At 48.4% G+C, this 288,358-nt stretch overlaps 1 protein-coding gene across 2 annotated transcripts; it reads left to right on the top strand.

The window, feature by feature from the left end:
• Nucleotides 1-139,102: 139,102 nt before the first annotated feature.
• Nucleotides 139,103-275,888, top strand: SMAD6 (SMAD family member 6). Of its 2 annotated transcripts, XM_069625137.1 has the most exons (4): nt 139,103-140,596; nt 189,682-189,738; nt 230,993-231,070; nt 275,017-275,888. In XM_069625137.1, exons 1-4 carry the CDS (start codon nt 139,960-139,962, stop codon nt 275,559-275,561), a joined length of 1,317 nt encoding a protein of 438 aa, XP_069481238.1. In that variant the 5' UTR covers nt 139,103-139,959; the 3' UTR covers nt 275,562-275,888. The 2 variants fall into 2 exon arrangements, with proteins under 2 accessions (XP_069481238.1, XP_069481237.1); XM_069625136.1 differs by lacking the exon at nt 189,682-189,738 and having other exon boundaries at nt 139,120-140,596.
• Nucleotides 275,889-288,358: the final 12,470 nt, after the last annotated feature.

Below are 288,358 nucleotides of genomic sequence, written 5' to 3'. Positions count from 1 at the left end.
CACACTTTTCACCTTTGACAGTGATCAGATTGGCCCCTGGGGGTAGTGCAACTCAATTGACTAAATATAACTGGTCATGCACTGTCAGGATTAGACAAGAATGCAGCATAACTCGGGAGGATAGCACAGGGGCGACGCGCTCGCTTTGGAAACGAGACCACGCGGAGCAGAACAGGTTTGTTTCCTGGGTCCATGCATTATAAATAACACATTATAATGGTGGTCGAAAATAACACATTAGATCACGGTACTTCCATGGCTAATTGTATCCCTAAGAGAGTGTTTTATTTATTTCATTATTTTTTTAATAACGCGCCTAATACCGTACCTGAGTTCGGTTTCTAAGCGCGGATCCAGGATTCGAACCTCTGTTGCTCGGCGTGGTCTTGCGTTTCCCTTGTGCTATCCTCTGTTCACAAATACCCTTCCGTGATCAAATATGGCTCGCCTTAGCCATGGTAAGTATACAAGTGGGCCAGCATTGACACCAGAACGAACAACAGCTCACATGTGGTCATGGCAGCAGCCAGTCCTCCTACCACTCATGCGAATCCTTTCACTGCGCAAGTGCGCAGACCAGTGTAGGTCTGGGTGCTGTACTGGCTCTCCTTCAAACAGTTCATACCTCCCCAAAAGGTAGACAAAGACAGAAACTTCTAACAACACCGCCAAGCACACCGGATGCCCAGTGTACTCACAGATTGCACGTGAACATAGAGTCCTAACAATCTGACATTTAGAATTATCATTAAAATAGCATGTACCTTGTAAATGGCACAAAGTGTTAAGATATCAAATATATATTCTACAAGATGCAGTGGCAAATGTGTTAGGACATTTCTTCTTAAGGCAAATGGATGGAACAATTCTGGGCTTCCTTAGAGATACCATATCCTGGCCCTGTCACTTCCCCTTTCTTTGGTGCTACTCATTTTGTCAGGAATCTTAGTGACTCATCCACTCTTCCGTCACGTTTTCTTAGGATTAAGCCTAATAATGCCTCAAAAGTATTCACATAATCACAAGAATTGCCTTTTTCTATTTGGAGACAGCGTTATGCTCCAAGGTGCCGCGATCACCTGCAGAGATTCACAACATTCAAGAAACGTGCACTGTTTGCAGCACGATGGCGGTTGCCATGGAGACTACGGCATAAACATTGAGGCGTACGTCATCATGCGCACGTTCAATCGTGACTTCATGGCTATTTAAACTCCTCCTTGACATGTAACCAGTGCTTTTGATTTTGGCTGAAGTGTGCCACGTTCTGTGTGTTTAACTTCATTTGTCTACTGGTTTCCTGATCTCTGGTTTGTCCTTGGACTTCATTTCTGGCTTTACCCTTGCCTGCTCTGCGTTACTCCAAATCCTTGTTGCCTTGTTATTTCAGATACTTTAAGCCTCCCTTGATCTGCTGTCTTCCTGCTCCTCCAGTTGAGGACTCGGACTGCTCAACTGACTTCTTTTGCCTTTCGATTTTGGATTGTTACTGCTTCCAACGTTGCCGATGGGGATTGCTCAATGCCTTCCGATTCTGGATTTGACCTGCTCATCGTTGCCAACCCGGATTGTCCATCGAACTGCAAGTGAATTGGATCCTTACCTGTGATGGCTACCCAGTAAGTCCAGAAGCTCTTCACTCCCAATCATCCTGGTATGGATTAAAGACTTCCTGGAACCTGGAGGGTGTTTTGGGAGCGTCAGCGTTCCGTCGGGTTCTTCAAGGAACTTCCTGGCCTCTAGGAGTTCCGTTTTTCTGCAGGAATAGTCCTATCACATTGTGTTCCTTCCGGACCTTACCAAAGTAGCAATCCCACATTGTTACTGCACATCAGGCGCTGCCTTCCATCAAAAACATGGTAAGAGCCCAATTCAATCCCTTTCCTGGTCTTTCGCCTCTGATCTGTTATACCAATTCTTACCAGGCATGTTTCTTCCTTGTTACTCTACGGATACCTCATACCTCATTGTGCTCCTGTTGATTCTATCCCATTTGGCCAGCCAGGGTGCTGTTAGACATTACTAGTGAAAGCCCATTTAAGGTTGGTTTCAGTTTGGAAACACTGTTACTTGTTGATAAAGAAAAAGGCTGTTGTTAATGTGCCTTTTCCTTTCCGGCTCTAGGAGGTCTGCTGTTCATGTTTGGGTCCATTCTTCCAAATAATAGATCCCTTGGTATTGTTTTTTTTTATCCATACACAGGGTTATATTTTTGGGTAGAATTCTTCGTCTACACGCCGTGGGCAAGTCACAAGGCAACCCTGACACATTTATGACAAAGGACACTATGAACAGAGTCTTTGAAAGATTATCCTGGAATTGCAAGGCCACCAAACCAACAGCCAGGAACCTCTGCGCCACTCGCACATCACCATGAAATCTTTGTTCCAGAAAAATGAGAAAAGTGTCCCAACTGGGCAGCGTAAGCCTCAATGAAATCATGACAATTGAGAATGAAAAAACACAGGCAATAATAGCATTATTTTTTAGAACCATCGCTACAGGTAACAAACGATTGTAATTACCTGTTTATTGCTAAAATCCACCAGATTCGTGGAAAGCCCAGCCCCTTCAAAGAAACTCCAAGTTGCACTGTTGCCTACACAGTTATTTGGAGTTACTGAAGAAGACATTCTTTTTTTGATCACTAAACTTAAAATTGTACAAGAAAATGCCTGGGTTCTCACCAAACATATCACTGATCTTGCCTTGTTTCCTTCTGGGTGTCTGGCTCATCTGACCACGGGTATAAGGGAATTAACGTCTTATTCCTGATCACTTGTGGATTTCTTAAATCATTGAAAATGTTGTGACACAACAGCTCACTAAGATTGTTGAAGACAATCACATTCTTTGCCCTTTTAGTCACGCTTTCGTGCCAAGCATGGCACAGAGACTGCTTTGGTCTCCGTCTGGGATGACGTTCTTCTTCATTCTGACTCTGGACATTTAGCCCTTCTGGTTATGTTCGACCTGCTCTTGGTGGACCACTCCATTCTCCTTTCTCGCAGTTCAGCGACTGTTGGACACGTACAGTATTCCTCATGAACTGCTCTGGGGTTTTCTCAATGGGTAGATCTCAGGTGGTAGAGGTCAGCCAATTGTTATCGTCCCCCTCACCTACTCCTTGCAGGGTTCCTCAGGGCTCTCCCCTTTGAGAGTCAGTCAGTCAAATAACTTTATTCAAATTTAAGTAAAATCCATTAAAGTATAAACTATTAAAATAAAATATACAACAATGTAAACAAGATCAATCAAATATTTCAGATAAAAACACAATGATTAACCAAGATCATAAGGCAAGTATCAAGTTCATTACAGATTTCCTTAGTGTGAGGAATCTGATGAGGTCATCACTCCTTTCCATAGAGGTAGCCTCTTCCCAGGTGGCCAGGGGACGGCAGCTGCTACCTGATCCAGACCCTGGGGCGGCTATGAGAGGGAGGACCACATGGGGGGAGGTGACCCTGAGGGGAATGACACAACATTGTTAGGTAAAATCACCCTCCCCCATTTCCTACTATGGATGTTCCCTCTCTTTCTCATGCCCGAATGGCATATTGTAACCCTTTCCCTCAAAAACGTTTCAGGTCTACTGCAAATATTCCCCAGAATCCCACAGGGATTAGTTTGATGATAACTAAGATGAGGAAGAAGCAGTGAGATCCAATATCAGCTTCCTCAGCGTCAGCCTAGAAATACCAGGGCAACAACTAGGTGAGAAAGATGAATGGCGTAATGAAGAAGACTAAGACAGTGGTCTAGTCTTTGGAAATTGCTTAAACCTCCCGGGAAGTTTAAATCCACTACAGCTGACAGACATGGAAAGAAGGGAGAAGTGCAGAAGCCGGGTGATGCTACAAGCTGGTCAGACTGCGGTGAAGACACTACGAGGCAGCATGCCCAGGAAAGCAGTGCAGAGACGAGTCCCAATGACGTAAAGAGAAACTGAATTGCAGAGGGCATGCCGTCTGCGAGTAAGAGCCAGTGGAAACCGTGCACAGTGGAACAGGACACAGCAAGGTTGCAGCGGCTCACGGGACGAACCCTGAGCCAGCAAACTAAACAGAGAAGAAGTGAAAAGGCATGAGGGACATTTGAAGCACACAATAAGTCTAGGGAAGCTGAACAGGTAACCAGGTTGCCTAAATATGTATGCCGCTCCATGGAAATAAAAGGGAAACCGCAAAGTGAAGCCTGTAAAGGGTTTAATGTATTTTTGAACTGTGGCACAAACGGGTCGCTGGACCCATGGTCAAAAAGAGAAAACCAAATTAATTCAACAGCGAATATTGAAACAAACTCTGCTAAACAAGAGCTGATAAGCCAACATTGGGCAAATATCACTTGGTGGGCAAAAGGAAAGATAAATGCATGCAAGTCCAGGACAGCATACCAGGCAAAAGCAGGTATTTAAGAAAGACTGCAAACCAATAGTTTGAAAGACTGTACAGAAGTCCTGGCAGGAGTGTGCACCAGGAAAAGTCAGGTTTTTAAGAACGACTGCAATCCAAGTGTTTTTGAAAGACTGTAGAGAAGTACTGGCAGGAGAGTATACCAGGCAAAGTTAAATATTGAAGGAAAATGAAAGTGAATCTCAAGGAACACCAATGCCCTTGAGATTGGAAGGAAACTTGCAGTGATCATGGGGTTCTTGCAAGTAAGACAGTGTCATCGGCATACATTAATACCGTAATCAACATGGCACCCATTTTGTAATATCTACATTTAATTCAACCAGACTGTTATAAAGGTTGTGAACATAAGAGAAAACAACAAAGGGGCAAGATCACATCCCTGATGCATTCCAGCTTCAACAGAAAACCACATTGTACAATGGCTCTTACATCCAGATCTTACACAGGCCTTATTATTTGTGTGCAATACGCCAAGAACATTAATAAGCTCCTTGGGACAACCCATCGAGGCCAATATAGACCACAGTTATGACCTATTGACCCTATCATACAGTGATCTCACATTCATAAGAACTAAATAAAGTTTTTCTTTTTTTAGATAGATTTCATTTGAAATTATATGATAGAGATTTTGCACCTTATCCTGGGTCACCAACCCTTCTCTGACGCCTAATTGGGTTTAGCTTTCATGTTATTACCTTCCACCCACTCCTGGAGTCTAAACAGAATCACCCTACCAAAGATTTTAAAAGAGAGTCCAACAATGAAATGGCACAATAAGAGGCTGTTGAATTTTGTATACTTAGCTTGTTCTTAGCTTGATTAATTATAGCAGCCCTCAGCTCTATTACAGAGAATCTAACAGAACATGACACATTGGGAGGCATTATGTCAGTAGCACGGGTGGGAATTTCGGGCTCAAGAATAGGCTTGTCAACATCACTTTGTTTTTACAATTCAGAAGAATGATCAATCCAATCTGAATCCTGAACATATGTTTCGTAAAATGGGCTTGAATTAAATATTTCAGATCATCACCAATTCAAACATTCCTTGAATTAGTAGTTACAGGAGCTTCCCAAGCCATTTTTTAATACTGATAACCAATAATGGAGGGTCTATTCAACGTCGGACCATTCAGAGCTCTTAAAAGATTCTTCTTAGTGATTCTACAGGGCTGGCCAAGGCATTCTTTGTTCCTGCTTTTTTGAAAGTTGGAAGATTTTACTGATTTAAAGAATACAGCTGAGACCAGATTCAGAAGATCTAGAAAACCAGAAGCAACATCATGAACCAAGTGGTTGGATCGAGAAATCTACTAAATGCTAATTGGTTATTGGTTATAAGATCATGGTTAACACCACTGCACTTATCCACATCCCACCGAATGTTTGTGCGTACCCTAGTCACCACATTATCCTCTAAGTGAGGAAAAACAACATCCTCAGACTTGCTTATAGACCATCTAATGGTTAATAGCAATGCATGATGATCACTAAACATATCCTTCGGAACCATAAAATTACAAATTGAAGGCCATCTATTAATAGATGTACACAAATAATCAATTGTCGAAACTCCCTGATGGTCTTTCGAAAGTATAAGCACCTGGGGAATTTAAAGTAAATGTACCCTTCACATAGAGCAAACCATCTCCCCTTTCACTGCTTTTTATTTTATATCTACATTCAACCCCTGGTGACCATCATCCAGAATGTTAATATGCAATTCCATTACTTTGCAGATGACATTCAATTGTTTCTAAAATGTCTGGCCCCAGAGAAACTGTCAGTCAATCACAATGCTTTCCTTGATATAATCAGAATGTGGTAACATTCAGCTAAATTCCGTCAAAACTGAATGAATGTCCTTAGGTCCTGGCACCTATTACAGGACCCCACAAGAAAACCCTGCACTTCACACTTATTTGGTCCCTCTTTGCTCCTCTCTCATAAGGCTAAAAATGTTGCAGATACCTGGGACCCTGAGAAATTAGGGACAAGATAAAAGGCTTTTTCCTCCCTTTTCGGATGTTGAAACAGGTCCTTCCCCATCTTCTCATGTTAGACCGTGCATCAGTGGTAGGTGCTTTAATCAACTCAGGCCTTGATTATGCAAATGCCTATTTGCCAGTCTCCCAAAATACTTAAAGCACCATCTTCAGATAGTTCAGAACAGAGCAGTTGGGCTCTTCTTCAAACTCCCAAGTGATTCCCCAAATAGGACTGCAAGATACAGTTTATATTAGCTTCCAATTCGACAACGATTTACATTCACAATTCTGTGTCTGGTGTTCAAATATCTCCAAGGTTTGGCGCCATCTTACTTGACTACGAAAATCCATTCTTACCTTCCTGTCTGAACTCTTCTTCGCTCACCATCGCGCTTATTGGAGATTCCCCGTTCATGGTTTGCCACTAGAGGCGATAGGCATTTATCAGTGCCTGGCCCCTACCCTCCACCTCCGTTCTCTGAACTCCTTGTTTTTTCGGAAACAACTGAACACATTCTTGTTTTCCTTCCCTCTCGGTACCTTTCTCTCCCTTTCTGCTCGAAACTGGTACCACCTGCACCTAGATGCAGTTAAGTTTGCCTGGTATACTCATTATGTACCCAATAAATTAAACTAAAATGTATTAACTTATTGTGCTTCGGACAGATAATACTGACCTCTGAGTCATGTACTCTGTGGCGAATCAGACAAGGACATGGACACTCTGAGGACATGCTTCACGTGGCCTTATTAAAGGAAAAATGATAAGGCCCAACTTTCCCTATCACTATGAGTGGTCCCTTCCTATCTTACTATCTCAGGTGCTCGTCAGTCATTCGTGAGTGTCCAAAGGAATAAGTCTGCTGTCCAAAACTAACCGAGCTGACCCTACCACTATGAAAACTAACTTCGGTCTGGACAATGGCTCCCATCTCCGGAGGGTACTTCTGGTACCAGTCGTCAGATTCCTTTTTAATATGTAATCTTCAAATAGTGTAAAGGTGCAGAAGACTGACACTGAGGGGTCATGGTGATATTTAGAAACTTTTATTCAAGTATAAAAAGGAAAAGAAAACACTATCTCGCCCTAACTCTAATAGGGGTTTCCCTGCCTCAACTGAAATAACTAGTGTCAGAATGTCCAAAGCAAAAGTCCCAATGTCCAACGTCAGAATCCTATCTCTGTCCCTCACATCTAAGTCTAAACTAAAGTAAAGGTTTGGTCTTTCCAGCCCAAAGGGAGTGAAACCCTTCCCAAGGACAAAAGACAGTTCTAAAGTCTTCAGACCTTGAAGAATTTGGGAATATCTCCCAGCCTTCTTCAGCCTTCTTGTAAAGTTCAACAACTGTTGGGGGTAGTTCTGTTCCCTGGTTCGCCCTTCTCATGCTTCTTTTCTGTCCCTGGTTCCCTGACCCTGATTAGCAGTCCTGGTTCCTTTTCACCTTGCACAGTTGCACACACAAAAGGATTTCGGATGTGTTTCCAAACTAAAGTGGGTCCTCGACCCTGATTGGCAAACCTAGCTTCCTCCCACCATGTACTGCAATGAAGAAGAACAGCTTGGATGCACACCCAAGCTGTGGTGGGTCCCTGACCCTTGTTGGCAGACCTGGTTTCCCCCCACCAGGTACTGTGATGAAGAAGAACAGCCTGGATGAACTCCCAAGCTATGGTGGTTCCCTGACCCTGGTTGGCAGACCTGGTTACCTGATACTGTGATGAAGAAGAACAGCCTGGATGCTCCTGCTAGCTGTAGGGTAACATACAGACTTGGTTTACTTGCCTGCCAAGTACTGTGTGTACTGTCTATCAGTTTCACAGCTCTCTTTCTATGGGTGCGGGTCCCAGAGTATCACTTCTGACTTAAGTGTCCCACTTTGTAGGCCCGGTTCACTCTCCTGCCAAGCCTTGGTATGAGCCCATGTCTAATCAACTGTTTCTTCCATGGTTGCAGGGTCCCAGACCCTATTTTCCTGGCCTCTCTGCTCATGCCACCACCTCTTTAGCCCTTCACTGCCTCTCCGGTCACATGCATACCTTACTTAACCGTCTGTTCGGGTGTTGGCTCTTCCGGGGCAGCGGGACTCAGTCACGGGGCTCTGGTGGTGCTCCGGAGCCTCTCTTGCTCTGCGGCAGCTCTGCAGTTTGCTTCTCCTTCCGGGCAATGCGTTTCCTTCCCTGTGCTCTCTCCAGTTCTCTGCTCTTACTTTGTGGTGGCTCCACAGTCTTACTGGTGTTCACGGCAGTGCAGTTTCTTCCCTGCACATTCCGCAGGTCTCAGCGATGCCTGGAGTTTCAGCCCGCATTCTGGCTATGTGGTCCTCACGTCCTGGACCAGCCCCGGACTCTCTCTCTCTCCGTTCTCAGCTTCCCGGTCAGCTTCTGCCTTCACTTCTGGTCAGTGCTTGCTCTTATGGTTCCTGCAAGGAGCGCTTGACACTTATTCAAGTCCTACTTTACTTTTAACACAGCTTCTTCCAATTGTCTGTTGAGAACCACTAGAATGCACAAAGTAGCCCTGATAGGTATTCTCCTAATGCTCTGCACCTTCTCTTCGTCCCAGTACTTAGTGAGGTATGATGTTGTAACTCACTAGAGATCTTCCTCGCCTTAGTACTCTCTACTTTTGCTGGGCAACAAAGGTACATGGTATATGAGGATAAGGGTGGAGAGGGAGCAGATGAAGGAGAGGTGGGGTTACTGTAGGGAGGGGGGTTGGGGTGAGGTTATTGACGGGGATTCTGCGCTCTTCTGATATGGTTGTCACTGGTCCCAAAGGGGGTTTCCCCTCCCATGAGATCAACCCGCTGAATGCCACAGCCAGGGGGTCTATCGGGTAGCAGCCTCACCACCCTGGCTTCATGGGAAGGGTCTCCCTCTAAGGAAGCAGTGACGACATCCTGGGATTCATCACAATAGCCTTTCGTTATTTCTTGTATCAGTCTCTGTAACTCGTTAAGTGGGCTACTAGCTTTTCTCTACTTGTATACAGCTTTAGTGAACCTTTTAAAAGATCTGTATTCCTGGTGTAAGGGTGCATAGGTACAAGTCGGATGCAGCGGTGGCATGTTTATTTTATTTATTTATTTATATGCTCTTTTGATCACAAAAGAAAGTACAATAGATAAGAAATCGTATTCGACGGGAAGCAGTGAGCTTCTTACAATTGGGTGAGTTTGAGGGACATTCTGACCAGATTGTTGAGGGGAGTAAATGAAACAGTCACCTGGAACAAGGTATAGATTAAGGACAACCAACATTGGATGTTTTTCAGTGCAGGTAAGCTGTATGGCCAGCTGTGCTTGGGACGTAACCATGATGGGTGAAGTGCTAGAATGGAGGCAGAGGGCATAAGAGGCAGAGGCAGAGGCAGGTTAGAGGCGAGGGACAAATGTTAGCTAGCAGGAAGATGAGAGGTAGTTTAAGAGGGTAACTCAGAGTCAAGGAGGTAGGCTTTTAGTTGGGTTTTGAACAAATCTGTGTAGATAGTTTCTTGGATGTTCGGCGGAAGAGAATTCCATGCAAGTGGAGCAAGAAGAGAGAAAGAGCGGAAGCAAGAGGAAACACAGGGAGAGCGAGGTGCCACAAGGGTAGTCGAGGAGGCAGAGCGGATATTAAAAGAAGGCTTACAGAGTTGGAAAGAGGAGGATAGATGCAGTGGTGCCTTACTGTGGATAGATTTGTGAACCAGGAGAAGACTTTTAAATCTGGCTCTGTTTTGCATCATCAGCCATCGAACCTGGTGATGGTACGAGGAAGTATGTGTGAAGTGAGAGAGTTCAAAGAGAGTGCTGCTAGCAAATGTAATGCTCTTGTCGGGAGGACAGAAAGCATAGTTGGGGAGACCAAAGAGGATACTGGCACAGTAGTCCAGTTTAGAGAAGACAAGAGTGGTTAAGAGATGCTTGACAGTGTTGAAAGGAAGGAGGTTCCCCAATTGTCCTAATATTTAGGCGGTTGAGGGGAGCTGCTGTTCCAGTTTTGGAGATTAAAGTAGAGAAGGTGTGAGAAGGGTCATGGATGACGCACAGGTTTCTAGCTGAAGAAGAGCAGGGGAGAGTGTCAGGCGTGAACTGGACCAGCAGAGGAAGCGATGAGAGAAAGCTTTTGGCAGGGAAGAAGAGTACCTCTGTTTTGGTAGAGTATAACATAAGAGAGTGCAAAGCCATCCAGTATTTAATGGCATAGAGACAGTTGGACATTTGATAGAGAAATCAAAGGAAAATTCAGGAAAAGAGATGAAGATTTGGGCGTTGTCCACAAAGAGTTGGTATGAGAACCCAAAGGAGGAGATTTGTTCCCCAGTAGCAGAGGTATAGAGTGTAAAGAGGAGCGGACCCAAGACAGAGCCTTGTGGAACACCAACAGTTAGAGGAGTGAGTTGAGAGGTGTTGTTACTCCAGGAGACAGAGAATTGGCAATGTGCAAGGTAGGATTCAATCCAGGCAAGGGCTTGATCGCAAATCCCAAGAAGAAAGAGAGTATTAAGGAGATCAGAGTGATCAACAGCAGACCGGTCAAGGAGAATAAGGATAGAGAATAGGCTGAAGTGCTTAGCAGTGGTGATGAAGTTGGACACATTCATGAGAGCGGTTTCCGTGGAATGACATGAGTGGAAACCTGCTTGTAGGGGGTCTCGAAGGTTGTGGATGTCTAAGAAATTGGTAGGATGGTTGAACCCAACCCTTTTGAGTACTTTACAGTAGTGCGGGAGGAGAGACACAGGGAGAAAGAAAGCCGGTAGGTTCGGGTCAGCCCCTTGCATTGTTAGGAGAGGGATGACTGTGACTGTTTCAAAAACAGAGGGAAATCAAGCAGAGTCGAAGGACAGGTTGAAGAGTTCAGCAAGGTGAGAGGCCACTATAGGGGCAATAGACTTGACTAGCTAAGGAGCAAGAGAGACTGATGGGGCACAACATGGGTTAGCCTTCATCAACAGAGAAAGCACTTTGTCAGTATTAGTCTGGCTAAAGTCGGAGATGGAGGCAGAGGATGATAGTAGAGTAGGCAGAGTGTAAAATGTAGGAGGCAGGACTGTGAGGAAGGTCAGGAGAGAGTCTCTAATTTTGGTAATTTTTGCACCAAAGTATTCAGCTAGGTCATTAGCTGTGAGAGTGGAGTTGATAGTCATAGACTTAGGAGAAGTGACGAGTGAGTTTAGGGTGCCCTGTAGCCAGCGAGGATGGTTGAAGTGAGAGTCAATGTGGGTAAGGTAGAATTCCCTTTTCACTCTATCAATAGAGGACTTGAGAAAGTTCAGGGAAGAGAGGTAGAGTTGCAGGTCCCCATGTGAGTGAATATGCGTCCATTTGTAAAGCAGTTGATGCATGTCTTTGCGGAGAGAGCGTATGAATGGGGTGACCCATGTTGAGTATATCCAACGTCCTTTGTCTAGACATATTTCCGTCCCTTACACTTTCAACTAACTAACGGAAACTGGATGTCCTATTCACCAAGAAGGAGGCCCCTCTCACTCAAGATATAGACTCCAAGGCACAGTTCTTGTTCAAAGAATATATGGTTACAGAATGTATTACTTGTATGTTCAAACCAACAATAAACCACTGATCCTCAAACTCCTGGGGTCTCTTCCTTGAATCGTGCTCCCATTTGGGAACATAATCTAGTTCCTCAAATCTTCTGCAGGAATCCTTTTCCTCTGTCCTTTTAAACAAAACACGGTTCTCCTCCCTTCTGGAGGGAACCTCTCTCCCTGCTTGGGTTTCTAAACCTTAAAACAAAACACAGTTCTCCCTTCTCCTGGAGGGAACCTTTTATGTAAGCAATACACTGCTCCCCAATTGTCTGGTGGGAGGGGAAACGTTTTAAAACAAATAAACACATAGTTCTCCAATTCCCAGGAGGGAACCTCTTTTCCTGTCTTTTAAACAATATTAACCTTTCCAGTCTTTTATCATGTCTGGTTCACTAGCCTGCCAGACCTGACATGACCGTAGACTTCCTCAATGGTATGTCAAGTCTGGTTCACTGACCTGCCGGACTTGACTTCAGAACTTTTAGATCCAAAAAGAAGTTTACTTTGTTCCTGGTTTCCTGTTTTATTTCTCCTTTTCTAGTCAGGGTCTCTCCGACTGCTTCTGGGCTCCAGCCACCTGGTTGTATTCATCTCTGCACTTTTGAGGGCTTTCAACCCTTAGATATGCTACTGATGGGCCTTTCCAGATTCCATTTGGGTACCAGACCCTGCTGCACACTGGCAGGGCTTCCCCGCTTCCATGTGGGCCCCAGACCCTGTTGTTCTGCTTCTGTGAGATTTCCTTCCCTCCTTTACTTAGTTTCCACCTGGACACACCTGGTATACTCTCCTGCCAGGCCCTATCCCACCTAGGTCTCTTCCTAGTGTTGATATCAGCTTGAGTACTCTCTCTGTCATCCCTCTGTGGTCTTTCGGATGGATGGGTTTATCTGCTTTACAAAGTTCTTGTCACTCTGTGAAATGCTGCTTGCATCCCCTTGTGCTCCCCGGGATGTATTTATGTAGTTTACAAAGTTTGTATTAAATATAATGCATCTTTTATCCCCTTGTGCTCTCGGGGGATGTGTGTGTGGGAGTTCAGCTTCTCCAGCTCCCTCATTGCCCTAGTGCACGAGCTGACAATTTCCATACCGTTGGGCGGTCTCTGGTTTATTCGGGTGACGGAGCAGAGCTTCTCTGCTTTTACCGCGCTCAGCGTTCTCCTTCGCCTCACGGTTCCGCAGCTCCAGATTCTCCCTAGCATCTCTGGCTACCTGTGTCTTCCTTCTTGCTCTGTTTCTGCCAGTTTAGCTGCTTTCCTTCTTGTCGCCAGCAAGGTCCACCTCGCCTGGACCTCTCTGGTTGCCACAACTCTCTGTGTCCCGGCTATCAGCCTTCAGTCCCCTGCTAAGGGACAAGCATCTCATTTCGTGTTCCTCCAGAGTTGATTCGATGGACCATTGAGTCCTTCTTCCCTTTTTACCATTTGGGCTGCCTTTTGAGAGCTGTAGAGAGCTGTACCGCGTGTGTTGGTTCCGTGGTGGGCCGGCGCCTTCTTATTCAATCTTTTTTGTCTCAGTATTCTTCTGTATCAAGCTTGGGTACGTCTCCCTCTTTCTCTTCCCAGTCTTATTAAGGATACCCTCTGCTTTCCTATAACAAATAGTGGTAAGGGGAACCTGAGGGACCTGAATGGGGGGATGAGGCGAGTGGGAACACCAAAGGGGTAAATTGATACCGCATTCTCGCAGGGCTATCATCACTGGTCCCATGAGGGATTTCTCTCCTCATGAGATCCACCCGCTGAGTACCACCCCCAGGGGGAATATCGGGTAGAGGTCTCACCTCATTGGCCCCATCGGAAGGTGCTTCCCCCATGGAAGCAGGGACTGTACCGTGGATTTGTCACACTGGTTTCAGATTCAAAATATTCTTGAAAAATATGATTTCTCTGGTAGACCTTCTCTCATGGACAATTATGGTTCAACTTGTTCTGGTCTATTTGATTTGGTTTAATGTTCCCTGGGACAGTTCCTCTGAGCTCTGGCTCATAATATTCTTTCTCTTATGCTATTCTCTTCTTGTATATAATACTGGGGTACTTTCTCCCCTTTTACCAGGGTATTGTTATGCACTGTTCTTTTCTTTCACTCTCACAATTTTTAATACTTCTTTCTCTTATGTCACCACACTTTAAGTTCATCAGTTTTACATTCAACTTTTCCTCGTTAATTGTACTGGAACACATTTCTTGCACGGTATGATGATTCCCTCTGGGCCTCCGGTTATTTCTTATCTCCCTGTTACCTCCGACTGTTAAGGAGACCAACTTAGGGATTCTGGTTTCTCTTGGAGCTTCCCTCCTGCTCTGTATTTCATGTCAACTTGATTTCACTGGCTTTTCCATTCTCTGATTTCCTCTTCTCCTCGCTGCGTCCCAGGATTCTGCTGAGTGACAGGACACCTTTCTGCTTTGCACTTGCAGCGGTATCTGCGATAGTCCCTGGCTCCTTCGTGGTCATGCCACCACCTCCTTTGTGGCTCCTGCCATTCGACTTCTCACGTTGAGGATTTGCGTAACTCGGGCGTCTCCTCGTCAAGTAGAGTGCAAGCTTGAAGCTGGCTTCACGCCTCCTCCAGGTGTTATGCAGTTTGGTGCCGTCCTTTGCCTGCGTAGGTTCCTCTCTCTGTTGTTTGTCGAGTTTGCTCTATTCAACTTACTTGTCCTGGCAGATTAGAATCTTCAATTTAAAGGGACATGTTCTTTTTCTGGGTGTTAATGACCTCTATTAGGTTTTTCTTCAGCCCACTCTTGTTGTTTCAAAGTCACTGGTATTTTAGAGCTTCCAATGTAGGCCACGCTGTGCACAGCTTTAGGGAGTTCCTCACAGGAACAGGAGTCCTTGTCCTCTAAGGGGGAGTCTATCCTGGTCAGATCCCACTTGCCTCAACCCCTAGGGAGGGTGTTGTCGAGCGTGCTCACTTCCCTAGCCTCACAGAAGGGGGGGCTCCCCCTTGGATATAAGGGTCAAATTCCCTCGATTCGTCACAACTCCCATGTACCAAGAATGGGGACTCGTCATTCTACACCAAGATGTCTATTAGGTGTTGTGACAGGATCAGGGATGTGACTCTGTCAAAAGAAGAACGGGTAAGAGGGTGCTTGACTCTCAAAACCAGATGGTTTGCACAACTCGACCAATGCTGGATTGACCTTACTTCCTTCACCCTTAAATGTAGGATTTAATTCCTCACCTGAGGAGCTTGAAGAGTCCTTCTGAGATCGCTCTCTTTCTTTCTTCTTTTTTATTTCCTTGCTTGTTTTCTTATTTGAGAAGAGAAAGGGTCTGTCTCCCTTTGAGGCCACGGCGCCCGTTTGGGGAACAACCACAGTGGCGTGGATCCCAGGGAGACAGCCCAGATGTCGAAAACAGCCCTGTTGTTCCATAGCAGGATGCAGATTAAATCCCAGCGCTCGAGAATAACCGGCACCAAGGACAAAAGAAAATGAGGAAGGCAACGGGAAAAACGGGAACAAGGGAGACAAACTAAAGAACAGTCCGTGTGGCGAGTCACACGGAACGTAGAAGGCAGGACCAAGGAGGGAGCACAGGGAAAGCGAGGAGGAGGGAAGGCGTACCTGAAAGGTTTACCCACAGCATCTAGCCCAGCAAGCTACTGTGAGGGTTGCAGGGCTTTAAGTGGGGTAAGAAATCGAGGGGGGGCCCTCATTTGGGGGCGTGGCTTGTGGGAGGGGCTTGGCCTAAAAAGTACGCAAATCGTAGGGTATACACACACATATATATAAATGTTATATATTTGTGTGCGTACCTTACTATGGTGTGTGTACTGTGCAAGCCATCTTTTCTAAACATAGATATGTAACATATTTCTATGGTTTGCCTAGTTTTCAGGCCATCTTTTTTTTTAAAGATTTCGGGTTTATAAAAGATGGCTTTGAAAGTACACAATTCAAGCCATCTTTTATAAAGCTTTGACTACGGACAAAATTGTCCGTCGACAAAGCTTTATAAAAGATGGCTTGAAATGTGTACTTTCAAAGCCATCTTTTATAAACGTCGAGGAATCCCCAGGTTCGCCGAGGGTTCGCCAAGGGTTAAAGACGCCTCGGCGACCTGGGGAGGAAACAAAGGGACAGTAACTGCCTCTGGTGACCTCTCGCGCGAGGGGTCACCAGAGGCAGTTACTATCACTGACAGAAGTGGCAGCCAGGCACAGCGTCGCTGTGGCTGGCTGCCACTTCTGTCGGCTCGCCTGACTTCATGGCAGGCGCATCTCCCGTCGTGCATTCCGCCAATGTTGCGGTTGGACGGGGGGCCCCGGCTCAGTCCCACTTTTTGGAGACTGCCGGGGCCCGGCCCCGGCCCACTTTAAGCACTGGAGGGTTGCTACACTCCGAGCGGTGTTCCTGCAGTGTAGAAATAGCACGGCAGCCATCTTGGAGAACACTGCACCGCAGGTTCACATTCAGTGGGAATGTGAAGGAACAAACCAGGAAGGTAGTCGCTAATGCCTCCATAGGCTCCATCAGCGTGGTGTGACATTGACGTGCATGGATATTGCTACCACTGTCCATGCCGTAATACCCATCAGCCCTGTTCTGGTCAGGTCTCTTTTTCTTCTTTTTTTTTTAGAACTGCAACTCCCAGAATGCTCCTCGGCACAACCAAAAAAACCTGTACCGAAACCAGGGAAATGGAATCAAGACTAGAAATGGAATGGACTGGGATTTTTCCTGCCCATAGGGATGAGACAGCCAAGACCCCCAAGCCAGGACGGACTGAAGGGCAATGGTGGAATAACAGAAAACCTGCTGAAAGTCAAAGGAGTCTGCAGGAGAGACACAGAAATCCTCCGAAAATCCGAATGGAAACAAAACTCACCAGAGTACATGGCTGACACCACACACACGGAGATTGAAAATGTGGCAGGCCTAGAAGCCTTCCTTAAGACTTCCAGAGGCAGTCCCAACACCCAGGGGAGTAGCTTAGCCAGAGATTGGCCAAGGGGAGCAAGTGACATACAGAGCCTATGGGTGCCGGAGGAACTCCACAACGGGGTAGATTCGTCTATAAAAAGCCAGCAAGTGCAGAAGAGGGTGTAAGCTGTATGTGTGAAGTCAGGAGCAAAGGAAGGACGGGATGGCAGGTGGACAGAGATTCGGAGAAGACTGTTGGCATGCTGAGCGAGAGTCAAGGTAAGGTGTTGAGTCAGAGAGGGTGTACCAAGTGGGTTGTGTGTTTGTGTGTGTCTGTGAGTGAGTGAGTGAGTGAGTGAGTGAGTGAGTGAGTGAGTGAGTGAGTGAGTGACCGAGAGGCTGAGCTGAAAGTTGTGAGTACAAAGGAGAACCTGAGAGTGAAGAAAGGAGGGGGGGAGGGGGGTGTGTGTGTGTGTGTGTGTGTGTGTGTGTGTGTGAGAGTGAGAGAGAGAGAGAGAGAGCGAGAGAGAGAGGGGGGAAGTGAGGCAGGAGGGTAAGATGAGTAGAGTGGGGTGTAGTCTTGGGAGCGAGGAGTGTTGAAGAGAGGGGAAACAAGGAGGGAGTTGAAGGGTGGAAACAGGAGAGGCGAGATAAAAAAAAGTGCGAGAGAGAGACAGAGAGAGAGATCGATAGAGAGAGCGAGAGAGACAGAGCGAGAGAGAGAGCGAGAGAGAGACAGAGATAGAGAGGGGGGAAAGATGGAGAGAGAGAGAGAGAGAGAGAGAGAGAGAGAGATAAGAGCAGTAGCAGAAGTGTTGGGAGGGAGAGAATTAAGACCAGGAAGAAGAGTACTATAGGCAGGGTGGATGCCAGATGCCGGTGGGTTGCAGCAAAGTGGGAGATACCAGTTTGGGGAAGGATTGTAGAGAGACAAAGGCAGAGTAACAAGGAAGGGGTTGTGAGAGAAGCAAGGAGATCCTGAGGAGACTGCCCTTCTGAAGGAAAGAGACTAGACAATCAAAATAAAACAGCAGGGCTGGTCGGAAGCCCCGGAGGGAGAGAGATAGAGAAGGGCATGGCCTTTAGGCCCCCTTTAGGATATCTCCAGATAACGGGGGTCTCCTGGCAGTATTTACAGGGAGTTTTGGGCTGGTATATGGAAGGATCTGCGAAAGAGTTGCGACCCTGCTTAGAGAGTGAGGTAAGCGGCAGAGGCCACCCTTGTTCTTTTCCTAATAAAAAGCTGAAAAGTGTTCCTTATTGTGCAATTTGTGGCGCTAGTGTCACAGCGTGTTCAAGGATGATTACGCTGTCCATGCCCAGGGTGCTCACAACACAAGAACAGGGTGACAATGTCCGTACAGAGAGGTGTTTAACCACCAATATAGAAGAAGTCAAGGTCTCCATGTTCAGGAGGGAGACATGGCCAATTCAGAGTAAGTTCACATCATCAATAAAGGGTGATGACATGTATGGAGAAGATCATAAGGTTGTCCATGCATGTGATGGGGGGATTCTCCATGTACAGAAGAGGTATTTTATTCATGTACAAAAGGAGTGATGTTGCCGATGTAGAGGAGAGTTAGGGCGCGTAAAGGCAGGGGTGGGTACCAATCTCTATGCAGATGGAGAGACTAGTAATACCTCTGCGTGGGGTCAGTGATAGAATCCATGTAGATAAGGTTGAGGTCATCAAGGTAGAAGAGGTTGATTTTGCCCATTCGGAGGGGTGTGAGATCATACAGAGGAGAGTGATGTTATCTATCTAAAGGAAGGCTGCACAGTCCATGTAAAGGACAACATTCAAGGACAACGCTTAATGTTTTTCATCTGAGTTGCATCGTATTAACCCAAATGCCGTATTTGTTCTACTGCGACCATGGGGCGGGAGGGTACGTTTCTGCCCGAGTCCGAGTTTGCACTGAGCATGTTTGCACGCTTACCCACTCTCACACATCCAAAGCTGCACGCAACTTTGCACACGAGAAATTGCTTATCTGGACGCATAGTGAAGGAATTGCACACGTGTTCACCCCTAAACTCACTGACAGATACAATCTGACACACAGGCCCGGATATGATAGTTGTCAATGCACACGCACTATATAGTGGCACGCCCAGACACACAACTAGGTGATTACTATTATCATCACCCTTCTGTTTGGTGCTTGAGGAATTTATGTGCTTTAACCTTATGTTGTGGTCACGGGGTACGGCCTCTATGGGGACCTGGGTACAGGCTGTGTTGTTATTACTACCGTTGTCCATTATCCCATTGGTCTAGGAGGCATTGTTTGGACAGGTGTGATGGGGTGGACCGTTGAAGTTGTAGAGGTGTTGTGAGCCTGGATGATCTCTTTGGGCTGTGTTTGGAGATGGACTAAGTGACACTTATGAATGTATTAAACCAATACCTTCGGGCTGCCCACAGCAGGCAATCCATGCCGCAATCCATGCTGGCTTATTGTATTTTCTTTTTTCGGGAGTCTTGTTCCCCCTTGATTGTGCATTTATGCAGTTACCCTTCAGGATGATCTTAAGCTCAGGATTATGCGATGTGATAGTGTCTCTTTCTGTATAATGCCGTCCTTGTGAGCAGGGGCTCCTGAAGAGGCAGGGCTTTCAGCGTTTTGAGTGGCACAGACACGCAATGCTTTTGGTAACCACTTCGTCTATATGGACATTTCCTTTTCTGCGCTCATTCAGGGGTTGGCCTGCTACTAAAAAATCCTTTGTTTGAGGATTGGAATTGAGTGAGAGAGTTGTTTATTTATTAGTGTAAGCATTAAATGAGGCAAGCGCAAAGCAGGAAAGCTGTATTGAACCCTTTAAGACGTTTGCAATGGCTTCATAATCTTCTCTTTGCGTGGGCTGGTTTACCTTATGTTCTCTCAATCGCAGACCAAGCCTCATTGCTGCAGATCTCATGGTGAAATTGTCTATTACAAGAAGACATGACATTTGCTACGGGGCAATGATGTTTGGGGTGTCATCAACTTATTGAGTAACCTTACGTGTAGACCAGGTGCATTCATTTCTTCGCTACTGGCTCTGCTCTCTTCACCTCCGAACATTGGGTTGTTTGCTCATTAACATGGCTTGGAGCAAGACCTTTGCAGTTTTAGAACCGTAGGTTGTTCTAGTTGAACCATGGACGTGCTTTATTGATAACCACTGGGGAACTTTGCTTGTTACAATGGATATGTCTTGTAGATGGGTCAATGCTTCAACTCTGATATTGTTTCACAGTATGTAGATGTTAATACTTCAACGGGGGTGGGTAGGCCAAACCTTTTTCTCAACATATGCGACCAGCAAAAGAGGCGTTTCAATACTAATTAGAAAAAACTTGCCTTTAACAGTTCTCTCCAGATAGCAGACAAAGAAGGAAGAATTTATTGTATCGTAGTCAAAATACAAGATACAACAACGTTGTTATGCAATGTGTATGCACCCAACTTAGATGACCCCCTTTTCTTCCACGAGCTTGCACAATTGCTTCAAAGCTATAGTGTTGGTGCAATTGTGTTGGCTGGTGATTTCAACCAAGTGTTGAATCCAGCGTTAGACCACTCAAATGGAGATTGTTCATGTGTCCTGAAGAAGAGCAGGAGGTCTTTAGAAAGTCTGATAAATGAGTTCTATCTGGCAGACATATGGCACTTGGTGCACCCGTCTGAAAGAGACTGTAGCTTTCACTCAGCGTGTCATGACACTTATTCCCGTATTGACTTCTTTCTGACTTCAGACCAAGTAACATCAGGTTGCTTTGATTCAAGTATCAGGCTTGTTGCAATATCAAACCAAACACCTTTGTCCCTGCGTCTTTCTTTGCAATATACTCTGGTCAAATCTTCAAGATGGAGAATGAATTCAAACATTCTGCTAAACGAACAGATTAGAGTTGAAATTGTGGAACAGATTGAAGATTTCATTCAAATTTATAGGACAGATGATATCGCAGTCTCTACAGTCTGGGAAGCAATGAAATGTTTTATTTGTGGTGTGCTGATGTCTAAAACCGGCAAACATAAGAGAATGAAGGCCAAAGAAATACAGAAATTGTCTGCAGAAGCCAAGCGTCTGGACAATAAATTTGCTGCAAGCCGAGACGAAGGGACTAAGTCTCAACTGAGGAAGGCAAAATATGAACTAAATAAATTAATATCAGACCAGATAGACTACGCTTTGTTCAGGCAGAGGATAAACTATTTCAAGAATGGGGAGAAAGCAGGCAAACTTCTTCAACACAGGTAGCTTAGAGTGATCGTTTTATCACTGCAATTAGAACTCCAAATGATGCCTTGAAAACATAACAAAAAGAAATAAATGCACTGCTCCACGACTTTTATGAAAAACTCTATGGATCAGAACTGACCTGTGAGCTGGAGGCGATAGAAAACATCCTCAATTCATTAGAAATTTCTCAACTGATAAGTGATCAAACGGCCAGTCTTGAAGGGGGAATGGTAATTGATGATATTCGTCTGGTCACCTCCAAACTTAATGTGGGCAAGTCACCAGGCACGGATTGATTGCCGGTAGAGTTTTATAACATTCTACCTGACACTGCTCTGCAACTTCTTTGTGATGTTTATACAACGCTTTTGAGACTGGATCCATCCAGACACGATGCATCACGCTCTGATAACGGTCTTAAAGAAAAAAGATAGATCCCTTACAAGATGAGAAAACTATAGACCAATCAGTTTAATTAATACAGACTGCAAGTTCTGGTAAAGTCTTTAGCTATGAGATTGGAACCAGTGATACCTTTGGAAATTCATGGGAACCAAGTCGGTTTCGTCACTGGAAGAGTTGTGGCTGATAATATGAGACGCCTGCTATTAACAACTGAACATGGACATAGACAACTGAATGCCGCTGCAGTGGTCTTGCTGGACGCCGAGAAGGCGTTTTATCGCGTGGAGTGGGCCTTCCTGTTTTCATGCTTAGACAAAATGAGATTTGGCCAAGATTTCAAGCGCTGGGTGCAGCTGTTACACAAATCCATCGGCAAGCGTACTTACAAATGGCCTTATTTCGGATGCCTTCATAGGGGTACCAGACAAGGTTGCCCGCTCTCGTCATTATTATTCATCTTGTCAATGGAGCCATTGGAAGTGCTACTGCGAGCTGATGATAGTCTTCGAACGATAATTGGGAAAGATCATGAAAATCTAATCTGGCTCCACACATATGATCTGCTAGTGGCCTTACAAGATCCAGCAATTTGTATACCTCACCTAATACGAGATATTCAACAATTTTTCTCAGTGTCTGGTTATAAAGTGAATTGGAATAAGTCTGAAATCCTCCGAGTGAAAAATATTTGCTTGCGACATACCTGTGATCAATTCCATTTCACCTGGTATCCAGAAAGGATGAAGTATTTTGGTATCTGGATAGGTCCAGAAGTGGGAAAGCTTACTAAAATGAATCTTGCAATGATCTTGCCAAAATTTAAGTCAGACCTAGCTAGTTGGGGACTCTTAAAACTATCCACATGGGGGAAGATCAATTGTATAAAAATGAACTTATCACCACAGGGAAATTATATCTTATCAATGCTTCCCATCAAAGTACCAAGACATCTTTTCAAGAAAATGGACAGGATCATGCAGAGGTTCATCTGGGACGGCAAGCCACCAAGACTCGCATTGTGGAAAATGCAGCTCCCCTTAAAACAAGGGGGAATGAATTTACCAAACTTCACTGACTATATGTCAGGCTTCGCTCCTGGAAGCTGTGGCAGAGATGGAGGTATTGATTCCAGATCGTTGGTTTCCTTGTTATCGGTCTAGTCCTCATCCATCATGGCCGCCCAACGCATATCTACGCTCTGTTTACCCCGGAACAGTGCATTGTATCGTCATTTCCGTGGTGCTTTGCTGTGTGCTTCACAGTTTTCCCTGTTTACTCTCTCCTTGCTCGTTTCCAGCCCTCCGTTTGCATCCTTTACTTCTGCTCTGTTATATTTGTGAGTATATGTGTGTACTACGATTCATCCCTTTACTGTTAGTCGCATCCCTTGTAACGCAGCCTTTTCTGTCTCTCCCCCGAACGTAATCTCGCTTACTGTTCGGTTTGTATACTATCTGACCCTTTTTTTTCGGCTCGCAGACATCTGTTCTTGGTTACCTGCCTGCTTTTCTTCCACTCTCTAGCACTCCCCCTGGTTTTCCCGTTCTTTCCGACCAAGACTTCCTTCATTCGCACCGAAACCTCTTCTCGCTTGCGGTGCGACTCTTTCTCTGTTTTCTATCGTCTTCCGATCGTTATTGCTAGACTCTTTTCCGAAAGCCATTTTTGCTGACTTTCTTTCTCCATCTACACGGCCCTGCCGTGTCTCCAAGACCACCTTGGGGCCAGACCTTCTCAGATCGGATCTGTTACAGTCTGAGGGGCTGAATCTTTCTACCATCTTCATCATCCAGCTCTTTGGAAGAACAGAGTCCTTTACCCTATTGTGTGGATACGTGAACTGCTTCAGACCACCCAAGAACCAAAACTTCCTTCAACATTCCTGGACACTGCATACCGACCATCACTGCTTGCACCAGGGTTTTTTGGTGCCGTTTCGGCTTTTTCCCTGTTTAGGGGTTTGGCTCCTTGGGGTTCCCCAGGACTTGGTACACTACCAGTCACAGTGGCCTCTGGGGGAGCCAGGCCTTACTTACATGTTAAAAAGCACAAGAAACCAAAGGAAAGGAAAGACCCTGACACAAGAAAGACCAGGAACAAGAAACCCACTGAACTAAAAGACAGCTCCTTTGAAGGACAAGGTGAGCAAGAGATTTGGGAGGGTACGCTATTGCAAGACTACCCTGACACTATTATCTGGCATTCATAGCTAGACATTTATACAAGATCATCGAAACAGATGGGGACCAAGCAGCAGGTATGGCAAAAGAGAGCAGTGATTTATCACAGTTAGGTCCAAAGGCCCTACTGATAACCAGGAAAAGATCCTCTAAAGGGCAAAATCCACTGACTGCTTTCTTGCAGGACTGCTGGCGAGATATATCTAAACGCATAGGTACTAAGCCTTACTTATTCCCAGATGCTTCGATCTGGCTCAACCCAGCTTTAAAGTCCCAGGGAAAAGTCCTATTTTGGCCAGTGTGGTGTCGAGCGAGAATAAAATACATTGAAGATCTGATTGAAGGTGACAAATGGATCTCGTTGCACAATTGCGCCACTCATTGAACATGACTGATTGCACCTAGGCGGAATACAGAACATTGAAGAACATTATTTCTGCAAGCATAGACTGTCAAACTAGAAAGTATATCGTGCCTCCTATTGCTATGAATGTATGTATATTGGCCTACGCCAAGCTGCTAACAAGCTGCTTATACAATACATTTGAATAAACTCGCATTGCAAGGTCCTGACCTTAGAAACCATGTAAACTGTCATTTTGGGTCAAGCCCCCATTTTAGGTTTTCTTGCTCTATAAAGTCACCATGTGAGCTAAAATGGTACCCTATGTTATTCAGAACAGAACTCGATTGTCATGACCTCTGTACAGCTAATGTATAACTTGCCTGCAGGCCACTTGTTAGGGTCATGAGCTGAGACCTTGTCCTTCTGCTGACCTGTGTGCAATGGATTACCTGTATCACCGAAACTGATCTATAATTGAATGAGAACACCTGCTTAACTATATTGTATAAATTAAGTCCCGCATTGTAATGTTAGACCTAGAGCATACATTATTTCCATTTCTTCTTGTTAATGTATAAACCTAAGATGAACTAGATTTGACCTGGCAAGGGACCTAGAGCAGTAACTTATTTATGGTATGGTTAACCCAAAGGAGGGCTGAACAGCAGGCTTGAAATGTATAAAAGCCTGACTGTTTCAATGAATATTTGCACTCACTGAGCACACCGAACCACGCCGGAGTTCGCTGTGTTGTACTGAGGGTCGATAGCTATCTGAATTTTGTTCTGTTCTTTTGTAACTGGATTCAGTATAAAATAAAGTACTTTGCATGTTCCTTTGTAACCTGTGTTTGGTGTGTTTCCTTTTTGGTTACCCTGCCTCATATTATTTCCTTGTTTTCACAGTTGGCGCCCGGAATAGGGACCCTCAAGATTGATGCCGGATTATTGAAGGTTGACGCACGCTATCGGACCGGGATCGGACGGTGTGACATAACGGGCCCGACTGAACGAGACGCGACACCTCAACAGCGCTGCACGATCCGTTCCCTGGATGATAGCCGTGTGGTCTGAGACGGCATCTTGACGAGGGTCAGTTTTTTGAGGCGGGCAGATTTGCCGAAATCACCATACACAAGGTAAAATTTGTTAGGTAAGTCCTTTGTAAACCGATCGGTCCACCTTAGGTTTGGTCAGGTGAGTCGTTACCCGACTCTTAATTCAACCCTGACAATTTGAATTTGGTGCATTGTATCTGCAGACACAATTATTGACCAGGTAACACCGAGTATTTGAGAAATGCCTGGGAAATTGTCTAGCTGCTTTAGGGCATTATTCCGCAGCGATAGACAATCTTTGGAATTTAGCCATCCGGCACCACGGGAGGGGTCACCGGCATGTACTATGTACTGTAAGCATGGCATTGGAAGTGTAGTATTTAATAAAATTTGGCACAGACAAACCAGACATGCCTCCGAACTTCAGTGGCCAGTCAATGGTAGTTTTGAGATCCCTCGTATTGAATATTTAGAGTCAGTCTTGTTAAAAAAGAAGGCCAGACCTGCAGCATTTGATGTTTTGCAAAATTGGAAAAGAGAAGCGTTGCAGCAGCTTAAAAGTAGGGAAAAACATGTGCGCCGTCATAAAACAAATGCTGAAAAGGCATTGTTATATGATCAGGACAAGCAGTCTGAGTCGGTTAGGAATATGGACAGGGCTTTCTCACTCGGTATTCAGAAAATCTATCCTTCTAAAGATCTTCATGTTTCTGATGAGTTTATCGACAAATTGTTAAATGAACGAAGGCCTGGTGCCGCTGCACCACCTCCGTATGTTCCTCTTCCTCCTGCTGTACCTCTTCCTGCTGTTATTCCTGCTCTTCCTGCTCAACCTGTTGTTCCTATTCCTCCGGTTGTTGTTCCTCCACCTGCTCCTCTGCCTCTTCCCATTGCACCAGTAATAGTACCTCCATTGAATTTGCCTGCACCCTCACTCCCAAGTAGTTCTGTACCACTTGTAGTTGATCAGGGTGCGGGGTCGAGGATTGTTACTCGTAATACTGTTCCTACAGAAAAGAAACAGGATTTGTTTGCATGGGCTAAGCATTGTATGGAGAGAGATGATCGAGCTAATGTTCTTGCCACACTTTCTAATATGGATAATTTTCCTGAGAAAAACATTTTCATTGAAGGTTTAGGGATTCATTTATGTGTAATGTGGGGTAAATTAAATAATGCAGACCTCCCACAAGGGTTGAGGGACCTGAATACTTTAGCGTTTTCAAGAGACACTGTGGAGAAGGTACATGAGCATGTTGAAAGGATATTTGAGTATAGAAAGGAGTTGGAAAGGTTACGGAATGAGGATGACGAAGAAGAAAGTATGTATGTACAGAAACGATTTCTTCCGTGTCGTAAATCGACATCTGAGGAGGTGCGAATTTGTGCAAAAGATGCGATTAGATGGATTTCAGACATATCGATAACTCCAGTTGAGGTATATGACACATACAGTCAATATACGCTAGAAATGCAGAGGAAAGTGATATAGGTAATGGTAGAGTACCTGCAGGATGAATGTTTAAAGAGAAAGGTTAGTTGTCCCACAGAGTTATTGAGCATTTATAAGAGAGCTTTTTCACTTGACACTTCTTCAACTGCTTTAGCGCTCGACTTAGCTCTGTTGCTTAGTAAGCGTTCGGAGTTGCCTACATCTCAGTTGCCTATGAGAGAGGTTCCTCCGACATTTGTCCCAAAGGTTGAGATTCCTGCTAATGCTGCAGCAGGTACACCTGCTGTGGACATTCCTGCACATTAAGTATCGCAGTTTGTTCACCTCCCGTTTTCACGACAGGAAGTGAATACTATTAGACAAACTATTCCTGACATTAGGAAAAATCCGAAAGGGTTCTATAAAGAGATAGAGTCCGTTTTGCAGTCCTCAGTGTTTACCCTAGGCGACATTGATTTGCTATTCCCTGTACTCCTGCCTGTAGATTTGTGCAAACAAGTTAGAACTATAGACGATGTACCAGGGTTGGGAGATACATGGGCTAACATAGTTAGGCTTGATGGGGAAAGGCCAGCTGGTGAGAGACCACCTCAGGTGATACTAACTTTGCCTGACAGAAACTAACTTTGCCTGACAGAATCATTGCAAAACTGAAAACTATAATCCCCGAAAAGAGAATTATTTGGGACAAGCTTACGGCCTGTGTCCAAGGAAAATCTGAGGGTGCTACCGAGTTCTTTAATCGGTTCGAACAGGTATTCTCGGATTTCAGTGGACAAGACTTAGGCACAGAGTCTGGGAAAAGATTATTTGTGGCAAATTTGTACGTGGATTGCTGCCTGACATCCAGTCACAAATTATGGAGCACTTGGCAGGCGAAATCCCAGTACTGCACATGGCTCAGTACTACAAGAACCGTGTCAATAATGAAAAAGATAGAGTCGAGAAGAGAAAAGGTGATTTGAAGACTAAAGTATTGTTACAGCAACTTGTTAGAGGCCCCAGAGGGGGTAGTTCGCAGATTAGAGGTCAGTATGTTCCACAAGGGAATGTGCCCTTGGGTCCTGTGAATATTAACCAGTGTGCCTATTGTCGCCAGGAGGGTCATTGGCATGCACAATGCCCCGTCCTTCGACAGAGGTCGAATAACACATTTGTAAATATGGGTAGACGATCAAGAGGTCGCCCGGGTGTAGGGGGCCCTGGTAGAGGCCAGTTTTCGCAGGATCCCCAACAACCTTTTTCACAGGATAATCAGACTTCGAGTGTGGATACTAGAAACATATTTGATCATCCTTCTGCTGCATATCTATCTGAAGAGCTTCCTTTTGATGATATTTTGTTTCGTTAGGATTTCCCGAAGCAGGGTTTGGAACCTACACCTATTCCCGTTAATCAGAAAGGTCCCTACGTTGAAATGGTAGTGGGAAATAGGAAACATCAATTTTTGATAGACACTCATTCTCGGGTTCCAAACATTCCACTGTCAGGGCAAACCAATGTTTCTGTAGGGTTTTCTGGCACACCAGTTGTTTGTCCGGTTTCTTCACCGGTACCTATTTCTTTGGGTCCCTTTACGGACCACTGTCCATTTCTCTTGACTTCGAATTGTGGAGAGAATTTGCTGGGGTTGAATCTGTTGAAGGAATTAAATGCGGTAATTCATTGTTCTTCTGATGGAGTGAGTTTGACGATTTCACCACAGCAATGTTCTGTTTCGCAATTCTTGACTAGACCTTTGCTGCCAGAATTCAGTAATGTACCAGAGTGTTTGTGGGCAGTTGATGACAATGATGTCGGTGTTTTGCAGATTGAGCCTGTTAAAATAGTTTTGAAACATGGAATTAAGCTGCCCCGTATTCCACAGTATAAGATCTCAGTTGAAGGCGAGCGAGCTTTGAAGAGCATTGTTTCCGATTTTGTGCATCGTGGGGTGATTGAGGAGATTGCAGGAAGTTTGTGCAATAGTCCGATTTTACCCGTGTACAAAAAGGTGATAATGCAATTCCATTTTGTTTTATAATTGATTTACGTGCCATTAATAAAGTCGTCGCTCCGCAATTTCCAATTGTGCCTGATGTGACGACAATATTAACCATGATTCCAGCTACGGCTACTCACTTCAGTGTTGTGGGCCTAAAGAATGCTTTCTTCAGTATTCCTATACATGAGGATAGTAGATACTTGTTCGCGTTCACCTTAGGGGGATGCTCATTCACATTTACTCGTGCACCTCAAGGTTATACTGAGAGTCCTAGTATTTATAGTAGGGCTTTGAAAGAGCAGCTTGACACCCTTGGATTGCCCCCTACTTGTACTTTGCTTCAATATGTTGATGATTTGCTTTTAGCCCCTGACTCTGAGAGCTCTTGTAAAGAGGGCACTGTGTTGTTGCTCATCCATCTAGCTAAGCATGGTCACAAAGCTTCGCTTAAAAAATGTCAATATTGTTGCCAGGAGGTCGCCTATTTAGACTATCTCCTGTCAAAGGAGGGAAGAAGATTGACACCTGAAAGAATAAAACACATTTCTGGCATGTCTGTCCCAAATACACAAAAGGAAGTTAGAGCCTTGATAGGTATGGCTTCTTACTGTAGGTTATGGATCCCAAACTTCTCACTAGTGATAAAACCGATGTTGGCCTTGACGAAGAAGGGTATTTCTTCGCCATAGCCATGGAATACGGAGCATCAACATTCATTCGAGTTGCTCAAGACTGCATCATGTTCGGCGCCAGTTTTGGGCACACCGAACTATGAGAAGGCCTTTGTGTTGTTTGTGCATGAATGTGATGGATGTGCTTTGGCTGTATTAACGCAGGAACATGGAGGGAAGAATAGGCCATGCGGTTACTACTCTTCCGCCTTTGATCCTGTTGCATGCGCTTTGCCAAGATGTTTGCGCGCTGTCGCTGCTGCTGCTGCGTCTGTAAAACAGAGTGAGGGAATGGTCCTAGGCCATGATTTAACCCTGATGGTGCCTCACTCTATAGATATTCTATTGAACAAAACCCAAACGCAACACCTCACTTCCGCACGACTGACAAGATATGAATTAATCTTGTTTGCTCCCCACATTCAAATTAGGAGGTGCTGCATTCTTAATCCGGCTGAACTCCTACCTTTCCCGCAAAATACTGTTTGCGCTGACGAAGAGTCACATGACTGCCTGTATACTACTGAACAAGATACAAAAGGCAGAGTTGATTTGAGGGACACTCCTTTGGATAACCCACAAGGGGAGCTGTTTTGTGATGGCTCCTGCTTCAAACTACTGGATGGTACATCCACAGCTGCTTATGCAGTCACTACATTGAGTACGGTTGTGGAGACCAAGAGAATTACGCATAACTCTGCGCAGGCCGCAGAGATTATAGCATTGACTCGAGCTTGTGAGCTTTCCGAAGGGCTAACAGTAAACATATATACTGATAGCCAGTATGACTTTGGGGTGGCTCACAACTTTGGGAGACTTTGGTCAGAGAGAGGGTTTTTAACTTCGCATGGCACCAAGATCCAACATGGCTCCCTGATAGTACAATTGCTTTCAGCGCTTGCGCTCCCTAGTCAGTTAGCAATCATTAAGTGCGCAGCACATCGCAAGATTATAGATGATGTAGGGAAAGGGAATGCTTTCGCTGATCAAATAGCTAGACAAATTGCCTCTGATCTCTTCACGGAGGTGTATGTTTCAAGGGAGACTGTAGATGCCTATGTAATGGATGAGGGTGTTGGGTCTGTACGGGATATCCAAGCCGATGCCACATTAGAAGATTCCAAGAGGTGGGCTGAGGGCTTGGGGAAACTCGATGATGATGGGTGTTGGGTGGACATGGTTGAAGGGAAATGGTTGCTTCCTAATGCCTATATAGTAATGAAGGTTACCATGGCACACGGTCCCACACATGTGTGCGCTCAACAGATCACGAGAATGTTAGAGAAAGTCTGGGTAAATGATAAGATTTCAAAAATTGCCCAGCATTATGTCCAAAATTGCATGATTTGCCTACAACACAATGTGGGAAAGGGGACAGCAACTCCAAGAGGTAGCTTTGGGCCTCCTTCTGTCCCGTTTGAAGTGATTCACTTTGACTTTATTGAAATGGAGTGATGTAACAATCTAAAATATGTCCTTGTGGTCATTTGCGCCTTTAGTAAGTGGGTCGAGGCTTTCCCTGTTAAAGACGCTACAGCCATGACCACTGCAAAGACCATGTTAAAGGAATTCTTCCCACGGTTCGGTTTGCCGAGAGTTATCTGGTCGGATAATGGTCCGCATTTTATCACTGCTGTAATTCTACAGATATGTACGGCATTGCAAATTGACAAACGATTCCATTCGGCCAGACATGCTCAGAGCGCCGGATTAGTGGAAAGACACAATGGTATCATAAAAAACAAGCTCGCTAAGACGTGTGCCGGCACCAAACTAAAATGGCTGGACGCCTTACCGATCGTGTTACTTTCAATGCGGACAACCCCTCAAACTAAGACTGGGCTCTCTCCCTTTGAGGTGGTAATGGGGAGACCTGCTAATATTTGGGGTTTGCCTAAAAGCTGCGCATTGCGCGATGTAGAAAATGTACTTCTCTCCGACTATTGTAACCAATTGACTAAAAACCTGTATTTCATTTATCACCAGGTGTTTTCAGCTTTACCTGTACGGTTCACGGGCCCAGGACACGATATACAGCCTGGAAGTTGGGTCCTGGTGAAGGCCTACGAAAGGTCTTCCTGTCTCGCTCCTCGTTGGAAGGGACCCTACCAGGTGCTGTTGGTCACTCGGACAGCAGTGCGGGTGGCTGGAAAGAAACACTGGATCCACGCGACGCATGTCAAGAAACTTCCTCACCCGACGCCACACATTACAGAAGAAGCAGAACCCCTCGCTGATGCTACAGTCCCTGATCTTGGAGTAGCAAACAGCGCTGTGAGTGCGTCGGAGAATTTCTCTGAGCCCGTGGAGCTTGGCGAACAGTCCATTTCATCTCTGCACTCTTTTGAAAAATCACTTCCGGAAAATACTGTTTCAAGCTCTGCGACTTCTGTCGCCTCCGATACGTCGCTTCCCTCAGGAAGTGACGACAGCTTATTTTCGGACCAAACAATCTTGGGTACCACCAGGTACAACCTTCGACGAAGAAAATAGAACTACGGCACGGGTTTTTCCGTGCATTTGAGAAAGAGAAGTGATCGAAAGTTTTCCTTTGTATAAGAAAGTTTCTGTTGAACAAAAGGAAAAAAAAGGGATTCTGCTGGCTAGGGTTGGGAAGGACTAAGAAATCGCGCGACTGTAGCGTCGCCAGCAACGAACATTGGGGTCGTTGTTTGAGGAACTACAATGCCTGCCACCTCCAGTGCTGCTCCCCGCACTGGACTTGTGAATAAGGGGGTGACCAACTTGGACAATGAACAATAAGCCTGGGCCCCGAAAACGTACTGCTGTGTTTTGATAACGATAATTGTTATTTTTGCAATTACTGCTGTAGGACTTTGGTACTTTGAAGAAATCTATCCTCTAAAACCTTTACTATCGACCGAGATTGTACCGACTGCTTTGACTCCCTCTGTACACCTTCACACTCTGTCCCTTAGAGACTCCCAACATAGACAAAAGTATCATAATAACACTCTAATGATAGTAATGAATGCAACGCATGCCATTTTTAATAAGAGTAATTGTTGGATTTGCACTCATTTACCGCAACATGGGGATAAGGGGCTAGGTTGGTATATTCACCCTCTACCTTTGACAACTGCTTGTTATGCTTCACTTAGAGCACTGTTCTTTGGCCGATGGAACGAAAGCATCTCGGGGAACTTTGATGGCACTAATTTGAATAGTTTTGAGAAACGTGTTCTGACTCCCCTGGGATGCTCGCTTTTCGCAAATAGGAGTAAGCTCAATATTGCTTCTATTAGGCCTTCTGATAGACTGTCTCGTCCTTTCCAATCTTTGATTTCCTTTAAAATGGCTCCGATAGGCAATAAGGATGCCGTGCCTCCTTCTTATACTGTTAACCATAGCCCCGATTCAGTTTCTTTCTGCATACAGAGGAATGGCACCCGGTCAATGGGAGATTTTAAAGGTTGTGCCAACGTTGCAAATTTGACTGGGGAAAGCAGACCTTTGTATGTAGGCGAACCTATCTATTTTGTTTGCGGTAATGTAGCATTTCCATGGTTGCCCAGGGATTGGCAGGGAACTTGTTATCTAGGAATCCTGTTGCCTGGGGTGTTTATAGCAAGTACTGTAGAGGTTTCGAAGGCTCGTCCACGGGGGGACGAGAATGGCGACACTCCAGCACAGGTTTTAGGAGATGTAGCGAAATCATTCCTTCCATTCTTTGGGCAGATAGCGAATTCCGAGGATATCAGGAAACTAGCGAGAGTACTGGAGAGAACCATCAACCGGACCACAGATATACTCTATAATATGACTTTAGAGCAGAAAGCGATCAGATTGGTAGCGCTTCAGAACCGGATGGCATTAGATGTCATTCTGGCAGAACGAGGTGGAGTATGCAAATTAGTGGGGTCCGCCTGCTGTGTTTTCGTACCGGATTCCTCCCCAACTATTTTTAAGGCAATACAGAATCTGCACATTCTTAGTTCAGAAGTGCATGTTCCCGAGGGAAATTGGGATCTTAGCGCTTGGTACTGGGACTTCTTGCGGTCTTGGGGTTGGAAAGTGCTTTCAGTCTTGCTGATTATTTTGGGACTTCTGCTATTTCTTTGTTGTTGTATCCAATGTCTACCAAGTATATGTTCAATGCTAGGGGGATGTTGCGCTCAGGCGATAGGTACAATAGGACGTAAAGTGTATGCCCCGGATAAAACCTCTAAGGAGTATGTACTGAAAGAGATCTTAGTAAAAGATCTAATGGCGATAGATATTTCTGACAGCTATTCAGGGTGTATGGACGATGACACATGGAGTTATTTGCAGGGAGATCAGAAGTAGTTTAGCACTTGGCATAGGCCAAAAGGAGGGTTTGTCAAACTAGAAATTATATCGTGCCTCCTATTGCTATGAATATATGTATACTGGCCTACGCCAAGCTGCTAACAAGCTGCTTATAAACTACATGTGAATAAACTCGCATTGCAAGGTCCTGACCTTAGAAACCATGTAAACTGTCATTTTGGGTCAAGCCGCCATTTTAGGTTTTCTTGCTCTATAAAGTCACCATGTGAGCTAAAATGGTAGCCTATGTTATTCAGAACAGAACTCGATTGTCATGACCTCTGTACAGCTAATGTATAACTTGCCTGCAGGCCACTTGTTAGGGTCATGAGCTGAGACCTTGTCCTTCTGCTGACCTGTGTGCAATGGATTACCTGTATCACCGAAACTGATCTATAATTGAATGAGAACACCTGCTTAACTATATTGTATAAATTAAGTCCCGCATTGTAATGTTAGGCCTAGAGCATACATTATTACCATTTTTCTTGTTAATGTATAAACCTAAGATGAACTAGATTTGACCTGGCAAGGGACCCTAGAGCAGTAACTTATTTATGGAATGGTTAACCCAAAGGAGGGCTGAACAGCAGGCTTGAAATGTATAAAAGCCTGACTGTTTCAATGAATATTTGCACTCACTGAGCACACCGAACCACGCCGGAGTTCGCTGTGTTGTACTGAGGGTCGATAGCTATCTGTATTTTGTTCTGTTCTTTTGTAACTGGATTCAGTATAAAATAAAGTACTTTGTATGTTCCTTTGTAACCTGTGTTTGGTGTGTTTCCTTTTTGGTTACCCTGCCTCATATTATTTCCTTGTTTTCACAAGACGTATCACAATTGGCAAAACAGGGTATAGCTTGGTCAGCTTTACACACCTGCAAGCGTGCATCTCATCCTGCGTCTACTATGCATGGAATCTTAAAGCACGTCGCAAAGGAGCCCCGAGGTTACTGTCCATCTGGGCTGAAGAACTAGGAGATGTTATTGATCAGAGTTGCTGGCAGTGATGCTGTGGTAATACACACCCAATAAGTATAGACTGGGGCCTAAGAGCTTTGCAAACCAGGCTCCTTTTTAGATCTTACTGGACGCCAGTACGATTATTTAAAAGACACCTTCTGGAAAACGAACTATGTTGGAAGTGCAAAACGCACGGGGCACCCTCTGTCATTTGATCTGGTTCTGTCCAAAGACTAAGGCATTCTGGAAGGGGGTCTGTGAAAGGCTGGGTTTGATCCTATGTTGTACAATCCCAATGACTGGCACTCTACTGGCACTGGGGGATGTGTCTCTAGAAGAGGATGTTCCATTCAGCAAGAAGATCGGGCTTCTCCGAGCTTGCACGATTGCGAGAAAGATGATATTAAGGTCCTGGAAATCGTCTACCTCCTTTTGTATCGCCGATTGGGTGGAGGAGCTGCTCACTGTCTCCATCTATGGAGGAGAGCTATCTACAAGCAAGCGGGAGACATTGATAAGTTTTGGAACATATGGGGGAGCTTCCTTGACGCCTATGGCTAATGTATATATAAAGATTTATACAGTTCTATTTTCTCATGACTCAACTGCAAAGGTTTTGTGCTCTACTGCAAGGTATTTAATTGTTTTTTCTGTATATACCATTGATAGAGATATAGGGATGACCATGTTGGGGATGTTTTTGTTGTTTCATGAATTGTGCTATTGATATTGCCTATGTTTCCCATCTATAACTTTCTAATGACTCTCCTTCTTTTTTCTCTTTTTCCCTTGCTGCATTGATTAGAATTTATTAGCTCATTTATTATTGTCCTTGTCAAGTTGTATCGATTAATCCATTTATGTCCCACTGTTGGATATTTGGCTGGTTATTGTAACGTGTTAATTGACTATGTTGTAAAATAATATATTGCTACCTCTGTAAAGGACAACATTCCAGTTGAGAAGGATGACGCCTGTCATGATGTAGCGGATTAACAATGTGTTTGCAACGGGGCAGAGGTTGTCCATGTACCGAAAAGATGGCATTGCCCATGTATATGTTGTTATCCATTTAGATGAAGATGACATCATCCACGCAAAAATTGCATGCCTGCGAACATGACTACAAGTGCGACATTTTCTATTTGGGAAAAGTGTGATGTTGTCCATACAGAGGAGAGAGAGTTCAACTTTATACAGGAGGATGAAGGCTATGTGGTGGTCATGAATGATTCCCACGCACAGGAAATTGACGTACACAGAGAAGACTATGATATTGTCTATGTAGAAGAAGATCAAGTCGCTGGGAGGGTGAGCATGTCCTAGTAGAGGAAGGTGATGTTGTAGAGGGTTACACCATTGGTGTAGAGCTGGGTGGCATTGTCTATACAGAAGGACGATACAATTGCTCACATACAGGCGGATGAGGGTGTCAATGGAGACAAGTCAACATCTTCAAATCATTCATGAAATATGAAAACAGGACAGTCGGGGCACATATGTCCATTATGCTTATAATAGACCAACAGGGGCTGGCGGGAGCACTAGTAAAAGAAAATGGGATAAAGGGTGAGTAAGTCAAGAAAGCTGTAGAGGTTGAAGACTGTGAAATACAGGAGCCAGTACTGGGGATGACAAGCTGAACGAGGAAGTGAAGCAGCAGTCTGAGAGTCTGATGCAAACTGCAGGCGAGGGAGATCATTCAATGCTGGTGTACTGTGAGAGATGCTACAGGGCACAGACTTTTGGAATGCTCTGTAGAGGCCGGAAATGATGCTGCAGGGCTGAAGCTATGGCTAGTAGAAATCCAAGGAAATGCTGCAGTGAAGTCTAAAACGCATGAGGAGAGTCAAACCCATAAGGTCTGTCAAACAAGCAACCAAGCTGCCCAGGGAACTGCCAAGCCCCCCTGAAGCAGAGGTCATGAAAAAAGTGTTGCAAAATTGCCAAAACACAGACATGAGCACACTGCAAAGAGGAAGGGGAGCTCAGGCAGTTGTATGACCACTAGGTGGTTGTTTCAAAGAGATGAAAGACCATTGAACCAAACAGGAAAATGCTACATTCTGTGAATTAGGGCAGAGTCCCATAAGTATTCTAAGTCTGTGAAAAAAATGTAACCTAGTAAGACAATCCTGCATTATGGGAAGTGTGGGACATTCACAAAATTGTTCTTCTGCAAGAAAAGAAGGAGAAAGAGTCATAACTTAAGAGATGCAAAACTGATTGAAAAGACTATTGGAGACTAACTAACACCTTTAATTAAAAACCCAGGTCCTGACAACTACTGGAAGTAAACTTTTACAAATAAATCCTTGTTTAATTAAAACCTGTTCCTGATTTACGAGTTTAATTAACATCACTCTGCCACATTATTTAGAAGAGGGTGATGTCATCCAAGTAAGGAACCATGGTGTTCATGTGATGTGATGTGATAGGTTATTTATAACTCGCTTAATACCCAGAGGTTTCTAAGCGCGGATCCGGGAATCGAACCTGTGGTGCTTCCTGTCGTCTTGCTTCCAAGGCGAGCATGTTGCCCTGATGACATGCCGAGGGTGGTAATAAATAAGGGGTTGACGTACTGCGTGTCGTCAGTCCTAGTTTACCCTCCTGCAAACACCTTTCAGTAGTTCTCATTTTGATTCAAGAAATCCCAAGGTACGGAGTCATTATTGGCCCAGGCATTATAACTCATCCCACCTCCTCTGGCTAACCTTCTAGGCGGAATCACACATTATCTCATGAACACCTCCTCTATTACTCGTTTTTTTCATCCTTAAAATGTCCTTTAGGTGTGTCCCTCTGGACTAATCCTACCCAAGGCACGCTGAAACAGAACTGCCAGCAGCTAAATGCAGAGAGCCTGGATAAGAGGGGGCCGTTCCCTCGGCTCATTTACCTCAAAGTTGAGCTTCTTCCAACATTTGCCCAAACCCTTAGCCAACGCCATGATTTTACCCCCTTATCCTCAATATCTATCCATCCCTCCTCCTAGCTTTCCATCTCAGCGTCCCCAGGATCTTCCCTCTTCTGCCAAGCGCCCCTTCTCTTTTATATTACCCTCACCAATTCTCCATCACCGTTTTTGCCTACCTCTTTCCAGCTATCACCCTCTCAATTTGGATCCTCTAGCTCTCCCTTTTGCTACTCCATTTATTCATATACTCTTTTCCATACACTCATTGTCCCCCTCTTCATTACATCCAATCCATATCCAGCTTCCACCCTCCCATTAATCCCTCTGATTGTGAGAATCGCGACTCCCCCAAACTATAATCATATCGAACCCTCACATGCAACCCCCCCAAAACACTAGCATGCATTCTCAGACAGCTTAGCTTCAGTCCCTCAGCTGCTCTGCCCGGCAAGGAACCCCTGAATGACCACTTCAGGATTTCCATCCTCCAGCTCCCCTACAACCATGGTCCCCAGAACTTGGAAATACATATTTCAGCCTTTTATGTAGTCCCTATGTTCTACTTTTAGCAAAAAACGAATGTCTGCTGCCAGCACATCAGCACTACTCAGACCAAGATGGGTTTGTTCCCTTCAGTCCCCTCTGTACTCAGTCGTCGATGTCCCACAGTTTGGAATAAAGTCAGTGTGATGGATCGCCACCTGGCGAGGATGTGAAAGCCCTTCTATATGTTTATTAAATATTTTAATTATGCCGGCAATTCTGTTTCTGAAAGGGGAGTCAGACCCCCTCTTTCATAATGCTCCATGCCAAAAGCATAGAGCATGTATGTCCCCCTGCTGCACCAGTCTCCGGACAACTGCAGCACCTACTCTTCAGTCACACAGGGCATGTTCAAAGGTCACATGTGCAGTCCTAACAGCTGCTATGAGCAAACGTTACGGCAGGCAGAGCCTGCAATTTAACTTCTGCACCTCTGATCCAAAATATATTATGTGTTGCCTAATCCATCTGGTGGCAGGGTAAACTCTAAGAGTAAGCTCTTCCTGGTATGGTGTAGTGACTGATAAGAGCACACAATTATTAAAGACACACTCATTTGATATCATACAGTTGTCAAATCAGTGTACCCAGACCAGCTATGTGAGGGCAATGTGTATTCAGGGAACACTGGCTGTCTGCAATATTCCCAGTGAAACAATAGGCAGGATGCTGTCTCAGGCATAGGATCGCTCACCAGGAGATCTCCTGGGAAACCTGCTTGTTAAGAGACACTCACATAACGAAGGCCAGCCTCACACCTGGGTGCTGCACACTAAAGGGCCTTTGAGGTTTGTGAGAAACATGCTAGTTTTCTCACTTCTACTCCCCTTGCACCCTCTATGCAGGTGGCTAGGGAAATGGCCATCGCTATTGGATTCTGACTCTTGGGGTGGACAAGTGAGGGAGGGTCACCTGGGTGGAGGAGCCTTGGGGATTGGGAGTGAGGTACCTTTGGCCGAGACATGGTATCCCCCATTTCCGCAGGATAGTCAACCGGATCTTCCCTCAACATTTATAGGCCACTGTAAATGTACTCCACTTCCTCCCCATTTAAACAGTATGACAATACTGAGACAAAGAAAAAACAACTAAGAGCAATGAAGATTATCTCCATTACCCATTCAAGTACTGGGACAAAGAAGGAGGGGCCTGAAGGTCAGGCATGTCCCACTAATTCATTCAATTATGGTCAGGCAAGGCAAACTCTTGACAACCACCTGTATCCTGTTAGCCCAACAGAGGTGTATAAAAGCCGTGGCAGCAGGCAGAACCGGGAGCACGGGTCAGAGCACACGTCGGAGCGAGAACCGGAATCAGAGCGGGAGATCCAGAGTGGAAGCCGAAGGAGAGGAGAAGCCAAGACACCAGCATGCCAGAGGAAACCCTTGGGATCCCGCTGGACTGGGAATGCGGGATGGAAATCCCACCTATGGCAAGGCGAGCAGCAGACGCAGCATGTAGGCGAAGGCAAAGCTCCATTTATTAGCCGACGAGTGCAACGAGAAGCACCCGGCTAGTTGGCAATCCCTCGGGAGGAAGAAGCAAAGCGAAGGAGTTGCCGAAGGAGCTGCCGAGACTGGGTAAGTGTCAGGGACACTTATAATAGCCGGGCACTCAAAGGAGGCAGTGAAAATAACAATGTTGATCCCCGTTATTATCCCCAGATGTCCCCTGCAGGTTACCGCCAATCTTGTAATGAGGCCCATTGTCTCGTTGGTTGATGAGACCTAGAGGGCCCTATGAAGGTGCCCTGCCTGCAAATGCTGGAAAATGGTTCAATCTGTCATGCTTTGCACACTATGCGCCACTTTCAGGGCACTGACATGGATGTGGCATTGTGGGAGTAAACAAGAAATGGTTAATTTGTTAAAATCTTCAGGTACCCCCAGTTATTCTATGAGTTGGGTTTAGCTGCTCCCTGACTGCCATGTTTAGCAGGGCCTTATTGCCATAAGTGCATGTTTCCTATGCTGTAGTGCATATGTATTAACTGCAGATACGCTTTGCTTTCTCACTGCATAAGATTGCCCGCTTCCATAGACCTCTGGTGTATTTCCCGTTTGGCATACTGAAGTGTGTTTTAGGTGAAAGGATCGATACAAAGGATCGAAATGCAATAGTTGCGAGTCAAAAGTGTAAGCGATATTCAATCAACACTACAGCTAAGTCAATGCCTAGTCTGGGATGCTGAGGAAAACCCTTATTGATGTATTTTTATACCCAGTTCAGTATTCTGGATGACAACCCTTGTATAACACCCCCCTCTTAGAATCCCCCTGACCCCACTGAGCCAAGAAGTAGGTTTGTTTTGCAAATTAAAAGGTTTATTTGAAAATGTAAACAATATATATATATCACACTTTTATAATAAATTAATATCTGATAGTACACTTAGACATATGATGTTTATCAACAATGGGTAATCTGGCACTAGCACACTTCTTTACAATCAATGAGGAGTTAGTATAGGATGGATAAAGTAGGAAAAATACTTTTATGGTTTCAAGGGAAAAGCAATGAGGAATAAAATGCAGTACAGAAATACTTGATATGATTTTAGCAAAAGATAAGATTATCACTTTTTCTCTGGCAATTCACCCCCCTCCCCTATGCAATGTAAGAAATGGAAGGAGATGGAAAGAGGAGCACACAGTTCTCAAGAATGCAATCAAATACAATACAAAATTCAGTTCCCCCCCAGCAAGCTTAGAGGAAACAGGTAGGAGTTTGAAACACAGGCCCAAAATGCTTTTAAATGTGATGGCAATGGATGGGAAAATGTGCTAACTGATTTTAATTCCCTCTAGAGATTCAGGGTGAGTGGGAGATGCGTGTTGGTATTAGTTCAGGCTCACTTTAGCAATGCTCTATGAGTTATTACCAAGTTGCAACGGATTTTAACAAAAGAAAGAATGGAGCTGCTATCTTGACAAGTGGAGAAATTGAGCCAAAATCGCAAACCGCGGTAAATTTCGCGAGTGCGTAAATCGTGATTGTGGAAAAAGTATAAGGAGTAGGAAGTCGGTTCTAGGCTTGTTGGAAAGCTTCCTAGCCCAAACGGTTCCAGAGATACGGACGATTAAATAAAGGTAGTTTTTCGGATTTTAAGTAAACTCAAAATGACAGGTGATAGCTTGCCGCTGCAGTATTGACCGGTGACAGTTGTGCAGCTTTACAAATGACAAATCACACGATTTCTAGGAGGCACTTCTACTTTGGTTAAAATAGTTTGGATTAGATTATTTTAACTAAGAGATTGGTTCTGCACAGTTCTGCTAGGTACTCACAATATAAATTTGAACTAGGCCTCGTCACGGTTTCGGTCAGGTTTTGGACTGGACTCCGGTTCTGGTCTCGGCACTTCACAGTGATCTGGATCTCTGGTTCTGCTCACAGCGGTCTGGTTTGTGGTTCTCTCGGGTTCCGGATACAGCACTGCTTTCTGGATACTGCTACAGGTTCTTGCAAAAAGTATTGGCAAAATTCAAACAGCTCGCCCAGCTGTTGAATAGTTTGATTGGTTTTGAGGAAGAGGATTCAGCTGGTGGATTCAGGCCTCTCTGCTACAAATTCTGGAGTTAATTTCTGTTACAGGTTCTGGAGATTGATGGATTTGAAGTCTGGATCTCTGGATGTGAAGTCGTCGGTCAGCATGCTCCGCAGCAAATGGAATTGAATGTCTCTACCTGTCCCAGCAGTCTCTTTTTATGTGTTTTGGAAAGTGGGTGTGTGTGTTGGTCATAACTAAACCTGCCCCTCTCACTTATCATTGGCCAATTCCTCCTCTCTCCCTTGATTGGGGGAAGAAAATGGGAGTCAGAGTGATGCTGTAGGTTTTATGGTCAGAGGAACCTCCCCTTGTCAGATTGCACACAAATCTATTTCTGACCCCAATACATATTTATCTATGTACCATTTTTCTAATATTATAGGTCCAGTTAACATATTTTCTGTAGCACCAAACCATCCAATCCCTGTCTTTGTACGATGTTGTGTCCACTGATGACAGAATTCTCCCCTTTTCATCCAGATAACGGCCTCTAAACCTTTCCAGATTTTACACAAATGTGCACCAGGAATATGGGTTACAGATGATAAAGTGTCAGATTTTTAACATGCATACATTTGGAGTGAGACCCTATTTTCCGCTAGCAACCCCCCAGAATACACCACAGGGTCCTAACGCCTCTTAAAATGTTCACAGAAAAATCACAAAAATAATTATATTACTTATATAATTCTGACAAGTCCGCACTATGAGTTATCTATCTTTTTAAAATTATGTTCTGGTCAAAAAGGGGTGTGGCTTCCCACATCACAGGGTGGAATAACTGGTTTATCCACTTCCCCCAAGCCAGCTTGTTCACAGAGGCACAGCTGCCCCCCAGTTTCTCCCAAGAGGAAGCTATTTTACGACGCCCCCAATATAACATTTGCCTGAGTCAAGGAAGTTGCATTGTTCTGTCTTTTCCAGTTCCCAGGTGCTCCACCCCTAATCTAATCAGAGAGGTGTCAACTACTTTTAGTGGGGAAGCAGGATGCAGCCAGGCCTGGGAAGAGTGGCTCAGCAGGTTTCTCCTGTCGGGGGTAGTTGTCAGGCAGAATTCAGTTTCACTTTAGTTCCCAGTTTGAATCAAACTGACAATTTTTACCTTTACATTAAATAATGACTTCCTTCAAGTCATTTCAGAATATAGTTTTACATTGTATCCACCTCTTAGCAAGTCTTTCCTTGGTCTGGTTTTGTTTCATTTGTTCAGTTTTACACAAAAGTCTGGTGGTTTTAAAACGCCGGCTTTCTGATAGTGGTGAGTACCGGTAATGCAACCATTTTTGGGATTAAGAAAATGAATTCCCCACAGTTCTGAGTTGCTTTTTGGCAATCAGCATTGCCATTCCCAATGGTTTCAGGCTACTGTGTGTGTAGCCCAATGGTGGTTTTAGGCAGTGCCCTCCTGTGCTCACAACATAGGCAAAAATGGGTGGCAGCCTATTCTTCATGTTTTCCCTGTGCATTCTCTGGGGAGTTCTGGCCATCATTATGTTTTCCATGCCAGTACTGCACAGTTTTATGGTAGGGCTTGGATGCATGGGTAAAAACATCCCACAAGCCCCCCCTCTTGCGATGGCCATTCTGTCCTTTGACTGATGGAACTCGCAAGATCTGGGATGTTCGCCTCCTCTTCTTCCAATTCCATGGATGGCACAGTTCAGCATCTTTTCCTCCCTCCAGTCGATCAATCAGTTCTCCTTGCTGGTCCTGATGGGAGGATTGGGCGGTACCCCGGGCCCCGAGGGTCTCTGCTCCCGGTCCCCGGTCGTCCTCCTTGGTCAGTCTCCATGGTTTCATCTCTCCTAGGATGATAAAGCAAAGCGGCAATACCTATTCGTAGACATTTCTTCACCACTATTAATGGTGTGGCGAACATATACATTTTATGAATCAGAAGATATGAACATATACATTTTCTTTTTTAAATTAGGAGACAAGAACATATATATATATACAAGGATCACAGAATTTTATATGCTATATGTGGAATATTTTAGGGTTGGAACTGAATTACTCTGGAGCGGCCCCCTCTGGGTTTCCAGTGGATTCCTCCAGTTGTTGCAGAGTGTGCCTGGGATGGCAACACTTTAGCTGATTTATATGTACCCACTTGTCTTCCCCTTCCGCCAGACTGCCTTTGGGGATGCAGATCTTATAGGCAACAGGGGAGATCTTGTCTATAATTTCAAACGGTCCCTTCCATGTAGGCAAGAATTTTCGCTGTTTGGCCTGGTTCCTTTGGAAATTGTATAGATAGACCCGATCACCCACCTTATATTCCTTTCGGGTAGTTTTTAAATCATAGTGGGTCTTCATGCTCTCGGCTGATCTTTCTAGATTCCGCTGAGCATAGGCAAAAGCATGCTGAAGGTGTTTCCTTAAATTCTCCACATACTCATGAGTTGTGGAGGCATTTATCAGTGTCTGCTCTTGAGTCCTGTATAGCAAATGCTGGGGAAGCACCATCTTGCGTCCCGTCATCAACTCAAATGGTGACATTTTAGTTGCAGATGAAGGGGTAGATCTGATGGCCATTAGGACCAGAGGTAATCGGATATCCCAACTTGGCCCAGAATCTGCCACAACCTTTTTTAAGATGCTCACAATGGTTCGGTTATATCTCTCTACTGCTCCAGAAGAAGCTGGCCTGTAAGCAATGTGTAGCTTCCTTTTAACCCCCAGTATCTCCCACATCTTTGTCATTACTTCACTGGTGAAGTGGCTACCTCTGTCTGACTCAATCCTTTGAGGTAGACCAAAACGGGAAAAGATGTGGTTAATCATCAGGGCAGCTGCTGTTTCTGCCTTGCAATTTGGGGCCGGGAGACATTCCACCCACTTGGTAAACAAGCATGTAACGGTCAACATGTACTTGTTTCCTCTAGATGAGCGAATTACAGTGCCTACAAAGTCGATTTGCAAATCTGACCATGGCAGTGTCATCCCCCTCTTTTGGAGAGGCGCACGGTGTGTGAGGGATGATGGCTGAAATTGTGCACCCACAAGACACCCCTTCAAGTATTGGTCGTGGTCCTGCCCCTTGTGTGGCCAGTATGCAACCTCTCTTAAGATTTCCAGTGTTGTGTGAAACCCCCTATGACCGGCGGTGGCCGCATCATGGGCGTGACTTAACATCAGGCTTCGGAATGAGGTAGGAACCACCCACTGATCATGGCCATTTTGGGATTTCCTTACCAACAAACCGTCTTGGATTCGACACATTTTTGGACATTTCATCAACACTCTTAGGTCCTCTTTCCCAATGTAATCGGTATCCCTCAGGGGAAAGTTCTCAGGGTCCTCAAGGTGTTGGTAAAACTTACCAATAATTGGATCCCCCTTCTGAGCTGTAATTAAATCAGCATCAGGGGTCTCCTTACTCCATTGTGCAGTTGAAAGATCATTGTGAGCATTTGTCTGGGACCTAGTGATAGCAGTGACCTGGATTTCCCCCAACAGGGACTCTATTTCTATTAGATCCCCTTGGATGGCCCCGGTTTTGGCCAGCTGATCAGCTAAGTCATTTCCAGTTTTGTCTGGTCCCTCTACTTTGGAATGACCCTTGATCTTTTTCCAGTAGATGGTCATCCCATTCGATGTGACCAGATCATCAATGTTTTGAATTAACTTCCCATGTTTCAAGGGTTTGTTATTAGCACATAACATGCCTCTGGTTTTCCAGTTAACCAGGTGCTCCACGAACCCGTTCCATACATAGTCCGAATCTGTGATTATGACCAGTTCGTGGAGTTGATGTTGGACAGCAGTGAGGATGGCCTGATGCACAGCCATAAATTCTGCCACCTGAATACTTCGGGGACCAATTTTGTATCCAGCGGAGGGTTCTGGAAACTCCTTCATCCATGCATTCCCTACGCCGGCCACCAGTTCTTTCTCCCCGTTGTTGTCAAAATGGTAAGAGCATCCATCCACATAGACAGTGGGCATTCCCTCACACTTGTCTTCTTCAAAGACTTTGTGTGGGGAATTAAGTTATGCCTCCATGTTGTCCTTGATTTTTAGACTTTCGTCCTCGAGACAGTTTTCTCTGGCACAATCATGCAAGTCAGCCAGACCTTGTGCGAGGGGACTCTTCTTGTTTTGGCCATATCTGACCTCCACAGGAAAGCCTTGCATTGACAGAATCCAGGAAGTAATTCGGAATTACTCACATTTCCGGCCCTGATTCTGTCACTTTGGAGGTATTGCAGAGGCTGGTGTGGAGTCTCCACTATGATGTGTTCCCCCTGGATAAACGGGCGGTAATTCTTCAATGCCCACACCGTTGCCAGGAGTGCCTTCTCACAATTGTTGAATTTTCCCTCCACAGAGGATAAAGTTTTGCTCGCATAGGAGATTACTTTATTGACCTTGTCATGCTTTTGGTATAATACTGCCGTCAAGCACGTATTAGAGAACCCTGTCTCCAGGAAGAACTCCTTGTTTCTGACAGGGTAAGCTAGGCAAGGTGCTTGTGAGAGGCTTCTTTTGAGTTGTCTTACTGCCTCGGATTGTTCTGGACCCCATTCCCACTTGACCCCCCCTTCAAGAGATGAATCAGGGGTCTAGTGATCTCTGCATAGCCTTCAATGAACTTTCTGCTGTAATTAGTCAGTCCAAGGAGGCTCCTTAGTTCCTGCAGAGTTGTGGGGTCTTTCAGTTTCTGGAGTGCTTCCACTTTCTTTTCTTGGTGTCACGTCTCCCGTTGCTCGCCCCATTAAGAACCGCACAACCACACGCCCCACACCACACCTAACAACAAGAGCAGTCCTTGCACATAGAGAGAACCAGCAGTTTGCCTGGCGTAGGAGGACACCAGCCTGTAGCCCCGGCATCTACCGTCCTTTGTTTCGCTGGCAGTTACCATGGAGGTGCGCTCACGGCTGGTCACGCCCACGGAGACTCCCACGGCAATGAACATTCAGTGTCCAGTGACCAGGTGATCACGTCACGTCTCACACGTCCATGAGACACATCACGTGGTTACTTAATCAGTTTAAAAGCATCTTGGCAACGTGGGTACAGCGCTTCACAGCTGATCTCTTGAGGATTGTGTAGCGCTTTGGTTTACTTGTTTCTGATCACGGATTTTGCGACCTCGGACTGTTCTTTGGATTTGTCTTGCCTGCCCCTCGGATTTCTGTTTCTTGGATTCCGCCTTGTTTCCCCGGCACCTTGACTTTGGAACTCTCTTGGACTGCCTTTGGATTATCCTCTCTGAATCTAGAATCTTGGAACTTGGTTTTGACCTTCTTGCCTTGCTGGTCCATCTACATCAGACCCAGGTGTGTCCCACCTTCGAGCCGTGCAGAACGCCTATTTCACCACCACCAACAATCTGTGGCTCTTAGCACATTTAGGACCCTACTTGCAACACTCCTGGGTAAGCCTTGTTAATACTGATTGTTACCCGTTACCCGTATCAATGCTCCTGTTTAACCATTAACCATTGCCTTGCAGCGGTCAGGGGTCCTTCCGCAGTTCCTGCTACCTGATTGACGGCTCAACACACCTGTGGCCTCAAGGATTGCACAGACAGTGTATCCTTTCTGTCTGTGAGGTACTTGGGGATGGAGGTTCAATAATCTGCATGACCATCAAGATCAGAACACTTGCGGACAGAGACCCTGAGGAGTAATCTCATGCCCCAAGAAATTAACACTGGTTCTACACCACTGTGCTTTCTGAAAGGAATGTTTTGCTCTGGCGGCCCTCAACTGTGTCAGAACATAACGGATCTCCGCTATGTGTTCCTCCACAGATGAACTTTTGATGAGGACATCATCTACATAAGCCAGGTTACCCCTCGCACCCAGGTCGGGCATGGCCTTATGTAGGAAAATATTGAATTCATTGCCGGAGTTGAGGTATCCGAAGGGAGTCCGGGTCCATGTGTACTGCTGGCCCCCAAAGGTAAAAGCCAGTTTGTATTGGTCCTCCCTACTGACAGGCACGGTCCAGTATCCATTGGTCAGGTCTATTGCTGTGAATACCTGTGACCCCTGAATCTGGGCCAGCCCTTGGTCAATGTAGGGCAGAGGCCATCGGGAAGTATGGACCCGTTTGTTGAGCTCCCTATGGTCGGCGCAGAGTCTCCACTGGCCGTTTGGCTTCAATATTCCCAGCACCGGATTATTGAAAGTGCTGTGGACTGGACGGATTATTCCCCGGGACTCAAGGTTCTTAATTATTTCAGTAAGGGACTCCATGGATGCGAGAGGCAAGCGATATTGCTTCACAAACACTGGAGTCATTCCAGGGTCCGTGGGAATTGTTGTGGTGTGGATGTCGGTGCGACCACAGTCATATGAGTCTACCGCAAAGAGATCTTGGAAATCCAAGAAAACTTGTTTCAACTTTTGCTTCTGTTCCAGAGTCACACAGGCATCAGCTAGGTTGACTCTCTCTTCCACCATCTGCCTGAAGCCTGGAAAGACTTCTGGTTTGACTATCTCTGCGGCCTCCTCCAGCTGGGTGGAGAAGTCCCTGGTCAGAGTGCTGATTTGGACTGGAGGCTTCAGGTGGGAAAGGCAGCCCTCATGGACCTGGAAAATCACCTCATCCCTCCTGAAGTCACAAGTCACATCTTCCTTACCATAAGGGCAAGAAGTGTACACCAGGAAGTTTCCCCCATGCCGGGTGAAAATCCTGTCTGGTGTTGTATTGTTCTCACTGTCACTGTCAAAACAGTCCTTGGGGATTGGTCCTAACAGTTCATTTCCTAAATCAATGGAGAAATGTCGGTCATCAATCGCCATTCCAATAATGGTGCCTGCGGCTAGAGTAATACTCTTTAAGTCGCTGTTATCCACCTCTATTGGAATGGTGTCATGTTCTATGTTGACTAATGGTGTTGGGTTTACCCCTAACCCTTGCTGTTGGAGAGAAGCATTTAGATGGATATAAGCATCAGGGATTTTCAATTTTTGTCCTCTTTTAACTTTCACTCCCAGGGAGAATTGTCGGGTCCTTTCTGGGATGGTGACTTCCTCTTTAATCTGAATTTCAACTGCATAAGGTAGCAATTGAGCTGACCTAAATGCTTTTTCTGAATCATCAAAGCCCATGGGATTATCCGCTAATCGGGACCAAGCTTTGAAGTTTATTAGGTCCAAACTAATGGCAAAGCGATTGAGAATGTCACTGCCTAAGTAAAAGGCGGCAGTGACGTCTCGCACGACCCAACAATTATGGACTATGCTCTTGTTGCCAATGGAGATTTTGAGCATACACCTGCTTGGCAGGAGATGTTTGGAATTGGGTGCTTCCAGGTCCATTTCCCATTTGTCTATCAGTTTGAATGTGGGAATGGCTGGATCTTTTGGGAGTTGGCGAAACATGGCTTCGCTGATGAAGCTCTTACCGTTGTTCACACACACTCGAGCGAGAACAGAGTCCTTCCCATCATTCAACTGAACAGGGATGAACAACTGCTCTCCAATTTGCTGAATATCAGCCAGGCTCTGAGCTGATTTCACATCTTTCTGGACTATAGGAGTGGGAGTTTCTGATTGTGGATTAGTAAAGAATTTCAGGGTGTTTCCTTCCAGTGTGGAATACCACCTTAAACTGGAAGGAAGGTTGATTTTCAGAAATAGAGAGGACCCCCCATCACCAGTCTGTTGTCCTACTGCTATTACTGTCACGTCTGGAGTTTGGTTGTTCTGGAAGTGAAATTCTACTTGGTCAGATTTGTGTTCAACCATGTGGCAGGTGCCGTTTAAACTAACATGGTTGACACTCTGTTTTAATTTTATTGGTCGGCTAGTCTGGGTCCAGAGGACCTTGATTACGCAACCTATTAGGGGTGACAACCTTCTCAGGAGGTCATTCCCTAGCAAACAAGGGGTGCTCTCTGGAGTCACGACTATGACCGGGTGTTTCACCTTGTGTCGCCCAATTTCAATGTCCAAGTCTGCAGTCCCCTCAACGGGAATTTCCTTCCCGTCAAAGTTCTGCAGTTGTCCAGGAAGAGAGGTGAGAGGAATTCGGTAACTCTCCCCCCTTCCTGCATTTAGTTCCTCAAAGGCCCTTTTGGACAGAAGGGTAGCTTGGGATCCAGTGTCCACCAGTGCCAAAATTGTACCCTGCCCCTGTACTTGTACCGGGGCATAGTATCTTCCCTCCTTCTCCTCAAGGGAGCACAGATAATGCACATTTCTGGACAACTGGTGGGCTAACTTTCTGGTTTTGGACATTGCTAGCGAAGAGATTTGGGCAGAATTCTGTGGAGAGCCTTGGGAATCTGAAAGAAAAAGTTGGCAACCGGAGATCAGAGCCATTGTGGGTTCCCCTGGTTCTGGTTCTGGGATGCCCCGCCCTTTTTGGAGGCAGTCATCGGGATGGGTTTGACCCTTGGGATTTTGGTGTTGTCGGTTCTGGGATGAGATGATGGGCGGCGGTAGCTCAGTCTCCACATCTCCCCAGTCTGGATTGGAATCCCTTGGGACCCATTTTTCCTTGGGGGGAGTTCCCCCATCTCTGAAGGAGAAGATCCTTTTCCCAGGATCTTCTGAGGATCCCTCTCCCTCATATTGGAAGACCTGTACCTCCTCCACAAAGTGGGTCTGTTTGGGGCCTTTGTTTCTCCTACCCCCCCTCTGCTCCTTGGGAGGCAGGCTTTCAGGGGCAGGAGATTTTGTTTCCGGTTCCTGGTTTTCCAGTGGCTGTTTACAAGTTGGGAAGGAAGCTTCCTCCAAGGCTTTACACCCCCCTTCCCCTTGTGCCTCCTCCCTGGGAACCGGTGGGTTATCGGGGTGCTGCCCCGTCATTGTTCTGGAGCACCAGGTCCAGAGTTTGGGGCATTCTGCGGTGGCATGCTCATCTGAGGGTTCTGTTGAGCCCTCAGTATGTGACCCAGATCTCGTGCCATATTTTGGACCTGGCGCTCAAGTTGTGAAACCCGCTCAGGCTGATACGGGGCTCTATTTTCTCCCCTGGGCTGATCCCGGGAAGGGTAGCTATCCCTTCTCTGGTAGTACCCCTGGTTGGGAAGATTTTGGTACCCCTCCATCCTTGGCCTCCCCTCTCCCGGATTAGGTTGTCTGGGCTCAGGGAATTGGGGAAAGAAGGATGGATGATTTTGGGGCTGGAAATTGGGTGGATACCTGGGGAAAAAGTTCCGCCCAGGATTTGGTGAATTTCTGCCCTCCTGGGGGAAGTTAGGAGGGAAGTTCCCCGGGTCAGGTGCTTGGCTGGATCCCCCCCTTGGGCTGGAGGAGTCCACACATAACCCAGGATTGGTCGGTTTCCCTTGTAGCGGGGACTTACATAGTCAGGGTAGCGGGGGACCCCATTTGTGGGACTACCTCCTCGACTCCCTGTCTGTGACTGGCCCGGAGGGCCTTCTGGGCTGTGAATTATTTGGTGCAGGCAGGTTTTTAGGCCCCCCATCTCCAAATCTAAAACGGGGGCAACCTTTACCTCTGCCACCTTGGCAGCATCAGGGGTGCTGTTGGTTTTGGGGTTTTTCGGCGCGTTATTTTTATTTTCGATAGGCTTCTGCACCTCATAGATCCGGGTAGCCTGTTCAATGACCCAGTCTAAAGATCTTTTCTCATGAAAATCTCTCACGAGCTGGGTCATTATGTATTTGGGTAAGGCATGGAAAAACGTATTGATAAATTCTCTGCTATCCGTGCGCACCCTTCTGGTGGTCTGCGCAAAAGCACGCTTTAATTCTTGCACAAACTCTTGTGGGGCCTGATCCTCCCCACATTGCAAATTGTAGGCTGCCTTGCGAGCCTCTTGAGGATTTCTGTGCACAGAAAAATGTTTCAAGATGGCCGCCCTGTATGTGGACCACCTTGAATGGTTTTGATCCTCCAGCCCCGCAAAGAAACTGGAGTATTCTGGTGAGAAGGTCCACTTTACATATTGAATACAGCTTTGGCTGTCCTTCAAATGGAAAGTCTCCATCATTTGCTCATAGAGCTCCAAGTGTTTCCAAACAGAATACTTGGCGTTCTTATGATAAGGCGTGATGACACTCCTTATTGCCTTTATTTGTTTCAATGGGTCTTAAGCAAGGCCCTTTTTGCCTTATTGGCCTTTTTGGTTCGGGTAACCCTGGTCCATTCATCCTCCAACTCAGAAGCGCTGCTCCCAGAGGTGCCCGTCTGATCTTCCAGGTTTTCCCGGATTCTGCGAGCCTGGGAATGGCTAGCAGAATGTGGGGACCTGGTCTCCTGTGTCCTGTAATGCTCAGAGGAGTCTTCAGACCCCTCCTTGCTGCCAGGATTTGATGGGTACCCCCCCACTGACCTAACTGGGCAAAGGTTTTCAGGATGCCCTTAATGGGCCTACTCTCCTGGGGTTCCCCACTAAATTGCACTGTGCTTGAGTGCCCATACCCGGATGCCCGCCCCTCCATTCCTGGGTGGTACTGGCCTATGAGCCCCATACTTTTAGCTGGATAGTAATCTGCCATCCCCGTGGCCCTGGGCTCATGTGCGCGAGGGGACATGGAGGTGGCAGTGTCATGCACAACAAATCAGTTGCACAACCAGCACAACCACGCACCATATTGCTTGACACCCCGAAACACACTGCTAGACTCCCCGGTTCACAGTCCGCCTCCCAAGTCATCACTTCACCTATGGTGCGAGGGAGTCATCATCACCGGTGGTTTCGGGCCGTGCGCAGAGGCCGGCCCGGTTTGTTGCCTCGTTTTCATTGGCAACTCCCGTGGAGGCTGCGTTCGGGCTAAGGCACCCGATCACGGTTACTTCCTGGGTTCGCGACGGTTTCCCGATCACGTGGTCAGGTTTCCGCTCACGTGACTGGGAGCCGACGCACGTAAAAGCCGGGGTATTCGAGTGGCTCACCGCTTCACAGCTGTTTCACAACTCTGTTTGGCGCTTTCAGGATTTTCGTTGTTTGCTTCATCGGATTTTGGACTCAGGCTTACGAACCACGGATTTGCTCTCTCTTGCTCCACGGATACTGTCACTCGGAACTTTGTACGGATTTTTGGTACTCTTTTGCTACGCTCAACGGATTGATTTTGGATTATCTCTTTCTGGCTTTTTATCTTCCGACCATAGACTACGTGACCAGTTCCAAGTTTCCTTCGGCTACGGAAGGCTACAGGCACCAGCCGGTACCTACCATCTAGAACACGGCTGTCCGGATCTTTGACGCTCCCTCGCATCTGACTCTAGGCACCCTAGCTCCATCGCGCTAGATTTAGCCTCTGGGATCCTCGGCGTCACCAGATCCAGTGAATCATCAAACCACCTGTGGCCTCAAAGCTCGCACAGGGAGTTCCTTTTACTTTTTCCTGTGGGTAATTTGTGGACAGAGGCCCCTTTATTCTTCACTACGCGGCAAGTCAGGACAGACTGTCAAGCCGTTGCGTTGTGATGAGTATGGAGCCTGCAGCTGAGGATCCCGTGGCTGCCTTGGTACAGGAACTCACATTGCTAAGGGCGGATATGGGTGCAGCCACTGCTGCAATACACCAGAGGCTAGATTTGATCCAAAGTACACAACACCCTCTACCTGCAGATGCTGAGTTCAGAGTCAGCCTATTGTTCCTCAGCCCCCTAGTGTCCCTACAACACCTCAGTTGCCAGTACTCATGCCTACATCATTTCCCTTGGCCGCCCCTGAAAGGTTCCACGGTGATCCTAGAACGTTTCGTACATTTATAAACCAATGCAAACTATACTTCCTTTGCAGACCTCAGGTTTTCCCCGATGCCACCACAAAAGCGGCATTCACTTTGTCTCATTTGGCCGGCACTGCGGCAGCATGGGCTAACCCTCTGTTGGAAAGTAATAATCCTGTTCTATACGACTTTGAACTTCTGATCACAGAAATGTCTCGTGTGTTTGATACACGCCACAAAGCACAGTCCCGAGACCTCGAGTTGTTAGATCTGACTCAAGGAAAGGGATCCCTCATAGAATACATTGCTTGTTTCAATCAACTAACTGCTGAAACGTCGTGGCCTGAACAAAAAAAGGCAGTTGTCTTCTATAGAGGGCTCAACAACACCATGAAAGACGCTATGGCTGTCATCCCTTCCTTGCCCACGACTCATACCGATTTAGTGGATCTCGCGTTACAAATCGACGCAAGGCGTTCCGAACGTCGTTTTGAAACAGGAGTTCTCAATACCAATTTGCCTTCCTCCTCCTCTGACACAGGCGTCGAGCCCATGCAGATAGGTGGTATTCGCAGCCCTATCACACAAGTAGAGAGAGACCGCAGAAGAACTGACCATGCTTGTTTCTATTGCGGCCTGAATGGCCATTTTGGAAAGTCATGTCCTAGACGCCCTAAGCTCAAGAATCCGGTTTTTCAGAATGCTCGACCCTAGATCCGGGGGCTGGCTCGAGCAATACTTCCCTTTCCCCGGACAGGTACCCCAACTTTGGTAGGATTAGACCAGTGTTAGTGCAAGCCACGATACAACCAACACCCGATATTGTTCATGCTGTCTCCATTTATTTAGACTCAGGCGCCACGGGCAACTATATTGATATTAAACTGGCTGGGTCCTTAAATTTACCTCTGATTACCAAGGAGCGTCCAGAGCCGGTACAGGCAGTGGATGGCACAGCACTGATTTCTGGCCCAATCAAGCAACAGACTGCCCCAATCGCTCTAACTATTCAGAACACGCATCAGGAAGTTATCTCATTCGACCTGATTACTATGCCACAGTTTGGGATCATATTGGGTCTCCCATGGTTGCATCTACACAACCCTTTGATTGATTGGAAGTCTGGGCGGGTTCATTTTGAATCTGAAACATGTCAGAACTTTTGTCTCATTTCACCTGACGACACTGTATCATCCCCACGAGCCCTAGGGGCCATAGCACAACTCACACTACACGAAGATGCTTCTATGGCCATAGAACCTCATGTGGTGGGGGCTGTTGCCACTGGTTTTCCTACAGAATACGAGGATTTCCATGAAGTCTTTGATAAGGGTTCCTCGGAGGTACTCCCGCCACATCGTTCCTACGACTGCCCCATCAACTTGCTTCCTGATTCTGTGATTCCCTCAGGTCGTATCTATTCCTTGTCTCCCTCGGAAGAACAAGCTTTAAAGGAATAAATACAGGTAGCCTTGAAAGTCGGCCATATACGTCCCTCCACCTCACCGGCGGCTAGCCCTATTTTTTTTGTCCCCAAGAAAGAGGGCGATCTACGTCCTTGTGTGGACTACCGCCGATTAAATTCTATTACCATCAAGAATCGATATCCGATTCCCTTAATTACCCCATTATTGGACAGGTTGAGCCATGCCTCCATCTTCACAAAACTTGACCTCCGCGGGGCCTATAATCTGGTCAGAATTCGCTCCGGAGACGAGTGGAAGACGGCCTTCTGCACTCGCTACGGATTGTTTGAATATGTGGTCATGCCCTTCGGGCTTTGTAACGCCCCTGCTACCTTCCAACGTTTCATGAATGAGATCTTTCACGATTTGTTGGATGTGTGTGTAGCAGTATACTTGGATGACATCTTGATATACTCACAGAACATAAAGGACCACATATCACATGTCCGCGAGGTACTGTCCCGTCTTCGCCAACACTCACTCTATGCCAAACCCGAGAAGTGAAAGTGTGGAATTTCTGGGTTTCCATATCACCCCTGGGGGTCTGGCAATGAACCAGTCCAAGGTCCGTGCTGTCTTGGATTGGCCTAAGCCCTGTAACATTAAGGCCCTGCAATCTTTCCTTGGGTTCTCAAATTTCTACAGGCGCTTCATCCAGGATTTCTCATCCCTTGTAGCCCCTCTCACTGCCCTGACCAGTCCCAAGTCCCCTTTTGTATGGTTACAGGAACACCAAGCCGCTTTTGACGCCCTGAAATTAGCATTTACCACAGCTCCCGTCCTGAAGCACCCGGATGCAGAACTCCCGTTCATTGTGGAGGCTGATGCTTCTTCCTTTGCCCTTGGTGCGGTTTTGTCCCAACGCTGTCCTTCCTCGGGTCAGTTACACCCGATTGCGTTTCATTCTCGAAAGTTCTCTGCTACAGAGTTGCACTACGCCGTCACGGAGAAGGTGCTGTTGGCCATCAAGGATGCCTTCCAGGTTTGGCGGCATCATCTGTTGGGGGCAAGGCACGCTGTCACTGTGTTCACCGACCACCGTAATCTTCAGGATTTGGCCTCACTAAAGTGTATCAACAGTCGGCAGGTGCGGTGGCACTTGTTCTTTGCGGCCTTTGACTTTCAGATCAAACATAGGTCCGGTTTGCCTTTGACTTTCAGATCAAACATAGGTCCGGTTTGTCCCATGGGAAGGCGGACGCGTTGTCCTGCTCTCCGGGTGGGGTATCCTTGCCTGTTTTCCCGGAAAATCTGTTAGACCAGCATGTCATTTGTATTTGCACCCCTCCTCTGCCTTTGTTGGATTCCATTCGCAAATGGGTTTCACTACATCCTGATCAGGTTACTGAGTGGGATCCGGTGTTTCATGACGGGCTACCGTATATCCAAAACAGATTGTGGTTACCAACGACCGACGCTCGTAATCTTGCTTTGGAGTGGTCCCACGATAGCGCCATCAATGGTCATCCCGGACAAAGACGCACGTTGGACCTCCTCAGACATTGGTGTTGGTGGCCCTCCATGAAACACGACGTAGAAGGATATGTTAACACCTGTGCAATATGCGCCCAGTGTAAACATCGCAGAGGGCGCCCGCTGGGGCTTTTGCTTCCTTTACCTATACCCCCCGACCCTGGCACACGGTATCCATGGATTTCGTAACAGATCTACCCCGAACCAAGGGATTCGATACCATTTGGGTAGTAGTCAACTCCTTTTCCAAAATGGCTCGATTCATTCCCTGTTCCGGTATCCCTTCAGCCCCGGCCTTGGCCGACCTTTTCTTCAAATCGGTCTTTTGTCTCTTTGGGTTACCCACAGTTATCATCTCAGATAGGGGTCCCCAGTTCACTTCTCGTTTCTGGCGAGCACTCACGGTCCTTCTAGGCATCGATTCCCGTTTCTCTTCCGCATATCATCCAGAAACGGACGGTCAGACTGAGAGGGTGAACCAAGCCATGGAGCAGTATTTGCCTTGTCTAGTGTTGCAACAACAGCAGTCCTGGCTGAGTTTGCTACGCCTCGCTGAGTTCTCCTACAATAATGCAACGCACTCCTCCACTGGCTCTTCTCCCTTTTATGTTTTGTATGGTCAACACCCTCGCACTTTGCCTATCCCAGACCTTGCACCTTCTGATAACCCTGCTGCTGCTGCCTGTGCCCGCGACTTATCGGTCGTTCATGCTCAAACCCTTACTCACCTTCGGGAGGCCCAGGAGTCTACGAAGGCTGCAGCAGATCGGAAGAGGACAGTGGCACCTTCCTATGTTATTGGGGACAGGGTTTGGCTCTCTTCTCGCCATCTCAAGCTTCCTGGTTGTCGCAAATTACTCCCTCGCTTTGTGGGTCCATATAGGATTTCTGCTGTAATAAACCCTGTGGCTTATCGCCTCTCGGTCCCTGCCTCCTGGCGCATACACCCTGTTTTTCACACCTCTTTGCTGAAACCTTGCCCGGCTCCTACCTGTCTCTGGTCTATGCCTGGTCCTGTTTCATTGGGGGACTCGATGGAATACGAGGTTTCGGGTATATTGGGTTCCCGTATGGTTCGGGGTGGTCTCCAGTGCCTTGTGGATTGGGCAGGATTTGGCCCCGAGGAGCGTTGTTGGGTCCGTGCGAGTGATGTCCATGCCCCTAGGCTTGTTTCACGTTTTCACCGGGATAATCCTTCTTGCCCACGTGGTCGTGGGCCATTGAGGGGGGGCTCTGTCATGCACAACAAATCAGTTGCACAACCAGCACAACCACGCACCATATTGCTTGACACCCCGACGCACACTGCTAGACTCCCCGGTTCACAGTCCACCTCCCAAGTCATCACTTCACCTATGGTGCGAGGGAGTCGTCATCACCGGCGGTTTCGGGCCGTGCGCAGAGGCCGGCCCGGTTTGTTGCCTCGTTTTCATTGGCAACTCCCGTGGAGGCTGCGTTCGGGCTTGAGCACCCGATCACGGTTACTTCCTGGGTTCGCGACGGTTTCCCGATCACGTGGTCAAGTTTCCGCTCACGTGACTGGGAGCCGACGCACGTAAAAGCCGGGAAGTTCGAGTGGCTCACCGCTTCACAGCTGTTTCACAACTCTGTTTGGCGCTTTCAGGATTTTCGTTGTTTGCTTCATCGGATTTTGGACTCAGGCTTACGAACCCACGGATTTGCTCTCTCTTGCTCCACGGATACTGTCACTCAGAACTCAGAACGGATTTTTGGTACTCTTTTGCTACGCTCAACGGATTGATTTTGGATTATCTCTTTCTGGCTTTTGATCTTCCGACCATAGACTACGTGACCAGTTCCAAGTTCCCTTCGGCTACGGAAGGGCTACAGGCACCAGCCGGTACCTACCATCTAGAACACGGCTGTCCAGATCTTTGACGCTCCCACGCATCTGACCCTAGGCACCCTAGCTCCATCCCGCTAGATTTAGCCTCTGGGATCCTCGGCGTCATCAGATCCAGTGAATCATCAAACCACCTGTGGCCTCAAAGCTCGCACAGGGAGTTCCTTTTACTTTTTCCTGTGGGTGATTTGTGGACAGAGGCCCCTTTATTCTTCACTACGTGGCAAGTCAGGACAGGCAGAGTGCAGGGACTGGGAGAGATGAAGGCCTCTGGTACTAGGGCTCCTGAGGTTATGCTCAGGAGTTTCTCTTTCCCAGCGAACCTCATCTCTATCCGCCCCTGCTTCCTGTTGCAATGCAAGAGCCTGCACTTTCAGTTCCTCAGTTAAGGCCTTACTAGACTCTATCAGTCTCTCCTGCATGGCTACCTGTTGCTGGAGCCTATCATTGTGCTGACAGAGAGCCTCATTTTCTCTCTGTGCCTCCTGATTGGTCCTGGAGTACTGGGCCAGTCTCTGCTGCAGGAGGGTTACCTCCTGAGCTGTGTCCCTATTGGCCTGCTCCTTTCTTGCCAGAGCATCCTCCACCCTCCTGGTGTGCTCTAACAAGTTCTGGTGTTCTTTTTGGAGGTCACCCAGTCCCTGGAGGGCCAGGTGATTTTCTTCCATTTTCCTTTTTAAGTGGCAGACTTCCTGGCCTAAGGTATCCCTTTCCTGACTAAGAGCCTGCATCTGTGCTGCCAGGTCGTCCCTTTGCCTTTGGAAGGCACCAGCTTTCTGGCGCTCCAGGTCAAACTCTGCCTGGGTATCCAGGTCTTTCAAAATCAGTTTATTGCTCTCTGCCTTCTCCCTATCTAGGTGGCTTTGCAGGGTGACTACCTGCTCGGCACATGCCCTATTGAAATCTAATTGTTGCTCCAGCTTTTTCTGGCTCTGCAGTAGGGAGTCCAAACCTTCTTGGTACTCCTTCTGCAAGGCCAGAAATCTGGTATCCTGGTCCGCCTTTTCCTGTTGCAGCACATCCATATCCTCCATTATTTTAGTGATGTACTGTCTGCTGTCCTTTTTTGACTCCTGGCTCCTGAGCAGCCTCTGCTCAGAAGAATCCAGATCAGATTGGGCCTTCTTTAACGCCATCTGTTGCCTATTTGCCAGATCTTGGCCTTCAGCACATTTGTTCTGCATGGCTCCCATATATAGATACAAATATGCCGCTATCCTGGCAATCTTATTATGTTCATCTTTGGCTTTAGGGGCCATATATAGTTCACTCAGGGCCACATATAGGGGACCCTGATCTCCCCAAATATCTGACCCTGTTTCAGTGACCTGTTGCGCGATTGCCTGCAACCAGACCGTTTGGTCCTGATGAGTCCACTCACCTCTCACAAATAGCTTATGTAAGAAGTGCTCTCTGGCTATTTTCATATCTACCAAGGTCGTCATTCTGGAATTTGAGTTCCTTCCTGACTTACAGAATTTTGTATTTTATTTTGCAAAACAGACCGTTTCCTTAGAGCGTTCCTTTGATGGATGCTTTCACAGTGTAAAACAGCGTGGTGATCTAACCGGATATGTGTATCTGGTCAGTTGGCACACTGTATTAATCTGCACAAGTGGTAAATCTAACCCAGAATATCCCGGACGAGCCCCCACTTTTGTAAGCGATATTCAATCAACACTACAGCTAAGTCAATGCCTAGTCTGGGATGCTGAGGAAAACCCTTATTGATGTATTTTTATGTCCAGTTCAGTATTCTGGATGACAACTCTTGTATAACCCCCCCTCTTAGAATCCCCCTGACCCCACTGAGCCAAGAAGTAGGTTTGTTTTGCAAATTAAAAGGTTTATTTGAAAATGTAAACAATATATATATATCACACTTTTATAATAAATTAATATCTGATAGAACACTTAGACATATGATGTTGATCAACAATGGGTAATCTGGCACTAGCACACTTCTTTACAATAAATGAGGAGTTAGTATAGGATGGATAAAGTAGCAAACATACTTTTATGGTTTCAAGGGAAAAGCAATGAGGAATAAAATGCAGTACAGAAATACTTGATATGATTTTAGCAAAAGATAAGATAATCACTTTTTCTCTGGCAATTCACCCCCCTCCCCTATGCAATGTAAGAAATGGAAGGAGATGGAAAGAGGAGCACACAGTTCTCAGGAATGCAATCAAATACAATACGAAATTCAGTTCCCCCCCAGCAAGCTTAGAGGAAACAGGTAGGAGTTTGAAACACAGGCCCAAAATGCTTTTAAATGTGATGGCAATGGATGGGAAAATGTGCTAACTGATTTTAATTCCCTCTAGAGATTCAGGGTGAGTGGGAGATGCGTGTTGGTATTAGTTCAGGCTCACTTTAGCAATGCTCTATGAGTTATTACCAAGTTGCAACGGATTTTAACAAAAGAAAGAATGGAGCTGCTATCTTGACAAGTGGAGAAATTGAGCCAAAATCGCAAATCGCGATAAATTTCACGAGTGCGTAAATCGTGATTGCGGACAAAATATAAGGAGTAGGAAGTCGGTTCTAGGCTTGTTGGAAAGCTTCCTAGCCCAAACGGTTCCAGAGATACGGACGATTAAATAAAGGTAGTTTTTCGGATTTTAAGTAAACTCAAAATGACAGGTGATAGCTTGCCGCTGCAGTATTGACCGGTGACAGTTGTGCAGCTTTACAAATGACAAATCACACGATTTCTAGGAGGCACTTCTACTTTGGCTAAAATAGTTTGGATTAGATTATTTTAACTAAGAGATTGGTTCTGCACAGTTCTGCTAGGTACTCACAATATAAATTTGAACTAGGCCTCGTCACGGTTTCGGTCAGGTTTTGGACTGGACTCCGGTTCTGGTCTCGGCACTTCACAGTGATCTGGATCTCTGGTTCTGCTCACAGCGGTCTGGTTTGTGGTTCTAGGCTTGTTGGAAAGCTTAGATTCTAAGCTTTCAGTGGAAAGTTAAATCTCGTTCCTAGCCCAAACGGTTCCAGGGATACGGACGATTAAATAAAGGTAGTTTTTCGGATTTAAAGTAAACTCAAAATGACAGGTGACAGCTTGCAGCTGCAGAATTGACAGGTGACAGTTGTGCAGCTTTAAAAATGACAGATGACACGATTTCTAGGAGGCAGTTCTACTTAGGTTAAAATAGTTTGTATTAGATTATTTTAACTAAGAGATTGGTTCTGCACAGTTCTGCTAGGTACTCACAATATAAATTTGAACTAGTCCTCGTCACGGATCTGGTCAGGTTTTGGACTGGACTCCGGTTCTGGTCTCGGCACTTCACAGCGATCTGGATCTCTGGTTCTGCTCACAGCGGTCTGGTTTGTGGTTCTCTCGGGTTCCGGATACAGCACTGCTTTCTGGATACTGCTACAGGTTCTTGCAAAAATTCTTGGCAAAATTCAAACAGCTCGACCCGGCTGTTGAATAGTTTGGTTGGTTTTGAGGCCTGCTGAAGAGGATTCAGCTGGTGGATTCAGGCCTCTCTGCTACAAATTCTGGAGTTAATTTCTGCTACAGGTTCTGGAGATTGATGGATTTGAAGTCTGGATCTCTGGATGTGAAGTTGTCGGTCAGCATGCTCCGCAGCAAATGGAATTGAATGTCTCTACCTGTCCCAGCAGTCTCTTTTTATGTGTTTTGGAAAGTGGGTGTGTGCATTGGTCATAACTAAACCTGCCCCTCTCACTTATCATTGGCCAATTCCTCCTCTCTCCCTTGATTGGGGGAAGGAAATGTGAGTCAGAGTGATGCTGTATGTTTTATGGTCAGAGGAACCTCCCCTTGTCAGATTGCACACAAATCTATTTCTGACCCAAATACATATTTATCTACGTACCATTTTTCTAATATTATAGGTCCAGTTAACATATTTTCCGTAGCACCAAACCATCCGATCCCTGTCTTTGTACGATGTCGTGTCCACTGATGACAGAATTCTCCCCTTTTCATCCAGATAACAACCTCTAAACCTTTCCAGATTTTACACAAATGTGCACCAGGAATATGGGTTACAGATGATAAAGTGTCAGATTTTTAACATGCATACATTTGGGGTGAGACCCTATTTTCCGCTAGCAACCCCCCAGAATACACCACAGGGTCCTAACGCCTCTTAAAATGTTCACAGAAAAATCACAAAAATAATGATATTACTTATATAATTCTGACAAGTCCGCACTATGAGTTATCTATCTTTTTAAAATTATGCTCTGGTGAAAAAGGGGTGTGGCTTCCCACATCACAGGGTGGAATAACTGGTTTATCCACTTCCCCCAAGCCAGCTTGTTCACAGAGGCACAGCTGCCCCCCAGTTTCTCCCAAGAGGAAGCTATTTTACGACGCCCCCAATATAACATTTGCCTGAGTCAAGGAAGTTGCATTGTTCTGTCTTTTCCAGTTCCCAGGTGCTCCACCCCTAATCTAATCAGAGAGGTGTCAACTACTTTTGGTGGGGAAGCAGGATGCAGCCAGGCCTGGGAAAGAGTGGCTCAGCAGGTTTCTCCTGTCGGGGGTAGTTGTCAGGCAGAATTCAGTTTCACTTTAGTTCCCAGTTTGAATCAAACTGACAATTTGTACCTATACATTAAATAATTACTTCCTTCAAGTCATTTCAGAATATAGTTTTACATTGTATCCACCTCTTAGCAAGTCTTTCCTTGGTCTGGTTTTGTTTCATTTGTTCAGTTTTACACAAAAGTCTGGTGGTTTTAAAACGCCGGCTTTCTGATAGTGGTGAGTACCGGTAATGCAACCATTTTTGGGATTAAGAAAATGAATTCCCCACAGTTCTGAGTTGCTTTTTGGCAATCAGCATTGCCATTCCCAATGGTTTCAGGCTACTGTGTGTGTAGCCCAATGGTGGTTTTAGGCAGTGCCCTCCTGTGCTCACAACAGAGGCAAAAATGGGTGGCAGCCTATTCTTCATGTTTTCCCTGTGCACTCTCTGGGGAGTTCTGGCCATCATGATGGTTTCCATGCCAGTACTGCAGAGTTTTATGGTAGGGCTTGGATGCATGGGTAAAAACATCCCACAAAAGGACCGGAAAAAGGTCGGATTTATTTATTTATTTTGGGGGGGGGGTCCTGCCAAAACCCCTGTTTTTGGTGTAAAAAACACTTTTTTTTCTTATACGAAAACCCCCCAAAAAATATACATTTAAAAAAAGGCATTCAACCTTTTTTTTCGGTCCTTTTGACTCGACCCTATTATATTTGATCCTTTTGTTTTAGATCCTTTGACTGGACACCGTGTTTTAGAGCACCGCCTTACCAGGCAAAGCGGCTTCATTAGCTAGAAATAGCAACATTAAGCAGACTATCTCCCTCTGACCCATGTAATAACCGTGGAAGTAGCGTGTGCAGCAGGAACAGTATAAATGTACCACAGAATGTCTTCCGCTAGTATCAAGATAGCACTCTCCCAGGCGTGAGATTCTGGTCCATGCCTTGGACTCAATGCTGAGTTCCCGTGCACACGCAGGAGTGCTCTTCTGTTAAAAAAAGGGCTGTGCACTGAGGGAGACGCGGGTTGCTGCGCCGAGTCTCTTTGTGTCATTGGGGTGCTGGTTGTCTTGTGACTTCCGTTAAAGACTTTCCCTAATCCACATGCAGAGTCTGTCGTTGATTTTTCCATGACGAGCTTGGTGCCTGCAACTCCGGATTCCCGCTGCCCTGCAGAGAAAAACCCAGGGGTCGCTGGACGTTCAATCCCTGTGATCCAGAGGGCCCAGGTAAGACTCTTCTAGTGGGGACCACTGGCAGATGCTACCCAGGATTCAGGGAAAGTAAGTAAAACAGATGCAGAAGAGGAGCCGACCAAAAACCATGGGTTGGTGAGCGCATTAAATTGCATTGCTGTTTGTCATGTCTTGTTCACTGTTACTGGTCACGGGTCGGGGTAGTGTATGTCTCCGGTAAATCTGGAATCTCGAAAATGTCTTATCCTAGGAGTGAGGAGGGAAGCGACCCTGCCTATGCCTGTACACATCTCATCAGAGCTAAAAGCTCTACCGGTTATAAGTGGAGCACTTTCTGTAACAGTAATCAAGGGTAGACATAGGCTGAGATGGTTCCATAGAGCTATAGAAGGTTTTATGTAGGATGTCACGAGGAGATAGAGGAATGCTCTTTCAGGGAGATAGTTAACGGTTCTCAGTTGAAATTGTTTGGCGATATTATCCAAATTTCGATACAGTCCTTTGCTTTTCCTAATGTTGTCAGTACTGACAGGATATTTAAATACGTACCACAGGTCCAGGCACTACCGAAGACTATGGGCAGGTGCAAAAGCCAACAAAAATGATCTGGTACTGATGTTAAAAATGTAATTGTGAAAGAAAAACAGCACTACAAGGATAAACTAAAAGCAATGCGTGCACATATCCATCCAATCGAGGGTGAGGCTATGTTGAAGACCATGATTGGCAAATCGGATGAACATTTTTGGAAACTGGCTAATGTAAAAAAAACAGCTCCCAGCATGAAAATCAAGAAAGCCCAATATTGGAGTCAACTAAATAAATTATTTTGTGAATCTCTCTGCAAGAGAACACAGGTACGGGGGTTCCAATTAAAGCCCTTGAGAAATGGCATTTGGAGTTTGGAATGGTGGGCATTGAAAGGATCATTAATAAGTGTAGTCTGTCCTCTTTAGTCTGTTTACATCAATCATTTCTATCCAAACTTTCCGAGAGACGTGGTTCTCTGTCACTATTATACCGATTTACAAAGAGGACAATAGGATGCACTCGGCAAATTATCGCCCGTTCGCATTGACGGATGTCGACTCAAAACATTTTTCATCTTTGGTGTTGGCTACGTTAAAATCTTGGCCTGAATCGCTTGGCATAGTAAAGGTGAATCCAATTGGTTTTGGGCAAGGTGTGGGGATCAGCACAGCAGGTTTTGTGCTGGACCATCTGCAGCAGCTGGTATGGCAAAAAAAGGTAGATAATATTTTTGATTAGTGTTGACTTGATGTTGGCATTTGACAAAGCGGATCATTTATTATTATGGCAAAAACAAGAGCACTGGGTATTGTATATCCTCATACACCTCCACTGTGAAAATACTTTGAATGTCAGACTCAGTCAAAAGGGAAATATTATCCATTAGTACCTGGCGTGGGTGTGTCCACGTGATACACGTAATGTGATTGGCTCGTTTCCGAGCCATACCACGGTGTAATCCTGTGGATGCACCTACGTGCCTGCGTTTGATCCCGATGGGGGGCATGGCAGCCCCTTAGCCAATGAAGAGGCTCGAAACAGGGCAATCCCCACTCCGAGCCTCCCCAAGGCTGGAGGCTGGCCTTCGTCCCCCGCTGGGGACTCAGGTAAGTTTTATTTTCCACTACCCCTCACCCCTCCAAACTATATATATAACTATAAAATATTTGCAAGATAATGCCTTAGTTATAAATATGACATAGTCCAAAGTGTTAACCGTAAGGGCCGGGTCCAAACTGAGAAACCTGAAGTGGATTCTAAATGGTCATAGCCATGAAGAGATTTCACAATTAAAATATTTGTGTTTTCAAATCTTTGCTTCTCCAGGGAAGAACTCACTGATCAACTGTGTAGTTCAACAGGCCAGATATTTCAGTTCACAGGTGAAATATTTATTTATTTATTGTTTGCTTGTTAGGCACTTATACAGTAAGTACATTCTGTTTCAAAGCGCCCAAAGGGCAACAGGGAGGGAACATGGGAATGAAACACATGAAAAGCACAAAAACATTAGATACAGTGGAGGGAAGAAAAACAGGACAGACCTACCATGCCTTGTGAGTATTCAGAATGTGCAAGTGCAGCAAGGAAGAGGGCAGTGGGGGGTAGGTGAAGGGGTGTCCATGCGTGTGGTTGAGACACAGATAAGGTGCAAGGTACAATTGGTATGGCAAGTTCTCCCTAAAGGTTGTCATTACGTTTTATGAAGCAAAGGTGGTGCGCAGTGTTTATCACGAGCTTGAGACACAGCACCAACTAAGGGACTTTGATTGTGACCATGTTGAGGGATTACTGTGAGGGGGGGGGGTGTTGGTTCTTCCCAGCTCGGTTCCAATGACAGTAACCAGACATCAACTGGGCATTGTTTCCATGAACCCGAGGGAACTCTGGAAAAGAGTTCAACTGTGTGGAAATGTATATAATCCCCCCTTGGTTTTCAATGTATGGAGCTTTAGATATAAATAGGGATCAGGTGATCAATTCCGTGGTTGCAATGGGCAAAATGCAGGTTGAAGAAAAGCTTCTGTGGACTCTTGAAGAAGGAAAGGAAAATCCACAAATGTACAAATAGCGATTATGGGGCTATGACTGGTCCTGCACATGTGACAAACTAAGTACCTATTTTTTTTATTTTTATTTGTCTTGGTTTATTCAAACCTTTACAAAATGTATACAACACATTAAAATCAAATAAAATACACATCAAAATTACATTACTCTTACTTTCTTAACATCATCTCAAATCCCTATTTGTCATTTAACAACATATATATACTAATATAAAAATGCCTAACAATACATTTCCTACATCATATATACATCCTATTTAAAATTGCACTTACTTCAAAATTCAAAACCTAACCAAGGTATGATGACATTACTTTTCATTTCCACCTATTCTAATTCACATACATTTTTTAAGAAAGGCGATTGTCCTTATTTTCATCACCTTCGATTCACCATGTAATATTTCATACCAGAGCAGTTCACTATTCACTCGGGTTGTATCTATGACAAATTGTTCAAAATATTTAATTCGCTTCTCCAAAGGTTTTGGACATTTTACTATTAGGTGATATAGCGTTTCTCTTTCTCCTTCTACCAAACAGTGTTTACAATATTTAAATTCCACTGCTTCCGGGAAGCGAACATTTCGAATCCCCTGAGTATTTAGGGCATTAGTTCGAAATCTCATTGTGTGTTTTGAATCATACAAGGTGGATATTTTAAAATGTATGGTTCAGCTTTCGGGTACCATTTCCATAATGAAACAGATTGCGTTATAATTTAGAATTTAGTAAAGTAGCATTGTTTCCAATCCAATCAAAGGCTTTTATCAAGGTTTTTACTTTAATAGGTTTCTCTATCAATATTTTTTATGATAGACCCAGACTGTACATTGACCTTTCAACCGAATCCTTTAGTTCTCTTGAATAACAACCAATTTCATCATCTACCATCTTACTATATAGCAAATTCGATTCACTTAACAAACATGTCCTTAATAAAGCCGCCTTTTTCCACTTCATATTGCTTTCTAGCGAATATAGACCAAGTTCATACCAAACTGATTCAATTGGGAGACAGTTGGGTAAAAAGAATAATACACTCCTCCAAATCAGGGGTCAAGTCCTAAAAATTAAAGTGGGGGGACTCATCAACAAACGCAATGGGATGTGACGTCTCCATAAATTAGAATATCAAGGTGAAATTTGCACATTTCAGTAAATTGGCTTTGCATAACCACCCAAATTACGCAGGAGGAATGGCATTTGCCTTTCATAAAATCAACACACACACAAAACCAAAAGAGGATATTTTCTTGTTTTTGAAAACGTTAAAAAGTGTGCATGTTTTAAACTCCAAGAACCAATACAAATGTTTTCCCTGGGAATTGCAGTACCCAAATGGGACATTTCACGTTTAGTTGTTTGTTATCTTTCATCATGTTTTATAGTGCAGTGGTGGGTCGGCTTTAATTCATAAATTCAAAAAGGACATTAAATGTTTCTCATTTTAGCTGGGGCGGGGGGACTGAGTCCACCCTCTGAATAAAGTGGGTGGACTCCGTCCCCCTGCGTGTACCCTCGACTTGAGCCCTGCTCTAAATCATCCCTTCTATTACCTTTAAGTATGGTGTCAATACATCAGACACACACTCTCGACCATAACTGAACCTGGGGATTATTTTGTTGCTGTAGAATTCCAACCATGGATGTAAGGAGTACTTTCCATATTTCCTTTCTACTATTCTCAGCTGCTTTACAGAATCCATGGCCTTTTGTTTTAGACAAGTTTTTATAAAATTATTGGATGGCATACTTGAAAAGACAAAATCAAGATATTTCAATGTATTCTGTGCTTTAATGCTTATCCCTTCACAATACCATGAATACTCCTGTGTAGCCTTGGTGCTTCTCCTTATGTTTTTTTTCCACGTTTATTTTAAGTTTCAAGTTTTTAATAAATAATTCAAAAGCACCTATTAATCACTGCAGTCCTATTTTAGTTGTGTCGAGCAGCAGAAAATCATCAGCATAGGTACATCATTGCATATGCATATTTCCCAATTTCGGAGAGACCAAACCTTTGCCATCCAGCGCTCTACCTGCTGAGGATACATATAAATTAAATAGGATAGCCACCATTACACACACTTAAGTCATTTGACATTTTCACTTCAGTATCCAATCTCACACATATCCCTGTGTCTGAATAGAGAGTGACCAATATTTCCAGCAAATCACCATCAATACCTAACTGCATTAATCTCCTCCATAGGATTTGCCTGTCAACCCTGTCAAATGCAGCAGAACGGTCCATCGAAGCCGCATATAGCTGGCCCTGACTCTTAGCCCTTGGATTTCCTTGCAGTTGCTTCATTACCATACCACCAGCATCTGTGCTAATGCCCTTTCTGAACCCTATCTGGCTTATTTCCAATATATTATTGTCATGTATCCAGTTTAGCAGTCTCTCGAAGACAACAGATGAAATTCATTTTCCCTCAACATTCATTAGTGAAATTGGCCAAAAATTCATAGGGCACATTCTGTTACCTTTCTTAAATATCAGTAATACAAAGGATAAAAGCCAGGATTTTGGTATCTTCTCTTTCACCAGGACATCACTAAATAAGACATGCAACATTTTGGCCCATAACTCCTTGTTATTTTTTAGTGTTAGATATGATAAATGATTTGGGCTAAGTACCTATAAGAGGTCTAGGCATTTGGGTTTATGTGATCGAAAAAGGGGGCAAACAGCGAAATTCCTCACAAGGTATCCATCTTGGCACTTTGCAAGGACAATGTTAGCTTTCGCCTCAATGTCTTGCCTACCAATGAAAATTGCTTCTCAAGGACGAATAAGGGGTGAAGTTGTGCAGAATGTAGGTACTGTCAGAAAGAAGAAGAGCCCTTGAAACATTTTCTGCTGGTATGTCCTGTCTTGCACAACCTCCAATTTCATTGATCCTATTGGTATCTTCTTGGAACTCTTTGTGGGAAATATTAATTTTAGATCATTGCTCGATAGTAGTTTTAATATCATTGTATAATTTTTTAAGAACAGATTGATTTATTGATCATGAATTAATTGACTTTAATGGATTGACTACTATTATGTGTATTTTATCTTTGAATAATTAAGATGAAATATGTTTGAGTGAAATGTGTTTATGAATTGATGATTGTGAAAAATCTGAGGGTGTTCTCCCTTTGGATCTTGGATACTCTGCGCAGGTGGCCAGGGAAAGGCCATCACTCTTGGATCATGACCCTGGGGGTGGAGAAGGTATGGAGGGTGCCCTCGGGCAAAACATGGTATTCCCACTCATTGACAATCAACCTAACCCTCCCCCAACCTTTATGAGCTATTATAAGCCAGCTCCACTTATTTCCCCACATGTGACACTTGACAGTACTGAGACGAGTAAGAGGAGACTGAGGGTAATGCACACTAGGCCATGTCACTACTTCAGTACTGGGACGGGACGAGAAAGATGCCTGCAAAGTGTAGCGAAGGTCAGGCATGTCCTCCTAATCATGATCAGGAAAATCCAATTGGGAATTCACACCTGCAACCAGTCCAAGGGTTGCAGGTGTATGAAGGGAGACAACATGTGCAGCAAAAAGGGAGACAGGGAGACCTGTGTGACGGAGACAGCAGCAGACCCGTGTTTGGAAGAGGCAGCTGTGGTGGGACCTGTGGAATTGCCAGGATGCTGGCTCGAAACCCAGAAAGCCTCTTAATCCCAAGGACTGTTGGGCCGTGGGGCGTGTGCAGGAGCTTCTGTGGCAAGAAATGTGCAGCTGGTGCTGCAGAGGCATCAGAGGGAGAAGCACGCTGTCCGCACCCAGTCAGAGGCAGCGGAGCAGTCAGCGGGGCACAGACAATTTCCTGAATGCGAGCAGGGCTCGTAGCAGTCGTTCCACCGAGCTGCAAGGCTGGAAGAGAGAGCGGGAGATGCCAGGGAACATCGCCGAAGACACGTGGGTGTCAAGAGGTGTACTTGGGAGCCGGGGGCCTTCCTAGCGGGTGGTGAAGAGGTAAACTTGTAACTAAAGATGCTAGATGCATATTGAATACCGAACCAAATGGGAACGTGATATTAAGCATATTGAGCATTTATTAAACAATGAATTGAATGGAACTTAAAGTAATGGTTCGGTCAAAAAATGTTATTGTCCCTACGGGTCGGCCATGTGTTTTTTAGCATTTTCTATGGACCTTACCCGAGTTTTCGTCCATTAAACACACGCGAAAACAGGCACCAGGGAGCTGCCATTTTGTGATAATCCTATCACTTGCCCCATCGCCGTGGCTGACCTCCTTCTGCGGCACTAAATCATATCCCCCGCCCCTGAGCCTGTCATCAGCAGACGCGTACCGCCCATTTCACAACGCCAAAGCACGTCTCGTGTCAACAATCGCTGCGCTTCAGCTAATGACGTGTCGCCATGGAAACGGCAGGAAGCCTCTTTACTCAATAAGTATAAAAAGACCATTTCACAACACACAACAGCAGATTTTCGATTCCATTCCTCTCTCTGTGTTACTTTGAGTATTCTGTGACTCGTTTCTGTGCTCTGGTCAGCTACCTTCGTTGCTTGTAGCCCGTGTGAACAGATACCAGTACCACCGCTATAAATTATTTTCGTTTGTTTACCACACAATGGCTACAATAATGCCCTACATGTACGAGCCCGAGTTTACCGAGGAGGAACTACTGGAAAGGGAAACATGGGAAAACGATGGGGCTTCAGACGGCAGTTAGCAGGACGAATCAATGGATGAAGACACTGGACCTAGTCGCATGGACGGTGTTTCCACCTGGTGCACATGCAATCGGTGCGAGCTAATGCCAACCGAGGACGAGAACTGCTGCTGCTGTGAAAACTCGGGATGCGTGGCCTACATTTCGGAAGTCAAGCCACGGCCGCAATGCATCACCGAGATGCCAGACTTCAGGGCAGCCTGCCTCACACGGTCCTTGTTGAGGATAATGATGGTGCTTATGCACGAACTTCTCGCAACTGTTCGTCCTCGTAATCAGAGTAACAAGTAAGTATACTCTGCTTGTCATGCCACTCCTATTTCATGGTCTTCTACTATATCCAAAATTACATATACATATCATTGTAACGCACGAAAGTCTTTCAATAGTGTGCAGTGTCTAGATAGCATTTGTCCAAGCAGAATGCCATTAGTTACAAGAATTGTCTTTGACAACAAACGTTTAATAAACTTATCTTGTTCATTTAAAAACAGTTTGTATCATTCTTTTTCACAGGTGGTACAGGCTGGTGGCCTATCGTTCCTTTACATGGTGGCTTCACGGGAGGCTTGGACACCGCGTTCGAAGAGTGATACCCGCCTGTGCCGTTCGTGCCTTAAGAGAAACGTTCCCGAGTGACAGCGGTCAGTACAGGGGATTTTCTCTCGCTGTGCTGCAACCTGACCTGTACAATGTGTAAACTCTTGTATTTTTGTGCCATCAAAATAAGATACAAAATAAAACACCACATATATTTCAACAACGGTTGTTTCGATTTTTTAAATGAATGAAGTGTGTCTCCATTCAAGGATGGATGTCAGACATCTGTGCTCCCAATGGGTGAAGGTCAGGTCACTGTGAAGCGGGGTGGTCACTATCTAAGCTAACATAATATATTCTCAATAATGCATGCACTAAATAACACTTGTTCAAAGTCTTTCAGTAGGTTATGTCTCTATAAAAGTCACACATATATCTATACTATCAATTAACATTGGATTATACAGGCCTTAGGTTAAGGGTCTTGACACCTATAATACACTGGTTGAAGTGTGGGTCTGTGCTCACAAGAATCTCCGGTATGTGTCATTTGTTATTGATAGGCAACGATATACTGTGGTAGGGGTCTAATGTTAATTGGGGATCTGCTAGGTGGGCATCATGGCGTGGTCAGTGGTCTGGCACAGGAAGAGAATACCTTGCAGGGACACAGGGTCAGAATGGCAGTAAGTTTCCACTGGCGAGGGTGCGTGGGCAAGGACACGTTTGTAGAGATGAACGAGCTATGTGCTTAATTCAGGCTGGTTCACATGCAGGACCGTGATCTCAGAGGAAGAGTGATGTGTTACATTTATTAGCTGTTGTAAATACCTCCGGAGTTTTCCAGTCAGAGTGGGAACGAGGCTGGGGGCCATGTGCTCTGCGTGCTGTACTATCGCAGTGAGGCCTGGTCACCAAGATGGAGTCGAAAGGGGGTACAAAAATGGATGCCCTGTGTCCTGCTCAGTGGTCCCATCTACGCGAATGTCAACCAAAGTTAACATCACATAAGGGCAAGGGGCGAACCCACTACTGGAGGCACTTGGTCCGAGTTTCTACTGAGAAGTAAAGAATGAGAGGGACCTGATGGCCCCTCGCTCCCACACACTTGCCTGCACGCCCACCGGCCCATCCCCTCCCTATCAAAGGCATTTCGCACCCGTGGATGAGCGCTGCCATGGTGTGCTGTCAGGGGCGATAACGGCCAAGGTGCCAAACACCATGTACACTTCAAAAGGTATCCCACGCCCAGGGGCAATCGCTCACATGGCCTCCTCAGACCCCGTGTCTCCAGGCAGGTCTCCTCTGAGGCAAGCCACCCCCTGCAATCCACATAAGTGTGTCTCCATTCAGCAGTCTTCCTGTGCCTTGTCTGCACGCCCACCGGCCCATCCATCCACACCCCCCTAACAAAGGCATTTCGCACCCGTGGATGAGCGCTGCCATGGTGTGCTGTCAAGGGCGATAACGGCCAAGGTGCCAAACACCATGTACACTTCAAAAGGTATCCCATGCCCAGGGGCAATCGCTCACATGGCCTCCTCAGACCCCGTGTCTCCAGGCAGGCCAAGCCTGACGCTGGCCGCCCCGCTGCAAACCACATAATACCACGACATACACACGTCATTCATTCACAAACACACCCCTGTTACTAATACTTTATAAACCACTTGATATGTCTCATGAGAACATCTTTGTGCTTTGCAAGTCAACTCCTGAACGTTCTACCTGAGAAGCACTGAGATCTATGCTAATCTGCTCGTCGTCGTGCCATCTGTGACCGCTTCGAGCAAACTCGTCAGTGTGCTACCCGTGGCCATCTACCTATTCTCCTGCAACATACTGCTCGGCCTGCTGAATCCAACTGTTTGTTGGTCAAGGTAAGGCCATGTAGCCTAGTCATATTTCGGTCATTTTTAAATTTCTATCTATTTGCAATTAGAGTACCAATAGTGCTATGTTCATTTGGCTCATTGCTATTGACTTGAGTTTCTATCGATAGATCTATTTATTTTCATCTGTGTCAATTGTCATCGAATTGCATCCTTCGGGGGTCCAGTCTATAATGTAAGCATGTTTCCTTCTCCTGCAAGACAGAACATCCAAGGGACGGGTCACATGTTCAGAGTTTAGTCACATCATTTACACATTTCTGCAACTTATGCAAATACTAAGCCGCACATGATGAACTGGTATAGTTCCGGCGAGTAAAACAAACTTTGCATTGAACATTGTATGGTTCATTTACTTTTGTATCACATTTTTATTCATCAAGATTGGTTAATAATGTCGATATTTACTTTTCAGAATTTTCAACAATGCGTGCCTGTTCGATTAGCGGTTGCCCTTCGAAGTCCCATGCTAAATCTGAAGGCACTACAATGCATGTATTCCCGAAAACTGTTGATCGAATAAGAGAATGGGTCAGACATTGCGGATATACACTGGATGAGCTGGAAAGTAGAGTCCAACAAGTCTTTGAGGACAAGAGGGGTGATCGATACCGCATCTGCAGCCGGCACTTTCCCTCGAACATGTACACCACATCTGGGGTAACAAAGAAGAATAAACGGCGAACGACACGAAAATTGCTCGCAAACTCTATTCCCACTCTATTCGTGCACATTCCGCCACTGGTGAGTCAAGTGTCCATTTTTAGATTTAGGCCTTGCGGCAGTGTGTAGGTAGCCGAATGGATTAATTGATATTTTAGGTGTTGTTTCCAATTTGTAATACTTTCGACATTAATATGAGTGTATAGCTTTTTGAATAATGACATTTATCAAAATATTATTTTTAGATTTCATAACCCACAAACGAAATCTATATATGGGCACAGGGAACTGTGCTATATTGCGCATTTTCAATAGCATTACTCAAGTATTCTGTCTTCTTACATGGCATTTTAAATATTGGCATTTCATTATCAAACAATAATTTACCTTTACAACTGCTTGACTATCCCTTGAATCTGAAGCAAGAACATTCTACTTCTGTGACGTACTCGCAGTTATGAACCACTTCTAGGGCGTATCAGGTAATCATACTTGGCTATTCCGCTACAGACTTGTTTTATGCATGTCAAGTAATAGTTTTTATGTATCGTGTGATTATTTTACCAATTGTTTGGTTAGTGCTTTCCAATTGATATACACCTTAGTTGTCGTCCCCTGGTGTTTGTTTTCAGTTATAATTAGTGTTATCCATACTAATGCAAGTACTGTCTTTCAGGGAGATGCTGAAGCGTCCACCACATTGACATAAGCCCTAGATGTTCTTTAGCAGCACGAGGTATGGATTCTGACAGCTCCATCGACCGTGATCATCAGGACTGGAACACTTGTCGTTTGTTCTACACCATGTTTCATTCATGGTTAGCCATTGATATGTACCTGTGCGGTTGACCCCAAGTGTGTGTTGTGTTTTCAATATTGTAATCCTTACTAATGCAAATACTATGTTTCAGGCAGTTGTTGAAGCGTCAACCCCGGCACTTGATGCGGAGCCTGACATTCAAGTAATTCCAGGGGAAGTGGAAGCGGGACCATGCGGATACGAATCGGCGCAACAGCTTTCGGAAGTGCGCACTACATTTACAACATCCCTAGATATTCTTCAGCAGCACAAGGTATGGATACTGACAGCTCTATCGAGCGTGATCATATAACGTGATTCCATTTGCTATACTTTCTTCCCTATTAACGCAAGTACTGTGTTTCAGGGAGACGATGGAGCTTCCACTACAATCACAACATCCCATTTAGATGATGCAGATGTAAAGAAATCGGAGAAATAAGTCGATTAAATCTGATCATATTTAAATATTCCTTGATTCTTTTAGACAAAGCATCATTTGTGGTTATCTCTTTATATGTACCTGTGCCGTCGACCCCAAGTGTGTGTATGTTTACAATATTGAAAACCATACTAACGCAAGTACTGTGTTTCAGGGAGTTGCTGATGCGTCCTCTCCAATACAATCATTCATGGCAGTCCATGCAGAGCCAGAGGTATGGATACTGACTGTTCCATGGAACTAGGTCATCAGAGCTCGAATACTTGTCGTTTGATTGTTCTACACAATGTTTAAATCGTGTTTAGCTATTGAGATGTACCTGTGTGTTCGTCCTCACGTGTGTTTTATGCTGACAATATTGTGATACATAGTAATGAAAGTACTGTGTTTCAGGGAGTCGATGGAGCCTCATTCCGTGCTGTCTATGCGGATTCAGAAAATATAGTCGTTGCAGCGCAACAGGAAGGGAAGAGATGCGGAAACGAATTGGAGCTACAGCATGCAGATGTAGAAGGTCGAGTCAAAAAAGTTGCAAAGAAAAGAAACAAAAATAAGGTTATTTACAAACTTTAGAAATGTATTTGTGCTGGGGACTATTTTATGTTTTTTTTCCAGTCAATTGTACTATACTTTATCTTGTGTTTAAACTGAACATCCCTTTTCCAATCTGTCCTCTAGTTACCCGTGGGTGTACGAACTATACATACACAGACAGTGAAGCGAATGAGAGATGTTGCTTGCCAGACCATTTACACTATGGAGGAACTATTAATTGAGACGCCGCGTGTTGAGACTAGAGATGCTCATGTCCAATCCCATGAAATGAATGTGTCCGGAGAATCTAGTACAGTTGTATTGGACCATTGCTACAGTGCGACTGCAACACCACAAGAAGATGATACTGAATGTATTGAAGATAGCTCTGAAGTGGTCGCAGATCAATTCACACAATCTACACCCGCCAAAAAATTGCCACCAAAAAAGCTGTCGACATTGTTGTGTTCTCCCAACAATGTTGAAGTAACTGATGTTGAAATTACAGAGAATGAACCAGCAGCAGCATTCACGGACGCATCACAACCTGATATCGGGGATATTTCTTTCAATTCTGCTGGTATGTCCGCAACGATGCAGTCCGAAACAAGTGTGATGCCGGATGACAGTCCAATGAAAGAGGGCAAATACATAGTATTCGACAGTTGTTTGATGGATATTATAAGTATGCTGAAATGTGGGCATTCCGTCAGAGGGAAAGTATGTGGGAAGCCATTGATTCATGTGACTCGTCAAAAACAAGGCAGTAACGTCACAATACATGCCGCCTGTAGATTAAATCATACGTTCTCATGGTCTGCACAACCGACGATGGGGAAACTGCCAGCAGGCAATCTACTGTGTGCAGCTGCATCACTTTTTAGTGGCTTCAGTTTTAGAAAGTTAGAGTCTTTCTTTCAGTTTGTGGGACTCCATTTCATTTCTAAAACGCAGTACTACAAATTCCAATTATCTATTTCCGGCCATTAGTGATGCTTGGAAAATTGAACAATTGTCTCTAGCAAGTACATTCGAAGGCAAACGATTCAGGCTAGCCGCGATGGACAGTGCGACAGCCCTGGATTTTCTGCCAAGTACTGCACCTACCACTTTCAGCACATGGATAGTAAGAAAATTGTGAGTTCGGTGGTCGTGCAGGTGTCCCAATGTAAATCCTCAGTGGCCATGGAGAAACTAGGATTTATAAAATCAGTGGAATATTTACAATCGAGGGGAATGCACATCGACCTCATAGCCACGGACAGACACGTTTCAATTGCCAAGACAATGAGAGAGCAGTTCCCACATATTAAACATCAATTTGATGTATGGCATCTTGCTAAATCAATCAATAAGAAAATCTCGGCTGCAGGGAAAAAAAAGGTTTGGAAAGTATTTCACAGTGGTCCCAGTCTATCAGCAACCATCTTTGGTGGAGCTCCAAAACTTGTGATGGGTCAGTGGAAATCCTACTTGAAAAATGGCGGTCACTGATGCACCACTGTACCAACGTTCACCGCTGGACAGAAAACCTACATTTCCACCAATGTGAACATGGCTCTTTGTCCCCAGAGGAGGCACGGAAGAAGAAGTGGTTGGTTCCATCTTCACCCACACACAAAGCCATTGAGAAGATTGTTTACGATAAAACTCTATCAAGAGATTTGAGGGGGCTGACAGAATTCTGTCACACAGGAGGTTTGGAAGTGTTCCACAATATGTGCCTAAAGTACAGGCCAAAGCGCTTGCATTTCAGCATGCAGGGCATGAAACATAGGACTCTACTTGCGGTCTTGGCCCATAACGAGAATGTGTGCCGTGAACAATCTAGAACTACAGGTAATGTAGGGATTCTTCTCTACACTACGGCCTTTGCAAAAAGAAGTAAGCAATGGGTGATCAAACCAGTCTATGAGGAAATGGAGTTCGACTTTGTTAAAGGCCTTATTGTTGCTGTACTCGAGAAGCACAGATATGGAATTTTGAGCGTTTCTGTGCAGAGCACTGATGCATTGCCACCAAACATTGCCACTGGCCATGTCCACCCAAAAAAGAACTTGGTGAGAAGTACTAATCCCGGTTTAAATCATTATAATCTGATTGTCTTTTTGTAATAAAATGTTATTGTACAGTGTACATACAAAGTATGCAAACCCTAACCCCTACCTTCACCATCCTGGGTGGCGAAAGATGGGTGTCATCTTTGACTTCTCTCTCTATTCACCTCATATCGCTGACCTTGTCAATATGTGTATGTATATATTTTTGTTGATGTAACTAAGTTTCGCAATCTCATGTAAATGCTGCGCACTGTTAGCCGAGGGGAGGCTTGCGTATTGCAAATAATAAAACAAACAAACAATAAATCTCACTTTCAACTCAACTCCTCGGGTACTTTATACTTTCCCTGACCTTTCCCCAAAAAGTCAATATCCCCATAGTTATGGTTCTCTAGGGCTGCAAAGCTCGCGGACAACAAGGACAAAATTGGGGGCCTCAGAACACGCCAAGCGAGCCGTTGCAGATGGGAGAGAGACGAGTTCGCATTTACACATTGAGGCCCAGTACATAGATGGATTCGAAAATTCAAGTTCTCACAGATGGCTTTACTACGGGATGTTGCAAAGTAAGAATGTATGCTCATTTCGAGTGAAGGTCAGCGGCTTTGATTTTCAGCTCACGGCCTGAAGAGGCCCACAACTCGCACTGGCAGTATAAGGTTCTATTGTTTTCTGACCTTGAGAGACAGGGACCATGCCGAAAGGACTTCATTTGAAGGAGGGGTGCAATAACGTAAGAGACGATAAGGCAGAAAATTCAAAACTAGACCGAGTTTCATGTTAGTTCAGTATACGAAAAATCGTTGTCACGAGCACAGTGGGATTTACGGACTGCATTACGCAGAGACACAATGGAAATTGCAAATATAATATAAGTAACTCTTTAGACGCTATTATACCAGAATGAAGAATTAATGAATGGATGAATGAATGAATGAAGAGCAAGTAAAACGTTTGTGGGATCGTCTTTGTACCGGGCACATGGGCATGCAGGTCCACATTCCACCCACATGTAGACAAACAGTTGTTTCTCATTGTGTGTTAACCTAGTTTTCGCATTGATTTTAGAGCCTAACATTCTCCATTGCACTATCCTTGCAAGCAAATAGTTTCAGATCGGCCGTAATAAATAAAATGAATAATATTAATAAAGATCGGCTGGCGAGACTAATTATAATTTTTATGTTTTCAAAACAGGTATATCCTACCCTACTGCTAATGCCACCAGTTTCAGACCCCGGCAGATGGTTTTTTCACCCGCCAGCTGCAGCTTCTCGTAAATCCAAAAGCCAAATCCAAAAAGCTCTAAAGAGATTTTTGTTATCCTCCAGGAGCTTAAAGGTTGTACTACCATCTCATTGCCCCCGGCAGACAGTGCTTGGTGTCAAAACATCCACAATAGCTTCACTAATAAAACTCTAACTCATCAAAATAACATTAATGCTCACGTCAAACTATTGACTAATACTACATCCATTCTAGATAACATGGATTCGCCCAATGGTTCTCCTGTCTTCACTTTTAAACCTGTTTCAACAGTAGAAGTTTTCGACACCGTCTCTAAACTCAAACCCACTTCCTTTAGGGGAGACGTCTTTCCAGCCTCCTTATTCAAAGATCATATCCATACTCTTGCCCCCTGGGTCACTACTTTTGCTAACAGATCTTTCAGTGAATCATATGTCCCCAAAAACATAAAGGAAGCATGGGTTACTCCTCTGCTTAAGAAGGAAAATCTGGATCCTGCAGAGGCAGGAAATTATCGCCCAATCACTAATGTTCCCTTTATGCTGAAAATCATAGACAAAATTGCCTACTGTCAATACCAAACTTTTGTCGAGGAACATGATATCCTAGCCTCACAACAATCTGGGTTTCGCCCCAATCATGGGACTGAGACCGCACTGTTAGATTTAAAATCTTACATTGTTGGTCTTGTTGACAAAGGGCATACTGCCCTGTTATTATTATTAGACTTATCCGCTGCGTTCGATTTAGTCGATCATCAACTACTGGCGGATAGACTAATCACAATCGGCAAATGTTCCCCTGAAGCCTCTGCCTGGTTCAAATCATTTTTGGGTCCACGGAACATGAGAGTTACTAAGGATAATGCTCACTCCATGGCTTCTTTACTATTATGTGGTGTTCCACAGGGCTCATGTCTTTCGCCTCTTCTCTTTAATATCTACTCTCGTCTTCTCTGCACTCTTTTGTCAGCCCTAGGCATTTATTTTGCCAATTACGCTGACGACACGCAGGTTGTTATTAAACTCACTGGTGAGTATCTAAAAGATGTAGAGTACATTAACTCCATCTTTGCTGAAATCCAGAAGTGGATGGCGCTAAACTCATTGGCCCTCAACAATGCAAAAACAGAGATGTTGATTTTAGGTACCCAGCAAAAACTGAAGAAACTTGACACAAAATATGACAACTTTTTTGATTGGTCAACATATAACTCCTGTTTCTAAATCCATAAAAACCTTGGGAGTCTATTTTGACCTGCAACTATCCTTCACCCGTCAGGCCAATTACCTCAAATCCTCGTGTCACTATTATATTCAGCTTTTATGGCAGATTCGTCCCTATCTGTCTAAAGAGAACCTTGCAGTGATTGCAGCTGCTATTGTAAACTGCAAGCTGGATTATTGTAACAGTTTAATGATCGGTACCTCCCAGGCCAACATTAAAACTTTGCAGATTATACAGTATAATGCAGCACGCGCTGTAATGGGCCTTAAGCGCAACATGCACGTCTCTGACGCCAGGCGCAGCCTTCATTGGCTGCCAGTGAAACAGCGCTTACACCACAAAGGCCTAACTACTGTGTTTAAATGCCTTCACGGTCAAGCTCCATCTTACCTCACTACTAGGATTAAACAGAAACCTGTCACCCGTTCCTTGCGCTCAAGTAGCAATACTGTGCTGGTTCAACCCCCATCTATCCTTAAAATATTTGGGGGTACTAGCTTTGATTCTTGGGCCCCTGCTCTCTGGAATGTACTCCCTAAATACCTTGCTAATAGTGAGTCTCTAACTATCTTCAAAAAGCAACTGAAGACCTTCCTGTTTGACAAAGGATAGGACTCATCTGTTTTCTTCAGCATAGCTCTCTTGGTATCGAAATCAGTTTTCCGCTATATTTCCTCATTCTGCTGGTCTTTGTGGGGTTGGGTTCCCCAAGTCTCCCTGTCTCTTTGTTTTCCCTGTCTGACATTGTTTTCTGTTGTCTGCCTCCTTTTTTGCCTCCAGATTAAGGAGCCTACGCCTATTGCTATGGATCCCGGGCAGATCCTATGGCTGCATTAATGCAGGCTTTTTCTGTCCTCCGTACCGATATGGCATCCGCCCATGCAACGCTTCATCAGCACATTGACATATTACAGAGATTCGTGCAACCCCTCCCCCATGATGAGGAGTTCGGGGATGCTGCGGCTGCCGCACCCCCTCCGGTTCCGCAACCACAACCCCCTGCTCCAGCACCCATGGTTCTCCTTGCGCCTTTTCCATTGGCCCCAGCAGAGAATTTTACAGGCGATCCAAAAACCTACCAACGTTCATAAACCAGTGCCGTCTGCATTTTCTTTGCCGGCCTTTGGCCTTCCCTGATGCCACCACGAAGGCGGCATTCATATTGTCCCATTTGGGTGGGACAGCAGCTGCATGGGCCAACCCACTATTGGATGCTGTCATGGGTATCAGGCAGGTAGTTGGGGCAAGCTGGGTGGAGGCTTGGCAGGCCTGGCATAGGCACACAAAGAACCCATAGCAAATGCCTCATTTAGTTCCTTCCTAGTGTTTGTAGAAACGTCCTGGTTACCACTTCCTGTTGCCAAACAGGGAGTGCATGATACTTCATGAGCTCTCTAGTGTTTGGGTGTGGCTGGCTATATAAGCCACACCCAAGATTCTTCCAGTGCTTCGTGTTGCTTACTGTGAGCTGTATCAGCAACACACTTGCCGTGCTCTGGATCAGCCAGCTTCTGCTTACCTGCTCCGGATCATCCTGCTTCTGCTTACCTGCTCCGGATCATCCTGCTTCTGCTTACCTGCTCCGGAGGAACCTCCGTTCTTAATCCACACTGCAGCACTCTCCAGTCAAGAGGGAACTTCTACACCAGCACCTGTAAGAACCTCTGTTAACATGCGCACATCAGTAACGCTGCGCATACTCACTGAATCGTCCCGCAATGCTGGAATCCAGGTTAGTTGCATGAGCGCACAAACCCCTGCAAAAGAAAGAAGAGACATTATTCATTGCGCTCGCCCCAATAACGCAGACACTTATTTCACTGCGTTCTCTCTCTCAACACGGTGCATACTTACCAAAGCCTCCGTGCATACTTACCAAACCACCAAGACTCCAGTAGCGCTGAACCCGGACTCGAGGCGCTAATACCACATAACATCTCATGCAAGGGAAAGGGAGAGATATTACCAGGCGCACTCGAATTGAAGGCGCTGCGCATACCTACCAGCAGCTAGCTTCTACACGCAGCGCTACTCACCCACAAAGATACCGGCAAACAAAGACAATATGGACAATTTTGGACACTCAACATTCTCCGCGCAGCGTTCACTTGTGGGAAGGACTTTCTAGCCAGTGAAGAAACTGGCATCTTGAACACTCGGCCTCGCTGTAAAGGTATAAAACAGCATGTGGCATCTGAACTCAGCCTACAGACATTGGCATTAATCACATGAGTGAATCGCGCCCCTGCGAATGCAGGATGGAGTGCACACCCTACTAAAGATCAAGGTAAGCCCTTAGGGAACATCACAGCACACAAAACAGAGAAGGGAAGGGCCCAGGGGAATCAGGTGAATTCAGGTCTAAGTGTACACCTTGTATTTGACAGGTATCTTTCCGGGTGAAACAGGGGAAGTGAGAACTCGGGGTCAAGGGAGGCTCATCCATCGCTCCTGCAAAGACACAGGTGAGTGTGACAGAACACAAAGCCATCCACAATACCTCTGCCCGAGCGATGGAAACCTCCGAGGTAGACCAGCTTTCCCTATTGTTAGGTGAACTACGGGCCCAGGTGCATGCAGCCCGCACTGCACAGCAATGCAATAGATGGGTACCCGCTACATCGCTGGCAAGAGGGGAAACAACCAGAAACAAGGCACAGAAATCAAGCCAGCGGATATAAACAAGTCCACTATAAAAAACACAATCCCACCAGTATTTGGGGTGGTCCCTCAATCAACCCCTCAGATCACTACACGTAATACATAAACAAGTTTTTTTGAAAAATGTATTTATTTTTCTTTATTTAATTAGAAACATTAAAATGGTTATTAAATAGATCAGAGCTCATATAAGAGTAAGTATAAATATAGGACATACAGTTATACAACATGAATAAAGTGCAAAATGTGAAGAAAAATGCTAATATCACAATAGAGCTGCTGGGAACTTGCTGCCCATTACAAGCTGGGTAATAATCACCATCGTCCAAAATAAGTCCAAGTCAATGTCGAAGGATAAAATCTACTCGAGAGAAGGGAATCCCTCGGGTGGAAAAAATCCTAGTCAACCGAATATAGTCAGGATGGTTTCTAAATGAATTTTAAGATGGATTAAATCCTGATAGTGGCAGCAAAGAAAGTCGTTAGTTCCGAATCTAGCAGTTTAAACATTGCAATAAACAAGAAACTGAAAGGTCTTCACAAAAATGATATTCATAAACCCATACTCTAAAAAGTCGAACATGGGATGCTATACGTTCCCAGCAGCTCTATTGTGATATTAGCATTTTTCTTCACATTTTGCACTTTATTCATGTTGTATAACTGTATGTCCTATATTTATACTTACTCTTATATGAGCTCTGATCTATTTAATAATCATTTTAATGTTTCTAATTAAATAAAGAAAAATAAATACATTTTTCAAAAAAACTTGTTTATGCATTACGTGTAGTGATCTTGCAGCCCGCTCTGAGACAAATGCCTTAAGGCGCGAACTGTTAGTCAACAGGGACAAATCAGACGATTTAGCAAGACAGCTTCTACAGACCCAATCTGGTCTAGCACCCCTACCAGGTGGAGTTCCTCAGGGGCAGCCTACCGTGGCACATGTAGCCACACCCGTTCAGGTATTGCTTCCAGGCAACATCCCTTTAGCACCCCTGGAACGCTTCTCTGGGGATCCCAAGAAATTTGGAGCATTCATGAATCAATGCTGGCTACATTTCACATGCAAACCAGACACTTTTCTGAAAGACCAAGCTAAAGTAGCTTTCGTCCTCTCCTATTTAGGAGGGCACGCGGCGGACTGGTCTTTACTGAGAAATTATCCAGGTTTTCAGCGTGAATTGGAAAAACTATTTGCCCATCGGACTCGTAGTCAGGCCTTGGATGATGAGCTGCTCTCTCTGCGACAGGGTGGTCAGGATCTTATTTCGTATGTCGCCACATTCAATCGTCTGATAGCCGAATCAGGTTGGCCAGAGGAGAAATGAATAACGTTATTTTATCGAGGACTGAGAGGAGAATTAAAAGGTGTCTTGGCACAAGTAGTTAATCCTCCCGAAGATTGCAGGGAATACATCGACCTAACTATGCAACTAGAACACCGGTTACAGGATCGCAAGGCCGACCGAACCAGATCAGAGCATAGACCAGTGTATGACCGACCAAAGGAAGCGTCCCATCGTCAGGCCTCAGAAACACACTCAGAGCCCATGCAATTGGGTGTTCTCAGGGGACCACTCACCAAGGCAGAGAGAGAACGGAGACATCAGGAAACACTTTGCTTATATTGCGGCCAATCTGGTCACTTCCTCTGGAACTGCACGGTTAAACCTCCACGGAAGACAATGGGGGTACTAGATAACACAGGGGAAGACACAGCTGTAGCGCAAAACTCCAACGCCCGGCAGATGTAGAGGTCGGTCTGTCGAGCCAGGAACGGAGCACTCAGATATCACATTTCAGTATTCCTGTGGTTTTGGTAGACCCTTCACAGCCCACCCGAATGCATGCCCTTGAGGCTTTCATAGACAGTGGGGCTTTTGGGAACTACCTGGACATAAACACTGCAAACTGCGTGAAAACCAACTGTACGCAAAGCTAGAAAAATGCTCCTTCCTGGTCACCGAGCTGGAGTTTCTGGGATATGTATTGACAGCGCAGGGGATCAAGATGGACAATGGAAAAGGATGGCAATCCTCACTTGGTCCTCACCCACGTCTGTAAAGGGAGTACAGAGTTTCCTAGGGTTTGCAAACTTTTATCAACGCTTCATACCAGGATTCTCACATATTGTACATCCAATAGCGTCCTTGCTGCGCAAACACCGAAAGTTCGAATGGACACCAGCGGCGGAAGAAGCTTTCCGAGCTCTCAAGGAAAAATTCACCTCAGCCCCAATACTGCAACACCCACAGCCCGATTTACCGTACATCGTGGAAACTGATGCTTCAAGCATTGCCATGGGGGCCGTATTGTCTCAACAAAATCCTGAAACCGGATGCCTTCATCCCATTGCCTTTTGGTCAAGGAAATTTTCCCCAGCAGAATTGAACTATGCGATTTCTGAGAAAGAACTCCTAGCAATCAAAAGCGCATTGTGTGAATGGCAACATTACTTACTAGGAGCAAAACACACCATCACAATAATGACAGATCATCAGAACTTGTAATACTTACGCTCAGCAAAAGCTCAGTCTTCCAGGCAGCTCCGTTGGGCCTTATCCTTAATGGAATACGACTTTGTGATCACCTACCGCCCCGGAGTTAAGAACAGGAAAGCGGATGCGTTATCTCGCTTTGGCACAGGAGAGGAAGTCTACATTGCCCCTAACCCGGTGGAGATCATACCCAGCCATAGAATTCTCTGCCTCTGCATCGGCCCATCTCCGTTAAACACACTGCAGGAAGCAATAAAAGAAAATATGTCTGAAGAAGACCTACTGTCTTGGGCCACGAAGGGAGATCAGTTCACCATTCAAGACAAACTACCATAATACCAAAAAACGCCTCTACATTCCAACTGAAGATCTGCAACAAGCAATCATATCAGGCTACCATGACTCGCTGTTAGAAGCCCATCCGGGTATAGCCAAAACCATGAAGAAAGTAAGCAAATCTTATTGGTGGCCAACTTGGCCTGAGGATATTGCCACCTACATAGGCACCTGTGAGGTGTGTGCACAATACAAAACATCCAGGCAAAAACTAGCCGGCCTTCTCCAGCCAATCCCCATCCCGCCAGCACCCTGGCACACAGTATCAATGAACTTCGTCACTGACTTACCCCCTAACTGAGGTTATAATAGTAGTAGTGGACCTCTTCTCCAAAATGGCCCATTTCATAGCTCTAAAAGGTATTCCCTCGGCTCAGACTCTGGCGCAGGTTTTTCTAGACCGAATCGTCAAGTTACATGGATTCCCTACCGTATTCGTTTCTGACAGAGGCAGCCAATTTGTATCTCGTTTTTGGAAAAAATGTTGTGCCCTGGCAAGAGTAGAAGTCCGTCTGTCTGCTAGTCACCATCCTCAAATGGTCTATTACACCAAACTATTACACCAAACAAGCCAAAGCTGGACAGAAATACTATGGATGGCAGAGTATGCCTACAACAACTCAACACATTCATCAAACCAAGCAACACCCTTCTTTACAATATATGGTCGAAACCCCAGAACGTTGGTCTACAATCCGCCAGAAAGCTGTCATGATGCCCGCTCCCGGGGAGCCGGTTCAAGCCCGGCGTCCCCGAAAGCGGACATCCAGTCCCCAAGGAAGGACCCAGCAACCCCATATAGGGGCCCTTTGGACAGTGTCCTAGCGCCTATGGCGCCAGGCTCATAAAAGACATCAGTCCTGGCGCCATAGGCGCCAGGCTCATTATGGGAATGCTTGGGTGCACTTACCTGATGCAGACCAGGCTGCAGGATCCCGGCCTCCCTGAGGCCTGAAAGGAACTACTTTACCTGTGGGACTAATTTACCATCCGGGCGTGGTCGGGGAGGGATACATACCTGATTGGAGGAAGGATACATACCTGGAACTTCTTACAAGGCTATTTAAACCCCACCCGAACAGCCACACGTGCTTCGCGTTGTTCTGCATCTAGCAGCTGGATGCTCACCGTGTCTGCTCCTGCATCCTGACTTCTGCCACGCCTGCCAGCATCCTGGATCACCTGCAAAGGAAGAGAAGAAGAGAACAGAAGAAGGAAAAGTCCTTACCTGCTAAACACCGCATCCCGGAGACATCTCGCCGACAATCCTGAAAAGGAAGACTTTAATTTAAAAGCTCATCGCGTCGATCGCTGCAGCGCCGCATTCCACTCACCTTTACAGGGCCCCTCCATGTTCAGCAGCGATCATCCGGATTCGCAGTCACGCCCCAGCGCCTAGGGAGAAAAACACCAGAACAAAAGGTGAGAGAGAGAAGGGAATAAGGAAAGCTAAATCTCCATGTTAAGACTTACCTGTTGATTCATTCCCTCTTCATTTCGGGTCCGCGCCGCAACCTGGCATTTCCGGACCCCGGCCCCTAAGGGGGAAAAAGAGACATCAGCGTTAATGAGCGAATGAAAAGACATTACCAAAAACGCTCATTAAAGACTTACCTGATTTCTACAAGGATTTCACCTCTCATCTCGGGTCGGTGCCTGTTCCCCGGCATTCCGTACCCCGGCCCCTATGGGGAAAAAGACACTAGCATTAGTACATTAATGCATGGACACAAGGGGAACCTCTTATCAAAAAAACTTACCTGGAAGCCAAGCAAGTTTGGTTCTCACCAATCCGAAAATCCAGTGAAGTAACTGGATACCAACGCGCCCCTGCATCAGAAGCAGGATGGAGAGCTTGTCCTTCCAGACCCTAAGGTGAGACGCTACGAGAAATCACAGAAGGGTTTCAAGGAGGGTGAGAGGGGAAAGTGGGAGGCCGATTGCATTACCCCGCAGACAGTTAATCCCCTATTTTCGCCTACAGAAGGATACTTCTGTGAGCCAGACAAGCCAGATTTGGGGGCCCGGTCCAGTCCGTCTTCCGAACCCTGCGCATCACCTTAGAAGAGGTCACAGCAGCGCGAACCAGGCCAGCGCCTCCGTGGGAGTAAGGTGAGCGTAACAGAACGCGAAGCCTTCCTACAAATTCCCACCCAGGCGCTATGGAAAGTTCTGAGACTGATCAGTTGGCCCAATTACTGGGGGAATTACGGGCCGAAGTACATGCCGCTCGTCAAGAGACTAATGCCCTCAGGAGGGAATTAATAATATCAAAGGAAAGAACTGATGACCTGGCCAGACAGCTTTTGCAAGGTCAAGCTGGGCAAACTCCTCTACCCGGTTCCGGAGGGAACCCCGCTCCTGTGGTTTCCAGTAACCCTGTGCAGATTAATCTGGAAGCATGCCGCTGGCCCCACCCGAACGCTTTGCTGGGGACCCCAAACGATTCGCCCTATTCATGAATCAGTGTCGTTTGCACTTCCTATGCAGACCTGGGGCCTTCCCTAATGATCAGACCAAGGTAGCCTTTGTATTGTCATATCTCAGCGGCTGCGCTGCCGATTGGTCAGTTCCACTGGTTACTCAAGATGACCCGATTCTCCGTGATTTTCAAAGGTTTCAAGCAAGCATGGAAAGGTTATTTGCTCGACACTCTCAGGGGCAGGCTCTGGATGACGAACTTCTATCCCTGCGACAGGGCAATCAGGACCTCCTATCATATATTGCAACCTTTAATAGACTAATTGTGGAAACGGGATGGCCAGAGGATAAAAGAGTCACGTTGTTTTATCGAGGCCTTCGCGGAGAACTTAAAGATGTCTTGGCCCAAGTTGTAAATCCGCCCCAAGAATGCACAGAGTACATAGACTTAGTGGTCCAATTGGATCACAGACTTCAAAACAGAAAAGCAGATCGGTCCAGGTTTGAGACCCGGGTGTTGGTCAAGACCCATGCTAATCCCAAGGGAGGTGATGTCTCTGAGCCTATGCAAATTGGAGGGGTTAAAGGACCCTTAACTCAAAAGGAACGTGAAAGGAGGCGGCAGTTAAAATTATGTCTTTATTGTGGGAATTCTGGACACTTTCTACGAGATTGCCCGGCAAAACCGCCCCGAAAGGCGGTAGGAGCCGCTGATAAAAACCATGAAGACTCTGTTTCGGGAAATGACTCCGCCTGACAAGTGTAGGGGTCCGCTTGCCGAGCTTGAAAACTAACTCTCAGACCTCGCATTTCATTGTGCCAATGGTTCTCGTAGATCCAGAACAGCCTAAGCGGTTGCATGCAATAAAGGCATACATCGATAGTGGGGCTATTGGAAACTATGTGGATCGTGAATTGGTCTCTAGGATTAACCTCCCTCTCCGTCCTAAAACCAGCAAAGATGTCATCACCACAGTCGATGGAACTGAAATTGCCTCTGGACCGGTAACACATTCCACTACTGAGGTGACTCTTATTGGTCCCGACGGCCATCGGGAGGGTGTTGTGTTTGATGTAATCAAGGCTCCACAGTTTCAGGTTATTCTTGGAATCCCTTGGTTAGAGACACATAATCCTCGAATTGATTGGCGAGCTAAGAGAATAACCTTCCCGGATTGTACACAAACCTGCTACCCAGAAAACCTGAAGATTAATCTAGCATCTGTAACCTCTGCCTCCATGCAACTACCTCCGGAATACCAAGACTTTCAGGACGTCTTCCAAAAGGAACAGGCCAACACGTTACCTCCTCACAGATCGTACGATTGCCAAATCAATCTGGTGCCCGGTGCACAACCCCCTTGTAGCAGGATTTATGCCCTTACCGAACCTGAGAATCTGCATTTGAGACAATATTTGGATCAATACCTAGCTAATGGTTTTATTTGCCCGTCAAAGTCCCCGGCATCCTCGGCTTTGTTCTTCGTGCCCAAAAAAGAAGGCGACCTTAGAACTTGTATCGATTACCGCGCATTGAACCAGATAACGGTTAAAAACCGTTATCCTCTGCCTCTGATCCCTGAACTCCTTGACCAGGTGAAGGACGCTTGCATATACACCAAGTTAAATCTCCGGGGGGCTTATCATCTGGAACGAGTTAAAGAAGGCGACAAATGGAAAACTGCCTTCCGTACTAAATACGGATTATTCGAGTACCAGGTGATGCCTTTCGGATTGTGTAACGCGCCGGCTGCCTTCCAATACTTCATGAATGATGTCCTTCGGGAACTCATCGATGTTTGTGTTGTCGTGTATATCGATGACATTCTGGTGTACTCCTCTTCGGAATCTGATCACAGAAAACACGTCAGGGCAGTACTTGAAAAACTGCGCCAACACAAACTATTTGCTAAATTGGAGAAATGTGTTTTCCATACCACAGAAGTCGAGTTTCTAGGTTTCATCCTGACACCCAAAGGAGTCCGAATGGACTCAAGAAAAGTGGATGCCATCCTCAAATGGCCATCACCTAGCTCTGTAAAAGGGGTTCAAAGCATGCTCGGCTTTGCCAATTTCTATCACAGGTTTATCCCGGAATTTTCATGCGTGGTACAACCCATTACTGCACTCTTGAGGAAAAATAAACGTTTTGAATGGTCTGAAGAAGCCGAGCAGGCCTTTCAGGATTTAAAAGCTAAGTTTACCTCCGCACCTATATTGAAACACCCGCGTCCAGATCTCCCTTATGTCGTCGAGACTGACGCATCCAGCCTAGCCATGGGAGCTGTCCTGTCCCAAAGAGATCCCGAAACCAACCAACTGCATCCCGTAGCATTTTGGTCTAGAAAATTCTCGGCACCCGAGGTTAATTATGCAATCACGGACAAAGAACTGTTAGCCATTAAGTCTGCTTTTAAAGCCTGGCGGCATTATCTGCTTGGCGCTCGACATACCATCACAGTGATCACTGATCACCGGAATTTACAGTATTTGAAAACCGCCAAGGCTCAGTCATCATGGCAGCTCCGATGGGCTTTGTTTTTCGCTGAATTTGATTTCGTGATTACCTATCGACCTGGCTGCAAGAATGGCAAAGCAGACGCCTTATCCCGAATTGGAATGGGAGAATCTGATACAAACTCAGAACCAGTACCAATAATTCCCGAACAGAGGATTCTAGGCATGACTTTGTTACAGACGCTTGAAGACATTCAAGCCAGAGTGAAACAACTCCTGGACCCTACAACCTTACAGGAATGGATACAAAAGGGATCAGACTTTACCATAGATAATGGTTTTCCTTATTTCCAAGGACGCTTATTCCTGCCACATAAGGAATTACACGAACTAGTTATTTCCGGTTATCATGATACATTAATAGAGGGACACCACGATATTGCCAAGACAGAGGAAAAGGTGAAATGACAATTTTGGTGGCCCTCTTGGCGAAAAGATGTTAAATCTTTTGTGATGTCCTGTGGTGTTTGCGCCCAAAATAAAAGTCAAAAGAAAAGACCAGCCGGTCTCCTTCAACCTCTAGACATACCACCAGCACCCTGGCACACCCTATCAATGGATTTTATTACGGACCTGCCTCCTTTTTCGGGGTACAATACTATTCTGGTAATTGTGGATTTGTTTTCCAAAATGGCCCACTTTATTCCTTTGAAAGGTTTACCTTCAGCTTCTGTCCTAGCCAAAGAATTCCTCGAAAATATTGTTCGGCTACATGGATTCCCATCTATACTAATCTCTGACCGGGGAAGCCAATTCATTTCCCACTTCTGGCGCAAATGTTGTCAAATGGCGCAGATCGACGTAAGATTATCGACCAGTCACCACCCTCAGACCGATGGTCAGACCGAGAGGACAAATCAGACCCTTGAACAGTACTTACGGTGTATGTTACAGCAATCTGAAAGCAACTGGAAAGACATTATTTGGATAGCCGAATACGCATATAATAATTCGGTACACTCTGGAACTGGCCACAGTCCTTTTTATACTTTGTTTGGGCATCACCCTCGAACCTCAAACCTTGACTCACCTCAGAACCTCGGAATGCCTGCAGTAGAACATCTGCATTCTACAATTACCCAAGCCTTCAAAGATGCAACTACGCATTTACAACAAGCCAAGAGAAAATACAAGGAGAATGCTGATCTACATCGGAGTGAAGCACCTCCGTATCAGATTGGGGATCAAGTGTGGTTAGCTACCAGACATTTACCACTCAAAGGGCCTCGAACTTTTAACCCAAAATATCTGGGACCTTATTCTATTACGGCAATAATTAACCCAGTGGCTGTTAAACTTGATTTACCAGCTAGTATGCGAATTCACCCTGTTTTTCATGTGTCACTTCTGAAACCAGTGGTACCCGGAACCCGACTACTCAAACCTCCATAACCTATTCTAATAGATGGGGAGCCCGAATTCGAAGTGAAGAACATTTTAGACTCAAAAATGTTTAGGTCAAAACTGTTCTACCTAATTGATTGGAAGGGGTACGGACCTCAGGAGAGGTCGTGGGAACCCAGCGACCATGTGCATGCACCTCGATTAGTCAGGAAATTCCACCGACTCTTCCCAGACAGACCAAAACCCCCGTAGGGAACAACCTTGGGGGGGAGTGCTGTCATGATGCCCGCTCCCGGGGAGCCGGTTCAAGCCCGGCGTCCCCGAAAGCGGACATCCAGTCCCCAAGGAAGGACCCAGCAACCCCATATAGGGGCCCTTTGGACAGTGTCCTGGCGCCTATGGCGCCAGGCTCATAAAAGACATCAGTCCTGGCGCCATAGGCGCCAGGCTCATTATGGGAATGCTTGCGTGCACTTACCTGATGCAGACCATGCTGCAGGATCCCGGGCTCCTTGAGGCCTGAAAGGAACTACTTTACCTGTGGGACTAATTTACCATCCGGGCGTGGTCGGGGAGGGATACATACCTGATTGGAGGAAGGATACATACCTGGAACTTCTTCCAAGGCTATTTAAACCCCACCCGAACAGCCACACGTGCTTCGCATTGTTCTGCATCTAGCAGCTGGACGCTCACCGTGTCTGCTCCTGCATCCTGACTTCTGCCACGTCTGCCAGCATCCTGGATCACCTGCAAAGGAAGAGAAGAAGAGAACAGAAGAAGGAAAAGTCCTTGCCTGCTAAATCCGCATCCCGGAGACATCTCGCCAACAATCCTGAAAAGGAAGACTTTAATTTAAAAGCTCATCGCGTCGATCGCTGCAGCGCCGCATTCCACTCACCTTTACAGGGCGCCTCCATGTTCAGCAGCGATCATCCGGATTCGCAGTCACGCCCCAGCGCCTAGGGAGAAAAACACCAGAACAAAAGGTGAGAGAGAGAAGGGAATAAGGAAAGCTAAATCTCCATGTTAAGACTTACCTGTTGATTCATTCCCTCTTCATTTCGGGTCCGCGCCGCATCCTGGCATTTCCGGACCCCGGCCCCTAAGGGGAAAAAGAGATATCAGCGTTAATGAGCGAATCAAAAGACATTACCAAAAAACACTCATTAAAGACTTACCTGATTTCTACAAGGATTTCACCTCTCATCTCGGGTCGGTGCCTGTTCCCCGGAATTCCGTACCCCGGCCCCTATGGGGAAAAAGTCACTAGCATTAGTACATTAATGCATGGACACAAGGGGAACCTCTTATCAAAAAAACTTACCTGGAAGCCAAGCAAGTTTGGTTCTCACCAATCCGAAAATCCAGTGAAGTAACTGGATACCAACGCGCCCCTGCATCAGAAGCAGGATGGAGAGCTCGTCCTTCCAGACCCTAAGGTGAGACGCTACGAGAAATCACAGAAGGGTTTCAAGGAGGGTGAGAGGGGAAAGTGGGAGGCCGATTGCATTACCCCGCAGACAGTTAATCCCCTATTTTCACCTACAGAAGGATACTTCTGCGAGCCAGACAAGCCAGATTTGGGGGCCCGGTCCAGTCCGTCTTCCGAACCCTGCGCATCACCTTAGAAGAGGTCACAGCAGCCCGAACCAGGCCAGCGCCTCCGTGGGAGTCAGCTGAGCGTAACAAAAACATTGAAATGCCTGCAGTAAAGAACCCGCATGCCGGCATCATGAAAGCAGCCAGAGAAGCCAGCAGGAACCTACAGCAAGCCAAAGAAACACAGAAAAGAAACGCTGATCGCCATCGACGAAAAGCCCCAGATTATCAAGTGGGAGACTCGGTCTGGCTAGCAACTAGACACATTGCTTTAAAGGGTCCCAATAAATGTCAGCCTAGATACATCGGCCCGTATACAATTGAAAAAGTAATTAATCCAGCAGCCATGAGACTGGGGTTACCTCAACATATGCGTATACATCCCGTATTTCACGTGTCACTATTAAAACCAGCACACCCAGGAACCCGAGCTTCCACACCTCCCGCACCTATACAAAAGGGTGAAGAAGCACCAGAATATGAGGTAAAGAACATATTAGATTCCAAACTAGTACGAAAGAACTTGTATTATTTGATTGACTGGAAGCGGTACGGACCCCAGGAAAGATCATGGGAACCCAGCACACACGTGCATGCCCCCCAATTGGTGCTAAAATTCCATCGGGACCATCCTGAGAAACCAAAGCCCTCATACCCACCATTGGGAGGGGTCTTGAGGGGGAAGACTGTCATGGATATCAGGCAGGTAGTTGGGGCAAGCTGGGTGGAAGCTTGGCAGGCCTGGCATAGGCACACAAAAAACCCATAGCAAATCCCTCCTTTAGTTCCTTCCTAGTGTTTATAGTAACTTCCGGGTTACCACTTCCTATTGCCAAACAGGAAGTGCATGACAATTCATGAGCTCTCTACTGTTTGGGTGTGGCTGGCTATATAAGCCACACCCAAGATTCTTCCAGTGCTTTGTGTTGCTTACTGTGAGCTGTATCAGCAACACACTTGCCGTGCTCTGGGTCAGCCAGCTTGTACTTACCTGCTCCGGATCATCCTGCTTCTGCTTACGTGCTCCGGATCATCCTGCTTCTGCTTACCTGCTCCGGATCTTCCTACTTCTGCTTACCTGCTCTGGATCATTCTGCTTCTGCTTACCTGCTCCGGAGGAACCTCCTTTCTTACTCCACGCCGCAGCACTCTCCAGTCAAGAGGGGACTTCTACACCGACACCTGTAAGAACAAAGAAGAACTGCGTTAACACGCGCACATCAGTAATGCTGCGCATACTCACCGAATCTTCCTGCAACGCTGGAATCCAGGTCAGTTGTACGAGCGCACAAACCCCTGCAAAAGAAAGAAGAGACATTATTCATTGCGCTCGCCCCAATAACGCGGACACTTATTTCACTGCGCTCTCTCTCTCAACACGGTGCATACTTACCAAAGCCTCCGTGCATACTTAGAAAACCACCAAGTCTCCAGTAGCACTGAACCCGGACTCGAGGCGCTAATACCACATAACTTCTCCTGAAGGGAAAGGGAGAGACATTACCAGGCACGCTCGAATTGAAAGCGCTGCGCATTCCTACCAGCAGCTCGCTTCTACACGCAGCACTACTCACCCACAAAGATAGCGGCAAACAAAGACAATACGGACAATTTTGGACACTCAACATTCTCCGCGCAACATTCACTTGTGGGAAGGACTTTCTAGCCAGTGAAGAAACTGGCGCCTTGAACACTCGGCCTCGCTGTGAAGGCATAAAACAGTGTGTGGCATCTGAACTCAGCCTACAGACATTGGCGTTAATCACATGAGTGAATCGCACCCCCATGCGAATGCAGGATGGAGTGCACACCCTACTAAAGATCAAGGTAAGCCCTTAGGGGACATCACAGCACACAGTAAAGAGAAGGGAAGGGCCGAGGGAAATCAGGTGAATTCAGGTCCCAGTGTACAACTTGTATTTGACACGTATCCCTCCGGGTGAAACAGGGGAAGTGAGAACTCAGGGTCAAGGGAGGCTCATCCATCGCTCCTGCAGAGACACAGGTGAGTGTGACAGATGCCAATGACACTGCCTTATACAATTTTGACACCCTGGTACAAGCAATGAATGCCGTCTTTGATGCTCGGTATAAGGCACAGGCATCTGACTTAGAGTTCCTTGCCATTTCTCAAGGGAAACGGGATCTCCTGTCTTACCTTTCTCGTTTCAATCAGCTGGCAGCCAAAGCAACATGGCCCAAACAAAAAAAGGCTGCAGTCTTTTATAAAGGGCTATCAGAACACCTCAAAGATGCCCTTTCAGTGGTGCCTTCCATCCCATCTGGGTTTCCTGAGTTACTGTATCTGGTTCTACAGGTGGACGCCTGGCTCCAACAACGACGGGGTGAACGTCGGGTCCCCGATATGCGCCCCTCCAAATCTGACCTTCCCTCACCAACCCCATCAGGGGATCCAGAGCCGATGCATATCAGAGCTATTAGGGGGCCTTTAACCAAAGCCGAGAGGGAAAGGCATATAGCAAACAACCTGTGCCTTTATTGTGGTCAGTCAGGTCACTTCATTCATATCTGTCCTAAGAGACCATTGAAGACAGCGGGAAACACCAGGGCTCGTCCTTGAACTGAACCGGAAGGATGAGTCTACCCATGATCAGTTCAGACGGTCCTTGTCTCTTGTCACATCTATATCTGTCCATGTCTTTTTCAACCTCAGCCAAAGTGTCTTTCTCCTGCCCAGTCATGATAGATTCCGGTGCTAGTGGCAATTACATGGATATACAGGTAGCCAAACTACATGGCTTACCCCTATTCACTAAGTCCAGACCTGAAGACGTTCAGGCCGTGGAAGGTACCATTTTGGTTTCTGGATGTGTCACTGAAAGCACAGGCCCCATTGTAATGTCCACTTCCAAGGGACACTCCGAACGGATCATTTGATCTAATTTCAACCCCTCAGTTTGGGGATATACTCGGAATGTCTTGGTTGAAAACCCATAATCCTTTTATTGATTGGGTTCAACAAACGGTCCAGTTTTCCTCTGAGTATTGTGCTAAACAATGCCTTCGGAATCATTTTGCAGCTGCATTGTCACCTTGCCTGGCTAAGCTGGCTAATACACCCTCAATAAACGCCCCGCTGCAGATCCCTGTTCCTGAGTTACCCTCAGAGTATGCAAGTTACACAGATGTATTCGACAACAGACTCTCTGAAAAACTCCCTCCTCATCGGAGTTATGATTATCCTATTGATCTGGTGCCTGGGGCTGTCATCCCTCATGGCGTATCTATTCCCTTATCCAAAAAGAAGAAGACCATCTAAGAGAGTACGTAGAGAAAGCATTGCGGTTGGGTCATATTCGGCCTTCCCGCTCCCCTGCAGCCTCTCTGATATTTTTCGTGCCAAAGAAAGAAGGGGACCTGCGTTCATGCATGGACTATAGAGCCCTTAACAAGGTACCCATAAAAAAACAATATCCACTACCACTTATATCGGAGCTTTTGGATAAATTCTCTTCCTCCACTGTGTTTACCAAGCTCGATTTGAGGGGGGCATACAATCTTGTACGAGTCCAAAGGGGTGACAAAAGGAAGACGGCCTTCAAGACCAAATTCGGCTCTGCAATGCCCCGGCCACGTTCCAACACTTCGTTAACAATATTTTCCATGATATGTTGGATTGTTACGTAATGGTATATCTGGATGATATCTTGATATTCTCTGACAACTTCCAGGATCACGTGCAACATGTGAGCTCAGTTTTGCAACATCTCTGTGAGCATTCCCTGTTCGCCAAACTGGAAAAATGTGTATTCCAGGCCTCCTCAGTTGAGTTCTTGTGATTCTGCATATCAGATAAAGGGGTGCACATGTGTTCCCCCAAAGTGCAAGCAGTGCTGGACTGGCCTGTCCCGACCTTGGGGAAAGCTTTACAGTCCTTCCTGGGATTTTCAAACTTTTATAAATGCTTCATTGCCTCTTTTTCTGAGATTGCTGCTCCTCTCACCCGCCTCACTAGTCCGTCTGTCCCATTCTGTTGGGATCAAATTACTCAGGCAGCTTTCCCGGCATTAAAGGAAGCGTTTACTTCTGCTCCAGTCCTGCAGCACCCTAACCCCACTCTTCCTTTCATTGTAGAAGCTGATGCCTCTGCTTTGGCAGTCAGGGCTATTCTGTCTCAAATGTGCTCCACTACATGCCAGTTACACCTGGTGGCTTATTATTCCAGGACCTTGACCCCGGCGGAATGTAACTATACGATTATGGAAAGGGAGTTGCTTGCCGTTCGAGCAGCATGCAAGGAGTGGAGGCATCACCTCCTTGGTGCTTGGCACCCTCTTGTTGTCTATACGGACCACCGCAACCTTCAAGCATTATCTCTTGCCAAGTGTACTAATGCAAGACAGATACAGTGGCACCTGTTCTTCACGCAGTTTGATTTCACAGTCACGTATCGCTCTGGCCCTCTGCGTGGGAAAGAAGATGCCTTGTCCCGCATTGGCATGGACCTTGACACACCTAAGCCACAGCCATCTATATTACCCACTGGTTCAGTGGTCTGTGTTTGTTCCGTCTCCTATTCTCTTTTGGATCGCCTAAAACAATGGGCTAGAGACCATTCCACTCGCCTAGAAGGTTTAGGGGTCAAGCTCATTTCAGGTCTTTCTTACATTCGAGGCTTGTTGTATCTACCCGACAGTCATTCCAGAAACAACCGCCTTGTAATAGTCCCATGACTTACGTTTAGCTGCACATCCAGGCCAGGCAAAAACCTATGACCTATTTCACTGCTGGTGTTGGTGGCCAGATATGAAGGAAGACGTCAACCGATACATCTCTCAATGTGCTATCTGTGTACAATGCAAGAGACAGCCAGGGAAACCGGTGGGTCTCCTAATGAAGATGCCTTTACCCCCTCGTCACTGGCACACGGTGACCCTCGATTTCGTGGTGGACCTACCAGTGGTTGACGATACGTCAGCGATACTGCTGGTGGTAGATGCCTTTACGAAAATGGCACGCTTCATCCCATGTTGTGGCATACCATCAGCCACCCTGTTAGTGGTCTTGTCCTTTGATCACGTGGTCCATTATTTTGGGCTTCCTACCGTGATCATCTCAGACTGCAGTTCTCAGTTTACTTCACGCTGTTGGCGTGCCTTAACCAGCTCCTTGGGTATTGATGCGCGTCTTTCGTCAGTGTACCATCCCCAGACCGACAGTCAAACGGAACGCACCAATGCTACCATGGAGCAGTTCCTCCTTTGTTTGTCCCTTCAACATCAATCCAACTGGTTGTCGGTCTTGGGGGCCACATAATTTGCATACAACAACTCCAGACATTCCTCCTTAGGCTGTTCACCTTTCTATACTATGTATGGACTGAAGGCATGCGTCCCCAACCAGCACGATCCTCCCCGCAATGAGAGACAATAAAGGACTCTCCCAAATTGGGAATAAAGCCAGGACAGAGTGCGGGTGAGCTTAAATGGGAGTTTATCGATTAGAATAGGGCATGCAAAGAACTCTGCAAAACTCCGAGAGCGCTCTGTCTGACAATAGCAAAGACAGGCGTATATATTTACAAAAAACGTCATAAGAACCTACACACTATAGGGGGCACAAGTTCAATGGGATTGGGTGGCGAGGACTAACTATAGGTGCTGCTGCGATGTGGTTGGCTTTGGCTGGAAGACGTCACTGGTCAGCCTCGCGGGTTGGGCTGGGCCTGGCAGGTTGGCTGGGTTCATCCGGGCGGTGTTGTTGTGCCATCGTGGCCAGTGTCAGAGATGAATATCCTTTCCTGACTTATTTGCCCTGGGCCATGCACACCGCAGTCATCCAGTCATTGCAATATTATCTTTTTTAGTAAATCTTCCAATAGGTTATTCTACAGGTTAATGCAACACAGGAGGAATGTACCTTGTGAGGGGTCTGGCGGTAATACGTCAGGACATGGTTACCAGAGTCCTGTTGACCGGGGCCATAGGTCGAGGTGCTAAGCTTCAGGGCCTGGGACGGGCGGTACAGGTCTTTCTGTCTTGTTAGAAGTTGTTATGGATGTGCCGCTGTGTGTTGTCAAAGTGTTGGGTGTCCTGATTGCACAGGGCCATAGGTCTAAGATGATCTGGTGGGTTATGGGGTTTACGAGGGGGCACCTTTAGAAGTGTGTGTTCAGGCAGAGGTTTACTGCGGTGCTGTAAATAGTGCAGGTGGCGGGCCGTGGCCTTGGGTGCTGCAGAGGGGGCTACAAATCTTTGAAGCGGCTCCAGTCTGGTTGGGGGAGGCAGAGTGGCGCAGCGCGGGCCTCTGCTCTCATGTCTTGGCAGCCTTCGCAGGGTGGGAGGGGGAACGACCTTGCATGCATTTCACAAAGGTATCTCCCTCGTGTGTTGCCGATTTTAGGTAAAAACATCACAAACATTTGAACACTCTATAATACTTATTCAAATCATTTCGAAACATGCATTTAAACTTTGCTGGATGTGTTTCGATTATACCCAGTCTGAGCACCTTATTCATACACTATGTTTTAACAACTACAGTATTTAGTTATATGCATATACATTTGCAGTAAGTGAGGTAGTATTAGGGTTGGTGGAGTACATAGAAAGTAACCCGCCACTGTATGTGGCGGAGGTGGCACATGAGGGGCCTAGACATACACGTGTGACGAGTGCACTCCCGCACACTCTACACATGTGTCCTTGGTATGGTTACATTCGTTTTCTTGTGTACTCTAGCAGCATCAGTTCAGTTGTGGTGCGGGACCGCGGGGCGTGGGGCTTTCAGTGATACTTATGAAGAATAATCCCCCTGAAATGCTTTTAACATTTGCACACCCCTGCAGGGGTGTGGGTCCTTCACGGCTGGTGTCATGTACGATAATTACACAATTTCACAGATTTCTTTAGTAAGAGTGGTTGTATGGAGAGGATACATGTGTTAAAAGTGGTTTCTTACATTCATATTTGGGTACCTGTCTGCTTTCAGCAGATGACCATTCTACAGATCTTCCCATCGCCCAGGCCTTGCTGACCGGGTCATTGTGGGAGCAGCGATACACTGCGGAAGGTGAACTGTTACACTGTTAATGTATTACGCTAGATCATGCCCGTCTTGTTCGTGGGAACGGGCTTGCAGCGGATCTACCATGGTGCTGTGGAGACAGGGAGGACTGAAACTTTCCGGAGGTGGGGGCCGCGCTACAGCGCGCTGAGCTCACACCATCTTTTAGCAAACACGAAATAGCTTCTGAGGCCTAGCTAAATTTAATACGTGCGGGCAATGTCTTCAGCGGGTGAGCCATCCACCACCTGGGCCCTGGTGGTAGGAGGGAACGCCCGATGAGCCATGGCCCTCACCCGGGGTGGAGATGTAGGCAAGGGGGGGTCTTTTGGACCACTCCTCCCCTACATTTCCCCCCTTTCGTTACTTAAGTAACGAATACTTTAACTCCTCCAACCTTCTACACTCCACTTCGTCCATCACTGCCTCGTCCCATGCAGGTGTGCCTTTTATGGGCATCCATGCTCTGCACACCCCCCGTAAGCTTTCCCCTCTTCTGGCATATTCATCTGGGGTACAAGTCAGGTAGACACATCCGCCATCTCCCGCCAAGTCTACCCACACCTCCTGGTACCATTCTAATACATGGGGCTCTCTGATGGTGGTGTGCCATGCTTTATCTATGATATCTTTGTCGTGATAGATAGGCACTAGCTGATATCTTGGTGTGTCATCTGTTCCTGTTTGGACCTGTACTTCCTGCATGTTTTGTATTGTCCCACGGGTGTTGCCCATTGTCACCATCATCATTGCACCATTTGGTACTGCGTTAGCACAAACTCGAAGACCCACCTGGCACAGGCAAAAAATTAAAAGGAGGAACACCACAGCTGGCATCAAAAACTTCACAGTTGTTCCAAGCCATGAGGGGACCCAGGAGAAGATGTTATCGAACCATGTACTGTCTTCTGCTCCACCTTCCATTTTCATTTTTTCTCCTAGGTTGTGGACTGCTTCGATCACATGGGACAGGGAGCCATTTTCTGCGTCTTCGGAAGGTACGAAAGTGCAGCAGGCACTTCCGATTTTTCGGCAAACACCTCCATCCATTGCCGTCAACAGGTCCAGGACATACCTGTTTTGCATGGTCATCAGTCGTAAAGCTCTTAGTTCCACTTTTATTACGTTAAATCCTTCTTCAGTGTCGTTCGCCAGCTGAATCAATTCCCATCGTGTTATCTGGAGCCATTTTGCGTTTGCTCTTGCTTGGACACTTGAGACAAGTGAGGCAAAGAATGTTTCTGCTGAACTAAATAATCGATATTTATCTGGGATCTGAGCCAATAGTTCTGATGATTCCTTTGATATGTAGTTTGATGCACGTCTGTTACGGTTCAGCATTTCTCCCTTGTTTCCGGAAGACAGGACATACATTTGTGACTCCGCAGTTGGCTGGGCTGCACTCTGTTGCCGGCGTTTCGGTGTCTTGTTGTTCCCGTCAATGTGGCTTTCTGGTATTACCATTAGGGCTGAGTGTAGAGTGGCCATTGAGCAGCTGCCACTCCACGACGGGGGGAGGTGTAGGTATGCCTGGTTGCCGCATACCCAGTACGTGTCCATAAGGGCCGCTGTCCCTTTTCTAAGATCTGGGATGGTGAGGGTCTTGTTACAGTTCTTGTTTGTTCCCATGGAGGTCTTCCCCTCCCCTTTAAAACACAGTTCATAGTCTATTTCGCTCTGTAGTTTGAAAGGTTTTTCGATGGCGGTTACCCAAGTTAGTTTTGAAATGTGTTCTTTCCATACTGGTGTGCATGTTTCTTCTATCCACTGCAATTTCTCTGGTGCCACACCTCTCAGTGCTTCCGCTTTGCACATTACTTCTGGATCCTTCCACTTGTTATCAGAAAAAAGTGTCCCTTGTATTACAAAAAATGGTTCTTTCAAACATACTACCCCTGCCGTTTTTGGGTAGCATGTTTTCTCGTTCTGCAGCATTTGAAAAGTAACTTCGTGTGCCTGGAAGGTGTTCTTAATCCTGCATAATGTGAGATGAAGGAGAAATTGGGCATCTATAATTGGCAACTCTTTGGGTAGCAATACTTTGGGTGTACCTGAAGCGTGAGGAATGAGGGAGCAGACATAGCAGCTCTCGTTTGTTGTTTGTTTAGCTGTGGGACTCATATCCGCATACCATTTATTTGTTTGGTGGGGGTGCCGTGGGTCTTCCATCTTATCTAGACCTAACCCATAGTACTCATCATACTTCCTCCTCCCTGCTTCCCTCTTTCGTCTGTTGTTCTTGTTCCTCATGTACTTCCCAACTTCCTGGGCGAAGGATAAAATAGACCCCCCTTTCTCATTCCCGCCCCCCGTGGCCCATTCATCGTATAAAATTTCGTGTGCTGCTATCATCTTTTCCTTTTCGTCCCTGAGTTTATCTTGCAGGTTGTTTTTTAAGACAGGGGCAGGTTGACTGGTGGGGGTATCATACAACCACGATATTGCAGACAGATTTCGGTCATTTAAGCTGCGAGCATTATACCTATACATCACTGGTGGAGACACTGTGTTGTTTTGCATTCCACCCTGTGGCTCTTTCTTTTCTGATATGACAGCATTGGATGGTGTGGTGTGATAACCCCAAACAAGTTTAGTTCCATCCCATACCAGAAAATCACCTTCTCTCGTATTGACACTTGTAGTTACATTGGTCCCAGTGGTGCTGTTGATCCCAGTGCTGTTAATCCCTCCCCCCTCGTTCATCTCGATAGAGATGAACGCGACAAACCAATATGTAACCAGGCCAAACATTAGCATAAAAAACATCGTAATGCACACAGATAATCCGCACTCATACGAATATCTATATCTCTCATTTAATAATTCTCTCATTCTGCTAATTCTATCCGTTGCAGGCTGCCTGTTAGATGCCATGGTAGTTCCTGTTTGAGATATAAAAGTGCATTAAGTGCATGCATGTAAACATTTTGTTGGCACCATTAGGGCCGTTATATGCTGACGGGTAATGGAAGCGGGTAGGGTTGTAGGGAGGGGAATTCACAGACAAGGGTGTTAACAAGTTATAAATTGATCATTTCATCAGTCACATGATAGGATAAAGCTAAAAAAAAAACAAATAAACAAGAGAATGCGACAATACTTCATCAGTCACTTTCCCATTCGTGTTCATTGCTGACGCACACACACACAAGTCGATGTTCAGACATTTTGTTCAGTTAAATTGGTTGCTGTTGTCTATGCCTCCTCATCTGCCTCCTCTTGCACATTATTATAAGCTCTTCGCACATCTGTCAAGTGTATCCAGTACCGCAAGCCCTTCACTTTTACTGCTGTGGGCGGGCAGAACACTACCTCGTATGGGCCGTGGAACCGTGGTGCATTCCATCGACGCACAAAACTCCTGACATAGATTAGTTCGCCTGGCATTAGCTGTAGCTGCTGCTCAGGTTCTGTGACAGACCCTGTTATGTTTCCCTCCTCTCTAGTGAAGGGTGGGGAGAGCTGCCGTGATATTACACGCGCTGCCCTTGTTAGTTTTTTCAAATAGTCTGTGAATTCTTCTCCTAATATCGCGGCGCTTCTGTGTGCATCTGAGTGTTCGCGCAGCGGGGAGTGTGCTGTGTGCATTCGTCTCCCAGTCACGATTTCGTGCGGGGACAAATGGTGATCTTTACTTGGCTGATTTCTCAATTCAAATAGCGCAAGGGGCAGACAGTAGATCCAGTTCTTTTTCAATGAAAAGCAGAGTTTTGATAGCCTGCCCTTTAGCAGTCCGTTCATCTTTTCCACTACGCCATTACTTTGAGGATGATAAATCGAACACAATTTGTGTTTTATTCCCAATAATGCAGTTACTTCCTTGAAAAGTTCATTTACAAAATGAGTGCCGTTGTCTGAGCGAATCACGTCACAAATTCCCCAGCGCGGGAACACTTCCCTTACTAGGAACTTGGCGGCGCTTTTAGCATCAGGTCGCGCACATGGTCCAGCTTCCACCCACCTTGAGAATGGGCACACAACCACGATCATGTACCGTGCGCCGTTACACCTTTCCCCCATGTCTGCGTAATCAATGTGCAGTTCTCTGAATGGGCCAGTGGGTTTAGGAATTGTTCCCCGGAGTGTGCGTAGTGTCATTCCTGAATTGTAGATCTGACATGTTGTGCATTCCATTGCTAATCGAGATACGTGCTCCTGGAGACAGGGCACGAACCATTCTTCCTGTATTTCTGCTGCAATGTGCTGTTTGGTATTATGTGCGGGGAAGTGTAGTTGTTGAAACGCAATTTCTAGTAACTGGATGGGCATCACCACTTTCCCTGAGTTATTTTGCCGCCATAGCAAGTCTGTTCCCGACTTGCTGCACCCCCGTTTTGTCCACATCAATTTTTCCTCTGCACTAGCTCCTTCCTGTAGTTCTAGTATTTGTGATATGGGCATCATGTTGTACCCTTCTGGGGGCTCTTCGTTTCTCTTATGCTGAAGCATGTACTCACCTGCGTCATATTTCTGAAAATAGGAAGCCTCTTTGGCGGCAGCGTCCGCTGCCGCGTTCCCCAAAGACACAACGTCTGTGTTGGATGTATGTGCTTGGCACTTTACTATTGCTACTGCAGTAGGGTTTTGTAGGGCCTCAATTAACTCTTTCAACAATTCCGCATGCTGTACTGGTGTTCCGTCTGCCTGTCGAAATCCCCTACGCCCCCATCTTGCTAGACCTCCAGGTACTGTCGTCATCATGTAAGCTGAGTCTGTGTATATTGTCACTGCACAACCCTTTGCTGCATGTAGTGCTTCTATGAGCGCAATCAGTTCTGCTGCTTGTGCGGAGTAATGTGATGGGAGGCGGTATTGAACTAATGTTTCATACTCACCGTCTTCTAATCTCACCACCGCCATACCAACATGCTTTTCTCCCGTGTCCACATCAATCGATGCAGACCCATCCACGAAGTACACTTCCCCCTCGCTCAGAGCGTTCTCACACACCACTGTGTCCTCCCCTCTTCCTCCTGTGTAGGTGGCGCAATCGTGGTCCTGCATGTCCTCTAGTGTGCACGCTTCTGTAATGAATGTGGCGGGGTTCACTGTCTTGCATCTCACCACATGGATATTGGCGCTAGACAATATAATCTCGTAGGCTGTCGCCCGCTGTGTTGTCAGTGTGCTCTTTGACCTCTCAAGTATTGCGAATAATGAATGTTCCACAAACAACGTCACAGGGCAACCCATTACTATTGTGGCACTCTTCTCAATCACGAACGCGGCTGCAGCGAGTGATTGCTCGCACGCGAAATGGCCTTGCATCACGGCATCCAAAATGCCACTATAGTAAGCCAATGGCTTGTGTCCTAGGGATGTCTTTTGTGTCAGTACAGCTGTCATAAGTGTTCCCTTGCAGTGTGAGAATCGGTAAAATTTGCGTCCATAATCAGGGTTTGCTAGCACTGGAGCGCTTGAAATTAGCTCTTTTAATGATTGGAATGATGTGCTCATTTCTTCTGACCATTCTATTTTTTTGTTCTCCTGTTGTGCTTCCTTGAGTGCTTGTAGGAGGGGCCTTGTGTATGCTGCATAGTCTAATATCCATGCTCGGCAATAGTTGCACATTCCCAAGAATTTCTGCATGTCTTTCACTGTTGTGGGTTCTCCTACAGATCTTATCGCTTCTACCCTGTCGGGGATTATTCTTTTTCCATCTTTTGATATCAGTTGTCCTAAGTATAAGACCTCTGTCAGGCAGTACTGTAACTTCTCCTTGTCTACCTTGTACCCCTTGTTTGCCAGTAGGGTCAGGAGCGTTGTTGAATCCTTTCTGCATGTTACCTCGTCATGTGCACACACTAATAAATCGTCTACGTACTGAATAATCGTACTCTCAACTGATAGGTTTCCCAAGTCTTCATGCAATATGCGGTTGAATATGCTCGGGCTCTCACAGTATCCCTGTGGTAGTCTGCAGTGTTCATATCTTTTACCCCCCAGTGTAAATGCTGTAAGGTATCTACTCTCTTCAGCCAGGGGTATTGAGAAACATGCGTTTTTCAAGTCTACTACTGTGAAATGTGATGCCACTTTCGGGATGCTGCATAGTATTGATGCAGGGTTCGGGACTAGAGGGAACTCCTTCTGAATGACATCATTTAGGGGGCGTAAGTCCTGTATCATCCTCCAAGACCCTCCTTTCGCTTTTTTTGATTGGATAAATACATGTGTTACATGGGGAGTTTGAAGGCACTATTATCCCTTGTGCTAGTAGTGCATTTATTGTTTCTTTTATCCCTTCTTCAGCTTCACGGGACAATGGATACTGTTTAACTCGGGGTAAAATTGCTCCTTGCTTTAGTTTTATTACCACAGGTTGTACTCCGTGCAACAGTCCTACATCATGGGGGCCTGTTGTCCATAAATTGTTTGGTACGAGCCTCATGTCGTCATCAAAAAATGACGGTGGTGCTCCTACCACTGCCATCAATTGGACGGGGGTTTCCCTGGCTTGAATCAAAATGTCACAGGGCATCGCTATTTCCATTACTATCTCACCATCCCCTTCTGTGTCTGAAAAGAGATCCTCATCTGTTAACTCTCGTAGGGCGATGTTGGCGTTTGTACACAGCACTGTGCGCCACTCACATCCTTCCCTGTCCACTCCAATCACAGCGATCCTTTTCGCTGATACCTGTACAGCGTGCAAGTCCACTGATACCACTGATCCTGGTGCTGCGTTGGGACACACTATGGGGCGGAAGAGGAACTCCGCTGGAATCCTCCAGTCCATTCTTCTTAGCTCTGGAATTATGAGGGCCAAAGTCTTTGGCCCTTCAATAAACATTTCCTCATTTTGTGGCAGCCCTCGTATTTCCTGTGTGGTTGTGTAGGCTTGTACTACCAACATCGCACGCAAGGGGCATATCCCGGGTGTAGAACACACTATTCCCCTCTCGGTAAATGATATAGTCATGTTAAGTTTACTCAGGAGATCCCTCCCTAACAAATTTATTGGGGAATGTTCGTAATACAGTAAGGGTGCCTTCACAGTTTTACCCCCCACTGTTACATCCAAAGCTTCGGCGTAAGGAACTTCAATTACAGCCCCAGAGAACCCCTGCGTCTCTAACTTCCGGTTAGATAACGGGAACCGGCCCTCTCTGATACATGATTTCTCCGCTCCCGAATCAACCATGAATATGAACTGCTTGTCTCCTATCTGCGCCCCTACCAATGGTTCCTCTGCTGCATTGTAGGTGGTAGATAGAACTGGACACGCAAGTGTTCTCTGTGGGCTGTCCTATGCGGGGTGTCTCATTGCCCCCCCCTCATTAAAGACACTTCCTGAAACCACTGACATGCCGTTGTAAGGTGCTGGTGCGGGGGCCCCGTTTGCTGTTGTCGTGAAAGGGTTACCTGGCGTGTATTGCATACTGTCATTGTTTTGTGGGTGGTTCTGTGTTCTATACTGGGGTCCCTGTTGCTGGCCAGCATTACCTTGGCCTGGGTTTCTTAGTTGCTGTTGTCCCATTGGGAGACCATATGGGCTTCCCGGAAGGGGATGGCCATATTGTTCTACCTCCTGGAACCCGTTGTTGGGTCTGCTTCTGCACTCTCTAGAGTAATGCCCCCATCTCCCGCAGTTCCAGCAACTTCCTTGCGCTCCTCTAGGACCTTGCCATCCATTTCCTCCCATTCCCCCGTACCCTGATCCACCTCCTCTTCGGCCCCTGTACCCACCTCGTCCCCCTCGAGGGGTCCACTCTTGCCACTGCGGGCCTCTGCCTTGCTCCTGCTCATTCCACTGCCGCTGTCCTATTCCCGCCCAATTAGTTGCCACCCTTCCTTGTAGTGCTATCAGCCCCTCCTCCTCATCGTCTCCCTCCCTGCTGTGTGGGAGCGCGGCTACTGCTGCTGCAACCTTCACCAACTTTGTCTGTACTAACTTTGCCTCGTCTGCCAATCTTTTCTGCGCCACCTCCTTCTCCCTCTCCTTGATTCGTTTACAATGGTGTACTATTATGCTCTGAATCTCTGGCCATCCCTTTGCTTCAATACCTGCTATCTTGTCGAGCGCCTTCTGCACTTCCTTTGGGAGCCCTCTTTTTATAATGAAGTAAAATAAAGATGTCGATTGATACCAGGGCGTGCCCGTTTCAGCTCTCCACATCTCTTGGACCCGAAAAATGTAATCCATAGCCTCCTCCCCGTCATTCATTGTACACTGCATCACTGACTGTAAGTCCGGTGTATCTGGGAATGTTTCGCGTAAGGCATCCCACACCCTGGCACGTACTGTGTTAAAGGAGGCCCCATCATGGCGGTCACAGTCTAATGTTACTCCCGGGAAACCGGCTTTAACCCATACTCTTTCAGCCTGATCGCCCACTGCTGATACGAGCAAACTCTTCACATCTCCTATAGCTAGGGGTACCCCGGCAGTGTGTTTCTCAAAGGCGTATATCCACTTACTTGCCCCTCCTGATAACGGGGGCAATAGCTTTAATAAATTGGCTTTATCCATCTGTGCCCATGGGATATAGTTAGGCCTCCCTCCTCCCCTATGTATCAATGGGAGCTGTAGCCTTCCTTTTGTCGTTGCCTCTACACCCGTTCTTGCTGCTGAGGTTCCCAGTGATGCCATTTTCCCCACCCTGTTCCTTAATCGCCCCGTCCACTCATCATCCAGTGTTCTCATTGAACACGTACCATCCCCCCCTTCGCTGTCGCTTTCTTCTAACTCGTCCCTTATGTCACATAGCAATTCCTCTCTGTCCCCCATAGGCCTTTCTTCATTGTCAGTATCTCCCTCTCGTGTCCCTATTTCAATTATTCGTGTCGGTTCTTCTTCAATTCTGAACAGTATCTCGCCTTTTTTCCACCCCTCTTCAGGTTTTCTATTCTCACCTGGCGCTCTAGACGTGCGCCCTGATCTAGCCGTATTAAGTGCTGTTTGTCCACACATGTCTTTTATCCTCGAGAGCTCATCTTTTGCTATTGAGAGTCTCGACTGTAAATCATCTGTGAGTTTCTCTATGTCCACCCTTTGTGTACTCGCCTGGCCTCGCTCTCTCGTACTTTCATATGGTGGGGGTGCCGTGGGCCGGTGGGGTGTAGTAGTTGTCGGGGGAGGCACATATGTGGGGTCACTGTATCCTTCTGCGGGCACAGGCTTGTTTAATATTGGGTACAAACTTATTACCTCTACTGGTGGCGCTACACTTGACAATTCTTTGACATCTTTCTGTATCATTAGTGGATTGTCTGTGGTGGACGGGAGATCAGGATTTAATGCTGGTGTTTTAGGCGGTGGTATCTCTTCAAATAACCTCCAGAGATCTAATACTTCCCTCCTATTTTGCAACTGCTTTCCTTTGTACTTCAAACAAATGCATGTGGCCACCATATCCAGAACACTTTTATCAAATGACCCTCCCTCGGGCCATATCTGGGGTAACCCCTCTCCCTTCAGCTCTGTTATCCATTGATCGTGATATTTCTTAATCCGCTCCGCGTACCCTGGGAGATTCTTACAAATATGTGATAGGGGTGTTTCAGCCCCCATCTCTGTGCCCTCCTAGTGCTTGTGTGTCTCTGTGTGTCTGCAACTACAATGTAAATGTATTATCAATATTATTTTTCGTTTTTCTCCTTCACATTCAATATTGGGCTCCTTTTTGGGCTCTCCCCCCCTGCCTGCACAATACAAAACTGGCTGTACACAGTCTCTACTCTATTCTCTTTGGGGGGCACATACAAGAGCAACCCATCATTTATTTTGAAAATATCAACCCAGAAATCAAAAAGGTACCCACTCACTTCACTGTGTCAACGTTGTCTTCAAAAAGATTTATCCGGTCACACTTACCATGACCATTTAACTACTATACATGTATAACCATTTTACACATTCACAACATCAAATTGTCTTCTGACACATACGAGGTGCACACACCTCTTGGTACCACTCAATTCACCATTCAAGCTGCCCTCCCTTTCCTCCCTAGCCGGCTGTCCCTGTCCGTCTTATTTGGATATATGGATGCGCATATATATATATATATTAGCCTGCTCTCCCCCCTTCTAGTAGGACTCTTTTTCTCTTACTTTCTCCCTAAGTTTGTGCTAATCTCACTTTTTATTCTCCCCCTACCCCTAAAGAAAAGAAAAGATAGAAGTAATAGCGGTCACTGATATATTCTCAGTGCCCCCTTTTGCTGAACACTTTTATCTTATATTCCACTTCCTCATATATTCCCAGTACTAGTCAATATAGCACTATGCGGCGCCGCCTTCCACCCCCTTTCGGAGCTAGGTTCCCGTCACTTTTTTCTCTTATTCACCTCTTAATCCTAATGACCATATGCAAAGAAAAAGCAAGGAAATTTTAAGATGATCCTTAGTAGATCTACGTATCCCCTCTTCGTTACCCGTCCTACACTTCTTTCCCCGCTCCCTTTACAATCGCTCGCACTCAATACTCACGTGCCCGTCTTGAACCGATAGTCTCCGAAACTGGGTCCGTCCAGGCAGTGTCGCCGTCAGCTCAACAGTCAGCCCCGGCTCCGGCGAGCGGTACTCAAAGGGGATTTTTCAACCGGGATCCCGTACCCTTTCTCTATTGAGTGCGCACTTCTTAGTGTACCGGTCGCCGTTGGCGGGCAGCCTCCCGGAGCCGGCTCACCGTGCGTATCCCTTTTCGACCGGAGATTCTCGTGCCAAAAGGGGACGGTAATGTTAGGTCGGGGAAAAATAATAATAATAATAATGATCACGCTTTCGGGGTCACCACTGAAGGCATGCGTCCCCAACCAGCACGATCCTCCCCGCAATGAGAGACAATAAAGGACTCTCCCAAATCGGGAATAAAGCCAGGACAGAGTGCGGGTGAGCTTAAATGGGAGTTTATCGATTAGAATAGGGCATGCAAAGAACTCTGCAAAACTCCGAGAGCGCTCTGTCTGACAATAGCAAAGACAGGCGTATATATTTACAAAAAACGTCATAAGAACCTACACACTATAGGGGGCACAAGTTCAATGGGATTGGGTGGCGACGACTAACTATAGGTGCTGCTGCGATGTGGTTGGCTTTGGCTGGAAGACGTCACTGGTCAGCCTCGCGGGTTGGGCTGGGCCTGGCAGGTTGGCTGGGTTCATCCGGGCGGTGTTGTTGTGCCATCGTGGCCAGTGTCAGAGATGAATATCCTTTCCTGACTTATTTGCCCTGGGCCATGCACACCGCAGTCATTCAGTCATTGCAATATTATCTTTTTTAGTAAATCTTCCAATAGGTTATTCTACAGGCTAATGCAACACAGGAGGAATGTACCTTGTGAGGGGTCTGGCGGTAATACGTCAAGTCATGGTTACCAGAGTCCTGTTGACCGGGGCCATAGGTCGAGGGGCTAAGCTTCAGGGCCTGGGACGGGCGGTGCAGGTCTTTCTGTCTTGTTAGAAGTTGTTATGGATGTGCCGCTGTGTGTTGTCAAAGTGTTGGGTGTCCTGATTGCACAGGGCCATAGGTCTAAGATGATCCGGTGGGTTATGGGGTTTACGAGGTGGCGCCTTTAGAAGTGTGTGTTCAGGCAGAGGTTTACTGCGGTGCTGTAAATAGTGCAGGTGGCGGGCCTTGGCCTTGGGTGCTGCAGAGGGGGCTACAAATCTTTGAAGCGGCTCCAATCTGGTTGGGGGAGGCGGAGTGGCGCAGCGCGGGCCTCTGCTCTCATGTCTTGGCAGCCTTCGCAGGGTGGGAGGGGGAACGACCTTGCATGCATTTCACAAAGGTATCTCCCTCGTGTGTTGCCGATTTTAGGTAAAAACATCACAAACATTTGAACACTCTATAATACTTATTCAAATCATTTCGAAACATGCATTTAAACTTTGCTGGATGTGTTTCGATTATACCCAGTCTGAGCACCTTATTCATACACTATGTTTTAACAACTACAGTATTTAGTTATATGCATATACATTTGCAGTAAGTGAGGTAGTATTAGGGTTGGTGGAGTACATAGAAAGTAACCCGCCACTGTACGTGGCGGAGGTGGCACATGAGGGGCCTAGACATACACGTGTGACGAGTGCACTCCCCCACACTCTACACATGTGTCCTTGGTATGGTTACATTAGTTTTCTTGTGTACTCTAGCAGCATCAGTTCAGTTGTGGTGCGGGACCGCGGGGCGTGGGGCTTTCAGTGATACTTATGAAGAATAATCCCCCTGAAATGCTTTTAACATTTGCACACCCCTGCAGGGGTGTGGGTCCTTCACGGCTGGTGTCATGTACGATAATTACACAATTTCACAGATTTCTTTAGTAAGAGTGGTTGTATGGAGAGGATACATGTGTTAAAAGTGGTTTCTTACATTCATATTTGGGCACCTGTCTGCTTTCAGCAGATGACCATTCTACAGATCTTCCCATCGCCCAGGCCTTGCTGACCGGGTCATTGTGGGAGCAGCGATACACTGCGGAAGGTGAACTGTTACACTGTTAATGTATTACGCTAGATCATGCCCGTCTTGTTCGTGGGAACGGGCTTGCAGCGGATCTACCATGGTGCTGTGGAGACAGGGAGGACTGAAACTTTCCGGAGGTGGGGGCCGCGCTACAGCGCGCTGAGCTCACACCATCTTTTAGCAAACACGAAATAGCTTCTGAGGCCTAGCTAAATTTAATACGTGCGGGCAATGTCTTCAGCGGGTGAGCCATCCACCACCTGGGCCCTGGTGGTAGGAGGGAACGCCCGATGAGCCATGGCCCTCACCCGGGGTGGAGATGTAGGCAAGGGGGGGGTCTTTTGGACCACTCCTCCCCTACATTTCCCCCCTTTCGTTACTTAAGTAACGAATACTTTAACTCCTCCAACCTTCTACACTCCACTTCGTCCATCACTGCCTCGTCCCATGCAGGTGTGCCTTTTATGGGCATCCATGCTCTGCACACCCCCCGTAAGCTTTCCCCTCTTCTGGCATATTCATCTGGGGTACAAGTCAGGTAATACTCACTTTACCCGATAGAATAGTTGCCAAATTAAAAACTATAATCCCAGAAAAAAGGATTATTTGGGACAAGCTTACGGCCTGCGTCCAAGGGAAAACTGAAGGTACTACTGAATTCTTTAATAGATTCGAACAGGTGTTCTCCGACTTCAGTGGACAGGATTTAGGTACAGAGTCGGGGAAGAGGTTGTTTGTGGACAAATTTGTGCGTGGATTGTTGCCCGACATCCAGTCACAAATTATGTCCTCAGAGAGCGCTTGGCAGGCAAAATCTCAGTCAGAGGTCTTGCATATGGCTCAGTATTACGAGAATCGGGTTAATAATGAAAAAGAGAAAATCGAAAAAAGAAGGGGTGACCTAAAGACTAAGGTATTGTTGCAGCAAATTGTCAGAAACCCCAGAGGAGGTATGACGCAGACTTGAGGTCAGTATATTCCAAGAGGAAATACTCCTCCAAATTCTATAAATATTAATCAGTGTGCTTATTGCCGCCAGGAAGGTCACTGGCGAGCACAGTGCCCTGCCCTTCGTCAGAGGTCAGGAGGCACATTTGGAGGTATGGGTAGGCGACCAAGGGGCCGCCCCGGAGCAGGGGGCCCTGATAGGGGTCAGCTTCTACAAGATCCCCAGCAACCTTTTTCACGGGAAAATCAGACTCCGAGTATGGACTCGAGAAATATATTTGATCACCCTTCCGCCGCCTATCTTTCTGAGGAACTTCCCTTTGATGAAGTTCTGCCTTACTAGGATTGCCCGAAGCAGTGTTTGGAACCTTTACCTATTCCCGTTATTCAGAAGGGCCCCTATGTTGAATTATTGGTGGGGAATAGGAAACATCAGTTCTTGATCGACACTGGAGCACAAAAGTGCTCCATCGACCATTCGAGGGTTCCAAACATCCCACTGTCAGGGCAAACAAACGTTTCTATAGGGTTCTCTGGCATACCAACTGTTTGTCCGGTTTCTGCGCCGGTATCCGTTTCTTTGGGTCCTTTTACAGACCAGTGCCCTTTTCATCTTACTTCAAACTGTGGAGAAAATTTGCTGGGGTTGAATTTGTTGAAGAAACTGAATGCAGTGATTCATTGTTCCCCTGACGGAATAAGATTAACAGTTTCACCACAGCAACCCTTTAACTCCCAATACTTGACCCGACCTCTACCTCTCGAATTCGACATTGTCCCAGAATGTTTGTGGGCAATAGACGATAATGATGTCGGGATATTGCACATCGAACCTGTTAAGATAATATTGAAACATGGGGTTAAGCTACCGCGCATTCCGCAATATAAAATTTCAATTGAAGGAGAGCGCGCTCTGAAATGCATTGTCTCCGATTTTGTACATCGTGGAGTGATCGAAGAGATTACAGGTAGCTTATGTAATAGCCCGATCTTGCCAGTATATAAGAAAGGCGACAATGCAATTCCGTACCGGTTTATAATAGATCTTCGTGCTATTAACCGGGTGGTAGCCCCACAATTTCCAATCGTGCCTGATGTAACAACGATCTTAACAATGATCCCTGCTACGGCTACACACTTTAGTGTCGTAGATTTAAAAAACGCCTTCTTTAGTATTCCGATACATGAGGAGAGCAGGTATTTGTTTGCGTTCACCTTGGGTGGATGCTCGTTTACATTCACAAGGGCACCTCAAGGGTATACTGAAAGTCCTAGTATCTATAGTAGAGCCTTAAAAGAGCAGCTCGACACCCTTGAATTACCACCTACTTGCACGCTGCTTCAATATGTAGACGATTTGCTCCTGGCTGCAGACTCTGAGAAAGCTTGTAAAGAAGGCACTATATTGTTGCTTGTTCATCTAGCTGAAAATGGTCACAAAGCTTCACTTAAGAAATTTCAATATTGTTGTCAGGAGGTTGCCTATCTAGGCTACCTCCTGTCAAAGGAGGGGAGAAGATTGACACCTGAACGAATAAAACACATTTCTGGCATGTCTGTCCCAAAAACACAGAAGGAAGTCAGAGCCCTGATAGGGATGGCGTCCTACTGTAGACTGTGGATCCCGAACTTTGCCCTAGTGGTAAAACCGATGTTGGCTTTGACGAAGAAGGGCATTTCTCTGCCATTGCCATGGGAATCGGAACATCAACGATCATTTGAGCTTCTCAAAGCCGCGCTGTGTTCAGCACCGGTTCTGGGTACACCAAATTACGATAAGGCCTTTGTGTTGTTTGTGCATGAATGTAATGGATGTGCTTTGTCTGTGTTAACACAGGAACATGGAGGGAAGAATAGGCCGTGCGGCTATTATTCCTCCGCCCTCGATCCTGTTGCATGCGCTTTGCCGCGATGTCTGCGCGCTGTTGCTGCTCCCGCTGCGTCTGTAAAACAGAGTGAGGGGATGGTCCTAGGCCACGATTTAATTTTGATGGTACCTCACTCTGTCGATATTCTATTGAATAAAAGTCAAACACAACACCTTACTTCTGCCCGGTTGACCAGGTACGAATTAGTTCTATTTGCTCCTCATATCCAAATTAAAAGGTGTTGTGTTCTCAATCCGGCTGAACTTTTGCCTCTCCCGCAAACTACTGCTTGCGGCGATGACGGATCACATGACTGCCTGTATGCCACCGAACAAGAAACAAAGGGCAGAATAGACCTCTCAGATACTCCTTTGGAGAATGTGGAAGGGGAGCTGTTTTGTGATGGCTCCTGTTTTAAACTTCCGAATGGCACGTCTACAGCTGCTTATGCAGTTACTACCTTGAACAAGATCGTAGAAACAAAAAGGATTCCGCATAACTCCGCGCAGGCCGCAGAGATTATAGCGTTGACCCGCGCTTGTGAGCTCTCCCAAGGGCATAGAGTTAACATTTATACGGATAGTCAGTACGCCTTTGGGGTGGCTCACAATTTCGGAAAACTGTGGTCGGAAAGAGGGTTTCTGACCTCACACGGGACCAAGATTCAGCATGGTCCCTTAATAGTACAACTACTTTTAGCGCTCTCACTCCCTGAACAATTAGCAATCATGAAATGTGCAGCACATCGCAAGGTCATAGACAATGTGGGAAGAGGAAATGCTTTTGCAGATTTGATAGCTAGACAAACAGCTACAGACCTTAGCACAGACATGTACACCTCGGGGGAAGTGAGAGATGGTTGTATAATAGATGAAGGCATTGGGTCTGTGCGAGATATTCAGACTGATGCCTCTGTTGAAGAATCTAGGAAATGGGCTGAAGGCATGGGGAAATTGGATGACGAAGGGTGTTGGGTGGACGCATCTGACGGGAAATGGTTGCTTCCTGATTCTTATGTATTAGCAATGGTCACGATGGCACACGGTCCAACACATGTGTGTGCCCAGCAAATTGCGAAGATATTACAGCAGGTTTGGGTGAATGATAAAATTTTGGAAACTGCAAAAAGACTTGTTCAGAACTGCATGATTTGCCTGCAGCATAATGTGGGTAAAGGGACAGTGACTCCAAGGGGAAGTTTCGGGCCCCCCTCTGTCCCCTTTGAAACCATTCACCTTGATTTTATTGAAATGGAGCGATGTAATAACTTGAAATATGTTCTTGTTATCATTTGTGCTTTTAGCAAATGGGTCGAGGCTTTCCCCGTCAAAGATGCTACCGCCATGACCACCGCAAAGATCTTGGTAAAAGACTATTTTCCTCGATTTGGGCTCCCGAGGATAATTTGGTCGGACAACGGCCCCCACTTCATCGCAGCCGTAATGTTGCAAATATGTGTTGCCTTAGGGATAGAGAAACGTTTTCATTCAGCTAGGCACCCTCAAAGTGCGGGGTTGGTAGAAAGACACAATGGTATTTTGAAAAACAAACTTGCAAAAACATGTGCCGACACTAAATTAAAATGGCCAGATGCTTTACCTATTGTGTTGTTAGCTATGCGCACCACACCCCAGACTAGAACTGGGCTCTCTCCATTCGAGGTAGTAATGGGAAGGCCTGCTAATATTTGGGGTCTCCCTAAACCTAAAGCCCTGAGGGATGTGGAGAATGTATTGCTCATAGACTATTGTAATCAATTGACTAAAAATCTGTATTTCATTTACCACCAGGTGAATGCTGCCTTACCTGTACGGTTTACGGGCCCAGGACACGATATATTGCCCGGCAGCTGGGTCCTGGTGAAGGCCTACGAAAGGTCTTCCTGTCTCGCGCCTCGCTGGCGGGGACCCTACCAGGTTTTATTGGTCACCAGGACGGCAGTGCGGGTGGCAGGAAAGAAGAACTGGATACATGCAACACATATCAAGAAGATCCCTCACCCGACGCCACACGTTACAGAAGAAACAGAACCCCTCGCTGGTGCTACACTCTCTGATCTCGGAGTAGCAGGCAGCGTTGTGAGTGCGCCGGAGAAGTTCTCTGAGCCTGAGGAGCTCGGGGAGCCGTCCATTTTGTCTCCGCACTCCCTTGATCAATCACTTCCGGAAAACCTTGTTTCGAGCTCTGCGACTTCCGTCGCTACTGATACGACGCTCCCCTCAGGGAGCGACGATACTTTGCTTTTGGATTCAAAAAACTTGGGTACCATCCGGTACAACTTTCGACCACGCAAATAAAATCGCTGCACGAGTATCGTGCATCTGGAAGAAAAAGGAGTGATTGAAATACTATCGCCTTCCCTTTTTTTGGAACAAAGAAAATGGGGGGTTCTGTTGGCCAGGGTTGGGAAGGACTAAGAAGTCGCGCGGCCGAAGTGCCACCAGCAACGAACATTGGGGCCGTCGATCGGGATAACCATGATGCCTGCCGCCTTCACCGCTGCTTCTCGTATTGAACTATTAGATAAGGAGGTGACCAATTCGAACAATGGACAATGTGCCTGGGCCCCGAAAACGTACTGTTGTGTTCTCGTTTTGATTATTGTTAGTTTTGCAACTGCTGCTGTGGGACTTTGGTACTTTGAAGAAATTTATCCTTTGAAGCCTCTGTTACCGACCAAAATTGTACCAACTGTTTTGACTCCCTCTGTACACCTTCACACTCTGTCCCCTAGGGACTCTCGGCATAGACAGAAATATTATAATAACACTTTGATGATAGTGATGAATGCTACGCATGCTATTTTTAATAGGAGTAATTGTTGGGTCTGCACTCACTTACCACAACATGGGAACAAGGGACTGGGATGGTATATACATCCCTTAGCTCTAACAACCTCTTGCTATGCCTCTCTTAGAGCACTCTTTTTTGGCCGATGGAATGATAGCATCTCAGGGAACTTCGATGGGACTAATTTGAATGAATTTGAAAAACGTGAATTGACTCCCCGGGGATGCTCGCTTTTCGCAAATAGGAGTAGACCTAATATCGCTTCTATTAGGCCGTCTGATAAACTTTCTTTTCCTTTTCAAAATCTAGTTTCTTTCAAGATGGCTCCGATAGGCAATAAGGATGCCATGCCTCCTTCTTATTCTGTAAATCACAGTCCTGATTCTGTCCCTTTCTGTGTACAAAGAAACGGCACTAGGCCAATGGGAGATTTCGAGCCTTGTATAAATATTGTAAATTTGACTGGGGAAAATAGGCCTTTGTATGTAGGGGGACCGGTTTATTTTGTGTGTGGTAGTTTAGCTTTTCCCTGGTTGCCCAAGGATTGGCAGGGGACTTGTTATTTAGGGATATTGTTACCGGTGTATTTATAGCCAGTACCTTAGAGATATCTAAGGCTCGCCCGCGACGGGATAATGATGGAGATACCCCTGGACAAGTGTTCGGGGATATAGCCAAATCAGTAGTTCCCTTCTGGGGACAAATAGCAAATTCAGAAAACATCAGGGGATTAGCGAGGGTGTTGGAGAAAACAATCAACCGGACCACGGACATACTTTACAATATGACCTTAGAGCAAAAGGCGATAAGATTGGTAGCACTTCAAAATCGAATGGCATTAGATGTCATTTTAGCTGAACGAGGTGGAGTATGTAAATTAGTGGGGTCCGCTTGCTGTGTTTTCGTACCAGATTCTTCACCAACAATATTCAAAGCAATTCAGAATTTACACACTCTTAGTTCTGAAGTCCATATCCCTGTAGGAGACTGGAGCCTTAGTACTTGGTTTTGGGATTCTCTACGATCTTGGGGGTGGAAGGTGCTTTCTGTTATTTTAGGTATTTTTGGGACTCTGTTATTCCTTTGCTGCTGTTTTCAATGCCTCCCGAGTATATGCGGAATGATAGGGGGATGTTGTGCCCAAGTTATGAGCGCAATAGGGCGTAGAATATATACCCCGAAGACAGCATCTAAAGAATTCATGTTGCAAGAAGTTCTTATGAACAACTTTATGGCTATTGACATTTCAGACAATGATGCGGAACCTATGGATGCTAATGCCCTTAAGTATTTTCAAAAGTATTAGGAAATAATGTTTTAGCACTTGGCATAGGCCAAAAGGAGGGTCTGTGGAAATCGATATAATATTATGACCCCAATCGCATCGTTTAAATGTATGTTGGCCTACGCCAAGCTGTCTAAAGGATACTATGTACATAGGTTCCGCGGCAAGGTCTTGACCTTAATGTATCGTGTAAGCCGCCATCTTGGATCTAGCCGCCATTTTAGGTACTCTTGCAGTGTGGAAGTCACCCTGAATCACAAAATGGAGGCCGAATGACATTTCGAGTAAGACTTCGGCCATGGTGACCTCCGCACACGTGAATGAATAATATGTCCGCAGGCTACTTGTTAGGGTCATGAACTAAGACCCTGTCCTCTGTTTAACCTATGTGTAAATATGTAACCGTATCAGCGGAACTGATCTAATGTATGGAAATTGTGTGTTCGACCTGGCTACGAACCCTAGCCATGGTTCCAGAAATGGTTAACTTGTAAGAGGGCTGGCCAATGCAGTACTAAATGTATAAAAACCCAAGCATCCCGATGATCGGTCTCTCCCACTTTCAGTGCGAACCTAACGTTGAAGGTTCGTGTGTTAGTCAGAGAGCCGAATAGCTATTCGCATGTCAATTGACTTTGGTAACTTTGTAACTTTGAAATAAAGCGCTTTGTATGTCCTTTGTAACCTGCGTTGGTGTGTTTCCTTTTGGGCTTCCCGGCCTCATGTCAATTTCTCTGTTTCCACATACTGTCATGACTCGGCATCCGAATACATTGTCTAAACACTCTGCCACAAATGCATGGAAACTGCCTTGGCATCTTTCATTAAGTCAGTAACCGGGAAATTACATCTCCCAGCGTCCCCGTTCCAAAGGGAGTCACGTGATTCACACACGGTGTGCCTCCCATCATCCTCAATAGGTAACTATAAGTATGGCCAGAGAAGGCTCCTTAAGTGCTCCTTAACTGTGAGACTCATCCTGTTAAGCCGCGCTTCGTTTGCCTACGTTACCTCTGTTATCCCGACCTTGGACTGACTTCCGGATTACTCTGCATTCGCTTCGTTCCTGGTTTCTGACGCTCGGTCCCGCCCCCAAATCCCTCACCTGGTTGCCGAATCCATGCCTGTCCACGACACTGCTCATTGTGCTTAGCCCTAAATTGAATCTCTGCTCGGCTACAACAGTTCAGGTCTGTTGTAACCTGACACAGTTGCTTGGAGTCGCATCTTCCTCACGGGAGACAATTTCCGTTTTTGACCGCGGACTTGCTGCCTTCTTCCTCACATCTGCTCCTGCTTGGTTACCTGCTGCTAAATAGTACGTGTGCACTCTAACACCCCCTTTTTGGACGCTCTGCTGTCTCAGTTCCCTGTGCACCCCCAAACCTTTTCTTTTCCTTTCTGGTGACACCTGGACGCTTTTCTGAAACACCTCTATGTCACCTAAAACACTGTTCCTATTGGTGGATTTTTATGGACGCTGTGCTGTTTACTGGGGATTTATATGGACGCTCTGCAGCTTACTGTGAATTTGTGTGGACACTAATAGTTGCGCCCTCGTGCCGTTTGCGTTAGATTGTTAGGATTATACCACTTGGATCAACTCTCTTGCACCAGTCTCCCTTTTCTCACCTTCACTGCAGGTAAGAGTTGGGTTGCTGAGGGGGGTGCGGTTAACTTCCACTATCCAGTGTTTTTGATATTGATCTTGTGAACTTACCCTTTTTCCCCCTAGCTCTGTTGCTACTCCTGACTTTTCGCCCAAGCCCCTGGCCTGTCAGGTGTGCTTTATCTCCTGCAAGCCGCGCTCCTCGGGAGAAGGTTTTTTCTGTCCACGGTCTACGATACCACTGTTGAACCGTCTGAGAGTGAAGACTGCCAAACAGGGTCTTCATTTCTCCCTTAGTTCACGACAGATGCCTTCCCATCCAGCAGGACCCCCATGCTAATATATCTAATTATAGTGTAACCATATGGTGTGGTCCAAGGCGCAGGCGGCATCGCTATTTTGCATTACATATTAATAATCATAGGTAGAAGAGAAGATTGCACTGTAAATTTGGCATTACATGCATAGGCCCAAATGCACAAGGCCACAGAAATCTCCAGTCATGCCCGAGCTACCATGAGGACAGTTTGCACCCCCTCCCATCACACTGTGTATTCATTGTTCTTGAAAGTGTTGCAAAGATGTGGCTTTCACCCAAGAGGTATGTGCCTTACAAGGCTGGGTTCAGAGGCCGGCGCCTGGTGTGCATGTTATCTAACTTTGGCCAAAGCATGACCCGGCCCATTCCTGAGTGACCACGCACTATAGCCCATTTAACTGACTGAACCCTAAGATCCCCGAATTCCATGACACCAGGTGCCCTTTGACTACCAACCCCAAAGCAACAAGTCCTGAAATGTTCGAAGAGGATGGACAGGGTGTATCGTTCATGCGACAATTGTGTGATTTGTATTGCAAGGTGGTGGGAGGGGTAAACTATAGTTCAAAACGAGGGCGGAGACCTTGGAGCCGGATGGCGCAGAGAGAGTGAGTGAAATGTATGTGTGAAGGTTAGAGTGCCCCGGAACCTCCTGCGTGTCTGTCTTAAGGCCTGCTAAGTGCACAGTGTGAGTGATAAAACAAGCTCTATAGTAGGAGTATCATTCATTTGTTTTTTGACATTCAACGTAAGAAGATGAGCCCTGCAGCACCCACATGATGGAAGACGGACGGGACTGGGACCAATAAACTGCCATCCCATATGGATAAAGGCCGTACCTGTATAGGGTCCATCCAATCAGCTGCGCAGGTTTTTACTGCATGTTGTTGCGTCACTAGACGCTGTGTACTTTTATTAGTTTCTGCTTGTACCTCTCTTTGGCAGAACGTTCTTAGCAGCAGTGTTCTTTGCTGTTGCTTTCATCTGCGTGTGAGATCAAACTTGTTATCCTTAGAAGATTGACTTGGGACTTTCTTCCCTAGCGGGTTATATTCTCTCGGGTGTGAGCGTTCAGGGTTGAGCCTTCATTTCCTTCTGTGCCGGTGGCAGTGATCAGGAACCTGGGTGCCAAGATGTCCATGTCTCTCTCTCTATAGAAGCTCAAGTCAGTCACATTTGTCAGACGAGCCATTACCACCTTAGGGTTCTCAGAAAAGTGCTGGACTACATCCTGTTACATCTGTGGGCTATGGTGGTCACTGCTCTTATGTTAAGTCGTATTGACTACTGTAACGCTCTATTTTTGGCTCAACCACTTTTTCTCATACGCCGGCTGCAACTCCTTCAAAACTCTACAGCACATGTGGCCACAGGGTCTCCTTACGGTTCCCATATTTCCCTAGTGATACAGTCTCTCCATTGGCTCCCAGTTGCTAAATGGGTGCAGTTTAAATCCCTTTGCATTGTGCACCACGCTTTCCTGCATGACAAATGTGTTCCTTATGTCCTGGGACATTCTCTCCATTCCCAGGATGCTCGTTGCTTGCTCGTTTTCAGATGTCCAGGGTCGGTGGCCGAGCCTTTTTCGATCGCTGCAGCTAAGCTGTGTAATAATCTGCCTCCTTCCCTTAGGGGTAATGAAAATCATTATCAGTTTCAGCGGGATCGTAAACCTTCCTGTTTTCATTTTTAATAGGTTTTAGCGCCAAGATGGCTTGGGTGAACGTTCGCTGTATAAATAAACAGAACATAACATGTATCGAGACTCTGGGGCTATTTTCAGCTGGTGGTAACATTTGTTAAGGTCGAGCTTGTAGAAAAGTGTTGCGCCATGCAGGTGGTGAATCATGTCTGTGATTCTCGGCACCTGGTGTCTTTCCTCAGATCTACACAAAGTCGTATGGTACCCTTCACTGCCTTCTTAGGGATCAGCACTATGGGAAACACCCATGGTGTGGGTCCCGTGGCGGGTTCAATGATGTGTTGGTAGAGTAATTTATTGATTTCCTCCTCCACCTGCTTCTCTATATTGAATGGTATGCCTAGATAGTGTTGGGCTACCGTCTTGACATTTGGGTTGATATGTAGTTTTACCTTGCAAATTCTGAGCTTGCCGAGCCCTTTGAATAATTTCGGGAATGCACCTTCGATATCCTCCACCTTGGCCATGTATTTGTGTGCCATCATCTGATAGAGGACGTGTACCATACCCATGTCTGTTGCCGTCTTGAAGCTGAATATTCAGCCACTGTTGGTTTCTGTCTTTAATACATATAGTTGGAGATAGGCTGAGTTTGACTTATGTGAGCAGACCGCCGTAATTACTCCTCTGCATGACAGGGGTGTATTGGACCCATAGGGGTAAATGTATATCGCTGATGGTTTTAGTTTTGAGGCAGTGGGAGATTGTTGTATGCTTCCTCAGTTAGAATGTTCACAGTTGCCCCTCTGTCGATGTGGAATTCCGTGGGAGTATTATTCACATGCATCATCGGTGTCGAGCTGGGTTCCTTGGCTGTGTCGTTTTCCAGCACCCACACATACCCCTCCTTCATGATGTGGATTTACTGCCAGACTGCAACTGCACCTCAATGTATCTGACATTCCTCTTGGATTGCTGGTATCCTCCCGTCCTCTGTCGGACGAGCGCCATTCTCTGCGAGTGGAGAATCTGCTGCTATCATGTTCTTGCGGTCTATGTTTCCTATGTTCACTGCTGGTTCCTGCATCATTTGAGCCTGTCGGTGTGAACCTCTGTCTCTCCTTTGGTGACCCTTTTTTCCTTGCCTTGGCATAGGTGTGTTCTTGCATGCAGCCCTAAAGTGGTCTTCCCCGCTGCTGGCTACACATTTTTGCCCTAGCACAGGGCACACTCCGTTGTGCAGCTATTGGTACCTGCATTGAAAGCAGGTGTGTTCGGCACGCCCTGTGGTGTTGTTGGATGAGGATGACAATTTATTCACGCTGTCTGCATCCTTTTGTTCCTATTGCCCATTTGTTGGTCTATGGCAGATTCCATGCAAGCCAATGTGAGTATTTATTCAAGTGACCTCTGCTTCTGTAATAGTTTCTTCTGGAATTTCTGTGACTCGCACCCATCGATGACCTGGCAGCACAGTGCCTCATTGTTCGAGTACCTGTGAAACTCACAGTGCTTTATGATGCGCAGTCTCATGACGAAATTGTCAAGCGTTTCTCCCTTTTCTTGTCTTGTAGTGTGGAAAATGTGCCTCTCATAGCCCACATCTGTGTGTGGAGCGAAGTATGACAGCATCTCTTTAAGGTCGTTAAACGATCCTGTCTCTGTGTCTATCAGCTCACCCAAAATGTCTCTTTCTGCAGGACCCACAGCTAAGGACAGCATGATCTTTTTCCTCTCGTCATCTAGGAGCCCCATGGCCCCTATGTGGACTTTGAAGTCCCATATCCATCTTGCCCAACGCGGCTACAGGTTTCTGATGTCCTGTAGATCGAACTCTGGGGGCAGATGTAGGGCCAGTGACTGGAAAGAGCCTGATGGCATTGTAGGCACTGTGGCTGGTATCTCCCCCTTTGACATGTCAGGGGCCACGCTGGACTGTAGTACCTGCAATGTCTGTCTGCATCGGCTAGACCTAGCAATTTGCTCTAGGGCCCTACCACCAGATGCTGTGGTGACCCCTTATTGCATGTATCAGCGTGTGGTATTAAATTACACTTTGTTCCTTTTCTTATTTCTTTTGACACAATATTATGGCTTTATGGGCCTCATTACGACTTTGGAGGCCGGAATCGTGTCCGGGTCTGGTCTGGTGGAGTGGGGACTTACTGGGACATTCCGCCCTAGGCGGACCCGGTAAATCCCCATTCCAAATTCCATAGGGCTCAATAGGAAGGGGGAAGGCGCCAATAATGGGCCCGCGAATAGCAGGCCTGTTATTAGCGCCCTGGTCCCTTAGCGGGACCCGTAAAGGACGTGTGGTCAGACCACACGTCCTTTACGGTTCCCGCTAAGGGACCTCGGAATTGGGCGGTACGGGATTACCGGCACCGGTCTCCTTAATGGTGCCCAGTATCCCTTACTGCCGCCCTCGTAATGAGGCCCTATGTCTTTAATCCCCACCAGGCAGCAACTTCTGAGTTGTGAGAAAAGCCTTTTTTGTAAGGAGTGCTGGTGCGCCACCAGACACAGTGTCACCGTTGGTGGGAGGAATCACAGCCCGACTTCTTGCCTGGCCGCTCGGCTCGCTTCAAGGCCGCTGCATGCGCCACTGCGACTCTGTGCCTGGGAGCCTGTACGTCCCTGTGTGACTTGTGTCACCTGACCGGGGACACCCGGTCCCATCGCCGATGCTCTCGAGCTGATCATGGGGTCGCCCCCAACGTTTCCAGTGTGGTGTCGTTTGCCACGGATGTCTCTGCTGAGGACTGCTCCGCTTACCTAATGATACATGGTGTTGCGTATTACGCCAACCATGTGAGCATGCGCGAGCCTCGTTATGGCTCACACATGCGTTGTTTAATAAAAGAGGTCCCGATCACCAGTTGCGGCCGGGACCCCATACCTGCAGCACACGTCTCGCGTCTGTGCATTTGTGACTGCATGTGCGTGCGAGTGTGTGTGCGGGGGAGGCCTGGGTGTCGCACATAGCCCATAACATTGGCGCCGAGGATCCGCAGTGGCGGAATGCGCAACACTGCTCCAGCTGTTTGTCAGAGAGAGTGTCTCTCCCCACGCGATCACGAACCGACGCAGGAGGTGGTGGCCATTTTGTGAACATGCGGATCACGGCGGTTGCGGCCCACATGGGTGCTCGTGCGTCAGCTGTCATCCTCGGCTTCTAAAAAGAATTTTTGGACATTTCAGGACCCTGAAAGTATAAGGGGCCTTGGATTTTTGACTGGGAATACCCCAAAACATCGTCCACTGCAGCTGCAGGCCCACCACATCACCAGCCTGAGCCATCTGACGGTGGGCATCCCTCTCTAAGCAGGAAAGGTTAGTGGACCCCACCCCAACTGACACCATGGGTGAAGAGGATTGAGAAGAGGGAGTACCCATGCCAGTCCCACGTAGGATGCATATCACTTTGGCGCCCATGCTGAATTTGATCCCTCGGGCCCACCATCCAAACTGGGGCCGAAGTGGCTACTGTGGGTGAAGAAACAGGAAATGTTTTTCAGGGCCTCGGGTGAGATGGATGATGATGCCAAGGTGGCCACGATGGTGTACTCAGCTGGCACAGAGGTACATCGGATTTTTGACTCGCTTAACCTTCAGGTGGTCACCTATGATGCAGTGAAACAGGCCCTTCAGGATCACTTCCTCCCCATGGCGAATGGCGATTTCGACAGATTCGTGATGTGTACCGAGAAACAGCAAGGGGGGGAATCGCTGGACCAGTTCTGTGCGAGGTTGAGGTGCCTCGCTAGCACCTGCAGGTGGGTGAATGAGGAGGAGATGGTGCAAAATCAACTGATACAGGGGTGCACTTCCGGGAAGTTGCGGAGGCAAGTGCTTAGAGAACCAGGCCTAACACTGGTGCAAATACTGGACACGGGAAGGGCCTATGAACTAGCTGAGTCCAGAGGTTCGAAAATGGACGCTGCAGTGCATCCGGGAAAAGTGAGGATGCTTTTGCGGTTGGGCGCTCTGCACCAGGAAGGGTGCGCTGGGGTCCCAAGAGAGCAGACAGTGCCTCAGCACCTGGTAATCCACAGTCCTGCCCGTACTGTGGATATGATTTGCCACATGTGGGCGAGTGCCCCACCAAAAACGAAGGTCTGTGGTAGATGTAGCACGCCGGGACACTATGCAAGAGTGTGCAGGGCCACAACCCCGGTAGTGGCGTCCCGGGGGCCGGCAAGAGCAGTAGGGGGAAACCCCAGGCATTTGAGGAGCATGTCCATGATAGAGCAAGGGGTGCAGGATTTGGACATTGCCGAGGAGGAGGAAGATGAGGAGGAGATCTTTTTCATTTCCAGCATTGCCACGGGGTCAAAGCAGAGCAGACAGCCGACATGCACCGTGAACATTGGTGAGGTGCCCATCCCCGTCTTGAATGACACAGGAGCATCGGTCTGCATCCTGGCGGCTGAACACTATCAGGCTCTACCCGGACCTCCCAAGCTCGAGGAGTCAAAAGCTCGGATATACTCCTTTGGCGGGGACACGCCCCTGCCCATTCAAGGGGTCTTTGTTGCTCCCGTACCACATGGGCTGAACAAAATCAAGTCCAGGTTCTTTGTGACTCAGGTGAGCCCGCACTCCCTGATGAGCTGTGCCGCCTCCGAGGCCCTTGACATTGTGCATTTCACTCTGGCAGTATAACAACACAGACATTGATCGCCTGCTGCATCGATTTGAAAGCATCTTCCAGGGTGTGGGAAAGCTGAAAGGAGACCCCATTAGACTTCATATCGATGGGTCAGTGAGACCGACAGCTCTCAAGCACCGCAGAATTCCTTTTCATCTGAGGGCACAGGTGGAGAAGGAACTCCAGTCGCTCATTGACCTGGACATTATCGAGAGAGTGGAGGGTCCAACTCCGTGGGTCTCCCCCATAGTGGTGACGCCAAAGCCTAAGCAACCGGGGGCTGTTTGCATTGGTGTGGACATGAGACTGCCAAACGCTGCCATCAAGAGGGAGCGTCACCTCACGCCTACGCTGGATGACCTTGTGGCCGAGCTCCAGGGGACGAAGGTTTTCTCCAAGCTTGATCTGAGGTCAGGGTACCATCAGCTAGAACTCCATCCGGATTTGCGATACATTACAACATTCACGACCCATGAAGTCAGCGGCTTAAGTATTCCAGAACATCACCCGTGCAGCCCTGGCGGGACTCAAAGGCGTCATTAACATGTCCGATGACATCCTGGTCTTTGCCCAGTTGGAGTCTGAGCACCTGAAGAGGCTGGAAAGGGCGCTGGAAAGACTTAAAAGTCTGGGGCTGATTTTACACTGGAAGAAGTGTGAGTTTCTGAAGGACCGAATAGAATTCTTTGGGTTCGTATTCCATGCAGGGGGCATCTCGCCCGACTCGGAGAAGGTAAAGGACATTCGTGAGGCGCCTCCGCCAGAGTCACCGGCCAAGGTAAGAAGCTTTCTCGGCATGGTGAACTACTGCGGATGGTTCATTCGAGACCTGGCTTCACTGTCAGAGCCCTTGCAGGCGCTGACGAGGAACGACGTCGTGTGGGCATGGACTCCCAAGGAGCAGAGACCTTTTGCTGAGATCAAGAATGCCCTGTCGGGTCAGGAGACCATGGCTTACTTTAGCCCGGACAAGGAGTCAGAGATAGTGGTGGACGCCAGCCCAGTAGGCCTGGGTGCGGTGCTGATGCAGGCGGACTAACAGGGACTCATGCGCCCGATAGCGTATGCCAGCAAAGCGCTCACGGATACGGAGAAAAGATACTCCCAGATCGAGCGGGAGGCCCTGGCCATTCTGAGGGGCTGCAAGCACTTCAGGATATACATCCTTGGAAAGCCTGTTGTGGTGGTCACCGACCACAGGCCACTCATCCCGATCATGGCGGGCGCCTCATCCAAGCCGCCTCCACGCATTGAGCGGTGGATGTTGTCGCTGATGGAGTACGGTGTCAAATTGCAGTATCGCCCGGGGACCCACAATCCGGCGGACTACTTGTCCAGACATCCAGGAACCGGGCATCCCGACATCGAGATTGTGCACAATGTGGTGGAGGCAGCCCTGCCGGTGGCCCTGGCATGCCAGGATATTGCTAATGCTTCCAGAGAGGACGAAATATTCCTGGTCATCATGGAGTGGATGGAAAGCGGCGAATGGAGGGAGGTGCTCACCAACAATGGCCGACGAAAGGCCGGAGCTCAGAAGGACCTTCAGGCACTGTGGAGGGTGCGCCATGAGCTCTCGGTAATGGAGGACGGCCTTCTGCTGCGATGCCGCCAGATCGTTATCGCGCGAACCTTGGTGACCAGGGTGCTACACCTTGCGCACAAGGGACACCAAGGCGCCGCCAAGACGAAGGCGCACCTAAGACTCAAGGTATGGTTCCTGGACCGGGAGCAAAGGGTGGATGAATTTGGGCGCACGTGCATTCCATGCCAGGCGGCCAGTCTGGCTGAAAGAGGCCCACCCATCATGACCATGGAAAGAAGTGAGCAGCCGTGGGGCACTATGCATACTGACTTTGGTTCCACGGGTCGGAGAATGTACTTTTTGGCGATCGTGGACCAGTGGTCACGTTATCCGGAGGTCGAGCTGGTGGAGTCTACGGCCAGCGACCACACCATCTTGGCGCTGGAGAAGATGTTCGCACCCATGGTTTCCCAAGGAATTATGCTCAGACAATGGCCCGCCATTCCAAGGGCAGCAGTTCGCCAGGTACTGCGAGTAGAGGGGCATCAAACATAGGAAAGTCTCCCCGCTCTGGCCCAGGGCGAACAGCGAGGCTGAGCGCTTAATGCAGACACTCAACAGGATCTTCCGCATTTCGTTGGATGGAGAAGGGGAACTGCATCAAAACCTTTTTGAGTTCCTACGAGAGTATCGGACAACACCCCATCAGTCCATGGGGGTTGTGCCAGCCGAGGCCCTGTTTAAGCGGTGCCCCAGAGGGCTGTTGCCAGAGGTGGAGGGGCACCGCCCCAGGCTGATTGACGAAAACCTTGTGTGTCAAGAGCGGGTGACCAGGAATGAAAAGGAAAGTGCCTGCCGGAAAATGCAGGAGAAAACGATCGAAGTGGGAGACATGGTACTGGTCTGGAACAGACGTCCGGAAGGGAAGCTGTCCCTCCCGTATGAGGCCCAGCCATTAGGAGTGACTCATGTTAAAGGGTCCATGGTCAAGGCAGCCAACCGAAGGGGCACGATCACCAGGAACGTGTCCTACTTCAAGCGGATCGAGGCCAGCCCGCCGGCGGGCCCGCCAGGAGCGCCGCCAGAGTCGTCAATCCTGGGGCCACGACCGGCGCCACCGCCGGGGGACGAAGAACCTCCAGAGGCCCCAGGAACCCCAAGGCCCCCTCGAGAGGACGAGAGGAGGTACCCGAGCCGGGAGGGGCGGCAACGCCCATCGAGGTTCCAGGACTTCATCATGGACCCGGTCTCGTAAGAGGTTGAGAACTGCTATGATGACTCACAGTTTTTGTTTGCTGTGGTTATGGTTTACACGTGTTCATTGTTTCGGGGAAAAGGAGGGATGTTGCGTATTACACCAACAATGTAAGCATGCGCGAGCCTCGTTATGGCTGGCGCATGCGTTGTTTAATAAAAGAGGTCCCGATCGCCAGTTGCGGCTGGGACACCGTACCTGCAGCGCGCATCTCGCGTCTGTCCATGTGTGACTGCGTGTGCGTGCGAGTGTGTGTGCGGGGGTGCCCCAGGTGTCGCACATAGCCCATAACACATGGGATAGAAGGCACGTCTTGCTGCATTAACTTTATTCATCAAACTGCTAACTCTCCAGAATCCCTGACTCCTCCCTAGCCCTGTGTGAGTTCCATTTCCCTGCCACCTCAGGGTGGCCACTGGCACACAACAATGTTGATGGGCCGCTTAACCCAAGAGATATTCAGCCCTGTTTCTTGGCAGAGCGGAGCGGGCGACGGCCCAGGGTGCAGAGCTAAATAGCTCCGGAGGAGGGGGTGGTGGGTGCAGTAAGGGGCCCACCCAGAAAGCTGACTGATTACCGGACAAAAGATTAAGCAGCCTGCTGTGCCGGTGGGTGCTCCTCTGCGATGTGCGGCTGGTTGCTCTCTGATGACTTGTGGATGACTGAGATGCATCCGGAAGATGCAAACAAAGGAATGCATATTCCAAACACAAAGTCTGAGATTCTCTGGAGTCACACACCCCGTGCCCCTCATTCTTTGTGTTGCAGCCGTGCAAGTGGGGCAATTTATAAGTGATGGCTCATTTAACAAGCCATTGTTTTTACGCAATATGCACTTAATATTTCAGTGTTAAGAACAGAGCATGGGGTATTTGTATTCACGGGGCCAGCACAAGTATCAGTTAGCTGCCCAAACCCATGCATTCTTCAAAGAGAATTAACGTGCCACACAGAAAGGTTTTATATTTTTCTTTATTTTCATGTCTCTTTATTTGACACACCCAAACCTTTTTTGTGTATTACTTTTTAGTTACATATGCCGCATCCCTGTCATTTTCTTGCTTAGGTATTCTAGTGGCTGCTTTGGGACATGGACTTAATGCATCTGCTCAGCATCAAAGATCTTTTAATTTTCTAAACAAGCCACTGCCTAGCGCGCCCACCAGCTGGCAACTCAATGTCACTTAGTACCGTCTATTAGGAAAGTAGAGTTCATTGTGTGCCACCATCTGAGATCTGCAGACAGGAGTGCACGGCAAATCAATGCAGTGATATGTGTGCAGCCATATTTTGTGCACTGCCCAAGTTACCACCCTGTTGGTTAATGGTGTCTAATTGGCACTCCCGTATGTAACAGCACATATGCATGTTTTTGTCTGATGTGTTCAATGACCATACAAGAGCACACTGGAATGTTTCGCGAGTGTGACTCTGACGAGCATGCCATACTGGGCCCACACTTAAACACATAAAGCAATCAAAGAAGTTGCCTCAAATTGTACCTCCACAAGGCCAAACACCCTTTCTGCACCGCCACGCCATGATTTTCACTAGCTGCAGGCCAGTACTAATAAGAGATGCTAATGCCAGCTCTGTTAGATAAAGCATGAGCCTGCTCTTTTTTGCCAAAATAACCCCTGAGGCCGGCGTAATAGTGAGGACGGTGTGGCTGGGGAACTGTGGACCCTTTACCAGGCATTAGAAGCCGGTTTTGTTTAAAACGCGTCATCAGCTTATTACTGGTCAGGCTAAAGGTTGAAAGAGGTGCAACCCTTTCTGTGCATTGTTTATTGGGTCTCTCTTCTACGGTTTCCTGTCCTGTCTATAGATATATTCCCAAAAGATGTGTCTGTATTGGGTGTTGGGCATGCTCATAATGAGACCTAGCCCTTCCTCCTCTAAAAATCTTCAGAAACAAGAAGCAAACGAGCCCCTGTCCCCCATTTGAGTGTCTGAGGTTGCAGCCATTTTATACTCTCATCCAAAAACTTAAGCTGCCCAAATGAGTATGTATGGCTCATGGTTACAACCATTGTAATGTTAGGCAGGGACGTCATTTGGGGGTCGCAACTGCAACCCCTGAGGTCTCCCTTGCTTACCTTAAAAAAAAAGATACATTTTTTTATTATTATTATTTTTTTAATGTAAGTGCCTGGGACGGCTGTGGCCAGTGCCATGTGGCTCTTTGTTTCTGGAGTGGTTGGCTTTTTTTTTTTTTCAGGCTCCTTAAAAAAAAGAAGGGGGTTGCACTAGTGTAACACTTTGAACAGTCACCCTAAATAAGAAAGAATAGGAATAACAAATAATTTGTCTTTCTGGATTTCTATACAATAATTGCTAGACTCATTAAAGGCTCACGCACACTTCAGGGGTTGAGTCCCTGATTTAGTCTGTTCTTAAACACCTGAACTCAGCCTTTCATCCTGAGGGCGATAAATGAGTACCAACACAGGTTGGGTGACAGTGTATGTATATGTATATTTGTTCTATATAAAGAGCTTAAGCGTAAGTGCTTTATAATAACACATCATTATCATTTGGCCATGGACATCTGCTTGCATTCACAGTAATTTGGTAATATTGGCCTATTAACGATACATATGGTGATCCATTCTTGTATAAATATATTTCACATTATAGTGATATCGTAACTATATTTTTCACTCTGTACTTAGGAACAATGCTATGTGATACCCCTTCCTGCTTTGTCAAGGGGCCAAAGGTCCTGCTGCTTCGCACCCCATGATGGTACTTCTGGGCTGAGTTAAATTACATCACTTCCTGTGATGTCATCAGAGGTCAAGGGTTGTGTGATGTCACTTCCGCTACCCCTAGCATTTTGGTTAAATTACGTCCCTGATGTTAGGGTGAGTGTTGTGAACAGTGATGTGGGCACTAAGCCATGCATCTGTTATGAATTTAGAGACCCACCCATACATTTCTTTTATCACAGACTTGTTTATCTGATATAGAGATCTCTGATCACTGTTATAGTCCTGAAATGCTCTGTGATTTATGGAAAACATACAGGAACCCTCTCTGGTGCTATTTGTCCCCTTTCCCACTCTCGTAGAGGTATTTTGAAAGAGTACAATAGGAGCCTACCAGACTGTCCTTCTTTAAATGATAAACTTCCATCAGAAAATAATTCATATGGTTAGTCTAGTACTGCCCCTTGTGAAATACAAGTGAGGTGGTACGAACAGAACACCTGCAACATAGGGTCAGTGGGACCTCAGACCCCGGTAGGCTGGTCACACCGCAATGTGCCACTATGGACAGTTTGAAACTGCATTCAGGCACGGCCTTCCCTAAGAGCAGGTGACAGAAAAAAACATGTAATTGGGCAGCAACAGCTGGGTTTTCACATTAGAATTCTTCTGTAAAGTACTTGAATTACAATGTAATGAAACCAGCCTGCTTTTATATAGCAATTATTTATTCATATTGAGGAGGGGTTTTGTCGCAGGACACGGAGGTGTAGTTTGTGAGTGACGTGTGCCAGTCTGGGGGTTCGCCTTGGGCAACAAGGTGGCTAGAAACTGCCCTGGCGATATTACCAATGGCAAGGATGCGTGAATACAATGTTTCCGTGGCTTTCACTGCGCGCACAACACTTTGGTTCAGACTCAGTGCATGGAGAAAGGGCCACACAGTGCATAGTGCCACAATGGGAAACCTACACTGTGCATTTTCCCTGCCCCGTGCAGTGAAAACGGAATGCCTTTCTGGCAACATCAGTATTCTGATGCACATGGAGAAGCAGGGGGTCCCTGCGGAATCTGGTCGCTTGTTCGTCTGCTGTGGGGTTCATGGTGGCTGTTGTGTTGTGGAGCTGGCCAGGGGACATTGCACCAGCTCCACCGTTGGATGCTATGGGACACCAGCATCAGGAGGCTCATGGCCCCGGAAGTTGCAAGGGTGGGGGCTGGCCATGGGCATCGCACCAGCCCCACCTTACAGTGCTATGGGACACCATCACTGGGGAGGCTTCATAGCCCCAGTGATCGGCACAGCTGGCTGTGGTCCTTCCTAGGACCCTGCCCGGCAGGCTAAGCAGGGAACTTCATGGCACCGTGGCCTGCAGGCCCTGTGTCTTCAGGGCGGGTCTGCAGGCCACAATAAAAGACACACACACCAGTTAGTTGGTCATGGTGCCTGCGGCCGTTCTGCCCGCACGTGCCTGCAGGTTCCCTTTTATTATCTTGGGCCATGACATAGTCATGGCACCTCTTAAAAGGGTAACACCGTACCAAGGTATAAACACCCCCTTGAAGGGGAAATACTTATCGGAGGTCCACTACGTAACATCCCTCCTTTTTCATAGGGAACAAACGTGCGATTCCAACATAACGATTAACCATTGTAACCACAAACATCACTGACTTCATAAATGTCACCATCTGTCAACTCATCCCCTCTCCACAAGTGCCAGTCACCGTGGGTCCCTCTCTTGTGGATGGTTGGCATTGTACCGCAAATTACAGAACCCTTTATTAACCTCGGGTACGGAACTGCCACCATTTTCGGACACTCCACCTGACTGCCGGAGCACAGCTTCACCTTGCTGTCCTCTACTAAGACCACTTTAACCATGTACATACTATGCCGGTTCACAGCATCACAATGCAGTCTACTGAGTCCTCTTAACGCGGAGTCGGGACTGCAGGAGACCAATTCATTCTTCATGAGCGTTAGTTCCGGAGTCACTTCCCGGGTCCGGGTCTGTTGACAGTACAGTTCACAGCCGGCAAAGCCACGCCTGGTAGGTACCAGGGGCCACATCGGCATAGTCCCTTGATGTGGGCAGGGGAGCGATCTGCGTCCCTCTGGGCATCTCTGGGCTCCAGGCTGCTCCTCATGCTGACGACAGGGTGTGGGGTGGCTGGCCATCACTCACCCCTTTTCCGGCTATGTTACCCCCCCAGCTGGGAGTTCCTCTTTCCTTCGATGGCACAGGAGGGCGCACAAGCACTCGTCATGAGCTGCAACCCAGTTCCTGTCGGCCGCGCTGCTTCTTGGTGATAGTTCCGTCTTGTGACGTTGTTGCATGTGGCCGGCACCAGTGGCCGGTAGTTCAGGAGTCTTGGTGGTTCAACGTCAACACCACCTGTTGGTCAGCCAGGGTGACTGCAGCGGCCTGCATGGTGTTGGAGACATTGTTGAGCAGTCACTCAGGGTGGCTTCCGTGGTAGGGGGTCTGACTTCTTTGTTCTGGTGACCGGGGCTCCGTTGCTGCCTTTCTCCTTTCACGGCCAGTCCCCACCACTGGGCCCAGGAACTGCAGTGTCGTCATTGTCGCTTTTCAATCACAGCTCTGGACCGGAGGAGGGTTCATGTGTCGACTTGGTGTTGGCCATATTCGTGTGTGCCACTTACACACCAGTAAAAGGTGCCTGACTGGACAGCCACGAAGGGGTGTTGCATTTCTAACCCCCGGTGATGCAAGATGGAGGACAGCACTTCACCGTCCGCAGGGGCCCTGGGCCCACCATGGGCCGATGCCCATCGCATTGCTCCAACAAAGATCGGGTCTCTGCAACCTGTTACTGCTCCGGCCCGGGGCAGAGTAGCACTTCCCGCCGGTGGCTTCGTTATTCGCTCCGCTCTGGAGCATACCGCGGCTCATGCCACGTTCCTTCCGGCTCGTGGTGCTGGCAGTCATGCAGGGGAGGGACAGCTCACCTCTCCATGCGGCGGGAGCCGCCTGTGTAGGCGCTTCGTGTTGCACGGCTTGCTCCTCTTCGTTGCTCTTCCCCTCTGCGGTGGGGCGGACGGGCAGCTCACCTCTCTCCTGCGAGCGATGCCTCCTCTGGGGCTCTTCCTTGTTGCGGGGTATGCCGCTTCTCCTTCACGGCGGGTGTGGGAAGGGCAGCTGTGGCTTTTCCCCCCTGCGGCTCGTGACGCTTTCCCTCCGTCCCGACCCGTGGTGCAGACATGCGGGGGAGGGGCAGCTCAGGTCTCCATGCGGCAGGGCCCGCAGGACAGGCCTCCTCATCTGGGGAGAAAGGAGAGGGGCGGGCAGCGCACCTCCTTCCCGCGAGCCGGCTTCCTCTTCTGGGTTTTCCTTGTCGTGGGGGACGCTGCCTCCACTTCACGGCGGGCGGGCGAGGGGCATCTTACTTCTTCCGTGCATCGGTTGCCGCACAGCCTCCCCTTTTGTGGCGGAGGCCGCTAACTCTTTCATCTTTGTGGCGATCACGCCACTTGGGGAATCTCGGTGCGGCACTGACCACCAGGCATCTTCCTTTTCGGGGGTATCGTGTCACTCCCACACTACGCGGGTGACGACCCTCGTCGTCACAGTTGCGGCGGAGGCCGCAGGACCTTCTTTACAGTTCTTAGAGGGGGGGGCCTCGTGTGGCTGACCCCGTACTTCACACTGTGTGGGCACAGGGCCCTTCCTCCCTGGCTTGCGGCGGGTGCCGCGGGGAAAGGGGGATATCCCTTTCTTCCCCAGGAACCGCCACTTTCTTTGTGGCTGTGGCCAATCCACTTTTCCCTCCTTCTTGACAGGCACCGCAGGATGCAGCTCACTGCAGGGTGGCCCGGGCTCTTACCGTAGTACGTGCAGTGGAGCGTGGGTCCTTCCTGGCTGCAGTGAGGGTCGGGTGCTGTCCTGAAAGGAATGTAGTGACTGCTTGCACTTCGTGTGCGCGTGGTCCTCTCTCTCTCCTTTTCCCTCTTGAGAAAGAGACGAAATCCTCCTCGTCGCCAATGTTGTGTTGTGGAGCTGGCCAGGGGACATCGCACCAGCTCCACCGTTGGATGCTATGGGACACCAGCATCAGGAGGCTCATGGCCCCGGAAGTTGCAAGGGTGGGGGCTGACCATGGACATCGCACCAGCCCCACCTTACAGTGCTATGGGACACCATCACGGGGGCTGACCATGGACATCGCACCAGCCCCACCTTACAGTGCTATGGGACACCATCACTGGGGAGGCTTCATAGCCCCAGTGATCGGCACAGCTGGCCGTGGTCCTTCCTAGGACCCTGCCCGGCAGGCTAAGCAGGGAACTTCATGGCACCGTGGCCTGCAGGCCCTGTGTCTTCAGGGCGGGCCTGCAGGCCACAATAAAAGACACACACACCAGTTAGTTGGTCATGGTGCCTGCGGCCGTTCTGCCCGCACGTGCCTCCAGGCTCCCTTTAATTATCTTGCGCCATGACGTAGTCATGGCACCTCTTAAAAGGGTAACACCGTACCACACACCCCCTTAAAGGGGAAATAATTATCTGGCTGTCCTTGCGTACAGGGCAGAGACCCCGTGTGATTGGCCACCGGGGAGCAAATAGCTCCTTGAACCCTGGGCCAGCCTTTTACTCAGCGTGCAGAAAAGGACGAGAACTTGGCAGCGAGGCTTTGCACTGGTGCAGGCGCTAACGTTAGGGTAGTTCTAGGTCTTAACCAAATTCGCTCTTTCTGCTGTTTACAGCGCTGCGAAGCCACAAGTCAGTTATAACAATCACAGGCGCTTCACTGCAATAGTTGTACAGTAACCACAAGTTCCGAGATCAGGGTTCAAGATCCTAACCTCGCATTCAGGAATGAAAACGAAAAGCACGCGTGACTGCTACAGAATAGCGCCTAGATGCAGTTTAGTTCACAGCAAGGGCGATTTAATAACAACATTCTAGGGAGGGCGGGGCGTCGGCTTGCCTCTAGGCGCCTCGTGAATAAGGAGGCTGCCTGCTTTCTATAGAATGGACCATAAACTACTTTATTGACATGACACGCCACTCAAGTATTGCCAAAGTAAACATGTCTTATACATGGAAATGCATAACTTGAAAAAGAACTTCCTGGCCCGAAGGAGTGGGAGCGCGCATATTTCAGAATAGTGCGGCGGGACTTGTTTTGATAGTTTTTATTTATTTTTTTAACGCTAAAAACTGAAAGTTTTATGGGCGAGAGCGAGGAATGAGGTGACGGGCGGCCTTGGGGAGGGAAGGTCTCCCTTTCTGTTCCCTCCCAGGCACTCTTGGCTGAAGGGGGAGGGGGGAGCTGGAAGGGTGGGGGAAGGGAAGGGATGGGTTTTCCTTTAAGAGTTAAGAAACTTGAGATGCTGTTTGCTCAACAATCAGAGCGGTGCAGAGCGCCAGTGCGTCTAGACTGGCACATGCTGGGGGGACGACCAATGGCTCCAGCTCAGGAGTAGGAGGCGTGTGGTGTGTGTGTGTGCGCGCGCTGCACAAGAACAAAAAGAGGGAGAGGGACTAGAGCGAGGGCAAGAAAACGGGAAAACAGAACAGAAGCCACACACGTTCAGAAGAGCACCAGTGAAGCGGCCAGGAGGAGGGCGCCCTGCTCGCTCCCAGGCCCCCCCAAACCTCTCTCCGAAGGATGTGGTGTGTCCGGCCACGGCACAAGGATTTGCAGGACGGGTCTCGCGTGTGTGCGCTCGGAAGTGCTTGAGGGGCGGCTGAGGGGACCCCCCCACCCCCAAAACGAGCCGTTTGGTCGCACAGATCGGCGGCGTGGTGCAATTCCGCGCAATGCACCCGAGGAATGCACTGGAGCATTTGATCAGTTTCAGTCACTGACGCGGAGGAGTTCGTCAGTTTCACTCTTGTTTCTCTCGCGGAAAGCGAAGGATTTCGGCCACTTCTCCCGTGCAGTGGAGGTGGCTAGGCGGAGACCCCGCGACCCCAGAAGCAGGGCGGAGGGTCTCCCCTGCAGCCATGCACATCCCCGACCCACTCGTTCTCAGGGGGCTGACCTGGGGGATGCAGGACTTCTTGATGTGCCCATGCTGATAGCTTGTGGGGGTCCCGGGGCTGCAGTTCGCCTGGGGAAGGAAGCTGGCTGACGGTGGCCTGCCCCCGGGGGGGTGGCGCGCGGAGCCCCATGCAGCCGCCGCTGCGCGCCCCCGAGGGGGACTAGGGAGACTGCAGCTGCAGCACCCAGGAGCCGGAGCCTCGTCGCATGTTCAGGTCCAGACGCGCCACTCTGGTCCGGCGCCTCTGGAGAAGCCGAGTGCAGCAGCAGGGGGGGCAGCATCGAGCCTGCGGGCGCCATGGTGGCGCCCCTGAGAGCCCCGCCGAGCCCTGGAACGCACCGTGCACCGCCCAGGACGCAAGCGCGGCGGGGGGCCGCAGCGGCATGCCCCCCGCGACTATTGGGGGGCAGGTGGAAGGCACAGGAGGGGGTGCCCAGGACACGGACAGGACGGTGACTTGCTGCCTCTTCCAGGACAGCCCCCCGGCGAGCCCCCGCTCCTCTCCTCCGGGGTCCCCCGTCTCCTCTTCCCCGGCGGACGCGGAGCTGAAGGCGGCCGCCTACTCGCTGCTGAAGCGCCTAAGAGCCCTGGAGGCGCTGCTGGAGGCCGTGGAGTCCCGGGGGGCGCTGGCGGGCGGCTGCGTCCCGCTGCCCCCTCGCCTGGCGGAGCTCAGGGTGTCCGGCCTGCCCGCTTCACCCCACTGGCTGCTCTGCAAACTCTTCCGCTGGCCCGAGCTTCAGCGCCCAACCGACCTCAAGGCGCTATGGGGCTGTCAGAACTTCGGAGGGTCGGAGGGCAGCGCTTGCTGCAACCCCTACCACTACAGCAGGCTGTGCGGCCCAGGTGAGCGGGGTGTGTGATTGTGGGGGGAGGGCAGGGGAGCGCAGCGTTTGGTGGAAAATGCTGCTTGTATTTGGGTGCGGGGCCGAGCAGTTGTGCTACAGTCACTAGATCGCAGGCTTCCCTGTTAAAGGGCGCCAGAGGTTCTTGTTAAAGTGGCTTGTGAGGGGATCTGGGTTTCTGGGCGCTGATAAGATCCTGTTTGTAACTTCAAAAAAATTGTGACTGGTTATCTTGACACCAAATGCTATTTCGGGGCGACGTTTAAGTTTTTGCCTTGCATCCAAACAGTTACAATACTTGCAATATTTACAGCTGTGTGTGTTTACGTCTCTATATTGGGGCCAAACCCTCAATTTTACCCATTATCCCATTTTTCTATACACCTGTTTTGCCTGTTCCCTGGAAAAACGACCAAACCCAACGTAGATGGAAAAAGCCCTATGGGTCACGAAGTTTGCATCACGCTATAAACTTAGGGGTTCAGCCTACTGGGCAGTGGCTCTCCAGCCATGCACAGGGCACCCCCGCCCCCCTGGATATCCGCTCAGGTTCCCATCAATAGGTGGGTGGGGCGGTTGGGGGCCTGATTTCCCCTGATATTAACTCCAGTGGTTGGCCTGGGACAGGTGAGGCGGGAGTTTTCTTCAAAGAGTTAGATAGATAATGGGGTACGGCCGGGGAAGTGCCCCGGGGAGGGAACTCTTCTGCCCAGAGGTGAGACCTGACTTTTCTCAGAAATGGCATGACGCCGGTATGAGTTTTTTGGGGGGGCGCTAGATAGGGCTGGTAGTTTCTGTGGATACGCCTAAAAGGCTGGGGGTTTCTCCGAGAATGAGGCGATACATTCGCTGTGGCTCAGGAAGAGGCAAGCAGGGCTTAAATCGAGGGTACACGGGGGGGGGGGGGGGGAGACTGAGTCCACCCACTTTATTCAGAGGGTGGACTCGCCCCCCCCCCCACCTAAAATGACAAACATTGAATAACCTCTTTGAATTTATGCACACCCTTTAATGTTTTCAAAAACACTATTAGAGCAAAATATCCTCTCTTGGTTTTGTGTGTTTTTACGAAAGGCAAATGCCATTCGTCCTGTGCAATTTGGGTGGTTATGTAAAGCCAATTTAATGAAATGTGTAGATTTCACCTTGATATGCTAATTTCTGGCAACGTCGCATCCAATTACGTTTGTTGAAGAGTCTCCCACTTTAATTTTTAGGACTTGACCCCTGGAGGCAAGTGGATCCTCCGTGGTGGGAGGAGAACGACGACCAGGCTGGGAGGACCGCTCAGGGGCAACTCGTTTGTCTTGGGTATTAGGCGCTTTATAAAAACACAATTCTACTTCTGTCACTAAGCCGCATTCTGGTAGACTCGGGGCCCACGGAGGAGGAGGGCAGGGTCACTGGGGCCACAGCGAGGCTGGTGTAGTCCATGCGGGTGGGGAGAAGACAGATTCCCTGGCTCGGAGGATGGACATGTCACATTTTGTGCCCTCCCCCCCTCCCAAGGGAAGAGGATTGCAGTGGGTTCTCTGGGGGCAGAGAAGGAGGCAGTCGGAGGAGGTGGCCTGTAGATTACACGGGAAGGAGGCAGAAGCCTTGACTAGTTTCTTGGGGGCAGAGTATTAAGTTGGTGGGCTGTCTGGAGAAAGGAATGTGCAGGGCAGCAACTGGGGTAAATGGTTTTCAGGGGTAGATGGCATCTCAAGTTTGGGGGAATTATGATGTGGGTTCTTGACCTTGGAACATGTCATACATTGGTCTTTTTGTTGTTGGTGGTTAAGGCAGGTGGCAGTGGCGATTTCTTTGGGGCAATTGGATGAGGTGGGTCGCCAAGGAGGCTACTAGATTGTCGGAGACCTACAAGAATTAAGCTGAGGCCTTAAGGCAGTGGGGGGTACACAAAGCTCTTAAAAAAGGGAGCATGTTGACTGCATTCAACAGAAATTGTGCAACTTTCTACTCCGGGGGCGGGGGCTCGGCTTAAAAAGTTTGAATGCCACTGCCTTAAGGGGACCTGCCAGGCTTGGGGATTCCCCAGTAGGGGAAACAATGGAGACCGCCACAGGGTTGATGGATTCTTTCGGCAAGATCATAATGCCGGCGGATCCTCTCGTTAAACAGAGGAAGCTTGTATATGGTCTGGTAGTATAGGGGCCTGCTAGCTGCAGCTCTTCAGATGTTCTGGACTACAACTCCCATGATACCTTACTAATAACTATGTTGGCTAGAAGGCTTCGGGGTTGTAGTCCAAAACATCTGGCGAGCCAAAGGTTGTAGACCACTGGAAAGAATTGGGCCACTGGTTGCTCTGGTGCAGGGAGTGACTCGGGGCCCATCCTCTGCGCTGCGTGGAGTGGTTGGCAGAGGAGAGGGTGGATCCTCTGTGCGATTTTATTTGGCTGTGGGTTTCTCTGATGGGGTGAAGCACGTGGCTTTTTGGGGCTGAGAATGACGGATATTATTTCTCCAGGGTGGGATTATGAAAGTTGCCTCGGTGGCGCCTTGTTAGATTTTATCCGGGGCATGGCATGAGGCCAAAGGTTTCTCTGGGTTGGAGGGCGGTGCATGCTTTCTCCTCCTAGAGGCAAGGTTTCGCTGGGTTAGAGGGCGGTGCATGCTTTCTCCTCCTAGAGGCAAGGTTTCGCTGGGTTAGAGGGCGGTGCATGCTTTCTCCTCCTAGAGGCAAGGTTTCGCTGGGTTAGAGGCGTGCATGCTTTCTCCTCCTAGAGGCAAGGTCTCCCTGGGTTAGAGGCGTGCATGCTTTCTCCTCCTAGAGGCAAGGTTTCGCTGGGTTAGAGGCGTGCATGCTTTCTCCTCCTAGAGGCAAGGTTTCGCTGGGTTAGAGGGCGGTGCCTGCTTTCTCCTCCTAGAGGCAAGGTTTCGCTGGGTTAGAGGCGTGCATGCTTTCTCCTCCTAGAAGCAAGGTCTCTCTGGGTTAGAGGCGTGCATGCTTTCTCCTCCTAGAGGCAAGGTCTCTCTGGGTTAGAGGTGTGCATGCTTTCTCCTCCTAGAGGCAAGGTCTCTCTGGGTTAGAGGTGTGCATGCTTTCTCCTCCTAGAGGCAAGGTCTCTCTGGGTTAGAGGCGTGCATGCTTTCTCCTCCTAGAGGCAAGGTTTCGCTGGGTTAGAGACGTGCATGCTTTCTCCTCCTAGAGGCAAGGTTTCGCTGGGTTAGAGGCGTGCATGCTTTCTCCTCCTAGAGGCAAGGTTTCGCTGGGTTAGAGGCGTGCATGCTTTCTCCTCCTAGAAGCAAGGTTTCTCTGGGTTAGGGGGCAGTGCATGCTTTCTCCTCCCAGAGGCAAGGTTTCGCTGGGTTAGAGGCGTGCATGCTTTCTCCTCCTAGAGGCAAGGTTTCGCTGGGTTAGAGGGCGGTGCATGCTTTCTCCTCCTAGAGGCAAGGTTTCGCTGGGTTAGAGGCGTGCATGCTTTCTCCTCCTAGAGGCAAGGTCTCCCTGGGTTAGAGGCGTGCATGCTTTCTCCTCCTAGAGGCAAGGTTTCGCTGGGTTAGAGGCGTGCATGCTTTCTCCTCCTAGAGGCAAGGTCTCCCTGGGTTAGAGGCGTGCATGCTTTCTCCTCCTAGAGGCAAGGTTTCGCTGGGTTAGAGGCGTGCATGCTTTCTCCTCCTAGAGGCAAGGTTTCGCTGGGTTAGAGGGCGGTGCATGCTTTCTCCTCCTAGAGGCAAGGTTTCGCTGGGTTAGAGGCGTGCATGCTTTCTCCTCCTAGCGGCAAGGTCTCTCTGGGTTAGGGGGCAGTGCATGCTTTCTCCTCTTAGACCAGGGTCAGCAGGGTGGTCTGGATTTGTATGGGCCAGAGGAACGGGTAGCATAATTGTCTTCTAGGCTTGAGTGAGCTTTCCCATGAAAATATGGTGCGTGTTGCTTCTTTGGGGTAGGGAATGCATCCGGTTGTTTGATTGTGGCATGAGATGGGTGTTTTTTGTTGTTGTAGGGTATTAAACTTTTCTGCTGCGAGAGGGTGGGGTTGGTGGTTTCACTGGGGGGTGGAGGGGCAGGCAATGAGGCAAGTGGAGGTCTTTCTGCCAGGGTTGATGGCTCTGTTACAGGGTATCTCTATCAAAGAGTGAGATTCGTATTTGTGGTTTCTTTTGTTGCGGATCAAGCTGATGGCTTCTTTCGGGAAGAGGGTTAGGTGAGGGCTTCCCGGGTGGGGGTGGGCGGGTTCTGTTGGGGTAGAAGGAGAAGCGGCGCCTTACTGAAGTAGATGCTACCAGTGGCTCCCATGATCGGACTGTGGGGCACATGAATTTTCTGGGGTGACGATTGGGCGAGTGGTTTCTCCGGGGCAAAGGGTTTGTTGGATAAACGACCCCATCTTCGGAGAGAGACTTATTTCTCTGGGACTGAGGGTGAAGAGAGTTTATTCTCTCCATGATGAGAGGCAAGTGGCCTATGGTGGAACAAATGGTTTTCTTAGGTGAGATGTGGGTGTTTTCTTTGGGTCATGCACTGGTTTAGGTGTTTTGATGGGCTAGGTGATTTGTATTGTTTATATAGCGCCTATACACAGGCAAGTGTTTCAAAGCGCTCAAGGAGGGTGGGAGCATGGAGGGGGGAAAAGTCGCCCAGAGCCCTTGAAATTCTGAGATGATGATGATAGTTGCACAGGCGTATAAAAAAGTATGTATATGGGATCTAGCAAATTCTGCAGTTTTAACAGTGCAATTAATTTATTTGTATAGTGCACTAGCAGCCCAGGGGCATTGAGGCACTTTTACAGGAAGCTGTAAGAAAGCTTGATTAAATGGTTGCATGACACACGAGGTCTCTTGGTTGAAGATACACGAAGATACATTGGTGATAAAAACGGACATGAAAAGGAGATTTTCACGGTTCGCATACATTACAATAAAATGTGAGAGCGTTCTACGAAGGTGCTAGCAACCCGCCACAGTACGGCGAGATGTACAGAGTGCAAGGTCAAACAAAAGGTTTTGTTTTGATAGCTTTGCGGAATGCTAGGTGAGAGTCCATCATCCGTAGGTGAGTCGGAAGAGCATTCCAGTGTGAGGCGGCCATAGTGGAGAAGCTAGTGCCCCCAGCACAGACTCTTCCTGTCCTGGCGGTGGTGATCATGTTGGTGTAGTCCTTTCTCAAAGGCCTAGAAGAGGTACACTTCGCAATTCTTTGGACCAAGTAGCTGGGTGCCAGATCATGGAGGTATTTATGCGTGAGGCCTAGGGTTTTAAAGACCACCTCTCCTTGACGGGGAGCCAGTGAGCCAGCTTCTCACTATAGAGATGTGGTCTTTCCTTGAGATCTCTGTGGCGGCCCTAAGGGCGTAGTTCTGGACAAGTTGGGAGTTTAGCCACGTTTTTACAGGCGGTCCCTACAAGGGGGGCATTGCAGTAGTCTAGTCTTGATCCGATAATTGCCCTAGCAATGGTGAGGCAGTTCTGAGATGAGATGGCTGCATTGAGTACTTTGGAGTAATAGGCCGATGAAGAGGCAATAACGTTGACCTGTCTATCCATAGTCCGATTAGAGTCGAGGTAGACGCCCAGGGTCTTGACGGTTTAGGATATCGTGATAGGTATATTATCGATGTGTTGCGGAAGAGAGGGTGGAAAGGATGTCTTGGGTTTTTGTGGTGAAGAGTTCAGCCAGGGCGAGCAAAGGTCCTGTGTGGGTGTGACCGTAGAGATTGCTGCAGGATTGACCAGTTCCTTGCAGACTTTGAAAAGTTTGTCTGTGTTGTTCGATGCTGCAGAGATGCATGCTTGAATAAAGCCTCTTTCTTAGTGAGTCGATAATGCCTTTGAAGGAGGCGACGGGCCAGTTGTACCAAGAGTTGCACTTTTTTGGAAGGCTTCAGTTGGACCCTCATTACAGGGGCAAGAGTGTCAAGGGTGTTGGAGAGGGAGCGATTGAGGTTAGCGAGGGGTGTGTAGGGTGAGAGTCAGCTGAAGGAGTGGGTGGAGGAGAGTAGGAGGAGGCAGAAGTAGCGACTTTCACTTGTTTCACGGGTCTGGTGACTTTGTAGCCAAGTGGCTGTGCCGGATGTATTGCTGCGAGAGGAGAGGAGAGCTTCAGGTGTGTGGAGCAAAGAGAGGGAGGGAGGTAGTGAGAGGGATAGAGGGGTGATGTCGGTGGAGATGATAGCATCCAAGGTGTGGCCTGCGGTGTGTATGGGGTCAGAGGGTAGGATAGAAGGGGCGAGAGTCGCAAAGGTTGCGGAAGGAACCTGAGGAGTCAGGAGAGTCCAGATGGATGTTCAGATCACCCATCGGGAGGAGTTGAGAAGAGGAGGAGAGTAGGGAGGAGGCCAGGTCAGCCCATCTGAGAGGAACAGAGTGTACTGACCTGGTGGGCGATGGAAGGTAGCCATGATGAGAGTTTGGGGATAATGAGAGTCTGAAAACTAGGCACTCTAAGGAGGAGTAGGCCTGAGTCGGGATGATGGACACAGATCTCCATTCTGGGAAGATAAGCGCCACTCCTGCACCTGTCTTCTTAGGCCTGGGCACAGAGAGGATTTTGTAGCCTTCAGGGAGGAAGCTCGTGACAGAGCTGTCCTTGAACCAAGTCTCAGTGATGGCGAGCACATCAAGATCCATGAGTTCAAGAAGGTTGCAGATGTCAGACGAGTGTTTGACGACAGAGCGAGATTTGAGTGACATTTGAGTGACAATGTGGAGCAGCTTGCCATCTTTGAGGGTATTCCTGGGGATGGGGGAACAGTGGTCGCCCCCCCACCCCAAGGGTGGCAAGAGGGCCAGGGGGATAGTGGTGGCTGGCAAGACAGTCAAGTTTTCTTGAAGAGAACCAGGCAGATGTTCCCATCAATCAATGGATGGTCATATGTTGACTCTGTGGCAAGTGTTCTCTCTGGGAGATGAGGAATGGGGCGGAGTTTTTTTCCTGGGACACACGTGGTTTTCACTAGGGGAGGGGGTGTGGCTAGTTTGTTGCCCGGGGTAGCTAACCGGGCTGTAGTTTAAGCTAGGGTGGGATGGGGAAGGTGAATTCTCTGGCAGTGCAGGACTCTAACCTTAGAGGCTAGTGTTGCCAACTTGGGCAAAATAAACTAGCTTTTCCATGACTTGGTGTCAACGTTTTAAAGCCCCTGAGATTTTTAGTTTTAAAAGCAGATATTTCTTTCACTTTTCTCAACTTAATCAGTCCTGTTTGATGCTGTGGTAGTGATGGCATAATCAGATGCAGTCCCCAGCTGTGCGCTTGTATCCTCTTCGCTAATCTCCAAAGGTGTGGCACCGGTGGGCTTCCATAATGCACTGTTGCTATTTTCTCAAAACCCAAAAATAAACTTGCAAGAAAATAGCCAGGTGTTTCTCACAGCCGTTGATGATAAAAAGAAGGGCAGTAACAGTTGCAAACTGTGTGGCTGGGTTAACATGCCTGCCTTTCATATGCAGAGAAGTGATCGTCTGCCACACGGGAAGATATGTTTTGGGAGGCCATGCATGGAAAAGTAGGTGACACGCATGTTAACTAGTGTGACATGTCTGATGAGGAGGGGTGGTGCACTTGGGCTTTCAAGCAAAGCCTCTCTGATTTGTAAGTGTTTCTGGCATACTGGTTTCCCTGGGATAGCAAAACAAAAGGAGTGAAGGCTGGAAGGTTTAGGATTCATCTGCACTGGGGTAGGCTGGACAGTGTAGGATTCATCTTCACTCGGATGGGCTGGAAGGTTTAGGATTCATCTTCACTGGGATAAGATGGTAGGTTTAGGATTCATCATCACTGAGATAAACTGGAAGGTTTAGGATTCATCTTCACTGGGATAAGCTGGAAGGTTTAGAATTCATCTTCACTGGGATGAGCTGGAAGGTTTAGGATTAATCTTCATTGAGATAAGCTGGAAGGTTTAGGATTCATCTGCACTGGGGTAGGCTGGACAGTGTAGGATTCCTCTTCACTGGGATAGGCTGGAAGGTGTAGGATTCATCTTCACTGGGATAGGCTGGGAGGTGTAGGATTCATCTTCACTGGGATAGGCTGGAAGGTGTAGGCTTCATCTTCACTCGGATGGGCTGGAAGGTGTAGGATTCATCTTCACTGGGATAAGCTGAAAGGTTTAGGATTCAGGATTCATCTTCACTGGGATAAGCTGGAAGGTTTAGGAGTTATCTTCACTGGGATAGTACAATTTGTCTAAGTGAGAACAATGGGGGCATGAGATATGGGCAAGCTGGCATGTACCCTCTAGCCCACACCTGGAAGTGTGGCGGACAGTGGGATTGGACCTTCCCAAGCACAGGTAACGCCCATGTTTGTAGTCCTGTTCAGTTTTGTGAGCGCTTTTACTGCCTACTTGTGGCCATTTTTAAGGGCTCCTCCAATTTTGGGGTCAGAGGGGTTAAGGTTTGCCCTGTTTTAACACTATTTGGCCAAGTGAGAAGCCGGGAGAATGATTCAGATAGTAGTTCAAGATCTCCCATGTGGAAACAGCAGCCATGACTGGTAGTCGAATGAAGGCCCCCGCTGTAGAGGCCCCCGCTGTGGGCATATTCACCCATCTGCTGGCACTGGAGCCTCTGGCTTAGCTGTGCAACAGGCTCCCCTTTTTTAAAACGACCATGCTGCCTTTCGGAGGCTTGTAGGGCGGAAACCGGAAGCAAAGCGGACCTGCCCTTACCCCTAAAATGAAACCGTCCAGGCTAAAGTGGCAGGCCCCAACCAATCTACACAGGAGGATGGCAATCTCGCACCAGCTGCAGCAAGTAAGCAGCCCATACATGTTTCAGCAAGGGGGTACACACAGATGTGGGTTCCTTGCTCTGTACCATGGGATTCCAGTGGCAACAATTAATGCACCCCAACAAGTCAAAAATATGTACGAGATGGCTTGCGCTCTTAGGCAGTCGGGGGGGTGGGGGGGCTCATAATCTGACAAGGCGCTCAATTTGGGTAGCAGGAGCCGGGGAGGAGGTGGGGGGGGGGTGTTAGAATCGCAGCACCTTGTGGATCATCCCGGCCCTTCACTGAGGCCCAACTCCTGCCACATCCTCGGTTACTTGATTACCGGTTCTGCGTGCTCGCATCGCCACACTTCTGATCTAGCCCAAACCCCTGGAGGCGCTCCAATCGGGGTAGGGGGGGGGGCATCGTGAAAATGGAGTAGGCCAATCAGACTGTCTTTGTACTTGCCATCATCCGGCTTATTGAGCATGGAGTGCGTGTGAGGAGTGCACACACTAGCTCTGCACGCGATAACTTCATAGCCAGACATTGGGACTCCAGGCAATACCTGGTTGGGCTTGGAAACGGAACAGGATTGGGTGGCTGCACAGGTGCAGCCATCAAATTAATCGATCCCAGAGAGGCAACAAGCTTCCTGCAGGCGCCCTGTGGCGTAATTTGCCACATCTTTACATGTGGTTAGTGGAGAGAGTTCATCCACATTTAATGGCCCCATCGGTAAACGTGCCTCAGCAACTAATACATGTGGGGCTCCTAACCATGGGTCCAGTGTGGAGGAGAAACGGAAGTAGTATTTTGGGTGGTAGGGGAGAAAGGACCCACCCAAACCAAGTTCTCAGACTTCAGCAGCAACAAGTACCCAGTCCCAGGAGCTTATGGAGGGCAGAATTTTAACTGTCGAGTATCTGCAATGGACCCATTTTCAAATCCGCAAAAGAAGATTAATCTCTTGCACACCGCTTCTTGCCAGCCCTAAATTCGAGCCTTGGCAGCGGATAAGGAAAGTGGGTTCCATGCTGATGGGAGGGTGTATCTTGTGATTTCCTGGAGACATAGACTAGGGTCGAGAAGAGGTAATTGGACCATAGTTTGTGTTAATTAAAAAGTTGATACTCCCGGGTTGTTAACACCAAGCTCGAGTGGTGCCTTCAGTTGATACTCCCGGGTTGTTAACACCAAGCTCGAGTGGTGCCTTCAGTTGATACTCCCGGGTTGTTAACACCAAGCTCGAGTGGTGCCTTCTGTTGATACTCCCGGGGAGTTTGCACCGAGCTCGAGTGGTGCCTTCAGTTGATACTCCCGGGGAGTTTACACCAAGCTCGAGTGGTGCCTTCTGTTGATACTCCCGGGGAGTTTACACCAAGCTCGAGTGGTGCCTTCTGTTGATACTCCCGGGGAGTTTGCACCGAGCTCGAGTGGTGCCTTCTGTTGATACTCCCGGGTTGTTAACACCAAGCTCGAGTGGTGCCTTCAGTTGATACTCCCGGGGAGTTTACACCAAGCTCGAGTGGTGCCTTCAGTTGATACTCCCGGGGAGTTTACACCAAGCTCGAGTGGTGCCTTCAGTTGATACTCCCGGGGAGTTTACACCAAGCTCGAGTGATGCCTTCAGTTGATACTCCCGGGGAGTTTACACCAAGCTCGAGTGGTGCCTTCAGTTGATACTCCCGGGGAGTTTACACCAAGCTCGAGTGATGCCTTCAGTTGATACTCCCGGGGAGTTTACACCAAGCTCGAGTGGTGCCTTCAGTTGATACTCCCGGGGAGTTTACACCAAGCTCGAGTGATGCCTTCAGTTGATACTCCCGGGGAGTTTACACCAAGCTCGAGTGGTGCCTTCAGTTGATACTCCCGGGGAGTTTACACCAAGCTCGAGTGGTGCCTTCAGTTGATACTCCCGGGTTGTTAACACCAAGCTCGAGTGGTGCCTTCAGTTGATACTCCCGGGGAGTTTACACCAAGCTCGAGTGGTGCCTTCAGTTGATACTCCCGGGACCTCGCTCGAGTGGTGCCTTCAGTTGATACTCCCGGGGAGTTTACACCAAGCTCGAGTGGTGCCTTCAGTTGATACTCCCGGGGAGTTTACACCAAGCTCGAGTGGTGCCTTCAGTTGATACTCCCGGGGAGTTTACACCAAGCTCGAGTGGTGCCTTCTGTTGATACTCCCGGGGAGTTTGCACCGAGCTCGAGTGGTGCCTTCTGTTGATACTCCCGGGGAGTTTGCACCGAGCTCGAGTGGTGCCTTCAGTTGATACTCCCGGGGAGTTTGCACCGAGCTCGAGTGGTGCCTTCAGTTGATACTCCCGGGGAGTTTACACCGAGCTCGAGTGGTGCCTTCAGTTGATACTCCCGGGGAGTTTGCACCGAGCTTGGGTGGTGCCTTCAGTATAGCTCACAAGTTACTCTTATCATACCCTAGGCCTACGCTATGTTCAGGGAAGTGGGGAGGTGGCACTTCTTGGAGCTTTGTGTACCCTGCTGGCATGGTATTATTTTGGGCTTGCTGGACGAGGCAGTAGAAGCGTTTAGCAGGACAGAGCCCATCCGTCCGATGCTGTGGTGCAAGTCTTGTGTGCACAACAGGTGTGGAACGATGACCTAGCATCGCCCGAAATTAAAAATGGATTAGCAGGAGCTAAAACCAGGTCCTGGGTGTCGGGCATCACCCAGTATGCGGGTGCTACCCCCCCACCCCTTCCCGAGAACCACAAGCATGTTGGGCATCACCCAGTATGCAGGAGCTGACGCCCTGGGAACCGGGAGCAAGTACACAAAGCAACTCAAATCTAACTTCCACGCTTTGCTTTTTTTTCCCCATCATGTATTGTCCAATGGGGATACATGTATCCTTGAGTGTTAATTAACATTCTCAAATATGAACGATAATGTGACATATGCATAGGTTTGAGGTGGCAGTTGGCCCGGGGATCTGAAAGTAGCTCCTGTTAAGTTCTGGTTTAATACGAACCAGGTTAGAAACGGGAGCTAAATAGCTCCCATGAATTTCGAACCCTGCATAGTTTTCCTGGGCACCGTGCCAGCTCGAGGACTGGCCACAAGAATTCTGAATATGAGCCTTGCCACAGTCCTTATTAGAACAGGCCTTTCTCTAGACCACGTTTGAACAGTGTTGGGCGCATCAACAGGGTCTTGTTTTACTGCTGCAGCGATTTTCAGTAGATCAACTGCCCAGTTCCTGGTAAGATCACTAGCCTGCCGTAGAGACCTCCTGTATAAGCAGCATATCAACTGCCCAGCCCCTGGTAAGATCACTAGCCTGCCGTAGAGACCTCTGTATAAGCAGCATATCAACTGCCCAGCCCCTGGTAAGATCACTAGCCTGCCGTAGAGACCTCTGTATAAGCAGCATATCAACTGCCCAGCCCCTGGTAAGATCACTAGCCTGCCGTAGAGACCTCTGTATAAGCAGCATATCAACTGCCCAGCCCCTGGTAAGATCACTAGCCTGCCGTAGAGACCTCTGTATAAGCAGCATATCAACTGCCCAGCCCCTGGTAAGATCACTAGCCTGCCGTAGAGACCTCTGTATAAGCAGCATATCAACTGCCCAGCCCCTGGTAAGATCACTAGCCTGCCGTAGAGACCTCTGTATAAGCAGCATATCAACTGCCCAGCCCCTGGTAAGATCACTAGCCTGCCGTAGAGACCTCTGTATAAGCAGCATATCAACTGCCCAGCCCCTGGTAAGATCACTAGCCTGCCGTAGAGACCTCTGTATAAGCAGCATATCAACTGCCCAGCCCCTGGTAAGATCACTAGCCTGCCGTAGAGACCTCTGTATAAGCAGCATATCAACTGCCCAGCCCCTGGTAAGATCACTAGCCTGCCGTAGAGACCTCTGTATAAGCAGCATATCAACTGCCCAGCCCCTGGCAAGATCACTAGCCTGCCGTAGAGACCTCTGTATAAGCAGCATATCAACTGCCCAGCCCCTGGCAAGATCACTAGCCTGCCGTAGAGACCTCTGTATAAGCAGCATATCAACTGCCCAGCCCCTGGCAAGATCACTAGCCTGCCGTAGAGACCTCTGTATAAGCAGCATATCAACTGCCCAGCCCCTGGCAAGATCACTAGCCTGCCGTAGAGACCTCTGTATAAGCAGCATATCAACTGCCAAAAAACTCCTGTAACCACCTCTTGTACCGCAAGCCACATGCACTTCAACACACTGCAACAACACCTAAACTGCCCCATCATTACACCAGGACTGACATCGCTACCAAAGCTCAGCGTACGGTGTATACCGAGAAGAAGCTGCCAACAGAACACCACTCCTCGCACTATCCTACTCCCTCTTCACCCTACTAACCCATCCAGCCTTCTCATTTGCAGATCCGCCAGTGTGCCTGGGGACCAACTCTGTTGGTGATGGTGTGCAGTACAAATACCTTTAACATGGATCTGGCAGTAACAGATCTGTGGGTGGAGGGGGACATGCCAACAAAGCAACAGCCTGTACATGCCCTATCCACCTCGTACTACTAATGCCAAACATTGGGAAAGCATTGCCCCAGCTGATAGGGACCAGGGCATTTAATTTCATTCAACAAGCATCCTCAAAATTCTGTCGAAACAAGTTGGTGAGGGATATACTAATACGGTAGTAAAGACAATGCATGGAATGATATTGTGGTACATCAGCGTTGATGATGAGGCTCTACGTCGTCCTTTCCTCATCCGATGGAAGATTGACACTTCAGGGTTTGAAATTGAGATTTGATGAGCACGAGCTAAAATCAGCTCTCGGGTGTCGGGCATCAATCACCCAGTAGGCAAGAGCTACTGCTGGGGAACAAGGAGCGAGTACCCAGCTCTCAATGAATCCAACTTCCACGTCAGGTGCACATGTTAACTTGTTGCACATAATGTTTGATTCATTGTGTTCAAATGTGTACTAGATGTGCCCCAATTCTTCTATAGTAGCATTAATAAAAACTAAGTTAATGTCACAAATCCATGTTTGTAAGGTACAAGGAGACGAGCTCCTGGTAGCCGTTGCTCTCAAGCTCACCAGGCTCTCCTAGACTAAAAGCGGAACCTAAAGAGCTCCCAGCGTCCCTCCGTTTCGAGCCCTGTACTTTGGCCACTGAACAGATGGGCAAGAGCAAAAAAGTTCAGGACAGGCGACTTCAGGATACAAATCGATCTGAAGCTCTGACACTGAGGGCCGTTATGAAACTGTTGGGGATTATGGCATAATGCATGACTCTGGTTCAAAATGTCCAGTTGCAATTGCGACAACTCCAGCAGTGGTTTTGTCGCAAACTCTACTGTCGCAAGCTCTCTGAGATGACAATGCTCAGTCTAGTGGCTGTTTAAGCAAGACAAGATTCATTTGTAGGAAACATGGTTCTTGAGAATATGTGAATTGCCAGTCAAGCATCAGATCCATGTCCCTCCCCCGTAATGAAGAATAGTACTTTAAAATCTATACACCACCTGTGAATCTCTAAGAGATTAATGTTGCAAAAAGAGAAACGTTACTCGCCTGTAACAGAAGTTTTGCCACTGGCTATATTGCATGCTCGCTGTTTACTTCCTCATTGGGTTACAGTTTGAGGATTACACCCGTCTTAAGGGGCATTGCAGACTTTGGGGCAATGTCACAGGCAGCCTCATTACAAACCTATCTTAGTTTGATATTGCTATTTACATTTATAGGAAAGAGACCATTCTGGCACCAGCCTGTAGTCTTTTAAAGATGCACAGATTAGTCGTCACCTGTGAGAATATCCTTGGAGAATGGGTGGGGCGGGCAAGTCTCACCCCCCATTAAGATGAGCATTATGATAAACCCTCGATTCTTCCTGTATCCTGTGACTCAGAGTACAGATTAGTACGGGTCCAGAACAATGGCCTGCAGTGCTGTGTAAAGGAACTAAACTTTGTTTCTCATTATTCTATCCTGCTCTGCGCCATTCTCTTGATCATGAAAGACTGAGTAATGCCCCTTGGCATCTCATGTCTGTGTTTAAAGAGGGCAAGACTAGCACAGGGGTGCTGTAATTTGTATGCTATGGGGAAGAGGGCCAGCCCTTTCGAGTAGTCCTATCACGAGGGAGAGCAGGTTGCATTGGAAGGTACTAGGAAATAATATTCTACAGTGGGCTTGCTATACAATTTTGGTATTTGTTGCCCATAAATGACGTGTTTTACTATTACCTAGTTGGTTACCCAAGCTATCGATGTTGGAAGATGAAGGGCTGAGTCTGACATCTGGGATTCAAGCCTGTGGCCTGCAGGTTCAACGTGGAGCACAGCAGCAAACGCTTCATTCGCTGACCAGTCTCATCGGCATAATGTTGGAGAATGCTGAATGGCTATTAATAAGGATTTGGGGACACCTGTGTCTACCACCAGGGGCCATGCCATGTGTTTTAATATGGAATCTACCAATGACTCCTGCTATTACGGTACAATCCTTTAGAAGCCCACTGTGGGTTTAAAGGTGTAGGGGGGGGGGACTAATAATGGTTGGCTTCTTGAGTTTTGCCAGCTTGTGCTAAAGAAAAGTTCTCAAGTGAGCCCCAGTTAGGATTCATGCTTTTGTCGTTCACTTTCAGTAAACAATGGGCAGTTTATTTGAGACGGTTCGATATTTGGAGAGTGCAGCATTCACCATTGTACAGGCATATTGGAGCGGGATAAGTGAATACCGCTGCATTAAAAGGTTAAATGGAGGGGAAGCCTTCTGTTTCTTTCTGAAACAGATTTCTGATGAGCTGGACCTTAACGCATTGAGGGAGTGCCATTTGCGATCGCTCAAATGGTGTTCGAGTCGCAGTGCCCTCACGCTTAAGTCTAGGAATCCTGATGTGAAAAGCACTGGCTCAGCAGAGGGCTCGTCGAGGGATACAGAGTTAAAACCGTGGCAGCTGCTTGAACCTGCGGCTATCTAGCCTTCTATAACATATTTCTGACCCTGACATCTACTTCATGTGCTGAACTCATCTGGTGAGAAATGGACCCAGCGTTGCAATGATTTGTTGAGGTTTATCCTGCATTAACCAGAACATGCTTTTCACAAGCCTACTAGAGCTCACAGTTGAAGCCAAACTAATAGCTGACACCGAAAAGGGACAAATTCACAGATACTTACATTGTTGATCGCTGCAATGTAGCTACACCACTTCCGTCTAAGCCCACAGCCTCTATCAAGTCAACACCCCACATCAAGTGGGGCTTTAAAACAATGTAACGTTTCTAGGACAAAGTATCAGAAAAAGTCGAAATGTTGTAGGGTTACTCATTCCTGCACAGACTACTAGTCTTCTCTTCCAGTCGGTTGAGTCATTTGATGTACATTTGTACGTAGGTATCATGACTTTGCCTGTTGGCATCCGCTGGTCCATCCATGCACCTACTCTGCCTCAAGTTTAATTGCCGCTGTCGGAATGTTCTCTCACCTCACTGGATCGGAGTTCCATCTGTGCCATCACACACTCTGAGACACTTGGCATTCGCAGAGGGTTCTCGCGTGTAGGATATGACGCACCTTCCTCCCTTGGCGTAATAGGAAAAAGAACTGGCTGGAGGGTGTAGATGCTGGAGCAGTGGTAGTGTGCTTGATGGGCTTTAAACGTGGATACACTGTATATGATTCTGCACCCCGGGGAAGTGGTCAGGAACTGGGGAGCGGGAGGGACATGCCTGGCAGCTAGAGGAGCATGATCAAACATTCCCAATGCACAATGGCATTTCATTAGGCGCTGACCCCCCTGTCCCCCAAACTAACCCCTTAATGAGATGCAAGCTGTTCAACAGCTCCCTTGACATTTGCAGTGATACAGTTGAATTCCCACAACTAGCCTGATGATATCCATCTTGGTACTAATAGCTTGCACCGTCGTGTCATAGTATGCATTGAAAGCACTTTTATCTTGTAACACATTACGTTCCCCGGTATATGCTATGCACCCTTGTAGTAGTTTGGTAGTTTGGTCACTTATATAGCGCCTTTATCCCATGAGTACGGCCTCGAACGTGCTTGGGTGGGGGGCAGGGGGAAATGCTTTTGGGGGACCGGAGTCTAGATATGAGACTTCTCCGAAGGTATATTGTGCATGTTAGGCCGAGGTAGGGAGTTGGGTGGGCTGGCCATGTGTCACAGTAAGCTACCCCTGCTTGTCAGGCATGTGGATGGGTGCTGAGGTGGTCAGGAGAGTGCACGAGGCGCGTTATATGTCGTGCTAGGCTGACTTTTTTTGTCGTAGGTCGTAGCTGCATTCTAATACAAGAGAATCGTTGTTTCCAGCGAGACCAGATTATTTTTTTTTCGTTGGGGCGTTGCAGCCTTCTGATGGCAGAGATGTTGTGCTTCATGGATTGGTCTGGTGTATGGATGCAAGTGGGTAGCCATGCCTGTGGCTGCTGTCTACCTGGTTGGTGCTTGCCAACATACCCTGAGGCTCTGATTAGCATTGCCTTTGGAGTGCCTGAGACATCCACGCTGCTCCAAGAATTGCACTTTCCCTGCTCCGTGGTGACATAGATTGTGACCCGGTCTAGTTGTCATGAGGTAAGCAAGGGAGGGAAGTTCTTCAGGTTGCTGCAGGGAATAACCAGGTTTTGAGGGCCTTCCTGAAGGAGGTAGTCCTCGTTGCGGTGGATTTTCAGTGGAAGGGAGTTCCAGGGGGAGAGAGCTTGGACGGAGAAGGAGGATCCTCCATTTCTGGTGGAATTGAAAGGGTGATTCAAAAGGAGGAGTGCAGCCGGATCTAAGGTTTCGGATGGGGTGGTAGCGTGTAAGCTTGTATTGGAGGAATTCTGTGCCAGTCTTGTGGAGGGCGCGGTGTGTGATGCACATGGCCCTAAAAGTTGACTTTCAGCTGATTGGAAGCCAGTGCAGTACTCTGGGCTGGCGTTGCAGTACTCTGGGCTGTGGGATGATGTTTTCGCTCTGTGAGGGGGGGGGGGGGCGGAGGAGTCTAACTGCAGTTGCTGAAGTTTTCTGAGCTGATGGGCAGGAGCGCCCAGATAGAGGGAATTGGCGTAGTTTAAGTGGGAGAAGATGATTGGGCGGATTGCCGAGACTCGTAGGGGAAGATTTGCCTGAGGATGAATGGAAAGCACAGGTTCAGGACACAGAATTGATGTGATCGGTCCATGGTGCTTCCCTGGTTTTTTACAGAGGTGCATGCTAGGGGCAGGGCTTTCAGAGATGGTGGCCAGGGGGTAAGGAGAGATGTTTGAACCATGATTAGGAGTTCGGTGTTACAAAGGGTTGAGGAGGGGGTGGTTAGCGTCATACATCGGTCGATTTACAGATGTAAAGGGGGGTGGGGGACTGGAAACTTGGGAATCTTGAATGATCTGGGTGCCATCTGTTTAGTTGTAGCAGGTCAGGTTAGGTTATGACAGTGGATGAGTGTGGGGAGGGAGATGAGGTAGAGATTGAAAAGGGGGGCAGAGAGGCTTCCTGTGGTCCCCGTTTGGAGGCAGGAGTATGATTTGAGAGCGGCTGGATAGGAATGAGGCGATCCATCTTAGAATGGCATCCTTGATGTCTAGAGAATGCAGTCTGTCTGAGGATGGTGTGGTCGAAGGCAGCAGAGGGATCCAGGAGGATAAGTGCAGCACAGCCTTCAGTGCCTGCTGCTCTTTTTAAAATGGAGACGAGGGATAATCCTGCTCCCTGGTAGGGTCTGAATCCAGCTTTGGGCGGTTGGATTCCATATGGATGCAGAGCTGAGCGTATGCTGTGCAGTCGAAGAGTTTAGCAATGAAGCGTGTGTTGGAGATAAGGAAGTAAGGAGGGGGTCCAGAGTGGGCTTTTAAGAAGGGGCTTGAAGGCCTCAGGAAAGATGTTCTGAAGTAAGAGACTGGTTATTTTGGGATTGTGCTACGCTTCCTGCACAGGTTGCAGATGGGATGGTCTTAAGGAGTGGGCGGGTAGGCGGGGGACAAGGCTCGCCAGGGGAACCGGGGGGTGGCTTTGGGATGGTAGTTTAAGAAATTCCGGCTGAGCAATGGTAGTGCAGGAGGAGAGGACAAGGAGGGCTGAGAGAGGGTGAGGCGAGGAAGAAAGTGGGAAGGATAAGAATGATCTGGTGGTGTCTTTCAATATGGATGTTGTGAAAGTGGTCTGATGGTGTATTGCAGAGTGTGGGGGAGGGAGAGGTGAAGCAGCTTGGTGTTTTGAATTCTGCCATGATCGTGTGGAGTTCCCGGCTATCGTTACAAGAGTTGGACATTCTGTTTCCATAGACTCACCTTTTGGCTTTCCTAATTTCCATCCAATAGGCCCGGGTCAGTCTGGCGGAAGTGGCTCTGATTTGAGGCCTGGGGTTGGCCCTCCAAGGGTGCTGCGGGTGATGCTTCTGAGTTTTAAGGGATTTGAGGGAGGGATTGTACCATATGTGGTTGGGACCAGATCTCTGGGGGGTGCATCTAGTCTGTGTGAGCGGATTGAGGGCATTGGAGAGCCATTGGTTGAAAATAGGGAGGCTCTTTATGGCATGGGGGGGAGCAAAGAAGGGAATTGGCCAGGTCAGGGTTTATGAGCTTTTCCAGAGAGGTACAGAGGAGGGGGAGGGGAGGAGGTAAGGAGAGAGTAGAAGATGGTGGAGGGGTCTATCCAGATTAGAGGGCTGGGAGGCAGGGTAGAGATCATGTCTGTGGAGCTGAATAAAGCATCACGGGTGTCTCCTTGGTGAGAGGGGTGCAATTGTTCAGATCTTCCATATTATCAATGAGTGGACAGGTCATATGGTTGGAGGAAACGTCAAACCAGATGTTCGGGTGCAAAATCGGGAGTAAGAAGCTGTGGGTGAAGGGGGGAGGGATTTGGATTTGTACTCGCAATGTCTGTGTTGCAGGGTTGTTTCTCAGTGTATTGGAATGAGGTGTTTGTGAAGCACGGCTAATCCTCCAGCTCTGCTGGGCCTATTGTGAATGATCGCGAGTAACCAGGGGGGAGGCCTTGTGTGCGATGGGAGAAGACCACAGGAAGGTACAGGGGTTAAATCGGAGGGTGCCGATTGTGTTTCGTAACACGCTGCTTCATTGTCCCCGATACCTATTCTGTGCCTCTGCCAAATCCTGAACAGCACGGCTGCTTAAGTTGCACGTTTGTGCTCTATTGTAAATGTGTATCTTTTGTGCTTAACAATGAACTGAACTTGTGTGCCTTACACCTTTCTACCAAATTACAACCAGCTGTACTTGAGTGCCTGTGCCAGGCTCAGCCACTGTATTCCTTTATTTTTGTGATTGATGGTTATACATGTGTGCCCAATGTGTGTAATGCATACAATTGTACTTTAGCTCAGCAACTTTGTATTCTTGTGGTACGGTAGCCCATAGGTCACTACCGTGTACTAATTACATTTGGTGGGTGCATTTGCCTTTTTTTTTTTTTTTTGTTTTTTTTTTTGTTTGTTTCTCTGTTTGGCGGATCTCCTTGTGATGTTTGCATGTCCCTTGTTTGGTGGTACAGCTCTGGTGGGTGGGACTTCTTGGAGTGGTTTTTCGCTACTTCCGTCTGCGTAGTGGCAAGGTGTAGAAGGAAATGGAACGAGACAAAGGTGGCATGTTTGTTTTCGGTTATAAACTTGTATCTGTCTTGAAAGGGTTTGGGAGGGTGGGGGGTAATTAACTGTTCCTAACTACTAAGGAGTTGCCATGCCTCAACAAAAGAATACAATGGACCCAGAGATGATGTCCATCAAACATGTCCACTGTCCTGTGTCACAAACATATTTCCATCCCTTACACTTTCAATCTAAACCAAAGAATGTGTTTCTTCTTAATTCCGGAAGAAGGCCTCTCCCGTTATGCTGACACGGCAGTTCTTCTGCAAAAGAATGTATACAGTTCAATGTTCACTCTTCATCCATTTTAGAGATGGAACCTCTTCCGGGGTTTCTAGCTCCACTTGCTTCACAATAACGTTCTTTACCAAATCCTCTGGGAATTCCTCTCCCTCAGTTCGTAGCACAAAAACAATGTGCTTTCTCAGTCTCTTGTCTGTTTTGGTTCACTAACCTTCCAAACCTTACCGTAGTGTTTTCCAATAGAGTATTGGTTCTAGTTTACTCGCCTGCCAGCACAACCTTCAACATCAGCGATCTTAGTGTTTTTGGGCTTCAGCCCGCTAGTTATTCTTCCTGTATTCAGGTGGGTCCTTCACCCTTATTCCACTGGTGGGCTTTGTCCATTCTCCTCTGGGTCCCAGACCCTGTACTTTTGACTTTGCAGGATCGTTGTCCCTTCGTTACCTAGTGTGCACTTCGGACAAACCTGGTATACTCCCCTGCCAGGTATTGTTAAACCTGGTATACCCCCCTGCCAGGTATTGTCCCCTCTAGGTGTACTTGCAATGTTCGTATCTGTGTTTTGCCTCTTGTGTTATTTCCTGGTGTCCCTTAGGACGTGCTGATCTACTTCACTGTTCAAATTATACTGTATATTCACTCTCTCACCCCCTTGTGCTCTTCAGGATGTTCTTATTGGATTTATATAAAGTTCGTATTGTATATTCTCTTTCTCACCCCTTTGGGCTTTTCGGTAGATTTTAATAAGTCCTTTCCTTACCCTTCGGGTACGCTTGTGGTGGTCTCCAGTCTCTTCTGGGGTTAGAGAGCTGCTTCTTCGCTTAAGTCATGCTCCGTGTCCTCACGGCTCCCCAGCTCCTGTGTCTCTCTCTCGCTAGCGGCCGCCTGCATCGTTGTTCTTGGTCGGTCTTCACTGAACTTGCTTCCGGTGTGTGTCACCAATCAGGTCTGCCTTGTTGAGACCTCCCAGGCACCTGTGGTATGCCGCGTACCAGCCGTCAATCTTCGTTTTCCTCGGAACAGGCCGAGTGTCTCCCTCCCTGCTACTCAAGGGTTGGTTGCTTGAGAACCGAGTAAGTTCTTCTTCCCTTTTTAGCTTTGCCTTTTGGCAGCTGCACTGTGTGTGTTGGTTATGCAGTGGATCTTCGCCTCCTTGCTTCATCTTCCTCGTCACAGTGCGGTTTAGCGTCGGGCTTGGGTGAGTCTTCCTCTTCCCAGTGTTTTCAAGGATGTACTCTAATAAACCATAACAAATGGTGTGGGAGACCAAAGAGACTTCAGCGGGGTTTAAGGAAAGTGGGGACACAAAAGGGTTGGATAACTACAGCATTCTCTCAGGGCCATTGTCACCAACGAAGGATTTCCCTGACATTCGATCCACCCGCTGAGTACCACCCCCAGGGGGACTATCAGGTAGCGGCCTAACATCCCTGGCCTCATGGAAAGGTGCCTCCCCCATGGAAGATGTGACGATACCCTGGGATTCGCCACAGTATCCATGGAGACGTTTACACACCGCACAAGCTGGCTTTCATGTCTTGTGGCATCACAGGAGCAGGATGTTGTTCAAGCGATCCGCTAATCCCTCTAGCGCGATCCGCTAATCCCTCTAGCGCGAGTATTTCATTCTTGTCCCCATGTGGCTGCCTAGCACCATGTCCTGGTGGGAGTAGTGACCTGCTTAGCGTCATCATTTAGAATGTGTGCAGTCTTTTCCTGCTGTAGCAGGGAGGGGTGGTCCTAATACACTGAATGGGAGACCAGTGTAGGCAGGCACGGCGCTGTTCTCCAGCAAACCCCCCTAGGGTGCCTCGAGCACCCTGGGTGCACCTCTGCGGGACATGTATGTTGGTAGGAAAGGCTGTGGTAAGGATTCCCAAACACCCTGGGAAAGAAACTCTAGGTTATAATAACTTTAGACCCACAGAAGAAAGGCAGACCAAAAAGGGCTGGTCTACGGCTTCTTTAGTTGAAATGCATGTATTTCCATTTACCCAGTACACCAGCAGTTTTTAATTTCTGTTATAAAAAGCAGGAATCGCAAAACACAATATACATGAAGATATAAGTCCTTAAACAAATTATTTAAAGAGTCCTTGTACAGTGTATGTAAGGATTCTATCCTTACTTGGGAGACAGTCTGGCCAGGGCTGCCTCGGGTTCTTTCTTGCTGCAGTGTAGGGAGCCCCAGTCCTTGTAGGCTAGGCTGTGTATGCCAGAAGCAGCCCAACAACTTCTTTATTGATCAAGCAGGCTTGGATTTCCCCCCCGCCCCCCTCCCCCACCTTAAGAAATCTTCCTTTGACCCTAGTTTGCGAGTTATCGCCCTTTAACCAATTCTCCCTTCCTGTTAGCCTGGATATTGTTGCTTCTACCCAGTTTCAGGACTTCTTGGTACCTATAACTTACTGGGTCAGAAGCAATCGGGGGTTGGGAGCGCGCACAGCACGTTGTCCACTTTGCTGGACCATAAGGCGAACATCCTGCATATATTTTGGAAAAGGGAGCACAGCACTCCTGATGCTTCTGGGTTTGTCCACCGCCGCTTTTGATTTGGTGGACCTCTCAATACTGCAGTCCCGATTGCTCAACATGGACTCCTTTTCTCCTGACGTAGTCGACTACATTAAATTCTTTCTCTCCACTTGCAAAGCTAAATCCTGGCGGATGACTGCCAGGTTATGTGTGGAGTCCTGGTTACATGTGGCGTCCCACAGGGGTTCTGTGTCTCACCAACACTGATGCAGTTGACTAGATTAAATCCTTTCACCGAGATTGCAAGGCTAAGCCATGACAGATGAATTCCTGGTTACGTGTGGCGTCCCGGTTACGTGTGGCGTCCCACAGGGGGTCTGTGTCTCACCAACGCTGATGCAGTTGACTAGATTAAATCCTTTCACCGAGATTGCAAGGCTAAGCCATGGCAGATGAATTCCTGGTTACGTGTGGCGTCCCACAGGGATTCTGTGTCTCCAACAATGACGCAGTTGACTAGATTAAATCCTTTCTCCAAGATTGCAAGGCTAAACCAGGATTCTGTGTCCCCCCAACACTCTTAAACATCTTCCCTCTTCGAAACACTAGATGCAGAAGATGTTTATGCAAACTATGCCGGCGACGCGACGGGTCTTATTCCATTATCGGGGAATCGCAGCAAAGATCCCATCACCATTAATACCATCTACAGACTCATGGTCCACGCTTTGAAACCTCTGGGCATTAAGCGCGTTATAAATGACCAATTCAGATTGCCTCCTTACTTTCAGTAGCCCCTCTCCATTGGTTTATGCAACAGTGCCATGTTCCCTTTCACGCCCTCACGTGAGCTTTGTTTGGTAATACTGAGCAAGTGGGGCTCCTTTTGAAAATGTGCCGATGCACTGAAGCAAAGCGCTGTGGTGTTGCGGCGCCTGGGATGGTGGGGGGGGGGGGGGTCATTGCTGGGAGTGGTGGGACACCACTAGAGGGGGCTTTCATCGGCGTCTCCACTTAATTCCTGTACAATCCTGATCCCTAGCGACGCGTACTTGCTGGTTGTTCCCTTTCTTGCTAGGTTGATGTCTTGCTCTCTGGCAGTGGTTTTTAGGTGCATGCCGTCACGTTTTGCCCCACTGTACCCCCTGGTGCCGCGGGCGGGCAGTTTGAGATCACCAGTCTAGGCAGGGGACCGGTTGGGTGGCTTCTTTGGGGCCTTCCCTTCCAGGCAGCGGGAGACTGCATGGCTCTGGTGGCCTGAGTGATGACTGAACTGCTCTGCATGGTCCATCCGTCCCTTTGCGGGTTGCCTTCCCTCTATGGCGGACTTCAAGCCGCCCAGCCCAACCGCTTGCACGCCCCAGTAGTATAGGCTCAATGGCTCTCTGATTAGAGCTGTGTCCACTTCAGGTCTTTGGTGGTGAGGACTCCATGGTGGGTGGGTATGTTTTCTGGATACAGTGGGTGTTGGTTTTTGGCGCATTCCACCCCCCCACCGCCCCCCCCCCCCCACATGAGTTATCACAATGTTCTCGGTTCAGGGATCGAAATTAAGATTAGCAGGAATACCCACTGGGGAACGACGAGCTAATGCACAGCGTTCCTCAAATCTTCACATAAGATGGAGACCTATCATTTTTTTCGATTATTTATGAACCCTTTTGCTTTAAATTGTGTATGGGTGTGTCTTCATGTTTGTTTCTAGATTGTCCCAAATGCACAGAGTTGAATTCCCATTGATGTGTTTCTTCAGCATCTGTTGGCCGGGGAGACGAGCATAGCTCCCGGTGGCTGTTTGTGGCAAGCTGACCCGGCTCTAGAGAGCTCTCAGCTCCCCTCCATTTCGAACCCCGAGGTTTACTCGCCCACATGTCTCTGGAGAAGGGTCACGGTTTTGGCAAAATATGTATTCTCTCCATGTAGGCCATGCCATCTGATGTCAACGTGTAAAAATGTCCAAAGGGACATTTGCATCTACATTGCACTCCAGTGTCCAGTGTTTGCACCTGAAGGAAAGTTAGTGTCTCCTAATTGCAAAAAAAGCAAACCCAAGACCAACTGTTCGAAACTATTTTCTGAGTGACATTTATAATTATTTATATCGTGCTTGATACCCAGACGTTTGTAAGCGCGGACTCGGGGATCGAACCTGTGTTGCTTCCAAGACGAGCACATTGCCTCTGAGCTATCCTCCCGAGACAATATCCCTGATGGAATGACCGATGGTAGCTTTTGCTTCATTGGATGTTTGTATTGCAGGGCTATAAGTAGCAAGTTTCCGATTTATTACTGCTTGTTTCCTGGCAGTTCACAAGCACTGCAAAGGGTCCAAGTCCACACAACCTTACTGGTCCTATCTACATCTGCCAGCCGACCCTTTTTCAAAGTAAATTTCGCTGCCGTAGTTAAAAAAAAAATGTTTTTAAAAAAATAAAAATTTTGGAGTGAGGGGGGGGGTTCTCCTCTCCCCAGCACAAACTTTACATATTCTTTTAACCCAACTCCCTCTCCACCCAACGCTCTTACACCCCACACACGTTTTGATTGAGTTTTTTTTTCGAGTTAATTTCGGCGTCGGAAAGTACTTCGAAAAACATCAGCAAATGAGCACGATACCCTTATACTCAGGAAATTTCAGAAACTGGAGGGGCGACCCCAAATCTCCAGGGTGACTAAGGGCAGAGGCTTCCCACAATCTGGTACCTTAGCTTGGCCTAGTCTGGGCCGCATGTTTGGTAACTTGGCTGCTTCAATCTTTCATAGCATTAGGTTGTATGCTATACTGTGGTACCTTACCAGGTAGAGTTTCCGTATTGGCTAGTAAGTGGTGCTTTATTTATTTCATGGCGCTGTTACAGGTACATGTCATTTACTGTTCATACAAGCAAGTTGGTGTCGATGGGTAACTGGTACATTCGATGGTGCCGTGCAGCACAGGCCCTTCTGGGTGTAGGCGGTGCATTGTGATTTGAGTGCTTTTCTGAACACCCAGTAGGATCTTTCTGCTGTGAGAGGGGGGGGGGAGGGGTGTGTGTTCCATTGTTCGGCAGCTAGGTAGGGGAAGCTAGCTCCACCTGCTTTGATGCGTTTAATCTTGGGTATGACTAGGCAGTCAGAGTAGGGTGTTCCAGTAGGTCTTGTTCAGTGTGCATTTCTGGGAGAGATACAAGGGGGGCTGTGGAGGAAAGGCATTTCTGGGTGATTGAGAGGGTTTTGAAGGTGAAACGTGCTGGGATGGGAAGCCAGAGGGCCCCTTTCTTGCTTTGGAGATGCGTTCTCTTCTGGGGATGTTGTAGAACGTTGTTTTGAATGGTTTGGAGTTTCTTAATGTTAGCTGAGGAGGTGCCCGCAAAGAGTATGTTGCAGTAGTCCAGCTTTGAGCCTATGATGGATGGGCCGCTGTTAAGCTGCTGTTTCTGGATAGGAAGGGTCTGGCAGCAGTTAGGACTTGGTTGAGTGGCCTGCTGATGATGCAATGGCATTCCATTGGCAGGACATAGTTGGGGAGGCGTTGAGGTGCACTCCTAGGGTTTTAAGAGGATGAGACTGGAATGGAGATAGTATTGATCAGGAATGTAGAGTGAGGAGAGATTAAGAGCTTTGGGGGGGTCCGACTATTAGGATTTCTGTTTTGTCGCTGTTTGGACAGAGGTGGTTTTCTGCCATCCAACACCGAATCGGCGAGTAAATATTGTTGAGGGTGTTTCTGCATAGTTGCCTGTGAGAGGGATCATGATTTTGGGTATTGTCTGCGTAGTTGGTGTGTAGGCAATGCCACATGAGTCTAGGATGTTGTAGAGGGTGGGGGATGCAAGACCCTTGTGGAACTCCACAGGGGATGGGGGTCGGAGGGGCATTTGCGTTTTCTGCGAAGACCTTCATGACTCTTCCGTGCAGAAAGGAGGCAATCCAGACTGTGGCCTTGTAGAAGAAATTGGCCGAGTCAGTGCGGTGGTGGCATAAGATGTTCTGGTCGACCAGGTCAAAGGCCGCAAAAAAATCGAGGCGGAGTAGTGCTGTCTTGCCCTTGTCTCTGATCCGGTCCAGTTGATTGTTCAAGTCTAGGAGTGCTGAGTCAGTGCCATGACCTGGGCGGAAGCCAGATTGTCACATTCCTAGGATGTGGTTTGTTTCAAGATCATTCTGTACTTGCAAGTAGGCTGCATGATCAAGGCTTTTTAGTAGGAAGGGGACAGTGGTGATCGGTCTGTAGTTGGTGGTAATAGCAGGGTCCGGGGATGCTGTTTTTTTTTTTTTTTTTTAGGAGGGAGAGGAGCCAAGCTTCTTTGAGGGTGGCAGGCACTGAGCTCTAGGAGAACGAGGCATTTATAAAGGCATTGAGGGGGTTAGGGTTTCGGCACAGTCTTTGATGGTGGCCGGCCAGGTGTCACCTTTCCATTTGGAGGGTGTGAGGGTATTGATGATTCTTAAAGTTTAGGTTTCTGATAGGTCTTTGAAGCAGACCTGAGGGGGTGTTGAGTTGGGGGTGTGCTAATGGCAGAGGCAGGCATGAACTTGGTGTGTTTTTGCTTGGTGACTTGAACCTTTTCTTGTTCAGCTTGTCTTTTGGATATCTGTGCACCAATTTCCGTCCTTGGTGAGAGTGGGGGGAGGTGTGGATGGAGCTCCTATTCCCTAAAGATTCATGAGATCTCTTGTGTCTGATTTGGCGTTGCAGATTCTAGAATCGAAAGAGTTGCCTATGGCAGATTTGTATTGTTTTGCAAGTTTGGTGAAGTCCTTTTCAAAGGGACATGTTTTTTTTTTTTTTTTTTTTCTGCCGAGTACTTGTGCATGGTGTTTAAGGCTCCACATATCTAGGAGGTCATGGGTGAAACAGGCGTTGCGGGTTTGGCTTTGCGAGGGAGTAGAGGGCGGGGGGCTATGGAATTGACTGCCTTGGATAGGGTTAAGGTGTAGATGTCCACTAGTTCCTTTGGGTCGGTAGATAATGGGGGCTTTAAGGCAGGTGTTCTCCAGCCAGGCCAGGAGGCTTTCTTTGGTGAGCTTCCGAGTGCTGCGTGTCACAGCTGGTGGCGGTATGTTTGTTTAGGTGGAATTGCGATGGTGATGTGGATTATGTGGTGGTCCGACCACGGGCATGGTGAGTTGGCGCTTAAAGTAATTTTGCAATTGTGCCGATGAGAACTAAACCTCACATTCACAGGACAGGCAGTCCTATGAATGCCCATCTTACTTAATGCAGCAAACAAACACTTTTCAGTAAAATCATTTTGCTGAAATATGTTTGCTTGCTGTATTAGGATAGCTTTCATGGGACTGCCTGTCCTGTGAACGAGGCAAACTTGTTCTGTTCAATTCTGAGGTCCATTGAAGGCTTTGAAAGAGGCGCAATCCTTTTTCTTGTCTGGTAGAGAAAAAAATATATTCTCTTGCTTACGGGGATGATTCCATATTGCTCGACCCGATGCCAGTCAGCAGGCCTTCAGCACTCTCTTGATGTTTTGAGATTTGTTTCTCAGAATACGTGAAACTACAGTTTTAATTACTTCCGGTACAGGGAAACCTGTCGCGAGTCTACACGGTTTCTTGGAGGGGGGGGGGAAAGGATTTGAAAAGACCTGGAAATACCTGGGCTTTCAGTTGTACTACAAAGTTATTCATTTTTTAAATGTTATTATAGTGTTTATGGTAAAACCTTTTTAAACACTCTTCATAGAAAAAAGAAAAACACATATAGTAATAAAAAATTATGATACTTTAGTAATATTTGTCAATGTCCATAAAATCAAGATATTGGAGTAAAGCATATTCTTTAGCTGCTACCAATTGTTTAAAAAAAAACATTAATGCTCCTCTTATCTCTTCAAGCCTTTTCACAATTTCCAGCCACATATAATACAAATTAAATGTTAGTGTGAGAAGAATGTTAAAAGGCCCAACTGTGATCTGTTAAAATGTGTAAATTCACAATTCCATTTTTTATATCCTTTCTTGTATATCATTCTCAAGACTCAACAGTTTGATAGCAAGTGTCTTGGTGTTTCGACGTCAATGTAACATAAACGACATAGCGTTTTTATTTGACCGTGCTCTTATTCTGGAGCATGTAGGAAGGAGGTTAAAACGCAATATATTCAAAAGGTCCTTTTTATAGGGAAACGTTGATGCACTATAAAGCAAAGCTGGTTCTGCTCGCCAGTTTCTGCACGTTATGATCGCTATCCCAGATAAAGGTATTCTGAAATCAAAGATTATTGAAATCAACCCAACCCAAAATGGTGTCCCTAGCAGCACAAGTGGGGAAAACAAATATGGAAAATGTATCTTCAGTCCTTGCATTACATTCTATGAAGCCAAGATAATCCCTACGTTGATCTATGGTGCAGGATTCAGAGAAGGTGGGGACCAAACTGGTGAAGCACATTGAGGATTCCTGCTTGTGTAAGATATAAGCTGGCTCTTATATCAACCAAAGCGATGGTTGAATGGAGACATTTTTTAGTGCCAACCCAGAATTCCCCCTGCATTGACAATCATAATCTGGCGATTTAAAAGAAACTGTTTAGCTTTGAACAAATGGATCTCATGTACATTAACACTGTTGGATGAAATAAATGCATATAAGGAGGAATTAATTGCTGGCCCGCAAATCCTCAAAAGCTGATATTGGCAACCAGATTGGATAGAAACAACTGGGGGGGGGGGTAATAAAAATCGAAACAAGTTGCCACATTATTCGAAAAAATGTTCCCATACTCTGCTAGAGCAGACTGTTATTGCGTTTCCGATGTAACCTACTGCCCGCGAGAGAAATTGTGGTATAAGATATGTGTCCTTCCCATCTTCAGAAATGTAGGTTTGGTCGTTTAGGTGGAGAAACAGGAAACCTTTTTTATTGTATGTCAATGTAATATCGATTCGAAAGAAGTATTTCAGGAAATGTGTTCATACTGATATGGACCAGTTTTGGTTCAGGATCCTTAACGGAAACAGTAATCTCCTTTCGATCGCAGCTATTCAGTACATTCAGGAGAGCTATCCAGTCATGGCTAAATGGCACATGGAAGAGGTTAATGGGTGAGGGGAGCAAATTAACATTTTGCTAAGAGCTCTGTAATGAATGTAATGTGTATATAAGTTCTTTTTATATGAAATTATGAATTGTGATATGTTACTTGTGTGACATTTGTTGTGATGTCTTATTAAATAATTTTGTAATGGTTTTGTAATAAACTAATTTATAGTTGGGTTTTGTTGCATTGTGGTGATTGCTCACTTTTTGTAGTTCGACAACACTCGAGAGGATGCCATGAATGCCAACCGCCTCTGCATTCCTGTCCGCAGTACTGACCAAGGACAAGGGATTTAAGGCGCTCCGTAGGGAATGAGCATGGAGGTGGTGACTATCCGCCCTTGCCGAACCAGCTGCAGAACATTGTGTGCACACTGCAAACTCTGGCTACAAACCATGTGGATATGAGGAACATTCATTTAATAACGTACACAGATACTGAGAACCCTCACAACAGACGGCTGAAACACCCACGGAGAAAGATGAAACGCTCACTCGTCCAACCAGAGTATGCTTGTGGGTAAAAGAGAAGCCGTAGCCTGCAAGTTGTTACGCAGGAAAAATGCAATCCAAGATGGTGGCCACTTTTTTAAATCCATTCCTGTGACTTCATAGAAGCTTTAGAATACACTAGGATGCGCTTAAAGTCCCCAGGACCAATCCAGGAGGATGCCACCTGGAAAGAGAAGAGGATACCAGATAAGTAGAGGGCCGCTTAACTTCCTTTTTAAAATACCTATTACAGAAAAAGGGGGCAGTTTGAATTTAGTTTGACTGGTGAGGATGATGAGGGACTACTGAACCTGGTTAGGATCTTGACCCTGACCCAGGCTGATGAGATCCTGGAGATGGCTGCATCTAGCACACCTCCTGAGGCTAAACAGATTCTGATAAACGCCAGACGATTGCTCACTTTAAACCCAACTGCTCACGTCAAACCCTGACCCTTTGAGGATGCTAGGGGGAACCTTGAGACTGAGCCTCACTACGAATCTAAAAACCTTTACACCTGTCCGAATAAAAAGTTCTAATAACTTCTACTGTGTTTCATCACATTTTTGGACCCAAGTCGGTGGGAAGGTAGATGCACCCATTGATTTTCTTTCTTGAATTTTCGGAAGGGTGAGCATTGCCTTCCGTTTTGGGTTTGTGTTTGAGGGGAGGGTCTTTACACCGGTCTGTCCTCATTCTTCATCTGACTGAATCTGCGCTTTTCAACTTGGCAGTTTGAGGCATGCCAAACTGCCCAACAAGTAACAAAGGCGCCTTAACTGAGAGTAGCAAAGTGGTATTATGCCATGGGTGGCAAACCCCTTTCTTATGTCCTGGTTAGACCACAGGTTTTTGGGTGCCTTGTTCCCCGGGTGACAGTCCATAGAGGGAGTTGGGGCCCGTTTGCTTGTAGGCCTTTGCCAGACTTGGTCACCAGGATGCTGGGGTGCTAATAGGCCGCAAGTTCTGGGTAGTACAGCGGTAGCATACTGCGCTGGGAAATTGCCCAAGGCCGGGGCAGGGGCAGGTCCATTGGAATACTATTGTGAATTCGGGAAGTTTTATATCTGTGTCCAGCCAGTGTAATTTACTTTAGTAAGAAAATACCTCTATGGTCTCACAAATAATGCTACCAAATGTACACGATTCAATACAAATGTTTGCTAGACTATTGGCATTATGGTGCATGAAATGTAGGGGCCGAACCTCGGAGTCCCTTTCCCGACTGACTTGATTTCCGGAAGGGGTCATATTTTCCACTTCTGTGTAAGAGCCCACTGCTTGGAGTCCATCTCGGCATTTTCGGGGCACAAGGCTTGTGGGAGGTGAGAGAATGGCACGACAGCACAGGAGTGCTTCTCTTGAGATGCCGGTGGCTTCATGCGCCAATCAATGATGGTGACTCTTGGCCTCTGTAACCAGATGTTGATGAGGAGTGGGGTGGGGCAAAGGCCAGTGCCCAAGCCTTTCAGTGGATGTCCTATGTACAGGAGTTGAAAGTCAACAGGGTGTAAAATGACTATCTTGGAGCTTGGCTGTCCGGGTTGGCAAAGCCTAGATGGTCTTCACTCTCTCGTTATGATCTTGACGATACTGCTGCTGGTCTCCGGCTCAGTCAGCGGAAGAAGTCTGTTCTCAGATGGCCCAGTCTTCTGTGATGGGTGTAATCTCTTCTGCAACCAAGTGGAAGGCATGTCTTGGCTCTGATGTTTGAGAGGGTGGGGAGTTTGGGAGTCCTAGTCTATCCCTATTGGGGATCTAAGCAGCACGCTGTTGACCCCCCCCCCCCCCCCCCCATTGGGCGTTGTTCTGGGGGAGAGATGCTCCAGGCACCTCAGAATTTTGCTCCCCAAAGTTCTCTGTATCTTCCTCTGCAATATCCGGTTCCAAGGTTGGCTTCTTCCCGGACTGCTTACTTCTGTTATGTGAAGTTGATTGGCACTGTGTACCGCTGCCATTACCATGGTCTCCATGCTTTGACGTGACTCTGTAAGGCAAAGTGGGGTGGGCTTGTAAAGGGAGGAAGAGAGGAATAAGACGGTGTGGTAATCATTTGCTGATGCTAGAACCAGGAGTAACTGGCGTGTGTGCTTTCTGGGAGTGCTTTCTCGTACCCTGGATGTTTGTTTCCAGATTGACGGCATCCAGTGATTGTATTTGGTGCTGGAGGCTACTTAGGTTTGTGAGTTGGTTTGTGTGTGATGCGTTTTGGGGTGTTTCGGCGGGATTGTTTGGTCCTCACCTCGCTGTGTGTGTGGTGAGTGGTTAGTGGGGATGGTAGAGGGAAATAATGGTTGGTTAGGTTTTTGGGCGGTCGCTGGATATTGTTCAGCAATGTTGTTCTTTTTTTCCAGGTGTTCACTTTTGCATAGGAAAACACTTGGAATCGCGCCGTGTTTGGCCGCTGCATGAGAAGGCTATCTTACCTTGAGACGATGTAAGAGATGCGCAGTTTTGGACTGGAAGCAACATTAGTTTGGGCAATTATTGGATTTCTGAGGCAATTGTGTCTAGATGAACAAATTGCTTGTGCAAAACAGCACTGGGCATTACAGAAGACCATCCGACTAGACCCCTGAAGAAGCATAGAGTGTGCAGGAACGCTAGTCCGCGTGGTGGAAAACGCGGGTTGGGCACGGAGCAATAAAGCCAGAGGGCAAGGAACTTTAAAGACATAAAATATTTAATATAATCAGGAACTTTGACTGAAGGCCATTGAGGGCATGGAATCTAAAAAAAAAGTGGATATTCTATGATTTTTGAGATGGTGAATGATGTACCAAATGAATACTTTTTGAGAAATGTGACTTTGTAATATATCAATAGTATTGCTAAGCCATGATATTTCATTTCCATTACATAAGGGAAATAGATATGTTTACGTTTTTCAGAGAAATCCGTCTAATTGAAAATAGGATAAATAAGATTTGTGGAGAAACTGAGATTAAATGTATATTGTGTTGGTAGCAATAGTGCATTACGGTGTTACTATGTCATATTTTTGTTTAATTATTGCACAGGTGCAATGCGTGTTGCACCCAAATAGCGGAAATTGCTTAACAGTATACGGTCTAAAAAATACCAGCTCCGGTTGATTCCCTCCCTCCCCACCCCCCGCAACACCTAAATTCTTACTTGTTAGCAAAGGGGAACACATTCTGGGTGTGGTATGGGGTTAAGTGGCCCCCTTGTAAGGTAGATATTTGTGTTGTACTTGCTGATTGTTTTTATCCCGGCGAGTCAAATTGCCAGGTTATTTTTATTTATTTTTTTGGCAGTTTCCGGAAGGTTAGGTGGTCTTCCCGTCGTACGGATTTCCTTCGGAATAGAGTTTTGTTGGTTGGCTATACAAAGGGAGACCGGAATTTCTCTGTATTTAGTTTTTTTTTGTTGTCTTGTTTCTATTTGGGGTTGGTACTCGATATCATGGTTGTTGGATTTTTGCTTGGACGAATTTGGCCCCTTGTCTGTGAAGCGATCTGTGGACAATGTGGAGGGCTTTGAAATTGATATTGTTTCTTGACTGGTAACCAATTTGGATTTAGGAGATGGGGTGATGTGGTATCTTCTAGTTAGGTTACGGTGTATTCTTGCTGCTGCATTTTGATGGACTTGTAGTTTTTTGGTTGGTGTGCGGCCATTCCTAGGTAGAGACTTTGCGTTATCTATTCTTGATAATACCAAGGAAATTATAACTAGGGTTCTGTGTGGGAGGTTGAGGTGACGCAGGATCCCTCTCGTGTCCAAGATGGTACAAAATATGTTTTTGCAATTGCATTGACCCGCGGTTCCAGTGTACGACCGCTGTCTGAGTATTCCCAGGTTTTTAATCACTGTTGAGGATTCAGGTTGGATTCTCATACTCTGTGGGTAACAGTGATAGATGTGATAGCTGTCCTTGTTAGGTTGTTGTCTCGTGAGGTTGTACTTTCCGTTTGGTTGAGTTTAGTTTTGTGATTATTAGCCATCCAGGTTCTCATATTAGTGGGGCATTTGAGTACATTGTCCGGATTGTTGTTGGTAGTCCTCTTGAAAATGAGGCGGCATCAACCACTTGCACTGTTTTGAAGATGCAGGGTTTTCCCTTTAAGTGGTGTCCGCATAAGATGAGATACCTTGGGATTTGGCTAACGAATGATGTCTCGAAAATAATGGATGTCAATATTACACATGTGATTCAATCTTTGGAGGTGGACCTGAAGAGATGGAATGCACTTAAATTGAGTCTCTGGGGGAGAGTGAATGCCATCAAAATGACATCAACACTGCAAATCAACTATGTGCTCAGTGTGCTTCCCCTGGATGTAAAGAAGGGCCATTGGCGGAAAATTGAGAGTTTAATCCAGTCTTTTCTCTGGGAGAACAAACAGCCACGCCTCAGCTTGTGGAAATTGCAGCTGCCCCAAGACTGTGGAGGTTTGGGGGTTCCTGACTTTGAGAATTATCATTTGGCCTTTGGAGCCAGGCATCTGGTTCCATTTATTGAAGATTCGGAGGATGTTTGGACGCTGGCGGAATCAAGTGGTTCTTCTCCGTTGCCGCCTAGGGCCATACTGTCCACGGTGGATGGATCTGGTTATCGCTCATTTCCGCCGACAAGATTCCTGAGAACTTGTTGGAGGGAACTATGGAAGAAAAGTAAGCGTAAGGTATGTGATAATGATTACATCCCTATCTGGTTGAATCCAGGTATTTTGCTGAATGGGAGGCCGCTATTGTGGTTGAACTGGCTCCTGAGTGGTGTAATATGGTTGAGTGATCTGATGGAAGACGGCAAATGGATCAGCTATAGAAGACTTTCACAAATTAAAGATCTCAGAGACTGTACAATGGGTGAATACAGAAAATTGAGAGGTTTGCTGCGGAACCAGAGAACTGTTGATGGCGGTGGTTGGCAGTTATGGCTACCTGAATATAAGACATTGGGTGGTATGGCGTCCAAAGTATATAGAAATCTGAGCCAACAGTACACGCCAGCAGAGGGGTTGTTAACTAAGTGGTCTGAGGTCCTTGGCTCTGATATGACTGTGGAGAGGTGGAGGTTTCTTTGTAAAAACGTAACTCTGACATCCATTAATCTTGGAGAACAATGCCGCCAAATCAAAATTCTTAATAGAGTGTTTTGGACTCCCCAGAGACTTTATGCGAGAGGGATGATTGACTCAGAGTCCTGTTGGAGGTGTAAGCATGATGTCGGCTCCTTTGAACACTTGATCTGGGACTGTTATGAACTGAGGACATTTTGGAGGAGTGTCACTGAGAAGATTAATGAGGTTCTATTACTGCAAGAGGATTTTGATTATAACACTATCATCTTGGGTGAGGATGATAAAGTGGAAGAACTCGCGTATCCACATAAATGCTGGTTTTTTAGGGCTACAAATTCTGCGAAAAAAAATTGTTTTGAGAAAATGGAAATGTGATGAGAGACCGACCTGTTCAGAATGGGTGGAGGACTTGAGGCAAGTGGCCAGAATTGAGAAGGTTATCCTTCGCAGGAACAAAAAGTTGAAATTGTTTGATATGTGGGGTGGGTTTTTGGATGACATGTGATAATAAGTTGGCCTGTTTTGCTTTTTAGATTCTGTGAAGGTTGGGGATGGATATGGGGTGTGGATTCTATGCAATGAGTTCTACGATTACAATGCTGATAAGTTTGTTGCTTGTATGTTTTCTATAAAATTCAATAAACTTAATAATAAAAGAAAATGAGGCGGTGTTGTCTGCGTAGTTGTAGGATGCCAGTCCATGAGTTTGTAACCGCTTCAGAGGGGGGCCTTGTAAATATTGAAGAGAAGCGGGAGAGGCTTGATTGTGGTAGGTAGGTAGGTATATTTGGTTCTGTCTGCGAGTAAACTTTTCAGCCATTGTACTGCAACGTATTGAATACCGGATTCTTCCAGTCTCTTGATTTTAATGTTGTGTTTGATCTTCTCAAAGGCAGCTGATATGTCCAGTACTATCATGGCGGATTGGGTGTCGTTGTCTACGTTTGTCTTTAGGTGATCCCATCTGGAGAGGCGTGCTAATTTGGTTCCACTCGTGGGTCCGAAGCCAACCTGGGATATGCAGACTTTCAGCTGAGGTGTGGATCTGTCCCCAATTGAAACTGTGTATTCTTGACAAAACACGCGACTTTGGTCAACCGGAGATCATCATTCAAACTTAGCTGGCTTCTTCACCAACCCCGAGGAGGAGGGTCCATTTTTGCTTGGAGATCAAACCGATCTTGGACTGGCTCTTGAAAATTCTGAGCTTCTTTTTAGAGGTACCCTTGCAATTGATGTTGCATTAGTCACCCCTCGACGACGGAAGCTGTGTTCTGGTCAATTTTTCATTGATAGTATTGCAGGAGGAGCAACACCTTGGTCGGACATGCGCATGGCGGATATTTGTCCTTCAAACAGTCTCATTTATCAACGGGGTAAACTGGAGGCTTAACCCAACACCCTGGTTTTCTACTTTCTTAGGAAAGGGGAGGAGGTAGCACAGGACGGTCTGATTCTTACCCCTGATGCCGCTCGCCACACTTGGGGCATGGCCCCTATTTTAAGAGGTGGCGTTCCATAATTCTTATGCAGGCATGTAGGACTTTTTTTTTTATTTATTTATTTTTTTTTAAACGTTAAAGTGCACATATCTGTTACATACATTCGTAATAACACCCAAGCCGACTCTGCGTCATAGCCACATCACGTTTGCTCGAGGAGGGAAGCTTGGCGGTATTTTTGCTCTTCACTGATCTTGGTGTAACTTGTGGCCTACTCCCCCCCCCCCCCCCACTGAATAAACACAACACCAGGGTTTTTTTTTCATTTTTATTTTTTTTTTTTTTTTTTTAAACACAAGACGCTCCTCCGTACTGCAGTTTGTGACGGCATGCTAAAGTGGGGAGGCAGGGGAAATAATATTAGAATGTACTTCTCTTGTTGATTTTGGTAAATTGGCGAACAGTAAATGCATTTAAAGAGATGACCCCGCAGATGTCGTTTAATAATACGTAGAATTGTGCGGGGCCCTTTATACTGGGCATCTGTTTATGCCGGGCCCTTTATACTGGGCATCTGTTTATGCGGGGCCCTTTTTTTTTTTTTACTGCCCATCCGATTATGGGTACCTTTTTGGTCACCTCCTTTCACAAAGGTGTTTTAAAAGGAGGACCTTTTGGGACCGAAACCCTTTAATGGGGAATTCCCTTTTGGATACTTTTTTAAAGGCTGGGGAGGGCAGCGAAGGAAGTGCTTCATTTTGAGCCTCTAATTCGGATCTGGGCAGTGCTGGGATCAGGGACGGGACCGCACGATAGCGATCGCACAAGTAAATGTCTGTTTTGCCTAAAACTTGTATTTTCTTTCTTGTTTATTTCTTAAGTTCAGGCACTTTCAGGAAACCGCCTTGGAAAGTGCAGTTTTTCCAGGGGGGTGGGGGACGGGTTTTCTCCCGCTGCACGCCCCCGTCCCGTCCCCCCCCCCCCCCCCCCCCCCCCTCCTTTGGCCTGGCATTCTGGAGCTCTTTGAAATGAGATCGGTTTCAAGTTGTGCTTTAAAAGCCTTTCCCCCCTTTCCCAGGGAGGTCCCTGTGCTCTTTGGGAGGGGGGAGCTGATAACATGCAGCCCGCCCGCCGCTGGCGCCAGCCTGGCGAGCAGTTTATCTGGCCGGCTGCAGAGCGCCAATTACCTCCGCCTCACTTAAAGGCACAGTCGCCTCCCCTCCTTTTTCTTTTTTTCTTTTTTCTTTTTGATGAAAGAAAATAAACAATCGGACGATCACCCCCCCCCCCCCACCCCCACCAAACCCCCTGTATGAGAGCTTCGTGCATTCTTTTAAACATCCAAAAAATAACATTTAAAATCGGCCTTAAAGCATAATAATTGTGTGTTTTTATCTAGCGCTTTGCATGCATAAGGCATATTTACTTGCATAGATTGCTATACGAAGTGAAATGACACGAACAACCCAGAAGCATCACTCGAGGTGAAGGTGATCACCGCCCCTAGTTACTTTAACATGAATTCTAAGTTTTCCATGAGGAGTGTTAGAGTTAAGAAAGTCTGCGCGACTTTACACAGCAATTCCGACCTGCGGTCTCTCAAAGCATGCAGTGACTGTAGTGGAAGGATTGCGTTAGCTCAGCAGGTCACTGCGCCTGCAGCAAACATGCGAGCGAACTTGTAGGTCACGGATGTGTCGGTGTTATCACGAAAAGTTATTGTTACAACGCCAAAAAACAAATCGCCTCAACCCCTTCCTGCATAAGCTTATAAATGGCTAGCGTGAATCCCGGCCTGCTCGACGCGGCCTTGGTCTTCTGGGGTTTGGGAGGGGAATACACCAGCACCCACGAATAAGACACCAACAGGGGTTGGACGAAGCCTTAACTTTGAGACCTCAAACCTTGTATATTAAAAAAAAAACCTGCCCTCTTCGCATGGTCATTTAACTTTACAGCAAAACATGAGCATCTCGGGTTTGGTTTTAAGTTATTAGGCTGGTGAGCGCCTCGGGAGTCGACCTGCAGGCTGCCAGGCGCTTCATTCACTCATTGCCGATTGGAGAGTACAGCCTATGGCAGAATCCACTCTGTATTTGCTTTCACGGTGTTTGTATAGCGCTTCTGCCGCATTAGGGTTGCTTGGCGCACTACGCCTCGAGACGAGGGATTGTACATTTCCATAGCTTTTTTTATTTTATTTTTTATAAATATGAATATTGACTCTGGCTGTGGTTCGCACACTCTGCGTTCGCCCTCAAGCTCGACTACCCGCCCCCTCCCTTAAAGAAGGGTTTAGTCCCAGAGCCTCGGGCTCCTCGGAGGCAGCAGACATGCTGTCTGGGGCCTACAAAGAACTTTAAGTGGTGGCTGCGAATAGAAGGCGTTGCCGTGTCCAGCCCCAGAGGAACAAATGCAAAAAAACACTCCTCATCTTTCTGCATGTTTGGCGAGTCTAGGCGCCCCCAGGGCCAGTGGCTAGATCTGTGCGACCGCCAACCCCCCCCCCCCCCTTTTGGGTCATTTAATTATTTATTTTTACAATGCATGGGTGTTGTACATTTTTGACTTTTTTTTGCTCTGCTTGTTAAACCAGCCATGGCGTGTTTCAATACCTACGTGTGTGAAACTGCACTTTTTGTGGTGAAAAGTTTCTGGTAGCTAGGCCGGCCCCCTCCCCCCCCCCCCCCCCCCCCCCCCCCGCCGCAGTTGCCTCATGCCACACCCATCAAATACTTAGTCTGGCCCGGCCTGCACACCCCCCCCCCCCCCCCCCCCCCCCCCGCGATGAGGTTGTGGGGGCATGGAGGCTGCACATACCTGTCCAGATATGTCTGTGGTAATGGTGATGGGGGGGGGGGCGGGGGGAGCAGGATTGGCAATGGCAGGAAAAGCACTCTGAAAGAAGGCAGTTTGCTGTTCAGTGCAGCGTCCTACGCCAGGACACTCCTTTTTGGAGGATGGGGGAGGCGCGGAAGTTGCAGCAGCGAAGGTTGAGGGGGGGGCCCTAATAACGCAGTGGGGCTTTTAAGTTGCACCCCCACTTGATTACGATATTGGGAGAGCAAGAGGCGTGTGCCGTGCTGCACAGAGATGCTTCAATGAGAGTTAAAATGGGTGCTATGCTGCTACTGCACAAAGGACTTGTCTCCCCAAGTTCCCCCGCTTTAAAGCTGGAATCTGGAATCCTGGGGCCAGTTCTACGGGCCACATTCCTAGAAAGATTAGGACTGACTCAGCGACCAGTCTTGTGGTGAGAGTCTTAACCATTTACAACATGGAAACTTGGATAAAAGGGAGCAGCGGGGGCGGTTGATCTAAAAAGATGGAACTGTGTCCCTCTGCCTTCTCCAGCATTGGATCTTCCATGGATTCACCTGCTGGGAATGTTCTCCGGCGTCAGGCTGGGAATCCTTGGTTACCCTTTGGTTTTGCTTCCTAAAAGTAGGCGGTCGTCCTCCTTATGGGTGCTTTTGGTCCAAACAACTAGACCCTCGCTTATTCCTCCTATCAGATTCGAATCGTGTTTCACCCCACACATCTTCAAATAATTTGACCAAAAAAACCTCCGTTCTTGTTCAAGGAACAGTTCTACAAGTCTACATTTTGAGGCCTGTGCCACTCGTGGCCTCAAAGGAGACAAACCTACTGATTGTATATATTGTTTGTACTCCCATCACATGGTCGACTGTTGTAATACCTGTACGGGCCTTGGCTCCAAGACCCGTAAAAGACAGGCACCGAAGGCTGGTATGCTGGCTGAATGAGGGTAACTACCCCGAGTACCCCTCCAACGTCGAGTCAACGAAGAGCATGGCCATCACCACAGAGAAGCGACCAGGCATCAAGGAGTGGTCAGGTTGGAGAACGGCATTGAAGAAGTGCAAGCGCCGAGTTGCCCACAACTACGAGCCGTCAATGGGGCAGGAGATTCCCTTGGTGGGCGAGTAGAGTTCTTCAAGGCTCCACTGCGACGTACATCACCCAAGAAAAGGCCATAGTTGGACAAGCGGATATGCAGCCCAATACAGAGTAAGTCGACGACTGGGAAACCAAACCGACCAGTAAGTCAGCATACAAATCTAAGCAAATTTCCAAAACTATGGAAGGATCAATTGTGTTATCGACAAAGGCATTGTTGGTGACAGTGTCGATGCCCGAAGGGGCACAAGGAACATTCAAAGTCTGCGGGACTGGCCAGGTCCTCGAGCCACAAGGTACCTCTGAATGCATAGACAGTCACCATGCCGACTGACGCATCCTCGTCGACTGCGCCCTTGTCTGATGTACCTGGTTAACCAGGAGGGCATTCCAAGTTGCCCGGAAATATCAGAAAGTTGGCCTCAGCCTCGTCGGTGGCATTGCCTAAGGAAGGCCCATTTACAGACGTGTCAACGAAGCACGGCTGGTGCGTCCACACAAGGAAATCCCCAATCGACCACAGAAGTCCAAAGGAAAAGACGAGGCAGACAAGCTGTCAACAATCCTCAACGAAAATGCAGAAGAAGCCACAAGGAAAGGGGTTAAGCCAGGAAGCTCCTGTCCCATCTTGTCGACAACTCAACCATCCGCAGACCTCTGGCAGGAGGAGCCTCTGGAACAAGTCTGGCCCTTGCCAATTTCTCTGATTGCATAGAGGTAATTCTGGAGGAAATATTGCAGCACGAGACCGATACAGACTTCGAGACGCAACACAAACAAATGCAGTGTTCAGACTCTGAGGAGTCGGTCATACTAAAGAAAGGGGTCCTATGCAGGCCTGCTACGCCAGGGAGACTCGTTCCTGGGGAGGACCAATCGCGTCAGGGCTTGCAACGAGTGGAGGCGGGTGTGAGGGACTGGAGGGGGCGGGGGGTCTGTACTTCTGCTCTCTATTTGGTAGAGGAGAGGCACAGAGGACCCCTGCCAAGATTCTCTATTATTGGTACGTGGTCGAGCAATCCAGGCCTAGCTTCTCAGGAGGTGATACAGGCTGGTTTTTAAGTACAGTGTAGTCCCCAAGCACCCACAAAGGAATTTCCGCACACTTTATCGGTTAAAACAGTCTTTATATAATTAATATTCAAAAGGTTATATACACTATCACGATAACGCACTTTGTACTCGGTTATCTATAATGGCAAATATATACAGTTTCTACGTGGTACCACAGTTACTATTAGATCTCTTTAAAGTGTGCATCAACAGTACGGTTAAATGGCACACAAATCAAGTTGTAAAGGAAACCATCAATAGAGAAAAGAGGAAAGCAGTTTGTTAATTTATTTGTATAGCGCTCCAGACCCTGGGGTAGAAGGGCGCTTAAAGAAGGTCACATTTTGAAGTATCTACTGGTCACTACCGTTAAACACAGCTCTGTGTGGAGACCGCCCCCCCCCACCTCCACCTGGGCAACTTGTAGAATAAAGATACAAGCCCAGTCCATATATTGTTCACAATAGACTTCCCAATAGTTCTGCAACCCCAAGTACCTGGCGGCATAGCGTTCCTTGTCGGGGAATCGACGGCCCTTCTTGAGTGCCCTCCCTTTAAGGCAGGAGTCGCGGGTCGTCAAACGTCCGACGGAGAACAGGGTGAGCCTCGACGGTGAAGTGGCAGCTTCGTTCCTAGCTGTGCTCGCGGACTGGGAAGCGTAAACGTCCTGCAAGTTCTTAGGCAAACGGGAGCACAGCGGCTCCGGTCGGCGACTGAGGTCGGCGACCGTGGCGGACAACAGTCCGGGCGCTTCTCTTTGAGATTCCTCAGCAGTCACCTTCTCGGGTCGGCAACCTGTCGAAGGTCTGTCTACCAGGGAGCTTTGGCAAAGACGATGGTCCCTCGTAGCTCGGAAAGAGTGCGCCTTACCAGATCCCCCCCACCCCCCACACTACCATATATGGAACTTCCACCCAACAGCCAGTCAGGGGGAAGGGACAGAGTCAAGGCTTCCCTGGACTTTGGGAAGATCAAGGTAACAGGCGATGGAAGGCAAGAGGCCACGGGGGCCATCTTGTCCCCATCAGGAATCTACCGATTCCAATGACAGGGCCTGGGCATCCCAAAATGGAAGACGCTCAGGGCACCAGTTAAAAGGTGAACTGATGGACATTCAGATGATCCTGGGACATGTCAGCATAGTCACTCACACCCCAAAGGGTCGATGACTGGGCATGGACTCCCCACAGGAGAACCCGCCATAGGAGGGGACATTCAAGCCCTCTGCCCTGGATAACATCTCTGGTTCCACTCAATGGTCACGAGGGCATGCAAAGAGTTCGGCCTCCGAAGATGACAACTAAAGCTTCTTGTTCAGCCACATGGGCAAGAGGAGGAAGGTGGTGGTGTCCATATTGATCTTCGACCATGTAAGGCCTCGGGTTATAAAACGCCAGTTCGCAACGCCAGTAGTGAAAGGTCGGCTGGACAAAAAATATAATCGAGGAGGTGCAGCTCATGCTGCTGTAAGGGCCATAATAAAGGTTCCCAGAAGATTCAGGGGAATCGGGAGTGTACTCTCGTTACTTCGTAGTCTGCAGACCAGACTGAAAGTGGATGCCCATTCTGGATCTATTTAGAAAACCTCAAAAATGTACCATGGTAACCTTGCAACAGGTAATAATAGCAGTTCCAACATCACAACTACTTGCTGTCCCTGAATCGCCAGGATGCATACTTCCACTTCCCCATCCACCCCAGGCACAGGAAGTACCTACGGTTTGTAGTCCACGCCCACCATCAATTCCGGGTACTTCAGTTTGGCCTAAAATCAGCCCCCACACATTCACCAAGTGCCTTGCACCGGTGGCAGCCAGACTCCGCAGGGAAGGCCACCACGTCTACCCCTATCTAGACGATTGGCTGGTATGGGCATCTTCCATGGAAAAGGCAAGGCAGTCCACAGCAGCAACTGTTGGTCTTTGCCTAGGCTTGGCCATCAACTACATAAGATCTTCACTGCAGCAGTCTACGAAGCTGGCGTTTCTTGGGGCGGAATGCTCTATGGAGAAACCCAAAGTGAGCCCATCTCCTGAAAGACTGGACACCCTCGGGACGTTGCTCCTGACGTTCATACCTGGCAGGTGGTTGACAGTGCGCCACTGCATGCCGCTCCTCTGAACGATGGCATCCTGTATACCCCCTCATCCCACACTCCAGGCTCGGCATGAGGCTGCTGCAAGAGTTCCTGGCGGTGAACTGGTCCCAAATCTCCAGATCATGGGAAGACGAGGTTAAAATCTCTCTCTCTCGAGCTAGCAACACTGCTCCAATTGTGGGCCGACTGGGCCAACAGTTATTTGGCATTTATATAGCTCTTTATCATTGGTGTGACCTCAAAGCGCTGGTCAGTTAAACGCCCGCTGGGACCGCAGTCCAGGTCAGTCGAGAGAGTAGGCTGTCATAGGGAGCACCAATTTTAAGTGTGCAGCTGAGCGATTGTCGTCTGGTAGCTCATTCTATCATTAGGTGTGGTGATATTTGAGTTCACTTGAAGTGTGCAGTCTAGAGGTTGGTTACCAGGACTGGGTTCTGATTTAGTTAGTCATGTGTTGGACGCTTGTGTGCAGCTAGGCCGATTTTCTTTGGGGTATAGCTGCGTTTTATCAGAATGTTGAGGTGTTCTTGGTGTATAGTTCGTATGTGAACAGCTAGGCCGAAATTGATTGAGGGGTGTAGCTGCGCTCCAATTGTGTGTTGGTGTAGAGAGTGAGCATAGTGAAATGAGAGGCGAGTGTCTGGTAGCAGGTTTTGATCTAGTGAGCTCGCTATTCCGGATTTCAAGTCTGAATTTGCGGTTGCTGTGTTCCGAGTGGACTTATTTGTAACTTAAAGCCTCTTTCAGTGGGATCTCTTTAGACATTTGCCATGAGGTTGCAAGGTCTCGGCAGCTTTCGATTGTCTTAATTGGCATTATGGAAAGAGCCATGTTTTTAGAGCTTTGCAGAAGGCCATGTAGTATTGGGTGTGTCGAATATGAGGGGGTAGTGAGTTCCATAGAGTTGGGGCCAAAGTTGAGCTGAGAAGGTGGCTCCTCCTGACAGAATTAGCGGTTGGAATCTCTAGAAAGCGGGCAGTGTTTCATCTTAGGGTGCGGGATGGGAGGTAGGGTTTTAGCTTCTCTTGTAGGTACGTTGGGTCGGTCTTGTGCACTGCTCGGTGGGTAATGCATAGGGTCTTGAATTTGGCCCACCAGTGGAAGATTCGAAGAGCTGGGGAGATGCAGTCTGCGTCCCAGGACGAGGAGGAGTTTGGCGGCAGCATTTTTGGGCTCTTTGGCGTTTAAGTTGGCATGCCGGTGCTCCCAGGTATAGGAAGTTGGCAAAGTCCAGTCTTGACATAGCAGCGGCAGGTCTGTTGGGGTAGGAGAGGTATGGAAAAATGTGTTTTAAGAAGTTTGAAGTGGTAATAACAACATTTTGAAACATTGTTGATCTGACAGGATAGGGTTAGGCCAGAGTCCATCGTGCAGTCTAGGTTTTTGGCTATATTGGAGGTGGTGGGAGAAGGGGGCATGGGAGCAGTTGTGGGAGAAGGGCAGTATTGCCGCACACCATGATTTCAGTTTTGTTCGGGTTCAAAAGGAGGTGGTTACATGTCATCTATCAGTCAATATCTGTGACAAGCTTCGAGGTCGGGATGTGGGCCGGTCCTTGTCTTGGGGATGCTCCGGATAATTTGGGTATCGTCGGTAGTTGTAGCAGGAGAGGTTGTGCCTGCGGATGATTCCTGGTAGAGTGTTCTGATAGAGGTTGAAGCGGAGGGCAGTGAGTCATGCTCCTGGGGGTACTCCAGTGTTCATAGGGCGAGCAGTTGAGACAAAAGGGGAGAGGAAGGTGATTTGTTTCCCGTTGATGTGGAAAGAGGCAATCCATTTGAGTGAGACTCTGATTCCTAGGGAGTGGAGACGGTCAAGGAAGATTGAATGGTTGACGGTGTCAAAGGCGGCAGAGAGATCGAGGAGTATCGGCGCTGCGCAACCTTCAGAGTCTGCCGTGACATTGAGATCCGTGTGGTTTCCGTTCCGTGTCGAGGTCTGAAGCCTGATTGTGCAGGGTTGAGAAGTTTGTTCAATTCTACAAGGCAGTTGAGCTGGGAGTATACCATCCAGTCAATGAGTTTTGCGAGAAATTTGGTGTTGGCGATCGGTCTCTAATTCTTGGGTTCAAGTGGGTTGAGGGAGGGTTTTTTTTTGTTTTTGTTTTTCTAGGAGTGGCTTGACATGTGCAATTTTAAAGGTTTCTGGGAAGATGCCAGAGGTGAGGGAGTAGTTTAGTATGGCTCTTGCATGGTCCTGCACAGGTTTTCTTTGAGAAAGAGGTGGGGCAAGGGCCATGGGGTGGTCCGGAGGGTCTGCTGGCCGTTAGTAGTTCAAGGAACTCGGCTCTGGAGATGGGTTTGAAGGAGTCGAAGGTTGGTAGGGTGTGTTTCGGGGCAATTGAAACTGGAGGGGTTGGTGTAAGGGACGGTGTCGGCGAGGACAATTTGGAATTAAGGGTTGCCGTCCTGTCAAGTGCTGTGTTGTAGTGTAGCGAGAGGTAGTCGCAGAGCGATTGTGTGGGAGTGGATTGGGCAGAGGTGCAAGTAGGTTTTACGAAATCGGAGATTATTTGCTGCTGCTACAGTCCAGAATTCGTTAATTGTAGTAGGCTTTTTTGGCCTTTCGGATCTTGGATTTGTAATTGCAGTGGTGGAGGGCAAACATGGATATGCGGATATCGGTTTTACATGCTCGCCATTTGCGTTCAAGAGGAGTTTTTTTAAATGTCTTCAGGTGGGGTGTGAACCATTTGGGGGACGGTCCTTTGTGTGAGGTTGCAGGGTGTAAGGGGGTGAGTGGAAGTAGTGATTCTTTAAGCCAGGAGTCGGAAGAATCAATGGTTAAGCATCTACCACAGCACTGTGTTGCAGGGGGGGTGGAGTACTAGGGCATCAGCTAGGTCGGTGAGTACCTTGACTTTGTTCCAGCATTTGTGGTCTGAGGTGGGGGCAGAGGGATCTGTAGGAGATGGTGTGTGGATAGAGAAGGGGATGGCAAAGTGGTTTGTCCAGATAAGCGGTTTGGGACTGGATATAGAGACAAGGTCATAAGAGCTGAGAATTGCCTCAAGGGTGTGTCCAGTGGAATGATGGGAGAGGTTGAGCGCATCAAGACTGTCAGCCAGAGGATGGGTCATGGGATTGTTGGGGAATATCAAACCAGATGTTGAAGTCTCCCAGGAGTGTAAGGGATGGGTGATGGCTTTTGAGCCGCAGAGATTATTGGCAAAATGTCGATCATATCCAGGGGATCTGTAGATGAGTAGGAAGCTGTGGGTGAATGTCGATGGTAGCGGGAGTTTTACTCTAAGGGATTCACCGGAAGCGTTGCATGTCTGGGATTCTACGAGTGAGACAGAGAAATGGGGTTTGTAGATCATTGCCATCCGTCACCTCTGGAGGGTCTATTTTGGGCGATAAGCAAGTAGCCGTGGGTGGGGGGGCCTTGTGCGCGACTAGTGCAAAATCGCGGAGAACCAGGATTCGGTGATCAAATGAGGTTTGGGGCGAGAGGAGTTCCTCAGTGGGCACAACGATGACATGGTAGTGGAGTTTGGTTCGTGATGTTTGGAGCGCCGGGGAGCTCCTATGTCTTGTGAGTTTGATAATGGACGGGCAGTGAGGGATTATTCTCAATAGATGCTAGAGGGAAGTTGGTAGGTGGTGTGTTTGGGTGGGCTGAGGTGGACTCCTGATTGGAGCGCCAGAGAGCTCCTCTTGCTTGTGAGTTTGATATTGTATGGGGAGAGTGGGGTTGTTATCAACAGATGCTGGGGGGGGGGGGGGTGGAAAGATGGATGTTGCTGTGTTCCGACGGGTTGAGGATTGGGGGGATGAGCATTTGAGGAGTGTTGGGCGTGCCAGAGTGCTCCTCTGAACTTAGAATTGGAGGTGAGGAGGTGGGGGGTTCGGGAGGATGGTTGTTTAGAGGCAGGGGGCCATGGGTTGTGGCAAGATGTGGGATATGAAGTTGGGTGCTAGAGCTCGGGTTATGCTCCGGGAGGAATGAGTTATGGGGAAAGGGTATGGTGCTGAAAGGCTGGCAATGGAGAGGGGTGGTTTTTGTTGATGTGAAATCTCCATCCTGGGTGAAGGTCAGGGGCAGCACCTAGAATTTGAAGTACCTGTAACAGTAAAAGCAGTGACCCTAGATGCAGTAACAGCATCTACATTGTGTACACTAGGTGAAGGGGAGGATAGCTCGGTGGCAACGTGCTTGCCTTGGAAGCAAGACGACACAGAGCAACACAGGTTCGATCCCCGGGTCCACGCTTAGAAACTTCTGGGTATTTAAACGCGTTATAACTATGCAACTAAGACAACAACAAAAAAAATCTGTTACAGCCCCACTGTGCTGTCGTGCCTCATGAAGAAGCCTTCTGAGCCGATGGCCTCTTTGCAACCTATCATGGAAGATAGCAGCCCTGGTGGCCGTGAGGCATGCTCCCGCACTTGCCACCCCCACATGAGCTTCTGCAGCCTCAGCGGCTGTCGTCCCAATTACCAACATCTGCAAGCGCCTCCTGGCATACTTTTTATGAAGCACTACTGTTTGAAGAGGCAGCAGGCCGCAAATGTGCAGACGGGAGGGGTCCTACAACGCCTGTTCCAATAAGGTATGCTCTTATGTTTTAGGGTGAAAATATATGGTTTTGACCTCTATACACCTCCAATAACTATGTACTGCTACTCAAATCTATTCACAGCATGTGAATCTATGAAAGAGCCAATGCTGGAGAACAGGAGTTGGAGGTAAGAAACATACCCCTTGCAAGGATCGTGTTTTGCTCAGACACGAGGACAATCGTGAGAAAGCTGAAGAACATTTAGGGTCTATGGCTAAGGCACGCAGGCACTGGGGCACACTGGCTGGGCATCCTGTTTTATTGTAACCATTGTTTTTATGTTGGTGCCATCCTAACAAATGCACATTTCCATTCAGCTAAATCTGACATCTGTTGACCATGTTTCGGCGCTTATCTCAGCCCGATGGAGACAGCAATGCAATAACCGAAAAGTCTTTATGCCCCCATTCCATGCAATGTTTGTGGTTCTTTCTCCTCGACAAGCACTAATGCAAAGTCTCATTTTCTTCATGCAGAATCGCCCCCACCTCCTTACTCGCGACTGTCCCCCGATGTGGAGCGAAAGCCACTGGGTGAGTAAAACTCTGCTTGCTTCCAGAACCAGACCCTCTTTTGATGATGACTATATACAAAGACTTTGCACACCCACAGCAAGGTCCTATGAACAGGATGTGGCTTTACAGAGCTCCCAAATGCTGGTTCGAAAGCAGTGCCCCTTAAATGGTAGGTGGGTATGTGAGGCCCCACTTGCTGTCTTCTGGAGATGGATCCCAGGGATGGAGGCTAGTTTATGCAGAGTCTCACACTGGCTTCTAGAGCGGAGGATCCCTGCAGACTGGTCTCTAAAGCAAAGTCCCTACAATTGAATGTGGCGTACCGAAACCTCCGGTGCTGGTTTCTACTATATGGGAGGTGGCTTTACGTAGACCCCTGCATGCCATGTTGTTGGGCTGGTCTCGTGGATGGCGTGTGCTATGGAGATGTCTCCTGTTGCTGTTGTGATTGTGGTTAAGTGGATGGAGGCTGGCACACTAATGGTTTTTTATTTTTTATTTTAGTGTTTGGCCCTTGGTTGGGTTCTAAACATGTGTAGGGCAAAATGGAACTGCCCCTTTCTTTCTGTACCTAGTCAACCCCAGCAATCAGTCCAACCATACCCAAAAAGGGGTCTACACTTCCAGTGATGGCTGGTGACACGTTTCAGTTCAGGGTTTGGAAGGAGGAGTCTGGCACACAGGTGGCATTGTTGTGGCTATAAACCTTTATTTAGTGAAATTAAAGGAGGAGACCCACAACGCTAAGAGGGGTTTCCCTGCCTCAGCAGAACACGAAGGATTCTGGGAGGAAGTCCATTGAAATTATATAGTCCACCGTCCTGTGTCAAAAACCCATTTCCGTCCCTTACCCTTTTAACTAAATCAAAAGGTTTGGCGAGTCTTCTTACTGCAGAAGAATGGCTTACTTCTTCTGTAGAGCGAACTGCTATGCCGGTAGTCTAGAGTCTCTACTTCCCCGAGGGAAGGACTCCCTTCCCCAAGTTGCAGTTCTTTCCAAAGGCAGCTCACAAAGTTCCAGAGTTCTTAAACAAAGTTCCAACTCAAAATCTAGTCACCAAGAGACTCCTTTCCCTTGGTCTTTCTCAGGCTTCTCACAAAATTCACAGATCAAGCAATGTTCCATGTCAAGAGAATGGCTCCTTTCCCCAACACCAGGGGGACTGACCCGCTGCCCCTGGCCTTTCTCAGGCTTCTCGTAAATGCCAAGAGAACGACTCCCTTCCCTTTGGCTTTTATCACAATGTCCATAAACACCCAGGGGAATGACCACCTTCCCCTGGTTCTTGGCTTTCCGACAACAATGCGGGTCAATTCACAATGCCAGGGGGTGTGGGGTCTTCCCCTAGTCTTGATCGTGTTTTCACAAAGCTCCGTCACAAGCTTTGACCCACTCCTCCCTGAAGGCTGCAAAACCTCTGCACCCAGGCCTATGTAGATAGATGGGGCAGTGGCGCTAATCTTCCCAGAATAGATAACTCTCCATCATCCCTACTCGGGCCTACTCCTCCGAGTGCCTAGTTTGCAGACTCACACTCTACTCAATCCTCGCTCACTATGGCCACCCTCCATTGGCCTCCAGGTCAGTCCATTCTTCCTCTCGGAATGGGCTGACCTTGCCTCCTCCCTACTCTCCTCCTCCTCTCAAATCCTCCTAATGGGTGATCTGAACATCCATCTGGACTCGCCGGACTCCACAGGTCCTTTCCGCAACCCCTGCAACTCTTCTCTCCCTCTCTATCCTACACTCGGGCTCCACACACACCGTGGGCCACACCATGGATGCTCGCATCTGACATCCCTCTCTTGGACTGAACACGCTCTTCTCTCAACACACCTGAAAGTCTCCTCTCGCAGCAACACAACCGGCACAGCCACTCTGCTTCAAAGTCACCAGACCTATGAACAAAGTGACAGAGGCTGCCTTTGCCTACACCTTCTCTCCTCCTCTCATTCCTGCAGCTGACGCCCACCCTGACACAGCCCTTGCTAACCCCAATCTCTGTCTCAAACACTCATGCCCGTGTCATGAGGGTCCGACTGAAGCCTTCCAAAAGGTGCAACTCTTGGTTGGTACGACTCCGACTGGCTGCCCTTAAACGTAAGTGTAGGGCAACTGAGCGGAAATGGAATGCGTCGGGCGAACATCTGACAAAACTGGCCTGCTGCCTCCTTCAATGGCAATATCGACTCTCCCTCCACTCCAAAAAGAGTCTTTATTCAAGCCCGCATCTCCGTCGAATCATGGCTGAACTTTTCAGTCTGCAAAGAACTGGCCTATCATGCAGCAGCCTCCTCTGTCACACCCACCCTGGACCTTTGCTCGGCCCTGGCTGCACACTTTGCCACAAAAATCCAAGGCATCCTTTCCAACCTCTCTTCCACACCACAGGATACACCAACACCGGAGCTTCCCTTGGCTGCCCCCCCCTCCACTTACCCCCTCTTCTCCCTCACCCGTCGCACCTGATGAGGTCACCAGACAAGTGCAATCTATGAAGGCTTCATCCAAACAAGTGGACCCCTGCCTCACTAAAACCATCAAAGGCAATATCCCTCGCCCCAGCCTTGGCTGATTGCTGCATCTCTCCTTTCCAACTGGAGTTTTCCCAACTGCCCTTAAGCACTCCCTTGTGTGCCCTCTGCTCAAAAAACCCTCTTCAGACCCCTCCATTCGGCAACCTACCACCCTATCTCATCACTCCTTTCCTGGGCAAACTTCCAGAGGAACTGGCTATCTCTCCGCTGACCCCACACAGTGAATCTATTGGTTGCTTCCATGACCCTCAATCTGGCTTTAGAGCACCCAGAGGCACGGAAATGCTCATCTGAACACCTGTGAAGACCTGCTCTCAAATCTCCCTCTGTCCTCATGCTCTCCTTTGCCTTTGATATGGTTAACCACAACATCCTGCTCGCATGTCTCTGTGACATCCTGAGAATCTCAGATCAAGCTCTGGTGTGGTCAACTTTTCTCTGACCGCCATCCCAGGTGGAACTCGGAGCCTTTCTCTCTCGATCTGTGGCGTTCCCCAGGGATCTAACCTATCCCCTCTGGTTCTTAAACGTGTATATATGGCTGCCCTGGCACGTGTGATTGCCGCTTTCAACTCGAATTTCCAGTGTCACGCGGATGACCTGCAACTATCTTTCGGGCTACCCTCAGCCGCCGCCGCCACCTCCTCGCTCGTATCTGACTGCCTGCTATTCAGTCATTTCCAAATTTAGATAGAATTGTGAACGTTGGCCTGCGCCAGACCCACACAGAATTGTGAATGGTAGCAAGTACCACACTTGGATAGGATTGGGAACATTGGCGTGCGTCGCATCTGGATAGGATGTGTGGATATTATCAAGTGCCACACTTGATAGTTGTGTTTGTTAGCAATTGCCACACCTGGAACTGTGAATATTAGCACGTGTCACATTTGGATAGCATTGTGAACGTTGGCCTGCGCCGGACACGGACGTAAGTACCACACTTGGATAGGATTGGGAACATTGGCGTGCGTCGCATCTGGATAGGATGTGTGGATATTATCAAGTGCCACACTTGATAGTTGTGTATGTTAGCAATTGCCACACCTGGAACTGTGAATATTAGCACGTGTCACATTTGGATAGCATTGTGAACGTTGGCCTGCGCCGGACACGGACGTAAGTACCACACTTGGATGGAATTGTGAACATTGGCCTCCCATGAGATAGTTTCCCCAAAAAAATAGGTTAAGTCTTTTGAGGCACTCTTTCTTAGAGACATTGTGCAAATTATATGAATTACAGTATGTTCTGCAAGTTAACCCACCAATAGTACACAAAAGCATTTTTCAAACACATTTTCAGGATGTGTATGCCAGCAATAGATGCCAGTATTGCCACTATAAGACACACCCATGTTGTCTGCGCCAAATATTGTCAGTATTGTAATTTCTGAGGCTTGTGGAATCTGCTTAGATCACATGCTGTGCATAGGCCGACATCTAGTGGAAGCTGCGGAGTATTAGTTTGTTTTTCGAAACTCGAAAATGGGCGTCGACACAGGCGTGCCAGTAATACTATCCCTAGTGTGACGTCCACTGTACCCAAGATCCCTCGCGCGTCTGGGATCCTCAGATTGTTTTTTTCCGCCATACTGGTCGGAAGCATCTTGCGGAGTCCCCTGGCCTTAGCCATACTTTTGCTAATTATAGAAGTTTAAAATTATTTATTGACATCCTTCCCCACCCCAACGTCGACCCTCGACGATGGCTGGAGAAGACATCGACCGTCGGCTGCTGCACGACGGATCTGGGCCTCAGAAGGCCGCTGGCCTCGGCCCGGGCCTAGTAGGCCGCTGGCCTCGGCCCTGCAAGTAGGGAGAGTGGGGGGGTGGTACATACTCTTCACTCTTGGTATATAGGTACACCTTATATATTTCCTACACTTACCAGCCCGCTGCCTCAAGGTGCGTATGGAGGGTACCCCTTTCCAATTCTGCCCCAAGTGCAACCGCAAATACCCTTGGGTCGACAGGCACGCCACGTGCAATCTCTGCTTGCCGAGGGACCACCCCAAAGCGAACTGCAGAGCGTGTAGTAGGTTTAAGCCTAAGACACTTAAGGACCGTTCGACAAAGCGTTGGGCCCACCACGCCAGGCAGGCGGCTTTGGCAGCGGAGGGCGCCTTCAGCGATGGCAGCGACGCCGTACTTTCGGACGGCGAGGGCATTACGGCGTCGAAAGACTGCCGAGCGCAGGTCCCCGACCTCGGAAGGTTGTCCGGCAGGGCGGCTATGGGGAAGACCCCCGGCGACGCAAGCGCTACACACCCTACACACACTAAGCACACTAAATCCAACCGAACCTCGACGACGTCGACTTCTCGGAAAGAGGCACAGATAGAACGGTCCGACTCGGTGTCCTCTGGGCGCTCATGACGCAAGGCAATCATCCACTCTTGCCAAGAGTGCCTCGCTCCCTAGATTAACGGAAGTTCGATCGTCGGAAGACGAAGACGACTTCCACCCCCAGGCCGCGATCCAGGAGACCGAGGCCGCAGTTAACACCAGCGAGGCCCCACGCTCGAAACAAGATACCTCTCCAGACCCTCGTCTGGAGGCCCCAGGCGTCGAACGTCTCTGGGGCCTCCAAGGGGCAGGGAAAACATTTTTCCACGCACGGGGGGGAGGGGGGGGAGAAACAGCGGAAAGCACAGCCTTCCACTCCTGTAAGACCATCCTTCCACCCTAAGCAGACAGACAAACATAAATCTACTGGGACATCAACATCCAGCAAGGGTACCCTTGGTAAGTCCTCTAAGTTGCCTACTAAAGTCATACCCTGTTCCAAAGAATGGTCCAGTGAAGACATAGACAGGGTCATGTCAAGGATGTCTTCCTTAGCTGATTTTTATGACAAAAACCCAGAACATTTCCTTTCGTATGACCCTCAAGGGGCCACACCCTCAGGCTCCTCTGATCCTATCCCCCTAAGTAAAAAGGCCCGGTTCGAAAGACCTGAACCCTTCGAGGTGCAGCCTTACTCTACTCCATACTCTACTCCACACCCCAGATACCAAGGACAGCCTTTCCCTGAAGGGGTGGAGGACCAAACCGGGGCTGAATATTATGCGGATGATGAGGACCTGGAGGAGGTAGAAGATGAGCAGGAAATTTACAGAGTAGATTCCCCGGTAGAGAGCGAAGCCCCAGTTACCGACTCGCCAGTTGATAACCAGCCCCTCCTTAATGAAGTTCTCGCTCGCGCAGCAGAACATTTTCACATCGACACCCACGGTGTACAGGAGGAAAGGGACTTCGCAGAAGAGTTGGTGGGAGAGAGGAGGCCGGTCGCTCAGACCATCCCTATCCTTAAATCCATCCAATGTAGAATAGATCCATCCCTGGTGAATCCTAACCTCACCAGAGCCGAAAAACTTTTTCGGGCAGCCCAGTCTGACCCTCTTTATATAAGAGGACATCTTAAACCAGACTCCCTAGTGGTTACCAACACTCGGAAGAGGGCTGGGACACCCTTATCGTCGTCAGAAGCTCCTCCCGACAAGGAGAGCAAAAGACTGTACGGGTTTGGCAGGAAGGTAGCCTCAACGTCCGCCTACCAAGCAAGGATTGCAAACTCCACCACCCTGTTGGCAAGTTACAACTGCCATCAATGGGAAGAGGTCGCGGCGCTCATAGCCTCTGCTCCTGAACCGTTAAAGGGCCAGTTGGCTCGGATCTCGGCAGAAGGGAGAGCCGTGTCTGGTTGCATATTAAAAGCAACTTTCGACGCCGCGGACAACGCAGGAAGATTGATAGCAGAAGGTACTGTTATCAAGAGACATGCGTGGTTACGGCAGTCGGGGTTCAAAACAGAAACCCAGGCTTCATTAATAGACAAGCCGGTGGAACCCGATCTATTGTTTGGGAAAGCGGTCGAAGACGCACTTAAAAATGCCAAGTACGAGACTCTCAAATCCCTTGGCCAGCTTACCAACAAACCCCCTAACCAGAGGGGGAACAGTAATTTTCGTCGCCCACGCGGCCAAAATTCACAAAGAGGCAACTATGCCCAAGGACAGGGTACACAATGGAACAACAGCCAGCAGTCTACCCAAAGTTACGGCAGGGGTAACAAGAGAGGTCGTGGAAGAGGCGGAGGCAGCCCCAACAAGGGAGGTGGCACGCCTCCACCAAAGCAGTGACGCTCAGTTCAGGGTCCCTTCTCACGCAACCCCAGTAGGGGGACGCATTTCCAACTTCACCCAGGCTTGGGAAGGGATCACCTCAGACAGATGGGTGCTGTCAACAGTGTCCACAGGATATTGTATAGAATTACTGCAGCGTCCCCGGAACCACCCTCCACGACAAAGAATACACTCCTTAGAACATCAGAAGATCCTTCTCGAGGAGATCGCCATTCTGCTAGAAAAGGACGCGATAGAACTCGTCCCAGGACACCAGGTAAACAAGGGTATCTATTCAACTTACTTCCTTGTGCCAAAGAAAGATTTGACAATGCGCCCAGTATTGGACTTACGGCCTGCCAACAAGTATGTCAAGCCCCAAAAATTCCGTATGACCACGTTACAAGAGGTAATCCCCCTCCTAAAAAAGGGGGATTACATGGCAACCTTGGATACGAAAGATGCTTATTTTCATATTTCCATGCTCCCAGCGCACAGAAAATACTTGCGCTTCAAGGTGGACAGTCGCCACTACCAATTCAAGGTACTGCCCTTCGGGATAGCTTCAGCACCAAGGGTATTCACCAAGGTACTGGCGGTGGCAGCTGCACACCTACGCAGGGAGGCAATCCCAGTGTACCCTTATCTGGACGACTGGCTCATAATGGGGGAAACCCCAGGAATTTGCAGGTCAAACATTCAGAGGACTATCGATCTCCTCCACGAATTAGGCTTCTCTATCAACGAGAAGAAGTCAAGTCTGGTGCCAAGCACCTCAAAACAGTTCCTAGGAGCAATCCTAGATACTCAAAAAGGGTTTACCTTCCCTTCGGAAGAGAGAATTCGGAATATACTACTGCAAATTCCACATTATCAGTCAGGTCAACAAATAACGGTACGCAAAGCAATGCGGTTACTGGGCATGATAGCGTCATGCATTTACCTGGTCCCCCACGCACGTCTGCGCATGCGTCCCATGCAGGAATGGTTGGCGAAACAGTGGTCTCAGGCAAGTGGTCAGTGGGACGATCTAGTGGTCGTTTCGCCAACACTCGTACAGAGCTTACACTGGTGGACAAGAAAGAATCTTGCAAGGGGAAAACCCTTTTACGATCCCGAAGTACAGGCAGTGGTGACTACAGATGCATGCCTGACTGGGTGGGGAGCTCACCATCTCCACCACACAGCTCAGGGTCTCTGGTCTCACTCAGTAGCCAAGAACCACATCAACCTGCTAGAGCTTCTGGCAGTATTCCGAGCGCTTCGGGCGTTCGAGCCCCATCTGCTAAACTTGTTGGTGCAGATCCGGACGGACAGCACGACAGCCATGTTCTATCTGAACAAACAAGGGGGGACTCGTTCGCCAAATCTGTCCAAGCTTGCCCAGAAAATCTGGATATGGGCACTCAGACGGAACATCTTCCTGTCATCACAACATGTTCCAGGGGAGCTCAATTCCCTAGCGGATGCCCTAAGCAGAGACTCCCTCCCAGAAGAACACGAATGGGTCCTTCACAGAGATATCGTAGAAGATCTCTTCTCTCAGTGGGGTTTCCCCACTATAGACCTATTCGCCACAAGCGAAAACAAACAATGCCCAGGATTTGCATCCAGGTTCCCCCAGCCAGACTCCCAAGGGAACGCCCTGTGGATGAACTGGTCAGGGATGTTTGCGTACGCTTTTCCACCAACTCCTCTCCAGGAAGGTGGTGTACAAGATGAACAAGGAATCGATGACGCTCATCCTAGTTGCTCCCATGTGGGCGAGACAACCATGGTTTCCACACCTACGCAGGATGGCGGTGTGCGAGCCCATCAAACTCCCAGCCTGGTACAACCTACTGTCCCAGCAACAAGGTCAACAGTGCACCAGGAACCCAACTCAATGAACCTGGCAGCATGGCTCCTGAGGTCATAGAGTTTGGGCATCTCAATTTACCACAGAGGTGTATGGACATCCTAAAAGAATCCAGGAAACCAAACACAAGGCACTGTTACTTTGACAAGTGGAAGAGATTCGTTATTTGGTGCCAGAATAAACAAATCAACCCAATTGATTGCACTCCTTCCAACGTTGTAACATACATGCTCCACCTGCTGGACGCAGGTTTGGTTTTTAACTCTCTGAAAGTACACCTGGCAGCCCTCTCGGCTTACACCACATCCCATAACAGAGTATTGTGGTGGAAAGTACCAGTAGTTAAAGCCTTCATGGAAGGAGTAAAGAGACTTCACCCTCCTATTTCGAACCCACCGCCAGGATGGGACCTCAATGTGGTGCTAGCTAAGCTCATGGGCCCCCCTTTCGAACCCATGCATAAAAGTAGTCTCAAACACCTGACTTATAAAACGGCCTTCTTAGTAGCCATTACCTCTATAAGAAGGGTCAGTGAAATTCAGGCTCTGTCAGTGCAGGATCCTTTCTTTACTATCCACAAAGACAAACTGGTTTTACGCACACACCCTAGGTTCTCACCTAAATTTATATCTAAATTCCATGTAAACCAGTCCATCGAGCTTCCGGCTTTCTTCCAGAACCCGCAAAGCTCGGCTGAGGTGAAACTACACACCCTTGATGTGCGTAGGGCGGTCCTCTACTATGTAAATAAAACCAGACCGCTAAGGAAAACAGATCAACTGTTTGTGTCCGTAGCTACAGGCAGAGAGGGGGATCGCGTCTCTAAAAACGCGATCTCGAAGTGGATTATCAACTGTATACAGCTGTGTTACTCTCTTTCTGAAAAAACTCCGCCTTTTACGCCAAGGGCCCATTCTACTAGAGGCATTGGGGCCACTCTGGCTTTCATTGCAAATGTTCCCCTCGACACCATTTGCAAAGCAGCTACTTGGAGCTCTATTCGCACTTTTACTCCGCATTACTGCATTGACACTCATTCCAAGACAGATACACAAGTGGGACAAGCGGTTCTAAGACACCTGTTTGCGCATGACCCTTCTCACATCCCACCTCCTTCTTCGGGTACTGCTTGCTAATCTATGCACAGCATGTGATCTAAGCAGATTCCACAAGCCTCAGAAGGGATACATTACTCACCGTAATCGTATTTCTGATGCTTGTATCTGCTTAGATTCACATGCGACCCACCCTTCCTCCCCTCCGAGAGAAGGCGCATGATTGCTTGTAGTCTTACCCTTCTGTCTATCTGCTTGGATTATCTGTACTCCCGCTACTCCTCATGCTTCCTCATGTCAGAAAAAATACAATCTGAGGATCCCAGACGCGTGAGGGATCTTGGGTACAGTGGACGTCACACTAGGGATCGTATTACTGGCACGCCTGTGTCGACGCCCATTTTCGAGTTTCGAAAAACAAACTGTAATACTCCGCAGCTTCCACTAGATGTCGGCCTATGCACAGCATGTGAATCTAAGCAGATACAAGCATCAGAAATACGATTACGGTGAGTAATGTATCCCATATGCAAGTTCTGCCACTAGAAGTACAAACTTACTTGTTTTTGCCAAATTCCAATATTGTCCCTATAACACACTAATTTTGGCTTTGCAAAATCTAGTCAGTACTGCAGCTGAAAGTTACACAACCCTGCTACTCTGCCATTGTATGCCACTAATGCACATTAAGTACACACCTGTGTTGGCTTTGCTCAATAAGGCCAGTCAGTACTGGTTGTGACAAAATGTCTGCTCTCCAGGAGTACAGGGATGAGTAGTGGCTAAAAGACTTGCTCAGTCTCGCACATTAAACAACCTACTCTGCCTCAAACTACTACTAAACCAGCAGGGATTCCAATCGTAAAGGTGAAACGGGCACAGCCCGACGGGTATATACCGCCTTCGCTCTTTTGGTAATGTCGGGTGAGGGCAAGCTATACTCTTAATGAGTGTTGTGAGCGGATGGCAGTAGCAAACCAAAAAATGGGGGTCATTACAACTTTGCTGGTGCGGACATTACCAGATACCAGCATGTTTCCGCACCGGCAAAGTAAAACTTTGCCAGTGCGGTGGCCAGAATGGCCTCCATCAAAGCTGGAGGTCATTCCGCCACGTTACTGATGAAAGATACCCCCACTGACTCCTACGTTACCCACACTCGGAATACGGTGGGCATTCCACCAGACCGGGTGCTGGTAACAGCATAACCGGCAAACTCCTAATGAGTAAAAAAAACAAGGCAAATGGTCACACAGATCTGTATAACAAATATTCAATTAGTAATTGACTCTAATAGGTGTGTGGGGGGGATGAGAGGCGCAGTCAGGTAAACAATTGGATCAACATATTTTATTAATTATACAAAGATCACAATAGAATAAAAGCCCATTCACACAATAAGGCACTTGGCACTGCTAGCACCTTTTATACTGACTACTGCACACTGCTTCAGATATATATATCACTGCTTATGAATTACACTTAGCAGTGTTCTATAGGCTGCAGTGTTCTATAGGCTGCAGTGTTCTATAGGCTGCTTTTAGACTCGTTCTATATCTTTTTGACGATTATATACAATTTAAGATGTTGTTGTGTGAATGGTTGAAAAAAAAAAACTTTCATTCTGTTGTGGTTTTTGTATAATTAATAAAATATGTTGTTCCAATTGTTTACCTGCGCCACTCATCCCCCCCCTTCCCCCCCACCCGACACCTATAGAGTCAATTACTAATTGAATTTTTGTTATACAGATCTGTGACCATTTGCCTTGTTTTTTATAAATATTGTTCCCCTGGCCCATGGTTTAGGGGATATCCAACCTTTTGCTCTTTCCAAACTCCTAATGAGTGCCGGTGTTTGGATATTTGGACGTTCTTTTATTTTTGGAACCATTGTACTATCGAGGTTCTAATAGATTCCTTAACTAAACAATAACGTGCAAATAAACGAGCACCCGCCTGTAACGGGGGAAACCTAGAATGGGGAGGTTTGCGTGAAAGGGTGCTCTGGGCTGATATGAAGGTGTGTTCAGGCAAGGCTTTCTACAAATGCCAATTTTCAAAGGTATTTTCTTGTAGAAAAAAGGTAGAGCACATAAGCTTAAGTCACTATAGGCCCAAAAAGTGGCCCCGAGGGACGGGGCCACTCCGCAGTACGTTTTACGCTGGTCATTGGTGTTCTACAGCATCGAGCTGGGCTTGTTGGCACTTTAGCAGAGATCGAGTCGATGCAGTCCCTCTGATGGTAGACGCTCCCGATAGGTTGAGTCGGCGTTCGAGATGATGGCTTCCAAAGGTTTGGGGTCTTGGAGACTGCAGCAAGATGTCTCCGAGTTGGTGTATGAGACGAGCGAGCGTGATGTCTCCCAGCCTTCAAGTCCGCACACTAGGCAGTTGCTCCCATGAGGGGGAGCCTGCGATCGGGTTGATGGAGGCGATCTATAGCAATGGCTCGAGGTTCACAAGGGGTTTGAAGGTTCATAATTCCAATAGCAAGACCACGTTGTAACTCGACGTGCCCAGAGCCGGCTGGCAGACTTCTCGGTGCAAAGAAATGGGATTCCAATCTGCTTCTGGACTTTTGGTTCGACTCCCAATCCAGGGTCACCAGGAGAAGGTGAATCATTAACCCATGCACTTCCAACCCATGAACTTGCACCTACAGGGACTCCTTCAACTGTATTGATTTGGATCCTGGTTCCAGAGCCGCAGCAGAGGGCTTGGCCCACAGCAGTTCCCACCCCCCCTTGCTATTCTCTGGGCATGGTTCGGGGACCTAGCTCCCCTCTTCCGTGGATGTGTTCGCCTCTCTGGCAGAGGACTTGGGGATCCACTGCATTTTCAGTAGAGGATCCAGTGAATCTTCGAGTTCCTCTGAGATTCCAGAGGTCTCAGGAGGAGACTATTTCCTCTCCTTACGAGGCCAAAATGCTGCATGCGGTTGGTCCAAAGCAAGCCTGCTGCAAGGGGTTCCATGTGGTTGCTGTAACGAGTGCCCCTTGCCATCTGGCATCCTAGCCAGAGTGCTTTGCAATGAGGGGGGGCCCTTCCAGGAACCCAACTGGTGGAATCTCTGTAAGCCCACCTCGCCCCCCCCTGCCCCCCTCTGTCCGCTTTCCATGCCTGCTGACTTCCAGGGGACGCGAGAAGTCCTGGCCTCCCCTGGAGGGGCTGTGGCTTTGCTATGGCCCTGCTGCCTTGTGGATCTCTTGGTGAGGGCCCCTGTGCCCTGCTGGAGGCAGCAGTCCTGTCATAACTTGGCCCTGCTCCCAGAGCGGACCCTAGTGCGACGTATTGCTGTGGCTGTGGCTGTGTAATGTGTGCCCTCAGTGTAGGACCCATGCCCCAACCGGGCAGGGCTTGTATTTACAGAGGTGTGTGCTGACGAAAGCCTACAATTACAAGACACCACTGGCTGCTGGGACTTCGCATTCCAGCAGCGGTTAGCAATGCACATGTGGCCTTTCAGCCTGCCATGTGCCATTGAGAAAAGAAAACACATACGTGCAGTATACATTTGGCTTGGAGCATTCATGAAAGGGGGTTCTAAGTAGCAGACCCCCCCTTTCAAAAACAGAATTATCAGCATTATTTTATTTTAATTAAAAAAAAAAAACACTGGCTATCCCATCCTCACCATTCTCACACTGGTACTCCAAAAATACACCTGCTCTATCTACCTTTCCCTAATGATGCCAGTATTGTCACTGTGCTTGTGCCGGCACCCTTCTTACCCCCTGGGCCCCTTCATGCACTGAACTCTTTGTGATTCTGGACACTCCACTCACCACACACACACACTCGCTTTCCCTCTCGCTTTGCCTCTCGCACTCTTTCCTCTTTTTTCGCTCCCTCAATGCTTTGTGATAATGCAGCAGTGGGAGAGTGCTTTGTGACGGCAGTGAGCGCATGCCGGTGCTCTAATGCAGCAGTGGGCGAGCGCTTTGTGACGGCAGTGAGCGCATGCCGGTGCTCTAATGCAGCAGTGGGAGAGCGCTTTGTGACGGCAGTGAGCGCATGCCAGTGCTCTAATGCAGCAGTGGGAGAGCGCTTTGTCACCGCAGTGAGCGCATGCCAGCGCTCTAATGCAGCAGTGGGCGAGCGCTTTGTGACGGCAGTGAGCACATGCCGGTGCTCTAATGCAGCAGTGGGAGAGCGCTTTGTGACGGCAGTGAGCGCATGCCGGTGCTCTAATGCAGCAGTGGGAGAGCGCTTTGTGACGGCAGTGAGCGCATGCCGGTGCTCTAATGCAGCAGTGGGAGAGCGCTTTGTGACGGCAGTGAGGGCATGCCGGTGCTCTAATGCAGCAGTGGGAGAGCGCTTTGTGACGGCAGTGAGCGCATGCCGGTGCTCTAATGCAGCAGTGGGAGAGCGCTTTGTGACGGCAGTGAGCGCATGCCAGTGCTCTAATGCAGCAGTGGGAGAGCGCTTTGTGACGGCAGTGAGCGCATGCCAGTGCTCTAATGCAGCAGTGGGAGAACGCTTTGTGACGGCAGTGAGCGCATGCCAGCGCTCCAATGCAGCAGTGGGCGAACGCTTTGTGACGGCAGTGAGCGCATGCCAGCGCTCTAATGCAGCAGTGGGAGAGCGCTTTGTGACGGCAGTGAGCACATGCAAGCGCTCTAATGCAGCAGTGGGAGAGCGCTTTGTGACGGCAGTGAGCGCATGCCAGCGCTCTAATGCAGCAGTGGGAGTACATTTCTCTGCTGCTAGGTCCATAGTTCTGCAAAAGGAATGAAGCGTATTTGTTATGTGTTGTGATGATTGAGTTGTGCTTCCAAGACGGATTAGAAGAATGAGTACACCTTGTATTGTGTGCCTGAGGAGCCAGAGAATCGGCTCAGCATTTTTGGAAGTTTGACAACTCCATCCGTTGCACCCCAGGGCAAACTCCAGAATGTTAATTGTGTGACTGTCGACCCTGATGCAAGAGTCACGTAGTCCAGAAGAGATTGTGTAAAGGTGGAAGGCACGTGAATGGCGTTGTCCTAATAGTGCAGTGGAATCGGAGACAGTCTGGCTCATAGATGTAAAAATGGTTTGTTAATGCCATTTAACATGATCAGTGACTGGAAGCTGCGTCCTTATTTGCTATACATTTTCCAGTATAGTAATACATAGGCACCTATAGGGAGGAGATTAGCCGGAGCTCCCTGTGCAGGTTGTGCTCATTAGACTGTGCGAAAGGCTGGATTTGCCAGAGAGTAGGTAGGTAGGGAGAGAAGGCCAGAGGTCATGCCTTCTGCACGCATTGACACTCTGGCCCCCACCGCTTATGCTACTATGCCTCGACTGTCGCCACATGTGTGTGATGTGCTTTGCCTCAGTAAGGCGACCTCACGGGACCGAAGAGCAGGAAGGGAGTCTTTCAGGTTGCAAGCCAGCAACATGAACACCAGTGCGCCCAAAGATCAACCCAGAGGGGCTGCTTAGCCCGCCATCCCGGGTGCAAGGGAGTAGGCATAAAACGGAAGTAATTGTGCTGCAAAGTGGACTCTTGTGAAAGAGAAGTGGGGATCTGGGCGGCTGGTAGACCTTGAAAGACCCGAGAGCGGGAGGGGTTGAATCTCCAAATGTGAATTTACCATGTTTGCAACTACCTGGGAAATGAGCAAACCTTGTTTTTTTGTATGGCTCAGCAGTGCTAATGCTTTTTAAGCTTTCCAGAGTAGAGTAACGGGGTGTTATTATAAGCCACGGCCTGGTGAAATGGGAGGGCAAAGCCCTTCGACTTGCTCGTCTAGATCCGAAGGTTCTGTAGACTGGGAAAGCTATAGTTATGGACACTCTTAGTTGGACTGGCTGACCTTTTTCTGACGCACCATACTAGTGACTTGGGTTGTAGTTGTGTTAAGTCGCCTTGCTTGTCTTTATCGGCACTGTAGAGAAAGTTCACAGCAATGTACGTGCAATGAGAGGCATAATGCTGTGTCCTGTCTGCTGATTTTCTGCTTGTGCACAAACGAGGTGGGTCCTGCGAGGCCCCTTTTACCGGCCTATATCCCGGGAGAGTCTCAACCAGATTCTTTAGCTCCCTATCCTTTCACAGTGACATTTTCACTGCCTATCCGGGTTTGTCCTGCCCAAGGGCAGTCAAGCACCAACATGCCAGTGAACAAGAGTACGAACAGCAACCCCAGACACATGTTTCGGCCTCGTCCGTGAGGTGGAGCTGTGCCTTTCTGAGCACAGTGAGCAACGTTCCACGTCTGGACTGGATTACCCTAGTAACTTAGGGTGAAAACCCAAAGCTACTTAATATGCACAAACAGCAGGGGGGGTCCTGGGATTCACCCCCCCCTATATCCTGGGAGAGTCTCAACCAGATTCTTTAGCTCACTATCCCTTTCACAGAAGAGAAATTTCCGTTACATATCCGTCAATTTTATTTTCTGCTTATGCCAACCAAAGAATCCTTTAAAAGTGCTTAAAATTTAATGTTGTGTTGCATCATGTGGTTCTCTGCTGTAGCTCCTACAGAGCATTCTGCCTACTTTGGTTGTAGTCATTTCCAGGGCAGGCTGCTGCACGCGCTTAGTAAGTGTTCAGGACTAGCGGACGAGAAAAAGGGGGCACCAGTGCGAGGTAGAGAGGGACCAGGGTGAGGTGTTTAGATATTGCGCAAGAGTCACTCTAAGCTTTTGTTTTGTGGGCCTAGGGCTGTCCCAGTCTCTTGTCTAGTTGGGGTCCTCCTCTGTAGCCTTGGCTAGTGCTACTGAATGTTGAACCCTACTTTCTTAAATGCTGGTTTATGTTAGAGATGATATTCTAAATGATGATTATCTGAACTCCCTCAGGGACTTGCTGATTGCCCCTACCCTATCCAGTTGTTGATGCTCTACTGGGACGATGCTTTAGAAACGCACTGTAAGATTCAGGCTTCTTAGAACGTGTCCACTCCCTGATCTCTTATTTCCCTGCTCTACTCTTTCATCTCGTCTACTGCACCTCACTCCCCGCACCACTCTTCTGTCCCTTCACTGTTCTCACTCCTCCTAGGTATTGCGTCTACCCTTTGATGTTACTACTTCTTCATGACTCCACCACTCGCTCCTTCACACTACCACTCAGTTAGGTCAATTTGCTTCACAGTCGCACCTTATACCACCTTGCCTACACACCTGCCACACAAACACTCGCTCTTAAACTGCAGAACCACTTTCACTCCTAAGCCAATACCTCACCTGCTCCACAAGCAACCGCTCGCGATTTCCTTCTGCTGGTCTCTTGGTCGTCCTTCCCTCTGATCTCACACTTCTTCTCAAATTCTCCTGCGCTTCCCCCTGCTCTTCTGCTGGATTGGGCAGCTCTCACTGGCCCATCTGGCCCTGTCCTCCCCACTTGGGGGCGTGTGTATGATACGACGTCAGCAGAAGGAGGCAAAGCCCCGCCCACTCTCTGTGCAGCCTTACCGTATACCGAAGATGGAGGCGTTATTAGTTAAATGTTTGTTTGTGTATTGGGACCTGCTTCCTTCAGGTCCTCTGAAATGCCCCTTGTGGTCTACAGGGCCTCCAAGTGCCTCTCTGTGGTGTGGGAGTCCCACGGCATTGATGTGGACCAAGGTGGGTGGCCGCTGTGGAAGTTGGAACCGGCTCCCTGGGGTCTCCTGTTAAGTTCTTCAGGGGAGGGTGGGCCATCATCCCTCTTGGTGCCTGGCGCACTAGGGAGCTTCTGTGCTAATGTATGGGCTTGCCTGAAGTGCTTGGCAGCTGCTCCGTGTTTCCTGTATTGCCACGTATGGACGCTGCTTTCGCTTACCTTGTCGTGGAGCTCCGGTGTCCTTTGCTGTCAGTGCTTCAGGTTCTTTTCCCTTCAGGTAGACTCTTTTTTTTGGGGGGGGATTGTCCCTGGTTTCTCTTCTGCTTGGTGGTGAAGGAGATCGAAAATCAAGAGCATGACATGCCAATTATCTCGTTAACGGAGTGAAGGCTGGCGATAATGAGGGTCTTCCCACATTAATGCTGGGGTGGGGGCCACATGACTTTGGCCCTTCTCTTCCAATGCCACCAGGTTTAGGACTGGCACTTGACTCCTCCATGGACATCTCACCCTTAGCTGGGAGGGTCTCTCATCCAGGGGTCCAGCCCTAAAATAAAAAGTGGGGGGAGGACTCCGTCTCCACCCATGTGTACCCTCGACTTGAGCCCTGCTCTCATACCTTCCTGACAGACGGGGTACTGGCCGCGTGTGTGTGACGCATGTCTGCACGCATGCGTGTGTATGTGAGTGGGGTTGCATGCATGTGTGGTGCACGTGTCATGCATATGTGTGTGTGTGGGGGGCAGATGTGTATGTGGCACTCCCACGCACGTGTGTGTGGCGTGCACGCATGTGTGTAATGGAAGAAATGTGGGGACCATAAGCCATGGGATTACGGGGGTGTTCTGCACAGAGCATAATGCATGCGTGGTGGGTGGAGGAGGGCACAGCAGAGAATGGGGTTGCAGGGGTGTCTCCCGCATTGGGCAGGGATGGGTATCACTCAAATGTTACCCCACAGCACCAAAACCAACCTTGAGGGAACCAGGCTTCAGAGAAACGCAGACTCTGCGTATTGGGCATTGTGGCAAAAGGGGACCTTACTTATTTTACGTTGAACCAGACTAAAAACTCATTTTGACCTGACCTCTGCTTAAGCCTTATCGATAACTACCATTTCAGAGTTCACATATGCAACACTAGACTACTTCGGATGCTCCGACCGGGGCATCCTCTGCATAGCACCGGGCCCTCTTTCTGTGCAGGGAACCTGGTCATATTGCTGCTGGGGGAACTGGCTGCATCAGAGCCACTTCAGAGTGTCGGAAGTGGCTTGACGCAGACTCTAGGTCCTTTCCTTTACTGTGTTTGATCGCATTTGTGTGAGTATCGAGGTTTCACCCTGCTGTGGCGTGCTGCGAGCGCCCGATAGGCAGAAAGGAGAGGAATGCAGCAGCAGCAGAGTTGCTGGCTGTCACCTGTTGCCATTCCGCCCCCATGATTGATGCTCTGCTGAACCCAGTTTCCTTCCACCCGCCACACTGGTTACATAGGTACATCATTCTGAGGCAGCAAATCACTGCTGAGGGCTGAGACTCCGTTAAACGCGGAGACCATTTTTCCTGTGGACAATCCTAGAGCTGCTCCTCTATTGATGGACCTTGGATATGGTGCGGACCAGATTGGGGACTGTGTGTGACTTCTACTCCACACATTATTAGATTATCTGAGGTACGAGCTGCTAGTGCTCGTAGGAAAAAGCGTATTCATAAGACCAAACTGAGCTTCCATGAGGATGCTGCTTGGGGAGGGACACCCTAGGATGCTGCCAAGCTGGAAGAACGGGGGTTGGGGTTTCTAGCCATACTTGGGATGGATTCTCCATGGTTTTGGCTACTAGTATTGAGTTCTTATCCCTACTGACCGTGACCTCACCCCAGTCACGTGCTGATAATCGAGAGCCAAGTAGTATGGTGCCTGCTGTAAGCCTTCAATCAAATAAGGACTGTGTTGCGAAGTTGTTTTTATGCATGGCTAGTACCTTGCAACTTGACATTTTTACCCCGGCTGGTGAAGAACCAAAACCAATCCTGTTGCCAGGATCCAGCCTTTCTCAGATTGAATGCTCAAAAACACATTGTCATACAGGAATGTGCTTGGAACGCTGTCCAAGGAACAAGACTGTAGCACCATGCACCATGCATAGACCAGGGTATAGCCATATTGAAGGGGCTTGGGACATCGGGCATACCTTTGTCCCTGTTCTGGTGTCCCAGATTACACATTCCTGGATGGCTTGTGATGGAAAATCTCAGCCTTGCATGTTGGCATGAGCTTCTTCGTTCTATCCCTGGCCACGATCCATTGCTAGATGTTCTCTTTGGGTGCAGAACAAATCTGTTAACTCTGAAACAATGGCAGAAAAAAACAATCTGAGGGATCTCGACGTGTGAAGAGCCATGGGTACAGTGGACGTCACACTAGGGATAGTATTACTGGCACGCCCTGTCGCGGTCCCTTTTAGAGTTTCGAAAACAAAAACTGTAATACTCTGCAGCTTCCACTACATGTCGGCCTATGCATAGCATGTGACTCTAAGCGGATACAAGCATCAGAAATACGATTACGGTGAGTAATGCATCATATATACACTCTTCAAGGAAACCTCTTAACCATGCATGAATGGTGGACTAGGATGCTACTTGGGGGGCAGGAAGTGGTCACACACAGAATGCAACCTTTGTCATGGGAAAGCTTGTGCCCAACACATAGCTCTAGTTTCAGGGGCTGGATGGTAAGGGCAGCGTTTAAGCATGTGGTGCAAGGCAGGCTTCTCTGGAGATGTCTGCATCCCCAAATATCAATATCCCAGAGGGTGGCCCGTTTCAGTTCATTTGCCCAGGGCAGAGATTAGACTCCGAGTTGGACCTGATAACCCTGAGCCTGGCCGGATGCTGTAGGTAGCGCTGTTATGGTACCTCCAGAAGACCATTGCACCACCCAAAATGGGGAGTTCATTTCATTAGCCCGGCTTGTCCCATGCTTCGTCTTTTGAATTTTGGCCCTCGGTGGCACCTTTGGCACCGCGGTAGTGTATTAAAAGTAGCTCCAGGAATTGTCTCTAAGGAGAATAAAAGAAGTGATTGAGCCGCCACCTGCCGTAGAGTTGGCCACCCTTTGCGTTGAATTTTATGGCGATGGATCAGTTCTTTCCGTGAATTCATGTGAAGGTAAATTGAGCCATTCGAGCCAAGTCGTGATGTAATGAACTGAAAGGACCCACTCATCATTTCTCCTACTTCCCAAGCAACCCCAATCTCCCAGCGCCAGAGACATCTGCAGGACCTGGCGCACGGCTCCCACCACCTGACCCTGCCCGCCTGGCGGCTACCAACACAGGGAGGTCCTACTACTCCAGCCAGGGGAGCAGCATTTCTGCTCCGATTCCCGCCCTATTCCTTCTGCATGTGTCCATGGTGGCAAAGCCATGTAGTGGCGCGTGAGAACCGGAATCTGCCCTACTCGGATCAAGAGAGGACGGAGAAGCACAATGTAGAATGACTGTCAAAAAGGGCACAGGCAGGCCCATGATGCCAGGGACTGCGGGCATAAATTGTGTGGATCCTCGCCAACGGCATCCTGGCTTCATTTTAAGTGGATCCATCCATTCATGCATAAATGACTGACTGAGACCTCCAGAGTTGCCAGTGGTCCAGATTAAGAGAACACTTTAAAGTAGAAACGCACAAATCGCATGATCAAGGTAAAATACACAGCTCTGGAAATGCGATCCGATCTGCTCGAGCGGAGAGAGGGCATTGAAGCCATGGATGGACGAAGGGTTTTCCTGTGCTTTGTTCTGTTCTCTGGATGAATATCCCAGGAGTCCAGGCGAAAGGCATATGGCAATGCCGGTTAAAACGTCTGAGCAACGCGGCATAGGACGTCAATCTAACCGGTCCAAAACTCGTGCATGTGCCAGATCTTGAGCTCTGGAAAGCTGGCGTGCACTTGGGTACGAATCCTTGAAAGGAAAGAGACGGGAGTGCGGGTAACTTTGGGGGCGCCATTGGCATGTAAGGTTAAACCTTTTTATACCGCGCACTACTGTTCACTGAGCCTGGTAGTGCGAGATTTGGAGGTGGCTGTCATGCGGTGTTGTGCAAGCTTTTGTGTGCTATGTCTTGTTGCAGTGTTGTGAAGTATGTGCTGCGCTGAGGAGTTCTTGTTCTAGTTAGTGCAGTATGTGAGAGGTGTGCGCGAAGGGTTGAGTGTTGGTATGACTTCACCCAGATGCGAGTGATCTGCCCAGGGATGACAGCGAGTGGCTAATGATGTGATATGATAGGTTATTTATAACACACTTAATACCCAGAGGTTTCTAAGCGCGGACCCGGGGATCGAACCTGTGTTGCTCTGTATCGACTTGCTTCCAAGGCGAGCGCGTTGCCTCTGAGCTATCCTCCTGTGGTGCAAGCTAATATTCACAATTGTGTCTAGACTCGCTAGGGCAGTTAGTGCCGTCCACTTAGATGTTGCTAACTGACAGTTCTCCTAGATGTAAAACATGGCGAAGGTCGAGGTCGCCAGAGAACCAGGTACAGAGAGGCCTGGGAAGGTGATCAAAGAAGGAGGAAAAAAAGAGAAATGCAGAGGCCTGGAAAGAGAAAGAGGGTGAATGCAAAGAAAATGCAGAAAGGAGCAAAGCTGGAGGCAGAGAGCAAGAAAGGGGGGAGGTGGGAGGAGGGACACTCGCCTCACTGGGGCCAGGACGCAAGATGGCTGAAGCATCCTGTTCAGAGAGGAGGGGGGGGGGGAGTTAGGCTCCCTCTGAGGAAGATCTAATTGGGGGAGGTGGGAAAGAGGGCAGGGCAGAGGTTGCCAGAGAGAACCATGTACAGGAGAGGCCCGGGAAGGTGGTGGCATTTATTTATTTGTTTATTTGTTACATGCCCAAGACCCTCGGGTATCATGCCCAAGACCCTCGGGTATCATGCCCAAGACCCTCGGGTATCGCGGCGTAATGAAAGGAGAGAAAAAAGGCAAACACAGGGAAAAGGACCGAAAATGGAGGCCGAGGCCTGGAAAGGGGGCGAAAGAGAAAATGCAGAAAGGGGAGAGATGCAGAAAGGAGCAAAGCTGAAGGCAGGCAGAGAGCAAGAAGGGAACTCCCTCCTCACAGGGGCCACGACGCAAGACCTATGGAACCCGTAACTTTTCACAAGTTTGGATCATATTTGTGTTAGGCCTATTGTAGCCCAAATGGCCACTTGGGCTGGGCAACAGGATGGAAGGAACTGCCACATAGGAGTGACCACGGTCCATCCCGATCCTGGTGCAAGGAGGGTGTGTGCATTGGTGTGAAGGGGCCACAATGGGGCCAGTAACAGAAATGTGGGTTGTTAGGTACCTGGCCATATTCCTGTGACTGGTGCATAGATGCGTCTGCAGGAGAGCCTTTTTGGAATTCTATTGGAACCATGGTTGCTTGCAAGATGGGCTATGAACGTCACGGCTTTCAAGCAAGCGTGCAAGTAGCCCTGGCAGCTAGCAATCCCAAAACAAGACCATGCCTGGCCAGGGCATCACCTTACAACCAACCTGGGCCTGCCTCTTTGGGTGAGAGGGGCGAAGTAGGCCTAATAGGAAAGCAGATGTGGGAGTGTGCAGTGAACATGGGCGAGCTGGCGCGAGCATAACATCGAGTGAGGGCTGTGCCAGGCAGTGGCATGGTGTGTGTGGTGCGTTGAATAGACGGGTAATACGTCTGTGGTGTAATGTTGGAGGTGCCCTCCTGGGGCACAGTTTCGCCAACCATACACTTCCCCAAAAGAAGCGATGGAACACGAGCTTGTTGAAACAGCAAGCGGAGCTCACTTTTGTTGGCCTGTTTTTGTTCTTCCCCCCATTTTGTGTTGGGGGCGGGTAATGCCCCCCCCCTCCCTTTGTTGGCCTGTTTTTGTTCTTCCCCCCATTTTGTGTTGGGGGCGGGTAATGCCCCCCCCCCTCCCTGAAGCGCTCCTGAGCTCTTAATGAGAGAGGTGTGTGGGTTTGGGGTGAGCAGACAATGCCTCCGACTTGTTAATACAAGGCGCGGGGGCGTGGGGGGCAGGGAGGAAGGAAGACTCCCGGTAAACAGCTGAGGTATTTTAATAATACCAATTAAAGTTTAGCAGCCGAATTGTTTGAGGGCTCGCACTCTGAGTGAGGCCGCAGCCTGGCCAAGCCCCATCCTGCCGCGGTTACGGTGATGGGACGGGGCAACACGGATCTCTCTTTTTGAGAGAATGTTGGAAGTCTACGCCCTCGTTTCCCCCGAGTGAGGCTTTGAGAGGCGGCCCTGGCTTGTTCATTTGCGCTCTGCAGGGTTGGCAGGAAGCAGCCGTGGTTGGTTGGGCCTGCCTGGGCCCGGTTTTGGCGGGTGGCTGGTGAGTGCACAGACGGTTCCGAGTACTCTGCAAGAAGCTGGGGATTGCAGCTGGTGCTGAGAGCTGGGGTGTTGCTAGGTTTGTAAAGGATCAGGGGCTATATACTGTAAGAGCCCGGGAGATGCTGACAGTCTCCATGAGAGAGACTTCACCTGAGCCCGTTATTGAGTCTCCTTCATAGGTGCTGGCCCCCACCTAGCAAGCACGAGATTCCGATCAACCGAGTCCTGAGAGAGAGCCGAAAAGGGGTGTTTCTTTGCCAATTGAAGTAGAGGTGTGAGCTGGTACAATCCTGGAAGATCCTTCTTACTACAGATGACGGAGGGGCTGGTTCGGTGGCTACACTACGAGCAATGCCATCCAGAAAGAGCGCATGTGGTCTTCCAGTTGGAAGCGATTCGCTGGCTGTTTTTGAAGAAAAGTCCTTGTAGTTGTGAGAACGGACAATTCCCTGGCCCGGTCCTCTACAGGGAGCAACAAGAGCGGGATCCATCGGATCCCTAGCCATGAGAATCCGACTTTGGGCAGAGAAACACCTGTGCTTGATGAAGGCTACTTGCATCGGTGGCATGGACAACGCGATGGGCAACGGTCTCGCAGGAACCTTTCCGATCCAGGGCAGTGCTCCTTGCAGACCATGAAACGGGCCGGAGATTCTGGACTGCTCTCAAAATGTATATATCCGCAGGTTCTTCTCAAGGTTCCAGACGCTAGGGCCTTCGGAGGTGGGCATGGGGCGGTCAATATGTCCTCAGACATTAGTTTGTGTGTCCCTCGATTGCCTTCATTCGAAGAGTGACGAGGAAGATTCCAGACGCAGCTATCTTGGTAGTTCCGTTTTGGCTGAGCAAGGGATGATTTCCGAGATCCTGCTGGAGCTGCAGGCGGAACCAATTTGGCTGGTCCCAAATGCAGTGGTTGGTGTGGAAGTTGAGAGGAGCAGGTTGCAAAGATTGGGTCGATCTGCCCAAGTAGAAGAGACCATCCAAAGAGGCAGAGGATGCTCCACTCTGAAATGGGATCGCCACTGGGCCAACTTTGTTGGGGCCCCTGAAGAGGTTAGCAGTGTGATCCTTGCGAGTGCCCACAGTGGCAGTGACTGGAATTCCACCACGTTGGGGGACAAGCTTCTGGCAAAAATGCTCAAAAGCACTGGGGTCTCCAAACAAGTGAGGAGATCCACCTGGGACCTTTCATGGTTTTGGAAATGTTACAAAAGGCTAGTTGAGGCTTTGAAATCGATCTACAGCGGGCTACTGACCTCAGTCGCTTTCCTGGGTGCCATCAAGCATACTGGGCGAAATCTGCCCCCTGCTATGTGAACTGCCTTACTCGAGGATACAGTCCGATGCTCTCGTTTGAGTGTGATGCAGTCTTCAGCCCAAAAGTAAGGTCCGCATTTTACAGATCTCGGGACATAGTGCTCCCGCCATTTTCCCAGGACCCGGGTTCGGCTGAAGTGGTAGATTGCCACTGGCTAGATGTGAAGGTGGAAATTACTGCAATACCTGTGAAGGACTCAACCCATCATAGACCGACAACCTTTTGGTGACATTTAGATCGGTGTGTGCACGAAGGAAGGTCCCCAAAAGTAACCATCGGCAGATGGATTCGATCAGCCATTCTTAAGGCATACGAGAGGTCGGCTCAACATCCGCTTGGGCCCATTCAGGGTAGATCCACAAGGGGCGTGGTAACGTCTTGACGTTGTCATTAGAAGACATCTGTAAGGCTTTCCTTTGGGCAAGCCCCAAATATATGTTGATTTTGTTTATTTGTAAAGCACACCAAGCCCTGGGGCATCTGGTTAAATGTAGACGTCCCATGGTCCACATTTTGGATTGGGGTACTGCAATCTGTGACATACTAAATGGGGGTGAAATAAAGCTGGTGATGGGAATAGTACAAGCTGACATGTCGGAGAAGTTTTATGAAATGCCCCTTACCATTCTGATTAACTCAAAGGTAAGTACTCCGGAAAGAGAGGTTGAGCTAATGATCCAATTACTTACTGCATTCTTCATTACTCCTAGTCCTCCTCTTCCTCCTCACAGTACTGACGTCTGTCCTCGCCTGTATGGGAAGAGTACCCTGCAGGAAAGAACAATGGACCTGGGGAAAGGAGGGCACTGTATCTACCAGGGAAGGCGGGGCCAAGAAAGAAAGCGCTTGGTAAGGAGCTGGATGAGATGGGCATTGGGATGTAAGGGGGGGGGGGTCCTCTCAGTACTGTGAGGAAGAGTAGGTCTAGTGGCAATCATTACCAGTAATTATTCCAATAATTTGAACCAATTTTCAGTCTTTCGAGCAGTGTAAACAGTATTTGGGATTCAAGAGGTTGGGGAGGGGTTTTAAATTGTATTGTCCAAAAGAGACCACAATTAGGCAATAATCAAACCACTTTTATGCTAGCGACTGAGCGCATTTGCTGCAAGGGAAGGATCGCTTTAAATGTACACTTTTATGAGTTAAGCACTGTGGCACTGGTTCAGCTGCCCTATACTCCTTGAAGAGTCCATCCATAGCGCCTGCGGTGAAGCATCTCGCCACCGTGCAGAGCCTTTTGGCTTGTAGCAAGATGGGTGATGGCTCAAGGGTTTAGAATTAACCCTAAACTCTGGCATTGCTCTGGGCAACGCACCAGACCTTCTTTCTTCGCCTGCGAAGCCATTACAGAATAGGAAAGACCATATACAAATCGGGCTTGGTCCCACCCCAAAAGGAGCGTTGTATTATGTACCATTTTTGATCATTAGTGGGGCAAACGCCATTTTAGTTGCTTTTCTTTATGGAGGGTTCGAGCCAATTTCTCTGTCCTCTCCCCGAGCCATGCAAGCGTTGTTTCTATCAGGGCAGCAGCCATTTTGAAAAAGTACCCTCAGGCACGTGTGGTTTGCATGGTAGGGAGGGATGCAGCTTCTTGTAATTTAACCAATCTAGTTTGACTCGGATGTCCTCTGCAACCAGCACAGATGCACAAGAAGTAACAGCGACCTCACAGCGCCTCAAATTGCAAGGGTTTAACAGCAGCCCAGTCAATGAGGATTTGCATTCAATACAATCTCCAATTCCCAGTAAGGAACCTTTTTTTTTCAATGTTTAGTACTCGCTGAAAAAAGAATTTGCGCTTGTCAAGTACTTGTGCCCCCCTTTGGGGTTTCTAAGCGCCTCCCTGACCGCCTCTTTCCTTGTGCGATGGCCAACAATTAAGGGGATTCTTTCCCAAGTCTTGCAATAATTTTAACAATATGTTAACCAATTGCATTTTCAGAACCCATGTTCGTGAAGTGCAGTAACATAAACGTATAAACCAACTAGGGGCAAACGGGAGCAGGCCAGAGCCTCATAGCTTCCTATGCACGACGACTCTGCATTGCCGCTCACTCCAGTAGGGGGCAGTGGGGAGCTCCTGTCCAGGTCATCTCTGGCAAGCTGACTGAAAAAGGGGGCAGTTTAAAGTAATGGCTTGTACCACAGCTGCTACCCGATACTCCGCCGCACCCCTGTGCCTGAATTTGACTTACCTATTGACATCATTCATAGTTTATTGTAACACTTGTCGTTGGCAGGGCAGGCTTTCCATCCAGAGTAAAAAAGGGCTGTGATGTCACTTCCGGTGTAATTCGTCAGCAGTTGGTTCACATGTTTGGAATGTCGCTTATTCGAGGCCTCTGATTTCTCTCAAAGGATGCCAGTGCCCAAGAATGGGGGCTCCGAGTTCAGATTTTCCTAGGATGATGGCTCAACTGGCAGGACCCGGATTTTCTTGAACGTTTGTACTGACATGTACTACTGAGCCCAGTGATGGCCCAAAAGAACACGCGGATTTTTATTTCCTTATGTGCTTGAAAGGGCTGCTTTTAAATCTCGGGGCAGTGTACATAAAAAAAAATGCAGGAAAGGGATTAATTCTAGTGGCTCGGGCTGCCGGGGAGCTGAGCAACTTACAATTCTGCCTCCTTGCCTTTCAATGGGGGCGGGGGAGGGGGGATCTCTATAAATAGATATGTAGTTGTGGTCAAGATTCGGTAGGGGTACAGGCATATACGTTCTGGGGATTTATCAAAACCCTAAAAGGATGTTTCCGATCGTGGATCATTCTAGGGAGTACCCCTATAGCATAGGAGGATCTTTTTTTAAATAAAAAATGTGAATAGTATATTTGGTTTAAATTAAACCTTTTAACCCTTGTACACAAATAATAAAATTCATAGTACAAAACTTCATAAAAACATAATAGCCTAACATTCATCATTTTTACAATTTTTTACCCATTCTAATGTAAAACCGAGAACTAGCCTGAACATCCTAGTTTGCATTATTCCTTCGATCCAAGCTTACCTTGAGTGTCCTAACCTACCTAATGGGGACCTTGGCCTCCCGCTGGATCGCCAATGTGAGCACAGTTTCAGGGGATATAGTGCCCAACTCGCTGTTTGGAATTGTACCAGGGATATAGGCCCTCATTTCGAGTTTGGCGGTCCGGAAATAAAGGTGCGGGCATGGCAGCAACATGCCCGCACCCTTTCCGGACCGCCAAACTAGAAGTATGCTAGTAGGGGCACTGAACTACCGCAGGCCTGACCTGCCAGGAGTTGGGTGCCCATACTGGCATGCTCTTCACTGAAGCACCAGTGCCGGTGCTTCAGGTTTCCCATAACCATACTGCCGCTGCCTGTGATCCCGGTAGCACCAGGATGTGACTGTTACAGGGTTGCCGGTAACCGGATGCCTACCGTCGGGTTTTACTAGCAACCTCATAATGAGGCCCATAGTGTCCAGCTCACTTCTGCCATGTGACTGTTACAGGGTTGCCAGTAACCACCCCCACGCCCTGCCTACTGGCGGTTTTACCAGCAACCTTCTAATGAGTCCCATAGTATCCAGCTCACTTCTGTGGGCTCAACAGCAGTCCTGTCATAACACCCAACATGTTTCTTGTGGACTTTAGTGTCTGTCTCACTTCTCTAGGGATATTGTGCCCTGCTCGCTTTTTGAGGGATATAGCCTTCTGCTCGCTTGGTAAGTTTTAGGGTTCCTGGTCGCCCATTCTTCTAGGCTCGCCATACCATCTTTCTCTGGTAAGCCAGTCTGCAGTCTACCGAGGTTGGCTGCCACATTCTGGACGAGTCCCCTTGTTAGTTCGGCCTCTGGCAGAGAAACTGCTCTGGCTGAATGCTGCCTTCGTTCTGCCTTCCACAGGCCTTTATGTCCGTATTCAATGGCATGGTATTCCCTTTACTATGTTTCGTACCCTCGGATAGGCTAACACACTTCCCTGCTTTATTGCCCTCACTTCTGGTCCCTCCACGGCTTCAAGATCCCAGGTGGTAATGCGTGAGAGACGATGGAAGTCCTTCCTTCTGCTTCAGGCTTACAACTGGCTCCTCGTGGCTTCTCATTGTGGCACCGCCCTCGGTCTCTACAGATCCAGCACCTCTGAACCTCCCGCATGCCTCCGCGTGGGCCCTACCTGGTATGCAGGAGGCCATCACACCAGTTTCCTGCAGCACTCCTTTCTGATGCTCCGACTGATGGCCCTCTCCAAGTCTCATCCGACATGTGGGGGCCCGTGGTGAGGGATGTGAGGTGGTAGCTTGTTCTTGGAAATGTCTCCAGCACGGGGTCTCGCATAGATTCACATGCTCAAGAATGTTCCCCCGTCGTCGGGCTGGAGTCCTCGGTAAATACAAGGCAGTTTATCTTTAAACTTAGGCTACAGAGGCGACCAGCAGTTTGTGATGAATCCGATGGACTTCTCACCGATTCCCTGGAGGTGACCGCCTCCCATGTGGCCAGGAGATGGCATCCACTACCTGATCCTGACCCTTTGGGGTGGTTATATGGGGGAGGATCAGATGGCAGGGTACAGCTACTGGGGAGCGGGGCTGACTCCTTTGTATGAGTGACAGTACTCCCCCTTGTCCGTAACAAAGACCCTATAGTACCCAAGTTCTAGCCAGGGGATCTGTAAAACCCACAAGAACATTCCCGGCAGAGGACTATACCAGCCATTCCGAGTTGTAAAAGAATGTTTATCAGTGATACAAAAGTACCTGGCCTGGGAGTATATCCAGAAGTCTAAAAAGACTGTAAGAGGATCTCTGGCCGAGGAGTACGCCAGCCAACCCTTTACATAACAAGAAACTCGTGAATCCGATATAAAGAATTTGTTTAAGAGAAACACTTTTGCTGCAAAGGCGTTGCTGGATATTATATTATGGAATGTATTGGTTGAAGAGCAACGTTCTGAACCCAGTGTAAAAGCCTCAAGGAATTATTGGATAAAGAGATTTGCTAGGATACAAAGAAATTGTTTAAAAGACACTTTTGCCATCCTACCTTAATATCCAGGGGAAGGGAACCATCCTCCTTGGAAAACACTTTTGGATTTATCTTTGTTTTGATTATAAACACTTTACACTAAACATAAGCCAGAGAAGTTTCCTTGCAACCTTAATAGTTTGTTTCTAGTGTGAGGGTCAGTTTACAATGTTTAGAAACAAGGATGGTTTCGAAGTTACTAACTGCCTGACGCAGACTGATTCTTATTTTTAGTTTCCTAGGCAGGAAACCTCTTTCTTTACGATGGGGCTAGAGAGGCGTTATTCCAACCCATTTAGGCCTCCCGTCATCCTCCTTTGTGCCCCTGAGAAGTCTCCTGCACGGTCCATCAAGGGTCTGCATAGATACGACCACATCACGCTGGCCCTCAACCTTCACTGGCTTCCACTGCACGCCCAAATCACCTTCCAAGTTTTGCTACGTCGCAGAGAAATTCAACATCTCAGGTCAAGCAGACAGAGCACCACTAGAAGCCCGGACACATGCAAACTTGAAATCCGCTGCTGCAAAAGAAAAGGACCAGAAAACTAGCTTTCTCAGCAGACACCCCAAAACTATGGAACCTCCTCCATCGGCATCAGACTTGCCCCCACGGTCCTATGATTCAGAAAAGAACTCAAGAACCACCTCTAGAAGGAGTATCTCCTCCTCAACACCTAGGCCATCCTGTTGCCCCTCACGCCATCGGACTCGCTAGACACCACCTGCCACTCACCTCCCAGCCACCCAGTACAGCTGTACCCCTCTTCTCTGCCCCTCTGTATCCTATCCCCCGCTGTATATGTTCTGCTGTTACCTCTGATAAGCACACAGTTCTACATCTATAATGTTGTACACCTCTGTAAAGTACTCTGTTACTTCTTGAAGCTATATTCGCGCTCAATTAATACCATAATAATATTAATGTGATAAATGAAATGTCTGACCATGAGAACATTACAACTTTGTGTCCGCCTCTTTCCTGACCCCTCACACCTATTGGTGTCCTTTGGGTCATTCTGCCCCCAGCCAATGACACTCTTCCTCTTAAGCTCCAACTCTGGTGGCTATCTTCAGATTTTACTGCACGTTTCTAGTGTTGGGAGTCCTCGTGCTTTGTGCCTAGAAAAAAATTATTCGTTTTTTTAAAATAAATCATCCATCTCTTCATCAACCGTCATGCGGCGACTACCAGCAGCGGGGACCCATTCTCTGTCGGATCTTCAGCCCGTGGCGCAACACAGGCCCATGTGTGGGCCTACATCTCGATGCCTCGACCATAGCGGAGGCCACAACAAAGCCTCTTCATGTCATGTGAAAGCTTTGGCCTGAAGAATATTTTCATTGAGGATCGGTACCTCAAGTGCATTTACTTCCGACCACGATGGGAATGTATGCTCAATCTTTCCATCCTTCTCGTCGAAGACTTGGAAGGACCGCCTGCCACCAGATGTTAGTGGCATGGATCGAGGAAGTGAACACCTCTGACGCGGCCTATGGGCATAGTTCTGCCTCTTCCAGGACTGGCAAATCCGCTGAGCATACTCTGGCAAGAACAGGTCGAGGTCTTTTGAATATGCCTCCTCTCCCAAGATCCCAAAAAAAGGCAAAATCCCACACTTCATTCACTTCCTCGTCAGTGGTCGCAGCGTTGCCACGCAAAGTTCTGAGAAGGTTTGGTCACTGATGTTGACTCCGCCGACGGCAAGCCTGCTGGCTGGTGGGTTATCTCCGTCTGCGAGGAAATCGCTGGCCTCGTCGTCCAAGCACAACTCATCGAAGAGCAGATCTTCTAAGGACCTGTCGACGCACGCCTCCACAACTACATCAAAACAGTCACTCCGTTGCAACCCGCCCTGTCGACGAAGTCCGCAAAATCGGCAGCAGCTGTGCCGAAAGGTTCATCAACTACCAACACCTTCACCTCTGTAATGGTCACCATACTCGGGGTCTCTCTGCCTCCTAGACCCCCCTACGACGATCCTGTCGAAAACCCCTCCTATTCCTGCACCACAGGCTCTTGTCATAGCCTCATTCCCGAAGGGCTTAGACAAGGTGAGACATGCCTCAGCTCTGGAATTCCTGCGCATACCCTCCAAGGCTGCCCCCCTTTTTTTACTCTGGCTCCTGTGGGATCCACCATCCATCTGCACCAGGTCCTGAAGAGGACCTGCCTGAAGATTTTTATTCTAATCAGGAAGGCGCCATGGGCAACCAAACCTCTTTTGCCCATACCTCACCGACCCGTGATCCTTCCCAGACATTTAGCCCACCAAGGGGCTTGGCCCAGTTCTGCTCCTACGGTACTGGCTGCACCAAAAGACACGTCCTTGGACGTTCTAACCACTCTACACACTCTGCTGGCTGACTACCCACTGCTCCTACACCTGGTCCAGCCAGGAGGTCTCCAAGGTCTCATTGGCTTCCGCCGACACCGCCTCATAAGGCACCTGTTACCCCTTGGGCCAGTGCTCGGTGCCCTGCCTCCTGTGGCAGAAGACCCAGCTCACGCAGACACTGGCACAAACACCGACACCACCGGTACTCACACAGATGAGTTTGACTATATGTACGTGGATGGTCAACCTCCATATGTCTATGAGCCCGCCAGGTCCTCTCCCCTGGATGAATGGTTCTTTTCACTCCATCTCGAAAGCTGTCAAACTCTTCAACCTAGTGCCAGAAAAGGGGGAGGGTTTCCTTTGTTCGGCTGACGTATGGAAAGATGGCTTGGCAGTCATGAAGACTGCTAAGCGTGACCGGTTGGCGAAGAAACCGTGGGTTCCGGATTTGGCCTCGGGTTAAAGCCTTTGCTGGATTCCATGGTATCGGCCGCCACCAGGAAGAGGTCCTCCAACCCCTCTTAATTTTCCATGGTGCCTCCAGACCAGGAAGGTAAGAAGCTCGATGCTGCAGGGAAGTGCGTCATCCCTGCACCAGCCTCCACCATCCAGGCCGCTGACACCCTTGCCATCCTGTCAAGGGAGCTGTGGTTAAAAACTGGGGCCCATTCTTGACTTGCTCCCTGATGACAAGAAGGCCGAAGCCTTGGCCCTATTCCAGGAAGCTGAAGTAGCTTCGGACCTCTCCTTCAATGTCACTCTCGACATAGCTGAATATGGCTTCCGCCAGATTGTGGGGGGGGGGGGGGTTGGGGAGTGTGGCTCGCTGGCGCTGGCTAAAGGCCACGAATTTCAGCATGGCTGTGCAGACCAAAGTCCTCGCTACGCCGTTCGATGGTGACAACCTGTTTGGGAAACGGTCGGTGATGCTCCAGGCCATCAAGACCGACAGACGGCGCTCTCTCTGGCGACCCTGCAGCAGAGAAGACCGTCCTTCCATTTCCCCAAAGGGTAGAGTGTCCAGATCGTCCAAGGGTTGTACCACCTCTTATCGCCAGCAGCCTTCCCGCCTGACCACCAGGAAGTTTATAGGGGTTGCTCCCCCACACCCTTCCAGGAGGCAGATGCTGGAAAAAGGCCTGCCCAGATCCCACGCCCCCACTTCCGCCCCCCAGTGAGAGGCCGGCTATCAAACTTCGTAGATCAGTGGCGAAAGATCTTGCCAGACAAATGGTGCTGGACGTTCTTCAGGGGCACGCTTTAGAATTTCAAGACAAGTGCCCCCCAGTTCCTCCTGTCTTGTGACAAGAACTTCATGTGGCCCAGCTGATGCAGGAGGTTCAAGCCATGCTAGGCAAAGGGCCAATAGAATCCGTGCCTCCGGAGTGTACTCCAAATACTTTCTGGTAAGGAAGAAGTCAGGAAAGTGGTGACCAATCAGACCTGCGACGCCTTAACAAGTACCTCAAATCCCAGAAGCCCTGGTTGGTCATGTTGCAACACATGCTCGACCAGCTGGAGGAAGGGGATTTTCTGGCAAATATCAACTTGGAGGACACATACTTCCACATTCATTGCAAACCTCGGAAGTTCCTTGCGTTTTTTTCATCCATTGAAGACCTTACCAGTTCAAGGCCCTTCATTTTGGCTTGAAATCAGTTTCCAGGGTGTTCACTAAATGCTTGGCCCTGGTGGCAGCACATTTGCGCCACAATGGTATCCATGTCTATTTCCTGGACAATTGGCTCGCCCGGTCCCGTTCCCATGCGCTGGCAACCCAGCACACAGCCAAGACTATAAAACTTCTGATTTCGCTAGGATTCTCAATCAAATCTCTGTAGTGCCATATCCAGAAAGCTCGGTTTGTGGGTGCCTGACTGAACAGTCTTGTGTTTGTTGACCTCTTCTAAACAGAGGGTGAAAGCCATCCTGAGAAAGGTCCAGCGACTGGCTATTGCAACAGTCCGATCCATCCTGTCCCTGCTGGGGGTGATGTCTTCCTGCATTCAAGTGGTCCCCTTTTGCAGGCTTCAAATGAGAAGCCTCCAAGAATTTCTAGATGCCTGGTAGCAGGGAGTAGCTGGCACATGGACAGACAAGATCGCCCTCAATCGGCAGTCCGTCAAGCCTTGCAATGGTGGTCAGTTCGTCCCCACTTCACTCGGGGAGCCCCCTTTCAATTCCCTCCGTACCAGGCTACAGTCATGACTGACTGCTCTCAGGCGGGTTGGTGGGCCCACACAGGACATTCTCACACCAAAGGCCGCTGGCTCCCGGAGGAAGAGGATCTGCATCATGAACATCCTGGAACTACCAACTCTGTGTCGAAAGATTGCCAGCAGATGTTCTTAGCAGAGGAGTCTAGCGGATGCCTTCTTGTTCGCCTGGGAGGGTCTATTGCTGTACACCTTGCCTCCAATCCTGCTATTGCTAGATGTGATCAACACTTGACGTTGCCACTGCAAAATTATCCTCATTGCACTAGCGTGGTCGAGGAGAAGATCAGAGTACCAGATCTGCCATCTGTCGGTGGTTTCAGCCATCCAACTGCTTCCACTTCCCGACCTCTCCAGAGAATGAGGATCAATCCTGTGCCACGGCCTGGTGTCGCTGAGCCTTGTGGCCTATTCGCTTCCTTTTGGAATGCAAGAAGAAACTGGTCAAGGCCAGGGCTCCCTCTATGCTTGCTTGCGACAGGCACAAATGGAAACGCTTCACGGCGCAGGGTGTGGAAAATTGCGCTGCTGCGCATTACTGCCCCGCTGCTCCTCTCGTACCTGCTTTCATTGGCCGAGACTGGTCTTCCTAATGCATCTAAAGTCCACTGGCCACCATATCCCGGTAAACCCGGGCTGCAAGCAAGCTCTCCCTGTGGTGCGCAGGCTTGTTGAGGAGTTCTGCAAGGTTCTCTTCAGGTCATTCCTGCTGGTGAAAACGCCTGCTCAGGTTTGGGAACTGAATGGGGCCTTCATTTGGACCAATGCATAATACTCCTTTGAAATTTGTTATGGACACCCACCTTCCTGGTGGCAATCACTTTGGCGGGTCGGGAGTTGCAGGCCCTCTCCTAATAAGCTCCCATATTTATCCTTCCACGCCACTAAAGTGGTTCTGCGAACTCCTCCATCGTTTATACAGAAGGTTCTGTCAGGCTCATCTCAACAAGCCTTTGTCCTACCAGTTTTTCTCACAAACCCTTGGCCTGCTGTGTTGAATTCTCTGGACTTTTCTCGTGCCCCGAAGTTTTATGGGGCATGCCCGAAATACCTTCATAAAACGTCTCCGCTGTTTGCCAGTTTTGGCCCTGTCTAAGGCTTCCATCTCCAGGTGACTCTCCAGCTGTATCGTGCATTGCCATCATCTGACCAGCAGACGGCTTCCAAGCAGTCGGAAAGCCCACTTCAACAGAGCCATTGCAGTTACAGCAGCATTTCTCTCTGGTGTTTCTCTGCTTGACCTCTACAGGGCGGCTTCATGGAGGTCGACCCACACCTTTACGAAATTCTATTGTGTCGACCGGGACTCCACGGAGGAGTCCCGAGTTGGCGAAGCAGTGCTATGCAACCTGTTTGTTTGTGGTGAGTCTGTTCCAAGGGTAAGTGTATTGCTTCCGTGAGGCTTGCCACCTGCCGTGGTTGTGTATATGTACTGTTGTGTAATTGTATTAATGAGCATGGACTCCAGCCTCTAAGCGCAGTACTGGGCCTGGGTATCCAACCTGTGCTGCTTAGTGTGGTCTTGTTTACAAGCTCAGAGTGTTGCCTCTGAGCTATCCTCCTGGTCTTATGATTGTGAAGTCCTATATTGCAAGTCCCTGGCTTGTGACACATTGGTTTTTGGTCAACTTTACTTACTGTCAGCAACTTTGATGTGCCTTCAGTGGAGATTTCTCCCTTTTAGTAGGAGTAGCCCTGCCAGTGTTTTATCGCAGCAAGCTAATACAGCAAACGGCTGCATCGTGGTGCTACATTTGATGTCAAGAGACTTTCCTTATGAATTCCGGCCGCAGTTCCACTGAAGTTTTCTCACTCCTTTCATTGAGTACTTTTTCTTCGCCTCATACAAGACCATAATTGGGGATTTCATCTGGTAATCCACCAACCATCCATTCCGGAGTACTCGACTACTGTTTTCGCTCACAAGAAGCCTGGGCAGATTGCTGGGCCAGACAGCCAAGCTTTCATGAGCACCTTTTCTGGATTTTCTGTGACATCAAGTGGATTCCTGTTGCGGACTGACCTGCCATTTTCCATCCGGAAAATGAATCTGGTTAATCGACATTTGTATAGCTGCCATGTGTTGGGCTTGTTGTTCTGTGGGCTTATATGGGAGTGTTGCAAGCCAAGGTAATGGTTTCATGACTGTGGGGAGGGAATGGAGTGTAGTATGTGTGGGCCTGAGATGTGCTCTGATTGTGTGCCTTGGTTTGTGTCTTGTATTTCAAAAGCATGCAAGTGGGCTCTGAAAGGTGCTGGGCACTGAATAGATTATGGTCACCTGTTATTATTTCACTTATCTGGCATTGACTTTGGTGAGAACTTAACCATGCCAATTGACTGGGTAGCCAGTCATGTTAACAAATAACGTTTTCTAACTAATAGAAAATACAGAAAAAACACTGGGGGTGGGGTAAGGGATTCAAATGGGTCAGAAGGGGGTTGGGTCGAGTTAAAATCCTGGAGAAACAGGGCGATTGGAAGGGGAACCCCTGCTCCCCTCCCCCAGCAAAAAAAAGGTCTTTTTGTTTTGTTAAAAGGTTTTCATTAAAATAAAATCGTTAAATTCACACAGATCCAATTGACTGGTTTGGTTGTTGATCTGCATCAATGGCGGGATCAATGGTTGGTCTGAAGATGCCCTTAAATGGCCACTGTGGGGGTCGGGTGAGTACAGAAGAGAACATAACTATGTACCAGCTGTTGGCATGGTCCAGGCAGGAGAAAATAAGATACCATTGTGCCCAATCTTAATGAGCGATTCCCACGAAGGGGCGAAAAGTGTGGCTCGCAGGACCGTACGAAGTCAAAGGATGCTTTTTCTGCAAGTTGATTTGTGGTGATATGATGGTGCTAAGGGAAGATTTAATTGGCTTGGGCGGCCACGGTTAAAGATCCCTGTTGCTATACGTTGGAATGTTCTACTTGCCTGTCATGCTTCAAATGGTCCAGGATCCCCCAACAGTCAATATCCAGTATGCCCCTGGTGTGATTGTCAGCACCTGACTTCGAGTTGAAGAGGACTTCAACTGGAACCACCATTAATTCTTTTATTTTCTCAAACATTGAAGTAATTTCCAATGGCACCTTGGAGACACTTGTCAAAGTGTAAAATTAGCCTTGCAAAGTTTCAGTAATACTGCACTCGTTATCGCAGAAGACTTTCTACAAAGAGAAGCAGTTGCCGCGGGTACATATCAATAATGGCATGGACTTTTGGAAACATTTTGTTTTTAAACTCTTGTGTGCCATTATCCATATTCCAAAATTGCCTCGTCTACGTGTAATGCTGTTGTGCTATATTTTACTTCCTATCCTGCCCTTTTCTTTTAAAAAAAAAAAAACATTCTTGCCATTAGTTTAGTCATAAAATTTTAAGCACATAGAAAAGAAACCAAGCGCACAATAAGTACATGTATAAAAGGAAAATCGGGAACAATCATTGCAATATATTTCATATTTAATGATAATAAAAATCTGTTAATGTTCCAAATTGAGTGACTCTTAAAAATGTTTCACTGCTTCATGCCAGATATTGTAGGCAGCTGCAGTGATGACGATGGAGTAGCCCAGAATTGATCTTGGCCAGCATCTGCGATATAGTGACACATTTGCCGTAACCTTTTTGATAGCGTTCTTTGAGAAAAGGACAGTTAGTCGATAAGTGTCGTCCTGTCTCCACTTGAGTGTGTCGGAGGTGACCTATGCGCTTTTCCATTGCTATGCTCTCCCAGGAGCCGCTATGCTCCATAGTGGGCAGAGGGTTTAGGCAAAGTCCTACAATGAAACGTCCAAGTTCCGTACTACAGTATTTGGTCAGGTCCGAGCAAAGTTTGTTGGGACGAAAGCTCTGGTGAGAGTATTCCTTATGCCTTCTAATCAATCCCCTGCACTTTTTCAATGTGTTTGACTAGGTCCTATTGAGATGATTTAGTTTTGATCATCTTTTTTTATAATTGGGGTAGGTATTGATAAGGTCCTGTGCCAAGTTTAATTCCTCGAGGTGAGCCTTGGCAGTGGACTTTAGTTCTTTTAATGAAAGTGTTGTGGTGTTTCTTGTTTAAATCTTTGTATTTCTTTCCTCCTTTGTTTTTCAAGATTTTATTACTTCATTCCGTGCCACTTTTCTTTTTCTTAATTTACTTATCCTTCTTTACCATCTTATTTTTTCAGTCCTTATTTCATCTTCAATGTAATTGTATTTTGTTCTCCCTTTTTCTTCTGTCGCTATTTTTCTCCCCAACTTTTTAAACTTTTTTCTTCCTTTTTGTATTTACATGTAATCCTTATTACTTCACAGATCTTGTCTTCATTCTTTTTTCATTTGCTTTTTACTTTTCACCTTCATTTTCTTCGCCCCTTGTTTCTTTCCTTTCTTCCTTAGTCTCACACTTTAAATATTGAAAAGTGGGGAATTTGCAAGCTTCTTACCAGCCATAAAAAAGCACTCCCTCCACTCCCTCCTCAATTCACAATGTCTTACTCGCCAAGAGTCAAATATCACTAATCTGGTGCTATAGGCTGCACCCTGTTGCTCATAGGATGTAGCCCAAGAAAGAAAACCACTGTGTAAGAGCATGATGATTGGCAGAGAGTGGGTTAGTGGGGGAAGGGGGTGGTTGGGTGATGCATAGTACATTATAAGAATATTCAAAGGTTTATCCCTTAGAGAACAAACCAGCGATGACCACACTCTGAAGAATAAAAGTTCAACAAAGAATAATGGGAGCTGCTTTCAAGTACACAACAGTAACGCTAGTCTAAGTGATGCGCACCTCACAATGCGCACCGCTAGGAAGGGTTATTCTTGGGTCTATACGAGGGGCTACAGATAAGCAAAGACTACACTGAGATTAATAAGAGTAGAACTAGGGGCAAAGCTCTCTGGTATACATCAGTAAAGACAATTTAACAAAAGTTCCCAGTACAATGGGTGCAGTCATGGAACAGGAATTGATTTACTAGTCGCCGAATTTGTATGATTATGCCCCGAGGAGCCTTGCGAGTAGAAACCGGTGTTTGGGAAGTTTAGGAATCAAATGCTTCCTAAACTTTCCCTAAAAGAAGAATAATTTAGGGAAATTTTAGGAAGCGTTGGATTTGGTGCAACTGAACACTTAGGATTAAAAATTTGTAACAGAGATTATGCATCATGTTATAATGATTATTTGTATCTAATTGGGCTAATTGAGGAAGATGGACAGGTGAGTGCAGAGGACTAAAAAAAACAGGGAAATTGGCACTTAACGAGAGATGGAGCATGGGCCAACGTGTCCTCGTCGGGGGACGGGGGAGTTAACAGCTAGATCCAATTGAACAACTGATCTCGGCACAGGAGATCTCCTAGCCCAAATCATATACAGTTAAGACATGGGAGAACAAAATTATGAATAAATAAAAAAATATCAGTAGAAGTGAAGCAAATGCAACAAGAATAAAAAAGAAGCAAAGCTGGAAAGTAGATTAAATATCATCATAAAAAGCAGAAGAATAAATGTGAATTCGTCGTACAGAATGGTCATTGTGCTTGTTTGTTTTAGTCCATTATTGTTGGGTTGTAACAGTAGCCGTGGCCTCAATATTGAACTGCGTTATCGGCTGAGTCTATGATCCTTTGCAACACGAGCCAACTTGAGGGTTCCATTTTGGGGCTACTTAACATTTTTACAAGTTTCTTAGTGTTCTCTGAGATGGTACTAGCAGTTGCTTCAGTGTTTTAAAATACATGGTTTCAAGACGGTCCCCCTTTAAGTAGAGTTTGACAGAAGGGGACGAAGTCTTGGGGAACGCCAGGGCATGGGCCAGCAGGCAGCGGGTGAAGGCAGCCACCGTCCGATTGTGGTCGTAACAGCGGGAGCCTGCGGCCCATTTGGTATTTTATGTGATGTATCTTCTCTTGTCCAGGGACCATCTTCGGTTTGATCATTCTAAGTCGAAGATGTAAGGAAAGGGAAAAGGGGGAAGAAAGGGAATCGAGAACAGGCCGGATGGGGTAGGGCGACCAGATGTCCCGGTTTTGCCGGCGGCATCCCAGAATTAGGCAGAAGTACTAGCAATTGTATATATTTGAATGTGCGATCCTAGTCAGTGGGGCGGGGGGGATGTATGGGGGTACTGGGGCAGTGGGGGGTTGAATGGGATGGCGGTGCTAGTCCTACTTTTATGTTTGGGGCCTGACCCGGTTTTTTATTTTCATTTTCTGGGATCCCTAGGCCCAAGGAAACCGGCTACTACATATCTGATAAATAATCAAGCGTGACTTCTATAACACAATTTGATCTCCTTTTAATGTAACCTATTGCTGTTGCATGTCGCAATTCCCTTGGGATATGACAATTCACTGAGCAGGCAGCAATTCCCTTGGGATATGACAATTCACTGAGCAGGCAGCAATTCCCTTGGGATATGACCATTCACCGAGCAGGCAGCAATTCCCTTGGGATATGACCATTCACCGAGCAGGCAGCAATTCCCTTGGCATATGACCATTCACCGAGCAGGCAGCAATTCCCTTGGGATATGACCATTCACCGAGCAGGCAGCGTTCTTTGCTTTTGCCTCAATGTGCCAACTGGTTTTTATTAGCCTTAAATGATTCGATGATGCCTACCCTGTGTTTTTATTGATTGTGCATGCCTTGTTTCACTTTCTGTGTATATTACCAGTCCTTAAGGACATTTGCCAGTTCTTTGCATTTAAGGCACTTAAATAATCCGCAAAAGAATTTCCGCACCTTGTTTATGGTCTATGAAAAAAGATTCTATAATGTTTTTTAAGTTAAGGGTTCTTTGAATATATTTTTTTGGGACTTAGATTTCATATGGTTCTAACAACGATGGCTGTATAATGTGATGGTCTTCGGCTGGACCCCCCAAAATCATCTCTTGCCCTGCCTTGTTTTTCAGACCTCTCAGATTGGACATGGTCATACACTGAGACGGAGCCCACCAATTCCCCCTATGGCACTGCCAGCGACTTCTCTGGTAAGTCTCGAACATGGCACTGGTACAAGTGTGTGTGGGTATGCGGCAGACTGCCCTCTTTTAGAGCAGTTTGAAAGTTGTGTGTTTTAATGTTCTTATTGTAAATATTTAAACATGGCTCACCTTGCTGAGAGTAATCAGATTGAGGTAATGACCCCCAAGAGAGAAGCCATCATCATAAAAGAGGACCACGATTGCTAACCTTGGTTAGTTTAAAAGACCGCCTACTTGGGGGGGGGGGGGGAGGGGGAGAGCGCCAGGGAGTCAGGCGATTCCCATGCAGTGGGAGAGGTGAACCTAGTACAAGTTATTCATAACGCATACTTCACTAGTAAGACCATCTCCTCTAGAGGTTTGCTCTGTTCCAGAGGCCTCCTCTTGAAGTAAGTCTGCTTCTGAGGATATTGTCTGTTTTGTGTTCATTTCTAGAGGCCTCATCTGGATATTTCACCAGAATTGAAAATCTCTCTAGACTAGAGCAATGCCCTGTAGCCTTTGGCTCCCCCACGTGTTTGGGAGTACAATCCCTTGTCATTGACTATGATGGATAGGAATTATGGGATTTGCAGTCCACAGCAGCTGGTGATCCAAGGTTGAAGATCCCTGCTCTAGAAGTATAAAGATGTAGTTTCTGAATTGGATTCTTTGGTCTGGCGCTGGTTATCAAGCCACTATAACTACAATAGGCAGAAATGTTGCATTAGACTTGTTTTGAATTCAAGTATAATATTGAATTGGCCTTGACTAAGCGCTTGAGTGCGAAACATGTGTTGACATGTTCTTAATCGCATCGAAGCTGGTAATAAATGCTGATTTGTTTCCAATATTTACAAGAACCGTGACCTTTAATGAAGTTTATAAGCGCTGAATGTGTCTATATGAAGAATAATCGGGGCAGACCCGGATAAAGAGGGACCCACTCTAGTTTATTCTACATACCACATTTATAAAGAAAAAGTGAAGTCGCTACGTAATTTTAATACATGAATAACATTGATAAGTGTTGCACAGGAAAACCAATATGAAGCATTGCATGTACATAACCATAACAATTATCAGGGCACATGTACAACTCATGTGTGAAAACCTCCCTTTCCATTATATGGGATAGTGTAAATGTGAAGTCAATTATACAGAATGAACCCTACCATTTTATTAAGTTGTCGACAACTGTTTCGGCCAGTCAAGCAGTTGGAAAATGAGCTCATTTTAAGAGCCTTCATCAGGACCGAAGATGATTTTGTTGTCTCTTTGAATGAGGTATCCTGTGGCTAAGAATCTAGAATTAAGTACAAATATAATCTGAAATTAAAAAGGGTTCTTATCAGCGTTGTATTTAAGCGAAGCAGGTATGCTTTATCATTTTTTTTTTTTATTGCCCACAATGGGACACTTGCCATGCACTGAGGTATAATGCACGTGCAGGGAGGATTCTGGATGTGATCTCCGGAGCTCTGTGTGTGCTATTAGATGAAATCTGCAGTGTGTCTCCAAAAGAACGGAGCGTGACAATAGACGGATTCAGTGCTGAGAGAGGAATTGTAAGTGGGTTTTTTAATTTTATTATTACTTTTTTTTTCTTTTTGTAAGGAGAAAATTAAGACTTCCCAGAAATGGGAGACCTGGTAGTGCCATGGTTTATACTGCAAGCGCTTCGGGTTACATCAGGAATTGGCCAGAAATGTGAGATCTGAGATAATTTTGAAACCGTAAATGCTTATTTTGATCTGCATAATCTTCCAGAATACTTGTGAAGTGTTGTGTGTATATAGATGGATTTTGTTAGGCTTATTGATGACTTCTTGAAACCTGATCTTATATTTTTTTTTATTTTGCCTTGTGCGTTTTAATCAAAATGCAATAATTATTTTTAAAGTGCAGTGCTGCCAGAATGCCTTTGTTTGTTGTCTTGTGCAACTCTTACACGAGGGGTTTTGTTTCTGTTGGCAATATATTTTCTATTTGCTTGACGCTAAATATTGCATCGGGAATTCTGCTGGAAAATCTTTTACAAATGGGGCCCTACTATTTTCAGAATCAATAATCCCATACCTTCTGGACCATACGCAAGTTTCATAGTTTTGTAGTTCAATTTTTAAAAACTAAATTAAGTCCCATCACAAAATAAATATATATATGTACATGCTGAAACAATGAAAATGATACAGTATTTGCCAAATGGCACATGTACAGTGGAGGATAAAAACGCTAACACTGATGCAGCAAACAGTACAACCTAAGAAGATAGTTGAATTCAATCAGAAAATGAAAGAAATATATAAAGCAATTAAAAATGTGTAACTCTGATAATTAGGTCTTCTGCAGTCGGGCCTGGCCTTTTCCAGCAGTTTGGACAAGAGTGTTCCCTTGGGGCACGGCTGGACTGATTTCCATAAACGTATCACTTTTGGAACATGGCCCAGACATGCAAAAATTGATGTAAAACTCAGCACTTTAGAAGGCTGGGCACGCGTTTCCATGGCATTCCTTGTTCTCCCGTGTGTCCATTGGCTTGGCTTGGGACATGCTATTTCAATCTGTTCACCCCCCTCCAAATGCACAGTGTAACGTGTTGCAGTGGCCCTGAGATAATGGTATCGCTTTGCCGGAGGGCAGGCACTGGGCAATAAAATGGATACTGACCAAGGGTTGTTACCGGTGGACATACATCAGGGTTCAACATTGCCAGGAATTGGGAGCTACCTAGATCCTGGTTATAGCCAAGGGGAGCTGGGTTATTTGAAAGCAACGGCTATCAGGAGCTACCTTTTACTCCTGGGGCAAGTGGTGCCAAACAAACCTAGCCATGCGAGTTTAACTATGTATGTTTGGGGATGTATATAAAGGACGATGGAGAATACACTTAAGGGACATTTTGAGCACATTGTAGAACATGAAATGGACGCAAAGTTAGAGTTGCTGCGCAGTCTGTACTAGCTCCTGGTTCACCTAACTGGTTATGCCCGATACCCAGGAGCTACTTCTTGCTCCTGGTCAACAAATCCCAATGGCAACCAGAAACCTAAAGACCATTAAGGGGATTTCATCATAAATGTCTTACATATTTCATTTTATTCATGCAAAGTTATTCAACAGATTTATGTTAAGTATAGCGCACCGTCACCAATGGAATTGGTCCCCAGGCGCTTTGGCGGATCTGTAAACGAGAAGGTGGGATGGGTTAGTAAGGTGAAGAGGGAGTAGGATAGTGAGAGGAGTGGTGTACTGTTGGCAGCTTCAACTCGGTAGACACCGGGTGCTGAGCTTTGTGCGAGTATTGGATCGGTGTCAGTCCGCGTGTGCTGTCAGTGCGGCTTATGTGCTCCGGTAATATAAAGGAAATATAGAGGAAGTACGAACAGACAAAACAAGAGCGCATCTCTATTCGGCACACATTTCATTAGTACGCAGAAATAAAAAGCATACAGAAAAAAGGCTCAAAGTAGGAAGATGTGTAGAAGATTCATCCAGGTGAATGCAGTCACTTGTTGCGCAGAACTGGTCTTCTTTCGACCGGTGCTCTTCTTGTTAGAAATTCTTTAGTTTTTCTATTCAATGGGGGGCTTTTTCGGGATTAAGCCATGTCCATAGTTAATGTGCACCTGACTCAAATTTTCCCAAATAGAATTCACATGTTCTTGCTGTGGTCCTTTTTTTCCCATGGTGGACTGCTCAGACTGGCGCAAGCGGGTGGGGGTGGGGGGGATGTCAACTGGGGTCCTCTTAACTGCCACCGTCCACAACTGCGGGATAGGTCTGGCTCTGGATTTCTCACCGGTATTCCTCCCACCCCCGGCTGAGAGGGGCGCCCGTCCCCTCTTGATAAGGCCTTGTCGCAGTACATGTCTGGGTGTGGTTCCCTCCCCGGTTTTATAAGTTGTAACCTGAATTCAGGGTGATGTAAACTATCGGTATTGGTCTGGGTGGGGCCTGTGAAAGTGAGAAGACAAACGCATCTGATTCTCACTCTCTCGCCTCCTATGAAAGTTGCCACAATTTTATAGAATACGTTTACCCAGTTAGGAATTGGAAGCTCCTTATGTGGCTATACCTCTAACCCGTGCACTACCAATGCCGAAGTTGTGGACCCCTCCCCCCTGGCCCAAAGTGATGTTGTGATGCAGTGAGCGGTGTCCTGTGGGAAATAATCCACTTGCATGAGACCAAGCCCAAGCCCAGGTCCATGTGCAATTCGCAAGAGGCTGGCGAAGATGCTGAAACAGGATTGCAGGTTGCAGTGTCCCCAGGCAGCAGAAGTGGGGTGAAATCGGGACGTCCATTGGCAAATCCCCATTGAGGTTTCAGAAAAGAGAAATTGTGCCAAGCATGTAACCTGCGACAAATGAATTCAATGGTTTGTGTTCATATGCTGTCTTGGAGGGTGTTGGTCTCCAAGAACAGTGCCCATGGGAGGGTGAATAGGCTGAAACTCCAGGCAATCATTAAAATGTGGGTGACCAGATAGTCCAACTTTTGTTATGGGCAGAATAATTCTGCTTTGCTTGTATTCCATAATGTGGCTTCTGTGGCCTATGCGGTTCCCTTAATGATTCCAGCCAGCTTGTTGTCCAAGTATTTGATATTTTATTTATATAGCGCCCATACAGTGTTTCAGGGCGCAACGAGGCAAGGGAGGGGTAAAACCATGATCTTGCTCGGCCCAGTGACCTTGAGAATGCACAAGTGTAGGGCAGAGGGAGGAGGGGGAGAAGTGCAAAGGACAGGGGAGGAGTGGAAAGTGCTAAACTTGTGATCGACCGCAGGTAGTGCGGCCAGCAGGTGGCAAGTAAGAATAAGGCGCAGACAACAGGTGTCTGATATAGGGTTGGAGATACAGACCCAAGTGCAAGGGTTGCCAGGAGGCAGTGCGGCTGGGTGGGCAGGGATCTGGGCCCGAAAACGGAGGGTAGCCAGGTGCCCGGTGCCGAAACAGATCACCAGGAGAGAGGAAGAGAGAAGGCAGAAGCACAGAGGAAGGTCTTGAGGTGCATCCGGAATCGGAGATGGTTCTCCTCAAGTTTCAGAGAAGCAGGGAGTCTGTTCCAGAGGGAGGACCGAGCCGGGGAAAGGGATCTACCCAACCCACTTTGTTGCTTGGAGAAGCGACTGACCCTTAGGGAGTTGGAGGAGCGAAAAGCTAGAGTAGGAAGGCCCCAGAAGGCCTAGTGGACAATGCAGAGGGTCTTGAACTTGATCCTCGCAGCCACTCGGAGCCAGTGCAGAGATTTCGGTGCTGGAGAGATACGAGCCCAGGGCTTGAGGCCAAGTACAAGTCTCGCAGTCCTGTTCTGGATGAGTTGCAGAGGGCGTAGAGTAGAGGCAGGCAGGTTTAGAAAGAGGCTGTTGCAGTAGTCCAGCATAGAGAGAAGCAGAGCTCTAGATAGAGACAGTAAGCTTCTATGGGAAGGAGAGGAAAGGAAAAATACCTCTGAGGAGGTGCAGCTGGTAGTATGACTTCTTAGAGACTTCAGAGATGTGACGAGAGAAGGAGAGTGTGAAGTCCAAGATGACCCCCGAGGTTTTTAGCCTTGCAGGTGGGAGCAGGAAGAGTAGAATGGTGGATAGAGTAGCATATATTGCTCAGAGGCACTCGTGTGCAGCCAGTGGTGTTGTGCGAAGGTGACCGCATTCTATTACTAGGTTCTGTGCAGCGGTTGTGAAAGATCAGTGGAATGCGTTCAGCAAGGTAGTTCGTCTGAGACTGCATTCTGGCAGCCGTGGGGCCTGTGTAAGAGATTTTGTGCAGGGCGGCCGACTTCTTTTGTGGCTTATAACTGCGTTCTACCAGACATGAGGTGTTCAAGGAGTATATCACTGCAGTGCCATTTTACCTTTATGGTTAAGTGTGGCAGGAACTCCACAACAGTGTCCAGGGAGTTTCAGTTGGGTGCACCCTGGTTTGGTGGTATGCCATGGGGACATCACTTCAGTTTCCAGGAATTTCAAGATCTCGTTTAATACGAGGCATTGTAATGACTCTATAACTGTGTGCAGCTAGGCCGAAATTGATCAAGGGGTATAGCTGCGTTCTATTGTTTGTTGGTTTAAAGTGGAGAATTGGCATATTGTTAGATGGGAGTGTCTGCGCTTACTGGTAGAGCCCCCTGTTCTGTCTGCTTCCCAGAAACCGATGAGCTGGCTGTGTCTGTCCGAGTGGTTTGTGGTGGCGGAACTCGGAGGTTCTCTGGCTGAGGTGGAGTATGTTGCGTTTGCCCAGTTGGACAATCTTTTATGGAGGCTCTGTTGTAGGTGTCGGAGGGCTAATTTTCCCAGTCCTTGGTCATTGTCCATGGCGGAGGGGCTGGGTAATTCCCGACTAGTCTGTGGTTATTGCGTAATTCTCAGTCCAGCCAAGATTATTTGCTATTCACTTCGTGTGTGTGGGGTTCCATGCCTCACTCCCAGTGGGGCAATTTTGCCCGACCTGAGCATATACCAACCTGTGTACCCGAAAGGCGACAAGATGTGACCCAAGCGCCGTGTCCGGACCACAAGTGCTATGAGTCTCTGCAGCAGTGGCTCTGCGTGTCGATTCCAGATATGCAGAGTTTGGCACTGGGTGAACAGGAACCTGGTCAAGTGTGGTAGGCTGACCGGGGGGCTTGTGGCGGTGACTTTGTCAGGAGCGGGCCCAATCATATTTAGCTGTCTGAGGGGCTAATTGCACTCCAAGAGTGGTTGTGCGCAGGAGTCTGCGGATGGGCCAGTATGACTGTGGTTGGCATTTCCTGGAATGATGGCGCTGTTTCCCTATGTGAAGATAAGCTCCAATATGGGTGCTTTTGAGTGCTAGTTTCCAGTTCGATATATACAGACGGGCATTTCCTGGTCTTTGTGTGAGGGGCATGTCTGGCAGTGTGGCAGTGAGCTTGCCTGTTAATAGCCTACGGTTATAGTGATGTCTGGTCTTAGGATTGGAGTGGTGGGCAGTGGGATAGGGAGTGCTGAGGGGGGCATTGCAAACTTCTTGGTACAAGGGTGTTGCTGGGCCATTGTAGTTTAGCCAGCCAGGCTTGCAGAGAGTCTGCAGCTGCCTAGCCCAGAGCCTGTTGGTCTCTTGCGATGGCTTTCGTGCCCAGAGTGTTCCTGTTTTTCCACGGTCATGCCTTATTAGCCAGGTACCGTGGCCCGACTGTTACTAATTTCCGAGATAATGAAGTTGTAGGTGAATTATGGTCAATGGTGGTGGTGGTGGGGTGCCTGGGTGGGGGGTGGGGGGGTTGGCGGCCCTAGACTGTCCCTTTCATGGTTTAACTCTTTCTCCCGCATGGGGTCTGGCATGGATTCACATGCTCATGAATATTCGCCGTTGTCAGGCTGGGAATCCTCGGTAAAGAAAAAATCAGTTTCGTTTCTGAACTGTTTTTCTAGTAGTAACCAATCACTGGTCTCTGGGTCATACTTCCCCCGGCCAATGACTGCTCTCTACCTAAGCCCCTCCCCTGGCAGCCATCTTCAGATTTTTACCGCACGTTCAAGTGTTGGGAGTCCTCGTGCTATAGCTCTCGAGCTTTTACTACGTTTTATGTAATTCTTTTTTTTTTGTTTTTTTTTTTTTTTTTCTCAGTTTAATCATTTTTTGGTCAATCGAGCCTCAAACTCCACCGTTTCTACTTCCGATCAACGGGGACCCGTTTTGGAATTTTCTACGCCCCCTCATGGGCGAAGTTTTCATCGAGTTACGCTTCTTGGAGGATTCCAGAAGACCTTGAGGCCTACCCCGTGGACATGGCCCAGGACAAAGGAAGCTCGACGCCAGGATGCAAGCTGTTCAGGAACTGCCCTGGATGCAGATTGCAGAATGTGTTCAAGGAGGACGAGCATTCTAGATGCCTCTACTGCCTTCACGAAGACAAAACGCACGTGGAGAAGGACTGCGTTTTGCAAGAACATGTTGGAGCGGACCTTGAAGGATCGGCGGATCCGCCTCACCAACTGGCTGGAGGGGAAGAGCCCAGCGGTAGGTGAGAAGAGGTCCGAGCGGTTTTTAAGTCATTTGAGGGCGCTCCGGCAACGGGGGCCCAACAAAAGGCTAAGCACCGGGAGTCTGCGGGCACAGGGAGTGCCGAACGGTCGGGCTCCTCGGCTGCCAGGCAGGGCGCGCTTTCACCGACGCCATCAACCACGAGCCAACGCTCTAGCTCGGGGAAGAGAAAATTGGAGAACCCGGATAAGCTTCTGGAGAAGCCCCGGTCGATCCCGACGGAAGCAGCCGAGGAGGAACTAGGCAGTAACCCCCTCCCCCCCCAAAGGTGAAGGCCTCGGGTGCGCCTAAAGTCGTGAAGGCCCTGATTCACCCGGCTAAGGCCACTATCGAGGGAGTTGTGGTGGCCCTGGCGAAGCCTGTGGAGGCGACCTCAGGGCCCAGAGTTTCCCTGCCACCACGGAGGGAATCCTCTTTTCAGCCCATCGCCAAGACCCCGTGAGAACCCCGGTGGAAGAAGAGGGGGGGGGGGTTGGCGGTGGCCATCACGGTCATGGATACAGCCTCTGAAGAGGAGCTGGCGGGAGTCGTGAAGATCCTCAAGTTCAGGGAGGTTCGGTCCCACAGGAGGGATCACGAGGTAGACGAAGAGAGCGACAGCGGTGCCGATGAGGTTCCAGTGGAGGCAGAGGATTCCACTCCCAACCGTCGTGCCAGTTGTAGCCGGTACCCGGGCCATGGGACAACTTGGGGAGCCATCTTGATGGCGATCCAGGCCTTATGTATGGATATTGGACGAGGTTGCCCTTACCCACAACGGACGATCCAGTGGAGCCTTCCAAGCAAGCGGAGGAGAGTTCATCCTCCCCTGCCCTTTCAGCCTTCGCGGCCCTCACAGCCTTCATCACCTTCCCCTGATCCAAGGGAGGACACGGGAACAGTGACGGCCACGACGGGGACGTATGACGACGGTGGTGACAAAGGGATGGGCCTTCCATCACCACCCCCTTGGGCCTCCCCACGTAACGAAATTGGCTCCTTTCATGCCATGATTGCCAGGGTGTCCGAGATCTTCGAGCTCTGCCCCAAAGAACAGGAAGGTTTCTTCCATCAACAGCGTGAGGCCAAGAGGAAAACGGTCCTCTCGGTCCCGTTACTGGACGACATCTGGGACGAGGGGTTGTTGCTCCGGAAGAACCCGTCCACGACCCCTGCCAAGAGAGGGGTACGGATTCCGCCCCTCTGTGCCTTAAAGCGGCCAACGCCCTAGCGATTGTGGCCCGCTACGACAGGGAGCTTTGGTTTAAAATGGCTCCTCTGCTGGACTTCCTCCCAGACAACAAGAGGGCGGAGGCCCTGGAGATCCTGCAGGAACTCGAGCTGGTGTCGGACCATGCCATAACGGTGGCCATGGACATTGCTGACACCGGTTTCCACCAGTTGGGCAACAGTGTTTGTCTCCGGCGTGAAAAAGACTAGAACTAGACCTTAATGGAATCTGCGCTTAAACAAAAATTTTCGAAGAATGCCTTATTTTGTATGTACGCAATTTGTGCAAAATCACTGTTCGATAAGACAGTTGGTTTAGTTTTCTTAGCCTTGATTTATTGGTTTTCTTGTTTGAAAATATTATTTCTATTTGAATTGTAGTCATTCAAATTATAACATCAATGAAATTCTTGATGAAATGAAAAATGTGTGTTTTGTAACAGACTTATATTTAGTGTCCAATCCGTTCCAAAGGTTGAATAGTATTGGAACAAAATTATACTTTATAATGTCCGGCCCATTCCCGACACGTGTTTCCCTGCCTACTTCCTGGCGGTTCTTCAGGGGTTTAATGGCTGATGGGTATCACAAAATAATGAGCACTGATTCCACAATTCATAATCGCCAATTAAATATTTGTTTCCTGTTGGGACAAAAAATTAAAATAAATAAGGCACTTGAAATTATTGTGAAAACTAAAGCGAGATCTTCAGGACTGTCTTTTTTGAAAATATTAACAGATGGTTAGCTTTTGCATCAAGATATAAATTAAGGGCAATAAAAACAGTAGGAAAAAAGAAAAACCGGGAGTTGCAATTTACATGTTTAATCTGTAAATCAGTTCGTAAATCTAAAGGATCCCCAATTGGAGTATGGAAAATTGTTTCTTGGATCAAGTTCGTGATGGCACTAAGTCAAAAGAAAACAATTGTGCCTATTTGATGCTTGTGTTATTCAAGCAACCATATGCTTTCAATAAAAATTAAGTGTGGTCGTCTTACTTACATAGTGAAAAATTGCCGCGCTGTAAGCAGAAGTAGATGTTGCAAACGGTTCGATTGCCGGGAACACAATGTTATGCGCGATCGCGTTCAAACCAGTGTTGCAAACAAATGTTTGCGAACGCGAGTGTCGCGTGATGTCGTGACGTGGTGCCGTTCGCGGAGCGCCATGTTAGTTTGGGATGAAAAGCATAATTAGTATACGCTTCTACGTTGTTTGGAATTCAATAGGATTGTATTCCAAAATGTATTAAGTTGTTTTTGTGGACGTGCACCTAATTGAAAACCAGCCTGGTTTAAGTAATTTGAAAAAACATTTTTTTGAATTATCTCAAACTATTTGAGCATAAAAACTGTCGTGAAGATCTCATCATGATTAAATGTAATCTTTAGCAGGCTAGGAAACAATTGGACTTAGCATGGTGCAAATCAAGAAGTCCCAAAAGAGACGGTCATGTTGAAGCGACTTGGTGTACCATAGCATGCTCATTCATCATTGACATGGTTCATATTTGATACTGAGGCATGGTAGAACTTAAGACTCGTAAAGTGAAATGCCAAATTGCCATGTAACATAGTATTAAATATGATTTTTTGAACCTTCTGACATCTATATTCCACTTTTAAATCGAATAGAGAAAGTAAAGCAATGAAAAAATTGGCACATAAAAATGAAAGAACAGGAAAAAGAGATTGTAACATATCACATTATACTTGTCAAAGAAAATGGTATAGTTCCTGATCCACGTTTAGACCCATGTAAATTGAGTCCATGGACCATATCCAAAAAGCTTCCCTTTTGCCAAGGGGTTTCTCCAAGTTACCTCCTTCTTGGTGTACACAGTTTCTCTATTCATAACATTTGATATTGGTTATATCCGACTCCACATGGTGTTGATAAAAATGAAAAGCTAGTGGTGATTTCATGTCCTTGTTTTTAATTGCACGTAAATGTTCTCCCATTCTGATTTTGAACTTCCTGATTGTACTGCCGATATCTATTTTGTTGCATGGGCATATTATGGCATATATCACAAATTGGCTATTACAGTTGATATGTTTTATTGTAATTTTTGCCATTCGGTAGCACAAATTCTTTCTTTCCATTCCACATATGTGGACAGATCTGGCAATTGCTACATTTGAAATTCCCATTTGAGGGTGGTGTTAGCTATGATGTAGTATTGGTTTGACTTAGTTGGTATTGTTCAAATTTTTTGTTGTCAAAGAAAGATGGACTTATTTTCTTTCGATTCATACATTTTCGAAAGACCATATTAGGCTTTGTATCTACAATAGTTCTTAGTTCCGAATCTGCGGTTAGAATATTCCAATTTCTTTGTAAATTTTTTTTGATGACATGGTTGTTTGTACTAAAGGTTGTGATAACCCTGGGTTTGTCTGGTTTTGTAGGTTTGTCCTGTAGTAAACCTTGTCTGGATCTCTCCATACTTTTGGTTAGCATATTCTTAAGATGTTTTGGACTGTATCCGCGATTCCTGAATTTCTTAATTGCCAAATCTTTTGTCTCCGGGGTGGATGGCTCAGGGCGACCGATTTCCACCAGGACGTGCAAACCAGTGTTTTGGACATGCCCTTGGATGGGAATAACCTCTTTGGCAAGACAGTGGATGAATCGCTGCAGGCCATCAAGGCCGACACGGGGACGGCCCGGGCCTTGGGGGTTTTGCAGCAACGACGGCCGCCCTTTCGCAACTCCGGAGGCAAGCAAGGTGCCTCCAAAGGATTTGGCTGCGGCTCCTCGACGTACGGACACGCAGCCCGCTCCTCGTCGCAGGAGGCCTACAGGGAACGCGGCAAGTCGGGAGGATCTCATCGTCGCAAGGTGACAAGGCCGCCGCCATGCAGGACTGAACGGGCCGCATCGTTGGGCCCGCACCTGAGCTCCCCGGTGGGAGGCAGGCTGGCGAAGTTCGTCAGCTTGTGGGAGTCCATCTCCGCCGACCGATGGGTGCTGGATGCCCTGGCCCGCGGGCACTCTCTCGAGTTTCTAAAGAAGTGCCACGCATTCCACCCGTAGCCAGGAAGTAACATCACGTCCCTCAACTACTGCTGGAAGTAAGGGCGATGCTGAAGAAAGGAGCCATCAAGCTCGTCCCAAAGAGGCTCTGGGGCTCTGAGTGTACTCTCGATACTTTCTCGTAAGAAAGAAGACCGGAGGTTGGCGACCCATCCTGGACCTTTGTCGTTTAAACAAGTATATCAAGGCCCAGATGTTCTGGATGGTCACACTCCAGCATGTGCTGGGGCAGCTGGAGGAAGGTGACTTCCTAACGTCGCTGGACTTGGAGGATGCCTACTTTCACATCCCCATTCTAAGAGGACATCGAGTTTCTCAGATTCGTAGTCCAGGACGGCACTACCAATTCAAGGCCCTTCCTTTTGGATTGAAGTCGGCGCCCAGGGTATTCACCCAGTGCCTAGCACCAGTGGTGGCGCGGCTGCGCCTGCAGGGGATCCACGTCTACCCCTGTGGCTATCTATCGGCAACCTGGTCAATTTTCCTCCTTCCTCTCCGAGTGGGCGGACCTCTCCTCCTCACTCCTGTCCACAACCACTCAACTCCTTTCTTGGAGACTTCAACATCCACCTGGATGCATCCTGTCCCCCCTCTGGACTCTTTCGCGACCTCTGCGACACTCTCGCTCTCTATTCTCCCGTCTGGGCCAACCCATTCTGCTGGGCACACTCTCGATGCCCTGATCTCTTCTGACCTTCCCCTCTCTGTCCCTCTCTCCACTCCTCTCTCCTGGAGTGATCACTTTCTCCTCTCCTCCCACCTCACCCTCCCTACCCCACAGGCAAAGCCACCCTCATCACTGCCATCTTCCTTCTCGGTCATTCGACCCATGAAGCGTGTGTCAGTTGAGGCTTTCGCTGCCACCTTCTCGCCCCCTCTTCCCCCCTCGGCTGACTCCCACCCTGACACAGCCCTCTCCACTCTGCTATATCTGATACTCTTGATATCCTTGCTCCTGCCATGAGAATCCGCCTGAAGCCCAAAGCCAAATGTAACTCCTGGTATGACTCGGATCTAGTCACCCTTAAACGCTTGTGCAGGGTGGCAGAGAGGAAATGGCGCGCTTCGTGTTCATCCTCTGACAAACTGGCCTGTCGCCTGCTCCAAAGGCAATACCGGCTCTCCGTTCTCACCAAGAAGAGAGCCCTTATCCAAGCCCGCATCACTGCGGCATCTAACAATTCGGCTGAACTCTTTAAAATCTGCAAGGAGCTGGCCAACCCTGCTGCAGTCTATACCTCTCCTGGCCAACCCTGCTGCAGTCTATACCTCTCCTGTCCCCTCCCAGGCCCTCTGTATGGCACTGGCCTCTCACTTCATTTCTAAAACTCAGGACATCCTGTCCTCACTCTCCTCCCATCACCTCCCCCCCCCCTCTATTCCCTGCCCATCCTCTGGCCCTTCTGCAGCCACTCCTTCTCTGCCTTTCCCCTTTTTTCCGCTGATGAGGTTTTGAGACAAGTCCGATCTATGAAAGTCTCATCAGCACAGGTCCACCCCTGCTCCTCCAACTATTAAGGACCACATCGACTCCTTGGCTCCTGCCCTTGCTGACTTCTGCAATTACTCCTTCGCCTCTGGAGTCTTCCCATCCCCTCTCAAGCGCTCCCTTGTGCATCCCCTTCATAAGAAACCCTCTTCCGACCCGTCATGCCCAGCTAACTATCGCCCTATCTCTATCACTCCTTTCCTGGGCAAGCTCCTGGAGAAACTTGCCATCTCCCAGCTTAATCTCCATGCTGAATCTGTTGGTAGCCTTCACGACCATCAGTCTGGCTTCAGAGCTGCCAAAGGCACGGAAACTGCTCTCCTGAACATCCGTGAGGACCTGCTCTCAAACCTTGACTCTAATATTCCATGTGTTCTCATTTTACTTGACCTCTCTTTTGCCTTTGATACTGTCAACCATACCATCCTACTCAACCGTCTCTGTGATAACCTGGGTATCACTGGTCTGGCTCTGGCTTGGCTGACCTCTTTCCTCTCTAATCGACCCTCCCAGGTCCAACTGGGGTCTTTCCTGTCTGATATCTTTTTCTCTACCTGTGGTGTCCCCCAGGGTCCTAACCTCTCCCCCTGGCTGTTTAACCAGTATCTGGCACTTCTCGCCCACCGCATCGCTGCTCTCTGCCCCAACTTTCAGTGCTATGCGGATGATACCCAGCTCATTTTCAGGCTATCCTCGGCCTCCTCTTCTCCTTCCCTCATCTCTGACTGTCTCTCTGCTATCCAGGAATGGTGTGCCGCCAACGACCTCTGCCTTAATGCCAGTAAGACTGAGATTCTACTCATCGGCACACCCACTCCCTCCTTCCCTGCAGCTCTCTGGTCGGCCTCTCTTGGCCCTCCACCTGTTCCTACCTGCAAGGCAAAAAACCTCGGGGTCATCTTCGACTCCACACTCTCCTTCTCTCCTCACATTTTTGACGTTTCTAAGAAGTCACACTACCAGCTGCACCTCCTCAGAGGTATCCTTCCTTTCCTCTCCTTCCCCCAGAAGCTCACTGTCTCCAGAGCCCTGGTTCTCTCGAAGCTGGACTACTGTAACAGCCTCTATCTAAATCTGCCTGCCTCTACTCTCCGCCCTCTGCAACTTATCCAGAACACGACTGCGAGACTTGTCTTTGGCCTCAAGCCCAGGGACCGTATCTCTCCAGGACTGAAATCGCTACACTGGCTCCCTGTGGCTGCGAGGATTAAGTTCAAAACCCTCTGCATTGTCCACAAGGCCTTCGGGGCCTGGGGCCAAAATACCTTTAACTCTCCCTTCCTAAATATCTTCCTTCTCGAGCACTTCGCTCTTCCACCTCCAACTCCCTCAGGGTCAGCCGCTTCTCCAAGCAACGAGTTGGGGGGAGATCTCTCTCCACAGCAGGGGCCTCCCTCTGGAACAGCCTTCCTGAAACTTCAGGAGAACCATCTCCGGTTCCGGGAGCACCTCAAAGCCTTCCTCTTTTGCTTCTGCTTTCTCTCCCCCTCTCCCCTGCTAAACCACTGATACTGTACTGAATCAGCAACTGGGCCACTCACTAACCCTGGTCCTTGGCCCAGCCACTCTCCCCTGCACTGCCTTCCTTGCTACCCCTGCACTGCGGGACTGTCTCTGTATCCGTACACCCCCCCCCCCCCCCAGCACTTGTTCTGCACTTATCTTGCACTTGCAACTAGCTGGCCCTCTCATTACTAACCCTGAATTGCACTTTCCCCTCTCCCTTCCCCCTTGCACTTTTCCCGTCCCCCCCACCCATGCACTTGCGCGGTCTGAATGACACCTGGTCTAGTAGGATCGTTGTCTTGTCTCCCCTTGTTCCCCCCCTCACTGCCTCGTCCACTTGTGTATAGGCGTGTTACAAATATATCATATCATACCCCTACCTGGACGATTGGCTCATCCGAGCAAGGACAAGAGAACTTGCTGTTGGGCACACAGCAAAGACTGTCCAACTGCTCACGGATCTGGGATTCTCCATCAACTTCGCCAAATCCCACCTGGTTCCGTCGCAGGTCGCGCTGTTTCTGGGAGCCAAGCTCGACACAGTTGCGAGACTGGCCTCCCCGTCAGAGGAAAGGACGAAGGCCATCATGGGAAAGGTGCAGCAGCTGTTGACGTGGACAAGGCCAGGGTGAGGTCCATCAAGTCCCTTCTTGGCATGATGTCCTTGTGCATCTTCCTAGTGCGCCTGTGCAGACTGTGGAGGTGGCCACTGCAAGAGTTCCTCGACGCCCGTTGGATGCAAGCGCCGGACAGCTTCGAAGACAGGATCTCGCTCAACGAGACCTTCAGCCAAGCGATCCGGTGGTGGGGCACCTGCCCGCATCTGGCGGCGTGTATGGACTGCCAGACCCCGGCACATCAGGAGAGGGTGACGACGGACACCTCCCTGGAGGGATGGGGAGCACACACTGGAGATCTACATGCAAGGGGCCTTTGGCTCCTAGAGGAGAGGTCTCTCCACATCAACATACAGGAGCTCCAGGCCGTGTTCTGGGCCCTCGGGTCGTTCCTCCCGTCCCTCAAGGGCAAGGTGGTAAGGATCTTCACCGACAACACCACCACGATGTTCTACATCCGGAAGCAGGGAGGTACCAGATCCCCTGCCATATCCAAGGAGGCGCAGGATCTGTGGCACTGGGCCGTCTCCCAAGGGATGTTTCTGGTACCCTTCTACCTGGCAGGAATAAAGAACACCATCGCTGACTCGCTCAGCCGGAAGTTGCGCTCGTGCCACGAGTGGGAACTGCGACAGGATCAAGTGGATCTGCTATTCCAACGAAGGGGCAATCCCCAGATCGATCTATTCGCGACGGTAACAAACACCAAGTGTTGGAGGTTCGCCAGCAGGTTTCCCCAGCAGGTGAGCATGGGCGATGCCTTCTCATTCCCCTGGTACGGCCTGTTCCTGTATGCGTTGCCGTTGCTGCTGCGACTCATCAACCAGCTTGGACGGTCCGGTGAAGGATGATCCTCGTCGCACCGGCGTGGCCGAGACCGATCTGGTTCCCGGACCTTCTGGACATGTCAGCGTCCCCCCCCCAGTCAAACTGCTGACAGACGCGGACCTCCTCGCCAGAGAAGGAGGCGACATCCGCCACCACGACCCGGGGTCTCTGAACTTGCTGGCCTGGCTCCTGCAGCACTAGAGTTTGGAGGGTACGATATCCTGGCGGACTGCAAGGAGGTGCTTGCAAAGGCCAGGGCATCCTCAATCCTCAATTCTCAAGTGCTATGGACATAATTGAAAGAGGTTCTCTGTCTGGTGCCGTGCACAGAAGATTAACCCTCTGCGGATTACGGCCCCCCAGGTGCTGCTGTACCTACTGTCGCTGGCCAAAGCGGGGCTAGCGCACGCCTCCATCAAGATACATCTAGCGGCGATCTCCCGCTACACCAGAACTCCAGGGCGATCATCTCTGTGGTCCCATAGCCTGGTGAAGGAGTTTGAAAGGATTTTTCCGATCATTCCCGCCGGTGAAGGCTCCGGCCCCAGCGTGGGAGCTCAACATGGTGCTGAGCAGACTCATGGGGCCGCCATTCGAGCTGCTGCATTTGGCACCGTTGAAGTTCCTCTCATGGAAGACTGCGTTTCTTGTGGCCATCACCTCCGCACGACCAGTGGGAGACATCCAGGCTCTCTCCTGTAAACCTCCATACCTGACTCAACGAGACAAGGGTGGTGCTGAGGACGCACCCCTCCTTCATGCCCAAGGTGCCGTCGGACTTCCATCTCAACAAGCCCTTGGTGTTACCGGTTTTCTTCCCGTCGCCTTCGTCGCCGGCTGAGAGGACTTTGCACTCGCTGCATGTGGCTAGAGTGCTGAAGTTCTACGTGGACCGCACAAAGAGCTTTCGGAAGTCATCACAACTGTTTGAACTTTGGACCTGTGAAGCAGGGGAAGGCCCTCTCGAAGGCTTCCATTTCCAGATGGCTCTCCGGCTGTATCATGCACTGTCACTGGTTGGCAAACCGTCCGTTGCCCGGCCGTCCGAGACCACTTGACCAGAGCGATCGCTGCTACCACAGCGTTCTTGTCTGGCCTACCTCTGCTGGACATCTGCAGGGCTGCTACGTGGAGGTCGACGCACAACTTCATGAGATTCTACTGCGTCGACTGGATTCCAGGTAGGAGTCCAGGGTCGGCCATGTAGTGCTGCGGAACCTGTTCATCTGAAGGTGGGCCTGGTGAGGAGGTAAGAGTTGCTTAATGTTGATTTTATGTAATGCTTAATGTTGAGCCTTGCCACCTCTTGTGCATGTGTACTGCTATGTATTCTTATATTCATGAACATGTGAATCCATGCCAGACCCCATGCTGGAGAAGTTACAAGTTACTTACCTGTAACTGTTGTTCTCCAGCATGGGTCTGGCATGGATTAACATGCGAACCCTCCCTCCTACCCCTCTGCAGCTCTTCTGTTGGTCCTACTGCCACTTTACGTGCTACCAAATCTGAAGATGGCTGCCAGAGGAGGGGCTTAGGTAGAGGGCAGTCATTGGCTGTGGTCAGTATGGCCCAGAGACCAGTGATTGGTTACTAGTAGAAGGACAGTTCAGAAACAAAACTGAATTTTTTTCTTTACCGAGGATTCCCAGCCTGACGACTGGGAATATTCATGAGCATGTGAATCCATGCCGACCCATGCTGAAGAACAGTTACAGGTAAGTAACTTGTTCGTTAAGCGCCAAGGAGGAGATTGCTCGTCCTAGAAGTATGGCGGAATACCATAGGAACATTTTTCTTGGCAGTTGGTTTAGTCAGGTTTTCAATGCTTTACGGGAGGCCATTTAGTCATGGTTGTTATGAATGTGGGGGGCAGCGAGTTCCAGTGTTGGTGCCAGTGTAGAGTAGATGTACCCTCCAATCCTGGCTGAATTGGAAGCTGGGATCACTAGCTGGAGGGCCGTGCTTGGCCTTAGGATGTATGTTGGGAGGTAGGGCATACTTTTCTCTTGTAGGTATGCCGGTCCGGCCTTGTGCACCGCTCGGTGGGTAATGCATAGGATTTTGAAAGTGTTCCTTTGTCCAATTGGGAGTCTGTGTAGGGTACAGAGAGCATGTGAGATGTGATCCCTTCGTCCCAGTGCAAGAAGAAATCTGGCAGCCGAGGTTTGGACTCTTGGAGTTTGTTTAGTTGGTTGGACGGTGCCCCCCAGGTAGAGAGTTCGCAAAGTCAACTCTGGACATGACAGTGGACATAATAGCGGTGAGTCTGTTGGGGTAGGTGAGATGAGGGAAGATGCGTCTCAGAAGCCTGAGGTGGTAGTGGCAGGATTTGGATAGATTATTGATCAGAGTTAGGCCCGAGTCCATTGTGCAGCCCAAGGTTTTTCACTGTTGGAGGTTCGGAGGGGGCGAGTGCCGAGGGAGGGGGGCCATGGGAGTTGTTTTGGAAGTATAGTTGTGTTGCCGCACACCATGATCTGTTTCCCTTGGTTCAGATGGAGGTGAGTTCTAGTCCTTCCTAGGTCCATATCTGTGGTAAGATGCTAGGTCGGGTCGTGGATTGGAGCTCGTTTTGGGATTCTACAAATAATTTGGGTGTCGTCGGCGTAGTTAATAGCAGGTGAGGTTGTGCGAGTGGATGATCCCTGGCAGAGGGGTGGTGATGAGGTTAAAAATGAGAGGTGAAAGGCAAGATATGCGATCGTTCACCCCAATTCTTGTTGTGAAGGGTTCCATTGCCAGCGCAAATAATACAGGCGACAAGGGACACCCCTGTCTTGGTCCCCTACTTAAATATATGGGATCAGTCGGTGCCCCATTAGCCATTATTCGGGCTGATGGCAATAAATAGTTTGGCATAATCGTGTGCGCATCCCAGGCCCCAAGTTAAATTTATGGAGGACCTTCTGCAAGAAACCCCATTCAACCTGGTAAAAGACTTTTCCTGAATCTTATGCCAGCAGGAGAGTGTGCCTCTGGACGACTGGATTCATCAACCAGATTGCAAATCCTTCTAATATGATTTACATTGTCCCTCCCCCACAAAAATCCTGATTGATCCAGGTGTATAAGGGTGGGGTTGGAGCTTCTCTAGTCTAATTGCCAAGAACGTGGTAAATATTTTGCCATCAAGGTTCAAAAGAGCAATTGGCCTGTATGCAGAGCAGAGAGTGGCATACTTTGCCGACGTTGGTATCAAGAGCACCTGGGCCTCCCTCACTGACTGTGGAACTCTCCTGTCATAAAAGTCTCAGAAAATGTCCCCTTTTCTTATTCCACTCCCTTGACGCTCACTGTATGGATGAAAAAGTGGCTTGCTTGCTGCCTAAGGAGACTTGCTGGCAACTTGCCCATTATGTTAACCCGTTCGAAATACCTATGCCTCTGCAATAATCGTTCCGTTCCCAGCACCCACTTCAGCTGCCGTTTGGATGTGCTAAACAGTTTAAAATTATGGCGGGTCAGATCTGCTGCTTAGCCATTGTCTGCCGCCTTAACCTCCTATTGGCTCCTTTTCGACCAACCCTCTGGTTCATTTCACCGCTACGCTTGCTATGTTTCCTCTAGTAACCGCCTTAAGGGCATCCCAACTGTTCCCTTCACTAGTGACCTCTGCAGGGTTCTATCTCAAATAATCGCGCACCATTCCCATCAGCTCCTCCAATCAGACCGGGTCTCTTAAAACACCTGGGGAGAACCTCCATTGGCGCTGTTGCCGATGACCCACCCAGTCCCTAAAGTGAAGCCATGACATACTGTGATCTGTCAAATTCATGGGTTCAATACCTGAGGAGATGGTCATTGGTGCAAGCCCAAAGGATATTAAGATGTAGTCCATGCGTCATGCTGAGGCGTGTACGTGTAATGGGTAAAGGCAGTCTCTGTGGGGTGGTGCATGCACCACACATCAATAAGAATGCATGCTATGGAGTATGTTGTTTGACTCAATCTGTCCTTCCTACCGTCCATAACAAATGCATGTCCCCTACCAGTATAAGCTCTCCCCGCCCCCTCAGCTCCAGGTTATCCATCACCTGCTGCAAACGGCTCTTGCCCCGTGTTGGGGAGGTAAGATGAGAGTATGGTTATCGGACCCCCTTGGATCTCTCCTCCCACCATAACCTAATCTATCTTGTGTCCTGTTCCGTGATCGTATGTTTGAACCCCAGGTCCGCATGCAGAAGGATTGTTACCCCTGCCCTTTTAGTGGGGGAGGGGGGCTGAGGAGAAGTGGGGTGGGTAGTTCCTATTCCTAAGTCATGGCTTGGCTGATCCTTGAGTAACACATGTTTCCTGCAGGCCCACCACCTGTATTTACATGCGCCTAAGTTCCTGGAAGAGCTGGCTACGTTTGCCCGGGGTATTAAGACCTCGAGCGTTCATGGTGGCAACCTTAATCGCCATTACCCCAATATGTTCTTCTCCCCTCCCCCACCCTTCCTGCCTCAACACTGCCCTCCATCCCGCTGATAACCGCATAAGATGCCCGATCACCATGTGATGCTAGAATGCCCTTCTCTGCACCCCTCTTCAGATAAACACCCCTCCCCTCCACCCACCCCCCCCCACATGCCCATCTGGAACCAAAACTCCTGTAATTTCCCATAGGCATCCTCCAATCCGCCCCAACAATGGATTCGAAGATGGGACCCCCATCCCTCCAAACTGACACCCCCCCCACCCGCACACCATACACCCCCCTGGGATACAGATCAACAATGTGTCAAAATGCTTTCTCTACCATCTCGAACTCTTCTGACGTTTCTTTCCCTACCGCTCCTTCCCGAGCAGACTTGCCGCAGTGATGTTTATTGTAATGTTGAGACTGGACTATGCCAACTCGCCATACCTAGGAGCCCCGGCATACCATCTTAAACTCCAAAGAGCCGAACATGGTGCTGCCAAACAGCTCCTTGCCCTGGGCCCGAGCCATCACATCTCTCCAGCTCTCCAAACCCTCCACTGGCTTCCACTTGGATGAAGGGCCACTTTCAAGACCCTGTGCATCACTCGCCATGCAGTGCACAAGACTGGCCCATTAGACCTCCAGGAAAAGAAAACACCATACCTCCCATCCTGCACCTTAAGATCCAGCAATGCCCTCCTTCTAGTGATTCCAACCTGCAGCTCCGTCAGGATTGGAGGATCTGCCTTCTCAACCTTGGCCCCGGCTCTGTGGAACTTGCTGCCCCCTCATATTCGTCACACCCAAGACTATATGACATTCCGCAGAGCTCTAAAAACGTGGCTCTTTCCATAACACCAACCCTCACCAAGGGTTGCTCTCAACCTCTCTCACTGGCACGGGCCGCAAATTCCTTCTACGATATTCAGTGACTTGCTCTCATTACCCACCTGCGGTGGGTACCGGGCCCTCTGGATGCAGTCATCCAGTGCCCCTGTCTTGTATGAACGGCCTGGGGCTGGAGGCCCCTGTCACGTGGGAGTAGATCTGCTACTATGTATGCGCTTTCCCAGTCCAACCCGACAGCTTTTTTACTTGTGGCTCAGCTTGCAGAGCCAGCCCGCTGGGATGGTGTATGGAAATGTCTGCACACGTCCCATCTGATAGGCCGTTGCATCAGCTCGCCTGGCCTCCTTCATCCAGTCCCGGCGCATCGGGGAGCTCTCCTTTTCCTCCGCCCACTCCCGGGTGGGCTCGTCGCTCCTCACCTCACCGCCCGCACATAAACCCAGCACTCGCAGCCTTTGCATGCGTCCGCCTCTTGCCTGCGGTGCGAGTGCAGCCTTCCGCCGCTGCCACCTCCACCGCAGCAGCGTTTCCCCTGCTCTTCCCCTGCCAGGCCGCTGGTCGGAATGGGCTGGGGAGAGACTCCTCACTCCTACGCCATCTTGGCCACACCCCCTTAATACTTTCTATCTTTGATTTTGCCCAGTGCAGAATTCCCCTGGCTGTGGTTTTGGCACAGTGACAAAGGGGCTGTGGTTTTCATCCAGCAATATATTCCCGTATATCTTATTGCTGTGGTTTTCATTTTAGCAGGTGTCCCTTCTTATCCGAGTGGTTTTTCTTTTAGTTTTGGGCTGTGTGTGTGCGTGTGTTCTTTATTATAATCTAAACAAGTTACGGAATAATGCTTAAACTAACATTTTAATTTTGCATCATTGTAATTACATTTCTTCAGTTGTATGGAAAAGTCTACTTTTTCGTTATTGGCCTACATGTTCGAAAATGTGTCCTTTTTACTTTTGCCCACTATTTTATCGTTTTCTTGGTCGAAATTCGGTCAAATTTAATTAAATATATATAGGGTGGAGGTTGCAGGGGGACCCCCGCCCCTCACTTTAGACTAAAAAACGACCCAAAAAAAATAGTGTTCCAGTAGATCTAAACCACTTGTCTGTTTGGTCACTAATGCAGATTAGCTATAGTTTTCATGGGACTTCTAAAGCGGGAGAATTTTTATTTTGTTTTATTTTTTGGAATTCTCTTGTGTTTGGGCAAGTAGAACATGTCAGTGTTCAACAGAGTAAAACAAAACCGCATCCTCTGTACCGTGCAGTAGAATAAAATGGTATCCGCGTAATTGACCGAAAAAAACATTTGACCTAAAACATCCCCCATCATCTGCACTCCGCAGGACATCTGTATGTACCGTGATATGCAGTGCACACATATGAACATGTCCTGTTCATTCACTGTCTTTTTCTGGCTCCTGCCTTTACGCATCTTTCCCCGGTCGTTGAAGGCCGGGCGGTCCTGCAGAGCAACCGTAGGGCAAGTAATGATCCCGCAGAGCAACCGTAGGGCAAGTAATGATCCCGCAGAGCAACCGTAGGGCAAGTAATGATCCCGCAGAGCAACCGTAGGGCAAGTAATGATCCCGCAGAGCAACCGTAGGGCAAGTAATGATCCCGCAGATCCTGCAGAGCAACCGTAAGGCAAGGAATGATCCCGCAGATTCTGCAGAGCAACCGTAGGGCAAGTAATGATCCCGCAGAGCAACCGTAGGGCAAGTAATGATCCTGCAGATCCTGCAGAGCAACTGTAGGGCAAGTAATGATCCCGCAGATCCTGCAGAGCAACTGTAGGGCAAGTAATGATTCCGCAGATCCTGCAGAGCAACTGTAGGGCAAGTAATGATCCCACAGAGCAACCGTAGGGCAAGTGATGAACCCACAGAACGACTGTAGGGCAAGTAATGATCCCGCAGAGCAACCGTAGGGCAAGTAATGATCCCGCAGAGCAACCGTAGGGCAAGTAATGATCCCGCAGAGCAACCGTAGGGCAAGTAATGATCCCGCAGATCCTGCAGAGCAACCGTAAGGCAAGGAATGATCCCGCAGATTCTGCAGAGCAACCGTAGGGCAAGTAATGATCCCGCAGAGCAACCGTAGGGCAAGTAATGATCCTGCAGAGCAACTGTAGGGCAAGTAATGATCCCGCAGATCCTGCAGAGCAACTGTAGGGCAAGTAATGATTCCGCAGATCCTGCAGAGCAACTGTAGGGCAAGTAATGATCCCACAGAGCAACCGTAGGGCAAGTGATGAACCCACAGAACGATTGTAGGGCAAGTAATGATCCCGCAGAGCAACCGTAGGGCAAGGAATGATCCCGCAGAGCAACCGTAGGGCAAGGAATGATCCCGCAGATCCTGCAGAGCAACCGTAGGGCAAGTAATGATCCCGCAGATCCTGCAGAGCAACTGTAGGGCAAGCAATGATCCTGCAGATCCTGCAGAGCAACTGTAGGGCAAGCAATGATCCTGCAGAGCAACTGTAGGGCAAGTAATGATCCCGCAGATCCTGCAGAGCAACCGTACGGCAAGTAATGATCCTGCAGAGCAACCGTACGGCAAGTAATGATCCTGCAGAGCAACCGTACGGCAAGGAATGATCCCGCAGGGCACCCATAGGGCAAGGAATGATCCCGCAGGGCACCCATAGGGCAAGGAATGATCCCGCAGGGCACCCGTAGGGCAAGTAAAGATCCCGCAGAGCAACCATAGGGCAAGTAATGATCCTGCAGAGCAACTGTAGGGCAAGTAATGATCCTGCAGAGCAACTGTAGGGCAAGTAATGATCCCGCAGATCCTGTAGAGCAACGATAGGGCAAGTAATGATCCCACAGAGCAACCGTAGGGCAAGTAATGATCCTGCAGAGCAACCGTAGGGCAAGGAATGATCCCGCAGAGCAACCGTAGGGCAAGGAATGATCCCGCAGAGCAACCGTAGGGCAAGTAATGATCCTGCAGATCCTGCAGAGCAACTGTAGGGTAAACAATGATCTTGCAGAGCAACTGTAGGGCAAGCAATGATCCTGCAGAGCAACTGTAGGGCAAGTAATGATCCCGCAGATCCTGCAGAGCAACTGTAGGGCAAGTAATGATCCCACAGAGCAACCGTAGGGCAAGTAATGATCCTGCAGGGCACCCATAGGGTAAGGAATGATCCTGCAGAGCACCCGTAGGTCAAGGAATGATCCAGCAGAGCACCCGTAGGGCAAGGAATGATCCAGCAGAGCACCCGTAGGGCAAGGAATGCTCCTGCAGAGCAACCGTAGGGCAAGTAATGATCCCGCAGAGCAACCGTAGGGCAAGTAATGATCCTGCAGAGCAACTGTAGGGCAAGCAATGATCCCGCAGATCCTGCAGAGCAACTGTAGGGCAAGTAATGATCCCGCAGATCCTGCAGAGCAACCGTAGGGCAAGTAATGATCCTGCAGAGCAACCGTAGGGCAAGTAATGATCCTGCAGAGCAACCGTAGGGCAAGTAATGATCCCACAGAGCAACCGTAGGGCAAGTAATGATCCTGCAGGGCACCCATAGGGCAAGGAATGATCCCGCAGAGCACCCGTAGGGCAAGGAATGATCCGCAGATCCTGCAGAGCAACCGTAGGGCAAGTAATGATCCTGCAGAGCAACCGTAGGGCAAGTAATGATCCTGCAGAGCAACTGTAGGGCAAGTAATGATCCCGCAGAGCAAACTGTAGGGCAAGTAATGATCCTGCAGAGCAACTGTAGGGCAAGTAATGATCCCGCAGATCCTGCAGAGCAACTGTAGGGCAAGTAATGATCCCACAGAGCAACCGTAGGGCAAGGAATGATCCTGCAGAGCACCCGTAGGGCAAGGAATGATCCTGCAGAGCACCCGTAGGGCCAGGAATGATCCCGCAGAGCACCTGATCTCGCAGAGCACCCGTAGGGCAAGGAATGATCCTGCAGAGCACCCATAGGGCAAGGAATGATCCTGCAGAGCACCTGATCCCGCCGAGCACCCGTAGGGCCAGGAATGATCCCGCCGAGCACCCGTAGGGCAAGGAATGATCCCTCGGAGCACCCGTAGGGCCAGGAATGATCCCGTAGAGCCCCCATAGCGCCAGGGATGATCCCGCAGAGCACTCGTAGGATAAGGAATGATCCCTCGGAGCACTCGTAGGGCCGGGGATGATCCTGCAGAGCCCCTGTAGGGCCAGGAATGATCCTGCAGAGCACCTGATGCCGCAGAGCACCCGTAGGGCAAGGAATGATCCTGCAGAGCAACCGTAGGGCAGGGATTATCCTGCAGAGCCCCTGTAGGGCCAGGGATTATCCTGCAGAGCCCCTGTAGGGCCAGGAATGATACCGTAGGGCAAAGAATGATCCCGCAGATCCTGCAAAGCAACCGTAGCGCAAGTAATGATCCCGCAGAGCAACCGTAGGGCAAGTAATGATCCCGCAGATCCTGCAGAGCAACCGTAGGGCAAGTAATGATCCCGCAGAGCAACCGTAGGGCAAGTAATGATCCTGCAGATCCTGCAGAGCAACCGTAGGGCAAGTAATGATCCCACAGAGCAACCATAGGGCAAGTAATGATCCTGCAGAGCCCCTGTAGGGCCAGGAATTACCCCACAGAGCACCCGTAGGGCAAGGAATGATCCTGCAGAGCCCCTGTAGGGCCAGGAATTATCCCACAGAGCACCCGTAGGGCACCCGTAGCGCCAGGGATGATCCTGCAGAGCCCGCGTAGCGCCAGGAATGATCCCTCGGAGCCACCGTAGGCCAAGGAATGATCCTGCTGAGCCCCTGTAGGAATGATCCCGCAGAGCACTCGTAGTGCAAGGAACTATCTGTTTCCAATGGGCTTCTTACAGAAATTGGCATCTACAACCAGTTCGCCCCATGTCTTGGACTACAAATCCCATGACCACTCACCAATGACTGTGCTGGCTAGAGATGATGGGAGTTGTAGTCCAAAACCTCCGGAGAGCCACAGGTTGCCCACCTCCTGCTTTAGTGGGGGGCTTCCCCTGGTCTATTGGTAGCCACAGGTAGCCCACCTCCTGCTTTAGTGGGGGGCTTCCCCCGGTCTATTGTTAGTCGCAGGCTGCCAACCTCCTGCTTTAGTGGGGGGCTTCTTGGGAGACCTTGTAGTGCTCCAAAGGAAGGAAGCCTTGCTCTGAAGACTGTCCCACGATCTTAGAGGGGAGTGGGAGGGTGGGGGCGTGCTCCAGGAATGGAAGCCGCGTGCACAGGATCTGAAGGGCCATAGTGCTCCCCAATGGGCTGCCGCTGGCCCTTGGCACATAGCTTGTATCCCCTCCCCAGGAAAGGGGGCTGTGCTGCAGATACGTAGCCTTTTGCTTTAGGCAATAAACTGCTCTTAACCCTTTGAGTGCCAAGGACGTTTATGCTGGTCCTTTTTGCATCAACTTGCATAATAACCTGGCACTTGGGCCTGGCGTGGTTGCCCGTGTTGGGGATGGCTCCTGGCTCCAGGAAAGAACCCGGGCCCCATGTCTCTTGTGCATGCGTGTCCCCCGTGCCGTGCGTCGCCTGTAGGTGAGCCTGTTGCGTCGTGTTACCGCTGCTAGATGGCCGAGCGCTTCCACAGACTCCCACAGCGCCGAGTGACCCTCCAGTGCTGTGTTTCTAGGCGCATTGCTGGCTGGCACGCATGGGTGTAGCCCGCAGGGCCTGCTGGGCAAGCCTGTGCCCCGAATGCGTGCCTTGTGGCGCCTGCTTGGCTCTTGCTTGGCGCTTGTGGCGGTCTCCCTGGCGACTGTTCTTTACACGGAAGGCTCCTGGAGTCTTCGTGGCGCTTTAATGGTGACCGCGCTTTACGCAGAAGGTATTTGTGCGCCTCGGTCTATGATGGAGGCGCTTGAGTCCTCTCCGTTGCCCGCCCCTCCCCCGCTGGCTGGGCCCCCTCGCCCCATCCTGCACCCCCACTCGCTCCTCTCCCAGGGCATTGGGTTACAGGAGGGGTCCTGGCGGCAGGAATTCCGAGAATGCAGGAAACTCGGAGTGATTTACTCTTCGACAACATTATTTCAACTTTTAATTGAAAAGTCGCTTTTCATCTTGGAGGCATTAGTGGCGGGGCGAGGTCAGAGAGCACCCCCTCCTCTCCGCCGCCATGGCGGGGGCGTCCTGGAATCTCAGCCGGCGCATCTTGTCAGGAGCAGACTCCCAAACATGCCCCCCCCTCCCCGCCCCCCCCAGGCATTCCAAGGCCTATGTAGGAGCTGCTTTAGCGTGCGGGGGGGACGGGGTGAGGGGGGTGTCTGACGACCGACCCCTACAGGACCCCAGCGTGTTGTAAATGGGTGGGCAATCTCTGGGGGGCGGGGTGGGGGGGGTCTCAAAACGGTGTCCTCCAGAGAGCTGGCGTGGGAGTTCTTTATCTGATTTCTGTTAATTCAAAGTTATAGATTGTGTTGGCCTGAAGATCCGAATGTTAATGGCTATTTGTACCACGCACTATCACCACCGAGTGGTCCCCTGGCGCTCTGGAGGAAGGGGGGGGGGTTGAGTTGGTGGGAATAAGCTGGAAAAGTGCAAGAGAGCAGTGATGTGCTGTTGGCAGCCTCAGCCCGGTAAAACCCTGTTGGCTGGGCTTGGGGTGTTTTCCGGTGGCAGTCATCGTGTACTGTTGTGCGAGTCTGTGTGGTATGTTTTGTTGTTGCAGTGTAGTGAAGGTTATGCTGATTGTTGGTCTTGTAGCCTTGTGGTTGTGTTTGGTCAGAGTTTGCGGGGTGCATGCAGACGCGGGGAAATTGTTAGTGGATTGGTTAGTTGGCAAAGCTGTTGGGAAGTGAACTTCTGTATTTCCTCTCTTCGTGGGGTGCGCAGGTGTCTCCTCGCCCCCATCTAGATCTGGGGCCGGCCGACACCCCACCGACCGTCCACACGTGACGCCCACCCACATTCACACCGCCTAGCTCTGTAAACCTGTCTGCATGCGGGGTAGTAGGCAGGTGTTCCACCTGCCATCTAGCCACAATAGCCTCCCCTTCCGGTCGGTGTGTGGCATCGGTCGGTCGGTCGCTCCAATCCGCTCCACCAGTATAGCCATCTGCTCATGCAGCCGACCGCTCTCGGCCCGCTATTTGCCTGGCAGCCATGTGCTGCTGCTTGTAACTAACGTTCAGGTGTGGCACCTGCCAACTTTCTTAACTCTATCCTGGCCTTGTCCATGCCCGTGTCTACAACTTCGTTCAGGTGTGGCACCTGCCACCATTCACTCAACTCATGTGCTATCTGGTAGCGTTTAAGCAGTGGGTGAGGTTGTATGGGGGACGGGGTTGGCGAGGGGTGTTGATTCTGTCTTCATGGGGTGTTGCTTGTGTCGATCTAGCGTCGTCTCTTTGTAAAGTGGGGGTTTCCTTGGTCGATTATGGGTGTTGGGTCAGTGTCATCCTAAAATCTGTCCACCTGGTCTTTGCGGTGAGGAAGAGCCAGGTTTTTAAGTTTTCTGATAGTGGTTTAATGGGCCTCAGACCCCTACACCCAGAGGTCGCCCACCTTCAGCCCGCCAGATGTTTTGGATTAAAACTCCCATCAGCTCTAGCCTGTCTATTCAATCATAATATCAAGTACTTCACTGGCATGACAATGTCGGGAAATGGGCCGAGTAACTAGTCCGTAGCCCACAGCGAGTGCCCCCGCCCCGCACTTGTGTACCGCACTTGTGTACCGCAAGGTGCCCTAGACCGCTTCCAAGCCCTCGGCGTCCCTGACCACTCCATCCCGTCATCTCATTAGACCAAGGACCGGCCTCGGCTCTAAATGCAATTGGCAACCCCCTCAGGGGGGGGGGCACCGAATTCAGGGTTGCTCTCTCTAAGTGGAGCGCTCTTGGGCCTTGGCAAGCCGGCATGCTCCAGGTTGGTTCAGCTGCAGCGCCCTCTTGAAATGAAAAGCGCCCGCGTCGCCAGCACGAGAGCGGGGCGCATCGCGCATTTCAATAGGGTTCTTTCAGGCCAGCTTGGGGGAGCTTTTCAAATGTTCCCTTGCAATGGCAGGGGGGAGGGGGGGCTGCTAGTGTGGGAATATTCCTTTGCCCTTGACGTTTCACACTCCATGGCTGACAGCCCCCCCCCCCCCATGCCCCCATGCCCTCGTGCACTCTTCCCCACCCCTTGTGCTCTAGACTGGCTTCGGTCAGTCCAGTTCCATTGCACTTGGACTGCCCCCAACCCTTTCCAGGCTCCGTGGACTGCAAGACCGAGACTTCGAGTGCCCCCCACACACATCCGCCCTGTACGCTGCCCCCACCCCATCATCCTTCTTCCCACGGACCCTCCCAGGCTCCCGCTGACCGTTTCCCCCGAGCTGCTTTCTTTTCATTTCTTGTCGGAGTAAATTAACGAAGGTCCCCTGTCAGAGCGGGGACACACTTACTGAGCAAAGGTCAAACCTTCAGGGAGCCCCAAGGGGGCTGGGGGGGCTACAGGAAGGGCAAGCCGCCCTCCCCCCGCTAGATTTGTGCTGCCCAGCCGCCACACAATCTTTGATGGCAGTTCAAAAGTCACCTCTTCTTTGCACCCACGTTCGGACTTATTACTCTTTCTCGGGTGTCTTCCCCTTAGATGCATTTCTCTCACACACTTAAGGTGCCCCCCCCCCTTATTTTCAGCTCCTGCGGAAGCAAAGGATTACTTGCGTGTGCGACCTGCAGCAGGCTCTTGACCTGCCAGGCTACCCGGGGCTCCTTGGCTGCGGGTGTTTGAGCGACCCCCCCCCCCCCCCCCCCCGCGGCTCTCCAGATTGCAGTCTGCGGACAGGAAGCCGTGAGCAGGTGGGAGATAAGGGGATGGGAAAGCGCGGGAGAAATGCTCCAGGCGAAGGGGAGGGAGGAATGCAGCGGGGAGAATAGTGTGTGATAGTGTTGTGTCATAAAGTGTTGTGAACAGTGGATTGTTTATCCAAGACTGGCTGCAGTGTCCTACCCACCCCCCAGATCGGCCACACCAGCGGGTCACGCGGACAAGAATACAATCTCGTGGGCTCTTTGCAGATTTTGTTTTCCAGGAATAAATTTAAAAAAAAATGGGTGCACCCTCTTGCAATAAACGGTACAGTCTCCGAGATGCGACCCCTGGTTGTGTGACTAAACTATTAGCCACAATACCACACGAATCTTGGCATGAGCCGCAAACATATATCCTAGTGCTGTTCTGCTTTGAAGGACCCATTTTGTTACAGGTTCCTGGGTATTAAAGGTGCACACCTTTTTATATTTGGGCGCCAATAGTATCTGGAAAATTTGCTTGCTTGGCAAATGCTATTTTGTCCTGGGCTCAACTGGGAAAGACCAATTTAATGAAATGTGCACATTTCACTTTAGGATATTGATTGACTTGCACACAGTGATGCCCCATCTCGGTGAGAAACGCCTGCAAACTTACAGCAGAAAATCTCGTCCCTATTCTGACCAATGCCCTCAAGACCTGCCCAACATCCAACACCAAGCCCAATAGTATTTCCACTGTCTGAAATCAACGATTGATGCAGTAGCTCCGCTCACGTCGAAAATACCCTGAAACGCTAAAGGAACCGACTGCTGGTTCAAGGAAGTGCTTGTTGTCCTTCATAACAAGAGCGTTGGAGCACTTCTATAAAAAGACCTATTGGTAGCCAACAAAACCTATGAATCGGCAGTCTTAGCCCACAAAGCGAACTTGTTAAATACTCGCATGAATAACGCTTCATCCAATACCAAAGAACTAGTCTCTATAGAACTGGAAGCCCCAATCTCTCTTACCATCTTTACCAACTCAAGCAAAGCCTGGTGCACCACTATCCAGAACACACTAGCTTCAAAAATCCTCACATTACAGGAGAAAATACGAATGAAAAGGAAACTACTGGCCGGAAAAAGCATGTTTCCCCTTGTGCCTGATGCCGGCACCGGAAAAACAGCCCCCCAATCAAATTCACCACTGTCTCCCAAGACCAGGCCCTGAACACCATCTCTACGTTGAAACCTTCCAATTGTAAAGGTGATGGCTTCCCTGCTCGCCTAGTTAAACTGTGCCCCCACCTTTGTACCCATCATTACCAACTTTATTATTGCCTTCTTCATCACCAACTCTGTCCCTGCCAATATGAAAGAAGCCTGGGTAACCCACTTCTTAAGAAACCTTCTCTGGACCCTGCCATTTCCAGGAACTACAGACGCATCACTATGGTTCCGTTCTTATTGAAAATAGTCGACAAAATAGCCTCCAACCAATTCCAAGAGTATCTAGAAAGTAACCTCCTGTTAGGATCCAGACCATCCGGCTTCCAAATTAAGCACAGCACAGAAACTACCGTACTCGACCTTAAAATCTAGAAAGAGACAATCCATCGTAAGAGACTCTGGGAAATTGTGCCTCTCCTCTTGCTCGATCTGTCTGCTGCATTTGCCTTGGTGGACCATGATAAGCTATGCAATGCCCTTTCATAAAACTTCAACTTCTCTACAGATGCCACCTGATGGGTCAAGTAATTCCTATCGCAACGTACCTCGAGAGTATCCATCAGAGATGAGGCTACTGACCCTATCCCAGTACCCTTGGTGGTCCCTCAAGGATCCTGCCCATCACCCACCTTATAGAACGCATATACCAAACTCCAGATTTGCAGCACTTGTTGCCATAGGAGTCATCTACACCAACTTTGCAGACGATACACAGATCCTCATCACGGGAGACCATGAACAAGATTCCGCCTCCATCAAGATCTATGCCATCATACAACATTGGATGGCCTCAAACAGCCTGTACCTCAACAACGAAAAAACAGAGATCCTCCTTGTAGGTCCCCCCCCCCCCCCCCCCCCCCGACTAACTCTTCACGATGACTATTCATCCATAACGAATTGACGGAACATCCATCCCCGGTCAAAACACTGGGTGTCTATCTAGACGCCAACCTTACTATGACTAAACCCATCAGTTCACTCTCTTCCGCTACTGCCTACTCGGCCAAACTCATCACCCTCGGCCGCCAATTTCTCACCACACAACAGCCTCACCCTAGCTCGAGCCCTGATACTATCGAAACATGATAATTGCAATATCCTCCTACTGGGAACCACAAGTACCAATATGGTCAAATTGCAACTGTTAAACAACAAAGCCTTACGGGCAGCCTTTGGATTAAAAATAAATGAATGTATTTATCACATTAGGAGAAAATTACATTGGCTCCCCAATCTTATTCAAGACTCTGATCACACACACACATATATGTCTCACCAATGATGTCCCCTCGTCACTGAAAAAAGTACTACTAGATCCGTTGGATCGGGCTCCAGCACACACATTTATCCCAAGGTTCAATAGCTCTAGGGCAGTGGGCGCCAGCTTCCCAGTAGCTGCACCTAAGATCTGGAACTCCCTTCCTATGCACATTAGAAATGAGCCCTCACCAGTACGTTAAGAGACTTATCAAAACCTGGCTCGTCAACAAATTTTAAACCAGTAGTGTCCCCAACATGCCACGCTGAGCACACTTCTGCCTGCGTGTAACTGTCTTGTATCCCAAAATGCCTTGTCTGTATTGTAACTAATTCTGCAACCAATTCTGCCTGTATTGCAACTCCTTCTGTAAACCAGACAAGCTTTCTATGTAACATACAAACGTGATACCTCCGGGTCTGGGCGTGTAACAAATGCTATGAATAAATATGTTGGATTACTCCCCAATCTTTTTGGGGGACTTGACCCTTATTTGAGAGCATGTTGGTGCCTAGAAGGCTGAGTAAGTGCAAGGCAAGCAGATGAAACGGACCCGTTGCAATGCAACACCAACCACCAGAGACTAAGTTGAAAAGAACCAGCCGCGGCGCTACCAAGTTCAGCAGAGGGCCGGCTGTGTCCATGGCAACTCGGGAGCAAGAACGGCCGGGGCAGAAAGGGAGAGGTGTTCTACATCACGAGGCGTCCAATGCCGATGCGTTGTCCTTGCTTCCAAGGCAAGCACGTTGCCACTGAGCTATCCTCCAGGGATGGTCCTTTCCCTGCTCGCTCTGCTAGATGCTGTTCTGTGTTGCACCTTTTTATTCTTGCCACTCCTATTCATCTTAGTTTCATCACTGCCAGTTGTCCTGTACTGGTCCTGTCCTGTTATTGACTATATCATTGGTGTAACTCAGCTTCCTTTTTTCATTTCATGGTCTGTTTAATATTCATCACCGGTCATATGTTTAAGACCTTGTTAGTCATATGTAACGCATATTTTCCGAGCACATTTATGAGTATTCTTTGCCGATTTTAGAAATCACCTGCAGATGTGTTCTGGCGGTCTGCACCTCCAGGCAGGAGGCATCCACAATGTGGTGGGCACCAACTTCTAAGCCCTTGGCAAGTGGACCATTCTGAGTAGTGCATGAAGCTCCAACTCCGCCCGCCGCTACGAATAATAAACTTGCAGTGTTCCTAATCCTAAAGGTGAAACGGGCATAGCCGGAAAGGTATACTGCCGTCGCCTCTGCGCCCAGGGCAGGGTACACTCTTCAGGAGGGTTGTGATCTACCAAAGAAACCATCAAACCTCAATAGTATTGTGGTTCCAAAACAAAATGGATTGCAGAAGTCCTTTATATAGCGCCTTTTCCCATTTGTATGGCCTCAATGTGGTTTGTGGTTGGAACGCCCTTGGTGACCGAAGTCCACGTGTGGGAAAGTTCTCAGAGGAGGCTTTAGATGCGTGTGTGCATTTGGCCAAGATTAGGACGTAGGAGAGCTGGCTAGGCTCCAATAAGCAACCCAAGAGGCTATGCATGTGGACGGGTGCTGTGGGAGGTCATGACAGGGCGCTAGTGTCGGATACTAGATATGTACCCAGCTAGACCGAATTTGTTGTAAGTTGTCACTTACTAGATATGTACCCAGCTAGACCGAATTTGTTGTAAGTTGTCACTTACTAATGGCAGAGGTGTTGAGGCAAGTCTGTGGCTATGTGACCAGTTAGACCAAATTTGTCATAGTCCTAGCTGCAGTCTAGAGTGCGTGAATGGATAGCCACGCCTGCGGCAGATATCCACCAAAGTGGTGCGTTTAATGCATACCTTAAACTCAAGTGGAGCATGGCATTTATACAGCGCTCTCTATATATCGCTAGTATGACCTCAAAACGCTGGTAGGTTTAACGCCCTCGGGAACCGTAGCTCTGGTCAGTAGAGAGGGTGTCATAGGATGTGTGGGTGCACCAGATGTGTACAGCTGACGTAATTGCCTTGTGGTAGCTGCATCCTAGCGTTAGGTGAGGTGCTGGAGATACCCGTTGGATGTGTGCAGTCTGGCGGGTGGACACCCAGTCTGGGCTCTGGCTGCATTAGGCCTGAACGACGCATATGTGAGCTCGGCTAGCTGCTTGTTATTAGGGTGATGAGGTGTTCATGGGGTAGTATTCGTATGTGAACAGCTAGGCCGAATTAGTCAGGACTATAGCTGCGCTCTAGTTGAATGATGGTGTATAGTAGAGAGGAATCGTGGTGATGTGATGGTTCTCTTTAAAACACCCGGGACCAGGCACGTGAACAGGATGGCAGGGGGCTGGGCTTAAAGCACAGGAGGGGGGATACATATATATATATAGCAACAGCATGGGGAACAGGAAAGCAGGGTACAGAGTGACACACAAGCGGGGCATGCTAACATTAGGTATAGGGCACGCTAACAATCCCATTTCTATCTAGATGCGACTCCAGGTAGTGTTCACGGGTTCATCGAAGTGTGGCACATGATGGCATTAACCATTCTGTCTAGGGCCGGGACATGCTAACGTGTATAATGCCATCGGGATGCCAAGCAGGCCATGGTCATGAGTCCAACTAGGAGTGGCACAGGCTGCCATTCACTATTCCAACTATGGGTGGGACATGCCGAAAATTCCATACTGTTTAGTATGGGCGTTTAGAAACGGTATTTGGCTCCTGTATAAGCGCCTAAAAAAATGACCAGTAGATACATAAGAAAATATCCAGAACAAACACCTATTCTGCTTGGACTTTGGGCTTGGTTTTCATTTATAACCAAAGTGCTTATGGTGTCGTCTCAGCCAGCAGCGCGAAGTCCTGCCATGTTCTTTAAATGCACTCCCTTTACAAATATATCACTGTACAACATGTAAAACCACTGTGGCACATTTGAGCAAGCTGCTTCTGGCAGTTTAGAATGTAAGCAGATCAAGCTTTCGGCGACTTGTGGGAGACCACCTGGGTGAGGTTGACGAAAAAACACAATTCCGATAGTAAGTGAAATGGGCTATGATTATCTTAAGCTTTTTGCACTCTGAACTAACCCGACTATTTCTATACAAATATTGCAAAATTAGAAACTCTTGTGCAGCTGTGAATAATCCATCTTGTACAAAATTGAGAAAACAGGTCCCGATTGATTTGCTAAAAAGGTGGAATGGTGGCCACATGGAGACCTCACTGTTCAATGAGGTCCCTTTATCGTGGCAGAGTAGCACGAGGCTGCCACAGCGTGAGGAGTGGCTTCCCAGTCCTTATTCCTGGGCATCATCTTTCTGGTTGAGGAAGCAGCATCCTGATTGGCCACTAGATAGGCGTGTAAGATGGGCACCAAGCATCATCTTTCTGGTTGAGGAAGCAGCATCCTGATTCGCCACTAGATAGGCATGTAAGATGGGCACCAAGCATCATCTTTCTGGTTGAGGAAGCAGCAACCTGATTGGCCACTAGATAGGCATGTAAGATGGGCACCAAGCATCATCTTTCTGGTTGAGGAAGCAGCATCCTGATTGGCCACTTGATAGGCATGTAAGATGGGCACCAAGCATCATCTTTCTGGTTGAGGAAGCAGCATCCTGATTGGCCACTTGATAGGCATGTAAGATGGGCACCAAGCATCGACTTTCTGGTTGAGGAAGCAGCATCCTGATTGGCCACTTGATAGGCATGTAAGATGGGCACCAAGCATCCTCTTTCTGGTTGAGGAAGCAGCATCCTGATTGGCCACTTGATAGGCATGTAAGATGGGCACCAAGCATCATATTTCTGGTTGAGGAAGCAGCATCCTGATTGGCCACTTGATAGGCATGTAAGATGGGCACCAAGCATCGACTTTCTGGTTGAGGAAGCAGCATCCTGATTGGCCACTTGATAGGCATGTAAGATGGGCACCAAGCATCATCTTTCTGGTTGAGGAAGCAGCATCCTGATTGGCCACTTGATAGGCATGTAAGATGGGCACCAAGCATCATCTTTCTGGTTGAGGAAGCAGCATCCTGATTGGCCACTTGGTAGGCATGTAAGATGGGCACCAAGCATCTTTCTGGTTGAGGAAGCAGCATCCTGATTGGCCACTTGATAGGCATGTAAGATGGGCACCAAGCATCATCTTTCTGGTTGAGGAAGCAGCATCCTGATTGGCCACTTGATAGGCATGTAAGATGGGCACCAAGCATCATCTTTCTGGTTTAGGAAACAGCCCAGGGTGGGGCATTGCCAGCTGTTACTTCGCGATTGATTTGATGTCCTGTTCGCTTGACATTTTTTTTGAGAAACAATTTAAGAGAAGTATCTAACTGCTTGGATGGTTTGCATTTTACAATTAGACGGCGGTGAATGAGCACATGTTCCTCAATGACGAGCTGTCCCTTGCAGCGAACAGCCCCACAAGCTACCCCACATTTACACACAATTGGGGGTCCGATCTGATGTGGCCATTCCAAAACTACTATTCATAAATCAGCAGTTTCTTTGGGGCAGAATAATTTAGTCCCGTGAACAGCTGGATACGTGGATATCTGAACCTAAGCAAACGAGCAGAACCCGATGAACGAGAAACCCAGCAGTGGGTCAATGGCGGTACCGAAAAGCACCCTTTACAGAAGTACACACCTCTTTTCAACATGGAAATCCTTTATACTGAAATGTTTCAAGCAAACAAATATTTTGGTTTCCAACTAATATAGACGGTCCTCCTAAATATTAGGCATTTTGACATTTACTAATTACTCTCTTGGTCAGAACACTCCCTCCTCTCCTCTCACCTGGGTCCTCTCTGCCACCTGTCCGCACCTCCCCCAACTCTTCCAACCTTGTTCAGAGACATCCGCCCAATGAAACAAGTGTCAGCTGCTGCCTTGGCATCCACCTTCATCCCACCCTTTTCCCCCCACTGCAGCCCCTACCTCTGACTCCGCTCTCAGCAACCTCCATCTTGCCATCACTAACACTCTCTAAGTTCTTGCCCCAGTCATGAGGATCCGCCTGAAACATGCCCCCAAATGTAACCCCTGGTAGGGCTCGGAAGTGGCAGACCTCCGGCTCACCCTCTAACACACTGGCCTGTTGCCTTCTCCAAAGACGAGAACAACTTTCCATTCCATGAAAAGGGCCTACATCTAGGCGCGCATCTCTGGTGCTTCCAACAACACGGCTGAACTCTTTAAAATCTGAAAGAAACTAGCCAACCCTTGCGCAGTCTCCACCTCGCCTCTTCCCTCTCAGACCCTCTGCAATGCATTGACCACTCGCGTCACTGCAAAAACTCAGGACATCCTGAGCACTCTTCCCTTTCTCCCTCTCCTCCCCCATCCCCCTGCCACCTATGGCCTCCCATCCTCCCTCTGCCTTTCTCTCATATCACTTCCAGTGAGGTAACTAGAGCTGTCCGCTCTATGAAGGTCTCCTCCAAACCGGTCTCCGCACCCCTGTTCTTTCAGAACTATTAAGGACAAAATCGGCTCCCTTGCCCCTTCACTTGCTAATTTCTGTAATCACTCTCTTGCTACTCAGTCTTTCCCCTCTTCCTGCAAGAACTCACTTGTACGCTCCCTCCTGAAAAAATCCTTTAATCAACCGCTTGTGTCCGGCTAACTACCGCCCCACCTCTAGCATCCCCTTCCTTGGGGAAACTCGTGGAGAAGTTGGTATACCCCCAACTGACCCAGCATACTGAGCTTGTTGGTTGCCTGGATTCCGAGCATCCAGAGGCATGCAAGCTGCTCTCCTGAACACATGTGAAGATCTGCTCGCATCTCTTGATTTACCCTGGGTATCTCAGAGCGGGCACTGGACTAGCTGACCCCCTTCCTCACTGACCATACACCCCAAGTTATCCTGGGCTCTTTCTCCTCTCCCACAGCCTTCAGTCTGTGGAGTTCCCCAGGGCTCAACCTCTCTCCCTGGCTCTTTAACATCCATCTTGCCCCGCTTGCACACCTTATTGCCACTTTCTCCCCTTACTTCCAGTGTTATACCGATGGCACACAACTCTTCTTAAAACTTTCCTCTGATCCTCTCCTTGCTTCCTCCATCATTCCCAACTGCCTTTCTGCCATCCAGTCCTGGTGTACCTCCAATGACCTCTGCCTCAATGCCTGCAAGACTGAGATCCTTCCCATTGGGGCTTCAGCTCCCTCCTTCTACTCACTATGGTCTCCCTCTATGGGAGCTCCCCCTTATCCTTCATCTGAAGCCAAAAACCTTGGAGTCCTCTTTTCTTCATCCCTCCCATCCAGGACCTTGCCAAGAAGGCCCCCTTTCAACTCCACCTCCTCAAAGGAATCCTTCCTTTCCTCACTTCCCCCGGAAGCTCAATGTCTCTAGAGCTCTGGTTCTCTCTAGGCTGGACTACAACAATCTCTTCCTTAACCTACGCTATTTTTCTCTCTGCCCCTCCACCTTATCCAGAGTAGGGTAGCAAGACTTCTTCTTGGACTCAAGCCCAGGCAGCGTATCTCTCCAGCCCTAAAATCCCTCCACAGACTGCCGGTTGCTGCAAGGGTCCAATTCATATCCCTCTGCATCATCCATAAGGCTTCCTGGGGCCGGGGAACCACGCTATCTAGAACTTGCTCTTATTAAATACTCTCTCTCCAGATCCTTATGCTCCTCTAGCGCCAACTCTCTGCAGGTCAGGCACTTTTCTAAGCAGTGGGTTGGTGGCAGATCTCTCCTCGGCTGACTCCCTCCTCTGGAAGAGCCTCCCCCTACCTCTGTCTTGAGCTGGGTCTCCTCAAATTCTGTAATCTCTTAAGACTGACCTTTTCACCTCCCCTTCCCCCTCTCCATCCATTGCTAAACACTGCAGTAGCTGAGATAGGTGACCAGGCCGCTTGTGTCCTTCTGGGTCCTGCCCCACCCACCCAATCGCCTCCAGCTTCCGCCCACTCCCAGCACTCGCCTTTAGGTGCCCACTGGCCTGTGCTGTCTCACAGGCGTGCACTTATTATTGGCGTCAGTTGACCACTCTTACCAAGTGATCTCTGCCAGGCACTTAACTGCTTGCAACTTACCTCCTAGCACTTCACCAGTGGAACTCCTAGCACTTCCCCCTGCCCCCCGCCTCCCTCATCGCTTCCCTCCCTCTCCCTCTCTCTCTCTCTGCACTTGCACGTTCTGAATGCTCACAAGGCCTAGTAGGACCGCCTCTTTCTTTCTCTTCACCGTTAGCCTTTAGGTCCCATGTTCCTTCCCTGCTGCCTTGTGGGTGCTTAGAAACACAATTTACTTGATGTATAAGCTCCTTACTAATGCAGAGTAAATAAATGCAATTTTGTGATTTCTTCTTAAACAAGTTAACTGCATCTTTGCATGACTGTGACCCCAGAAATCCCCACCTCATCGGCTCCAGGCACCTCATGGTCATGGTAAAGGGGCAATGAATGAAGGGTGCATGTTTGCAAATGGTACAGGAAGTGGAAGGCAACTTCCTGCCTGGCACTTCTCTGGCCTATTCCTACTGGGCTTGCTAACTGATTTCTCTACCTCTCCCCCACACTCTATGCCCCCCTTCCCATTTATGGGTAACGGGTCGGTCTTCTTAACCCCTGGCTCATGAAGTAAACCTGTATTGGAGAGGAGTATAGCCACCAAAATAATACCCCGTCTTGGTAAGGAGGTTCTCAGTGCTCCAGATAAGATCTGGGAGTGGGAGTAATTGACTCGCCATTTGTTAAAATTAGGAGTAAAATTATTTTTTGGGGGGTAAAAATGTAAGTCCAATTCCCAATGAGCGCATTTTAAAAGCTAGTAATGTTTTAACTGGAAATATTTTTGGAATACTGATTTCTTTGCAGTTATTCGTGCACATTAAAGACTCCACGTTTACCTCTTCCAAAGCAGGTGAAATTATGCTTCCTTCCTGTGGGACTACGGCACTAGTGGTCCAAACCTATCCATGGAGCTGTGTGGGTGAAAAGAGGGGCATGAGGTTCTGTGCGTCTTTCCTATTTTTTATTGGGAGTAGTTTTACTCCCTGTGTTTATGTTTTGGGAGGCTTTTCCTATTTTTCGGGAGTAAAAGTGGTAGATGCCCCCCCCCCCACCCCTTATCTCTAGGGCTGGTGGTTCTACACTGGGGGTGATCACGGCAAGCCCGTGTAACTGAAAGCTGGAGCTTAAATCAGGTGGCACAGGTCTTACCACATGAAAAACCTATTTACACTTTCCAAATCATTTCTTGATCCAATATGGCCACACCATGACGGATCCCCTGCACAGTAAATGGGGTAAGACCTGTTGTAAATGATTTAAGACTGAGCTTTCCAGTACGTGCGCTGGCTATTATGGTCCCCTGTGTAGAACCCTTTACCGAAATGGGGTGGGGGGGGGGTGTACTAATAGGCGATCAATACCTCTCCAGTAAAGGTTTCCAGCTTAGGCTGCCTCCAGAACAGCCCATCCTCCTTCGGAGTGACCCTGCTGAAGACGCACCAGCCGAAGCGCGACCAAGATCCTCCTGACTTCAGTCAGACACTCTATGTTCCGAACCATAGTGCCGCCATGTTGCCATTACATTTCCCTGTACTCCTCGCACACGGGCACAGAAGGCATGGGGTGAAACAGTACACGTCCTTCTATCTAATGGGCAGCGCTGAATTTTAAAGGGGTTCGTAGGTTGGAGAGATGCCAGTTCGCCTAACTCGTGCCACACCGCATCATGCAGGAGATGAGACGTGGAAACCACTGGCAGAGGGAACGACTTGCTTGGTAATGCCCCTAGGACCGCCCAAGCACTAAAGTTCACACCCACCCCTGATAAAAGGTTTCAGCTCATGAATGACCATTCACAAGCAGGCCACTTGGAGGTTGTGCGCCGCTCTGGAGGCCTTTTTCGGGGTACAGGGAGAGCATGGAGTCCTCCACACCGCACGTGAGAGCAAAATGTACTGTACTTTAACGCTTGCCACACAGTGGAGAAGGAAGGGGCGGCTGGTCAGTGGTGAGAGAGGAGGAAAATAGCCAGTTGGGAGATAGTGGGGGAAGGGGGAGAAGGGAGCTGTTGAGGGGCGAGGGCTGACTGAGGGGGTGAGGAAAGGGAGGAGGAGACGGAGCGAGAACCAGATCAGATGTGAGACCGGGAGAAGAGAGAAAGTAGGGGACAGTCCTTCTGGTGGAAAAATTGAGCAGGTTCGGGGAGAAGGGAAAATGGGAACAAAGGGTACCTGCTAAAAGGGCCACCTCAGCTTCTCTGCCCCCTCCCCCCGCACATTTAGCACAAGACCATACTCTTAATGCGTATGTATGTTACGCTCTTGAAGGATCTAATTGAACTGAAGGTGAAGATCAAGCGTAAAGAATTTCCCAACTTTTTGTTTTTTGAATTGTTATGATCCCCATTATCTTTGTCCTAGCAGCTTTTAGATTTCTTCTCTTTGGGTATCGGGGCTTGTAACGGTCGCGGTGGGGGGGGGCATAGAGGGGGGGGCTAATCCCGTAGTTCTGCCTTAATTAGCCAATTTGACTAGATCTTTGTGCAGGCAAAGGTTTGGCAGTTTAATATCAATTTAGCATCTACTCACTGTCTGGAGCGCAAACTGAGTCTTGGCGAGTAAGCGCGTGTGTGTGTAATTGTGGTGGCGAGGCACCTTTTATGGCAGGCTGGTCATTTTCAACTTGACCTCGGCCTTGGTTATGCAGTTCCTAAACGGGGGTGGGGGTACGAGCTTTAAACAATAACCTAAATCAATATTTGGATAAAGCAGGTTGTTTTCAGACTTTCTTTGATTCGCCATGAATTTGTGACCTATAGAAAAGTTGCTCTGTGTCGCTTTTATCGACTTAAATGTGACACTTGGGGCTTCACCCTGCTCTTTAGATTTTGAATAATGATTTTATAGTATGACAACTTGGCAGTAGTTTGGTGTGGCCAGGGTGACAATGCTTCGCCACCCTGTCCTATCAATGTGGGAGTGCACCAGGGTTGTGGCCAGGCCCTGCTTTTGTTCAGGAATGATTTTGGGCAGGTTCATCACAGAGCTTAAAGCAAAGTCCAGAATTCTGCATGGATACTAAAATAATCCTGCTGATTTCTAAAACCCTGGACAGATCACAAACACCTAATGGTAGCCTGTAGCTTTCTGCAAAGAGCAAGGATTTCATGTTTCTTCTTCCAAGGTCGTGAATAGGGCTTGTCTACAAGCACCAGCACGTGTCCATGCACCGGAGTCATAAACTCGGAATACGTCTCCACCGCCACATACCTGGCCGGCTCGCTTTCACTCTGACGGCAATACCCCCATCTTAAAGCACTCCTGATGGTTAGTGTCCATTGCTACAGTTTACTTTCATCTGGGCTGGCACAACAGATTTCTATTAGAATATCAGGACCTGGTATACATGAAACTTTGCCCCACCTATCCAAATGCCCCTAACATCTCCTTTAGGATGGCTTTCTCAAGTCCCAGGTCATTGTCCATGCACCACCTCCCGGTCCAAGGCTGCAGTCCTCTTCTTGCAAACCCTTTGCCACCTGCCCCCTGTTCTTCCAGCCCTATCCTTCACCCACACCCCCTCTGGTTATGTGTATCTGTGAACAGAGGGACACTGTTCACTGTAGAAGGGTTTGCCCTGGTAATGGCATGGCATAAATAAAGCAAATTTGTGTACTGGTTGGATATTGTGGTTGCGTGGAGAATTTAGTGTTAGAAATATAGCTTTGTTTAACTAGATGCATGCAATTGGGATTCTTGTAGTAATGGCTGACCAGACAGGTCGGCAGCTAGCCACATTGCCTGCAGTGGATGTGTCATTTGGGAACCACCTGATCCTCACCACTTTTCTTCCTGTTCCGCAGATGCTGCGATGTCGCCAACCACCGGCACGAAACGGAGCCACTGGTGCAGCGTGGCCTACTGGGAGCACCGAACGCGCGTGGGCCGTCTCTACGCCGCGCACGAGCCATGCCTCAGCATCTTCTACGACCTACCTCAAGGCAGCGGCCTATGCCTGGGCCAGCTGCACCTGCAGCACCGCAGCGAGGCAGTGCGGCGGACACGAAGCAAGATCGGCCAAGGCATAGTGCTAAGCCGTGAACCAGACGGCGTCTGGGCGTACAACCGCAGCGAGCATCCAGTCTTCGTCAACTCCCCAACACTGGACGCCATCGACGGCCGTGGCCTGGTTGTGCGCAAAGTGCCACCTGGCTACTCTGCCAAAGTGTTTGACTATGAGCGGCCGGTTCTTGCACGCCGTGCCAGCGAGCTGGGCTACACGGATGGGCCGTATGACCCGAACAGTGTCCGAATCAGCTTTGCCAAGGGCTGGGGGCCCTGTTACTCCCGCCAGTTCATCACCTCTTGCCCTTGCTGGCTGGAGATCCTACTCCGCACACACCGATAACAGGACCGCCACACAGACTATCCCAAATTATCACCTACCTAGATTTAATATAAAGTTTTATATATTATATGGAAATATATATTATACCTGTAAATAAGGGGGCATTTTTACAGTGTCACTATTTATGTACTGTGCAATGTGTGGTTGGACATTAAAAAATGCACTTTGTCTGAAAAGATGATTTCAATGCAGATTCTAAAGGGGGGATGGTGCAGCAAAAATGGGCCACACAAACCTTTGTTTTTGCTGAATTGTTTTTTTTCTGATGGTCTAAAAATAGCATAGACCTAATACCAGCCACTCTTTGATAATAAAGGTTTCTCAGTATGTGGTGGTTTTCTGCTTGCTTTTTTTTGTTGGTATGACAAAGGCCTTTATATAGAAGAGCATGTGGCGTGAGTAAGCTATCCACACACGGGGGGCACAATACACCCCGTTGCTCCCATGAGAAATGTTAGAGTTTGTGCTTTCTTTTAATGCTGCAGAAATAGTATTTTGGTACATCACTGGCTCGTTACGCAAATGCTGGTCTATTGCGAGAAAAGAGTGTGGGGCCTGGTCGGCTGGATTTTAATTTTTTTTTATTTTTTTTATAGGAACCTAGTTTTCTGGGGAAGATTTCCTGTAGACCCCGTTCCTTTGGGGCGAGTCTAATGGCTCACATATGCTGTTGCAAAGTGTTTGTTAGGATCTGCGATTTGCTGGGTCAGCTTCATGAAGTCCTAAAGCAATTGATGTCAGTTGTTTGGGGGGCAGAGTCTGCTTGGAAGTAAGATGGCAAGTTGTATTTATTAATTTTTATATATCGCTTTACATTACTACAAGAAAATTACAATCATTAACATTATGCACAACAATTAGCTGAGGACAAGGAATGAGAGAATTGGAGGAGAGTAAGAATGGAGTGAAAGGAGGGTCAGGAAGGAGGACGAAGATGATGAGATTTGAAGGAGGGGTAGGAGGAGATAGAACGCATATGGAGAGGTAGGGAGTTCCAATGTAGGGGGGCGAGGAGCTGAAGGAAAAGGAACGGAAGCGGGAAACACAGCAGTGAGTTGCCCCCCCCCCCCAACCCCCCATTCTAGATGAACCATTCCTGTAGGATTGACTAGTCTTCCCCCCCCCCCTCCCCCGGCGTGCCCTATATAAATGATCTCGCCCACTATCTCACCCCTACATCATTTATTCTTAATGTGGACATTCTAATAAGTGACACATCTTTCAGACATGTGCCAATGTTCCAAGTCTCTCCTGACCTAAAGGTGACGGCCATTGTATCTGCATGTCTCATGTGCAAGCCATCCAATGGCGAGGCCACAAGCACTGTAGCCGCGTGGCATTCTCCAAGCCATCCAATGCAGAGGCCACAAGCTCTGTAGCCGCCTGGCATTCTCCAAGCCATCCAATGCAGAGGCCACAGGCACTGTAGCCGCGTGGCACTCTCCAAACCATCCAATGCAGAAGCCACAAGCACTGTAGCCACCTGACATTCTCCAAGCCATCCAATGCAGAGGCCACAAGCTCTGTAGCCGCCTTGCATTCTCCAAGCCATCCAATGCAGAGGCCACAAGCACTGTAGCCACCTGGCATTCTCCAAGCCATCCAATGCAGAGGCCACAGGCGCTGTAGCCACCTGGCATTCTCCAAGCCATCCAGTATTGAGGCCACAGGCACTGTAGCCACCTGGCATTCTCCAAGCCATCCAATGCAGAGGCCACAAGCACTGTAGCCATGTGGCATTCTCCAAGCCATCCAATGCAGAGGCCACAAGCACTGTAGCCACCTGGCATTCTCCAAGCCATCCAATGCAGAGGCCACAGGCGCTGTAGCCACCTGGCATTCTCCAAGCCATCCAGTATTGAGGCCACAGGCACTGTAGCCATGTGGCATTCTCCAAGCCATCCAATGCAGAGGCCACAAGCACTGTAGCCACCTGGCATTCTCCAAGCCATCCAATGCAGAGGCCACAGGCACTGTAGCCACCTGGCATTCTCCAAGCCATCCAATGCAGAGGCCACAAGCACTGTAGCCATGTGGCATTATCCAAGCCATCCAATGCAGAGGCCACAAGCACTGTAGCCACGTGGCATTCTCCAAGCCATCCAATGCAGAGGCCACAAGCACTGTAGCCATGTGGCATTCTCCAAGCCATCCAATGCAGAGGCCACAAGCACTGTAGCCATGTGGCATTCTCCAAGCCATCCAATGCAGAAGCCACAAGCACTTTAGCCACCAGGCATTCTCCAAGCCATCCAGTATAGTGGCCACAAGCACTGTAGCCACATGGCATTCTCCAAGCCATCCAGTATAGAGGCCACAGGCACTGTAGCCGCGTGGCATTCTCCAAGCCATCCAATGCAGAGGCCACAGGCACTGTAGCCATGTGGCATTCTCCAAGCCATCCAATGCAGAGGCCACAGGCACTGTAGCCACGTGGCATTCTCCAAACCATCCATTCTAGATGCCACAGGCACTGTAGCCACCTGGCATTCTCTGAGCCATCCAATGCAGAGGCCACAGGCAATGTAGCCGTGTGGCACTCTCCAAGCCATCCAATGCAGAAGCCACAAGCGCTGTAGCCGCGTGGCACTCTCCAAGCCATCCAATGCAGAGGCCACAAGCGCTGTAGCCACCTGGCATTCTCCAAACCATCCATTCTAGATGCCGCAGGCACTGTAGCCATGTGGCATTCTCTAAGCCATCCAATGCAGGGGCCACAAGCACTGTAGCCACCTGGCATTCTCCAAGCCATCCAATGCAGAAGCCACAAGCAATGTAGCCGTGTGGCACTCTCCAAGCCATCCAATGCAGAAGCCACAAGCGCTGTAGCCGCGTGGCGCACTCCAAGCCATCCAATGCAGAGGCCACAAGCGCTGTAGCCACCTGGCATTCTCCAAGCCATCCAATGCAGAGGCCACAGGCGCTGTAGCCACCTGGCATTCTCCAAGCCATCCAATGCAGAGGCCACAGGCGCTGTAGCCACCTGGCATTCTCCAAGCCATCCAGCATAGAGGCCACAGGCACTGTAGACACCTGGCATTCTCCAAGCCATCCAATGCAGAATCCACAAGCACTTTAGCCACCAGGCATTCTCCAAGCCATCCAGTATAGTGGCCACAAGCACTGTAGCCACGTGGCATTCTCCAAGCCATCCAGTATAGAGGCCACAGGCACTGTAGCCACGTGGCATTCTCCAAGCCATCCAATGCAGAAGCAACAAGCACTGTAGCTACCAGGCATTCTCCAAGCCATCCAATGCAGAGGCCACAAGCACTGTAGCCGCGTGGCATTCTCTAAGCCATCCAATGCAGAGGTCTATGGGCATTGTAGCCACGTGGCATTCGCCAAGCCACCCAATGCAAAGGCCATGGGCACTGTAGCCACATGGCATTCTCCAAGCCAGCCAGTATAGAGGCCACAGGCACGGTAGCTATGTGGCATTCTCCAAGCCATCCAATGCAGAGGCCACAGGCACTGTAGCCGCGTGGCATTCTCCAAGCCATCCAATGCAGAGGCCACAGGCACTGTAGCCATGTGGCATTCTCCAAGCCATCCAATGCAGAGGCCACGGGCACTGTAGCCACGTGGCATTCTCCAAACCATCCATTCTAGATGCCACAGGCACCGTAGCCACGTAGCATTCTCTAAGCCATCCAATGCAGAGGCCACAGGCACTGTGGCCACGTGGCATTCTCCAAACCATCCATTCTAGATGCCACAAGCACTGTAGCCACCTGGCATTCTCTGAGCCATTCAATGCAGAGGCCACAGGCATTGTGGCCACGTGGCATTCTCCAAACCATCCATTCTAGATGCCACAAGCACTGTAGCCACCTGGCATTCTCCAAACCATCCATTCTAGAGGCCACAGACACTGTAGCCACGTGGCATTCTCTAAGATAGCCAATGCAGAGGCATCAAGCACTGTAGCCACCTGGCATTCTCCAAACCATCCATTCTAGATGCCACAGGCACTGTAGCCACGTGGCATTCTCTAAGCCATCCAATGCAGAGGCCACAGGCACTGTAGCCATGTGGCATTCTCCAAACCATCCATTCTAGAGGCCACAGACACTGTAGCCACGTAGCATTCTCTAAGCTATCCAATGCAGAAGCCACAAGCACTGTAGCCGTGTGGCACTCTCCAAGCCATCCAATGCAGAAGCCACAAGCGCTGTAGCCACCTGGCATTCTCCAAGCCATCCAATGCAGAGGCCACAGGCGCTGTAGCCACCTGGCATTCTCCAAGCCATCCAGTATTGAGGCCACAGGCACTGTAGCCACCTGGCATTCTCCAAGCCATCCAATGCAGAGGCCACAAGCACTGTAGCCATGTGGCATTCTCCAAGCCATCCAATGCAGAGGCCACAAGCACTGTAGCCACCTGGCATTCTCCAAGCCATCCAATGCAGAGGCCACAGGCGCTGTAGCCACCTGGCATTCTCCAAGCCATCCAGTATTGAGGCCACAGGCACTGTAGCCACCTGGCATTCTCCAAGCCATCCAATGCAGAGGCCACAAGCACTGTAGCCATGTGGCATTCTCCAAGCCATCCAATGCAGAGGCCACAAGCACTGTAGCCACCTGGCATTCTCCAAGCCATCCAATGCAGAGGCCACAGGCGCTGTAGCCACCTGGCATTCTCCAAGCCATCCAGTATTGAGGCCACAGGCACTGTAGCCATGTGGCATTCTCCAAGCCATCCAATGCAGAGGCCACAAGCACTGTAGCCACCTGGCATTCTCCAAGCCATCCAATGCAGAGGCCACAGGCACTGTAGCCACCTGGCATTCTCCAAGCCATCCAATGCAGAGGCCACAAGCACTGTAGCCATGTGGCATTATCCAAGCCATCCAATGCAGAGGCCACAAGCACTGTAGCCACGTGGCATTCTCCAAGCCATCCAATGCAGAGGCCACAAGCACTGTAGCCATGTGGCATTCTCCAAGCCATCCAATGCAGAGGCCACAAGCACTGTAGCCATGTGGCATTCTCCAAGCCATCCAATGCAGAAGCCACAAGCACTTTAGCCACCAGGCATTCTCCAAGCCATCCAGTATAGTGGCCACAAGCACTGTAGCCACATGGCATTCTCCAAGCCATCCAGTATAGAGGCCACAGGCACTGTAGCCGCGTGGCATTCTCCAAGCCATCCAATGCAGAGGCCACAGGCACTGTAGCCATGTGGCATTCTCCAAGCCATCCAATGCAGAGGCCACAGGCACTGTAGCCACGTGGCATTCTCCAAACCATCCATTCTAGATGCCACAGGCACTGTAGACACCTGGCATTCTCTGAGCCATCCAATGCAGAGGCCACAGGCAATGTAGCCGTGTGGCACTCTCCAAGCCATCCAATGCAGAAGCCACAAGCGCTGTAGCCGCGTGGCACTCTCCAAGCCATCCAATGCAGAGGCCACAAGCGCTGTAGCCACCTGGCATTCTCCAAACCATCCATTCTAGATGCCGCAGGCACTGTAGCCATGTGGCATTCTCTAAGCCATCCAATGCAGGGGCCACAAGCACTGTAGCCACCTGGCATTCTCCAAGCCATCCAATGCAGAAGCCACAAGCAATGTAGCCGTGTGGCACTCTCCAAGCCATCCAATGCAGAAGCCACAAGCGCTGTAGCCGCGTGGCACTCTCCAAGCCATCCAATGCAGAGGCCACAAGCGCTGTAGCCACCTGGCATTCTCCAAGCCATCCAATGCAGAGGCCACAGGCGCTGTAGCCACCTGGCATTCTCCAAGCCATCCAATGCAGAGGCCACAGGCGCTGTAGCCACCTGGCATTCTCCAAACCATCCAGTATAGAGGCCACGGGCACTGTAGCCACGTGGCATTCTCCAAGCCATCCAGCATAGAGGCCACAGGCACTGTAGACACCTGGCATTCTCCAAGCCATCCAATGCAGAATCCACAAGCACTTTAGCCACCAGGCATTCTCCAAGCCATCCAGTATAGTGGCCACAAGCACTGTAGCCACGTGGCATTCTCCAAGCCATCCAGTATAGAGGCCACAGGCACTGTAGCCACGTGGCATTCTCCAAGCCATCCAATGCAGAAGCCACAAGCACTGTAGCTACCAGGCATTCTCCAAGCCATCCAATGCAGAGGCCACAAGCACTGTAGCCGCGTGGCATTCTCTAAGCCATCCAATGCAGAGGTCTATGGGCATTGTAGCCACATGGCATTCTCCAAGCCAGCCAGTATAGAGGCCACAGGCACGGTAGCTATGTGGCATTCTCCAAGCCATCCAATGCAGAGGCCACAGGCACTGTAGCCGCGTGGCATTCTCCAAGCCATCCAATGCAGAGGCCACAGGCACTGTAGCCATGTGGCATTCTCCAAGCCATCCAATGCAGAGGCCACAGGCACTGTAGCCACGTGGCATTCTCCAAACCATCCATTCTAGATGCCCCAGGCACTGTAGCCACGTAGCATTCTCTAAGCCATCCAATGCAGTGGCCACAGGCACTGTAGCCACGTGGCATTCTCCAAACCATCCATTCTAGATGCCACAGGCACCGTAGCCACGTAGCATTCTCTAAGCCATCCAATGCAGAGGCCACAGGCACTGTGGCCACGTGGCATTCTCCAAACCATCCATTCTAGATGCCACAAGCACTGTAGCCACCTGGCATTCTCTGAGCCATTCAATGCAGAGGCCACAGGCATTGTGGCCACGTGGCATTCTCCAAACCATCCATTCTAGATGCCACAAGCACTGTAGCCACCTGGCATTCTCCAAACCATCCATTCTAGAGGCCACAGACACTGTAGCCACGTGGCATTCTCTAAGCTAGCCAATGCAGAGGCCTCAAGCACTGTAGCCACCTGGCATTCTCCAAACCATCCATTCTAGATGCCACAGGCACTGTAGCCACGTGGCATTCTCTAAGCCATCCAATGCAGAGGCCACAGGCACTGTAGCCATGTGGCATTCTCCAAACCATCCATTCTAGAGGCCACAGACACTGTAGCCACGTAGCATTCTCTAAGCTATCCAATGCAGAAGCCACAAGCACTGTAGCCGTGTGGCACTCTCCAAGCCATCCAATGCAGAAGCCACAAGCGCTGTAGCCGCGTGGCACTCTCCAAGCCATCCAATGCAGAGGCCACAAGCGCTGTAGCCACCTGGCATTCTCCAAACCATCCAATGCAGAGGCCACAAGCGCTGTAGCCACCTGGCATTCTCCAAGCCGTCCAATGCAGAAGTCACAAGCACTTTAGCCGCGTGGCATTCTCCAAGCCATCCGGTATAGTGGCCACAAGCACTGTAGCCACATGGCATTCTCCAAGCCATCCAGTATAGAGGCCACAGGCACTGTAGCCACGTGGCATTCTCCAAGCCATCCAATGCAGAGGCCACAAGCACTGTAGCCACCTGGCATTCTCCAAGCCATCCAATGCAGTGGCCACAGGCACTGTAGCCACCTGGCATTCTCCAAGCCATCCAGTATAGAGGCCACAGGCACTGTAGCCACCTGGCATTCTCCAAGCCATCCAATGCAGAGGCCACAAGCACTGTAGCCACCTGGCATTCTCCAAGCCATCCAATGCAGAGGCCACAAGCACTGTAGCCACGTGGCATTCTCCAAGCCGTCCAATGCAGAGGCCCCAAGCACTGTAGCCACCTGGCATTCTCCAAGCCATCCAATGCAGAGGCCACAGGCACTGTAGCCACGTGGCATTCTCCAAACCATCCATTCTAGATGGCACAGGCACTGTAGCCACCTGGCATTCTCTAAGCCATCCAATGCAGAGGCCACAGGCACTGTAGCCACGTGGCATTCTCCAAGCCATCCATTCTAGATGCCACAGGCACTGTAGCCACGTGGCATTCTCCAAGCCATCCATTCTAGATGCCACAGGCACTGTAGCCACCTGGCATTCTCTAAGCCATCCAATGCAGAGGCCACAGACACTGTAGCCACGTAGCATTCTCTAAACTATCCAATCCTAGAGGTGACAGATTTTGTCTTTCACTAAACCTCCAAGTACATTGCCTGTTTGAATAATTGTACACCCAAATATTCAGGGCCCCTCCTATGTCTTTTTTAATTAAACAACCATCGCTATGTTACATGACAGTTCATTTCCTCTGGGCTACAGACGGGCACCCAGTTTGGGTGTCCGTGTTCACTAACTACCTCTTAATAAAAAATTAAAAAAACATTTAAAAAAAATTGTTGATTGAAAGAGCTCCATCTTTTTAATAAAACCTGGTAGGTAAAATACGTTTAATTTTCAAAATAATCCTAAAAAAAACCATACTTCCAATATTTATTTACAAATTTACATTTCTCATTGAATACAAACCGAATAAAATGCAACACTCCGAATAATGAATGCTGCAGATGTCAACTTACATGCATTTAAATCTATATTTCCTTTCAGTTGTCCTTGGAAGATGTTGTAACGAAACATGTAATTCCGATTACTGTTGTAGTCCTTCCCGCCAAACCGCTACACCAAATGACATCGGCGTCCAATCCAGAAAAGGGAGGGCGAAGCTTTCCTGAATGGACCCAGAGCAAATTGCTCCAAGTAATACAATCCATTACTATAATGGTATAGTGTAATGGTTTCCAGCGTACCTGGTTTTATTTATTTATTTTTTACAGAATCTGCAAGGACCTAAATTTGCTGAAATTTTATTGTATCATCATTTCCGTAGAATACAGTAAGTTCCAGCAAAAACGAATGAAGATTGCACAGGTCAATTTATCTGGGTATATGCTCACGAACGGGGCTAACCTGCCCCTCCTTTTATAATCGTCCCTCAAATGTACCGAAGATGGGTAAGAATGGAAGACTTCCAAGGTCCTTATCCAGTCCTATTGATACCCTACTGACCCTGGCTGTCTGATCCTATCTTTCATTGAGGCTACGGTACAAGGTTGGGCAACTTGCGTAAATGTGGATCTGCCCAAACAAAGAGAGTTCCGGATGGTTTGCTGCTCCAGTGTTTGGTCCCTCACGTTTAGAGTTGGGAGCCAATCCCAAATTTCTCACTTTACTCAACGTTTTTTCAGAAAATCTTCATACTACAGCTTTATCTTTGACATGAATCGCTCCCTCTGACCAGTTTAATCTCTTCCACAGCTACAATCTGCGGACTTCATTCCTACCGCTCACATTTTTGCGGGAAAAAAAAAACTTGCTGATGTCGCAGCCATCTTGGCCGTCGATCGCCAACTACTAACTATACTTGGACGTTTCAACATCTAGCTTGAGAAAGAAGACCCCACTATTCCAAAGTGACTTGCAGCGGACCTCGCAGCATTACGCTTCAAACAGATGGATAGTCCCACCCATGTAGCTCGACACACTCTGGATGAGATTTTGTTTTTTGTAATGAAAACATAATCCCTGTCTGCTCCCCATTGCACCTCCCATTCAGAGAGACGCAGCACCCAGTGGGACCTTGAAAAGAACCATGACCAGCCCGTGGAAAGAAATGCACGTCGGCTAGAAAGACAAGAACCAAATGTACCACCCCGCAGATGAACCAACAACCACATTGGATTATTTCCTCAGTCTGTATATCCTCTAAAGCATCTTTTTTAAAAGCTACAAAAAAACAACCAAATGGCTCCCCCTCAAGACTAAATCACTTAAAGGGAAATCTGAGAGAATCTGGTGGAAAACCAATCTAAACACTATTAAATTCACTTGCCATCAACAGTTCTGCCTTCAGGGGGCTAAACTACTCCAAGCAAAGAAAGGAGACTACTGCAAATGTGGTGCCTCTCACCATAAGGGAGAATTTAAAAACCTGACCGTCTGCAGGAATCTGTAGAAATGATCGAATTAAAAAAACGAATGGGTTATTTATTCGAATTTCGGCTGTAGGAAAACCGCAAACAGCCAATCATTTTGAATAAATATACCATTCGGGACCATTATAGTGAACAGGGGTAGTGGGTGTTCTTCCCCCCCCACCCATGTTCACTACAATCGCTTTGGGGTTGGAGGGGTACCCGTGCACGTAAGTGAAAGGAACCGGTGTTGCAGAGGAATGGAGGAGTTGGTGATGCACAACAGTGTGCCACCAAAAAGTAAGTAAGGGGTTGGGAGGGTGTGGGTTACCAGAAATCTCAGCAGGAGAAACAAAACCGAGTCATTTTTGTTTTAAATTACTGTTTTCTTCCTCAGACATTTCTCATTCAATCAAATGATGGACAACCCTGTCTGCAACGCAGCCCTTAACCCTGCACGAGAGCTCTTTGACCAGAGTGCTGCATACTTAAACCTCAAGATCCGGCACATTAGGATCAACTGGACAGTAAAGGATGCCCCTTTCCACACACCATCAGTGAGATCCCACCAGCACCTCGTTGCTATGGTCTTTATGCCTGCAGAGGCCCTACAAGCTACCATTGACTTCTGAACACAACAGTATCTTCTAAGGATCGATGTCCCCCCTCTTCACAAATCAATCATGAAATCTCCAGACTTGACACCCGTCTTCCTATCCCTCCTCCATAACTCATCAGCACCGGAAGAGTCCCAGCTCAGTTGAAATCTACAAACATCAAAAAGCCAAGACCTGACCCCTATGAACATATGACGCCAGTATTAAAGCTTCATCCAGTGGCTGCCCGTCAAAAAAGGTCTTATTTCAAAACCTTGTGCACCACCCACAATTCATATCACAAAGGAGTAATTCATATCAGAAGTAAGTTTCAACATGACATTTCCTTCCAGAAAACTTGGGTCCAGCAATGTTGCACTAGTACAAGTCCCCAAATTCAACAAGAATCGGCAAGGAGGATCCTCTTCTTCAGTTCTGGCCACAAAACTGTGGAACACACTTCCCCAAACTCTTGCCTAGATGAGAACCACCTGACCTTCAGGAAAATGCTCAAGGGATGGCTTTTCAACCAACCACTTTGAAAGAAATTAAAAATAACTGCAACCAACTAAAAACTGTGCACCAGAAACCTGGGCTAATTTAAGGCCAGTCATTTTAGAAACACTTGGCACTACCATGTATGAGGAAGCAATTTGATTCATGGAACCACTGTTGTGCGACACCTGTTCGCAGTTTAATCTCAGTGAAATCTACCAAGCGCCAGGCAGTGACAACCTCACCACCCCCCACAAACCGCCACACACATTACTGTCGTAGGGCACTGTTTAGAGTTGTGTACATTGACTTGTTTAGCATCTACAGATAAGTAATGTATTATTGTGGAGGTGCTCCCTACAAGGGGCATACGTTTACTCTGTATTCCTGTGTTGAGCTCAGTACAATGTCTCCTCCCCACAGCTGATATCGGATTTTGCTCTACTTGCAGACTGAAAAATAAAAATGCGTGAAAGACCATTATCGGGAGTGCCTTTACCCAGATTACAATCTGGAGTCATGCTCTGTCGGTCTTTCTCCAATAAGACTTAAAGACGGGCACAGAAGATTGGTTGCCTGGCACGATGACGGTACTGTGGCCCTGGACACTGTTTATTTGAGGAGCTGTGCTTTACTGTGTGCCCACAGGCCCCTGGAGAGAGCTGCCTCTTCAGAGAGAGGTGGTTTCCAGTGGGGAAAAGCCTGAAGCATGAACCCCCCCCCCCCACACCCCCAGGTTTATAAGGATTCTTAGACCGGTGTTGCCTGAAAAGCCTGCTTCTCCAGCATGGGGTCTAGCATGGATTCACATGCTCATGAATATTCCCCGTCGTCAGGCTGGGAATCCTCAGTAAAGAAAAAATCGGTATCAGTTTCGTTTCTGATCTGTCTTTCGTAGTAGTAACCAATCACTGATCTCTGCGTCATACTGACCACAGCCAATGACTGCCCTCTACCTAAGCCCCGCCTCTGGCAGCCATCTTCAGATTTTTACCGCACGTTCAAGTGTTGGGAGTCCTCGTGCTTAGCTCTCGAGCTTTTACTGCGATCGAGGCTATCGCGGCGACTCTGGCCAAGCCGGCAGAGACACCGCCAGCGGAGACCGCCTCTGGGACTAGAGTTTCCCTGCCGCCAAGGAGGGAATCCTCTTTTCATCCCATCGTCGTGGCCGCCATGATGGAAGAAGCAAGGGGGGGCACGGTGCCCTCCTCGAGCTCAGAGTCAGCCTCGGAGGAGGAACTGACCGAGGCCGTGAGGAACCTCAAAGTCCAATTCGAGAAGGTTCGATCCCGTCAGGAAGATCCTCGGTAGATAACCGAGGAAGACGACGATGGTGACGATGGTGAGGAAGAGCGGCCTTCCCTTCCGGCGCAGCCGGATCCTAGGCCTCAGGATGGCTCGGCGGCCATTTTGTCTGCCATCCAGTCCTTATGCTCTGAGATAAGGACGAGATTCCCACGGCCCAGGCCGGATGACCCGCAACCTGGCCCGTCGGGATGTCCTCAGAACAAACGACGGAGGACCCAACCCTCTCCTCCGCTCACCCCCGTAAGGCCTACAGTTCCCTCCTCATCCTCCCACGAGTCAGGAGATGATGGTGCGTTGGGCTCGACGACGGGTTCTGACGGCGACGACGACAGAACGGGTCTCCCGTCGCACGGGCCTCGCCGCCCGACGAGATTGGCTCATTCCACGCCATGATCGCCAGGGCGTCCGAATTGTTCCAGCTCTGCCGGGAGGAGCAGAAAAAGGAAGGTTTCCTCTATCAGCGCCGGGAGGCCAAGAGGAAGACTGTCGTCGCGGTGCCCCTAAACGATGACATCTGGGAGGAAGGCCTGTCGGTTCTCAAGAACCCCTCCATGGCACCAGCCAAACGGGACCGGTACGAGAAGAAGTACCGGGTCCCCGAAACCGCTCCCCTGTGCCTCAGGGCCCAGCCAACGC

This window comes from Ambystoma mexicanum, chromosome 11 (assembly GCF_040938575.1).
Source record: "Ambystoma mexicanum isolate Mex_15411 chromosome 11, UKY_AmexF1_1, whole genome shotgun sequence".
In the NCBI taxonomy this organism is placed as follows: Eukaryota; Metazoa; Chordata; class Amphibia; order Caudata; family Ambystomatidae; genus Ambystoma; species Ambystoma mexicanum.
Note: the sequence above shows the minus strand (reverse complement) of the source record. Positions and strands in the feature narration are given on the sequence as shown.

Bases quoted from the DNA above. Each gene is read 5' to 3' on its own strand.
- SMAD6 (XM_069625137.1), top strand. From the start codon at position 139,960: ATGTTCAGGTCCAGACGCGCCACTCTGGTCCGGCGCCTCTGGAGAAGC. The intron at 140,597-189,681 runs GTGAGCGGGGTG...TTCTTCATGCAG, and splicing joins CAGCAGGCTGTGCGGCCCAG to AATCGCCCCCACCTCCTTAC. The intron at 231,071-275,016 runs GTAAGTCTCGAA...CCTGTTCCGCAG, and splicing joins CACTGCCAGCGACTTCTCTG to ATGCTGCGATGTCGCCAACC.